This window comes from Gorilla gorilla, chromosome 5 (genome assembly GCF_029281585.2).
Source record: "Gorilla gorilla gorilla isolate KB3781 chromosome 5, NHGRI_mGorGor1-v2.1_pri, whole genome shotgun sequence".
Lineage (NCBI taxonomy): Eukaryota > Metazoa > Chordata > Mammalia > Primates > Hominidae > Gorilla > Gorilla gorilla.
The window spans coordinates 34,225,953-34,514,310 of NC_073229.2; the positions used below are offsets into that span (position 1 = coordinate 34,225,953).

At 40.8% G+C, this 288,358-nt stretch overlaps 1 protein-coding gene across 1 annotated transcript; it reads left to right on the forward strand.

Moving 5' to 3' along the window:
- Nucleotides 1–95,698: 95,698 nt before the first annotated feature.
- LOC109027131 (basic proline-rich protein-like) lies at nucleotides 95,699–240,005 on the forward strand. The gene is made up of 5 exons (XM_063707309.1): nucleotides 95,699–95,799; nucleotides 232,493–232,555; nucleotides 233,310–234,285; nucleotides 235,237–235,397; nucleotides 235,470–240,005. Exons 1-5 carry the CDS (start codon nucleotides 95,699–95,701, stop codon nucleotides 235,486–235,488), a joined length of 1,320 nt encoding a protein of 439 aa, XP_063563379.1. The 3' UTR covers nucleotides 235,489–240,005.
- The last annotated feature ends 48,353 nt before the right edge of the window (nucleotides 240,006–288,358 follow it).

The following is a 288,358-nucleotide window of genomic DNA, read 5'->3' on the forward strand; positions in this document are numbered from 1 at the left end:
GGTTATATGACCCCAGACTCTCTCCTATGCCCAAGTATACAGAGTATATTGTACACATACATATAGAAATATATATATATATACATACATACAATCTATTTATAATGTACTATGATAGTATTCATAGTATTTTGCTGTCTCATTTTTTTTACTTATTAATTATATTGAAAACCTCTTTTAACATCAATAGATGTATCAACATCATAACATTTGAGGACTGAAAGAGTATTACATTGAAGGAATGAACCAATACATATTTATTTGTTGAATTTGCAGAGTCTACCAAAGTGTCCTAAGTTTATAAGAAGTGACTACATATTGTGGTAGCATGTGGTTCTTTTTCTTCTACATTTTTCAAGATTGAGAAAGGCAGGCTGAATAAATATAAAAAGCCTTAACAGCAAAAAGTTGTTTTGGTTTGAGTGGGTGTAGCATAGAAGAACACAAACTAACACATATACCACAGGGAATAGAATCACACATTAGAATATTCAGTAGGTGGCCGGATGCGGTGGCTCACGCCTGTAATCCCAGCACTTTGGGAGGCCGAGGCGGGTGGATTACCTGAGGTCAGGAGGTCAAGACCAGCCTGGCCAAAATGGTGAAACCCTGTCTCTACTAAAAATACAAAAATTAGCTGGGCTTGGTGGCAGGTGCCTGTAATCCCAGCTACTCGGGAGGCTGAGGCAGGAGGATCACTTGAACCCGGGAGGTGGAAGCTGCAGTGAGTCGAGAATGCACCACTGCACTCCAGCCTGGGCAACAAGAGCAAAACTTCATCTCAAAAAAAAAAAAAAAAAGAATATTCAGTGGGTGTTCAACATATCGAAAAAGGACTCAATTTTAAAGACTCGGGATAATGGGTGAATAGGGATGGCTAGATCAAGTATTAAATCGCTAAGTCTGAAGTCAAGCAAATGTCCTTGTTTCAGCCCAATCATGGTAGAGTTACTTAATGATACAGAGGAAAGTTAACTGAAAAAACTGTATGATTTTGAGTGATCCTAGAAATTAAATCACTATTTGAAGGTGAAAACCTAAAAAAAAAAAAAAAATCAGGACTTACCATATTTCTTTAGAAGGTATCAAAAATTAAAATATTCATTCAGTGTTAATATTTCTAATCTAAGTTCCTTCTCAAAGAGAATGGTTGGTTTGGTAAAAATATATGTGATAGGATTTGCTGAAGTCACATGACACATCCTTGCCCTCAATTAAGGGTGCCATACCTCCCCCCGTGACTAGTGACATTCCAGGAAAATCTCACTTTTGAGGGGAGGCTGGGGAAGTGAGCATATCCCCGCAATGGGCAGAGTGTGTGGAAATCGTGTCTCCAGCCATGGAGACACGAATGCAGTTAACCTTTTCTAAGTATCCAACACTGCTCCATGAATCAGGCAGGAGATGGGGCTGGCAGAGAGCAGCAGAGGGAGAAAGAACACATAGCAGCAGCAAAGAAATGCCAAAGGAGATAGATACTGGCTGCAAAATCCCAGCAAGATCAAAGGTGGAGATGCAAAGTAGAGCAACACAGAGTCTGATCTGTGAAACCAAGGTCCATAACCAATGGCAGGTGACAGTCCCTTACAACAAATGCTCCCTAAATGCTTCATCCCTGGTCTAGCCGATGCAATTTTTAAGGGGAGTGGTAATTTGTGGTGGGGGTTATACTCTTAGAAAAAACATGTCTATTACATTTTGACCATGTGAAATAGAATCAATGTTGGGAACTAAGAACACAGACCTTAAATGTCAGCAGTGGATGGAGTCAGAGAGAGCATTTCTTTGACAATTCACTCTAGGCATTTGCAATATCATGGAATATGAACTGAGCTACTTTTAACAAATCTCTTTTCATGGTACAATTCAGGACCTGGTGAGATGTTTCCAGATCTAACAATGCACTTCTTATAGGGACAGAGTTTTTGCTTTGCCCAACTCTCTCGTGGTCACCGCTTTTCCATGAGTGAGCATTAGATGGTCAGGCTGTGTTGTATGCTACACAATGGCTTTTTTACACCATCAGGACTAAATCTGCTGGGTGCGGTGGCTCATGCTTGTAATCCCAGCACTTTCGGAGGCCAAGGCGGGAAGATCACTTGAGGTCAGGAGTTCAAGACAAGCCTGGGCAACATGGCAAAACCCCGTCTCTACTAAAAATACAAAAATTAGCCAGGTGTCCTGGTGCACGCCTGTAATCCCAGCTACTTGGGAGGCTGAGGCAGCAGAATCTCTTGAACCCGGGAGGTGGAGGTTGCAGATAGCTGAGATCGCACCACTGCACTCCAACCTGGGCAACACAGTGAGACTCCATCTCAAAAAAAAAAAAAAAAAAAAAAACACTAAATCATACATTGCTTCCAAAGGTAGCTCCATATCCTTTGAAGGTATACATGGGAGGGCCCATAACATATCATGTATTCCAGATCTAGCCATAAAACCATGCGGTTGAGATTCTAACATCCAAATCCAATTGTGTGTCTCTGGTAAACATGACTTGCCCGTAAAACCGTGCTGATGCTACATGTTCCACAGTTACATTATCATTATATTTTCGGACTAACTTTTGGAAATGTTGTCTTGTCGTTGTATTGTATCATCCTGAGTAAATGTTAAATTCCTTAATATTTGCCACAACCATTTGCTGAGTGGCTAATTTGTATGGACACATGTTTATCTATTATCTTTAATCCTGACAAAATCTCTGTAAAATAGGTTTTATTAGCCTCATTGTACAGATGAGGAAAATAAGGCTCAAGAAAAGTAACCTGACCAAGGTCACCAGTAAGTGACAAAGCTAGGTTTGTCTGGGTTTCACGGTCAAAGAGAAAAGATGAGCTCCCTGGCAACATGCACGAGAGATTAAAGTCTCAATACATAAGTATTCTGACAAACAAAAAATAAGCACTTGCAGCCGGGCACAGTGGCTCACACCTGTAATCTCAGCACTTTGGGAAGCCGAGGGAGGTGGATCACCTGAGGTCAGGAGTTCGAGACCAGCCTGGGCAACATGGTGAAACCCCATCTCTACTAAAAATACAAAAATTAGCTGGGCATGGTGGTGTGTGCCTGTAATCCCAGCTACTTGGGAGGCTGAGGCAGGAGAATTGCTTAAACCTGGGAGGTGGAGGTTGCAGTAAGCTGAGACTGTGCCATTGCACTCCAGCCTGGACAACACATCAAGACTCTGTCAAAAAAAAAAAAAAATCTTTGTCAGGGTTTTTTTTTTTTTTTTTTTTGTGAAGATAGCAAGCGAGGATATGAGAACAAAAGTTACCCATGACATTCAGTGGAAAGTTGTGTATTAGTGCTCAACAGGTGCCAGGCAAGCGTTCTTCAGGCAGCACAGCGGGACCAAAGTGCTGACAGTGGCAACGACACAAAATGTAGCCTTGGCAAGTCAGTCTAACAATTACTTTGCATCATTCTGATTATGAGCCACAAGCATGCAATCAACAGCATAGAGACAGTCTTAAATGATCTCCATCAGCATTTTACTTTAGTTATCAAAGCGTGGCAGATTGAACACCCGCTCATCTGACCTAAGCGCAATGTTAATAACCCAAACACAAAGAATGTGCAGGAATAATAATGGCTCAAGAGCACTGGCCTTGCTGGGGGCCATTGGTTATAACAGATGTATTTTATTTTATCCAGCTTTTTTCATTTATTACCTCAGAGTAGATACATATTATTATGTGTTTCTCGTCGGATAAATTTATCCACAGTCTAACATAATTTAAATTGAGTTAGGACTTAAGTGAGTTTACAAATTCCCTAAACTTACTATGGCATGATGTACATGTCTCTATGAGGAGCACTTTTCACACTCCATGGTAAATTTTTGTCGTACTCATCTTCTCCACTAAATTGTGACCCAGCTCTGATAGCCTGGATTTTACATCATTTATCTCTGTGTAGCAGACATTCAGAATATGCAGAAATGAATGAATCCTCAGAGAATCATAAATAAAAGGCATGCTTATTGAGTCCGTGAATGTCCCCAAGTTGGAGAAGTCACTAGCATTTCAAAGAGCAACATCTGAATTCCAAAATTTCTCTAAAATGGAAAAGATGATTATAAATCTATACCATGAAATTTGGTAGATATCTGTTCTTAAGGAATTAAAACATATAAATATAAAAATAAGGAAATACTCCTCTGATATTGGCTGAAGAAAATCATTTTCAAAGAGACTCTTACCAAAGCTCTATTTTCAACATTAAAGCTTAAAATGTAAGGGGCAGAGAGTATTTTGAGAATGGTTTTCAAGGAAAGTAATTAAAATCAACATAGGTTGTAGAACCAGATCCAGAAGAGAAATACTGATTGCTATATTTCAGGGGTGAAAAAAGGTCAAATTGTCAAAAAGTAAAGAAAAGGGCCTGAAAGTTTTCAATACTGTATCAATGCCCATCACTTCACTCAAAAAGTTAGTGAAGCAGTACGATTCCATGGAAGGGTTAAGGGTTCATTTTCCTTTTAGATAAATATTGTATCTGGAGCAAAAGGTAACCTCTTATCAGATTCATCCATTGTCGGAATCTTATTTGGACTGTACAAAACGACTACCCCATCGTTTTACTTAAGAAAACATCTACACTGGAATCTACCGGAGGGTGGAGGTGGAGGGACAAAGAAGATCAGGAAAAATAACTAATGGTTACTAGGCTTAGTACCTGGTGACAAAATAATCTGTAAAACAAACCCCCATGACACAAGTTTATCTATATAACGAACCTGCACACGTACATCTGAACTTAAAATATACGTTAAATAAATAAAAAAAGAAAACATCTACACATAGAAGTCAATCAGGTTTTATGATTTCCTGGGTGTCTGTGTTCACGGGTGGGTATGAGTGTGTGTGTATGTGTAGGATTTCTTTCCCATTATCTCAATGGTTATTATGCATAATTTTTTAAGTCAATGCTTAATACTCTTCAACTGCCAAAACGTACCATATAAACTCTTCAAAGACAGTGTCCATACATCTTAACAAGTCCTCTAACAGCTAGCATAAGTTTACTGTATACATGGTCAAGGCATTGAACAGAATTTGTACAAAAAAATCAGCACATCCACAGTATCTCAAAATTCCAAAATTGGCAATCACTGCCTTAGCAAAGCTGCATCTCTGACCTGGAGACAGAGGGGAAGAGAAGCAGGAAACCATCTTTAGGGTGCCAGGCAGCAAGTTGCCTGTGGTCTATGTTTCGGGGAAGGTCCCTCTTCCATAACTCCTCTCACCACAGCTAAAGATCAGAGCTACTTCACCAAAGTTTAGTACGAATAGGAAATATCACAGAGGAAAGGCAGAATTCAGATTCTGTGACTTTAAAAAGTGCAAGCCAGGCAGGACGCAGTGGCTCACACCTGTAATCCTAACACTTTGGGAGGCCGAGGCCAGTGGATCACCTGAGGTCAGAAGTTCAAGACCAGCCTGGCCAACATGGCAAAACCCTGTCTCTACTAAATATACAAAAATGAGCCGGGCGTGGTGGCAGACACCTGTAATCTCAGCTACTCAGGAGGCTGAGGCAGGAGAATTGCTTGAACCTGGGAGGTGGAGGTTGCAGTGAGCCGAGATCATGCCATTGCACTCCGGCCTGGGAAAAAAGAGCGAAACTGTGTCTCAAAAAAAAAAAAAAAAAGTGCTACCCATGTTAGAAACCTTTTGGTCACATCTGGTAACAGCCCCAGTGATGCTAAGGACATGAAAGCCATTGCCCCAATCAAAAAACAAAGGCAAAGAACACAGAACACAGTTCTGGACACAAAATTGGAATTCAGTAAATACTTAAAAGCAGTAATGTAACAGGGGTCTATCTTATTCAGTAAATACTTAAAACAGTAATATCTACTACATAAGCTTTATTGTTTTCAAAGTGAATAGCTTGCAGTCAACTTCACTACATTATATATACAGTTTTAAAAATCGTATTTCTTAAACACCTAGAACAGCCAAAGGTTGGCAAACTTTTTCTATAAAGGACCAGGGAGCAAATGCTTTAGGCTGTGTGGGCCAGACATCTCCGTTGCAACTACTCAATCTGTCATTGTCGTGCAAAAGCAGCAATTGAAGATACTCACACAAACAGGCATGTCGGTGTTCCAATAAAACTTAATTTACAGAAACAGGCTGGGGTGATATTTGACCCATGGTCCAGTTTGTCAATACCTGGTCTAGAATATTATTACACTGAAAAATTATAAGATGGACTCTCAACTTCCTTCCTTTCCTCTAAAGAGATTATTTTTCTTAGTGAAAAGTTAGATGACAATGTCATACAGTAGCCAAAAGCAGTCGGTGGTATATTCTGCAGCATCCACCACTGAACCTCGTCCACGATAAGCAGATATGGGCAAATCTGAGAATTCCAGGTGGAGTTTTCCAGTGGTAAGTCTCTACATATTCATCTCTGCATTACATATGTGCAAAGGGAACAGGCTGCCCCATGGAACCCCAGATAAATGCTAAATAGCCTCTTGAAGTAGTGTACTATCTAGGCATGCAAGAAGACTCTTGAGCAACAACAAAAAACAAATACCTTGATTAAAAAATGGGCAAAGGACTTGAATTGACATTTCTTCAAAGAAAATATACAAATGACCATTAAGCACATGAAAAGACACTCAACATCACTAATCATTAGGAAAATGCAAATCAAAACCACAATGACATACCATTTCACTCACATTAAGATGGCTTTGATTAACAACAAAAAAAACAACCCCCAAAACAAGAAAATAACAAATGTTGGCAAGGATGTGGACAAATTGGAACTCTGTGTACATTGCTGATAGAAATGCAAAATGGTACAGCTGCTGTGAAAAATACCATGATGGTTCCTCAAAAAATTTAAAAAATACTACATGATTCACCAATTCCACTTCTAGGTATATACCCAAAAAAACTGAAAGGAGGCACTCGAACAGACAGTGTTTATAGCCACATAATTCACAATAACCTAAAGTGGAAGCAACCTAAGTGTCCATCAATGGATGAATAGATACAAAATGTGATATATATGTGCAATATTATTCAGCCCTAAAGAGGAAGGAGATTCTGACACATGCTACAACATGGATACGCAGTTTTGCTTTGGGAAGATGAAAAAGTTCTGAAGATGGATCGTGGTGATGACTGCAATATAATGTGAATGTACTTAATGCCACTGAACTACATGTACACTTAAAAATGGGAAAAATGATGAATTTTATCACAATAAACAGAAGAAGAAGAAGAACAAGAAGACCCCTGCGATCACTTGACCTTATAAGGGAGCTTTTCAGATGATCTGTTTGGATCAAGATATCCCAAGAAGTTTCAAATGAGAGTTGAAACTTGAGAGGGTTGGTTTATGGGAGGCAGCTGATGAACTGTGACCTCGTTTGAGTGTTCCAGGAAATCGGCTTCCACGTCTAGGAATCATTTGGACTAAAAAAGAATGTGAGAGCTCCTTTGATTCAGAGTGAGCTCTCACATGAGATCTGTAATATGGCCAGAATGCTTGCAATATCCTTTTCTGAGTTTTACAACCTCAGAGACCCAATTTGGCAGTGGATCAGGAGTAAAGTCACTAATAGGAGCAAAAGCTAGGAAAATTTACCATACCTGATGGAGGGACATAGGAAAGGGTAAAGAGGTAAAAGAAATCCCTGTAATTAAGGCAAAGCCAATCTATCTTTCAGGATCACAGTGAAAACTCACAATCTCCAGTTATGAGTAAGAGAAGTCTTCTTCTTTCCCTAACCATTCTCCTTCGTCACGCATATAACTGCTTTTAGGTGACTCGTTTGAAATGTAAGCTGCTCTGAGTCTAATTCGGCATAACACTTAACACCATATACCATGCACAAGAGGTGACTTCATGGAAACTGTCCCTATTTGCATAGCACTATTCCCTGGATTACTCAGGTATCACCCCTGCAAAAGTCAAACACATACAGGGTTGCATTACCTACTACAAGCAGAATAACGTTGAATCATGGTTTCTCAGCTGAAAGAAAATGATATCGTTTTTTCCTATATTCTTGGTAAGGATCAGAAGATACCTCCAAACCAGCCCAACCATAAATCCTATGACCACATATATATGACACTGATGACTACCTTCAGGTGACAACAGGTTTCCCCATGCTGCCAAAATAAAGTAGAAGGCTGGGTAATGGTTTAGTACATTTGAATCATGCACTTTTCCAACTCAGTTATTGAGAATGGCCATTAGAGGGTCCCAAATAACCCAGTTAACCAAAAAATTTTCTGACCGTTAAGAGTTTTAACCAATATGCAGTAAAATGCAGTTTTCAATCAGGGGCACACATCTCTACTGTAACCATTTTTTGACAGTTTTGTTAGAGAATTCAAAGCACCAAATAAAAATGTATACCTGAAAAAGACTACTAGAGGGAAAAAAAATAAATTCAGGGTAAGGGTATATACTAGATATTTAGACAGCTGAAGCCAGTGGTGTGTGCAGAAATGTTTAATAAAAGTGGGAGGGGAGAGAGGACCCCTGATTTGTAGCATTTGCAGACTTCCGTAGTGTAAACACTCCCACCATGGCCAATTTCAAGGTAATAACATGATGTCAACATGCTCCCCAAATTTCTGAACATTTAACACTTGGCTCATAAAAGTGCAAGCTGGCTCCACTACACCACTGGTCCATTTCCTCATCCCGCCAAGATCAGTAAACCCTACTTCCTACCTAAAATCAACCCAAGAAGCGAAGTCCTTCATTATTTTCAGCTTTCTTCTTATCCATAGATATTTAAGAGACTATCTGTTCCCACTTCCATGTCTTTGCTTCTAGCCTCCTCATCTGGAATAAACCTTCCTAAGTCTGCTCTTGTATAAACAGCTTTCTTTGAACGCTCTTAGGCTAGGTCGCACCAGCCCTTCTGTATTCTGATTTTCTACAGCACTTCTCTGTTACTGTCCTGTCATTTGATTTAGAGGGCAGGGGTCTGTGAGGGCAGGGCATCTGCCCACAGGAATAAGCACAGCACCAAGTCTGACTTGGATTGAGCTGAATAAATGAAATCTGTTGAGCTGACTGGCTGGGCTGCCTTCTGTCTAGTCTGCCACAGTGAGCTAGGCTCCTCCTGCAGTGAACTAGGATCAGTGAGGGACTAAAGTGAATCTGTAGCATGAGGATTTCACAGGGCACTCACTACTGCACACACCAAACTCCCACAAAAGGAAGAGGGGGAGCTAACATGTGTTGGGCATAAAACTTCTGCAAGCCCCAGCACCCAGAACTTAGTTCCTAACACCATTCTCCAATAAAACAAACCAGGGGTCTTTGGAGAAATGGCTGATTCTAGTACTGCGACAGGGAATATCCAAGATGAGCATGGAGCATCTTATAGTATCAGAAAGTGGGAAAATGCTAAATAGATAAATCAATACCCCACAGTGATGGGGGCATATAAAAGGGGGACAAGAGACAATATTCCTAATATTTCTCAAAGAGCTGCCAATGGCCAGAACTAAAACAACCAGAGCAACAAAATAAACAACATAGTACTGGATTAGAACCTAAAGAATAAAATAAACACCCATGAGTTCATATTGATATAAACAAATTTTAAAAGAGGAAGAAAACACGCATCTCTTGAGCAGAGGAGTTCTAAATAATTCATGCAGACGTTCTGCCCTTGTAGAGGTACAGCGTAACTGCCCACCCCTTAAGTGTGGGCTGTGCACAGTGACTTCCTTCCAATGAGTAGTACAGTATGAAAAAGGGTGTGTGTGAGTGTGTCTGTGTACAAAGAGTAACTTTAAAGTTGACAAACCCTGACACATACAACCTCGGCTCAGGTCATCAAGATCAACAGCCCATGATAGGTCACATATGATGTGATGAAAGTGACAATCTGCCAATTTTAAGGAGTACAGACTAATCATTTTGTGGACTGTCCCTCAATTTGGGTTTTTCTGGCCAGGCATGGTTGGCTCACACCTGTAATCCCAGCACTTTGTGGGGCCAAAGAGGGTGGATCACTTGAGCCCAGAAGTTTGACACCAGCCTGGCAAAACCCTGACTCTACCAAAAAAAAACCAAAAACCAAAAACCAAATTAGCTGGATGTGGTAGCCTATGCCTGTAGTCCCAGCTACTCAGGGGGCTAAGATGGGAGGATTGCTTAAGCCCCGAAGGCCCAGTCTGCAGTGAGCTGAGATCATACCACTGCTCTCCAACCTGGGCGACCGAGTGAGACCCTGCCTCAATAATAATAATAATAGTAATACTAAAATAAAATAAAATTTACCTAAAAGCAAGAACTAAAGCCAATATTTTATTTTGATTGAGTAATGATACACATTAACTAGTCTTGAAGGGCATCAACTAAAACATGATGGACTGCAGGATGGACAGATGGCTTGATACCTGACAAAGCAAATATAGCAAAATATTACTTGCAAAATCTAGGTGGCAAGTTTATGGGTGTTCACTGTACAATTCTTACCATTTATTTGTATGTTTGCAATTTTTCCTAATAAAATGTTGGGGGAAAAGTCTCTCGTGAACAACTCTGCCCAGTCATAGAAGAGTTTCCCAGGAAAGATTTATTTAGCCCAAATATGCATGTATCTGATTTTGGGGGGACATCTCATTTAACAAAAAATTAGGCTCCTGATTTCTCCTTTTAACCTCTTTTACAGAAAACTGCCCCCCTTAGCAGTGAAAGGCAGCACTTTTGCCAATGTGCTATTGCAATGTGCTATAGCAATGTGCAATGCAATTAGGCTATTAAATAATAGACAAAAGGCCAATGTTTATTAATTAGCAAAAAGCCATATAGGATATGAGCTCTAGACTCTGCAGAGCTTTATATTCCACATGGACCCTCCAATCATTTTTGTGGCTTGGATGGATTTCAGCACTGGTACTTATCATGGTCAAAGATACATCATTATTGCTCTAGTCAATAAACATTTTCATTAAATAGCACATTTATAACACATGTATTTATTTTACAATTTCCATAAACTTGGTTATTTACTCATTCTACCTTCAACTCTTACTTGGCCTTAGGAAACGTAAAATCTTTTTTTTTTTTGATAAGAGGTTTTTCTTGAAATAGGAGTTAATTAAAAGATTTAAGGAAAATGTACCTCTTGTGATTCAAACATGAGATTGTTATTATCTTTTATAAAAGGTAAAATCTATTTCAGAGCATTTTAAGCATGCATCAACCGTCCCCGAATTCCGATGCTTGACAAATTCATTAGCACTAGCAAATGTTAAACCTGTCTAGAGTATTTCCTTGCTATTCTACTCAGCAAATCAATGGCCTCGCCAACCGCCACAGGATAAAAGTGTGTGTATTCTGCCAACGTGATGCCACCGACAGGGAGAGCCAACTCTGCTCACCCTCCGAGAAGGACTCTAGTGCATAAGTGGCTGCGTATGTATTGGGATGTTCTGGCCGGGCGCGGTGGCTCACGCATGTAATCCCAGCACTTTGGGAGGCTGGGGCAGATGGATCACCTGAGGTCAAGAGTTCAAGATGGGCCTGGTCAGCACAGTGAAACACTGTCTCTACTAAAAAGATGCAAAATTAGCTGGACGTGGTGGCAGGTGACTGTAATCCCTGCTAGTCGGCAGGCTGGGGCAGGAGAATCACTTGAACCCAGGAGGTAGAGGTTGCAGTGAGCCAAGATTGCGCCACTGCACTCCAGTCTGGGCAACAAGAGTGAAACTCTGTCTCAAAAAAAAGAAAAAAAAAAGAAATGATGTTCTAACTGAAATATAACCACGATACAGGCAAAAACAGACTTTGATTTGAAAGCTATAAAAGGTGTCTTGGCCAGGTGCGGTGGCTCACACCTGTAATACCAGCACTTTGGGAGGCCAAGGTGGGCGGATCACCTGAGGTCAGGAGTTTGAGACCAGCCTGGCCATCATGGTGATACCCCATCTCTACTAAAAATACAAAAATTAGCCAGGCATGGCGGCAGGTGCCTGTAATCTCAGCTACTTGGGAGGTCAAAGCAGGGGAATCACTTAAACCCAGGTCAGCTTACTGGCAACTTCCCAGATTAGTGCACTTGATGAAACCCCTTGTAATAATTAAATTCCTTCCACCGGCACAAGAAATATGTCCACTGAAAATAGGAATTTCCTTTCTCTCTTTGCCCTCAAAACCTTCACCACCCAGGACAGTGAGAGGCTATAAGTGTTAAAGGCACTGGGGCAGAGCCAATATCTGGGTTTAAATGACCTTGGGCAAATCACTTAACCTCATTGTTCTCAGATATAAAATTTACATAATAAAAGTTGTGAGGATTAAAGGGTTAATATAGCACAAAGCACTTAGAGCAGTATTATATGTGTTTGCTTTTATTGACCAACATACAAAGAGCTGACTGTTATTCAATGATTCCAAAATAATTATTCTTTTTATTTTTTTAATCTTTTTTTTGTTTTTAATTATACTTTAAGTTTTAGGGTACATGTGCACAATGTGCAGGTTTGTTACATATGTATAGATGTGCCAGGTTGGCGTGCTGCACCCATTAACTTGTCATTTAACATTAGGTATATCTCCTAATGCTATCCTTCCCCCCTCCCCCCACCCCACAACAGGCCCCGGTGTGTGATGTTCCCCTTCCTGTGTCCATGTGTTCTCATTGTTCAATTCCCACCTATGAGTGAGAACATGGGGTGTTTGGTTTTTTGTCCTTGCGACTGAGACAGAGTCTCGCTCTGTCACCCAGGATGGAGTGCAATGGCACTATCTCGGCTCACTGCAACCTACGCCTCCCAGGTTCAAGCAATCCTCTCGCCTCAGCCTCCCAAGTAGCTGGGACTACAGGCATGAGCCACCACACCTGGCTAATTCTTGTTTTTTCAGTAGAGACAGGGTTTCACCATGTTGTCCAGGATGGTCTCGAACTCCTGACCTCAGGTGATCCACCTGCCTCGGCCTCCCAAAGTGCTGGGATTACAGGCATGAGTCACCGCGCCCAGCCCAAAATAACTATTCTAACCTATCCTCTCCTCACTACTTACCCCCACTATCCTTCACCTGCCAACCCACTCTAAGTCTGTTCATTTAGACTTCTACCCATTCCCATGCAGAAAGGACCAGTTCAGCAACAGCAGGGATGCTGGCAGGTACGTTTTAGAAACTCTTAATCACAGGGCTAACGTGTTGATCCAGCTTAAATGTATAGCTAATGATTCATTCCACTTTTCATTTTATAACAAGGGTTTTTTTGCATGCAGATTTTATGATGACGCTTACTTTCTCTCTTCTCTTGTATCAAACATCTTTTCATCTTCAGCTCTGTCCCACCCCACTGTTGAATTTTTTAAAAAAGAAAAAAGAAACCCAGCCAACTAGCTCAGAGGCCTATGTATTTTGCTCTGAACTTCACACTGACGATATTATACACAGTCATGGCAGTGACTGTATTATACACGGTCATGGAAGTTATGGAGAATTGGAATCTAATGAAAAGAGATAAGAGAGGAGCAGAGAGATAAAGGAACCCTTGAAAATCAGCCCCAATGTCTCACCCAGATATGGGTGGCCTCAGAGCTTATTGATATAGACTGTGTCTCTCACCAAAGGGCATGCAATTTGCTTGCCATCATTTCTTTAAAACTATTAGTCACTCTCACACCAATTTACCTTTAAACGAGGACATTCTATAACCAGGGATCCACCTCTGTGGCTTAGTCATCGGATCAGCCTCAAGGTCACCGACTAGAGTAACCTGATGACAATTACCTCATTCACCCACTATAGAACAGTTCTATCACCGATCAATACAGGACGCCTCTGCACAACATCAACAAAGCCTTCTCAAGGGGGCACCCTGCATGCATCAGAAACAAATTACACCCTTAGAGGCAGATGACACACCGAAGGCAGAAAGATCCTCTCTGCAAAGCAAAGCCTTTGTTTAAGTCTGAGAGGAGTGCCAATCCAACCTCAAAAAAAGGAGAAAAGGAGAGGAAAGAGGATCCATGCCACAGAAACAGAGTACTGTTCGGAACTCTTTTCTTGACATGATGTTTCCCTTGCCTTTCCGCTCGAACACGGGATGCATCTTCTGGGGAAGAGAAAACTGGAAGTGCAATGACAGGGGACTGCAATGCTGAGAATCAAGAAACAGAATTTCACAGTGCATTGGTGAAATCACCAATAATAAACATTATAGAGTGCTTACTCTGTGTCAGTCTCTTAATTATTATTATAATTATTTTTGGAGACGGAATCTTGTTCTGTCACCAGGCTGGAGTGCAGTAGCATGATCTCGGCTCAATGCAACCTCCGCCTCCTGGGTTCAAGTGATTCCCCTGCCTCAGCCTCCCAAGTAGCTGGGACTACAGGCGCGCGCCACCACGCCCGGCTAATTTTTTATATTTTTAGTAGAGACGGGTTTTACCATGTTGGCCAGGATGGTCTCGAACTCCTGACCTCAGGTGATCCACCCACCTCAGCCTCCCAGAGTGCTGGGATTACAGGCATGAGCCACTGCGCCCGGAACTGATTCAGCTCTCCCAACAGCCCAGTGAGATGAGTTCTATTATTATTCCCATTGTACAGATTGGAGTACTGAGGCACAAGAGGGTAGGTAAAGTGCCTGAAGTCACACTGATAAATGGCTGCAGTTGGGATTCAAACCCAAGGAGTTAGGCTCTAGAGTCACTATATTAAACTGCCTGGTTAAGAACAGCAATATTACATAATGTTAGGTTTGTGTTGTGTTTTACAGTTTACAAAATATTTGCACATGCTTTTTCCCTCTGCTTGGAATGGCTGTCTCATGTATTTACTTATGAGTTCCTCTCCCAACAGAGCCTTCTACTGAAAGGTGTTCAATACCGTGTTCATAGAGTGAAGGTATGAATAACTGACTCTAATTAATCCCTAAATTGCTGTGGGAGACAGGCTGAGAATATATGACTAAACTTGTTTTCAAATATGGAAAATGAGGTTTGGGAAAATCAAATGACTTGTCTAAGGTCATATTGCTTTGAATATGAGCTCATCGTAACTAAACCAGTGGTTTAAAAAAAAATTTTTTTAACCACAGGACCTTTCTAAGAAAACTATTTTACATAGCCTCAGAATATCACAGAGCTGAAGGAGAAGCTGCCCCGCTGCCCCGGTCAATAGAGGCTGAGGGCAGCCCACAGCCTCAAAGTTTATGGGGAGCCTCTGGGGCTTTGCAGAATGCAGGCTGGGGACTCACTACTGCACCACGCAACACTACTAGGACACCTGACCCAGCCCTGAAACTGAGAGAGGGTGACCAACCACACCTTCAAGTCTCACCCATTTACGACTCTGACCCATGGGGGAAGGCAGAGGATTAAGATTCTTTCTCCTTCCACCCCAGCAGAGGGACCTGTTCTTAGCTTCCCAGCTTGAGCGTCTCTTTCTGTTTCTTTCTTTGGAGCTCTTCTGTATTTGTTCCTTTTTCAGTCCCGAGGGCTGATCACTGGAAACAGGGCAACCTCTGGTGACCTGGCTTTTCATCACCAGCCAGGGCAGAAGAAGTCAAAGTGTGCTCAAGGGCTTTGCACGCTGCTCCCTAGAACTGGACGCCTTTGAGCAAATCTGGGATTCTTCCAGGCGGCAGACTTCATTCCACAGTGGTGGAAAAGCTGGCCAGGGAGAGAGAGCAATTTTGCAAGGCACAGTGCCGCACTTGGACCTGTATCCTGACACCGCCAAATCAGAGGAGGCAGAAAGCCCTGAGTGTTACAGAACGTCTGAGCTAGAGGGGGCTCTAAGAGCTTTCAGTCCAGTCTCCTCATTTCATGAACATGGAAATTGCATCCCGCTAATGTAAAGTGACTTGGTCAAAGCTACGCAGCGGCACAACTAAAACTCAGGATTTCTGACATCTTGCCCCTGAGCACCCAAAACTCTAAGGACAGAAAGTACAATGTGAACTACAGAAGTAACCAAAGGACTTTCTGGTGATGTCAAATGATGCAAGACAGCAAAATGCTCAAGTTGGGAATAAATTGATAGGTGTATCTATTAAAACCATCTCTTAAGGCCTTCTGGGGGAAAACGCCACCACCAAGAATTACTTGAAGGCTTGTCAAGTGCTTTAAGGCGCTATAAGGCAAGATGCAACACTGAGAAACATTAAAAAAAGAAAACCTTTTCCCCACTGCCTGAGTTGCTCTTGAGTGCCTAGTGGGTGAACAGAGGAGGGAGAAGCGCCCAGGCTTCCAATGGGTTCTCTGCACAGCCACACGGTCATTAGCATCCACAATCTGCATTCACTCCAGATGAGATTTCATCACCGCATCCTATTTATTCATTCCTTAATATAAATCTAAATTGCGCTCTTCAAATAGCAGAGAGCACTATGCTTCAGTAAGGGGAAAGAGAAACGATCACATTAAGAGACGTGCTGCTGCATTTTCATCTTCTCCCTCCTATGTTACTTTGGTCTTGACAGCCTTAATTCACACAGTGCTCCCGGAGCCTTTCCCTGGCTCGTCCCAAGGATCAGCAAACACACGGCTATCTTAGTTTTTCACACTGGGACTCTCTCTAGAGGGAAAGTATGTAGCTTTCCACATTCCCAACTACTTGGGAGTCCAAGGTGTTTGCAGCAGCCAAATACAACTAACGAGTAGGAAAAAGACACTAAGAAATGACACAATTGTGTCTGACACATTCAAAAGACAGTTGTCCCCCCATCCATGGAGGATCTGTTCCAAGACCCCAGTGGATGCCTAAAACCATGAATAGTACCTTTATCTATATCTACTATGTTTTTTCCTATACATATACACCCATGATAGAGTTTAATTTATAAATAAGTCACAGTAAGAGATTAACAACAAAAACTAATAATAAAATAGAACAATCATAACATTATACTGTACTAAAAGTTATGTGAATGTGGTGTCTCTCTCTCTCTCTCTCAAAATATCTTATTGCATGGCACTCACCTGTTTTTGTACCACACTTGACTGTGGGTAATTGAAACAGCAGAAAATGACACCGAAGATGGGGGGGTGGGGGGAACTACTGTATCAACCTGGATAAGTTCACAGGGAACTGAACACATTCTTTCCAGAAGGTGATGCATAAAATCACAGCATGTCCACAAATGGCCTTTGGGAATGATGGGACATTTGAGTTTACAAAATGAGAGACAAGCAAAGCCCAGGGAGCTGAGCTCTGGCCTGGGTCCGGCTCATTCCTTCCCACCGTCCCGCAGCCACCACCACCTCTCATTCTGTGGGGGAGGGGACATGTGGCCCTAGCACCACCACTTTCCTTATAAAAAGTAATTTATGGTTCCCTTTCCCATGACAGGAAAACTGATAGAAGTTTACAGGCAAAAGTATTATTTCTAATTCTTTTCATTTGGGGATAAGACAAGTCTTTTCCCCCTCTGTGTGTATTTTTAAAATAGTAAAAATTTTAAATGAACATCCTTTATCGGCTTGCACATATGCTAAAGGCAGGGCACATAAGACTCTTACAGGAAAGTATGCCAAGAGAAAAAGAATGATCAATTACATGTGAATTGAACTCCTAAATATGCCTTAAACCAGGGCATACGTGACAAATTTTATTCAGTAATTCTGTTTGCATGTGTTCTAACCACTACCATTTCAGCTATTTTCCTAAAAAAAAAAGAGAGAGAGAGTTTAAGCATGCCTAGGGCTCAGAGGAATTTAGATGTTTTCAAGCATTACTACTTGATGCTTTTAGAGCTTCATGCTTGAGTTAAAGACGAGCACTTAAAAATTAACTCTAACCTCTGGGTTTAGGGCTAGAAGCCAATGACTTCCCATAGGGTCACTAAAGATGCTATTTGTTGGCTAGATTTGTCCTGGGAGTACTCAAGGGTCTCGCAACAAAAGTAACAGGGTGTCACTTCGAACCTAAAGACTCGATTGCAGCACGGGAAAACATAACAAAATATAATAATGTTATCAAGAATCCTTTTTTACTATCAAGTCTGAAGTACTGGAGATGATGAGAGGAACATCAGGGTATTGGACCATGAAGAGAAAATTCCAGTCCTGGGTGTGCCATCCTGAGCAAGTCATAGCTCTCCTCTGCACCTCAGTTTCCTAATCAGTAAAACAAGGGAGTTGGTGAATTTCTCAAGTCCCTCGCACGCTCCAGGTCTCCGATTCCACGCTCCTCGTCTTTCTCTTTGCCAGCAGGGACTGAGTGTGTGAGGAAGGTTGTGCCTTTGACCTCAGAGGAATGTGACAACGGCCTTCCTTGCATTGTTCCCACAGTAACCAGAGCCAGCTGTCCAGGCCGGCTGGCCAAGTTGTGGCGCAGGATCACACACAAGTTGGGGCTCTGCTTGGGGGACTCCGCCTCGAGGCCTCCCCCTTCCTCTAGGTCTTTATCTGCAGGTCGGGACCCTCCTAAGAACACAAGAATGAGCCTGCAATCCTTCCTAATTAACTTTTGGGGGCTTAAAATCCTGGGTGTAGCTACAATCATGTGAAACTCCCCCTAATGACAGCTAGAGGATTTGGGTGTGTATTCAATTCTCTGAGTCTATGACCCTACATCTGGGATGCTGTGGGGTGCTTGCAACCTATAGACAGTAGGTGTTTTCCAGGCGCGTTGGCGTGTTATGGCACTGGGATTCAAGGGAGGATGAACATCTAAGATGAGAGCTGGAGTGAGCCATGATTTGTAACCATGCAGATCTCAGCAGCAGCGACCATGCAGGCTTTCCTCCTTGCCTGCAGCTTGCATCTGAGATCCTAATAAGGGAGGATCACTGGAAAGTATTACCATTATTTTTAGCTTTTCTAAGGGAGGGAGGAGTTTTCGAAAGGACAAAATGGAAAGGAATTTAGGGCAAGGGTGTGTGTAGGTGGGGAGGTGGTGTGGAAGGAGGCGAGAAGATGAGTAGAAATCAGACTTTCAGGACAGATAAGCAGCTTCCTTCTCCTTCCTTAATAGATGATCACAGCCAGGCTTCCAGGGTTATAAAACAACACCAAGGTCTTCAGGTCCAGGTATTTAGAGACAAAGGAGTCTTCGCAAGGAAACCATTTTTCTAAGAGCATGGCAAATACGCATTCCATGTTGTGGGATCTTTTTTCAACTTCCTTTCTTGAAACATAGCTGATGAGGCCACTAATAGAAGCTTCTTGGAAAAGAGTTTCATAATTCACGTTTGATTTGAAGGCAGCTTTAACTTTCTTATTACCCCCCAAAATGTCCTCTTTGGTCTTACAGCGATCATGAATGTTCCAGATTAATAGGAGATGAATGAATTCTCCTTAAATGACCTTACTATGTTCAAGTAGCAAAGTGGAGGTTTGAGTCTAGTGACTTCTGGGCAGACAGTTATATGGGCTAAGAACACATAACATTTTGAGGAAGGATTTCTTGTCTTTTTTTTTTTGGCAATAGAAAGTAAAAAGTCTCCTGAGCTGAAAAGGCCACAGCATGTATTCTTCAATTCAGGGGCCTGGTAATCACTGGAACCACAAGTTCAAATGCCATCTAGACCATAAGGACTCTTATAAAACACAAACCAGTTCATTATCAACAAACCTATTTGCCTACTAGAACTTTTAAAGCAAGGCTGCAAACTATTCAAGTAAACAACCTTGTGGGGTGGTTGACATGGACCGAGAGCTAACAAGAGAACACTGGAATTAGCTTCTCAGTTTCAAAATAGGACCTAAAGGAGTTTGCGCTATAGGAGAAGAGTTGCTGCATTTTGTTTAATGGAACTAAATTTGTGCCCATTTAAATCATGAGCAGGTGGCACTTGGTAGCAAAGAAAGCCTGAAAATATTCACATTTAGTGAATGCAGTTGTATGTATAATTAGCTGAGATTTATTTTAAAGTACTCTAATCTTTTGTACTCTTTTCTACAATTCAAACTGGTGAGAAATAGAGAGCAGCTTTTGAATTTATTATGAAAGCACAGCTATCGTATTAGCTGTTAAGAAATAAAAAATGGGGAGGGTGTCGGAAAAGTCTCTAATAATATGTACATTAGGAACAGACCAAAGCAAAGGGCTTTCTTTCTTTCAGAGTAGTGAGTCTGCTGCTGTTCCTGAGAAATGAGTGAGCTGCACAGGACCAGCCAGTAGGAGGGCGATGGGAAGAATCAAGGTGTGCATTTTAGAAGCAGAAGGTTTTTTCATGGAAAATTCCAAACATGTACCAAAGACTCACAATAGAACACCAAATATCCATTACTCAGCATCAACAATGACAAATCATGGCTGATTGTATCTTCAAGCAAATCCCAGAACTGTAATTTCATCCCTAAGTATTTCATTAGGAACCATAGAATTTTTTAAGCTCCCTCATTTTCCTGAGGTCCTGAGAAGTCAAATGACCCGGGGCCATCCTGTCCAACTGTGATGAGGCAGGGCTGGAGCCCAGTCTTGTCACCTGGGGCCAGGTGTGCTCTCCTTCAAGCCCCACCCCCAACTCCCATCTCTCTTGTACTTACCACTCCCTTCAGATGTTTTTAACTGGACCCTGAGCCATAAAATTAACACAGAAAATGAGCATGACATTGGCTAGAAATCAGGAAATCCTGAATTTTAATCTCAGCTTTGCCATTTTTCTGAGCCTTAATTGTCCCAACTATAAGTAGAGATATGAAATTGCTACTACAAGATATAATTACTTCTGACATACTTATAAAAAGGGTTGACTTTCAACTTGTAACAGTTATGTTTAAGGTATTTTCATGGAGTTTCGTAAAAGCTCTTAGAAGCCATAAAGCTTAGACTATGAGATGACTTCTGTGAGGTGAGATCTCCTATGTTAATGAGTGGTGGGGAGGCATACATAATTATTATGTAACTGTATCCTGAGAGTATTGCCACGACAAGTTTATTTATTTTTCACACAAAAATTAGAACCAACTATTTCAACATGCTGAAATGGAAGTTTCTATGAAAAACAAATGTTTCATATAATATAAATCAACATTTCCCAAGGAGGAAAAAGGCAGGCCCTCCCCTTGGGGAAGTTCTAGCATCTTTCAGAGAAAGAACAGGCAAGCCCAAGGAAAGTGGGAAAAGGGAAAAGAAACATTCCCTCTCTTTGTTGTGGACTTGCCAAATCCCTGACCGAAGTGGACTTACAACAGAACTGCAAATATTCTCATGAAAGTGTCCAAGCCTGGAAAAATAAGAAGCAAATAAAAGGTTTTGTCTAACAGACGGAAATATACTGTTCAATTGCACTTGTGTTCCTTCCAAACGCACATAAAGATACAGTATTCGGGGAGGTGATGGCAATGAGACAATTAGAATGTTTCAGAAATCCCATTCTAAATCAACCCCAAACCCTGAGATTTGGCTTTCAATGCACCTGTTTTCAAAAGTCAAACCAGAGGAAATCTTGTCATTTTCAACATCCACCGCCAGCAAATGCCTACCATGTGGAGTCTCACCACAAGACCCAAGCTGTGCACCGGGCATCAGAGAGAAGCGGTGGTGTGTGTGGATGGTCTACCTGCCTGTGTTAGTTTCCTGGGGTTGCAATAACACAGTACCACAGACTGGGGGGCTTCAACAATAGAAATGCATTGTCTTACAGTCCCGGAGGCTAGAAATCCGAGATCAAGGTGTCTGCAGGGCTGGTTCCTTCTAGGAGGTGCAAAGGAGAATCTGTTCCATGCCCCTCTCCCAGCTTCTGGTGGCTTTCCAGATATCTTTGGTGTTTCTTGGCTTTGGGCAGCATAACTCCAGTCTTTACACGGTAATAGCCTCAGAGGGAGGCTATCTCTGAGCCCAAGTTTCCCCTTTTTACAAGGAGATCAGTCATATCAGATTAGAGCCCACTCTAATAACCTCATCTGAACTTGATCATATGCAAAATCTCCTTCCAAATAAAGCCATTGTTCATGGACACTGGGAGGTTTAGCCTGTCAACATTTTGGTGGGGGACACAGTTTAACACAGATACCTCCTCATCCTCACCTACAGGCATGTGTTGGGTAGTGACGGGCTATGCTCTGAGAAATGCATCTTCAGGTGATTCTGTTGTGTGAACATCGTAGAGTCTACTCACACAAACCTAGATGGGACAGCCTACTACACATCTAGGCTACATGGTACAATGTATTGCTTCCCGGCTACAAACCTACACTGCATGATACTGTACTGAATACTGCAGGCAAATGTATTACAATGGTAAGTATTTGTGCATTCAAACATACCTAAATATAGAAAAGATACAGTCAAAATGAAGCATAAAAGATAAAATATGGTACACCTGTATAGGGCACTTCCCATGAATGGAGCTTGCAGGATTGGAAGTTGCTCTGGGTGAGTCAGTGAGTGGATGGTGAGCGAATGTGAAGGCCTAGGACATTACTGTACACTACTGCAGACTTTATAAACACTGTATACACTTAGGCTGCACCAAATTTATTTTTGAAATTTCTTTCTTCAATAATAAATTAAACTTAGCTTACTGTAACTTTTTTACTTTATAAACACATTATTTAAAACTTTTTGACTCTTGTAATAATACTTAGCTTAAAACATCATCCACTTTAAAGTTGTACAAAAATATTTTCTTCTTTTATATCTTTATTCAATAAACATTTTTCTATTTTCATTTTTAAAAAATTTTAAACTTTTTTTTTTTAAAAATACTAAGGCAGGAGCAGTGGTGCACACCTGTAATCCCAGCACTTCGGGAGGCCGAGGCGGGTGGATTGCTCGAGGCCAGGAGTTTGAGACCAGCCTGACCAACAGAGTAAAACTCCGTCTCTGCTAAAAATACAAAAATTAGCCAGCGTGGTGGTGCATGCCTGTAATCCCAGCTACTCAGGAGGCTGAGGCAGGAGAATGGCTTGAACCCAGGAGGCAGAGGTTGCAGTGAGCAGAGATTGCACCACTGCACTCCAGCCTGGGCGACAAAGTAAGGCTGTCTCAATAAATAAATAAATAAATACATAAATAGCAAATAAAATACTAAGAAACAAACACGCATTAGTCTAGGCCTATACAGGGTCAGGATCATTCATATCACTTCTACCTCCACATCCTGTCCCACTGAGAGGTCTTCAGGGCAATAACACACATGGACCTGTCATCTCCTATGACAACAATGCCTTCTTCTTAAACATCTATGGAAGGACCTGCCTGAAGTTGGTTTGCAGTTAACTTTTCTTTTTTAAATAAGTAGAAGAAATACAGTCTAAAACAATGATCAAAAGTATAGTATAGTAAGTGCATAAACCAATAACAGTTGTTTATTACCATTATCAAGCATTATGTGCTGTACCGAATTGCATGTGCTCTACTCTTACATGACCGGCAGCACAGTAGGGTTGCAGCATCACAGCAAACGTATGAGTAATGAGTTGCACTAGGACGTTACAATGGCTACAACATTACTAGGCGATAAAAATTCTTCAGCTTCATTATAATCTTATGGGACTATCATGATATACGTGACCCACTGTTGACCCAAATGTCGTTATGGGGCACATGGCTGTAAAAAGCCATAAGTGAGGGAAGCCGAACCAGCTCCCATATAGGTGTCTGTTGTCCCACAGAGGATACCACCGATGCCCCAGGTTGTCCACTACTGCTTAAAGGTCACATTCAAGAATAGGCATGCTGGCCAGGTGCAGTGGCTCATGCCTGTAATCCCAGCACTTTGGGAGGCAGAGGTGGGCGGATCACCTGAGGTTGGGAGTTCGAGACCAGCCTGACCAACATGGTGAAACCCCGTCTCTACTAAAAATGCAAAATTAGCAGGGCATGGAGGTGCATGCCTGTAATCCCAGCTACTCAGGAGGCTCAGGCAGTAGAATAACTTGAACTCAGGAGCAGAGGTTGTGGTGAGCCGAGATCGCACCATTGCACTCCAGCCTGGGCAACAAGAGCGAAACTCTGGCTCAAAAAAAAAAAAAGGAATAGGCATGCCATTCTCACTCATAAGTGGGAGTTGAACAATGAGAACACATGGACACAGGAAGGGGAACAACACACACCGGGGTCTGTTGGGGACTGGGGTGGGGAAGGGAGGGAACCTAGATGACAGGTTAATAGGTGCAGCAAACCACCAGAACACATGTATACCTATGCAACAGACCTGCATGTTCTACATATGTATCCCAGAACTTAAAGTAAAATAAATAAATAAAATAGAAAAAAAAAAAGAATAGGCATGCAATGCTTATGGACACACCCTAGCAAGTGGTCACTGGTTTTACATGTATACCAAGGCTTCCCTCTTGCCTTCCCTCCTGCACCCTCTCAGCTCTGGCAATGTGGCTATCACACAATCTGCATGTCAACATGGCCTCTTCCAACCACATGCTCCTGTCAACTTTCCATCCTCTTCTGCATATTCAGCCCACATTTGTTCCTCCTTCTTTCATCCCTTGTATATTTGAGACAATCTGAGAGGGTATCCTAGAAAAGGGAATCCAAATACATTTTGATCTATTTCTACAGTAGGCATAATTATTAGGCCATAAGTGAGACCATGATGGTTACTGTTGACTATGCTCTTCTGTAGTTTTAAAAGTGCCTTTCATGCATAATAGTTGCAGAATATAATTACTTAACAACCCTAATAAATAGTAACATCATTATTCCCAATTTATAGAAAAGAAACTGAAGCTCAAAAAGGTTAGGTAAGTCAGCCACAGACACACAGCTAATAAATCACAGAGCCAAAATACTCATCTCTTCGAATGTCAAGTTCTATACATTTTTTGCAACATATAATATGACACAGTCTGTATTAGATTATCAAAAAGGATTAAGTTTTTTCTTGACTATAAGCAATATGGTAGCAATAATATCACCTCATGTTTGTATTCCATATTTGAAAACATTTTCCAAAATGTTTTAACTTCAGGTCTTATTTTTCCTTATAAAAATCATGAGTTACTCCTAGCCCCATTTTACAGATGATAAATTAAGGCAGAGGTTATGCAACTTGCCTAAATAAACTAATGAGTTGACAGTGGACCTGAAGTTAGAATCACTGCATCCTAATTCAAAAACTAGTATGGCTTTTCAGAGGGGATAATTCAACCTAACATCCTTGGAGACATAACACTGGAGATAAAATAACATAAATGAAGAATAAAAAGAAAAATCTTGGATAAGTTCCTACATATTTTACTGCAGGAAGAAGCCACATGTATTTCTGTGATGGGTTTGCAGAACGGATCCCAGCGCTGTGAAGGAGGCCAGTCTAGACGGGCTTCCATATCCCTTAGAACACATAAAGGAAGCTATTCTAGGCAAGTCATACAAGACTTGTGATTGGTGAAAACAGAGAATATATTTTCTAATTCATGACAGGCCCCAACATTCCCTTTGGTCTTTCACGATCTGAATTCATGAAAGAAAGATTCCAGAAGGAAGTGAAATCTGAGCTAATGCTAAAGCAATAAACAGCTTGAGAAAAAGTGGGAAGAAACGTGTGCTAATACGTTCAAGAGACCATTGCGGTTGGAGGTGTGTGTGTGGGGGGGGAGACAGAAGTGGGAGAGGAGGAAAGAAGAGGTTACATGGTGGAGGGTGTCAAAGGTCTTGCTGAGTAATTTGAGTTGATTCTGTAAAATCTGAGGGACTTCTGAAGATTTCCGAGCAGGGGAATGCTTTCATTAGGTATGTACTATGTCTACTGCTTCTAAGTGAGTGACTCTGAAATCCACAAGTCGAGCCCTGACCTCTCTTTCCAAGATGCAGATCTGTTTTTCTGAATGCCTGCTGCACGTCTCTACACAGCCATCCTGCTGTGGCGCTTCCAGCTGGGCATGTTAGATCTCTACAGTCCCTAATGGTCTGTGATTCTAGCAGAAGTTACGGGTCTGAAAATTTGACATTTCCCTTGAAAACACTGAAAATAAGGAATAGAAAAGTCATATTCAAGAGGAAGAGCAAAAAGAGGAGCATCTTTAAATCGAAAAATCAAGTCTATGTTAGTCATTTCTCTCTGGCTGTGCTCGGGCTGTGAAACTGCAAGATGCACCTGTGTGCGTATAGGACGGTGGACGTGTGCATAGGTGGATATGCGTCGTGGGAGGACATAGGAGGTACTGCTAAGGCACTCTACAAGGACACATGCCCTCAATGACAACCCAGAATGGTTTTCTTGCCACTCAAAGATGCTACTCACACGTGGAGAGGCTGGCTCTAGAAACAATTAAAGTCCAGAATAAGGATCCTAAATTGCTCAATATTTTAAACATTCTATGCCACTGTACCCAACTCACACTTGTCTTTCTAACCAGCTCACTCTATGTCGAATGAGCAAGTCATCCCTAAATCCTTATGAAGCCATGTAGTGGGGAGTGTCCCCCATAAAGACAGGTGAAGAACTCCAAGATACTCCTTTAACAGGAGTAAAGGTATTTTTCTATTAAAATGTCCTTCTGCTGCTTCAAAAGAAACAATATTGTGCACAATGTTACACTAGCAGAGAGAAGAGGAAGCAGCACCTTCATTCACACAGTGTGTTTTGAATAAGGTGTAATTTATCAGGTAGAGAAGTTTCTCTTCTCTTTTCTGGACATAGCTTCCAACAGCAAAAATTAGAAGTGTAGGTGGGTTGCCACTCCACTCACTAAATTTATAAAAGATACTCAAAGATACTCACACTTTTCACAAGTCTACCCCCATCTGCCCACATCCAGCATCTATCTTCGCTGTGACAGAAATAATTACTATCCGCTGTACAGCCTTGACTGGCGGAGCTGGCCAGAACATTGCCTTACGGGGGTGTATCACCTTGAAGTCTGTTTACCTGCTGGTCCATGTCAATGATGTTCAGCTGCACTCTGCGCTTCCACATCTGTTTAACTTCCACTCACACTCATACTAAATTCTACTCCAGAGCAACGTGGCTGGGCCTCTTCTGTCTAAGGATGTGGCTGCTCCACGTATTTCCAATGACAGAATAGCAAATCATTAAAACCCCAGAGAACCAAAGGGCTTCGACTTCAGGAGACCTCCTTGTGGGCAATCACACAGATATTATGACTTTCCAATCTTTTCGGAGGTGTTGTTCAAATTCCGCTTTCGTTCAGGCTATTCACCTCTAGGAGGTGGCCTCTCTACGTGGCTACCCTGCCATGGCCCTTCCAGCTGGCCATTGGCAGCGCCAGGACACAGCATAAAGAAAACTGTGGTTTGGGTCTTATAAGATCACTAACAGCCAAGCATACATTCCAAATGCTGTATGACTCAAAGGCTATCTCGAACACTTATTACAAATGTGTAATACTCCATTTTTCCTTCTAGATTAAAGACTATCCCTTTCATGGCGTTATTTCACCCCAAACCTCTCTAAGGTAGATCTTGCTCCTGTCCGGGTTCAGGAAACTCTTGACCCTCATGGAAGTCCTGCATGGCCTTCCAAGTGAGGGTCAGTTGTCACTCCAGGATGCTTCCACCATACTTTGTATTTCCATCTCACAGTACCTTTCTCAGTGCACGGTAATTGACTAGATATGTTCTATCCACTCTCCTATAATAACTATAATGTAGTGCCATGTGGGTAGGGGCCATTTTTATCTTGTCTACCTTAGTATCTTCAGAACTTAGCACTCTGCTTGGTACATGGCAGACTCTCAAAAATATCAGTTGACAGACTGATTGAAAATAGAATCCGTGGTTCTGAATAATGGCTATTTACTCACCCCAGTCCAGCATGCGTACCACTGTCTGTTACCCCATGGGCCCTCACCATGGCCCTCAACAGCCCATGGCCACAGCTATTGCCTGGGACTGACCATCCCTACTAGGAATGTGTCACGCCCCTAAACGAGACTGTGAGTTTTCTCTGCTTAAAGACAATCAGAAACCAAAAGCTATTATAGCTTTCTCCTTCCAGAGATCCAAGGGGCCTCAAAAAATCTTAAAATAGGGAAAGCTTTGAAAGGCAGTATAGGCAAAGCCTAAAGCATTTAGGGGTGGGAACAGTTATCCCTTTGTACATAAACATCTTTGAAGGACAGGGCAGCATTGTGAGTCTCCATTTTCATGGCCTGCTAGGCTAGCATATTTTAAAGAAGAAGATATCTTTTATGACACAGATACTTGCACCATAAATTGTAAGTAGATTAGGATATGTCTATGCCACAACACACAATCGTTTAACATGATGTAATTGAGGGACAAAAATAATTTGGGGGCTAAAATGATCAACTCCACACAAGAATAATCTACTAATGGTATAACAAGTGATTCATGGAAAAGATGATCCTGGCAAAACAATAACTTTTGTTCAAGGCCATCAAGAGGTTTTCCCTGAAAATCTACTATGCATTTAGCCCTGTGCTAAGATTTGTGGAAAATATGGAAGAAATCATTACCCTGGGCCAGAGCTCATTTCCTCCCCAATCTCTAAACCCACCCAAGAGACATTACTGTCACATTCCCAAAATGCAAATGAAATGCTGTCCCTCATGTCTACAGCTTTTTTATTTTTTGAGATGGAGTTTGGTTCTTGTCGCCCAGGCTGGAGTGCAATGGTGTGGTCTTGGCTCACTGCAACCTCCAGCTCCCAGGTTCAAGCAATTCTCCTGTCTCCACCTCCTGAGTAGCTGAGATTACAGGCGCCTGCCACCACGCCCGGCTAATTTTTTTGTATTTTTAGTAGAGATGGGGTTTCACCATGTTGGCCAGGCTAGTCTCGAACTCCTGACCTCAGGTGATGCACCCACCTCAGCGTCCCAAAGTGCTGGGATTACAGGCACATGCCACCACGCCCAGCTAATTTTTTTGTATTTTTAGTAGAGATAGGGTTTCACCATGTTGGCTAGGCTGTTCTCGAACTCCTGACCTCAGGTGATGCACTCGCCTCAGCCTCCCAAAGTGCTGGGATTACAAGCATGAGCCACTATGCCTGGCCATGTCTATAGCCTTTAACGACTCTCCATCATCGTGACTATAGTCTGAACAGGATACACGAGGCCCCACTCAATCCCATGCTGGCTCATCTGTCCTGTCTCAGTGAGTGAAACTCCCCATCTCATATCCTGGGACTCAGCCATGCTCTACTACAGTTCCCTGGGTTTCAAAGATTCCTCCACACCCATGCCTTTGAAAATGCTGCCCTTCTATGCTTAGAAGCACTTCCCAAGAACATGCTTCCTGTTTATTGTACATAATCCATCTCAACCATCATCTTGGAGGTCTTTCCTACAAACACTCCTTCATCCTTGGTCCTGATGTGATACTCTTTCCATCCCTTGCTTCCTGTGCTCCACTTACAAACACTGCCTGAGCAACTGCTCTCTACAAGCCCCATGCGAGGTGCTAGATGTACAACATCTCATAAGTACATACAAAAGCCGTGAACTGTAGGCATTACTTGCAGATGACAAACTAGGCTCAGAAAAGTTCAGTAGCTTGGTCAAGTTCACACAGCCAGTGAGCTCCATGCTTTTGGCTCTGAGGCCCTGGTTGGCTTCTCCTAAACACACCACCTAACAATGCTACCATATGTCAAACTCAACACTAAGGCAGACTCGCCTAAGACACCCACCCAGAGCCCAGTGGTTCCTACAATCGGAAAATCACATAAAAGAAAGTTTTGACATGAGACCGGCTGTCAAATAGACACCTCTGCAGGCCAGGGGTGTGTGTGTCTAAAACCAACTGGGTGGCCACATTGTTCTGCAGTCTGTTTGCCTTCCAGTGCTTTCTTTCCTGCCTGTCATGCAGATAATTGTGTAGTGTGTCCCCAGCAACAGGACGCATCAGTTTCTCTAATTTATGGAGTCAGCCTAAACTCCTTTTGTTTATGACCACAACACACTAACTCTGTATGTTAGATGTTTCCAACAAGCATCAAAGCCTCAATTGTTACTGTCTTTTGTTTTGTTTTCCAGTTCTGCTAATGCAAGGGACAGCCTGTCCTGGTATTTATTACTAGAGTAATGTCAGGTTTGGGGTTAGCTCATAAAATACCTCTCCAGTTTGGCTTTCTTTGCAAGAGATCAAAACATTCTTTTTTCTTTAATGGCACCATCAAAAAGAATCAACATATAAACATGTTTCAATAGGCATTCTTTTCCCTCTTAGTGGTTTCTCAGTATTTGGAACTCTGTATTATTATCTTTTGCTTACAAATGATAAAATATTTCACTATTTTCTTGCAAGCCTTTTCTGAGACTCTTTATCATTTTGGTTGACAATTAGTGTTTTGTGTCATTTTTTGGTAATAATATTTTGGGGAAAAAAACTACCCTAGTAATATTTGGTTTATCAGGTGACTTGATTTGGGGGGACGCCGAGGAAAATGAGGTATACTTTTATCTCGTTTCTTCCATCCCATTCTTCCACCTTTCTTCCTTTTCTCTCTTAGCAAAAGCCTTTACTACATATTCCTATAGCTTCTTAGTCTTTTTACTTCGTTGGCAAAAGAAAAATAGCATGAGATTAAAATACAATTGCTGCCTTCTTCCTTCATAGCACAGACTTCCCACTCATAAACTCCTGTCAATGCTGGTAAGAAAAATCAGACTACTATTTTATCACTGCGGGCGAACTAACACAGCATACTTTACCTTTCTGCAAATAATTCCGTCAGATTCAGCATTTCCAAAATGTTTTCTACTCATTATAAAAGCCCTACAAACGCCAAATGGACAATAAACAGGCTCCACCCCAAAGACAGCCTCACTGTTAATGGGGGAACATGAGAAGCATCCCATTAAAAATAGGAACATGAGGATGTCTACCATCATCTCTGTTATTTAACACTGATCTGTTAAACTTAGCCAATTTAACTGCATAAGAGAAATAAATAAGGGATATAAAAATTATAACAGGCAGTAAAATTGTTATTATTTATAAATGCTATGATCTGAGCAAGTCAATTGAACAACTTATTAATTAGAGAATTCTGTAGGGTAACTGAAACAAAAGAATATACAAAAATCAATAACCTTTCTAAAGGACAACCAGTAAAAAGGTATCCCATGTTTAAATAGCAACAAAAATATAAAATGCCTAGGGATAAACTGAAGGAGGACTATATGCAAGATCTACATAAAGAGGGCTGGGCGCAGTGGCTCAGGCCTATTATTCCAGCACTTTGGGAGGGCGAGGTGGGCAGATCACTTGAGGTCAGGAGTTCGAGACCAGCCTAGCCAAACATGGTAAAACGCCGTCTCTACTAAAAATACAAAAAAATTAGCCAGGTGTGGTGGCAGACACCTGTAGTCCCAGTTACTGGGGAGGCTAAGGCACAAGAATCGCTTGAACCTGGGAGCCAGAGGTTGCAGTGAGCCAAGATTGTGCCACTGCACTTTAGCCTGGGAAACAGAGTGAAACTCCATTTCAGAAAAAAAAAAATAACAAATCTACATAAAGAAGAATGTTAAACACTACTGAGGGACAGAGGAGGAGATAGGAACAACTGCAAAGGTCTATCTTCTTCTTGAACAGAAAGTCAAAATCAAGAGAATAATTCTTTCTATATTTATCTATAAACTTATATGATGTCAAAAATACAAATTAGAAAGCTAATTCTGAAGTTCCTATGGAAAAATAAACAGGAAAGAATGGCCATAACAATGATATAAAAAGAAATAAGAAAAGAATACCATACCAGATATTAAAAATATTATAAAGCCTTAGAAAGTAAAACAGTGTGCATGGGCACAGGAATACTTAGCAAGGTCAACAGAAAAGAGGTCTATCCAAATGAATACTGGACTTCAGTGAATGATATGGGTGTCACTGCACTTTAGTGGGAGGAAGGACTTCCAATAATTGGATGGCCACCTAAAAAAATATAGATCCCTAATTCACATCCTGCACTAAAATAAATCCCAAGGTGACCAAAGATTTGAACGTAAAAAATGAAAGCATAAAAATATGAGAAAGAACCTTGAAAACATTATGCTAAGTGGAAAAGTCAGTTGTGTAAGGCCACACATTATATGGTTCCATTTATATGAGATGTCTAGGACAGGCAAATCCATAGAGATAAAACATAGATTAAGTGGATACCAGGGGCCAGAAGGTAGACGAAATGGGGGAGTGAGTGCTTAATGGGTAAAGGTTTTCTTTTTGGGGTAATGAAAATGTAAAATTAGGTTTTGATGATGATTGTATAATTCTATGAACAGATTAAAAACCCACTTATTAAAAGACTGAATTGTGGCTGGGCACAGTGGCTCACACCTGTAATCCTAGCACTTTAGAAGGCTAAGGCAGGAGGCTGCTTGAGCCCAGGAGTTCCAGGTTGCAGTGAGCTGTGACTGCACCACTGCACTCCAGCCTAGGTGACAGAGCGAGATCCTGTGTCAAAAGAAAAAAAAAGAAAAAAAAAGGTAAGTTTTACGATATATGAATTATATCTCAATAAAACCTTTTTAATTTTTATTGTCTTTTAGAGACAGGGTCTCACTCTGTCACCCAGGCTGGAGTGTAGTAGCACGACCATAACTCACTGCAGTCTCAAACTCCTGGGCTCAAACAATCCTTCCACCTCAGCCTCCCGAGTAGCTGGGCCCACAGGCGTGCGCCACCACATTTGGCTATTTATCATTATTATTATTATGTAAAAACAGGGTCTTCCCTGTGTTGTCCAGACTGGTCTCTAACTCCTGGCCTCAAGTGATGCTCTCGCCTTGGCCTCCCAAAGTGCTGGGATTACAGGCATGAACCATTGTGCCAGGCCAAAACTATTATTTTTAAAATACTAATAAAAAATACAAGACAATTTAAAAATTATAATTACTGCGTAGAAGAGACCTAAGTATGTAAAAAAATTAAAAGCCAAAAAATAAAAATCTGATAAATAAGATGACTTTAATTTTTTAAAACCCTGCATGAAGAAAACATAAAGTCAAAAGACAAATGGAAAAATTTAAAATAAAATGGCATAAGACAAAAGGACTAATCTTTTTAGCTGTTACATGCTCCTAAAAAAAAAAGTCAATTCACAGGATAAACCAAAAACGTAGTAGAAAAATGGGCAATGAGGACGAATATACATTTCCCAGAAAAGAAAATAGGAACGGCTTTTAAACATATGAAAGTATATTCAACCACCACTATAATAACAGAAACCCATATTAAAGCTACTAGAATATAGTAGTTTTCACCTCTCAGATTGGCAAAGATCGTGAAGTTTAAAAACATCGTCTGTGGAGAAAAGCACACTCAAACAGTGCTAGCAGGAGCATACAATAGGACGAATGCCAAATTGGAGGGCAATTTGGCAAGGTTTACCAAAATTAAAACTGCATATTCCTTTTGATCCAACAATTCCCCTTTAGTAATTTCTCCTCCAGAGATCCTTGCTGACATACAACATGCTATTTATAGAGAGTTGTTCACTGAAGCATTGTTCATAGTAGCAAGTGACTGGAAACAACCAAAAAAAAAAAAAAAAGTCCATCAATGTGGGAATGAATACTTTATGGCAAAATCATACAATCGAATACTATTTAGATACTAAAAAAGAATAAGGCTGTTCTATGTTCCGATAAGAAAGGTTTTCCAGCACACACTGTTAGGTGAAAAGAGGTAAAGGGCAGAATAGTGTATGGGGTGTAAACATTGTTTTAAAAAACCTATATTTTTGCTTATATAATCACAAAATATCCTTAAAAGGACTCACGAGAAAATGATAATGGTACTTGCTTCTAGGTGAGAATTCAAGTGACTTAGACACAGAAATAAGAGAGATGCTTATTTGTCCTTGTACATCTATCGTACCTTTTGTATATCTAGCAATTCAAAACAATATTAATGCTTCAAAAAGAAAGAAAAGAAACCAAGCATACCAAGGACACTGAAATATAAATGGAGCAAAGTACGTGGTCTAATTTTGGATAGCTTTGTTATTTTTAGTATGTTTAATAAAAAAAAATAATAAAGTTTTTTAAACCCTCAAAATTGACTGCCCAGGAAACTGATTTCAACTTTTCCCAAACAGAGGCATTTGGCTAAGCTTCCTGTACACATGTCTGCACCGACTCCCCACCCCACCATCACAGGAGACGGGACCACCTCCAAGACCAAGTGGATAATTCAATCTTCATAATCCATTCAAATTTGCCCTCTGTTGTAGCTGGAGATATGCCAATGAGAGGGGTTTGTTTAGATTTATCCTCAGGATGCAAAGAAAAAGACCAATTTTACTTATTCTGCGTAGCTGAATTTTTAGGTCTTCCAATCGTCATCAGTTAGGGTTAGAACAAAAACAGCTGTAAAAATGTCCTGACAGGAGCTGGAGACCAGCCTGGCCAACATGGTGAAACCCTGTCTCTACTAAAAATACAAAAATTAGCTGGGCATGGTGGCAGGTGCTTGTAATCCCAGCTACTCAGGAGGCTGAGGCAGGAGAATCGTTTAAACGGGGAGGTGGAGGTTGCAGTGAACCGAGATCACACCATTGCACTCCAGTTTGGATAGCAAGAGCGAAACTCCATCTCAAAAAATAAATAAATAAATAAAAAATAAAATGCCCTGACAAAGACTACAGTGAGCTCATCAGACATTCCTTTAATATGCTTGTTCTAAAGGGGGCAGGGGTGGAGAGAGAAGACTAGAATTGGTCTGCAGGGCCCAGCTCCTCTCAGACACCCGTCTTGGAGGAGGTTAGCAGAAAAGTGTTCAGGGTGATGGGCCAGCAACACTAAAATGTCCCAGACTCCAGTGAAGATTTTCATTCTAACACTCATGCAGAGATTCTTGTAGCAAATCCCTGGGTTTTTCACCTTGCCTCTCAAGCACAACTGTTTTGATTCCCTTGAAGACACATTCAGCATCACAAAAGAGGTGGTAAAGCTTACTTTCCCCCAATTATGACCATTTTTAGCATCACAGTCAATTTTCCACTGTCCACCTGATGGACCGGAGGGCAAAGCTGGCTGAAATTCACAGGTAATCCCAACTTTATTTTAGTCAAACATATCAACCTTGCCTCTTCAAAATGAAAAAACAACCTCTTGTTCCTTTCTTCTTTGTTCATAGGAGAACAAAATGGGAGTGATGTAATTAGTGGAGACAATGGGAGTGAGTAATTAGTGTGGTTTGTATACAATGTAGAGAAACTATTGAAAAATAAAATAAAAAAAATTTTATGAAATATTCTATAAAAGTCAGGCTTCCTACCCAGATGACCTTCAGAAAAATTTCTCTGAATCCCTGATGCCTTGGGTATCCAGTATGCAGTATATCTGATACAAGAGATTGGAGGATCCGTGAGTTCATTCTGGGCTGTACAGTGATGCCATAACACTCATTGCTATTTTCCAAGCTTGAGAATCATTTAATATTTCCCTAAAACTATCTGATTAATTGCAAAATGGTGCACTGAGCAATGATAATATTTTTGCAATTACAGGAGTTAATTATTTTGGTTCAGACTATACAACAACCCTCCCCCACCCACCTCTCCACAGATACATTTTGCTAAGTTTTGCTTTTCTTCATTGGTAAATAAAAATAGGACATTCACCAACAAGTTCCCATAGAGCCATACTTTTCACTCCTTTCATTTAGCAAACATTGACGAAATATTTACTGTGTTTAAGGACAGGGGTTAAATTCTCAATATACTGTCTCATGAGTACATAGTTTAAAAGAAATGTGTTTCAACAAATAATTTGAAAACCAAGTAAAAGTAAGAAAGGTCCCATTAAAAATGTGGACCAAAAAAAAGATAACTTCCTGGGGTCATTTGAGATTATGTCATAAGGAGAACACAGAATTTGATGTGGTCCTGGAAAAGAATATATAGAAATGCAGAGAGGGGAGGCAGGAGGATGATCCTAGGTGAAAGAAACCAGAGATGCAACAGAAGCAGAAAACCAAGGGAGCTTGAGGTGTGAGAGGAACATGTATATAATTATGGGGAAGCCTGGGCTGCAATGAGTAAGGTTAGGAAGGTAGGCTGTAACCAAGTCACAACACTCCCTCAGGACCTGGAAGATGTAAACAAGGAAGAAAAGTGGTTATACACACTTAGGCAGAATCTACTTTTAAGAATAAGTAGGAAAAGGGACAAAAGAAGGAAGACATAAAGAAGAAATGATCAGAGCAGTAGAGGGTAAGAGAAAATAAAGGCAGATAAAGAGTGTTTTCAGAAACAAATAGGCTGACGCAGTGGCTCACACCTGTAATCCCAGCACTTTGGGAGGCTGAGGCAGGCGGATTGCTTGAGCTCAGAGTTGGAGACCAGCCTGGGCAACACAGCAAAACCCTGCCTCTACAAAAAATACAAAAATTAGCTGGGTGTGGTGGCCTGCACCTGTAGTCCCAGCTATTTGGGAGGCTGAGATGGGAAGATCACTTGATCCCGGGAGGCAGAGGTTGCAGTGAGCCAAGATCACCCCACTGTACTCCAGCCTGGGCAACAGAGCTAGATCTTGTCTCAAAAAAAAAAAAAAGAAGAAGAAGAAGAAAGAAGAAAGAAGGGGAATGGGGAAGGGGAAGGAGAAGAAAAGAAAAGAAAGAAAAGGAAAGGAAAGGAAAGGAAAGGAAAGGAAAGGAAAGGAAAGGAAAGGAAAGGAAAGGAAAGGAAAGGAAAGGAAAAAGAAAAGAAAAGAAAAGAAACAAAAGAAAAAGAAAAGAAAAGAAATGAAAGGGCTGGCAGCAGCCACCGTAGGAAATACAGCCCAGAGGTCTAGGAGTAACCACTGAATAAAAGCTTACTAGTTTGAGTCCATCTTAGGCCAACGAAGACATTGGGCCGAGAAGTTTCCAGTGCTTGGATGACAGAGAAGATCTGGTGACTAAGACTTCAGTGGGTAGTAATAATCTGGATGAATAGAACACAGACTATGTTTTCAAAACATGTTGAGGTTAAAGAAAGAATAGAGAAATGGAAATTGCCTGAGGATAACAAGGTCAAAATAAGGGCTCCTTTAGTTTTTAAAAGACAGGCCACACCACTAGGCGCATTCATAGACTGAAGAGAAGGTTTTGGTTAAGATGAAGATAATGAAAGATCAAGCAGGAGAGGGAGATAACCTAGGTGACAAAGCCTCAGAGAAGTCAGGGTAGAGAGGGATCCAGAAAACGAGGGGTCTTGGAGCCTTGCGGAGCGGGAGGTCTTCTTGATCCTCTGGGATGCATGAGCATAGCATGCAACACTTGTCTACAACTGTGAGACAGGAGCAACGGACAGAATTAAAGGGAAAAAGAGAGTAGAAGGATTCGTGCCTGGATTCTTCAAGATTTTAAAAAAGCAAGATGAATAAATGGTCCTCTACCAAAGTGAGGGTGAGGGTACGTTTTGAAGAGACTGGAAAAGTTTGGAATAGATCCCATAGGAAATGTGACTATGAGCCCACTAGAGAAGCAATGATGACTCTCCTCAGATTAACAGTAAGAATTTACATCAGGACCCATCAGTTGGATTTGGGGGCCTCTAAGCAGCTGTGCAGGTGATGGGGATCATGCAGGATTGGTGCCTGGAAAGGACTGCATGGCACTAAGCTATTGGGCATGCACAGTTAAACTTTCAAGCCATGAGGTCTAGGCTGGTTAGGGGGCAGGAATACGGAGCCTGAAGAAAGTGGCTATAGTGACCAAGAGTGGGGGACGAGTCAGGGCTCACAATAAGGAGACAACTGAGTTCTGAGGAAGAGAGGGAAAGCAAGGGGGTCAGGAGGCTATGCCCAGAGAGAACTACAGAGTCTGAGATTTTAAGATTTAGAAAGGTCCAAGTTGGGGGGTGTGAGGGTTCAAGTTGATACACAGGTCCGGGGTGTGGCAGTATCTCTGGGAAGCTGAAATGAAGGAAAGGTGAAGTCTTAAGGTGAGGAGATGAAGCAACTGCAGGGCAGAGAGAAGGGTCAGGTTAAACTTAACACCGGTCAGCCCTGGGCTTCCATGACGCCACTGCACTCAGACACGGAGGAAGTATTTCATCATCTTTTTGTCAAGGGGGAACACAAATGCCCGCTCCAGGTCCAAGGGCTTAGGACGGAGCGTCTGATTTATATTCCTCACTTTTTAGGATCAAATTGGGAGAAGCTCATGAATAGAAAGAGAATTCTCTAAGATTTCAACAGCTGTATGATCTGGGATCATATTATGAGGGAGTCAACAGACAGCATGGACCTTGCTGAGTAAACAGGATGTGGGTCCAAATCCCAGCTCTTCTACCTTTTCAGCTGAATGACCTCCAGGCTTAGCAGCCTCTCTAAACCTCAGCCCCCGTCTATAAAGTGAGAAACACTGTAACACATACATGACGCTTAGCAGAGTGCCTGGGCATTCATACTTAGCAAAGGTTGGTTGATATTATTACCCTTCTACAACTATGTTCTCAAGAAAAATCATTTTTGGGAGAGTGAGATAGGTAAGAAGAGAGAGGAGGCCATCGTGAAGCGAACAAATGTGTAAAATGAAAAAAAAAATCACTTACAATCTTAATTTGTAACTACCTAAAAGTAGGCTGCACAGAGAAATGAAACTATGTCTACACAAAAACTTGGAAAGGAATGTTCATAGCAGCACTGTTCATAATAGTGAAAGAGTGGAGACAACCCAAATGTCCATCAACTGATAAATGAATAAACAAAATGAGGTATAGCCATACAATGTTACATTATTTCATCATAACAAGAAATGAATGACTGATATATGCTGAAATGTGGATGATCCTTGAAAGCATTATGCTAAGTGAAAGAAGTCAGTCACAGAAGTCCGCATATTGCATGATTCTATTTATATGGAATGTCTAGAACAAGCAAATCTATATATAGAGAAACAGCTTCGTGGTTGCCAGGAGCTGAGGGTAGAGGATTGGGGGAAAATGGGAAGTGATTGCTAATGGGTATGGGATTTCCTTTAGGGGTGATGAAAATGTTCTAAAATTTATTGTGGTGATAGCTGCACAGCTCTGTAAATACACTAAAAAGCAATTCATTGCACTTTTTTTTTTTTGATTTAAATAAGCTATGCAGTCCTCAATGCCTCCTGCTCCCCATCTCCTGAATAAAGAAGACTTTCTTCCCTGGGTGAGGGTCTTGACAGGTAGAATACTGTACACGGAATGCAGAATTCAAGCAGTTCCTTGACTTATGAATATCAGAAGATGTCCATCCTCTTTCTCAGGAGACATTTCCAGGTGGATGCCAGAGGAGGTTATTTCTCTTCTTCCTATCTGCTTCTTTAAATCTTAGCTCCTGCATTCTGTTTCCCCATATGAGCATAGTGGTTAAAAATCAATCTCTGCTTTATCTTCACAGGCAAAAGCTTTAAACTGGACAGGTCTTTCATACCTAGTTTGAAGTTTATGAAAAAGAATAAGGGGTTTACTCTGGAGTACTGTGAGTTTTTTCTGCTTCTCCACATCATAAGGACAGGGTCCCTGTAAGCAATTGTCCTCCAAACCAATCCACCTAATAGGCCACATCATCTTGTTTAGGGAAGAAACTGCAAAAAGAGATTACTGAAAAATCATTCCCCATAATCTGTTTATTTGATGTTTGATTTATCTGATAAACATGCCAAAATATTGCCTAAAAAGTAATCTCTAACATCATATTATTACTTCCAGGAAATCAACCTTCTCCATAAAAATCAACAGTGTTTTTAAAGGAACGTTGAGGTTAAAAAAATCAGAATGACAATTTATTCATTTGCAAAAATAACAATAATCATAGTAATAATAATAATTTCCACATGAACCAGAAGGTCTCTGGGTAATGCTGGCTTTTAACCACAAACACACACATGCACACAAACAGAAACTGCCTTTGCTATTTGAACATTCCAGGAATAAAATGAAAACATTGCTCAAAAAATTTCCAGGTAAACCATGTTAATATCTAGGGTTAATAAAGTCTCTTTAAATGTTAATAAAGTCTCTCCATAAAATGTTCAGCCCTGAAGACACAGAACAAATGATAAAACATCATGTTTTATAACAGGTTACTATGGTCAATGGAGTATCAGCTATAAAACATAAACTTCCACTGAGGAAAGCACATTCGGCAAGTGTAAAATAGCCCACTGGGCCCAATTTCCACGAAGAGGTGCCAGCTCCATTTGGTATGTACAATCTACAAATGAATCCAAGCACTGTCAGAACTGTCAACTGCATGACTCTGGATGGTAGGGGGAGGGAAGGGTCTCAAAAAAGAGAGAAAAAGGATTTTTCAGGATACTGGAAATTGAGAGCAGATTATAAAAGATTTACGTTGAATAACAAGAATAAAGCTTTCATGTATCTCTATGTGAAAAAAATAGCCTAGAAATCTGTAAACTCCAACTTGTCATAAAACATAAATCCATGATACTTAACGACTTATAATCTACTCTTAACATTTCATGTTTTTGCATCCAGATATAAGAAATACAATGCCCTATTCTGTTTTTGCTTGGGTGAGGCTAAAAAACTCAGTACCACCATGTTTTTTGTAGGGTCAAAGAGACGGCTAAGAGATCCCCTTAATTAATAATTTTTGTTGGCATTTTACAACTCTGGATTCCCCCAAACTCCTGCAGCATTGGTATAACTTCTAGCTACTCTCATAACATTGCTGTAATCTCAAACTCCTGGGCTCAAGTGATCCTCCCACCTCAGCCTCCAGAGTAGCTGGACTATAAGCACATATCACCATGCCTGGCCAATTAAAAAACAAACAAACAAACAAACAGGCTGGGCGCGGTGGCTCACGACTGTAATCCCAGCACTTTGGGAGGCCACGGCGGGCGGATCACGAGGTCAGGAGATCGAGACCATCCTGGCTAACACTGTGAAACCCCGTCTCTACTAAAAATACAAAAAAAAATTAGCCGGGCATGGTGGTGGGTGCCTGTAATCTCAGCTACTCGGGAGACTGAGGCAGGAGAATCGCTTGAATCTGGGAGGCAAAGGTTGCAGTGAGCCGAGATCACACCACTGCACTCCAGCCTGGGCAACAGAGTGAGACTCCGTCTCAAAAACAACAACAACAACAATAAAAACATTTTGTAGAGGTGGGTCCTCACTACGTTGCCTAGCCTAGTCTCAAACTCCTGGCATCGTAAATTGTCCTTCATATGCTTTGGCATTCAATGCTCAGTAACAACCTAAGCATATTTAATTATAATGCCTCACCTTTAAATAGTACTCTACAGTTCATAAAGTGCTTTCTTTCACACTGATGTAGCCTTCCTTGTATTAAATCACAGCTTTACAGTTCAATTTTTGCAAAACCCTTTCAAAGGTACTTGTCAATTAATGAAGATTAAACATAAAGGTGATCTGGAATCTATGAGGACAATCTGGGGGGATATGACTGCCAACTGAAGATGGCAGAAAAAACATGCCATTGAAATTATTCTCACAGTTTTGACAGTAGAGAAAAACCATCAAAAGATACCACAAAATGCATAAAATTAAAGGGAAATGTTTCTTGCATGGGCTGCAGTACTGTTTTAAACAGAAGGGAAAGACCATTAAACATGACTGGTATTCACTAAATTTTAACTACACTGGCATCAAAGTCTGAGCCTGAGTGCAAGTCAGAATAACTTGTACTTATTCTGAAATAAATGTTTCTTTCCACTGCAAGGGTGTATGTGTGAGGGGGGAACAAAGTATTCTTTTTAATATGGAAGCACATCACCCTGACAATCTAACTCTGACAAGCTTGCATAGTCCTAGGCATTCTATTTCTACCTCCTAACAGAACAGCATCAGCAACATTTGTGATCATATTCTGTCAGCTGCTCTGCTAACAATGAGAAATTTTTACTTGTATATGGATAGTAAGTTCCCTGAGAAGGCACATCTCCAGGACCAGTGTTCCACCTTTTTACTTTACAATCTAATGTCAGCAAGAGTATTTTTGTGCACACATTACCCATGCACACAGCTTAGAAATAAACAAGGTGTGTAATCTGCAAATTGGTTCCACAGAGCAAATAACAGATTCACCAGATATCTGTAAAAGCAAATATAAAATCCATGAATTATGTCTCTGTATTGAAAAAACATAAAATGCTCAGGACCTTTATGTTAATGAAAGTATTTTGCTTCCATGTGTTAGATTTTCCCCTTATATGTGTAGAACACACACACAAAAGAGAATTATAAACGTCAGAGCTCTTTTAACCTTTAAAAACCAACACAGTAATTATATTGCAAAGATATCTGACAACCCAGAGTAATACTAGAAAAGGATTCTTTCTGCGCCCCCTTCTTTTAAATAGTTCTCAATTTTTCTACAATTTATAGGCGGACTGTGCAAAAGATTTTCATAGCCATGAATCCTACTAAAGATACATTGGGAGATAAAATAAAATCACTATTCCAATTCGCAAGAATATTTGAAACGTTGCCAAAGGGAATGTTTCTCCAAACATAAAGAGAGTATTAAATTTTAAGAGAGAGGCTATCATTAAAACGAAGGCAGAGAGAAGTACACATAAGTCAACCTGACAAGCCCATATTGATAAAGCAGAGATAAAAGTTATCTCCAGGTTACATGCCCGGTACAGGCAGTTCTCAATGTATGAATGAGTTGTATACAGAAAGTTCATTTGTAAGTCATTTATTTGAAACTCCAAACACATTTTCTCAGAGAAACAGTGTTATAAATAGTGCTTAGTTTTGCAGGAAGGCAAAAAGAGCTATAGAGCTTATAATATAGACAAACTCTAGTACCATGAGCAGGGGACAGGAGGTGAAGAAATCATGAGGAGGTGGGTGACTTACAAATGAACTTTCTTTTTCGGTACCTGGAAACACCCAAAGTTTTTTTTTTTCTGGCATCTGTCTGCCTCTCCTATACTTCTCCCACTGTCTAAATGCTTCATCCCAGCCCATATAAGAGAGCACCAAAATAATTTAATATAGTTAACCCTTTTTCCCAAACTCCCCTTCCCAAGTCCAGTTATCTGGCAATCAAAGGCTAATAAAGAGTTCAGTTCAGTAAAGACTTGTTTCTAGGTTTTGACAGCAGATCTAATCTTGAGAGAGAGGAATGGGGACATGACCAAGCTCTGAGTATACCCACAAAGAATGAACCATCTGGGAGGACTGGCTAATTTCAGGAATTTCCCCGTAATTTAGTAATGGTAAACAAGAACAGGACCCAGCTCCTAAGAAGTGCAGATGAATGAAGTAAAGTAGAAGCAGGTTCCCGACCAATAGGTATAGATCAAAGGCAGGGCTTCTATCCCACACCTGGTTTCTAGCGGCAGTATCTAGAAGTTTCCTTGCCTTTTCATGGGGAGCCACACACGACTGCCTGCTCTTCTTCCTATGAAGATAACATAAGGGACTGTCAGTTCAGACCCGGGTGGTTTAAAAGATGAAGAGTCCTGGCCTGGCGTGGTGGTGGCTCACGCCTGTAATCCCAGCACTTTGGGAGGCCGAGGTGGGCAGATCACCTGAGGTCAGGAGTTCGAGACCAGCCTGACCAACATGGTGAAACCTCGTCTCTGCTAAAAATAAAAAATAAAAAATTTAGCTGGGCATGGTGGCGTGAGCCTTGTAATCCTAGCTACTGGGGAGGCTAAGACAGGAGAATCGCTTGAACCCAGGAGGTGGAGGCTGTAGTGAGCCAAGCTCACACCACTGCACTCCAGCCTGGGCGACAGAGTGAGACTCCGTCTCAGAAAAAAAAAAAAAAAAAAAAAAAACAGTTCCGATTGACTCAGTGGTCTCCTGTTGTTCCTGGGACAGAGATATAATGCCCTGCAAATTACAGGGTACTCATGGCCAAATCTCGGGTGGGGCTGGGATGGGAGTAAAGATGACGTCAGGAAGGTATCCAGTTGTGGCAGAAACTGGTTAGTTGTTGAAAAAACAGTTTCCCTGTACTCCTTGATATACAGACTGACAATTCTCCACTTTACCTGCAGTTGACTATGTCCACATGACTAAATTCTGGTCAAGGGAACATGGAAGGAAGTGGTATATGCCAATTTCACCAACAAACCTCCCAGGAGACCGCTCACTCTCTCGCTTCCCCACTTCTCTCTTCTGCCAGGTGCAGAAGATCCTTAGGGTCTCCCAACACTGAGGGAATGTCTGAGCCTTGAGATAGAAGGACCCTGGGTCAGGGAATCACCACCATACAGACGCCCTCTCCAACTGTAGAACACCCCAAGTTATCCGTAACACCATCAAAAAGGAACTTCTACTGTGTTCCACCCCGAAGAGTTGGGGTTGCTTATTATTGCAACATCCTTGCCCACTGTACCATCACCTCTTTGTTGCATCTCAGGAAATGTCCTTTACATTCACCTGCCCTGGACAATCCACTAGGTTTGTTTGTCCTCAAACGAAATGGCCTCGCACTGCTGAGATTTTATAATACTTCAAGTTTTTATAGGTTTTCTCCTTCCTTCACTGTGGTTGGTAAGTTTAACCCAAGAAAGCCCTCTTATTCCTTCTAATCTATTTGGGAAACTGAAGAAGTAAATGTGTTGAATCATTAACCTTACTTTGAGTGTCCTTGTGAGTCAACAGGGCTCTGGGTTCACCAGGGCTTCATCTATAAGTACAATTCAGAATTTTTTTGTTGGTCATTTTTCTCCTTCCCAAGAAGGTTTTTCCTATCATTTCCAGGTTTCACAAGTAGATTAGGGTCACAGAAATATGTATTCTGCCTAAGATAACTAGGATCATATCACTTTTATAACTAAATCCATGGAAGTGACATCAAATGAACTTTGTTGAAAACAGCTTGCTCACTTCATTCATTCACTATTCATTTATTCAGTTTACCTTTAACGGAAGAGGGGAGAAGAGACTGAAGAAAGACAGATGAAAGTGAAGAAGGGAAATAAGTTGTAACCATTCCCCACGCCTAACTCTGTATATATTCCCCTTATTTTATTCATAAGTTGTTAGAGGGTACAATAAAAACCAAGTTAAGATATAACTTGAAATGGAGTCTGTCTAATCCAAAACCCTAGCTTTCTACCCTTGCTCCTTGCACAGCGATTTTCTGGAGCTGTCCACCCTCATCACTTTGTTGCATCTCTAGAAAGATCCAGGGATTAAATAATTATGTGCTTCCTGTGTGGTGGCCTAAGAATTAAGAGAAGTGACCTGTTTGATGCCTGTGTGCACCCTCTCTTTGACAAAGCATGGCCTGATTTCCCAATCCTTATGGAGCTCTGTTGAGGGTTACACAGCAAGGATTCTGCCTGCCTTTACCTTGCAATTGCTATGAGAATAAATTCAAAATGGTTCCCGAGTTCAGCATGTGACTCCCACTTCTGCTGCCAAAAAAACAAGACAGCTATTGTATTGAATGCACTCTACTCATCAGGCACTCTGAGAATGAAGGTGACCTGGCTGGTATATATGGGTCTGTGGAAAGACAAAGTATTTTCATATAGAACCATTGACTACCATTACAATTTTGAAATATGTTCCCTATAAAAAAAATACTGAAGTCAATACATTAGTTTAAAAGGACATAAAAAGAGTCTTTATTCTGCCAATGTGAACATATGTGCTTTCACAGCAAGCCCATAAAGGGAATCTAGAGGCTACTTCATGGAGTATTCTGCCATTTCCAATGTCCGCTCTACAAAAGATGTCATTCTTTTATACATTCTTTTCTTTTATTTTATTTTTCTAGAGACAGGGTCTCACTTTGCCACCCAGACTGGTGTGCAGTGGTGCAATCATAGCTCACTGTAACCTTGAACTCCTGGGCTCAAGCAATCCTCCCACCTCAGTCTCCTGAGCAGCTAGGACTACAGACTCACAATATTACACTCAGCTAATTAAAAAAAAAAACTTAAAGAGACAAAGACTTGTTCTGTCACCCAGGCTGGAGTGTAGTGGTGCGATCACAGCTCACTGCAGCCTCAAACTCCTAGACTCAAGTGATCCTCCTACATAAGCCTCCCAAATAGCTAGGACTACAGGCTCATGCCACCATGCTCAGCTAAGTTTTAAATTTTTTTTGTAGAGATAGGGTCTCACTACATTGTCCAGGCTGGTCTCAAACTCCCGGCTTCAAGTGATCCTTCCACCTCAGCCCCCCAAAGTGCTGGGATTGCAGGGGTGAGCCATCACGTTCAGCCTCTTTCTAAATTCTACAAAAAAACATGCATTCACATTATATCGTGCAATGCTATGTAAGTCATGTTTTAGATATGCCATGGCCGGTTCCTATTCCATGGGGCGTTCTCAGCATCATAAAGGTATTTGAAGTTTAAGTCTACATGTTGTACAGGTGATGCTCAATGCTCAATTCTCAGACTAGAACCAGAACTTCCACAATTTCATATTTTTAAGAATATCAAGCAACTTCCACTTACAATTAACTATAAAAAGGGTTAATTTTCTCCTCAGTTGCCTATTGTCAATAAAATGTTTACTTGGCCTAATGACTGACTGATACCAAAAAAGGTATAAGGACTCAACTGTTAAGAAACAATGATGTATAATGTTGACTGAGAAAGGGACGGAGATCTTCGAAGACCTTCAAAACATAAATCTGATTACTGCCACCCATAATCAAATGTGTATGTCTAAGTCTTCCACAGGTGCATACACCTACGGTTCTGCCCCTGAACCGCAAGGCCATACCTCCCCAAGACTGACTCTGTGAGGGCTAACAGGCTATAATTGCTGACAGGGAGGCTATCAGCTTGTCATAGAGATAAAAAAATATGGTTATTCTTGAGTGATAAGTGGAAATTCATGAAATAAGTGATGAAAACAAGGGTATAAAGGCTACAGAAACCCTTTCCTACCCAACACAGAGTGAGACACAAGCCCAAGAGAAAACAAAAAGAACACAGCAAAGCCAGCCAGAGCATGACTTCAGGGTGTGCTCACTAGGTGATATTATCTACGTTGAAAAGACATGGTACCTGAAGATCAAGAGTTTGAGGTTTAAGCATGCATACACTCTTTCTGTTTTTTCTTCTATAAAGTTCAGTATACTTTTATGGCATTTTAACTTTCAGTTTTGGTACCTTGGGAACACAGCATCCTCTATCTTGGCAGAGTTAAGTGGGGCATGAATGGCCTTTTCCTAAGTAGAATGGTGATTTAATAGAGTTTTTATGTGTGAGTATGGTCCAGCAGTAGACCTGACATTTTTATCAAGAGGACAGAAGTGTCAATTTGAAAGATCTTCTAACACTGTTCATGGCTACTGCTAGGAACAGAGTAGGGCAATCTTTCCCTTCTTTTTATGTGGAGGGCAGGGACTCCTTAAGTAGGCTGACCTGGCCATTCATTCAGTCTAGCCTAAGCCACAGGCTTTCTGGCCCACATTCCAGCGTAAGCAGATGCTGTGTTGACATTCTTTTTAATCCTCCTTCCTCACCTAGAAGACATTATTCCTCGATGTAGGCATGCAAATATCTGCTGAATGGATTATTTCAGTTATGGACACCAATAGTACCTGTCCAGTAAGTATGATCCAGAAATCATCTTTGACTCCTTCCTCTCCATTCTCCAAATCCAACAATTACTAAGTTATATTATTTTACCCCTTCAAATACCTTTGAATATGTTGCCCCCTTTTCCTTTCCTGCCATCCTCCCAACACCCTCAAATGAATAGGCTCTCATTACCTATCATTAATTCCTGACTCGCCTGTCCCGTTTCTCCCAACTCTGGCCACCCTACATACATTGTCACCGGTTTCAGATATATACACACCAACTCACTGGGCCCCTTCCATAAACAAGAACTGGGAACTCTGTGTCACCTCCTGCATTAACTTCACATTCCTCCGCCAGGTCTTAGTGATCCTTTAGCTCTGTTGTCCCCACAGCTGTCAAATTCTCTTTCATACCAATCTCCAGCAATGCACATATAACTCCGCTGGCCCCTCCAACATATCCCATGCAGGCCATCTGTGTCCCTTCCTCATGCTTTTGTCCCTGCTGCCACTGTGCCTAGAATTCTCAGTTTCCTCCACCCATCATCACTACACATCTTGTTAAGGTCCCTGTCAGGCTTTGCTTCTCATAAGAAGCTCTTCCTGAAGACTCCAATCCCCAGCCATTTCTCATTCCTCTCCTGAACCTGACACTGGCACCCCATTACAAATTCTCAGTTGTCTATTGTCATGGATTGCTCTATAATTGCTTCCTGTGGATTGGTATTGTGCCCTGAACTAGATTTTTTGTTTTGTTTTGTTTTTTGATGGAGTCTCACTCTGTCACCCAGGCTGGAGTGCAGTGGCCGGATCTCAGCTCACTGCAACCTCTGCCTTCCAGGTTCAAGCAATTCTCTTGCCTCAGCCTCCCAAGTAGCTGGGATTACAGGTACACACCACCATGCCTAGCTAATTTTTGTATTATTTATTTATTTATTTATTTATTTGAGACGGAGTCTCGCTCTGTCGCCCAGGCTGGCATGCAGTGGCGCGATCTCGGCTCACTGCAACCTCTGCCTCCAGGGTTCAAGTGCTTCTCCTGCCTCAGCCTCTTGAGTAGCTGGGATTACAGGCATGCGCCACCATGCCCAGCTAATTTTATTTGTATTTTTAGTAGAAACGGGGTTTCTCCATGTTGCTCAGGGTGGTCTCGAACTCCCGACCTCAGGTGATCCGCCCGCCTCGGCCTCCCAAAGTGTTGGAATTACAGGCATGAGCCACTGCACCCGGCCTAATTTTTGTATTTTCAGTAGAGATGGGGTTTCACCATGTTGGCCAGTCTGGTCTCGATCTCCTGACCTCAAGTGATCTGCGCACCTCGGCCTACCTAAGTGTCAACTAGGTTTTTTTGAAGATAATTTTAGATTTACAGAAAGCGGCAAAAATAGTACAGAGCTCCCTTGTACCTTCCATCCAGTTTCCCCCTATGTTAACAGCTTACAAAGCCATAGAACCACGATCAAAACTAGAAAGTTAACCTGGGTCACGACTACTCAACAAACCGTAGGGTATATTAGGATTTCACCAGTTTTTGCACCAAACAGGCTTTTTTTTTTTTTTTTTTTCCTGTTTCAGGATCATACTTAGAATTTTATGTGGTCATATTTCTTAGTTTCTGCTAATCTGTGACAGTTCCTGAATCCTTCCTTATCCTTAAAGACCTTGACAATTTTAAGGGGAGGGGTCAGTTATTTTTTCGAATGTCCTTCCATTTGAGTTTGCTATTTTTTCTTGATTAGAGTGAGATTATGCCTTTTCAGGGAGGATATCAGAGATGACATGCCCTTCTCAGTGGGACACACAATGTCAATATGTATGACTGGTGACAGTAACCTTGATCACTCAGTTAAGGTGATGTCTGCCAGGATTCTTCACCGTAAACTTTTATTTTTCTCCTTGTAATTACTAAATGTTTGGGGGAGGGATATTTTAAAATTCTACGAATTTCCTGTTTCTGCATATACTTTTGCCCGCTCATTCTAATCCATCTAATCCACATCTGCCCATCTAATGCATCCATCGGTGGGACTTTCTCGTGGCAATTATTACTATGAGTTCTAATGATGTTTTCATACTCCTTCCTTCCTCGTTTGTTTATTAACTGAAATTCTGCTGCAGGGAAGAGTCATTCCTTTTCCCTTATTTATTTATTCATAGGACTCGTTGGATATTTTATTCTTTGGGTTATAATCCAGCATTTATTTCCTTATCCAGTTATTCTAAGCTGTAGCTACATATTCTACCATTTCAGAGCAGACACAGCCACATTGTGTCCTGTGTTACAGGTTGTCCCTCATGTCTTAAGACAAGAACAGGCACACAGCGGGTATTCAGCTCATCTGTTCATTCATTTGACAGGTTATCTTGAGGGCCTTGTGTTAGGTGTTAGAGTTACAAGAAATAAAACAATTCCTCTTTCCGAGTGGTTTACAGCCTAGTTAGAAGAGACCTACAGGCACATTTGCAAGTCCTTATTAAAAGTATTAGGCAAGTACAGCAATGGCCCAGAAGAAAACATAGTCAACTCTACCTAGAGAAAAAGGGGTGTGGCAATTGGTAGGCAGGAAAGATCTCCTTAAGACCAAGCAGCATCCTGCTTCCCTTCTATTGTACTGCTTGCTCTATAAAAATCAATGGGCATATAAAATTCCTAGAGACACACGCCATCACACAGTTAGCAGGTACTCCAAGCCCCTGAATCTTCTAAACTAATTCCCCACATCAAACCTCAAGGGCACACTATTTAGGAAGATTTAATGCAATAAACTCAGACTCTTTATATAGTGACTATGTGCTTTTCTAGGAAAATTGGAAACAGCTAAGGTAAAAAAAAAATCTGAAAAGCCATTTGTCTTAATCCAGTCTTCAAATCCAATTTCATCGTTTTTATTCCTTCACAGGGAATAATGAGGAGCAAATAAGGAATATCATCAGAGAAAGATGGACTCCCTAAGTCTCTTTACTTAATTCAATTTTCTTGTACTGCTCTTACAGTATTTTCCAAACAAAGCTGTTCTTTTCTACATATGATAGTTCAGCCCAGCAAATGTCCTCAGGAATAATAAACAAACAGTGGGGGCATATTTTCTGCCACAAATTACACTCTGCAACATTCTTCATCCAAAGCATTTTCAATTCCAAGCAAGCAAAGACACAAGGAAAATACACTGCCTTATTACAAGAACTGCACACAATAGAGAATCTGTATTCAGACACTTATTGACACTTAAACCTGTTAATATGTAACTCCTACTATTGTTCTAAAGGATGAATAAGCAAATTCTCCTGCATATACAATGTTACATCATGCACTTTAATTATAATAGTAAATACTGCCGAAAGGAATTTTACTTTCACTGTTTCATATCACCTTTTCTAATTAATGTCAACGTGTCTTTTCCATGTAAGAGAGCATACAGCAGAGGCACATATGTGTTGTGTCTTTGTGTATCTGCCCAAATGCACACATATTCACGAATGCACATACAAATAAGCTCTTATGCACACAGATTAACCCCCATGTTAGCATGCATTTATAAATACAGCTGGCCCCACCCCGAGCATGCATGGAGTATACACAAACAGCATAAAGGCCAGTTGACTTCCTTTCGCTTTTATAGGAGATTAAGATAAAAAGCTAAAAAAAGACAAGTAGACACTTCATGGAGCCTGTGATTAAGAGAGAAGCTAATGAGACAGATGGGCTGATGCATAAAGGGAACTTCAGCACACCAGCCCACACTCAGTAAAGATTTACCGTGCTTCACCGTCTCCAAGTCTTCATCATGTGGCATGCTACTTACATTACTCTTGTCCCCAGACCACAGACACACCCCGCTTTTCTCTGCCCAGACCTCCCTAAATTAGGATTATCAAATGACACAAGATAGCAGTCTTCTGCTTTAATGTTGTTATTCAAGGTTTACTCACAGGCAATATTTACTACAAAATCTTGTGGTTTGGCCAGGCACGGTGGCTCACACCTGCAATCCCAGCCCTTTGGGAGGCCGAGGAGGGTGGATCACCTGAGGCCAGGAGTTCGAGACCAGCCTATCCAACATAGTGAAACCCCATCTCTACTAAAAATACAAAAATTAGCCAGGTGCAGTGGCGCACACCTGTAGTCCCAGCTACTTGCGAAGCTGAGGCAAAAGGATTGCTTGAACCTGGGAGGCAGAGGTTGCAGTGAGCCGAGATCGTGCCATTGCACTCCAGCTTGGGCAACAGAGCAAGACTCTGTCTCAAACAAAAAAAAAAAAAAAAAAAAACGGAAAAAAAATCATGTGGTTTACCGCTTAACAGAAAGTGGACAATTCTGTTACAGGGCTCACCAGAATATTTTTGGAAAAATTCTGTAAACATAGAAGAATTTCTGAGCCAGAAAAATGAGAAGCAGAAAAAATAATTCATATAAATTTTTAAATTTTTATACAATTGATTTTGCCTCTGATATGACTGCTTCTCTAAGCTATTTCCACATGTGATTACTGTCTCTGAGAGCTCACTCCATGCCATAAGAAATTGCAGAGTTATAGAAATAGCATATGTAGAGGGCTCTACAATTTACAAAACATTTTCAATGCATTATCTCATTTGATCATCACAATATCTCTGTGAGACAGATATTATAATTATTTCTATTTTATAGAGATGCGGAAAAAAACCTCAGATTTTGAGTGATTTCCCTAAGGTCACAAAGCTGATAAGTTGCAGAACTGAGATTCAAAACTAGAATTTCTGATATTGTATCTCATTTTCTCCCACTACATTAATTTTATTAAATTTTTCTTGAATTCATTTTTGGTTCTATTTTATAATAGTAGACTCTATAAATTCTGCTCATTACATAAATATTTTTTGTGCTTCTAAATGAAACTGACTCTTTAATCTCTAAATTTTTTGGTAACATTCTATTTTCTGGTTAAACTAAAATGCCCAGGTTCCCTTATCATCTGCTTTCTTTATTCCCTGGAATCTTCCTTTTGAGAGATATGATGTTCCATTATCTGAGGATCTGAGGATTTCTTTTTTTTTTTTTTTTTTTTTTGAGGCGGAGTCTCGCTCTGTCGCCCAGGCTGGAGTGCAGTGGCGCGATCTCGGCTCACTGCAAGCTCCGCCTCCCGGGTTCCTGCCATTCTCCTGCCTCAGCCTCCCAAGTAGCTGGGACTACAGGCGCCCGCCACCACGCCCGGCTAATTTTTAGTATTTTTAGTAGAGACGGGGTTTCACCGTGTTAGCCAGGATGGTCTCGATCTCCTGACCTCGTGATCCACCCGCCTCGGCCTCCCAAAGTGCTGGGATTACAGGCGTGAGCCACCGCGCCCGGCCGGATCTGAGGATTTCTAACTATGTTGACAAATCTTCCTTTTGCTTTTTAAAAACTGTTGCTGCACATATTGCTGAGTAGCTTTCAAATTTATCCACTATGACTTCCACGCTCATATCCTAATATTTATCACAATGGCTACCCCATTCCAGAAAATCTGAAGAGTTCTACATTTGTACTCAACCACATTTACTTCTCGAATCTTCTTTCTCTGTCACTATTATTCCCAAGATCCTGGAATTAAACAGAAGAGTTTTCCTTTCTGGTCAGTCAGTTCATCCTTCCAGAGCCAGTCCAAAGGGTGCTTTAACATCATTCCTTTTCAGCTGAGTACTTTCTGATGTTATAACATGCTTACCTACAACACTATCTTATGCAGGGGGCAAAAGGAAGAGGTAGCTTTAAAAAGACAGATCCATTTATGTGCCAGCACAGCCTGATAACTAGAGTAGCAGGAAAAAGAGAAAAAAAAAATCACAAGATGATAGACCAATGGGACATTAGACAAGCCCCCCTTTTTGGGGTGTGTGTAGGGGATTCTTGACTGTGGTCACTATATTCCAGCAGTGACACAAGTTAGAGCTTCCGGGGCTGAAGTCCACATTGTCTAAACAGGACAGTCAGACTTTGGGGCAAACCATCCTCTCATCTTATTGCCCAATTCCACTTTCCCTGCTGTTTTAATGGGATTATTTTGGAATCTGCTATTTCTGTCTCACTCTTTTTCCCCAAACTGTCATATAAGTACTGCAGCTTGACTACTTCACAGCTGCCAAATTTCACTCCAGAGATGGCTGTATTTCAGTGGCAAGTGAAGTGATGATCCCTCTGTGTCATCGAAATACTCATTTAAAGGGTTAAGCATCTGGAAGAGGGTTGCCTTTGGGCATGAACAGAATGTTTTTGTTTTGGTTTGTTTTATTGTCTATCCTGGAGAAGGAGGTCATTAGCTCCACCTGAGCAAGATGGAAGACGCACACCAAAAAACACTCTATGCAGCTACTAAAATGCACGGGGAAAACATAAACAGTGACTGCTTTTCATAGGTTCTTTTCCACAGGGACTTCAAAGTCTTAAAGCATCAAGGTTGCAAAATGATGGTAATTTTTAGAGGTGGAAGAAACCTCTGAGAGCAAACCACTCATGTTACAGATGGAGAACTTGGAAGCACAGGGTCACTGAGTACCTTGTTCAGAGCCCCCCCCCCCCCCCGCCCCGATTCATTCCCAAGTCCAAGGGCGTTTCACTTGAATTTTGAATTTGGCTTTATCTGCAGACACACTCAGAGTATCACATCTCTGTCAGTCAAGTCAAGCACAGACCCAGCTTCTAAAGCACACGGCATCAGCACTGAATTCTTGTTTTGTTTGGCTATGTTTATTTGTTTAGGTACTCAGGAAAATCTCCACCAGGAAAAAATACAGGGTGTTGAATAGAGGGGGAACAGAACACAGTAGATACAGTAGCAAGAAATGTTTATTGAGCATTGACTATGTGCCAGGCCAGGCAATGTTCTCAGATTTATATGTATACAATTCTCACAGTGGCTCTGTGGCTCCCATTTGAGAGAGAGAGAGAGAGAGAAGAATGATTATTCGGAAGAGAAAACAAGAGGGACAGAATATAATTGCCAACTCAAAAAAAAACTACCTTCCCAAATTTTACTAAAACATTCAGCAAAAATCTAAAAAATTACCAGTGATATACTTCTCACTTATTCTGAAGAGATGATCCTTCTTAATACTTTTGGCATATAGCTGTTTCTTGCTAATAAAAAAAAAGTACTTCCAAGATGTTCTGTATATTATTTCCAAATCTTATAACAGTTGTTTCAACAATCAGTGAATGAATGATTCACTATTTGAACACTGATGAAATGAGAAGCACTAATGATATTCAGGGAGCACAGATCTTGAGTTAGGGAGAAAGGGAACTGGATGTTCATTTTCTCTTCCACCGCTGAATTCTATAATGTCAAAAGCTCTCCTATCTCACATTCCTGAATTTAGAAAACATATTTAAATGCTTCATTTCATTTGATAACCTCTAAGAGAAAAAAATAGTGATTTGAAAAGTACCATAGAATACTGTCATTTTGATAAAGCTGTATGAAAGTTGGATTTCTACCTCGAGTTTTGCCCACACTTTGAGTAGTATGGTTTGCCAACATTGAAAGCAGCATTAGTGTACCAGGGGAAGGTCTGTGCAGCAGTCTGCTTTAGGGTAGCAATAAGAAAGACAAAATTGTAAGCTTTGATATCAACCATTTTCTAATGTGTTTTAAGAGTAAACACAGATGATGGAATAGTCTACCTTATTTCATGAGAGTTATTACAACTATGTGAATGTTTCCATACTGACACCAGAAATCATATTATTTATAAAACTTTCAAAGAATAAAATGCTTCATAAAGAAGTCTGGTAAGTTATTTTAAAACTTTAAAGTATTCCAAAATAGTTTAAAAGCTATGCCTACATATAAAACACAATATACTCTTGAATCTTTGACCCTACTTTTTTTGCTTTTCCTAAAAAAATCATTAAATGTCTCAAAATAATGCCTTTACCCAAACTGGCTATGAATTATGGAGGCTATCTACAGATTGAAGGAAGGGTGGGAGAAAAGGGAAGGGCATATTTATGCTGAAAGATAAATTTTGGGGAAGTCTGTATTTTAAATAATTAATATCAGTAGGATTTTCTTAACCTTAGAAATGTACATTTCAACCTTTTTTCATTTCGTTTTCAACCTTATGATATAGATGTAGTCGAAGGGTTGAGAGGGACTCACAGCCCTACAGTTTTTCTTTTTGTGTTTCTGTAGGATAAAGGAAACATTTCCTAAGAGCTGAGGGGCGGGGTGGGTTACACACGGTGCCTGAAGGGGAAAAGACCCCATGTTCGAGAATGCACTGTGTGTGTGTGTGTGTGTGTGTGTGTGTTGGGTGGGTGTGTGGATGGGGAGTAGGGGATGAAATGGGCAACTCAATTGGACATGTTAAAGAAAGAAGAAAACATCTGGGTAGAGTACGTGGTGGATGTTTGAGGGCCCGAAGAGAGCAGCTGACCAGGGAGGGATAAAATAGAGAAAAAGGTTCGTCAAAGACAGTAAATCCGAAGCTAAAAATGCAGCCTTTACCAAACGCAGGTCAAGGCCTAAGGAGATAAAAGAAATCTCTGAGCAGAGCCTGTTATTTAAGAGACCACTAAAAGCACCCAGGAATGGAGGGAGGATGGTAAGAAGAACCACAATCCCACAAACAATGCTGAGTGGAAGGGTACCAAATAGTAAAGAGGTCAAGATGTGACAAACGGAGGGGCTATTATTTAGATCTGGAACCTAAAATCTGTTTAAAGTGAACTAAATAAAGTTAATTATGCATGTGCACAAAAGGTAGGATTAATTATATAATTAATCTCACTCTCTGAGGTGAATTATAGTGGGTAAAGTAAGAAAAAGGATATGGTTAATAAGAGAACAAGGTACACGTGTTCTGGTGCACCTCAATTCTTCCTTTGGGTGGTTAAGAAAAATCACCATACTGTGATAAAGACACGGTGACATCCATCTTTCTAACATGTTTGTAGAGTTATAAAAAGTAAAAGACTCATTTCACAATTTCTTAAGGATATGGATTGTCAATAAGATGCATCATTTACATTACCTAAATTGAGAGATGAGTAGCCCGATGATCTTTACTGGCCCTAGCAACTGTGCATTCGAGGGGTGTTAGACAGTACGCTTCTCTCCTTACCTTCTTCATTTCCTGACCTGGTCCAGCTGTCAACAATCACAACCTCATTGTCAGTCCCTGACTATTCTCTGGTTCTTTCTGTTCTATGCCTTCCAGATCAACAGGTCTTTCTCCCCTGGTTTCTCCAGTTTCCAATTTCAGATGCACTTCATGCCTCCTTTTAGAATGGTCCAGTTCATCTCCCCTATTCCCCCAAACCAGTTATGATGGTGTTGACTGTATCTCCCTGAGAACCGTAAACTCCATTAGGGCCAGTCTTGTGTCAATCTTGTTTTCCTCCATTATCTTCAATGCCCAGCCCTATACTGGGACATAGCTGCCCCTAAAAAGGCCTTTGCTAAATTAATAAATGAGTGAGGAATGACTGAATGGGATTAAAATTAAAGACCTTGTCTCAGTTTCTCACAATTCAAAAGTTGTGCTTTAACTTTGTGCTGGCAAAATCCTAAGACACCCCAAAGTCCCCATGGGACTTTGCAAACTAAGATTTCAACAATGATTCTGCCTGGTCTTGCAGATAGGTCTTGTACATGAATGAAAAATGGTGTGGGCAACCATGTGCAGTATATGGAAACAACCAAAAACTGCTGACCACAGATCTGAGGTCGCAGCACAATTAATATGGTAAAGTATTTCCCACTCTCCTGTCTCCCTAGAGAAATATATTCTGGTAAGCCCTTGACAACCAACACGTCTGCATTTCTGCACACCAGCCAGTGATCCACAGCAAGAGAATCCTTTCTTCCTCTCTGAGTCTTTATTGATTTTGTAGTTTGGGAGGAAGCTAAGCGCTATCCAAATACCAAATGTTCCATATGGTAGTGTTATTACCATTCCCACTACCGTTACGTGAGGCCTTCTACCTACACTCATGAGGTGCCTCATCAGAATCTGGCAGAACATTATGAACTCTTTTCCTGACCTATATTTGCTAACACATTTGTTGTCCTCTCTCCCTCTATGAACTTATTAATTTTGTTGAAATAATATACATGTGTGTATAAATCCAAGTTTTGTTTTCTTATTCATCCTCATAGTCACAGGGAATGATTTATGACACATTAAGGAGGTATTCTTAAGCTAACATGTCTTAATTAGGAATTCAGATATTCCTCTTCTGCTGAGAAATACAGAGCTGTTCAAATTAGACCAGAAATTAGGGCCAAAACGAATGCAGCGTCTACATACACAAGCTCATAGCAGGGTAACCAGTGAAAGGCAGAGGCTGAAGCCGTACAAGTCGTTCTGTGTTTGTCTCCTTCATGCCAAATGATTCTTTGACCACTTTTCCTTTCACTTTTCAACGTTACGATGGAGCCAAAGGGTCAAGAGATTCACAAACCTACAGCCTTCCCCTTCATGCATCTGTAGGATAAAGCATGGGTTTCCTAAGAGCTGGGTGTGTGTGTGGGGGGGGGGGGGGGGAGGGTCTCTTCATCTACCTTCTCTTTCATTTATTTAGTGAAATGAAGCTTATTTAGTAATGACGGGAAGAGATGAGCCAACTAGGGCAGCTCACATATGGTGCCAGACGGTGAGGGACTCTGTGCCCAAGGCACTTGCTGTACCACAGGAGCTAGGCAGCCCCGGCTGGGAAGGAAGCTCTGCTCTCACCCAACGGCTGCTCCAAGGGTGCCCCCAGCCAGGTGATCCAGACAGCCATGGTTTCAAAGCTCTGTGAAAAATGGGTCTCTGACTTGAAAACTTGAATCAGGAAGTCTCTCCAGGACTGGGATTACTCCACTTATACAAATTAAATCCATTCAGAAGTATGCTAAACCCTTTTTGTAGATACTAGAGGAGGATGAAAAGAGGGAGGAAAGAGAGGCAAAGTAATTTTGGAAGATTAGGATTATACTATGGTTCATGCCAATACCCTACATTTGTTTACTTCTATATTGATCATTTTCTCAAATGATTAAATACTCCTGAAATAGGAGTTTTAACGATTTTAAACATTTCATATATATTATTTGCAGCAACACCCAAGGGAGAAGGGTACTATTATTATCCAAATTTTACATGCAAAGTAACTTGCCCGATGTCACACTTCAAGAAAACAGCAGAGCTGGAATTTGAGCCCAGGCAGCCTGAAGCTTGCAATCTTATCTACAGCTTTTCCATCATATGGCACTAACATAGTTATATTTAATCATGTTCCCGATATTGGACATATATATATATATATATATACACACACACACACATATATACACATATATATATACACACACACACACACATACATATATAGGCACATACATATTTTTAAACTAATGAGCAGTATAACTTCAGATACATATCTAATAAAATTTTTTTTTTTTTTTTTTTTTTTGAGACGGAGTCTCACTCTTTCGCCCAGGCTGGACTGCAGTGGCGCTATCCCGGCTCACTGCAAGCTCCGCCTCCTGGGTTCACACCATTCTCCTGCCTCAGCCTCCCGAGTAGCTGGGATTACAGGCGCCCACCACCACGCCCGGCTAATTTTTTGTATTTTTAGTAGAGACGGGGTTTCACCGTGTTAGCCAGCATGGTCTCGATCTCCTGACCTCGTGATCCGCCCGCCTTGGCCTCCCAAAGTGCTGGGATTACAGGCGTGAGCCACCGCGCCCGGCCTAAAATTTTTTATTAAATACCTTTTTGCTCTTTTTAAGAAATGAAAAATTATGCTTTCCACTGAAAAATGATTGTATCTAGTGATTTCATAGTTGTCTAAAAATACTTGGCCAGAAAGGAAGAACTTAAAATTCCCTAGGACCCTTCTACTCCTTCTGGATTTAATATTATTTCTGAAATGTCGAAATCTGGTAAGTTTCAAGGATGCTGCTGTCTAATGGAGGAAGGTTCTACAAAACAGTACAATTTACTTTACTTACAAATGACACCCCCCCACCCCCAAAACCCAAAATACATGGAAACACCATTTTGCATAATCAGTCAGCAAAAACTCTTTTTGTTTTCAAAATTCTCAGCATTGGAAAACTGTATTAAGTAGACGCTCTCATAAACTGCCTCTGGAAATACAAACTGGTATGACTTTACTGAAAGTAATTTGGCAACAAGTTACCAAAAGCCGTAAAACTTGAAAACTCTTACATTTACCAGTATGCTGCTAAGAAATTAGCCTAAGGAAATAATTTGTAATGGGAACTAATACAGAGCTATAAGAATATTTTTGGCATCATGAAAGCAATAAAATGTCTGGGTGTGGTGGATCACGCCTGTAATCCCAACACTTTGGGAGGCTGAGGTGGGAGGACTGCTTGAGGTCACGAGTTTGAGACCAGCCTGGGCAACATGGCAAAACCTCATCACTATATAAAAAAAAAAATACAAAAGTTAGCCAGGCGTGGTGATGTGCACCTGTAGTCCCAGCTATTAATACTTGGGAGGCTGAGGTGGGAGGATCACTTCAGCCTTGGAGGTGGAGGTTGCAATGAGCCAAAATCATGCCACTGCACTCCAGCCTGGGTGACAGAGTGAGACCCTATCTCAAGAAAATAAAAAGGCAAAAAAATTAGAAACGGCTAACTGTCCAGTTAGAAGGGATATAAATTAAATAAATTTTAGAATGTTTACTCAATGGTATACTAATCATTAATAATTATACGGTAGAAAAATATCTGTTGCTATGAAAGATGTTCAGAATTATATTGTTAAGAGGAACAATACTCTTAATAATCTCTACTACTTCTACAATCTCTACTACCATTTGATGTTTGTCTCTGATGTTTGTCTCTCTATGTGAATTTATAAATTTATAAATTTATAAATGCCTTCAGAATTATCAGCAATGCCTTGTCATCTATCCTAACCAGTGACCTCAAAATAAGTAGAAGTTATTTCCTTTCCCATAAAAAAGCAAGGGTTCCATTTTTATAAAAGAGACAGTAGGAAAAAATGGAGTCTACGTGAATAGACATGTGTATGTTGTGTGTGTATGTTTGTGTGACCAGATATGTATACACCCCCACCACTATCTTGGGGACTTTACAACTCAATGATAATTATTTTTCTTTAAAGCTTTTGGAGATGTTTACCTGTACCATGTGCTTTCATCACAATGGAGAACCATAAGCTATCAGTTCCTTGCAGAAGATCTTTTCACGAAGATTTTGCTTGAGTAGAAAGGGTGGCAGTGGAGAATCTCAGTGTAAAACGCCTAGACCTGTAATTATAAAAACAATATTCTCACTGAGTTAGGCTGCTTCTGTGGTCTTCATTCACATTCGCTGAAGTCACAGAAACGGGAAACATCATATTGCATAATCTCTCTCACACACACATGCACACACGCAAGCACACGAGCGCGCGCACACACACACACACACACAAGGTTTTTAAATCAGAATGTCAAAAACTCAGCAGGCAGAGACACAGCTGGTCCCTATCCCCAGGGATGAGTGGGTTCTGGCCAGGGGTTGCTTCCCACCCCATCTCCTCCCCTTGAGGACACCACTATCAAAATAATCCCGTTCCTGCCCCTCCTTCCCTGCTCAATGATTCTAAGATTTCTAAGAAATAACAAGCAGTCAGTTCTTCATAGAAAATGTCAGAAACATTGCTGAATTTGATGCTCTCTTTCTCTAAGACTCCTTCTAGCCACAAAATTATGCAAATTCAGTGCATGTATTTACCAGTCCGGCCTCACTTTCACTTTTGAAACTACACATGCCTCTTTGTTAATAACTCAGTTAAGACATGATGTCAGCGATGGCCAAGGTCATCACGAACATTGATTAAACATTTACTATGTTCTGGGCCATTTCTAAGGGCTTTACACACATTGCCCCACTCCACTGCAGTCTGTGAGGTGGCCAGGAATCATGATTACCTCTGCATTATTGACAAGAAAACCGACAGTAAATACAGCCAACGGATGTTAAAGCCAGTACTTAAGCCAACAGTTCACAGAGGTCATGCTTAGGATTCTAGTACTATACCATCTCTTCAAAGCTGATCTTTCTACCAACACTTCTGTAGTTAGTATTAAAACATATCGGGGCCGGGGCGTGGTGGCTCATGCCTGTAATCCCAGCACTTTGGGAGGCTGAGGTGGGCGGATCATGAGGTCAGGAGATCGAGACCATCCTGGCCAACATGGTGTAACCCCATCTCTACTAAAAATACAAAAATTAGCCAGGCATGGTGGTGCGTGCCTGTAATCCCAGCTACTCAGGAAGCTGAGGCAGGAGAATCACTTGAACCGGAAGGCAGAGTTTGCAGTGAGCTGAGATCATGCCACTGCACTCCAGCCTGGTGACAAAGCAAGACTCTGTCTCAAAAAAAAAAAAAAAGTATCAAATCACTATCACCTCATTTTTCCCAGAGCGTTATGTTACCTAGTCTTAAAATTACTATTATTTGTTTTGGATTTGACTGTACTTTGATTTTAATTCCCAAGCTCAAGTGAAACCAACATGTTCATATTTCAACTGAGTGTAAGTTGGTGGTTATTTTAGTAAATTAAAAATGCTAAGTAATCCCAAATCCAGATGCCAAAACACTAAGCAGAAACCTAAAATCCACGTCCTGCCTAAGCGGCTAAATTTCATTAGAAACAAGTCAGATGATAACATCAAAAGGCATGTATGAATTCCAAAGTAAAGATATGAAAATGAAGAGAGGAATTTCGATATCTAATACAGCCATGTCTTAAAAAAATTCTTAAACATGTTTACCTGTTCACAAAGTCTACATACTAATACAGATCTTAGAATCACTGCAACACAAAATGGATATGAGCATATCAAGAAATCAACAAAATTACGTATGGGTCCCACAATAACTCTCCTTTTGTATATGTGTGGGCATTTATTTGCACTATTTTTGTTATGCCTCTGCCTTTGCATATGACACTCCCTTTGATTAACATGCTTTGCCTCTCCTTGCCATTTAGAAAATTCCTACTCATTTTTCAGCTGGACACAGTGGCTCACGCCTGTAAATCCAGCACTTTGGGAGGCCAAGGCGGGAGGATCACCTGAGGTCAGGAGTTCGAGACCAGCCTGGCCAACATGGTGAAACCCCGTCTATACTAAAAAAAAAAAAAACTAGCCAGGCATGGTGGTGGGCGCCCGTAATCCCAGCGACCCGGGACGCTGAGGCAGGAGAATCGCTTGAACCCGGGAGGCAGAGGTTGCAGTAAGCCGAGATCGTGCCATTGCACTACAGCCTGGGCATCAACAGTGGAACTCTGTCTAAAAAAAAAAAGAAAGAAAATTCCTACTCATTTTTCAAGGCCAACCTTGAGCTTAAATAGCTTAAATTCCATTGTGATGTCGTCCTCATCTATCCCCTAATGTTTTCTGGAAATCTAAGCAGAATAGATTCTGCCCTCACCTACGTTTCCTAGCTCAGTGATGGCATCAACATCACTCTGACGTCTTCCTCTCCCAAATTATGCCCCATATTCAACCATGCAGCCATACTCCTCAACTCCCTCCGCTCCTCTCCGGCACCACCCTGGCTTATCTAGACTCTTTCCCTGGCCGCCTAACGTGTCTCCCCGCGTCCACCCTGCCACCCTACTACCTTCCTTGGCTCCTGCCTAAGGCATTGCAGTGGCTTTCCATTTCTAAACATGGCCCCCAAAACCTGCATTCTCTTCCAACTTGCACTACAGCATGGCTGGCTTACTTTCAATTCCTTAAAAGGACCTTGCTTTCCCAGGCCTTAAAACCTTTGCACATGACTTCCTCCTTGCTAAGACTTCTCCTCAAATCACCCACCCCTTCTATCAAATGACCTTGTATTCTTTTCTCCTTCAGCTCTCAGCTCAGTCCTCTTCTCAAGGGAGACTTCCTGACTTCCCCAGCCAGGTCACCACCTCCTAGGACACACTTGTATAGAATGACCCTCCCTGGTTATAGTAGTCATTTTGTAACTTTTACATTTTTTGGTTGATTCATTGATTAATGCTTGTTTTCCCCCACAAATCAATAAACTCCAGAAAGGGAGAACTGTGTCCACTCTCACCCCTCCTTTCATCTTCAGGATTCAATGGAAAGCTTTGCACATTATGGGCACTCAGTAAAATCTACTGAGTGAATAAATGAGCCAAAGAAGGAGGGAAGGAGAAAGGGAGGGAGGAAGGTAGGAAGAAAGGAAGGTCATCCCTTAATCATACTGATTTAATTAGTGTTGATTGGATTCATCTGTAAATCGTTTTCCAGCACACAGAGTATGACATCTACATTCCTTTGGATAACATGCAAGGCTCCTTGAGCTCTGACCTCAGCCAGCCGGGTCTCTGCTCCCGCTGCACTTGACCCTCAGCACCTCCAAGTCCCTCCCTGTAGCTCCCTGACCCCATCTTGTTTCCCTCATCTCCACACCCTTCTCTCTTCTGTTCCCCCCCACACATCATCTTTTCAAACTCATTCAGTCTTCAAGTCTCAGGGCTGGGGCCACTTCTCTGTGAAAAACTCCCTGACACCTTCTGGGAAGTGGGGGCCCTTTTCTCTCATTTTTCTACAACCCCTGTACCTATCCCTATTAAAGCAATTATCATATTTTCCTGTACTTTTTCCTTAACCAAGTCCATCTCTCCCACCACAACCTAAGTCCCTTAAAGGCAAGAAAGAGGTATCCCCTCATCATGGTACCCCAGAGTTTCGTACAGCAGCGTGGCACATAAATTAACAACAACATAAAAAAGAAATGTGTATATACACGCACACATATATATTATATAATCTACATTTGTATATTATGTATACATACTTATATATTATATATACATACTTATATATTATATATACATCACACACATACACACACGTTTCATACTGCAAAGTTCCAGAGCTGGGCATCTGAAATATACGATTAATAGAGAATATTATTATTAAATGTGGTAAGGCATAATGATTACAAATTCATCTGTGAAACGGGCTAATAACACCTACCTCACAGGGTTGTTATGAGAGTTAACTAAGCTACATAAGTAAAATGTTTAGCACAGAGCTCAGTATACTGGAAGCACTCCATAAATACTAATTGTACAGCCATTATCACTATCAGTATTGTTAGGGCAACTAAGCTGAATTTACAACTTATGGGTAAAATGTAACAGTTTTATTTGCCAGTATTTTTCATATTAAAGCATTAATTAGCATTAGCATCTGTGTAAGAACATAAAATGCCTAGAAAGGAGCTCAGAAAATTAAGGATAAAGAAGAGTCTTATCCGTTGCAGCTGAAGGACAAATGATTGTTTCAGTAATCTGTGATATATGTGTGGAGGAACGAAAGCATCAACAACAAAGCATTTCTGTACAAAAATTATCTATGAAATCTAAATGACAGAAACTACACATATCGCCATTCAAGTGCTGTAAACATTGAGCTGACGTAATTATAAATACTTAATGTAAACTATTTCTTTTGCTAAAAAAAAATTAGAGATGCATATTCATCCACTTCCGTTAATTACTGGACAGAGTAATGTGACTTCATAAATAAATACTAAGGATTTGACTAATGAATATGCCATAAAATGTCTGAATTAATAGCAAGCACGTTTCATATGTGGTCTATTAGATGCTATTCTAATTTAGAATTGCAGAAATTTAATGAAATAGACTGCAAACAGGAAAATACAGGCAAGACTATTTTGCAATGCACTTTGGAAAAAAAATAAGAATGAATTGTTTACAAATGCTACCAGTACACAGTTGAACAGAATGAACTGGTAATAGTTATTTTACGAAGCAAACTCATAATTCTGCCCTATGTTGCTTTTCTCTTGCATATTGGCCAAATTTAAATAATGCATATTAGAGTTTTATATATTAAGTCCTACTGAAATATAAAGTACTATCATTATTGCATTTTGAGATTTCTATTCTCAATTCACATTTATCACTGATAAAAGATAAAACCCCAAAACAAATCATTTTTCTGATTGAGGCTTTTCCTCAGAGATACTAGAGTTGTAGGGGAAGCATAAAAATACTAAATTCATAACTTTTTTTTTTTTTTTTTGAGACAAGTTCTCGCTCTGTTTCCCAGGTTGGAGTGCAGTGGTGTGATGACAGCTCACTTCAGCCTAAACCTCTCGGGCTCAGGTGGTCCTCTCACCTCAGCCTCCTGGGTAGCTGGGACTACAGGCACACGCCACCATGCCTGGCTAATTTTTTAATTTTTTTTTTTTTTTTGAGACGTAGTTTCACTCCTGTTGCCCAGGCTGGAGTGCAATGGCACAATCTCCACTCACCATAACCTCCGCCTCCCAGGTTCAAGCAATTCTCCTGCCTCAGCCTCCTGAGTAGCTGGGATTACAGGCATGCACCACCACGTCCAGCTAATTTTGTATTTTTAGTAGAGACGGGGTTTCTCCATGTTGGCCAGGATGGTCTCGACCAGCATGTGATCTCCCAAAGTGCTGGGATTACAGGCGTGAGCCACTGCGCCCAACTATTTTTTTAATTTTTTAGTAGAGACAGGGTCTTGCTATGTTGCCCAGACTGGACTCAAACTACTGGTCTCCAGCAATCTTCCCACCTAGGCCTCCCAAAGTACTGGGACTACAGGTGTGAGCCACTGTGCCCAGCTGTAACCTATTCATTTACCATGAGACTATTAAACTCCTTTTAAATTGAATTATAATTCTACTCCATGGCCACAGCTATTGACCAGTTTACCCTAAGTATATGGTTCTTTGCAACATAATTAAAATGAGAAGGTAGAATAGACAAAACCAAAAAAGTCTTAATTTGATCATTTTTATTTAAATTCACTATTAATTTCATTACCATGATGCTTATGTTTGTGTCATAACATCTCATGGAATCTTAGTAATATAAGGCAAAATTCTTTGTTCATTACGCTGGTCCTTCAATCAGGGATGTCCTCATTCATTCAAGCATTGCTCTTCCTTTAAGATTCAGCTCGATGTCACTTCCTTTGTGACATGCTCCCATACATATTGTATTTTCCCTGCCGTGTAATGATCTGTCTCTCTTTCTAGACTATAAGCTCCTTAGGGGCCCCAGCGAGGTCTCTGTATTTTTCATAACAACCTGCACAATTCTTTGCACAGAATATACTCTCAGTAAACACTGGTTTGATGTGTGGGTGAATACACACACTTTGATACTCTTATGACTATGGTGACAAGGGCACTAATTGTGATTTCAACTTAAAGGTTAAAGCCAAAAAAAATCCATTTTTTAGTGAAATGAAACTCTTAGCGTTTTCACTTCCAGATGCATCAGCATTACATAAAAGATGTTGAAACTATTTTAAAAAATAGTCATGCTGCGCATTTTCCTGTCTGAGAATTAGACTGAAAATACCAAATTCCCCAGGGGCCCCTGGGTGTTCTAAAGACAAATGTTCAGTTAGCTATTGATTCCATGCACTCATTTAATGGAAATCCGGAGTAAGACTCAACCTCCCCACCACCAGCCTGTCACTCATTATTCTGCTCAGCTGTTTCAGAATAAGCGACGACTCCCGGGAGAGCTCTGCCACCCTCCCAGCACTGGCCAGCACTTCAGTGATGATGAATCCGAGCAGCAGAGAATTTCAGTACTCAAAGCAGCAGAACATCAGTCCCAACTTACATTTTCCACTTCCATTGTCATTCTTATTCCTATATGGGCTTATTTCTCACATATCCGCCTTTAATTTTTCAAGATCGAACCTGTGAGCAGGTGACAGTGTGCCTGGCTGCCTAACATATTACATCATCACGCATATGCCGGACTCCTGCCTCACTCAGAAGACCACGTGTTGCTCAGAAGAGAAAGGTGGGCACCAAAGGAACAGGTTTCTCATAATATCCTACCCAGGCCCACAGTTAGACGTATTAGTCACTGTTGGGACAATGAATATGGGTTTTCCAAGAGGTGATCAAGCCTTTACTTGATGGATTTTCTTTTCTCCACGCCCCAAGATTTTCTAGGCTTTTGGTAGGAAGCACTATACAGAAAGCACCCACGTCTCCTAGCTGATTCTGTGTCTGGAGTTGGTTCCTTCCGGTGGGTTCGTGGTCTCCCTGACTTCAAGAATGGAGCCGCTAACCTTTGCGGTGACTGTTAACAGCTCTTAAAGATGGCACAGACCCAAAAGACTGAACAGCAGCAAGATTTATCATAAAGAGTGGAAGAACAAAGCTTCCACAGCTGGAAAAGAATCTGAGCAGGTTGCGCTGGTGGCTGGTGCGGGTGGGGGTGGGGGGTGGGGGGGGGACAGGTTTTATTCCCTTATTTTTCCCCGTCCATGTCCTGTTTCTGTCCTATCAGAATGCCCTTTTCTCAATCCTCCCCATGATTGGTTACTTTTAGAACCCTGCTGATTGGTCCATTTTGCAGAGCGCTGATTGGTCCATTTTACAGAGCGCTGATTGGTCCATTTTACAAAGTACTGATTGGTGCATTTTACAAATCTCTTGCTAGCTACAGAGCACTGACTGGTGCATTTTTACAGAGCACTGATTGGTGCATTTTACAAACCTCTTGCTAGCTACAGAGCACTGACTGCTGCATTTTATAATCCCCTTGTAAGACAGAAAAGTTCTCCAAGTCCCCACTCGACCCAGGAAGTCCAGCTGGCTTCACCTCTCAATTCCACTCAGTAGTTACTGTCAGCCTCCCCCTAAAACCTCCACCACTCAAGGAGTGACACTGTCAGAAGCAGACCTTCTAATTACTCCTGTGTGATCTCAAGCCCCCTCCCTGGGGACTATGGAAAGAGAATGTTAGGAAATAGAGATGGAAAAAACAAGCCATAATTCTGACATGCTATCACTTTAAACATATTTCTATCATGCAATGTTTGTAACCCACAAAAGAATGCACTAACATGTACGTAATCTGTGAAGCATAAGAATAAAATGAACAGGCATACACTGACCACCCTATTTGAGAACTAGACATTTAGGGGTATTTTGATCCATCTACCTATTTGCTATTTCCCTTAGCCATCCTCCTGCCTTCTCTCCAGGGGTAACCACTATCTTAAATTTTCTATCTATCACTCTCTAAAATACATAGTTTAATTGTGCTTGATTTTAAACTTTATAATACTATCATACTGTATATAGTCTTCTGTGACTAGTTTTTTTCACACAATATTGTTTCTAAGATTTAGCCATGTTGTTGCAGGTAGCTACTATAGTTCCTTCATATTCACTGCTGTATAATATTCCATTCTGTGAAGCAAAAAATTATATATATGTATGTATGTACGTGTATATGTGTGTGTCGATATATATATATATATATAAAGGTTCTCAATAGACTAATATATATATATTAGTCTGGAGAGATAGAAGCTAATACATATATTAGTCCAATTATTATACATATTAGTCTAATTATTATATATTAGACTAATATATGTCTATAGAGATAGAAGCTAATATACATATTAGTCAAATTATACATATTAGTTCAATTATTATATATTAGACTAATATATATTAGTCTACAGGGATAGAAGCTAATATATATTAGTCTAATTAATATACATATTAGTCTAATTGTTTATATTAGACTAATATATATATATATGTCTGTTGACGACCTTTAAAATTTTTTCAGCTTCGTTTTTTTTTTTCTATTAGAAACAATGCTGTGTCCATTAGGAACAACACCCATCAGCATAAGTTTCCCTGGGTTATTGCCTAGGAATGGGTCTATGAATATTCACTGTTAAACAATAGTGCCAAATTGCTTTCCAAAATGACTATATCAACCTACACTCCCACCAGCAGTGCACCCCACCATTTTTTAAAACTGATAAATCATTTTAGAATCAAGAAAGAGATCTATTTGTGCTGAAGTTGGTGTTACAGGCTCAAATTCCTTTTTTTCCTTTTTATTTATTTATTTATTTTTTTTTTTTTTGAGACGGAGTCTCATTCTGTCGCCAGGCTGGAGTGCAGTGGCACGATCTCGGCTCACTACAGCCTCCACCTCCTGGGTTCAAGTGAGTCTCCTGCCTCAGCCTCCCGAGTATCTGGGACTACAGGTGGGCACCACCACCCCCACCTAATTTTTGTATTTTTAGAAGAGACGAGGTTTCACTAGGTTGGCCAAGATGGTCTGGATTTCTTGACCTCGTGATCCGCCTTCCTCGGCCTCCCAAAGTGCTGGGATTACAGGCGTGAGCCACTGTGCCCAGCCTATAGGCTCAAATTCTAAATATCCATAAAGAAATAAGCATCCTGTCCCTCTCTCTCACATTGGTGAGTTTATACTTTGTTCAGCACTAAGCATAACAAACGAGAGTTACTTCGTAAGATGATGGTTACTTTATCACCTTCAAACATGGCATTAACTAATGACTTAGATTGGACTGAGGGTTAATAATTTGAAGACTCCCCATGACCTTCTTTCCTAGTCATTCAATTCTTAAGCAAGGTGGATACCAAAAGTGTCCAAAAATGCCCTAGTGTACATGAAGTGCCAGGGGCCAAAACCACCCACTTAGAACAGGAAATCATGTACAAATATAAGTACCTCAAGCTTGTGAAATTGAGAGACTTCTTTATTTCCTTCACTATTAGAAGCAGAGGAAGAGAGGGCTGATTAGATGGGGGGAAGGCTTAGCTTTTATTTTAAAATAGCAAAATCGAAAAACTTTGTAATTAGATTTTGCCAGACTTAGGCTTAAAGGAAAATGATTCTTTCCTCTCCAAAAGAATAAGGTCAGAGCCTAAGACTCCCAAACCTTTGGTCCTGGCTCAAAGGGTGAGCTACAAATCAGCCAGTTCTTCATCATCCTCCTACATATACCTATAGATCTGTTTGGGCATGAGTATAGAATTGGCAAATACAGGGTATGAGAAGAGACAACGATAAAACGGACAGAATGTGGTACTGTTCAAATGTTAAGAAGTGTCAGGAAAACACCACAGCTGACGCTGAAGTTAATCTGGAGGGGAACTAATTTACCTTCTTTAACACAAGTGGAGACGAGGGCAACAGTCTGTGAAACACAGTCAGTGTGTTCTTTCTCCATTATGGTCTCTTTCTTACTGGTTAACTACAAAAAGCAAGGAAATGGCTGAAAGGCAGGCAGTGAGGGGAGAGGGAGGAATAAGAGACTTTCACCTGTACAAAGGATGTCTCTGGAAAACGGAATGTTGACAGAGAGTAAACAAGCAACATATGCTATTAATGCCTGTTAAGTAACCTTTTTGAGATTTTTTGGTGACTATCAGTGAAGTCTTATGCCTCTTATTAAATTCTCACACTGTTTTAATTAAGTAGGGCCTTATTTTAATCACACTGGTGGTGCCTTCTCGTTTTAAGCTAGTGAGCTGGAACCCAGCCAGGCAGTGTTAAACAGGAGTGAGAGACTTTCCTTCTTCGTCAAGGAAGCTTTTGGAGCCCCGTTTTTTTTTGTTTTTTTATTTTTTAGAGACTGAATCTAGCTCTGTCACCCAGGCTGTGCAATGGCACGATCATAGCTCACTGCAGCCTCTAACTCCTGGGCTCAAGCAATCCTCCTGCCTCAGCCTCCAGAGGAGCTGGGACTACAGGTGCACGCCTCCATGCTTGGCTAACTTTTACTTATTTTTTGTAAAGACGAGGTCTCTATCTTGGCAAAGCTGATCTTGAACTCCTGGCCTCAAGCAATCCTCTCATCTTGGCCTCCCAAAGTGCTGGATAACAGGTGTGGCCACCGTGCCCAGCCTCAGACCTCCTTTTCTCCCCTATCCAAAGCCTGGTAAACAAAGTGAGCTGATTTGCATATCTAAAATTGGGTGCTGGATGCCTGCAAATATGATAGGGAAATATGTATTTGGAACCTCAGGTGAAACCCCGGCAAAAACATTAAAATCATCACATTTGAAGGAGCCCTTTGTAATGCTGATATGTAAAGATCCCATTAAAACACAGCCATTCTCCACAACTACAAAAATCTTTGATTTAAAAATGACTTTGGATTCCTATGTCACGTTAGAAGTGTGTTGGGCATTTTATCCAGTGACTTAGATTATCCTTTCAGGAGAAATACTGTACTTCATTGTAAGTCCTTAATGAGGGACTAATTAGTCCTTCCCCTCCACTTCAAATTCCTCTGGGAAATGAGGTCAGAATCCACTTCCCACCCAAAGCACCTCATGGAGGCTGCATCAAATACTACAGCATTTGTCAAAGGGGAGCCCTTTCCAAAGGCAAGATGGGTAGAAAGAGAAATCTTCGTCAAGGGCTATGCCTTCTACCGACAGGCACAGAGCACAAAGAAGCTCAACATTTACTATAAGATCTTGCACAGGAGCTGTTCAAACAAGCTGAAGCACACACCCACATATTCATCTCAGCGACTCTCTCCTTTACCTGCTGCCACAGGGACAGCCTTCCTGCTCCCTGATTGGGTGTCTCGCTGGCTGTGCACTCACCTGCAGGGCGCAGGGTGTCCCACCTGCATCCCCCTCCTGCTCCATCTGCATGATGCACTCAGAGGGGAGTGCCACTGCTCTGGGTCACCAGCCTGCTCTGGCTCTGCCGCAGCCTCCCAGGGGATTGAGCTCCTACTCCTTCTACTAGAAGCATGGTGAGCAAATTAGAGGTTATAAACACCTCCGGTGGAAGGAGGAGAATTCCTTTGGGCTTTGTAAGGGAACTTCGTCAGCCGCAAGAATCTCCGGGGTATAAGACGTAGGTACATGCTCACCCTTGCCCCTTGGCCCTGTCGGGCATATGTGGACCACACCTTTTTCTGCCCACAATTATGGCAGAAATGCCCATCCAGGAAAATGCTGCTTCACATGTTCAAAGAATGCCTCACATGGTTGAGAATACTGCTGGTCCTCAACAAGCAGCATAAATCTATTTTCTTTTTTTTTTTTTTTTTTGAGACAGAGTCTTGCTCTGTCACCCAGGCTGGAGTGCAGTGGCGCAATCTTGGCTCACTGCAGCCTCTACCTCTCAGATTCTATCGATTCTCCTGCCTCTGCCTCCCCAATAGCTGGGCTTCCAGGCACATGCCACCACACTTGGCTATTTTTTTTGTATTTTCAGTCGAGACGGGGTTTCACCATGTTGGTTAGGCTGATCTCGAACTCCTGACCTCAGGTGATCCACCCGCCTCGGCCTCCCAAGGTGCTGGGATTGCAGGCATGAGCCACCGTGCCTGGCCTAAAACTATTCTTGATGTAAGGAGAAGCATATTCCTAAATGCTAAATGCAGTGCTGCCAAATCCATGGCTCCCAGCATAGGCTAAAGTTTTATTAGGAGACCAGGAGTGCACACATCTCTGGCCAGGGACAGCAAAGAAAGGCAGCTGAGTTCTAAACACTGCTGGAAGGAGAAGCCAGCAGTCTAGGATTGAAAAAAAAAAAAGAAGCTGCGTCTGCCATTAAGAATGAAGTAAATTGATAACACAGATTTTTAATGTTCTTACACACACACAAAATGATAAACTGGTGAGGTGATGAATATATTAACTAGCTTGACTGAATCTTTTTATAATGTATGCATTATAAAAACATCATACTGTACCCCATAAATATACATAATTATTGCCTATAAATATAAAAATTTAAAACAAAAAATTAAAGAAATAAATGGTGAAGACATTTTTTAAAAAATGAATGATGCTTTCATGCATGCTACATAGCTTGTCACACCCTGCCGGAACGGGTTGCCAATGTGACATGCTTTTAACATCACAGCCCTCCAGCAACACATTGATACCTGAAACTCCATAATTAAGAGTTATTTCCTTTTGTTTAAAGATGTTTTCTCTTTTGAAATTTCAGTATAATATGCTACTTTGGAAGTGGTATATCCAGATCTCCAAAATATATGCATATGCATATTTTAAAATCAAAGCCGAGTATTGATCCTAACTTTACCACTTTCCAGCTCTGTCACTTTGAGGAAATCATTTACTGGCTTGACCCTCAAGTTCATCCGCTGTAAAAGGAGTCACCAATGCTTGTCTCAGAAGGTTGTTATGTATATAAAACTACGCGGCCCAGACCACACCCACAGCAGCCACTCGGACACTGGTTTTCCCCTCTCTTTCTACACAGCAGGTCATAAGAAGTGAGGACAACTCAAGGATGCTGGCTTCCTGGTGTGGAATGATAAGAAGGCCAGCAAGCTGGAGTGGGGGTGGCAGGAGAAAAGGACACCTGGGCCCCATGACAGAACCTGTTTCACAAATGTGGTGAGGGGAGCTCTGCTCCAGTGCACAAAAAGGCTGCAGGCTGACACTTTTTTTTTGCAGTGTTCACTGGCAAGGCTGCTGACATAGAAACTGGCCTCCGTCAAAAAGTCACACCTCTCCTTTTCCTGGCTTGGTGTCCAGCTGAAAAGAGGAAGGGTTCATGTGCATCTGGACAGCTTTACCCCAAGGGCACCTGCAAGGTAATAGGAGCAGATGAGGCTATGGCCAGGTGACAGGGGGACATGCCAGCAGAAGGAACTAATGCAACTTCCAACTTGCTGGTGCCCAGCCAGACCCCACTGATTTGGAGACTTTCCTGCCAACTTGCCAAAAAGTGATCTGACATCCAATGGTCTCACCAAAGATGTTTTCTTTTCCTATGCATCAGTACCTCCACACCCAGGGATCAGTCTTCCTTCACCTCACTCTAAAGGGCCAGCCATCATTGCCTTCTAAGGTATGAACCAAGAAATGTCACCACTCACTCAGGTGAACAGGCCACAGACGACTAAAAGTGCTGGCCCTATAGCAGCCTCATGCAAAAACAGATTTGTGCACTGAGAAGACTTTTGAAATTCAAAAGGCCGCTACTAAGAAGATAAACCCTCCAAAGATTTCCTTCTATCATTGTTATTCATTAAAAAAAAAAAACAAGCTTAGGCCAGGCATGGTGGCTCACACCTGTAATCCCAGCACTTTGGGAGGCTGAGGCGAGCAGATCACGAGGTCAGAAGATCGAGACCATCCTGGCCAACATGCTGAAACCTTGTCTCTACTAAAAATACAAAAATTAGCTGGGTATGGTGGCACGTGCCTGTAATCCCAGCTACTCAGGAGGGTGAGACAGGAGAACAGCTTGAACCAGGGAGTCAGAGGTTGCAGTGAGCCAAGATCGCGCCACTGCACTCCAGCCTGGTGACAGAGTGAGACTCCATCTCAAAAAAAAAAGCTTAACTTGAATGAATGGGAACAAGAGGGTTATTTAAAAAATAATAAACCGTAACAGCTATCACACCTAAAGGTGACATTATCTAGAAACATTAACATGTCAAGACATCAGCCCTTCTGTTCCTTCTGTTCCCCCAGGAGGCCTATTTGGAGCACCAGCAAAATGCATTTGAAGGATCACTAAATCTAACAGTGTTCACTGCTGTAGTGTTATGAGAGTGTTTCACTTTCAGGAAATTTCAAAAGGGAAAGGTGGGAAACAATGTGTGTCCTACATGGAAATCTCACATGCGGTTCATTGCATCTTTTTTCTTACACAGCTGCCATTATATAATTCTTGGCCATTGTTTTTTATTTAACAATTAAGATGAATAATCTTGGGGTCATCCATTGTATATGTATCTGTAGTAGGTTTAAAAATTCCAGTTGACCTCTCCCTAGCCCCCAGTATACTTTTGGGCTACTTCCTCCCTAAGATGAGCTATGTGCACACATGTGGCACAATTTTAATACTATCTAAGCAAAACCACAAACCAATAAAAGCATCATCCAGTGCTTCTCAAAGCCAAAGGAAATGATTTTGGAGCATACACATCACTGATTACATTCCATTAATACAGATAATTAAAAGTTGACTGTATAATAATGTTAAATAGCAGGCATAACTTTTTTTGAAAATTTCTCCGTGATATTAGCTATGCAAAAACACTGACTGAATGTTCAACGCTAATCAAATTCATCTCTTCTTAAGAGCAGCGTATAATAAATGGGTAGCCTAAAAGGAATGCTTTGAACAGAATGCTTCACTATTGTCTGATTATTCTAAATTTAAAACTCCAACAAAGGAAAGGATTATTCTTCTAAGGTTCAAGATTCGTGAGGATTTGGTAAAGAAATTCCTTAAGGACAGCAAATTAAAAAATTACTATCTACAAGCTGCCACTATTTTACGTCTGTATAGTGTTTTAAAATCAAAGTCACTACCCATTCAACAACAAATGTTTGTTTGGAATAAATGAATGAAAGAAACAGCCTCAAAATACTTTACAAGTTTAATCACCTATAAGTTATGAATTAGGCAGCAACTTCAATCATCCCTAAATGATTGAATCATTCACCTCACTGGGGTAAGGTATATGTCTGGCAAGCCAAAGCCAGAACTAGAAACTCAAGTAATTCCTTTGATTCTTAGAAAATGACGCAGTTGTTAGAGCTGGTTGCCTGCTGCAGTTGTCTTCCTGTGTACTCTCAATACAATTTGGAAGGCATGTTATCTAGGCTAGGGGAGGCAATAACAAAGGAGGCATAACAAAGTCAGGCTTGCTCCTGAAATTATACAGGTAGTCAAAAAAACGAAGGACCCCACCATCACCTACTAAGCTATGTGATGGGTACCTAGCTGGTAAAAGGTGTTTCCAAGACCGGATCTAAGTTATTTCATAGGTAACTTTAGAAAGCATGTCCCAACGTGGCAGTGTTAAATTCATGTGTAATTTCAAAATAGGGTATCAGTGTATGAGGCATGTAGGTAGTCTAAGTTATGTGACACAGAGCATTTAGCCTACCTCAAAAGCTAAAACTGAAAAATGGAATTCTTATTTAAGTATGTTGCTATCTTCACTCTAATGAGATACATGGAACAAATTACTGGGGCTAGAATGTATTATAACAATAGTAAGGAAGAAGGTTCCTGCTGGATACTTGGTAAGAGGTGGGGTCCAGGATTTCCGGGGGACTTTGAGTTTATTCTTCCAACACTGCTAAAATGCATCTATTTTCTATTCTGACTTTCTAACAGGATGCAATCTGAGAGCCAGCCAGCCACTTAAAATCTATTTCAGCTGTGCGCAGTGGCTCACGCCTGTAATCCCAGCACTTAGTGAGGCCGAGGCGGGCGGACCATGAGGTCAGGAGATCGAGACCATCCTGGCTAACACGGTGAAACCCCATCTCTACTAAAAAATACAAAAAATATTAGTTGGGTGTGGTGGCAGGCACCTGTAGTCCCAGCTACTCGGGAGGCTGAGGCAGGAAAATGGCATGAACCCAGGAGGCGGAGCTTGCAGTGAGCCAAGATTGCACCACTGCATTCCAGCCTGGATGACAGAGTGAGACTTTCTCTCAAAAAAAAAAAAAAAAATCAATTTGTTTCAACAATCCAGAGTAGAAATACAAGTAGAAGATTTTGTGCAAGTGTAATCTATTTTGCAAGCAGAAAATTCTCATGTATTTTAGAGTCAGGGTTCTCAAATCATAAATCTTAAAGTTTTCAGAATCCCTGCCAAGGGACTTAAGAAAATTAATATTGCCCCCATATAAGCTGTCTTTTGTATACTAAGCATCAGCAAAGCATCTGCCCCCAACAGCTATTTTACTGGTCCCAGAGGAAAGATAAGCAGAGTTGTCTTCCGCAAAATCATAAAGAAGGTCAAGTTCATCTGTAGGATCCTTCCCCTTAGGCCCTCTAGGTGCCTCCCCATTGGGCCCCAGGGGTTTCTACTCTGTAATTCTTTCCCACCCCTGCCCTGTCAACTTGAACACTAGTGAAACACCACAGTGTTTCAATATGAATATACTTCAGTCACTGTTTTTGCTCCGCCCACCAAAAAAAATCCATACTTTAAAGCTTTTAATTTTTTTAAGCTTTTAATTTTTTTAATTGAAGCATCACTTTACTTTCTTTTAAATTCTAACATCAGTGAGCAGCCAAAATTCTTTTTTTTTTTTTTTTTTTTAGATGGAGTCTCGCTCTGTGGCCCAGGCTGGAGTGCAGTGGCATGATCTTGGCTCACTACAACCTTCGCCTCCTGGGTTCAAGCAAGTCTCTTGCCTCAGCCTCCCAAGTAGCTGGGACTACAGGCGCAGGCCACCATGCCCTGCTAATTTTTGTATTTTTAGTACAGATGGGGTTTCACCATGTTGGCCAGGATGGTCTTGATCTCTTGACCTCATGAATCACCCGCTTCGGCCTCCCAAAGTGCTGAGATTACAGGCGTGAGCCACTGCGCCTGGCCGCAGCCCAAATTCTGAACGGGGAAAGAGGATAAGGTAACGTCTCCTACTTTTACAAGCTTCTTTTGCTTCCTATGAAGGCTTGCCATAAAGATAGAAATGTTTTGACATCACAAACTGGGTTCATGTTCCACTGTGACCATGGACAGGCTATGTAACTGAGCTTCGGCTACTCATTTACAAAACAGGAATTATCATAATATAATGTAATGTAATATAATAATTATGAGATAATGATATAAAGTGATTGGCCCATTGCAATGTTAAAGAGCCCTCTCAGAAGGAGCACCATACTTTCTTTCTAAGTGCCGATAAAATAAAAGATAAAAGCAGCCGACTGGGATTGACCCAGCCACCTCTGCTAAGGGCCTCCTACCTAGAGTCACCTCACTGAGACCTGGGACAGCATGATTCTTACCAGTTTCTGAGAGCTTGAGGTCTTGGGCCCTCGAGCCAGGCGTCCGCTAAAGGCAGGTCTGAGGTTAGCCCATTTCCCAGTTACCATTCTCCTTTCCCCTGGCTCTTCTCCTTCCAAAAGGCTTTAAGCCTTTCCCACTCCTCCCTCCTCTCCTTCTGGTCCCCTGCCTCAACTCACCCAGAGACTGAGAATGCAGTACCATTCCTCACTGGGCCACCTTCCCTTTCCAGGCTCCATACTCCATTCTGTAATAAAGTTCTCATGGGGAGACCTCCAACAGCCCAACAGTTGAGTGTACACAGCCTTGAGTGCTTAGCGGCCAGAACCTCATTGAAAACACAGTTCCATAAGGAAAGGCAGGTTTTAAGACGAGCAGGTGACCAGGCAGGCCCCCACCATAAATGGGGTGAGCTCGCCAAAAGCTAGGCTTGACTTAGGCCTCATTTGGAGGTCTGAGTTGAATTTCAAAAATCAAATACAAAAACACTGGCAGAAGTTTAGAGAGGCAGAAAAGGGCATTACCACAAGAAAAGACGCGGGAGGCTTCACCAGAACAGGCAGGAGGAAGTAGGTGAGGCACAGCAGGTGAAGTGGGGGAAGTGTTCCACCAGGTGAAACTGGCCTGGTGGCTGTGGGGTACAGGGGAAGAGGTGAGCAGGCTGGGGTGGGGATGAGGACAGTGGCAGAAGATTCACGAAGGCATTGTGCAGCACCCCATGCAGAGGGGCGCCTCTCCGTCACGCAGGTACTGGCATGAGGGTGTGGGGACCGAGTCCTATGAGTTCCTGGGTCTCTACCAGGATTTTCCAGGTCAGCATCGAGTGATACTGTCTCTCCTAGAAGTGGTGGGAACTGATGGGAACGACCATGGAAGCTGAATCCACAAACCAAAGGTCTCCTTATCTTGTCCTCTCATGGATAAGGCTTCGTAAAGGGCGGATTCCTCAAGGTCTTTTAACCAAGTCTGCACTTGGGAGAAAACGATGGGAAGCAGATGGAAATGCTTCTCAAGAACCTCTCAATACAAAGAGATAAAGAGGAACAGGCCAGGCACATGGCACACACCTGTAACCTCAGCACTTTGGAAGGCCAAGGAGGGAAGACCACTTGAGCCCAGGAATTCAAGACCAGCCTGAGCAACACAGCAAAACTCTGTCTCAAAAAAAAAAAAAACAAAAATTATCGTGGCACGTGGTGCACACCTATAGTTCCAGCTACTCGACTGACTGAGGTGAGAGGACCATTGCTTGAGCCCAGGAGTTCGAGGCTGCAATGAACCACAATTGTATCACTGCTCTCCAGCCTGGGTGACGGAGAGAGACCCTGTATCTAAAAAAAAGAAAACAAAATTAAAAGAAATAAAGAAAATGTCTCAGGAAGAAGTTGTTCCTCTTCAGACAACTGGATTTTGTTTCTCTTCTTTTTTTTTTTTTTAAGACAGGGTCTTGCTTTCTTGCCCAGGCTGGAGTGCAGTGGTACAATCAGAGCTCACTGCAGCCTCAGCCTCCTGGAACCAGGTGATCCTCCCACTTCAGCCTTCTGAGTAGCCGGGACCACAGGCACACATCACCATGCCTGGCTGATTAAAAAAAAAAAAAATGTAGAGATGAGGCCTCACTATGTTGCCCAGGCTAGTCTCAAACTCCTGCCCTGAGCAATCCTCCCACTTTGGCTTCCCAAAGTGCTGGAAATACACACTTAAGCCACTGCACCCAGCTGACCACCTGGATTTTGGAAAAGAGGAAAACAGGGAAGTCTGACTGTTAGATGTGGGAGTCAGATGTTTTCATGTTATATATGTGAATTATATTACATGCACATGTATGGTGCATATCATAACAAGAGAAAGTGTTAAACACACTAGAGACATTAGAAAACAAATCAAGGACTGAGGAACAATAAAAAGTGTTGTAATGGTGTAAAAGTAATACAAATTATAGTCCTTTACGTGAACTGCTTCCACTAATGCCCAATTACTATGCAGCACAGTATCAATTTAGTGGATCATGAACTATGTATCCGATTGACTCACTTGTATAAGTTACATTTTATGACAACACTAAATTCTCCTTTATATGTTCAGGCTCCCTATTTTGTGATGCGTGTAATTGCAGAACTTGGGAGCTAGAATGGACCTTGGGGAGATCCCTTACGCCAACCCTTTCACTTCACAGATGTAGACACCGAGGCTTAAAGAGGGTATGACTTTCCCAAGGCCACAAGAGGACTAGTTTACAGCAGAGTTGGGCTTATATAACAGGGCTGCCTATGAGCCCTACAAAGCTCCAGAGCTATTCTTAAGATCTTCTGCACTTAGACAATGCTACAGGGACACACTCTCTTCTTTATTTTGTAAGAGCATTTGCTCACAATTCAAAATTATTCAAAGAGAATGGGAAACAGGTATGATGCATGGGGCAAGAGGTATGCTCAGGGATTCAGATGCTGGAGCTCTTGGTTAAGCAACTTTTGGATCATATGATACTTAGAAGAACTACCATCTCTCTCAGTAAGAAGATTAGCAGGAGAATACATATGGTGCAGTAGAAAAATGCAGGTTATTCAAGCAGTGACCCTAGGATGAGCCTCAAAGCTTACTAGCTATGTGGTCTGGAACAAGCTACAGAAACTTGCCAGGTCTATATTCCCTTAACCGTAAAATGGCCAAGATAACGATACTGACCAGGTGTAGTGTCTCATGCCTATAATCCCAGCACTTTGGGAGGCTGAGATGGGAGGATCACTTGAGCCCAGGAGTTCAAGACCAGCCTGGGAAACATGTGAGACCCTAACTTTACAAATAATGTTTAAAAAATTAGCCAGGTGTGGTGGCACGTGCATATAGTCCAGATACTCAGGAGGATGAGGTGGGGGGGATCACTTGAACCCAGGAGTTCAAGGCTGCTGTGAGGTACAATCACGCCACTGCACTCCAGCCTGGAGTACAGTGTGTCACTCTGGAGACAGAGCGAGACCCTGTCTCAAAAACAAACAAAAAGAATGACAATTAACTCAAAGAGTTATGGGATGAGATAAGGTTCTATATTTAGAACAGCTAGCACAGCACACAGCCTCAATCCATATTCAGTATTCAATAAATATTTCTTTACTATGTCTCCCTACATAGTGCTGCTAAGAAAGCCTTACCTGTGAACACATGTGATGGGTACCTGGATGGTGAAACGTATTTCCAAGACCAGGTCTAAGTTATTTCATGGATACTATGAAATCTAATGTTATCTTAAGATCCAAAGTGCAGAGGATCTTAAGAATAGCTCTGGAGCCATGCAGGGGATACTGGGCAGCCCTGTTTTGTTTGTTTGTTCGTTTGTTTGTGGTTTTTTTGTTTGTGGGTTTTTTTTTTTTATTTTTATTTTTTGAGACGGAGTCTTGCTCTGTCGCCCAGGCTGGAGTCCGGTGGTGCGATCTCGGCTCACTGTGACCTCCGACTCCTGGGTTCAAGTGATTCTCCTGCCTCAGCCTCCCAAGTAGCTGGGACTACAGGCGCCTGCCACCAAACCTGGCTAATTTTTTGTATTTTTAGTAGAGATGGGGTTTCGCCGTGTTAGCCAGGACGGTCTTGATCTCCTGACCTCGTGATCCGCCCGCCTCAGCCTTCCAAAGTGCTGGGATTACAAGCATGAGCCATCACGCCCGGCCCTAAATTAAATTTTGGGGGAAAGTATACAGTTCCATGAGTTTTGTTTGTGTGTGTGTGTGTGTGTGTGTGTGTGTGTGTGTGTGTGTGTTGTTTGTTTGTTTTTGAGACGGACTTTTGCTCTTATTGCGCAGGCTGGAGTACAATGGTGCGATCTTGGCTCACTGCAACCTCTGCCTCCCGGGTTCAAGCGATTCTCCTGCCTCAGCCTCCCAAGTAGCTGGGATTACAGGCATGCGCCAACATGCCCAGCTAATGTTTTGTATTTTTAGTAGAGATGGGGTTTCACCATGTTGGTCAGGCTGGTTTAAAACTCCTGATCTCAGGTGATCCACCCGCCTTGGCCTCCCAAACTGTTGGGATTACAGGCACGAGCCACCGCGTCCGGCCAGGCAGCCCGGTTATATAAGCCCAGCTCTGCTGTAAACTAGTCCTTTGTGGCCTTGGGAAAGTTATACCCTCTCTAAGCCTCAGTTTCTACATCTGTGAAGTGAAAGGGTTGGCGTAAGGGATCTCTCCAAGGTCCATTCTAGCTCCCAAGTTCTGCAATTATGTGCATCACAAAATAGGAAGCCTGGACATATAAGGGAGAATTAAGTGTTGTCAAAAAATGTAAATTATGCAAGTGAGACAATCAGACACATGTTTCATGATCCAGTTAATTGATATTGTGCTGCATGGTAATTGAGCTTGGAAAGCATGTCCCAATGTGTCAGTGTTATATTCATGTGTAACTTCAAAATGGAATGTCAGTGTCTGGGGTGGGTGGGAAATCCAAAGGGAAGTTCTAAGAGTGAAGCCTGTTTCCATCTGACAGGTCAAAATACATGAATATGTACCCATCTCCCTAGGCAACCATGGTCAACTGTTGAAAACCACTTCTTGCTTTACATCAAAATGTGTTAGTAGAAAACAAAAATATATTGGGTCAAGCATATCCCCAAATTCCTAAAGATGGCTCTTTGCTCATTTTTTGTGCCCAAAATCTCTAAGAAATTGATCACAGATCCTAATATGGTCAACCACAGGTCTGCAGGTCACAACATATCTTTTTGGGCATGGTCTGAAATGCCCAAGGCATCCGAGGAAAAAGAAGCGCTTGGTCTGTAGACAAAGGCCCCTCAATCGATGGTGAGACAATAGGATTCTACAGTCTTCTTATGACATCCACTTCCCATATATAATCTTGTTAGTAAATGAAACATTAAAGTCTCATGGAGAAAAAAGTCAGCAGTGTCTGTATTATGCTATAAACAGATCTCCAGCTGAAATTGCTATGTGCTGAATGACATTGGAGTGGGAGCCACTGGCTTTACCTGCAAGCCTCAGCTTTAGTCCAGATCTGTTCCACGCAACCCTAGCAATATTACCTCTGTTCTAGAACCATCTGCGACTTGGATGTTCTGCCAAGTAAACAAACCTGCTCTACATCTGTCTGCCTATCCAACTCTCTCTGTCTCTCTCCAAGGTCTCTCTTTTTCTAAGTCACCTTTGTTGACAATCATTGCAGCTGGACCAGTGAGAAGGGATAAAATAGAAGTCAATAAATAAAGCTCTTCTGGGTTCATTAAGCCTATGACCTACCCTCTGCCCATGTACACTTGATTTCTATCTTCTTAATTTTGACTACACTGTGTTTGGATGTGGGGAGAACTATTTTTTCACTCTTATTCAAAGACATGTGACACTATTATTCTTTGTTTCCTTAAAATATGTTGGCATTCTTCTCTCCCTAGTAGGAGAGCACCTGCAAGGATCACAAAAGCTTCTGGGGAGAAGCAATAATCTGCTGAATAACCAGGCCCCAGCTGCCAAATGCCACTGGGAAAAGTGCAAAGGGTGAATCGGGCACCACTCTGAATCATAAACATTATTACAGGCGAAGTGACTGGCTGCTACTTGAGAGTTCTTCTGTACCTAATTGGACCATGCAGCATGATACTCCTGGGGACCATTACAGGGATACAGGTGTAGCTTACAATATACAAAAGCTGTGTGTCTGACAATCTACGTGTAAGCCTAACTTTTTACATTACTTGGTGTGCTAAGTGTCCTGAGGGAGTTCATTATTTAGAGAACTCCATAAATGCTTTTGTAAAATTCACATTCCTCTCCATTTGTGTTTTGTAAATTTCCCCTCTCTGTCTTTAGAGCACGTCATCAATCTGAACATCCATTTCCCACACATATAAAGATGGGGGGAAGTCTACACCAGTGCTGGAAAAAAAAGGAGGGCACCCAGCATTTTTAACATTAAGACATTTTGTTAGATAGACCAGAGAAAGCATCACATCAAAGGCTGAATCAGAAATGTGTGTTGGGATTCTCTTTCTTGAAAAGGTGGCACAGCACTGTGAGAAGAAACAAGAAGAGATTCTGACAGAGCACTGGTTAGAAATCTTCCTAAAATGGACTGAACGCTGGAGGTGAGAGCAGGCTAGCAAACCAGATAGTGTCTGGTGTCCAGGGCATTCACATTCGGAAGGCACTAAGAAGAGAACCAAGCATAAGTCCTCCATGTCCATGGCTATCTGGTGGGATGTGAGATGTCTCTCTACATAGCAGGACTCTGATGCCAGAAAAATGCATCCTCTGCTACAAAGGGGGCTTGGAGTGAAGCTAGGGTCAGGGAGAAGTTCAGAATGAGAACCACTGTCTCTTGCACGATGGCTTCACCCATTGCCAAGCAGCAACCATGCAAGGAAGAACCCCAATAGAGATTGCCCTGTGGCTCCAGCTCCCTACAAATTTGTGCAGCTGCTGAAAAACACACCTGGTCTAGTACATTTTTAAGAACAAAGCCTTCAGCTTAAGACCGAGGAAAGGAGTCCAACATTTCCCTAATGGTACAGAGATTATTTGAGAACAATTTCCAGGGCGGGCTAGCCCTCCCATCATTCAATGATGAGCAGACCCAAAACCGGCAACATTGGGCTTATAAGGACTTGGTTAACAAAACAAGAAACATCCAAGAAATAAAGGAAGAAGACGATTTCAAAAAATATTTACTACTGGAAATAGAAACAAGTTTCAGACAAGATGTGATTTGCACCTTTGAAGAAGGAGGAGGAAAAAGAAGGGGAGGAGACCCAGACTTAGGCGTGAATGACAAGCAAATGAAAACAAAAAGAAACACCAACTTACAAAAAAAAATTAGGATTTTTTTTCAATGATTGATTTTCAAAAGTATTATTTAAAACTACATTTGATGCAATGAAAAGGAAAAACAGCCTTTGGAGCATCAAACCAGCAAGTGAAGAACAAACCTGAAAAAGTCTCCCAAAAGGCACTGGAAAAAAGATGAAAAGTATAAACAAATCAGATAGATACTAATGGATACAGGAGACAAAGTAGGAAGCCAACATAGAGATAGCATGATTTATGCATAGTCAAAGTAAATACCACAGAAGCAATTATTAAAGAAATAATGAAAGAAAATTTTTCTAAACTGAAGAAATACAGAGTAAACCAACCAACCAACCAACCAACCAACAAACCAAAAACTCACTCTATACAAGAAGAAAAAAATAAAAACTGATATAAATATTAATATAAATTAATAAATTAAAGAAAACTGCCATCTATTTATTTACCTTCTGGTGCAACTTTTGAGGTCAAAACAACTCATAAGCATTCAGTGAGGAGGAAAACAAATACAGGTAACCAGGTCACCAAGGTGGAAAAAAAATCAGATTTCTGACAATAGAAGAAATAAAACAACTACACAGCTCTAATGGCAAAGGGTTCCGATACAAAAATTCCAAACTAACCAACTTTCCTACTAAGGTATGAGCGTTAAAAAATAAAAAAGGCATTCTTGGATCCCAAGGAGCAACAAAAACACAATGTACTTCATAGAATATATTTGAAGAAGCTCCCTAATCAATCAAAAATTTAATTTTAAACAATAAAGAAAAGGGGTAGTTGTGCTTTAAAATAGTTCACAATATGTATTCAGGCCCAGCACAGGGGCTCATCCCTGTAATCCCAGAACTCTGGGAGGCTGAGGTGGGAGGATTGCTTGAGGCCAACAGTTTAAAACCACCTGGGACAACACATCGAGACGTCGTCTATAAAAAAAAAAAAAAAAAAAAAAAAAAAAAAGTCAAGTTAGCCAGGCGTGGGGCTGTGTGCCTGTAGTCCCAGCTACTTAGGAGGCTGAGGTGGGGGATCCTTTAGAGCCAGGAGGTCAAGGCTGCAGTGAGTTATGATCCCACCAGTGCACTCCAGGCTGCACCACAGAGCAAGACCCTGTCTCTAAAGAAAAATATATACACATATAAGGAGAGCATATAACAAACAACTGAATATCGTTATAAAAAGGAACACAGATATAGATAATCCTTATAAGAAAAGTTACATAATATTTAAAAGTAATCATAAACTTGATCAAAACATCTATATGTCTATATCTAACTTTAAAAAAGAAAAGGAGAATTCCAAAGGAGAATAAAATGTGTTAATCTTATCTTATACAGGGAGGAGGTATGGTCAGCCAGCTTCTTCACTTTGCTCATACAGAAATATAGGTCATATTTAGTCAAATTTAAGAAGACAACTAGAAGATTAAACATAAGGTATGAGTATTACTAGACAGTAAATCATATCACACAAAATGGAAAATGAGGGAAATATCAAGGAATCATAAAACCAAAAGAATAAAAAGATGACAAAAATTAGAATAAGCATATCAACATTGAAGACAGGTATTAATTCGTTTTGAAAAGCAAAAGAATCTCAGATGGTGTCATAAATTAAGAATGACCTTAGACTATCTGCAAGGAACCCATAAAAGTTACAAGAAGATTGGGGCAAAGGAATACCAGGAAACTGCACATTTAAAAGTGACAGTTTTACAACTGTTAATACAAAATCAGTATTACATACCTAAAGCATTCAACAGGGGTGAAATTTTTACTGACAAGAGATACATTCCAAAGAATTAAGTCAAAATTGTATGTGCCAAGACAGTAGAGCATGGAAATATATAAAGAAGATAAAACAGAGATTGAGAGACATGCAATAATGTTAAAGTCTACCCCACTGCCTTCAGTCCTTGGAAAAATAAGCAGATGAAATTTTTTTTTTTTTTTTTTTTTTTTTGAGACAGAGTCTCACTCTGTTGCCCATTCCGGAGTGCAGTGGCGCGATCTCAGCTCACTGCAAGCTCCGCCTCCCGGGTTCATGCCATTCTCCTGCCTCAGCCTTTCTAGTAGCTGGGACTACAGGTGCCCACCACCACACCCGGCTAATTTTTTGTATTTTTAGTAGAGACGGGGTTTCACCATGTTAGTCAGGATGGTCTTGATCTCCTGACCTCATGATGCGCACGCCTCAGCCTCCCAAAGTGCTGGGATTACAGGTGTGAGCCACCGCGCCCGGCCAGCAGATGAAAATTTAATAAAGATATAGAGAAGTAGGATAAAATCATAAATATGGCAGATCTGATGACAAGATAAGCCTGATTAGATTTAATTAGAGCATGCATCTTCTATACAGGGGCTCATGGAACATTAACAAAAATGAATCCTGTATTGGAACATAAAAGAAATTTTACTACCTTTCAATATTCTGTGACCACAATGCAACAAAACTCATTAATAGACAGAAGTGTAAACAATTCAAATGAACTTGTGCATTCAAAAAGAATTCTTCTAAATAGGTGTAGAGTATAAGAGATAATAAATTATGGAATCACAGACTGAGACAATAAAGATAATGAGAAAATTATGTATCAAAGTGTAGGCAGCTTACAGTCAGAGGCAAATATCTTAAGTATTTTTATCATTAAGAAAAAATAAAAATAAAAGATCAACTCAATAAATTAGAAAAGGGGGTGGGACGCGGTGGCTCACGCCTTTGTAATCCCAGCACTTTGGGAGGTCGGGCAGGCAGATCACGAGGTCAAGAGATTGAGACCATCCTGGCCAACATGGCAAAACTCCATCTGTACTAAAAATACAAAAATTAGCTGGGCACGGTGGCACGCACCTGTAGTCCCAGCTACTTGGGAGGCTGAGGCAGGAGAATCACTTGAACCCGTAAGGTGGAGGTTGCAGTGAGCCGAGAGTGCACCACTGCACTCCAGCCTGGTGACAGAGAGAGACTCTGTCTTAAAAAAAAAAAAAACAAAGAAAGGGAAATAAACCTAAGAAAAGCAATATAAAGGAAAAGTACACAAAACTATCCAAATGTGAGATAAAAATTATTTTAAAAGGCTATTAATTAGATAGCAGTAAGTCTATCTTATTTTTGCATATATTTTAAAATATATACAAAATGTTTTAAAATATATACAAAAATAAGATTGACTTACTGCTAGCTAATCTTAAGTTTCAGAGAACAAACCAAATTAAAAATAAGAAGTGGAATAAATTCACAAATATTGAGGATGTTTTAAATTTTTAAAATATGTAATATTTGACTGTGTTAACAAAATTTTGAATATAGAAATGGTCAGGTCCAGTGGCTCACACCTGTAATCCCCATGCTTTGGGAGGCTAAGGCAGGATTGCTCAAGGCAGGAGTTTGAGACCAGCCTGAGCAACACAGTGAGACCCCATCTCTACAAAAAAGTTAAAAAAGAAAAAGAGCCAGGCATGGTGGCATGCACCTGCAGTCCCAGCTACTTGGGAGGCTGAGGTGGGAGGATTGCTTGAGCCCAGGGGTTCAAGGTTGCAGTGAGCTATGACTGCACCACTGCACTCCAGCCTGGGCAACAGAGCAAGACCCTGTCTTGATAAAATAAAATAATATAAATAGAAATGACAAATTTTCTAGAAACATTAAAATGCTTTAATATTAATTTAAGAAGTAAAAATCCTGATCAAAAAAATTATTATAGACAAACTTTTAGGGGTGGGGAGGCTTTCATAATATGACAACCAAAAAATGACATAATTCTAATAACTTTGGGGACAGGTAATTTCAAAGCTTCCAGGATGCTACATGTGCCTTAATGGGGGCAAAGGTAGCCTTCCTTTCTCTCACTTTTCTTCTCTTTGAGGCAACTCAGAGGAGCGATTGTGGAAATTTCCGAAGCTGCTGTATGTCAGCTTGCCCATTTGTATGGAATTTCATGGTTTTTTTGACAAGTCAGTCTTTTTGTCATCATCGCATCTTGAAAGTAGAGAGGAAAGGAATGGAAGGGAGAACTGTTACTATCAGAGGCTTCTGGAAATCCCCGCTTGATGGTACATGACTCTTTCTTAAGAATGGTTCTCTTTTACGGGTTGCCATTTTGGTGACAATTGGTGCACTCAGCTCTACCTCTTGGTGGGCCCCAGTGTACTTCAGCATGATCTCAGTTCTTTCTTTCTCTACCAGTTTCCATGGTACATACATTACATCCTGAAAATCACAGCATCACCATTCAATAGACAAAAATTATCATTATCAAAGCGGCCAAAAAGGTTTTCTCTTAAATATTCTGTGGGAAAGAGGGTTGAAAATTAGAATAGAATACTATGTATTTGCCACAATAAAAGATACCTACCACAAACCAGTAGCCAATATTATATTAAAAGTTAAAAACAAGAGTCAATGATTAAATTCAGGCCGCATGCGGTGGCTCATGCCTGTAATCCCAGCACTTTGGGAGGCTGAGGCGGGTGGATCACTTGAGGTCAGGAGTTTGAGACGAGCCTGGCCAACATGGTGAAACTCCATCTCTACTAAAAATACAAAAATTAGCCAGGCGTGGTGTTGCATGCCTGTAATCCCAGATATTTGGGAGTCTGTGGCCGGAGAATCACTTGAGCCTGGGAGGCAGAGGCTGCAATGAGCCAAGATCATGCGCCACTGCACTCCAGCCTGGGTGACAGGCAAGACTCTGTCTCAAGAAAAAAAAAAAAAATTAAATTCAGGAATAAAGTCAAGTGTATTTGTATCTGCTCTTCCATTATTATTTGGCATACCATCAGGATGCTGTAGAAGAAATAAAAGTTAAAAATATTAAAATACAGGAGACAAAATTATCATTATTGGAAATGTTATTGTCTACTTAGAATATCTAAGGGAATTAGCTGAAAGACTCTAGAACTAAGATCAATATTATGGTCAGTTGACCAGGCACAGTGGCTCATATCTGTAATCCCAGCATTTTGGGAGGCCAAGGTGGGTGGCTCACCTGAGGTCAGGGGTTTGAGACCAGCCTGGCCAACATGGTGAAACCCTGTCTCTACCAAAAATACAAAAATTAGCCAGGTGTGGTGGTACACACCTGTAATCCCAGATACTTGGGAGGCTGAGACAGAAGAATCACTTGAACCTGGGAGGCAGAGGCTGCAGGGAGCTGAGATCATGCCACTGCACTCCAGCCTGGGTGACAGAAGGAGATTGTGTCTCAAAATATATATATAATATAATATAATATATTTTATAATATATTATATACTATATATAAAATATGTTATATATTTATATAACATATATTATATAATGTATAATGTAAACATATATATTATATATAAATAATTATAAATAATGGTCAGTTACTAGAAGATATACATATACCCCTCCACACACACTTACATAGACATACTAATAGTTTTCCTAAAACCCAACGATAATCAGGTAAAAATTTCCCTTATACAGTAGTCTCCCCATATCCATGGTTTTGCTTTCCATGGTTTTATTTATTGGTCAATTTGCTGTCTGAAAATAGGCGAGTACAGTACAAGAAGATATTTGGAGACTGAGAGAGGTCACATCCACATAACTTTTATTATAGTATATTTTTATATAAGTATTTTATTTGATTATTAGTTGTTGTTAATCTCTAATTTATACACTGAATTTTATCATGGTGTGTACGTACAGGAAAAAACACAATCTATATAGGGTTTGGTACTAACTGGCAGTTTCAGGAATCCACCAGGGGTATGGAACATGCCCCCAGGTGATCGGGGGGACTACTGTATAAGGAAAATAAAGATTAAGTGCACAATTATAACCAACACTGTAAAATCTCTAAAGAAAACAAGAACTGCTCAGATTCTATAAAAGCAGAAAATGCATTACTAAAAAACTAAAGGAAAAACATTGTGCATGGATCAAAAATTACAAGAGTTCAGTAAAGACTTCCATTCTCTCTGAATTGATATCTAATCTATTAAATTAAATTTTATTTTGAAAAGATGTTTAAAAATCTGACTAAATTAGTCTATGTACACATGAAAGAATAAATAGACTAAAAATAGCTAATAAATGCTGAAAAAAATTATATGAAAGAATCTATGTTAAAATCTTCTAAACTCATAGAATCAAAAGCAAAATAGAAAAAAAACAAATATCAAGATAACAGAATATAAGGCTTAGAAATGCGGATCACGAGGTCAGGAGATCGAGACCATCCTGGCTAACACAGTGAAACCCCGTCTCTACTAAAAACACACAAAAAAATTAGCCGGGCGTGGTGGCAGGCGCCTGCAGTCCCAGCTACTCGGGAGGCTGAGGCAGGAGAATGGCCTGAACCCATGAGACGGAGCTTGCAGTGAGCCGAGATCGTGCCGCTGCACTCCTGCCTGGGCAATAATAGAGCAAAACTCTGTCTCAAAAAAAAAAAAAAAGAAAAAAAAAAAGAAATATACTCATGTTTCTAAAAACATTTAGTTTTTATTAGTACTTAATAAAGATGATGTCTCCTCTCAGTGGGGCAAAAGACTAATAAATACATAATGTGAGAACAACTGATTTAATATTTGACAAAAGTTCATTGAATCCTCATGTCTAAGATCGCACATCAAAATAAATGCTAAATATAAACTATGAGATAATGAAGAACTACAGTAAATTATGGGTAAATAGTTATCTGACCCTAGTGAATGGAAGGCTTTTCTAGGTATAAAAGCAAAAAAAAAATTAAAAAAAAATTGCAGCCATAAAAAAGAATGAGATCATGTCCTTTACAGGGACATGGATGAAGCTGGAAACCATCATTCTCAGCAAACTAACCCAGGAACAGAAAACCAAACACCGCATGTTCTCACTCATAAGTGGGAGTTTAACATTGAGAACACATGGACACAGAGAGGGGAACATCACACACCGGGGCCTGTCGGAGGGAGGGACAAGGGGAGGGAGAGTGTTAAGACAAATACCTAATGCATGCAGGGCTTAAAACCTAGATGACAGGTTGATAGGTACAGGAAACCACTATGGCACATGTATACCTATGTAACAAACCTGCAAGTTCTGCACGTGTATCCCAGAACTTAAAGTAAGACAAACAAAACAAAAGAATTCAGGCAGGGTGTGGTGACTCATGCCTGTAATCCCAGCACTTTGGGAGGCCGAGGCAGATGGATCACCTGAGGTCACGAGTTTGTGACCAGCCTGACCAACATGGCAAAACCCCATCTCTACTAAAAATACAAGAAATTAGCTGGACGTGGTGGTACACACCTGTAGTCTGGAGGCTGAAGCAGGAGAATCGCTTGAACCCGGGAGGCGGAGGTTGCAGTGAGCCGAGATCGTGCCACTGCACTGCAGCCTGGGTGGCAGAGCGAGACTCCGTCTCAAAAAAAAAAAAAAAAAAAGGATTCAACTGTGGAAAAAAAAAAGCAAAACACTTTTTAAAAATTATTAATGTGCTTGACTACACAGATATTTTGATTTTGTAAATAAAAATCAACGTAAGTAAAATTCAAAGGAAAATATCAAAGTGAGAAAAATATTTCCAATACCATTAAACAAAGAGTTAATATCCTTAATACAAAATAAATACATGTAATTGTGAGTAAAAGGAAAAACTTTCTAACACAAAAATAAGCAATGAACACGAATGGCCAATTTAAAAAAGAAATGTAAAAAACAGAGAAACATAAGGAAAATATCCACCCTCACTTGAAACTACACTAAAAAAAGCAAATTAAAACAAGATATAATTTTTAACTTATCAAATTGGCAGAGTTTTTGTTTGTTTCTTTTTTTTTTTAATTACAGTACTTAGTGTTGTCCAGAGTGCAGACACATGAACGTTCTTTGTCACGGTTGGCAAGTGCTCAAGAAGAGTAATTTAATAACACATATCAAAAGCCTTATAAAGGGCCTTACTATTTGAGCCACCAGCTCTAGTTCTGGAAATTTATCCTAAGGAAACAACCAGAGATGTTGAAAAAAGATATATATGTTCAAGAAGTCCAGCACAGCATCACTAAATGATAGCACGATATCTGGAAAATTAAATGCTAGATAAATAGATTATGGATGGAAATTACAGTATCTATGAGTGATGTAAAACTTACAATAGGCCCTAAGATCACACTGTGTGGGCTTGAAAATCACACAGCAGCATGTTTACAATATACAGACCCCTGGTAAATATCAGGCAGCTCACAAACAGTAAATCAGCATGATCCCAGTTAAAAAATCTATAAGACTAGAGACAATTAAAAATGTTCATATTTATCTTGTGCGTGATCTGCTCTGCATTCTTTTCTGTATTTCCAGTTTTTCTAAATGAATATATACATCCCTTCTGTGATCAGGGAAACAATAAACAATTTCTGGGGCATGCCCTGGAGTCAGACTGCTTGGATTCAAATCATAGCTCTATAGCCAGGCGTGGCAACATACACTATAGTCCCAGCTACACAGGAGGCTGAGGGGCAAGGATCGCTTGAGCCCAGGAGTTGGAGGCCAGCCTGAGCAACATAATGAGACTCCGTCTCTAAGGGAAAAAACAAAAACAAAAAAAAAAACCATAGCTCTATCACTTTAAGATCTGCCACCTTGGGCAAGTTGCTTATTCTCTCTGAGCCTCAACTTCCTGTTCTGTCAAATGGGGCTAATAACACTATGCTGTTGGGCTGCTGTGGCAATTGAATTTTACATGTATGTAAAGCACTTAGTACAGCATCTGGACCATAATAAGAGCTCATTATATATTAGTATTATTTTGATTTTAAAACAATAACCCCCCTCAACCAAACTTTTACAGTAGGAGAAACCTTGATCTTATTTCTATGCTAGAGGAAAAGCAGTAGTCTTCAAAGGCTGTAAACACAAAATGTTAAATATTCACATACATATTCTCTCTCTCTCTGTCTCTCTCTCTCTCTCTCTCACACACACACACACACACACACACACAGAGAATATGTGAATATTTAACATAACTATAATTTCCAACCATAATCTATTTATCTAGCATTCAATTCTACAGATATTGTGCTATCGTTTAGTGATGCTGTGCTGGACTTCTTGAACATATATATCTTTTTTCAACATCTCTGGTTGTTTCCTTAGGATAAATTTCTCTTGTCTCTCTCTCTCACACACACATACACACACAGACAGAAAGAGAGAGAGAGAGAGAGAGATGAAGATTCTCATATCCTAGGATCATAAGAAATTGGGGCAATCGTTAATAGGCATCTTTAACGAGATCATCTGAGTTTGGTCAACCCAAGTCGAAGAGGTACGTTACATAAAGAAGCTAGATGATCTAAGAAAACAGAGGTTGTTGATCATCAGTTGGCCCATACATGGCCCCCCAAAAGGCCTTAGCCCTCCATGGCACAGGTGTATTTACAGCTGGGTGTGCAAAGTGCCAAGGAGGATGCCACTGGGTTTCAGAAGGAGCCCCAGAAAGGGAGTCAGGCTGCATAAGTTCTAGGACCCCCACCTACTCCGCTGGCCAGCACCACATGTGGTCCCACAGGACTACACTCTCCTCTATAAGCAAAGGAGAACTCTCTGGGGCCCTTTCTAGATCTGAGGTCCTACTAAAAAGGGTGACAACCTCAGCTCTGAACATTAGTTGTTTTATTTCAACTCCAAAGTGGGCTTCTACATCCCAAAACAAATGAAAGAAAATTAAAAGATAAATAAAGCTTTCCTGGCATCCATGAAAGCATTTGCTTTCCCCGTTCATGTTATTTCAGTAAATCTAGCAGTGTAGAAAGAGACAAATGAGTGCAGATTACAAGGCAGCACCTGTTCGGAGCCCAAGGTCATTAGATGCCATTAGCAATGGCATAAAGACACATGCATTTAGGAGATAACGCAGCTCAGTGGGTTATTGCATCCTTCCTTCTTGACACCTTGTCGGCTGCTCTCACAGACCTGCTTCAGTCTCAGAGCCCAGACAATAGCACTAAACATGGCAAGGGCGTTAGCTGCAAGAGGCTGAAATTGGCTGAACCTAAAATATGAGTAAAGTCTTTGTATATGCAAAACAGAAATAGCCCTAAAAGGAGACACAACTGTTTATCAAAAAGGTGCATACAGAGAATTAAACAAGGCCAGGCCCGGCGGCTCATGCCTGTAATCCCAACACTTTGGGAGGCCGAGGCAGGTGGATCACCTGAGGTCAGGAGTTCAAGACCACCCTGGCCAACATGGAGAATGCCGTCTCTACTAAAAATACAAAAATTAGCCGGGTGTGGTGGTGCACACCTGTAATCCCAGCTACTAGGGAGGCTGAGGCTTGAACCCGGGAGGCAGTGGAGGTTGCAGTGAGCCAAGATCGTGCCACTGCACTCCAGCCTGGGAAACAGAGCGAGATTCCATCTCAAAAACAAAAAACAAAGAATTAAACAAATGATGAGTTGATAGCCCGAAAAGAAGAAAAGATGCTCTATGCAAAAAGTAAATAAATAAAAAGTCACTGAGAACTAGCAGCAGATGATAGGCAGAAAAGTGGAGTAGTTAAGACAACAGGCTTTGGTGTCAGGCACACTGGCTTTGAATTCTAGCCTCCACCACTCACAAGCTGGGTAAATGTGGGCGAGTAGTTTAATCTATCTGAGTGCCACCATTTTTAAAAATCTGTAGAATAGTAACAGCAATATCTACCTCAAAGAGTTGTTGGGCTAATTCAGGCATTCATTCACTTGATGATCGCTGATTATGATCAGTGAGCTTCTGGGTGTGCCAGGCCCAGTTTTAAACACTGGAAATCCACAAGTGAGAGATGTAAGCATGGGCTCTGCTTCCACAGACTTAACATCACTCTCAAATTTTAGTGAAATGAGAAAGACAAACAAGTATGTGTAAGTGCAATAAGGAAAAATTAAACCGGTGAAGGGGATAAAAACTGATGAGGGTGTTATTTTAGAGTAATGCAAAGACCCTGAGGGAGGAACATGTTTGCATTAAACGGTAAGGAGCTTAGCTCAGGGCTCATAAAACCATGTGCTCTAGGAGATGGTGATGATGACGATGACCATGGCGGTGGTTGTGGTGGTTGGTGGTGGTCGCATAACGATAACCAAACAAGCAAAGAGTACAAGGGATGTGCGAATAGGTACAGCCCACATTAAGTAAAGAAATGAACTGACAAAATTAGTATCGAACACAGGAAGTACTGATTAGAATCTTGACTAATTTTCATTTATTAAAGACTGCAGTTCTATTTTTAGTTATATCCTTCAATCTAACATCATTCAAGAAAAGCTTCTCTCCAAAAATTCTATTTCAGGAATGTAAATTTTTAAAAGTAAGAGTGTTCTGCATGCATGATTTCTTTTTACCCAGCCATCTTTCTGTTGGTTTTTAGCCTGCCAGTAGTGTGTATGTGATATTTTAAAGACTTACTATGCAGGGTACTTAGAAATTTCATATGAGCATTTAAAATGGCAGAAATAGCTGGTAGCTTTCATTTCCACATGTACTCTCAGAACAGAGAAAAACGAGCTCTAATCCATGTCTTTCTAAGCTTCTAGCCTTTTTTTTTTTAACTGTCTCAGGGTGAAATTCCACTTTACTTGTTTAATGATGAATACTTTTGAAATTTTACAAAAATAATCATTCATATTTTGAATTTTTCTGCAACATAACTTTTTTGGCTTCATATCAGGTTACTGAAATGTATCTATATTGCTCCTATATAGTTTTAGATCATTCACTTTCATTGTTGTATTGTGTTCTATCATTTGATCATATCATAATTTGTTTATTTCACTTTAATAAACATTCAAGTAGTTTGGGTTTATTTTTTTAAACCATTATTAACACAAGTAAAGCTGTGCTGGAGAGCCTCCATGTCTCGTGGTATACAGTACAGAAGTCTCTAGGAAACACCTAGAAGGAAAATTGCCGAGTCACAGGGTATACACATTTGTTTTTGTTAACTGGATAATACCTAACTGTCTTTCTAAATGGTTGTACCAATGAATATTCCTATCAGCAGTACATAAACATGAAATGCCATTTTTCAAACTTGGACCAAAATATTCATTACTGGGAACTCCAGATCTCAAATAAGTCAAGTGTCAGTTCCATCTATCGCTTTGGTCAATTTCAAACTGTTCTTTGAACAAATCCAGACTTGAAGAAATTTCCGTTCTGTTAAATTTCTAGCCAACTCATCACAATCAACTACGCAAGCAAACAGTACCCCATAAGAACAACAATAAGTAATCACATATTGCTAGCTCCAGGAAGCAAAATGAAGACATTTAAATTAAAGCAAACGTGCTTACAAAAATATTCCGGCTATCTCAATTAATCTGAACCAAACGAAGAATAATCTAGATATTTCCCCCAATCTTCTGTTCCCATTTAGTTCATGGCATTTTTATAACGGGACTTGCCAGATAAGAAGCATGTGTGTGTCTGAGAACTAAGGAAAAAAGGATTGGTTTTACTGTCTCTTCAAAAACATATCCGATGTGAATAGACTAAAAACCATTCAATTCTGCAGTCTGTGAATTATATCCCCAGAAAGCTGGTATTAATAATATAGCAGCTAAGTGAAATAAGCCAGTCATAAAAGGACAAATACTGTATGATTCACCCTCTATGAGGTATCTAGAGTAGACATTGTCATAGAAATGGAAAAGCAGTTGCCAAGGGCTGGGGGATAAGGGAAAAGAAGAGTTGCTATTTAATGGGTAGAATTTCAATTTTGCAAAATAAAAAGAGTTCTGGGCTGGGCGTGGTGGCTCGCACCTGTAATCCCAGCACTTTGGGAGGCCGAGGCGGGCGGATCACCTGAGGTCAGGAGTTTGAGACCAACCTGGCCAACATGGTGAAACCCTGTCTCTACTAAAAATACAGAAATTAGCCAGGCGTGGTGGCAGGTTCCTGTAATCCCAGCTACTTGGGAGGCTGGGGCAGGAGGATCGCTTGAACCCAGGAAGCAGAGGTTGCAGTGAACTGAGATCACACCATCACACTCCAGCCTGGGGGATGAGAGCGAGACTTTGTCTCAAGAAAAAAAAAAAAAAAAAGAGTTCTGGAGATGGATGGTGGTGACAGTTGTACAACAATGTGAATTCAGTTAATACCACTGAATGTACACTCGATGGTGAAGATGGTAAATTTTATAGTGTATGCCTTTTGCCACAATGTACTATTTATTTATTTACTTAAAAGCAAAAGTGGCGGTGTTTTGTTTCAGTATTAGGTCGGGTTCAAGCAAAAAGAAGGGTTATTCCTTCATAATCATATACATTCTGCACCATAGATTGAGCATTGCACCATTTTTTTATTTTTATAAGCTATACCAAATTTCAGTGCACAAATGCTATAACAGCACATACTGTGGGTGAGAATATAAAAAATTGTGAAAGTCTAAAGTTACTGCTCACATTGCAACCTTGACACAACGACTTTGCAAAAACAAGGGCTTAAATTTAACTGAATATGCCACAATTCAGAAAATGCTACTACCATATGCCCGAGGGGACTGAGTCACACTTGCAGTTTAACTTCAACTCCTGAATTTTTTGACTTCTGTATGTTTAAATTCTCATCAAACTGCAGCTTCAACCTTTGTTTCTGCCACTGATCGCAGAATGCATCGCTTATCATTTGACGTAATCTCTACCATGAAATACTTGTTTTTGAACAGCCTAAGGTTCGGAGGACACTTTTTTAAATGTTAAATAAAAAACTGTCAACGATTACTGGGAATGGAAAAACAGCCAAGCCTCTTTGATGCCATCCTTATGCCTAGAAAAATCTTCCCACTCCCACTCCCACATCGATCAAGTGAGCTGCATCTCTTCCTTCTTTCAAAGTTCACCTTAATTCACTTCTCTATGATTCTATAATGAAGGCAGCTGTGATTACAGCAGAAGTGAAGAAGAGAGTACTACCTACCCTGGGAGCAAGTTAATTTATGGCCATAGGCCCACTAGGGATACACTGAACGAGCTACATTTTTTAATGTATGTCTATGCAATAACCTGTATATGATTTTTCCATCTTTAAGAATCTTCAACAGTCCCAGATGCAAGGAAGACAGGCTATCCTGGAGGGGGCTAGGGATTTAGGGATGGCATTCCTATTATTTACAAGGCGCTGAGTTAGACAGACCATGTGTGACCATGGTGTTCCTGCTCAGAAGCTTACAATCGCTTTGGAGAGGCAAGGCATTTATCATGCACAGAGAGCTGATAATAGCAGGCAATTTTTCAATCAGCATACATTTATTCAGCAAATATTTACTGAAGACCTACTAAATGCTAGGCACGATGCCAGACATTAGGGACAAAAATATGACTAAGATGTGGTCCCAGCAGAGAAACAGATGGGGTTCCGTATAGTAACCATGTTATCAAGGAGTCATCAGAATGCTACTAGATGATAAAAATAGCAGCTTTCCCCTCTTCGAAAAATGCAGAGTACACATAACTAATCCAGTCACTGAGTGAGCATTCTGGCAACGAAAAAACATATTTGGAATGAGAATAGTGATCTTCAGAACTCTAGGTACCAAGCATTCCAGATACATAAATGTTCTGATCCCCTTGAGTGGCAACTGACCGGCTGACACTGAGGCAAACTTGCCACCATGGAAGATGTGAATTAAAATGAGGGATTGTACTAAGGTATAGAAATGGCACTCGTACTTCCTGTTTCATAACAGTCCTCACAAGACCCTTTTTAAATGTCTGCCTTTCCTGATAGACTGCAACCTGAAAAAAAGGAAGGAACTGGGTCTCTTTTATTTACAGGTTTCCCCAGTGCCTAGTACAACGCCTGACACATAGTAAGCAATTAAAAACATTTATGGCACTAGAATTTTCAATTAGCTGGCTGCATATTATTGCAAAGTGAACATCTGAAAAGGCCATTAAAATGGTCATGTAAAGACTTGGTAACCAATATAATCTAGTTTAATAATATTTATTTATTTACTGTATTTCTTGTTTTTGAGTCAGGGTCTCCCTCTGTTGCCCAGGCTGGAGTGCAGTGGTGCGTGTGATCTTAGCTCACTGCAACCTCTGCCTCCCAGGTTCAAGTGATTCTCCTGCCTCAGCCTCCCAAGCAGCTGGGATTCCAGGCGTGCACCACCATGCCCAGCTAATTTTTGTTTTTTTAGTAGAGACGGGGTTTCACCATGTTGGACAGGCTGCTCTCGAACTCCTGACCTCAGATGATGTGCCCACCCACCTCGGCCTCCCAAAGTACTGAGATTACAGGCATGAGCCACCGCGCCCAGCTGGTTTAATCATACTTAATCAACTAATGAATCAAGTTAACTTATGGATACTGTTACTGGCTGAATTTCTTCCCCCCACAACCACTCAAAATTCATGTGTTGAAGCCCTAACTGCCAGTTTCTCAGAATATAACCGTATTTGGAAATAGGACCTTTCGAGAGGTAATTAAAACAAAATAAGGTCATACGGAAGGGCCCTATTCCACTATGACTGGTGTCCTTGTAACAGGAGACTGGGACACAGACTTGGAGGGAAGCCCACGAGAGGACACAGGGAGAAGATGGCCATCTGCAAGCCAAGGAGAAAGACTTCAGAAGGAACCAACCTTGCTGACACTTTCATTTCAAACTTATTGCCTCTAGAATCATAAGAAAATAAGTTTGTGCTGTTTAAGCCACTCAGTCTGGGTTACTTTGTTATGGTAGACCCAGCAAACTGACAGATACTAAGCCCTTGCTTGAGATGGAGCTGTGGCCCTATAAATGGCTATTTTAGAAAGACAATGTGAACTGGCAGCAACGGTACTGGAACAGGAATGAGGAGTCCATATGTCCACTTCTGGTTCCAGTCTGACTTCTTGGTCAAGCCATTTTTACTTCTCTGAGTCTCTTTCCTCCTTTAAATATAGAAGTTTAGATCACATGAGCTCTGAGTTTCAGGTGACCTAAAACTGTATGATTCTATGCAGCAAACTCAATGTTACCTTCTAGGATGTGAGAGATGGCACAGAGGTGTGTCTGTTTTTCCCTGGCTACACTGAGCCACTGGCAGTAGGCTTTCCAAACACTTCCCATCTGCTTCTTGAACCATTTCATACATATCACCCAACATCGCATTAAAGACAGGGTCCCCGGACAGGCGCGGTGGCTCACACTTGTAATCCAAGCACTTTGGGAGGCCGAGGTGGGCGGGTCACGAGGTCAGGAGTTTGAGACCTGCCTGGCCAACATGGTGAAACCCCATCTCTACTAAAAACACAAACATTAGCCGGGTGTGGTGGCTTACGCCTGTCATACCAGCTACTCGGGAGGCTGAGGCAGGAGAATTGCTTGAACCTGGGAGGCAGAGGCTGCAGTGAGCTGAGATCATGCCACTGCACTCCAGCCTGGGTGGCAGAGCAAGACTCCATCTCAAAGCAAACAAACAAACAAAAAAACAGGATCCTCTCTCAGCAAGTCTCCTATCACAAAAGGAATGCACATCACAACGCAGCCCTGCTGGACCACCCCAGCTCTAAGGGGAGGTCAACTTGTGAGCAATAAGTCAAAGCAACATGAAGAAGAAACAAGGACAAGGTGAAGAATGGCTCCATACATTGTATAATTTTCATCTATTCCTACCAGAAAAGAGCTGCTCATTCTGATCAAAGATGTTAATGAGCCCTGCAAACAGAAATTACTACAATAGAACAGTAGACACCTTCATTAATTATTTTCTCCCGCAATATTAGCACTAATGATTAGAAAATCTTCAATAGCAGCACAAATAAAGATAAACAGACACCAATCCTTGGTACAGCCTCCGTACAGATCCATACTGGACTGTTCATTCAGCACCCAGTATTCTGGAATTTGCCTATTAATGCAGGTGGAAGCAGTCCTGTTCATACAATATGACCCAAACTCCAAATTCAATGTGAATTTTTGGTTTTGATTTTTGGTTTATTTGTTTGTTTTGTTTTGTTCCCCCAAGGCCCAGCTGTGCCCGTCCCTAAAATCCATGGGATATCCACGTGCCCTCATCAAAATCCCCGTTTCTTAGAAGCTCCCTCTAGTGAGTTACTTTTACTGGCAATAAAGAATACTAATTAGCAAAACCATATTTCACACACAAACAAATGTATTAGGATAGTCTTTAAAATAACCTATTTCTTAAGCTTTTATTTTAGGTTCAGGGGTACATGTGCAGGTTTATTAAATAGGTAAACTCGTGCCATGGGGGTTTGTTGTACAGATGGTTTCGTCACCCAGGTACTAAGCCTAGTACCCAATAATTGTTTTTTCTGCTCCTCTCCCTCCTCCACTGTCTACCCTCAAGTAGGACCCAGTGTCTGCTGTTCCCTTCTTTGTGTCCATGAGTTCTCATCATTTAGCTCCCACTTGTAAGTGAGAACATGCAGTATTTAGTTTTTTGTTCCTGTGTTAGTTTGCTAAGGATAAGGGCCTCCAGCTCCTTCCATACTCCTGCAAAAGACATGATCTCATTCCTTTTTTATGGCTGCATAGTATTCCATGGTAATATGTACCACATTTTTTTTGTCCAATCTGTCATTGATGGGCATTTAGGTTGATTCTGTGTCTTTGCTACTGTGAATAGTGCTGCAATGAACATTTGCGTGCATGTGTCTAAATGTATGGTAGAATGATTTATATTCCTCTGGGTAGATACCCAGTAATGGGATTGCTGGGTCGAATGGCAGTTCTGCTTTTAGCTCTTTGCGGAATTGCCACACTGCCTTCCACAATGGCTGAACTAATTTATACACTCACCAACAGTGTATAAGTGTTCCCTTTTCTCCGCAACCTCATCAGCATCCAACTGGTTATTTTTTGACTTTTTAACAACAGCCATTCTGACTGGTATGAGATAGTATCTCATTGTCCTTTTGATTTGCATTGCTCTAATGACCAGTGATATTGAGCTGCTTTTCATATTCTTATTGGCCATATGTCTTCTTTTGAAAAGTGTCTGTTCATGTCCTTTGCTCACTTTTTCATGGGGTTGAAAGTAACCTTCTCCCCGCCTCCCCCTGAGGCAGAGTCATGCTCTGTCACCCAGGCTGGAGCATAGTGGTGCAATCTCGGCTCACTGCAACCTTCGCCTCCCAGGTTCAAGCAATTCTCCTGCCTCAGCCTCCTGCGTAGCTGGGATTATAGGCACTCGCCACCACGCCCAGCTAATTGTTTTTGTATTTTTTAGTAGAGATGGGGTTTCACCATGTTTGCAAGGCTGGTCTCTAACTCCTGACCTTGTGATCTGCCCACCTTGGCCTTTCAAAGTGCTGGGATGAAAATAACCTTTTTAAAAATATATATATTTCGGCCAGGCAAGGTGGCTCATGCCTGCAATCCCTGCACTTTGGGAGGCCGAAGCAGGTGGATCCTCTGAGGTCAGGAGTTCGAGACCATCCTGGCCAACATGATGAAACCCTGTCTCTACTAAAAATACAAAAAACTAGCTGGGCGTGGTGGTGTGCGCCTGTAATCCCAGCTACTCGGGAGGCTGAGGCAGGAGAATCGCTTGAACCCAGGAGGCAGAGGTTGCAGTGAGCCGAGATCACACCACTGCACTCCAGCCTGGGCAACAAAAGCAAAACTCCATCTCAAAAAAAAAAAAATTCAAAAATTTCTTAATGTTGCCTTCTTAGAGTCTGTATAACCTTCTCCTGGAAAGGGCAATTTTTTTTTAACATCTTGACCATTTATTAGATATTATAAAGGTTAAGATGAAAATGCTTCCCAAGTGCCTGCCATGTTTTTCCTGTCATATAAATCACATCTGTATGGGCAGAATCACAAAGCTAGAATGGGTCTGAGGACTCCTCCTCTCAGGCAACTTCCTTCCAACTGTAGGCATTCCCTTGGGTGCCCTCTTACACTCACTGATTCACCCAACATGAATTTGGGCACTTCTGCACTGTATGACTCTCTTGAGGCAAACAGGAAAAACCTGTATCTGCCCTCAAGGGGAGTCCCTCCTAGAGGAGGACACTAGCCATACCGTTGTTATGCTGAAGTTGCGAGGTCCATTTACAGAACCAGCCTTATCACTTAGCAATATAGCCCACATACCCATAAAAAAATTCAAGGGCCTAAGTGAGTGGATGATAATGTGGTCCAAAGGTGTGCACAGACATATGCTGAGTCACTTAGCGGGCTGATCAACAGGGGATTCATGGAGGAAAAGCTAACAGAAGTGACCACTCCAATTCACTGATGATATCAGAGCATGACGGGTCAAGAGAGCCTCCTGCAAGTCATCATCTGCTCAACTGTGAATCGGCATCTGAGAAAACAAGCAACAACCTTACCTCCCAAACACCCACATTAAAGCGATGCATTATTAAAATGGAGGTTCTCAGGTAGTAAATGAACACTTTAAGAACTCATGCAATCATAAACATTAGAATATGCAGTAAAGAGATAATGATACTTGTCAGAAGATATTAAGACGACATGGCAATAATAGGAATCTGTTCACAGAGAGAATGATTCTAAATACAAAATGGTCAGATTGATACTCAGAAGTATTGCTATTAATAGAAATAATATTAGAGAGGTTTCATTATGTAAATGGCTCATGTGTCTGCCAGAAATGTACCCAGTAATAATTTGCATTTCTGCTATAGTGAAAATTTCAGGGATGTCTCTTGTTGGCTTATGAAGGACCCTTTCATTGGTAAGCCACAGTTTTTATAATCATGATAAGAAGGATCACCTATGCTCTTTGTTGATAATAATAATAACTAATAAGACACTCGTGTGTGCCTGGCGCTGCGCTGACTCCTGTATGTGCAGCAGTCCTGTGAGGCAGGATTATTATTCATGTTTTATCGCTGAGAAAACAGAGGCTTAGGTCAACTTTCCCAGGGTCTCAAAGACGATAAATTATGGAGGCTGGATTTGAACTTGAGTCTTTCTGACTCCATGCCCACTCTCCTTCCACTTGCAGTGTAAACACATTGGCTCAAACTCTGTGGTTTCATGAATATAATGTTTCACAGGGTATGCAGTGATCTTATAAGTAGAAATGGGTCTAGAAAGATGGACACTCCTGGACACTGCATTGCAAATCTCGCTATCTGCTTTCACTCACTGACACCTATATTTGCCCCTTGAGTCCCTTGAATATTGGTGCCACACTCTGCCCAGCTCTTGATATGGTGCAAAGCACTAAAATCACACAGGTGTCACAGCCAAAAATTCTGTATCACTCCAAAGCTAACTTGTCCCCCATCAATCCCAACTCTGCCCCAGAAGTCTCACTGAAATAAAGTCTCCAGGATACCTGTCTTGCCACTCCTCATTCACATCCTTGGTTTTATGACCCACATTTCTATAGGACTCTCCCTTCTTTAGTTCTAATTATTAAAAGCAGGGTTCTGAAATCCCAAGGTGATTGCAAAACTCCCATCTCAGCCACAAATCTTCATTAGAATGGCTAATCAATAAGAGTTTTGTTTCAGATCCCCCCCACTTTATTTCCTCTGTATGTTTTTTGAAGAATTTTTCAATTTGCCATGATATAACTAAAACTCAAGCATCAACAGGAAAGAGGAAGAGAAGAGCTCAGAAATAAGCCACTAGTGCTCGAAAATAGGGCGTGTGATGTTAGAGCTGGTTTAGAATCCATGCTCCACTGCATCATAGCTATGGTGGGGCATGGATTCTTATTATTAATTAGCCTTATTCCTTCACTTTTGTCTCACACCACCTGTAAAACAAAAGCAATAATGCTTACTTCATGGGGTAGTGAGGAGGTTTAAATGAGAGGCTACGGCCAATGCTCTAATGAGATGCCTTCCTTTTCCTCTCTGGCCAGTGAGGGGTGGATCATGTAACAACCTCCTTTCCCTATTCACTCTTCTTCCCCAACTAATCCCCTCAGCCACTGGCATCATGTTCCACATGTTAGAGGCATCCTTCCTGGGGCAGTGAGACACATCCTGAATCAGTCTTGTCACCCTAAAGAGGACCCTGCAACATTGCTCGTGGGTCAATAACACCACACAGAGCTGACATGAGGATGACATGTGACAAGATTACCTACAGCCTGCTAAATGAACACATGAGCTAAATGCTAGGTACCACTATGCTTTCCATGAGATTGTTAGGCAGAAGGAAAACACTGAATCTTTGCTCTCCAAAGTTTTGATTTGAATTCACACAGGCAAGATTCTTGTCAATGACCCAGAATCACTTAAGCCCCAAGGGGGCCATGCCACCAGCACAGCAGGGCCAGGTCATGAAGCCCCACTGGGATGCAGGGTTGGGGGCTGTAAGGGTCTCGCTGTCAAGATGTGGCCCCACCAGTGCTAAGTTTATAGTGCTCCAAAAGCCAGGAGGGGGGTTAAGAAAAAAAAAATGCAAAAAGCAAGAATTACCATGCCATAAACATGAACCTCTACAGAACCTAAAAAATGTGAAATTGGGCCAGGCTCACATCTATAGTCCCAGCACTTTAGGAGGCAGAGGTGAATGGATCACCTGAGGTCTGGAGTTCGAGACCTCGTCCCTACTAATAACACAAAAAAATTAGCCGGGTGTGGTGGCATGCGCCTGTAATCCCAGCTACTTGGGAGGCTGAGGCAGGAGAATTGCTTGAACCTGGGAGGTGGAGGTTGCAGTGAGCCAAGATCACGCCATTGCTCTCTAGCCTGGGCAACAAGAGCAAAACTCCGCCTCAAAAAAAAAAAGAAAGAAAAGAAAGAAATGAAAATGTGAAATTGTTAAGACAATTTGGAGTTTAAGGGAAAAGCACATTTTTGAAAGTGGAAAATAGATGAGAAACATAAATACATTTGCTATGCATTGTTATAGTCTGTTATTGATATATGGTCATTTTGTTATAAAGAAACATTTAAAAGGAGGCATGTTTCACCTGTTAACTTGTTTACTTCATAAGATTCTCTTGTTGGGTAGATTTACAGATTTAAGGCACTGCCATAAATCTTTTCAAAACAAGGAAGATTATAAACAAGGTAATTAATTATTTAATTAATTCGGCAAATAAGTCACCCATTGACAAGCCTAGAAAAAAATGCCACCCAATGTTTGTTTTTTCAGTTTTCTTTTCCAGTTTTGGAAGGGAAAGCCCTTGAAACAAACATGACCACACGACCCATATGAGTCCTCATTGTAATGCTTTTCCCCAAGCACCCACAATTCCAGGTCCTCCCAATTTGCTTCCAGTTCTTGCCCAAGTTTAAACCTCTTAACCAATGCCTACTATCTGCAGCCTCAAAGGGAGCTGAGTACTTGCCAACAGACACCGCCACCTCCCCTCCCCGAGGTTCCTGCCTTGCGAGAGTGTGTCATGTGGCTGCCAGGGCAAGGCAGAAGTGTAGGAAAAGGCACATCTCACAGGTTGTCCAGGAGGGTTAGAGCAAATATGTCCAGAGCAGTTTCAAGTTGACTATAGACCCAAGGCTCCGAGCTAATTAATAGAAAGTGAAGCAATGATAGTGACAGCTCAAGGCAAGGGTGTGAAGCTCATGTCATTCTGTAAAGACAGCCCAAGGAAAAAGGACATTTACGCTTGCACCTTATTTGCTTTTCAGACTAACACATTTCTGTTAGAAATATGTCTTTACACTCCAGAGAGATGTTACAAGGTATTGGCCTGCTACTAATTACAGCAAGCCTGCACTACAGCTAACAATATAACTCTAAATTCACTTGCTTCTGATTACCTACCTGTCATACGGAAGGCTATTCTTCACTCCAGTTGAACAAACCTATTAGATGTCTGGTTTCTTGATGTTTAACTCTCACAAGCAATTATCTCCAGCTTGAAATGCCCTTTTGTCTTCTTTATACAATCACTACTCTTTCTTCTTAGAAAACACAGTTTAAACCACTTCCTCCCTTAATCCATCTAAACTAACCCCATCTAGTTCTGGCATCCATGCAATCAATAGATTTAGCATTTACTTAGCAAGCACCACCACGGATTTCTCTGTAATGAAAAAGTTAATCCTACATATGCCTTATATGTAATCTTGAGCAGGTTCTCCTCTTTTCTGGGCCTCGGTTTTCTCATCTGTAGGAGGATAATACTCCCTACCTCATAGGGTTGTTTCTGAGAATTAAACATTTATTTCTAAAAAAACAGCTTTATTAAGATTTAATTTACATATAACTCAAGTGTATAACTCAATGTTTTTTAGTATATTCACTGTTTTGTAAAATCAACATCACAATCTAATTTTAGATTTTCTTCTCCAAAAAAGAAACCCTGTGTACATTAGCAGTCACTCTGCATTCCTCTCCCACCTCTGGCCTCTGCAACCCCCAAACTAACTTCTGTCTCTATGGATTTGTCTATTCTGGACATTTCATATAAATGAAATTGAAGTATGTGGTCTCTCAATTCACATGATGTTTTGAGGTTCATCTATGTTGTAGCATGTATTAATATTTTGTTGATTGGTTGTTTGTTTCCTGATCAATATTCCATTAAACATTTATTTTGCATGTGTGTGTGTGTCAGGAGGACACATATTTCATGAGTGCAGAGTGCTCAGCTCAGTACTTGGAGACACAGCACTCTGAAAATGTCTATAGCTTTCATTACCATTGGCATTATTACTATCGTTTTGTCACTTTTGTTTACAATTGCACTGGTCTCCACCAGTTGATTATTAAGCTCTAGAGCAGGGGTTCCCAACCCCTGGGCTATAGACCTCCTGAACAACAGGAGGTGAGCAGTAGGCGAATGAGCAAAGCTTCATCTGTATTTACAGCCACTCCCCATTGTTCACATTACCACCTGAGCTCTGCCTCCTGTCAGGTCAGCAGCAGCATGAGATTCTCATAGGAGCATGAACCCTATTGTGAACTGCACATGTGAGGGATGTAGGTTGCACCCTCTTTATGAGAATCTAATGCCTGATGATCTGTCACTGTCTCCCATCACCCCCAGATGGGACCGTTTTGTTGCAGGAAAACAAGCTCAAGGATCTCACTGATTCTACATTATGGTGAGTTGCATAATTATTTCATTATATATTACAACATAATAATATAAATGAAGTGCACAATGAATGTAAATGCATTTGAATCATCCCAAAACCATCCCCCCCTCCACCCCAGTCCGTGGAAAAACTGTCTTCCATGAAACCAGTCCCTGGTGCCAAAAAGGTTAGGGACCACTGGTCTAGAGAGAAGGAGCTCTTCTTACACACTGCCCAGAAACTGAGGATGTGACAGAAGTTCAACAAGAGCTAACTAAACAACTAAGTAGCAACCTGACAAGGGCTCACACAGCTCCAACTAAACCTACGCTGCTGCTGCCGCTTACAAAAGCTCATTCATATGTGTGAGTTCAGGCAAAAACACAGTCGTTATCTGATTCTTTAGGCCGGACATTGACCAGATAAATAAGTATGTCTGAATCTGCAGAGAAATAATTTCAAAAGGGCTTCAGAAGGAGAAGGAAAATCCACTGTAGCCAGAAGCATCCAAAAGCATCCTGAAAACATGAGTGGAGGAAGGCTGAGCAGGTGTGGGCTGGGGAGGCAGGCAACCCCGCACAGCGGCCAGCACAAACACAAAGCGACACCCACTGTGCTGGGGAAGCACAGGCAGCACAGTCCCTGCAAGGGAAACGCGGCTCCCTACAAGGTGTTTTCAGGGTTCCAGTTTCCCCAGAGCACAACCCTAACCTCAGGCAGTGCACAGTTCTCCCAATAAAAGTCACTCGCCCATGGAGATCACCGAACACCTGAATTGACACCACGGGCATTTCCAACCTGTGTTCCTGACCACCCTCCCCATGACCTGCCTCCCTTACATCATTTCTGTTTTCCTTTCCCATGGTCCTGTGACTTCTCTTACTCTTTCAAATGCAAAATGTCACAGCTGAAGGGAAGGAACCTCCAAGGATGATCTGGGCTACTGCTTTCTTCTTCATAGGGGAGGAAACTGAGATTCCAGAGAGGTTGGTAACTTTCCCAAGGTTACAAAATTAGCGGTGCAGCAGGAACTGAAACCTACATTGTGTGACCACTCTCCTGCTCCCAAAGCAATTTAGTTTCCAACTGGACCTCATCTGCCTACTTGTTTCTCCCCCAGCCCCCAGGCAGCCCTACACTGTGGCTGCTGAGTCATCAGGATGAGCTTTGTTCTCAAGCAAGCCGCTGGGACAGGCCCTCATGTCTTGAGTAGGACAACGTATATTTGGCCACTCCCCACTTTGTGGTCACCCTGCTCTGCCTGATGCATGGGCACCTTCTGCCCATGACAACTGTCATTCACCCTGAATAGTCTATGCCATCACACCTCCTTATGGCTACTGACTAACATAAAAGGTAAGTGACTAATAAATGGTATCATGAATTAATATGAAACCTTTTATACAGACAAATATTTGATTCCTCAGTTATATTTTCTTGGGATCTTTTCTTCCCAGGTCATAGCAGTGCTGTTTCAACAGGAAATGTCATAGCTTGAATGCCAGGTGCATTTTAAAAAATAATCTAAACTAAATTAGCTTTTACGCCTAACGACAGCCTGGGAATAATAAAGGAACTCTTTGAAAAAGGAAAAAAGTGGAGAAATAGGAACACTTTTACACTGTTGGTGGGAATGCAAACTAGTTCAACCATTGTGGAAGACAGTGTGGTGATTCCTCAAGGATCTAGAACTAGAAATACCATTTGACCCAGCCATCCCATTACTGGGGATATACCCAAAGGAGTATAAATCATGCTGCTATAAAGGCACATGCGCACGTATGTTTATTGTGGCACTATTCACAACAGCAAAGACTTGGAACCAACCCAAATGTCCATCAATGATAGAATGGATTAAGAAAATGTGGCACACATACACCATGGAATACTATGTAGCCATAAAGAAGGATGAGTTCATGTCCTTTGTTGGGACATGGATGAAGCTGGAAACCATCATTCTCAGCAAACTATCGCAAGAACAAAAAACCAAACACTGCATGTTCTCACTCATAGGTGGGAACTGAACAATGAGAACACTTGGTCACAGGAAGGGGAACATCACACACCGGGGCCTGTCATGGAGTGGGGGGAGGGGGGAGGGATAGCATTAGGAGATATACCTAATGTAAATGATGAGTTAACGGGTGCAGCACACCAACATGGCACATGTATACATATGTAACAAACCTGCACATTGTGCACATATACCCTAGAACTTAAAGTATAATAAAAAATAAATAAAATAAAATAAAAAAAAGAAAAAGGAAGAAAGAAACTAATTGAGCACACTAGAAGTCAACAGCTGTTTCTCCAATTAGAGTCACCTATAACAAGTGAATTCTTAGCAGGGAAAATCCCCTTAAAATATCCATGTCGAGTTAGGAAAAAATGTTTCATAAAATAGCCATTAAATTAATTTTCTTGAATTGGCATGGGACAAGAAGCTATATAGTTCAGTTCTGCTAAACACCTAAAAAACTCTGATACACTGCACGCTACGCCAGGCAAATTGCAAGTTGTTGGGGGGGGGGATTCCCAGAAATATGTGAATCACAATTGTGACTCATCAGTTTGGGAAATTTAGGACATGATCACTATCAGTCAAACATGATATTATTATCTGCCAAATGTCCAAAATATAAATTTCCTTGGAAACAGCTGGCAGAGGTAGGCATAGCCCTTTAATTTTCCTAATTTGTGGGCTAGCAGATTTTTTGGAATTTCACATACTAGTATGAAAGAGAAATAAATATGTTTTAATTAATGCATACATATGCACAGTTTATACATATTCATAATCGGGGGTGGATCCAGTCTGTGAGGTCTGCAGTTTATAAAACTAGTCAAGGGGTAGAGGAGTGTGTATGGGGTGTTAGGGTCTTTAAGAAAAGATCTCAAAGGCCAGCCATGGTTGCTGACGCCTGTAATCCCAGAACTTTGGGAGGCTGAAGTGGAGGATCGCTTGAGTCCAGGAGTTCAAGACAAAACTGGGCAACATAGTGAGACCCCCATCTCTACAAAAAAATACAAAAATTAGCTGAGCATGGTGGCATATGTATCTGCTCACAGCTACTCAGAAGGCTAAGGTGGGAGGATCACTTGAGCCTGGGAGGTTGAGGCTGCAGTGAGCCAAGATCACACCACTGCAATCCAGCCTGGATGACAGAGCTAGATGCTGCCTCAAAAAAAAAAAACAAAAAAACAAAACAAAACAAAACAAAAAAAACTGCACAAAATTATCAACATAAAATTAGGTACAGGGTCTTAGAAAGGGCCTGCAGGAGCGAGACGCCTTGACGCTGAAGTGTCACTAGCTTCCAGATAAAACCTCCTGGCCCACAATGCACACACACATCACAGTGGTGGGAACACCTATAAATGACCAAGATCAACATATTTCATTATAATTCCCTTCAATGCCAAGTATATGGTAAACACTTTAGTATACATTTTTGCTGAGTACAAGTGGCTAAAAAGAAATGTTTACAAATTATGTTGTCGAGCTGTTAAATGAATTCCAATATGTGGCTTTACTACCTCATCAGGAAAACCTGTATCCCACAGTCATTTATCAGGCAGCAATGTCTAGCTTATGGAAACCCATCTGCAGGTTCCTAAGCAAGTAGCCCGGATTAGTATCATAGTGCACCTAGTCGGTGGCTATAATTAAATGCAGAAGTGGTATTGAGAGGTGAAGCCAGCTGGACTTCTTGGGTCGAGTGGGGACTTGGAGAACTTTTCTGTCTTACAAGGGGATTGTAAAATGCACCAATGAGTGCTCTGTAAAAACGCACCAATCAGCACTTTGTAGCTAGCTAGAGGTTTGTAAAATGGACCAATCAGCACTCTGTAAAATGGACCAATCAGTGCTCTGTAAAATGAACCAATCAGCAGGACATGGGCAGGGACAAATAAGGGAATAAAAGCTGGCCACTCCAGCCAGCAGAGACAATCCGCTCGGGTCCCCTTCCACGCTGTGGAAGGTTTGTTCTTTCACTCCTCACAATAAATCTTGCTACTGCTCACTCTTTGGGTCCCTATCATCTTTAAGAGCTGTAACACTCACTGTGAAGGTCCGCGGCTCCATTCTTGAAGTCAGCAAGACCACAAACCTATCGGAAGGAACCAACTCCAGACACAGGCTCACCGCAACCTCTGCCTCTTAGGTTCAAGCGATTCTCCTGCCTCAGCCGCCTAAGTAGCTGGGATTACAGGCATGCCCCACCACACCCAGCTAATTTTGTATTTTTAGTAGAGATGGGGTTTCTCCATGTTGGTCAGGCTGGTTCTTGAACTCCCAACCTCAGGTGATCCGCCTGCCTCAGCTTCCCAAGGTGCTGGGATTACAGGCCTGAGCCATTGTGCCCGGCCCCTGGGTTTCTTTCTTAAGGCTTTTGGAGCTCCAAGGGGCCAGGGAAGTGCAGCTTCAACCAGCAGCAGCCATTGTTCTAACAGAAATCTGAAAATAACACATTCACTCTGACATGCCAACTCACTACTTTTAATTGTGGCTCATTAAAGACGTAAATAGAAGAATTATGTTCACCTCTACTACAATTTCATTGCTGCAGTAAAATTACAATGTTTCCTTCTATGCAGAAAGAAATACTTCTTCTCTGAGTAATAGCACCAGAAGTGGAGGCCTGTGATTCACCAATTCTCCAACAGTAGGCATCACATGTGACTGCCTGTTGTTGGACAGAGGCAGATGGACAGAACGTTATTTTTTTTTTTAATGAAAAGAAAGGACACATCAGTTGAAAGATGCAACAGGCGCATCTCATTTTATTGCATTTCACTTTGTTGTCCTTTGCAGATACTGCATTTTTTTTTCAAATTGAAGTTCTGTGGCAACCCCGTGTCAAGCAACTCCACCAGCATCACCTCTCCAACAGCATGTGCTCATGTTGAGCCTCTGCCACATTTCGGTAATACAGTATTTCAAACTTTTGCGCTGTTGTATCTGTTATGGTGATCTGAGATCAGTGCTCTTTGACGTTACTATTATAATTGTTTTGTTCACCATGAACCACACACCCAATATAAGGTAATGAACTTAATCAGTAAATGTCATGTGTGTTCTGACTGCTACAAAGACTGGCTGTTCTCTCTCCCTCCCCTCAGGCCTCCTTGTTTCCTCAGACACAAGAATAGTGAAATTGGCCAGGCACCGGGGCTCACGCCTGTAATCCCAGTACTTTGGGAGGCCAAGGCGGGCAGATCACGAGTTCAGGAGATCAAGACCATCCTGGCTAACATGGTGAAACTCAATCTCTACTAAAAATACAAAAAATTAGCCGGACGTAGTGGCGGGTGCCTGTAGTCTCAGCTACTCGGGAGGCTGAGGCAGGAGAATGGCGTGAACCCGGGAGGCAGAGCTTGCAGTAAGCCGAGATCGTGCCACTGCACTCCAGCCTGGGTGACAGAGCGAGACTCCGTCTCAAAAAAGAAAAAAAAAAAAAGAATATTGAAATTAGGCCAATTAATAACCCTAAAATAGCCGCTAAGCACTCAAGTGAAAGGAAGAGTGAGCCGCATACCTCTCAATTTAAATAAGAAAACTAGAAATGATTAAGCTTAGCGAGGAAGGCATGTTGAAAGCTGACATATGTCAAAAGCCAGGCTTCTTGTGACTGAAGGGTTAGCCAAGCTGTGAATGCTAAGGAAAAGTTCTTGAAGAAAATTAAAAGTGCTACTCCAGTGAACTCATCAATGGTAAGAAAGTGAAACAGCCTTGTTGCTGATATGGACAAAGTTAGAGTGGTCTGAATAGAAAAGCAAACCAGCCATAACATTCCCTTAAGCCAAAGCCTAATCCAGATCAAGGCCCTAACTCTCTTCACTTGTATGAAGGCTGAGAGAGGTGAAGAACTTGGAGAAGAAAAGTTTGAAGCTAGCAGAAGTTGGTTCGTGAGATTTAAGGAAAGAAATCTTCTCCAAATGCTGATGTAGAAGCTGCAGCAGGTTATCCAGAAAATTTAACTAAGATCATTGATGAAGGTGACTACAGATTTTTCAACGTAGGCAAAGCAGCCTTCTATTGGAAGAAAATGCCATTTAAGACTTTCATAGCTAGAGAGGAGAAGTCAATGCTTGACTACAAAGCTTCAAAGGAGAGGCTGACTCTCTTGTTAGGGGCAAATGCAGCTAGTGACTTTAGTTGAAGCCAATGTTCATTTACCATTCCAAAAATCCTAGAGACCTAATAATTATGCTGAATCTACTCTGCCAGTGCTATAGAAATGGAACAACAAAGCCTGGATGAAAGCACATTGGGTTACTAAATACTTTAAGCCCACTGTTGAGACTTAATTGCTCAGAAAAAGATTCCTTTCAAAATATTACCGCTTATTGACAATGCACTCGGTCACTCATCTAAGAGCTCTGATGGAAATATACAAGGAGATTCATGTCGTTTTCACGCCTGCTAACACAACACCCATTCTGCAACCCACGGATCAAGGAGTAATTTTTATTTTCAAGTCTTATTATTTAAGAAATACATTCTGTAAGGCTGTCATTGCCACAGAAAGTAATTCCTCTGATGGATCTGGGAAAAGTAAATTGAAAACCTCCTGGAAAGGATTCATCATTGTGGATGTCATTAAGAACATTTGATGCATGGGAAGAGGTCAAAATATCAACATGAACATGAGTTTGGAAGAAGTTGATTCCAACCCCCATGGATGACTTGAGGGTTTCAAGACTTCAGTGGAGGAAGGAACTGCAGATGAGGTGGAAACAGCAAGAGAACCAGAATTAGAAATGGAGCCTGAAAATGTGACTGAATTGCTGCAATCTCATGATCAAACTTCAGCAGATGAGGAGTTGCCTCTATGGAGGAGCAAAGAAAGTGGTTTCATGGCCGGGCACAGTGGCTCACGCTTGTAATCTCAGCACTTTGGGAGGCCGAGGCAGGGAAATCACGAGGTCAGGAGATAGAGGCCATCCTGGCTAACACAGCTAACACTGTGAAACCCATCTCTACTAAAAATACAAAAAATTAGCCCAGCGTGGTGGTGCGCACCTGTAGTCCCAGCTACTCAGGAGTCTGAGGCAGGAGAATTGCTTGAACCTGGGAGGTGGAGGTTGCAGTGAGCCAAGATCGCGCCACTGCACTCCAGTCTGGGTGACAGAATGAGACTCCGTCTCAAAACAAACAAACAAACAAAAAAACCGGTGGTTTCATGAGATGTAATCTACTCCTGATGAAGATGCTGTGAACACTGTTAAAATGACAACAAAGGATTTGAAATATTACATAAACTTAATTGATGCAGTGACAGGTTTGAGAGGATTGACTCTAACTTTGAAAGTTCTACTATGGGTAAAATGCTCTCAAACAATGGTGCATACTACAGAGAAATCTTTCATGAAAGGAAGAGTCAATAAATGTGGCAAATGTCATTGTTGTCTAATTTTAAGAAATTGCCACCGCCACCCCAGCTTTCAGCAACCACCTCCCTCAATTAGTCAGCAGCCATCAACGTAGAGGCAAGACCCTTTACCAACAAAATGATTATGGTTCAATGAAGATGATCGTTAACAGTTTTTAGCAATAAAGCATTTTAAAATTAAGGTATGTACTTTTTTTTAGACAAAATGTTATTGGATAATTAATAGACTATAGTATGGTGTAAACATAACTTATATGCACTGGAAAACCAAAAAATTTGTGTGATTTGCTGTACTGCAACACTTGCTTTACTGCTATGGTCTATAAGTGAACCCAAAATATCTCTGAGTGGCCAGGCACAGTGGCTGATGCCTGTAATCCCAGCACTTTGGGAGGCTGAGGTGGGTGGATCACCTGGGGTCAGGAGTTCGAGACCAGCCTCACCAATATGGCGAAACCCCATCTCTACTAAAAATACAAAAATAAGCTGGGCATGGTGGCAGGCACCTATAGTCCCAGCTACTTGGGAGGCTTGAACCCAGGAGGTGGAGCTTGCAGTGAGCAGAGATCGTGCCACTGCACTCCAGTCTGGCAACAAAGCAAGACTCCCAACTCAAAAAAAAAAAAAAAAAAGACACAATATCTCTGAGCTATGCCTGTGTCTAAAAAATTCTGAACTCTTCCTAACAGGCACTACAGAAATGTAAGCCTGGCCAGCTGCGGTGGCTCACACCGCACTTTGAGAGGCCAAGACGGGTAGATTGCTTGAGCCCAGGAGTTCAAGACAAGCCTGGGCAACATGATGAAACCTCATCTCTACAAAAAATACAAAAATTAGCCAGGTGTTCTCGTGCACACCTGTAGTCTCAGCTACTTGGGAGGCTGAGGCAGGAAGATCACTTGAGGCCAGGAGGTCGAGGCTGCAGTGAGCTGAGATTGCACCACTGCACTCCAGCCTGGGAGACAAGAGTGAGACCCTGCCAAAAAAAAAAAGAAAAGAGAAGAGAAGAACGCAGGACTATGAGCCTGCTTGCAGAAATTCTGAGAAGAATTCGGGCCAAATAGGAGTTAAAATAAAGTGAGGGGAAATCAACTCCAAAGAGGCACATGAAACTATGTCTCAGAAAGAGTTTGATCGTTTGTTTGATAAATGTTATTCTCTTCAGTTATTAAGAAGAAAAAAAATCTGTATCTTCTCTATGCCCATATTCCAATACAACCCAGTTTCTGAAATTAGAATGAGAACTTATTGATAATTACTGACATAATAAAGTATTGATAACAAATACTTTGGAAAAGAACAGTATATTTGAAACACTGTTATTAAAAATTAAATTATGGGCCAGACATAAAAGGACAAATATTGTATGATTCCATGTGGTCCCTAAAATAAGAAACTTCATAGAGACACAGTGTACAATAGAGGTTACCAGGGGCTGGGAGGAGAGAATGGAGTGTTATTGTCTAATGAATGCAGAGCTTCTGTTCGGGATGATGAAAAAGTTCTGGAAATGGATAGTGGAAATGATTGCACTACACTGGAAATGTACATAATGCCACTGAATTGTACACTTAAAAATGGTTAAACTGGGCCAGGCGTGGTGGCTCACGCCCCAGCACTTTGGGAGGCTGAGGCGGGCAGATCACGAGGTCAAGAGATCGAGACCATCCTGGCCAACATGGTGAAACCCCATCTCTACTATAAATACAAAAATTCCCTGGCCATGGCGGCACGCGCCTGTAGTCCCAGCTACTCGGGAGGCTGAGGCAGGAGAATTGCTTGAACCCAGGAGGCAGAGGCTGCAGTGAGCTGAGATCATGCCACTGCACTCCAGCCTGGCAACAGAGCAAGACTCCATTTCAAAAAGAAAAAAAGGTTAAAATGGTAAATTTATGGTAAATTTTATGGGGGGTGTGTGTGTGTGTACACACACACTATATATTTATATATATTTTAAAAATCAAATTAAGGACACTTTCAGAGTAGGGTATCTGATGGATAGCCTGGTCCCTGAGACACAGCGTGCTGCTCTATGCTGGCTCTCCAAAGTGGGTGAGAGTGGTGCCAGGAACGGGAAAGGATGATACTGACGTGGCCACTCACCAGGAAAGTAGAGGTCACCATGTCCATTTTCGCAAAGTGAGCACAGCTGCAGGTGAGCAAAGCCTCTGAAAATCAGCACCAGCATGGATGCCAAATATTTATGCTTCCTGATTTAAATGCATCGAGCAGACTTGATATTTTTGAGACTCTTAACGGTAGATCAATTTTGTAGAGCAGATAACCACTCCAAAACTGTTCAAGCTAATAAATACAGATTTGGGCCAAATTTACATAATATGTGCTTGTACGTTCACTGGCCATGACCTTTGATAGCTGAAATTGAACTTTCCCCTTTCACTAAATGTCATTCCAAATTCCAGGCTGTCTTTGGAAGCAAACACTGCACTGCCTGTTGCCATGTGTCTTTTAGATAATAAACGTGGGTTCCACCAGATGGAAGAAGCAAAGTGCTTGCCCCAAATATCTAGGGTTCCTGCTAGGTACTCACGCCCAAACTGCATCTACTGTGAAGAGTTAGTTGACTTTGCATTCTGACCCAATGCAGGATGCTGGGCTCCTACAAGTGGTTTGTTTGATGGGCTCCCAGAGATGGCCAGCTGCCAGCAGCATCATTTAGAAGAATTCTGGTCCTGAGGACAGATTATTGAAAATAATCTATTTCCATTTAACCTCTGCAAAGTAGATTGGGTCCTTGTGGGGCTTTCATTTCCTTAAAAGCAACAGTGTATTTGCTTAGCAACGTGGACTTAAACCAGTGGAAGAAATACTTAGTGGAGACTGGAAAACAGCAATAAAAGAGAGGTTCAATAGAGGGAGGGGTGGTGGCCGACTACAGACCAAGGGTGAGGGAGCCACAGATTGAATCCCAGCTTTACCATCTCTAAGCAGCATTACATTCTTCAGTCCCAGTGACCTCATCCATTATAATATTAATAACATATAATTTAAATGCAAAAATTACACTCTCTACCTTTAAGATTTCCTATGGGGATCAAATGAGATGAAACATGCACAGGCAAAAAGGAGTTGCTCAGTAACTTAACCAGTTTATTTCTTCTTTAAAAAGGAAAATGTACAAAACATGTTTCCAGAGTTTTGTTGAGGAAGCTTTGAAAACGGACTCCACCAGTATTTATGGAGTATTCACCATACTAACAGTCTAATACCACTCCTCTGGGGAGCCCAGGATGGTGCAAGATGTATCTCCAAGGCTATGTGTGCTGGCACATGCCCATAATCCCAGCACTCTGAGAGGCCAAAGCAGGAGAATTGCTGGACCAGCCTGGGCAACATAGCAAGAATCCATCTCTACAAAAAAAAAATTAAAAATGAGCCAGGTGTGGTGGCACATGCCTCTAATTCCAGAGCTTTGGGAAGTTGGGGTGGGAGGATCACCTGGGCTCAGGAGGTCAAGGATGCAGTGAGCTATGATGATACCACTGTACTCAGCCTGGGTGACAGAGCAAGACTCTGTCTCTTAAACAAAACAAAAGATGTGTCTACAACTCCAGGGAAGTGAAAAAGCAGATAAGTAAATCCCTGCTAAGTGTGATCATGACCCTCTCCTATTCAACAACCTTCAGTAGCTCTCCGCCACTTAAGAAAAAATGGAATTAATCCCATTTTCTCATCTGTAAAATGCGGATAGCTATGTTGAAGGGAGTTGTAATCAGAGCTAATTTATGTAAAGCCCCAACCACAGAATCTGATATATGGCACCACTCAATGAATAGTTCACACTCACTGTTATCATCGTTATCATTAAATCAGACTATCTTCCTCCCAGTCTCCCACTGTTCCACCTCACACACCTTAACCCTGGGCTCAAACTGGTCCACAGCTTTCCTCAAATATGCTCTGCTCTGCACTCTCCCTTCTCCACACCTTTGGGCACACGCCCTCCCGTGTGGAATGCCTTGCTCCCAGCTCTGTCAAGTGGAATCCTAGCCATTCTTCCAAGTCAGCTCTGATGCTTCCTCCAAGTCCTCACCACTCCCAAATCAGACTAAATATCCCACTCCTTTGTGTTCCCACAGCATTGCTCCGCCTTCCCTCGCTGGGTTCACCTACATGTTTCCCCTAACAGTGTAAATTCCTAAACCAAGCTTGTAGGAAGGCATGAAGAATAAACACTGGAAAAATTTTACCACAAACTGAGTAACTAACGAAATTCCATGAAAGTGGTATGATAATAACAGCTACCATTTTTTTAAAGCTTTACGTGCATCAAGACTCATTTAGGTTTTGTTTTTGTTTTTGTTTGTTTTGTTTTGTTTTGTTTTGAGAAGGAGTCTCACTCTGTCACCCAGGCTGGAATGCAGTGGCACCATCTCGGCTCACTGCAACCTCCACCTCCCAGGTTCAAGCAATTCTCCTGTCTCAGACGCCCAAGTAGCTGGGACTACAGGCACCTGCCACCATGCCCGGCTAATTTTTATATTTTTAGTAGAGATGGGGTTTCACCATACTGGCCAGGGTGGTCTTAACCCCTGACCTTGTGATCCACCCACCATGGCCTCCCAAAGTGCTGGGATTACAGGCGTGAGCCACCGTGCCTGGCCTGTTTTATTTTTCTTATTTCATGGATTGATAAACTGAGACCCAAAGAGATTAAGTCACTTGCTCAACATTACACAGCCATTAAGTGGAAGTTCGGTATTCAAACCCAGGAAGTTTGCCTCAAGAACCTACACTTTTCAACACATCATACTGTTTCTCAGCAGTATTATAACTATTTATTGTGAACTACCTAAGAAAACATACAGTGGCTGTAATCAGTTGTCTCAGGGCTAGATTTTAAATCTTTGAGATCTGGGGATTGAATATACAGCATAGTGACTATGGTTAATAATGATATTTGTACACTTGAAATTTGCTGAGACAGTAAATCTTAAATGTTCTCACCATACAAGAAAAAATAACTATGTGAGGTGATGAAAGTGTTAACTAACTTGATGATAATAAACATTTCACAATATATATGTATATCAAAGCATCGTGTTGTACACAAATTTTATTTGTCAATCATAACTCAATAATGCTGGAAAAATAAAATAAGGCCAGGCGCAGTGGCTCACGCCTGTAATCCCAGCACTTTGGGAGGCCGAGGCGGGTGGATCATCTGAGGTCAGGAGTTTGAGACCATCCTGGCCAATACGGTGAGACCCCCTCTCTACTAAAAATACAAAAATTATCTGGGTATAGTGGCGGGTGCCTGTAATCCCAGCTACTCGGGAGGCTGAGGCAGAAGATTTCTTGAACCCAGGAGGCGGAGGCTGCAGTGAGCCGAGATTGCACTATTGCACTCCAGCCTGGGCAACAAGAACGAAACTCCATCTCAAAAACAAAATAAAATAAAATAAAATAAAATAAAACTTTGGGATCCATCAAGGTACTCTGGTCTGTATGTAGATCCTTAAGATTTCAGGACTAGTTCACTTCTCTTTTATATCCTTCCTCATTGAAGCTACTATTGCTTACAGACACTTCCTTTCCTGCTACAGCCAACACTAGGCAACCTTGGAGAGGGTACAGCCACAATATCACCACATGGACCCATACATACAGTCTGCAGAGGGCAGTTCAACATAAGCACCTACTATATTGAGAGGCACCTTAGGTTGTAATGAAAAGCGTCATAGTCTAATTGCCTTCCTGAGTTTTTGTCACTAGGTACTTAGGATGCTTCTGAGCCCTGGCTCTCACGAAAGTGCAACAAAATATAGTCAGTACCTCCTGATGAATGAACTGTAACAGTCACCAAAAAAGTTTGCAACCCCATGGCTAGTGCAACAGAATAGCTAAAGGGAAACTGGGAGTCTGCACATTCACCTTAGCCATGGTATACTTCATGATGGATCTTGTAAACAGCTGAAGGGTCAGGTTTTTAAATGAATGCAAAGATCAGGACAGACAAAAATGAAATTCAGCTAAGGTTCTTTACTCTGCAAAACAGACAAGGATCAACTTACATGAAATGCTAAAAAATGATGTGGGTATTTAATGTTTCCAATCAGTAGTCAATCAATAAATGTTAGTGACTGACTAATTTCTTAATTAGTTAATCCAATGACAGTTCACCTTTTGTCATGACTTTATAAACAAGAAAACTGAAGGCTGGGCAAGGCTATAATACAAAAAAAATGACAAATCTCAAACTGAAATTCCCCATTACGACTTATTGACTCTAAAGCATTAATAGGAAAAAACTCTATTTTATATATGTATATACACATATGCATACATATATAATATAAAATAATATATAGTATTAAATAATCTTCCCCGATATCAAAATATTATTTTAAAAGATGTGAGCAGCGTGCCTCACACACTAATCTTCATAAAATTCCATTCTGAATTCCTTGTCACACGTACAAATGATGATTTTCTTTTTAGTGGCGTTTTTAACATGTAATATTAAACAGCATCCTATTCCTTCCTTTGGAAAGAACTTTTGAGGAGCCGAATTAATTTTGGAGATGACTTTTCATTTTATTTAAGCCAAGTTATTTTTTTCTCTTTTGGTATTTTAGCCAAACAGAATTCTTAGAAATGAAAAAAAAAATAGTAACAAGTATATTCCTAGAGCAGAGTAGCCTTTCAGAATTGAAAATGTTACATCAACCCTTTAATGTTACCCAGTCTTTTTAAATTCCCTTAAGAAAAAAATACCAGATATTCACAAAATGTGGACAGAACTGGATGTGTCATTTATTTGGATTTCTGATTTGGCCGACATGGTTATGCATGACATAAAACAGTTTAAAAAAACGGTTTTTAGTAACTTCATAAATATGGCTTACAGTGAAGCTGAAGCAATTCTATCTGATGTTAGAATTTTCTAATGCCAAAGATATACTCCAGTAGTTTAGTTTAAGTGATGTGAGGCTGAATCCAACTATTACTGTAAAAACTGTTTAACCAAAAACATCTATTTTTGTAATTTTTATGAAATAGTAATTAGTACTAAGCTTATCCAAAAACATTTTTAATATCTTACCTGAAGGATTATTTCTGTATTTCTAAATGGGCTCTTTCCTTTCTTCTTACCTTTGTAAATATTTATTAAACTGTATTATATGCAGGAATGGGCTTAACACTTGGAATACAAGGTTTAAGATAAGTCAATTTCTGTCTTCATGAATCATTTACCAAGATAGCTATATGAACAGAAAATTGCAATATAATAGCGGTAACACAGCAACAGGATAATTTCTGTTTTGTTTTGTTTTTTTTCCTTGAGATGAGCTCTCTATCTGTTGCCCAGGCTGGAGTGGACTGGTGCAGTCTAAACTTTCCGGGCTCAAGAAATCCTCTTCCCTCAGCCTCTCAAAATGCTGACATTACAGATGTGAGACACCATGCTTGGCCAGGAATTTCAATTAGGCCTCAACGAATGAGTGGGAGTTTACCAGGCAGAGAACAAGAGTCTCATGCGAGAAGAAACAACAGGGACAGGTGCATGGTGATTACATACATAGTATGTTTAAGAAGAAAACAAATGTTATATGGAGAGATGGAAGGGATGGGAGTCACAGGAGATGAGATTTAAATGGTAAGTTGATAAGGAATTCCCAGGGGCCTTAGAGGCCATGCAGTGAAATTCACATTTTACCTTATCAGGAGCAGAAAGCTAACAAAATCCTTTCAATTATTCATTTTACTTCACCATATTCATTTGCTACCAAAGGAGTATTAAAAAACACACACACACACATGAATTGCCCTAATATTAAAAATACCTTCATTCTTGTTTTATTTACTTCTAGCCTTTGTGGATAGGCATAGATTTTTGTCATTGCTTTGTAATCAATGTGTTTGCACAATTTTGAAATATGAATTTTATACTTAACATTTGTTGAGTTTAGCCGAAAGCTGCCTTCTTCCATATTTTACGTTTGGCCTAAAGGTTTCTCCGCACGCAGTGAACTGTAACCTACCTGGATGTGTAAACAGGCTGTAACCTATTCTTGTACCAATCCCTGGGTTTTCGCGAATCGCAGGCAGCCTATCGTTCAAACCCTGTTCAAATAAGGCGAACACTGAGCTGAAACCAATCTGGCTGTTTCTGTACCTCACTTCTGTTTTCTGTCCGTCGTTTTCCTTTTTCTGTCTATAAATCCTCTCCAACCACACAACAGCATGTCAGAGATGCCCTGAATCTATTCTAGTTCGGGAGGAAGGGAGTAGAGAGGAGCTGCCTGATTTGCAAATAGTTCTTTGCTGAATTAAACTCTGTTAAATTTAATTTGTCTAAAGTTTTTCTTTTAACACATTAGATTATGAGTACTTTTCCATATTTCCACATACTACCAAGGATTTTCAAGTGTAGGAGTAATTCAATCAGACCCTTTCTTTCATATGAGAATTCTCAAAAGAGTAGAATAAATGGAACACAGAAAGAAAAGACTTTAAGCAAGGGGCCTCTTGGAAGCCACTGCAGCAGTCCAGGAAAGTGATGCTGAAGGTCTGCAACAGAACAGGGGCCCGAGAGTGGAGAAGAGTGGGTAAACTATCATATTAAAGAGGCCAAACTCAGACCGGGGACAGTGGCTCACGCTTGTAAACCCAACACTTTGGGAGGCTTAGGTAGGCGGATCAAGAGGTCAGGAGTTTGAGACCAACCTGACCAACATGGTGAAACCCCATCTCTACCAAAAATACAAAAAATTAGCCGGGTGTGGTTACACGCACCTGTAATCCCAGCTACTCAGGAGGCTGAGGCAGGAGAATCCCTTGAACCTGGGAAGCAGAGGTTGCAGTGAGCTGAGATGGTGCCACTGCACTCCAGCGTGGGTGACAGAGAGAGACTCCATCTCAAAAAAAAAGAGGCAAAACTCCAGCATATGAGCTAGGGATGAAGCAGAGGAAGAGGAGGTGTCCAGCATCAACGAATGGTGAGCTAGTGACCCTGGTGCCCATAAACATAGGACAATGACAAAGTCAGGTTTAGATTCAAATTGAAGACACCTATGTGATATCCAGCTGGAGTCATGTGGGAGGAAGTTGGAAATCATTGAGCTTAAACTCTGAAGAGAAAGAGACAGAAATACTAGTTGTGTGTGCAGAGTTGATGAGGACATCATGATGGTGGAGATGCCTTCAGGGAAAGCATGTGCGGTAACAAACTCTAGGTCACTGCTTTTCCTTTTTACTCCAACAATGTGCACGTGTGCCAGTTTAATTCTGATTTCTTTTGATGCATGGCAAATGCCTCCCTTCAAAGCTCTCAAATTGTCACTAAAGAAGGGGACCTACCATGTAAATCAGCATCTGTTTTGATGATGCCTGTTAGAAGAAAGTACATTGCATTTCCTGAATGGGTGTGGTTTTACTCACAGCTATACAAAACCACACAGCTTCTCTGAAGGACTTAGACAATCATTAGCCTGTGATAGCATCAGCAAGAGGAACGAGTTAGAACACATTTAACAAGAGGCATTTTGGGTGCTGCTTTACAGAACACTGGCTTAAGTACCTGAAGGGAACTACACTCCTCTAAGCTGGAAAGCACTGCTAGAGCTTTCTAACAATGGTCTTTAGCGGGGGTACTGGACTGGCGCTTTTCCTATTTACATCTGTTCCAAAAGCAGTACCTATGATTTAGGTGGCTGTTTGGAAATCATGTACCTCTCAAGGATGCCTCACAGTAAGCGATACAAGTGACACAGTTTCTAACTAGACAAATGCTCTTTTAGAATCATTTTTTTCTGTTTTCCTACCATGGATGGCTACTTGCAAGGAAATAGTACACGGACCACTAAAGACCTCCAAAACAGAAATGCCAACATCTGGCATTTTGCTAAAATCCTGTACTCTATAAATTTTTTAAAAATCTCGCCCCTCATTACTCCTCCACCTGACATCCTTTTAGACAAAGGCTCAAAGTCAATTATGCAGACAATGGCACCTTTCTCTTCTGTAGCTGACAACCTGGCTCTTGCCTTCTGCAACCCAAAAACAGCCCTCGCTCCCATCAGATGGAAAGAACTACGCAGAGGAAAATCTCGTAAGGTCTCCATGAAGCACATATTAAAAGCCTAATGTGCCCTTAACATTGCTTCAGCAAACTGGGCTTATTTCCTTCACTTAGATGAGAATTTGAGAAGAATCCACTCGGTAATACCTTTCTGCTCGCCAAACCTCCTTTAGTCAAAACCGAATAAAGACCTGGGAGAAGATACTTCTCCAACACTGTGCTTGAAGGTGCTTGCTTTTTCACACAAACTGAATTCAGGATTGCCACAACTTCTCCAAGCAAAACTGAACTAAGCAACAGCCAAATAAAAGAGAAAAAGTTGTCAAAAAAATGTGTTAATGCATTTGGTAGTGGTTAGATTAACAGCTAATAAATGTCCTGATGGCCACACTGGTTCCTTTCTAGGCTAGCTAAGCTTCTGTGAGTTCTTCTGTTTGGATCCCATCTACCAGGGCTGGAGCCACCAGCAAGGGCATTCAGGAGGTGCACCAGAAGCAGCAACGCCCTGCAAATCTCTCCTGGATCATCCAAGACCAGGCATGCCATTGCTGGAACAAGAGGCGGACGGAAGGAGAGGGCCAAGTGTCACCACTGCAGTCTGCTAACATTGGATTCAAATCCTGAATCCACCACTGTGCACTGTAGGTGCTTTGATGTGCGTCCACTAGAGCTAAACTTGATCCTTTTCAGCAGCGGGACCACTCTTCTGCCACCAAAACTGACAACCTGCGAGGCCTAACAGCTGAAAGAAATAGCACTCAGAATAAACTGCCAAGGGTAGCAGGTGTGGCTTTGGGAGCCAAGGATAAAGCTTCTAGTTTAGCACAGTCCTGTTCCTATCCTCAGATCTTTCTCCCAGCCTGCTGCTCCAGCCCAGCTCCTCAAAGCTGACGTCCCCACTATCCCAATCTTAGTCAGGGGCTCCTGTCATTACCACCAACAGAGTTAGCGATTACAAAAGATAAAGAGACAAAAAAAGATTTCCAAAAGAGCCTCTGCCCTAGGGGAACACTTTACGTATTTGGAAGAAAGTGGGTTTCTAAAGGTTCAGAGAATATGCTGACCTCACATCCTGAAAAAGCTGGGCAACTGAAGAGGGAATGCAACCCTTATGGCTTGCTGTTGCTTAGGTCAACAAGCAAATATTTCCTGGACACCTACCATAGGCTCAGACCTGGACCCTTTGCTGTGGGAGAGGAGGCAAAGAGGAGGATGCACAATTATTTTCAGATAGTTATTCTCAAACCTCAGTGTGCAAAAGTTAACTAAGGTGAGTTTCCTGGGTTCTACATCCCCAGAACTTCTGATTCATAAGCCTGGTGTTGCTGAATCTGCAACTTTAATAAACACATCCAAGAGATTTGGAAGCAGGAGGTACTGGGATTAGACCACCCTTGGGAAACACTGGTCTGTGATTTGATTCCTGCCCTGAAGCCATGTGCAACCCATGTGCAATTGTGCTGATGGCAAACACTCACAGAGTAATGCACAGCAGTACATTCTGTAAGAAGCAGGCCCTAAATGTGACAGAAGTTCATAAAGAGAGACTGCTCAGGGCCGGGCGCAGTGGCTTACACCTGTAATCTCAGCACTTTGGAAGGCCGAGGCAGATGGATCACGAGATCAAGAGATCAAGACCATCCTGGCCAACATGGTGAAACCCCGTTTCTACTAAAAATAGAAAAATTAGCTGGGCATGGTGGCGCATGCCTGTAATCCCAGCTACTCAGGAGGCTGAGGCAAGAGAATTGCTTGAACCTGGGAGGCGAAGGTTGCAGTGAGCCGAGATTGCCACTGCACTCCAGCCTAGCAACAGACCCAAGACTCTGTCTAAAAAAAAAAAAAAAAAAAAGAGAGAGACCAGTCAGTGAAGTCCTGAGGATTCAGGGAAGACTTTGTAAGTGACAGCCAGGATTTGTGGTGAGGCAGAACTTTGATAGAGATAGTCCCCAAGCAACTGTCTTAATCAAACCTCCCGATTCAGCATGACAAAGTGGCCATGGCATACAGCATAAATGGAGAGGAAGATACAGGATAGAAAACCACCAGCAAACAGGTAAAGAGGGTTCCTATGTTGATTACAGGAAGGATACTGTCACCAGGAGAATCACAAAACTAGCATTTCCAGATAACACTGTGTTTGCATTTGCTTTCTACCACATTCATGTGGTTTCCTGCACTTCATAATTTAATATTTGTAAGAGAAAAAAATGCTGTTATGAAACCCCAATAATGCATCACTTGAAGGCAGAAAGCCAGCTGCTAACAAGAGTGACATCTGAGCATCATTTCTGAAGCTCTGCTTCAGAAAGGGGATGTTTAGTAAGAAAGAACAATAATAAATGCTATTCAGCGTAAAACAAAGTGTGGGGATCCACAGGGTTAACGGGCTGGCTGGTAACCAGTAACACAATGACAGCAAGCACAGAGAAGGAAAAAGTCAGATCCCCTAAAGAAAAACAAAGGACAGTATTTCAAAAGAAGCCTATCTCACTTATTTGGATATAACATTCAGGCCAGGCATAGTGGCGCATGCCTGTAATCCCAGCACTTTGAGAGGCCAAGGCAGGATGATTGCTGGAGCCCAGGAGTTCCAGACCAGTCTGGACAACATAGCGAGACCTCGTATCTACAAAAAAATGGAAAAATTAGCCAGGCATGGTGGCGCGCGCCTGTAGTCTCGGCTACTGGTCTGTGATGATGATTCCTGCCCTGAAGCTGTGTGTACCCCTGATGGGGTGATGACAAACACTAACAGAACAACACATAGCAGTGCATTTTATATGATGCAGGCCCTAAATGTGACAGAAGTTCATAAAGAGAGACCAGTCAGCGAAGTCCTAAAAATTCAGTGAAGACTTTATGAATGACAGCCAGGACAGTCCCAGTCTCATATAGTCCCAGCACAAGCTACGATTGCACCACTGCAGTCCAGCCTGGGCAACAAAGAGAAAGAAACCCCGTCTCAAATAAATAAATAAATAATAAAAATTAAAATTAAATAAATAAAAATGAATATAATATTCATAAAGCACTGTGCCACATTTTTTTTTAATGTTGCAAGGGAATAAATTATTTACTGCGGGCCGGGTGCAGTGGTTCACATCTGTAATCCCAGCACTTTGGGAGGCTGAGGCAGGCGGATCACCTGAGGTGAGGAGATCGAGACCATCCTGGCTAACATGGTGAAACCCCATCTCTACTAAAAATACAAAAATTAGCTGGGCATGGTGGCACGCATTTGTAGTCCCAGCTACTCGGGAGGTTGAGGCAGGAGAATCGCTTGAACCCGGGAGGTGGAGGTTGCAGTGAACTGAGATTGTGCCACTGCACTCCAGACTGGTGACAGAGCAAGACTCCATCTCAAAAAATATATATATATATATTTACTGCAGATGCTGACAGTCCTGTTTGACCAAAGGGCTGGCTGTCAAATGGGCAAATGGGGCCAGGAGGGACCCCCCGAGGACCTGGCTCCTTTCCTCCACACTGGTTGATACAATGAGCCCCTCTGCAAATGACCACCAAGGCCACACAGAAATTCTGTTGGGCAAGAACTGAAGTGCATAATTATTTAATTCATTGCACTAGAGGGAACTGAATTATAAATTTGTAGGAGACCTTGGAGATCAGTTAGGCACATACATCTTTAAAGGCAAGTCGTTCCAAGATGATGAGCAAGTTCTCCAAGGTGACCAAGATAGGTGGGGCTTCAATTTGAGGACTCTGCTTCCAGGTAATATCATGAACGGGGTTGATAAAAAAAAAATTCCTGGAAGTCCACATCATGTTGGTGTATGCTCTGGAATGTTTTTATCATTTATTTATAGTTTAGAGTGTTTGAATTCCAACCCCCAGACTAAGACTGTCATTCAAGGGCCCATGTATACTTAAAAGTTACTCAGTAAATGTTTGCTGAACAGGACTTGGAAACCCCCATCATCTTTCACCTTGCCCATCACAATAGTCATGCATCGTTTAATGACAGGGATATGCTCTGAGAAATGCATTGTTAGGTGACTTTGTCACTGTGCAACATCACAGAGTACTTTCACAGGCCTGGATGGTACACTCTACTACACGCCTGCGCTATACGGTATAGCTTATTGCTCCTAGGCTACAAACCTGGACAGCATGCTACTGTAGTGAATACTGTAGGGAACTGTAACACAATGGTAGGCATTTGTGCCTCTAAACACATCTAAACATAGAAAAGGTACAACCAAAATACAGTATTATAATCCTTTTTTTTTTTTTTTTTTTTTGAGATGGAGTCTCGCTCTGTCACCCAGGCTGGAGTGCAGTGGCACGATCTCGGCTTACTGCAAGCTCCGCCTCCCGGGTTCACGCCATTCTCCTGCCTCAGCCTCCCAAGTAGCTGGGACTACAAGCGTCCGCCACTACACCCGGCTAATTTTTTTTTTGTATTCTTAGTAGAGACGGGGTTTCACCGCGTTAGCCAGGATGGTCTCAATCTCCTGACCTCGTGATCCGCGCGCCTCGGCCTCCCAAAGTGCTGGGATTACAGGCGTGAGCCACCGCACCAAGCCCAGTATTATAATCTTATGGGACCACTGTAATACGTGTGATCTGTCGTTGACTGAAACTTCATTATGTGGCACATGACTGTATTTGATCACAAGATGCAAAAAACTTGCCATTAAATTGAATCTACTTCCTCTCGTGCGATTAATCCCTTATGCTTTCAGCTAAAATGGAGTATCTGGTAGATGTAGTTTATTTGATGTTTGTGTGTTTAGTTGTTTGGGTTTGCTTTGTTTTTGCTTTTGTTCTTTTTTCTAACCACAAATGCATTCTATTCAGATCATACTATTCTGCAAGTTTCAGAAACAAACACACAAAGTAAATGCAGTTGCTCTCTCAGTGCTCTGTCACTAGGACAACATTTTTTCAAATGTCCTGTTGTTTAGGATGTAGAGAAATAGCAATACACTTGAAGAAAAAGTTCTGGTACACCAATGAAGTGATGCCCGATGACATTTAAAGCTAAAAGATGCCAAGTCTTTTGGATGACTTACCAAAAACCATTTGTGTTTCAAGACCATCCGTGCAGGCTGAAATCCGCTCTTTCTCTCTTGTTCCTGGTCTGCAGCAGCACTACGTTTGAAGCTTCAAAATAGACTCTTTCACTATGCTCCAGTGTGCTGCAGTCAAACAAAACAAAACACCAAGTCAGAATGAAAATGCCACTTCAAGCAGTTAGTGGATATTCAGGGGGAAATCCCTGGCCTTTCTCAAATGTATATTTCATAACCTCAAACAAGCATGTTAATTATCAGGATGAAGCCATCTCACTGCTTATCTACATAAGGTGCCCTAAAATACTGAAGGTGGGGTGTGGGAAGGAAGAAAGAAAGAAAAAAAAACAAGCATGACACTGGGGGAGGTAGCAGGTCTTGAAAATCAGGATATACACCAGTGGGAACGCACTTGCAAAATTTCAAGTTTACTGATTGAAAGATGTGAATAAAGAAAAATTCAGTACGTTTAAGTGATTAAAGACTGATGTGTAGTATCAAGGGCAGAAAGTGAAGAAAGTTTGTTTCAAATGAAAGACTCAGACTGATCAACTGATGTGAATACTTTTTAAATAAAGAGCTATTAAGATGGAACAAAAAAGATAAAAGCGTAAGAGAGAGAACATTTTCCATTTTGCCCTATAAGTAGGTAATGCATGGGTTTCCCTTGTGTGATTCTTGATAAATTGATAAATACTTTCTCCACCCAAGTTGAAAAGCAGTAGTTACTTTACACACTGAATATGAAATGAATGTTTAAAATATGCATGCCTCTTTACCCCCACTCAGAGCAGCTGATAAAGCCTACACATTAGAACCTCGTCTGACAAGGTCACTCTGAAAAGTTCCTTTCTGCCTTGTGAGCTTTTAACACTCACTTGTCACAGGCTGTTGTTAAAGCATCTTCTGATGCTTAGTCAAATCCACCCCACTGTTTGTTTTTTGACAATGGCCACTTGAGAGCCTAGAAACAGTCTTCCAAAGGTGTCTGCCTCCTTTTTTAGCCTTTTATGAGCTCATCCTCATCTATGTTGAAAACCCATCGGCTGACTGTCATCCAGTTCCCTGAGTATGGTGGCCACATCATACTTGTAACTCTAAACTCCATAAATCTCCAAAGGTCCCAGGGTGATCATCAAAGATTGGATCAAGTGACCAAGTTGTAAGAAAGAGGATACGCTCGTATGCCTCAGAAGCTTACTGTGTGAATAACTAATTCCTTGAAAGCCTTCTGTAACTATTACTTTATGGAATAGTCAACCTTTTTTTCGGGACGTTTGAGGAGTTGTGTCTATCTGTGGTTAAATTCCTGGGAACACTAAAAACTTTTGAGGAGGAGAAAGTATCTCTCAGTGAATGTTTAAACAAGTGAGTTGAGATAATGCCATTCAATTTTCCATCTAGCTGGAGGAACAACTGCCTGAAAATGGCAAAAGCCTTTTTTATTTTTTGGATGCTATCAGTACCCACAGAAAATGGGGTTGTAAGGATTTTATTAGTTTTATGTAACTCAGCTCCCACTCAAATGTGTAAGGCAACATACTGATAGAAATCAACATAAGCCAGGAAGTTCAAAGCATGACAAACTGTCTTTACTTTACCGGCTTGGTAAAAACAGAATTTGGAGAGAGGAGGAGGATTTAAACAAGTTCACTGCAAGTTACTGGCTTGTATCAATCTTTTCTTTTTTAACTAAAAATATCTTGCTGCATTTCTCTTATTTGTTACCAACTTCATATCTCGAGGTATTCTATAATTGGAAGAGGTCCTTGACGTTTCATTCCAATGTCTTCTGCAAAGGAACCTGCTGACCCAGGGAGGTTGACATACCTCTTTTTAAAGTCATGCAGAAAGTTAATATGTACTTTGACTGGATTCTGGGTTCAACCACTCATGCTCGTTGACGCTTAATGGACATAAACTCATTTAATGAAATGTAATGCGGTTTTAGTTTGAAAAATTTACCAGTAGCATAATACTTCCTCATAGTACTCTCTTTCTGTTTTGTTTTTGCCGTAAGAAAATAAATTCATTTCTGGATTATATTATTTTCAACTGTCTTGCAGCAAAATCAATCTGGGAGAGGCAGAATGGCCCCATTTGTTACTTTAACAACCTTCACCAGCTGCCAAAGCCAGGTGTCCAGAAAAGTAAGGTTTATACTATTCATAGAGAAAAAAAAATAAGGACTCATCTAAGTGACAATATTTTCCATTCTTACTTATATCTGTAGATGTGAAGGAGTTGGAAGTGATTCATTCTGTGATTTATCGCTGACCTTCATTTGCACATACTACAACAGCTATGAGGCAACTCTCATCCAAAGAAAACAACTGAAAATTCTACACACTTCTTTTTAAGCAATAATTTCAATATGCTTCCCTCTTTCAGCAAACTCTTTATCAATACCATTAATAATAATCAACAAAACAAACTGGCTTGGGTTTAATCTCTGTCACCTATCCCTTCTCATTTACCATTTGAAGTTATCATAAGCAAAGATAAGGCCAAAAGCCCAAAAAGCAGAAGAGAAAGCACAGGGGCCTAGGGCATTCACAGATATGCCTGCATATGTGAAAGTTGGCTATATTTTAAAAAGGATCCCACTCCAGAGGGTTTTCCAATTTGATAGACATTTTGGTGAAAATTTTCTGAACAGTTATAAGCAACAGCAGCAGCAGCAAAGTATGGGATATCAACAAGCTAGAAACAGTGACCTGGGAGTCATGAAATTTTACTTTTTAGTCTTAATGTTGTAGCTAACTGGACTTTTAAATGTAAGTCACGGCCTTTTAAATAAAATTAGTTCCTAATCTATCAAATAAAGGAACTTATTAAATGTGCACCATAATTAATTCTCAATTATAATTTGTTTTTACATGTATTTGAATGTTTCAAATCAAATAAAATCATAACAAACACAACTATCTTATACGATTTACTAGACCCACTAAGTATATCTTTATTCAAAAATGCAACAATTAGACACAGATTGCATAGGAAGAGACAGACAGGTTCTCAGTAGAATATCAACTCAGGGAAAAAAGAGGTTTTTTTGGTTTTGTTTTGTGTTTTTTTTTTTTTTTTTGAGACAGAGTTTCACTCTTTCACCCAGGCTGGAGTGCAGTGGAGCGATCTCAGCTCACTGCAACCTCTGCCTTCTGGTTTCAAGCAATTCTCCTGCCTCAGGCTCCCAAGTAGCTAGGATTATAGGTGCCCACCACTACACCCAGCTAATTTTTGTATTTTTAGTAGACACGGGATTTCACTATGTTGGCCAGGCTGGACTTGAACTCCTGACCTCGTGATTCACCCGCTTTGGCCTCCCAAAGTGCTGGGATTACAGATGTGAGCCACCGCACCCGGCCCAGGAAAAGGGTATTGTAATCAATAAATAGTGCTGGGAAACCTGGCTCTTCGTTTGGAAAGAGATTGCTATCTTACACCATATGGAAAATAAATTCTAGATATATAACTAAACATATAAACATGTGTTTATACAAATATACATATATAGCATTTATTATACATATATATTATTTTACAAAATATAGAAAAATAATTTTATAAGCATGAAAGGCCTTGTAGGCCATTGTAAAGATACCGACTTTTAAGTAAAATGGGAAGACCAGAAATAATTTTTAATGCAGTAGTATCATGATCTGCCTTACATTTTAAGGGCTCATTTGGTCTGACTGTCAGGAATAGACCATAAGGGGATATAACTTAAAGCACAAGTTACTGTTATAAGCAGCCTACAGGATGGCTTCCAGTGATCCCACCTCTTGGAATTCATGCCCTTGTAAAGCCTTCTTAACTTGAGTGTGGACTGGATTTAGTGACTCAATTCTAGCAAACAGACTGTGGCAAAGGTAATGGGAGATCATTTCCAAGACTGGGTTACATGAAGATGGTGGCTTCCAACTTGGGATCTTGCATCCTCTTCTGGGTTGCTCACCTGGGGGAGGCTGACTGCCAGGCTGTGATGCAGTCCTGTGGAAGGGCCCACATGGCATATCACTGAGGCCTGCTAGCATCTATGTGAGTAGATTTGGAAGCAGATCCCTACTGCCCCCACCCTATCCTTCAGATGAAACGTCAGCCCAGGTTAACAACTTGACTACAACCTCATGAAAGACTTGGAGCTAGAGACACCCAGCTATGATATGCAGTGATTCACACTTAGAAAAACTGAGAGATGATAAACACTTGTTGTTTTAAGCCACTAAGATTTGGAGTAATTACTTACACAGCAGTAGATAACTACTACAGTTACAATGTATGAAACATTCTTCTGGGAACTTTACATGACTTTTTACAGTGGGAGAAACTGAGCCCCAAAGAAGTTAAATCACCTGTTCAACAGCACACATACATGGTAGAGGTGGGACTCAAACTCAGGCCATCTGACTCCAGAAACCAGCTTCTTAATCCCTGCAGCACACTACCCCTTTAAGAACCATTTTTCCTACTTTAGGTGTGCATGCCTGAAATTTGACTTTCCACTGTAGAATGTGCTAAAATCACACAATTTGCACAAGCAATGAAGCGTCTGCATCTTCATTAAACTTTTTTTTTTTTTTTTTTTTTTTGAAATAGAGATTTGCTCTTGTTGCCCAGGCTGGAGTACAATGGTACGGTCTCAGCTCACTGCAACCTCTGCCTCTCAGGTTCAAGCAATTCTCCTGCCTCAGCCTCCCAAGTAGCTGGGATTACAGGCACACGCCACCACGCCCAGCTAATTTTTTGTATTTTTAGTAGAGACAGGATTTCACCATGTTGGCCAGGCTGGTCTTGAACTCTTGGCCTCAGGTGATCTGCCGGTCTCGGCCTCCCAAAGTGCTGGGATTACAGGCGTGGGCCACTGCACCCGGCCATTCATCAGGCTTCTTAACCTGCCACATAGCTCTACAATTCTTGCATCTTTGATACCTTAACTATATCATAAGCTATATTCAGTTGTCAAAGAAAACAGAAAGGTAGCCTTTTGCTGTTTGAAGAGCAACCTCAGTATGGTTCTTCCATTTCAGTCTGGTTAATCTGCGTCATTTAACTATTAGAGAATTTCCAGCACCATTTGCCAACGCTGTAATAAATAGTCCTATAAACTGAACGTCTTTTTGCAATTGTAAAGGGTTTTCCCTGAAACTACTCAGTGGTAAGGAAAAGAATGAGATACTGAATAAGATAGCCACAGTATTTTCTGTTTGGATTTTTTTTTTTTTTTTTTTTTTGGAAATGGAGTTTTGCTCTTGTTGCCCAGGCTGGAGTGCAATGGTGCAATGTCGGCTCACTGCAACCTCTGCCTCCCGGGTTCAAGTGATTCTCCTGCCTCAGCCTCCCGAGCAGCTGGGATTACAAGCGCCCACCACCATGCCTGGCTAATTAATCTTTAGTAGAGACGGGGTTTCACCATGTTGGCCAGGCTGGTCTCTAACTCCTGACCTCAGGTGATCCACCCGCCTCGGCCTCTCGAAGTGCTAGGATTACAGGCAGGAGCCACCGTGCCCGGCCGGATTTTTTTTTGATATAGGAAAAAATCAATTTTCAGTTGGCAATAGAAAGTCACTAAGGATTCAAACTGTACGAAGTGTTTCAGCAGGAACCGGCAAGACCAAAAGATTTTTTAAAAAGAACTTTTGAATTATATAAAATACAATGACTATTGTCCCTATCATTATTGTAACAAATTAAGATGTTTCTATTCTTTCTGTGGCATAGACATGTGAAATACAGAAGGAGAAAGAAATTCTCGCTGCACTCCTGCCTCAATACAAATTTAGAATGGCACTGTGCCGGGAAGAAACTGGTGCTGGGTGGTGCAAGTATCAGTCTCATGTCTTAGGAAGATGATGCTCATCACGCAGCAGCCAGGAGCATGTTTTTTAATTTTGTTTTTATTTATTTATTTATTTAGAGACAGGGTCTTGCTCTGTCACTTAGGCTGGAGTGTAATGGTGTGATCATAGCTCACGGCAACCTCGAACTCCTCGACTCAAGCAGTCCTCCCAGCTCAGCCTCCCAAGTAGCTGGGACTACAGGTGTGACCCATCATGTCTGGCCAGGAACATGTTTTTGATCCATACTGATGGAATATTCTTTATTTTGGTCTGACTCTTAGGACTGTACCCACAACCAATGGAAACTAAAGAACTGGAAAGAAAGAATCATAAAAAGAAATACAACAAAACCCACTGCCATTTCTAAATCTTTCTGTTGCCCAAAGTGACTGTGTTTTATTAAAGGCGTGTGATGCATCACCGAAGGTATTTTTTGCCATTTAAAAATACCAAACAGTAGTAACAGCTCAACAGCTAGGCTGCTACCACTTAACCTGCAATTTGGACAATTTTGTGGGGATGAAATTACTTTGTCTTACGACACATGGAGCAGATGCTACTAATTAACACACAAAAATGTCTAAAACAGAGCTTTAAAAAAACATATGCATTTGGAAACAGAAGTAGAAACAGCTTCAAAGAGTATAAGCAAAATGGCATAATACAATGAATGAAGAGTATGTTTTTTTAAGAAAGTCAATCAGATTCGCAAGTAAATTTTATAGGCCTCTCTCTAAATAAAGTATGGATTTGAAGGAAAATGTCTTGCTTTTAATTTTTTTGTTAACGGAAAGAGGGCAGCCCATATCATATACCAGCCGGTACGTTCCATAGGATGTTATATTCCATTGTAGAACATTATGTTGTGCCAAAATTAAAAGGAGGATAAAAAAAGGTTGGGATAATTTGTTTTTAAAGGTTGGGATAAATTTGGGAAAGACTTTGGAGGGACTCATATGTTCATGTGTATTGTAAATCTCTGAGGGGAGAAAGCACTCATCTAGGCCCAAAATATATTTTACCACAGAACACTTTTTCCAGAAGAAAGGTGAAACCAGTGGACATAGGGTGTAGACACTGACCAGACTAGGCCAGTGGTCCTCACACTTTTGGTCCTCACACTTAAAAGCCCTTGGGTCCTCAATAAATTTTAAGAGTATAAAGTTTCCTCTATACTCCTAAAATTTATTGAGGACCCCAAGGAACTTTTCATTAGGTAGATCATATTTAACAACTATTATACCATATTAGAAGCAAAATTGAGAAAAATGTAAAATATTCATTAGTTCGTTTAATAGAAATACTAATATACCCATTGCATATTACATGAAATAACATCTTTATGAAAAAATAATTATATTTTTCAGAACAAAAAAGTTAGTGAGAAGAGTGAGATCAATTTAGATTTTTGCAGCTCTCTTTAATGCCTGGCTTAATGGAAAATGGTTAAATTCTTTTCTGTGCCTCTGAATTCAGTTTTCTGTGATATGTTGTTTGGTTGAAGTATGTGGAGGAGATGTGGCCAATAGTTTCAGCAATTGTGGATATTCTTTTTTATATCATACCAAAACTCAATAAGTGGTAGTTTCTTAAAGGGGAGCAGCACCATGGAATCTGAAACATAGAAATAAACTCTAAGTATTCTTTTATATTAAAATTCATTAGTCTATCTTGAACTTTGGATAGATCTTTAGCTATGCATGATTTTGTAACATCATACCCTGGTCATTTGGAAAATTATATTAGTTCAGTGAATTATGCAAATCTTCCAAAAGTTGACACATTTCATTACACAATATCATCACACATCATATAGCCTCTGAAAAACTCTGCTGTACACATGTAAGAGAATGGGAATGGAATAGGTAAATAATGTCTTAATATTACCATAAAAATAATCTTGATCTTACAGATGTCCCTCCAGAAAAGGTCTTGGGTGGGGGAGGGGGGGGGGTTTCCCAAAGTGAGAACTGCTGACTAGGCAGACATTCTAAACCCCACAGATCCCTACTGGAAGTAAAAGCACAGAACTCCAGGTTTCCTTCTGGCCTCAATTTCCATAATTCCCACCATTTGTCCTCTTGGGGATCACTGAGTACAACCTAACAAAGACCATTAACCCATGTGGTCAAGAACACGAGATAAACCATGAGGGCACCAGAGGGAAGAGTTATCTGTGGGCAGAAAACTGTATTTACTTGGATTCTACTAGGCAAGAAACTGTGAGAAGTGTGCATTTTTAATTTTGTTTTATTTTTATGGGTACATGATCGTTGTGCATATTTATTGGGTACATGTGATTTTTTGATACAAGCACACAATGTGTAATGGTCAAATCAAGGTATTTGGGATATCCATCACTTCATTTCTTTTTGTTAGGGACATTCCAAATTCATTCCTCTAGTTATTGTGAAATATACAATAAATTATTGTTAACTATTGTTGCCCTATTGTGCTACTGAACACTAGTTCTTATTCCTACTATCTAACTATATTTTTATAGCCACTAACCAACCTCTCTTTATTCCTCCCTCCTCACTACCCTTTCCATCCTCTGCTAACCATCATTCTACTCTCTGTCTCCATGACGTCATGTTTCTTAGCTCCCTCATATGAATGAGAATATGTGATATTTGTCTTTCTGTGCCTGGCTTATTTTACTTAAGATAACGTCTTCCAGTTCCAGCCATGTTGTTACAAATGACAGAATTTCATTCTTTTGTATGGCTGAATAATATTCCACTGTGTATATGTACCTTAGTTTCTTTATCCACTCCTTCATTGATGGAGACTTAGACTGATTCCATATCTTGGCTATAATGAATAGCTGCAACAAACATGGGAGTGCAGGTATCTCTTCAATATACTGATTTCCTTTCTTCTGGATATATACATGACTTTTCTTTTCTTTCTTTCTTTTTTTTTGGAGTCTAGCTGTGTCACCAGGCTGGAGTGTAGTACTGTGATCTCAGCTCACTGCAACCTCTGACTCCCTGGTTCCAGTGATTCTCCTGCCTCAGCCTCCCGAGTAGCTGGGATTACTGGCACGTGCCACCACACCCAGTTACTTTTTGCATTTGTAGTAGAGACAGAGTTTCACCATGTTGGCCAGGATGGTCTTGCTCTCCTGACTTTGTGATCCGTTCGCCTCGGCCTCCCAAAGTGCTGGCATTACAGGTGTGAGCCACCACGCCCGGCCATGACTTTTTTTTTAGCAAACACTTTCTTCCAATCTAGGCTTTAAGAATCTAGTTAAAATTTCTTTTAACTAAAGGAATAAACTTTTAAAGTACATGGAAAGAGATTCAGAAAGACCTTTTTCATGAAATCAATTCATGAAGTAACTAGGTAAATTATAAATCATTATCTATTTCGTAAGAAAATACGCAAAGAACTACTAAACAACACTGGTTATCTTTGGGTGTTAATGGACACATGCAATGATAATAGCTAACATTCACATGTTAAGCCCTTGAGTTTCATTATCTCCTCTAAGCCTTAGAACCATCCTAGGCAGCGGACACTTTTATTACCCTCCTTCTAATAAATAAAGAAATGGAGATGAAGGCGGTACATAATGTACCCACAAGTGACAGATTGAGGACTCCAACCTCCATCCACCTGAGAGCAAAGATTCTCTATCTCCTCAGTCTGCTGCCTCCTTTCCAATTAATAGTTGACTGAGCTTCGGTAGATTCTTCCTCTGGCAGGTATTCCACAATCATGAAACATCCTCTTCACTTTCTTGTTTCAAAGTGAGGAGTTGGCTTGATGAATTGGCTCAGAGCCCATCCTAAAATATGTACGTGCCGGTAAGATTCTTTTGCCTCTCCAAAGCAGACCGGTTATCACATGGAAAAAGGAGTCTCACTCACAAGCCACACACTGGATTCTGTGAGGTTAAATCTTTTGGTTCTTAGAAGGACATGAGGATAGAGCACTGATGTTCTGTAAACAAAATGATGGTCTGTAAACAAAATTCAAGGTATCCTCAGCCCAGCCCGAATCCCCTGTTTATTCCTCTGAAAGCACATTTACGAAACAAGCTCTGCAAAAATGCCAGTCATCTCTAAGGCACCACAGTAAGGCAAGGAGCTATGTAGTGTTATCCTTTTGAAGTGCTTTCTAAACGCTTAACTCCCTTGGGTCAGTTGATTCACCATTCACCTCTGTCCCCTTTGCTTATTATTTCTCTCACCTCAGATGGCTTTCCTTCTGCTAACCCACAATCGTTAAAAACAAACTGAACACTTTCTAGATTATTCTTAGTCATTTTTCAATGCCCGGCTCAAGACATTTGTCTTTCTATAACCACTGCAGCTCACTCTTTCCCCAAAGTGCCTCGGGCCAGGACTCCCATCAAGGTGGGCTTACCTATGTGCTCTCTGACCCCCTGTAATGTTGCCTCATTTGTGTGAGTCTCGGCTTTCGCAACTATTAATAGATGACAGATGTTCTTAAAACCTTCTAGAGAAATCTCTCAAGGCAGTGCACATAGTGCCACATACAAAATATCATGCTTGCTCTCATTTTTCTCTAATTGAGTGAGGACTAAAGAACACTGGCATTTTTTTTATTGTTGTTTTCTTGTTTTTTTGTTTTTTATTACTAAAGTTTTAGGGTACATGTGCACAATGTGCAGGTTTGTTACATATGTACACATGTGCCATGTTGGTGTGCTGCACCCATTAACTCGTCATTTAGCATTAGGTATATCTCCTAATGCCATCCCTCCCCACTCCCCCAACCCCACGACAGGCCCCAGTGTGTGATGTTCCCCTTCCTGTGTCCATGGAACACAGCCATGTTTTTAATGTTGATTTTACTTTTAAACATCTTGCCTTTTGGTCTTGAGAGTCAAGAAATTAGCCATGTAATTGAACCAGAAGCTTTAGATATTATTAAAGAGAACAGGAGTCTATAGAGTTCAGCCAAGGGTGTCCACTGAGAAGCTCCATGCTAGTTCATTTGTGACTTTCTCAGGGAAGAGAATTAGGTCTGTCCTACTGCAAACTGAAATAGAATAAAGTAGGATAGTATACTAACTCTTGGCAAAAAATTCTCAGCCATTCTTAATGACATCCATTACCTCCAGTTCCATGCTCTGTTCAAGTATTTCATATACCTCTGTTTTCAGTAGGAATGCCACAAACTGGTATGGCGCTTTTATTATTTTATTTTATTTTTTATTTTATTTTATTTTATTTACTTTATTTTATTTTGAGATAGGGGTCTATGTTGCCCAGTCTGGTCTTGAACTCCTGGCCTCAAGCAATCCTCCCACCTTGGCCTCCTGGGTAAGGATCTTTGTAACGAATATTATTATTTGGATGACAGACTGCAGGAAGCCCAGAATCCACCCCATTTTCTTGACATCATAATTACTCTTTGAGAAATTGTGCTGTACACTTTGTATAAAATGAGACCATGTAAATCAAGCAATAATAACAACAATCCTCCCATAGTATGTCAAACTCACGAGGCATTTCCTTCTCCTCCAAACCCTCCTTTGTCTCAGACAAACCAAGTAATTGAAGACATGTATTTTCAAGGAACATGGCTAAGAGCAGACTGTTTCTTTACCACATCAAACTTCTGTGCAGAAGTTAAGAAAGGAGAATCACTCTAATGCTTATTCCTAATGACTGTGATAGACTTTCTACCTTGAATGGTGCATTTCCATTTGTAAGCTCCATTTAAAGAATCACACAAGTTTTTGCCTTCCTCTGAAACCTAACACCCTGATCTTACCCTTTTTTGTATACATCACTCTTGGTGGAAATTTTCAACAACCACAAAGGTGGGGGAAAGGGCGTGGTGTACACTGACTCCTTAGTCATATTTCCTGATGTTGCCATTTTAGTGTATTTTAAGCATTTACTTATGGCAACAATTATAGTTCACAAAGCACTGTTCTCTTTTTCCATCCGGCAGACCCCCTTGGTGTGCTCTACTACAAAAGGCAGTTTTCTGAATCACTGCTATTAATCAGTAAAGAATTGATGTCCCTATTTGGTGAACAGCAAACTGTTCCTGTTGCTCTCTGAACTGAACTGAACAATCTTTTTTTTTTTTTTTTTTCACTTTAAGTTCTGGGACAAATGTGCAGAACGTGCAGGTATGTTACATAAGTATACATGTATCACGGTGGTTTGTTGTACCCATCAACCCATCATCTAGGTTTTAAGCCCCGAATGCATTAGGTATTTGTCCAAATGGAACTCAGCAGTCAGCAAAATATATTAAATTTGTCAGTTCTAGAATAACTCTTGTTGCCTACCTCCACATTCACATTGGTGATGTCTACTCCCTGTCCTCACTCCTGAGCACCTGTCACCTCAGACCACACCACTGAAGCTGACCACCCCATGACCCCCAACCAAGAAAAGGTAAGCCAACACAGAGAAGCCAGGGTGGGCGCTCAGAGAGACTCCTGGGTCCGGTCACTTCTGTGGGCCCACTAAGCCTGTTCCTGGTACCCCAATATCACTAAGTGGCCCAACTTAGAAATACTAGAATCAACTCCTCTGCCTTCCCCCTTATTCCACAGGTCAGCAGGGACCAAATCCTATCAATTCTACTTCCTGGTTATGCTACTTGAATCCTTCCCTTTCTGCCTTTCCAGCAAGTCTGGCTCTGCCGTCACTCACCCCTCGTGCCCTCTCACCCAGATGTCTGCCTGCTCTCATGGTTCTCCAATCACCTCTCCAGAATGCCACAAAAGCTGGCTCTAGAAAATACAGATCTGATCCTTGTACTCTCCAAACTGAAAACCATGGTGACTGCAGTATACTCTCCAAACTATCACTAAAGAGGAAGGGGGATGTGAAACATATACAGTACATTACTCTCTGCGATCTTCCTCTGTGCTATCAACAAGCAAGAAAAAAGAGATCTGGAGAAAACAGATGTGGAGGATACATGCAGAGGACCAAGAACCAAGATTTTATTCAGATTTCCTTCCGGGTTTACTTGGCTCATCTATATTTTGGGTCAGTTTTTTAGAAACTCAATTTGACTTTTAATCATTAAAAATGATCCTAGAAGCATGTCCTGTGAGGCACTGCCAAGTCGCATTGATGCATTTCATTACTGCTTGAAAGGCCACATATTCAAAACACTACTAGAAGTCAGGCTAAAGAAAATAAAATGATTTTGGATATTTTTAAGCAGTTACTAAAACAGAAACAAATGTTATTTTTAATCTCTGGCTCACTGTAAACTGACAAGATATGAATATGAATTTTACCAAGTAATGTATAATAACTGCTTCTGCTCACCACAACCACATGCCAACAACTCAATTTTATATTTCATTTCGATGTTACATGTGGAACATATAATCTAGATTACAAACCATCCTCATTACAGTCCATTTACTCTAGCTAATTTTTGATAGCATGACATCATTAGTATAAAAAAGCTTAGTGAATAACTATTCTCAAATTTGCTTTTATAAAAGTCATTGCAAAGTTTTACATTTCTAAACAAATGAAAAACAATAGCTGAAAAATTGTAAGATGATGCCATAATTGTCCAAATGTTGCTCAGTTCACCAACAGGCTTACTGAGTAGGTTCTTTAGAAAGGAATTCTGCCAGGTAGTTTGTAATAAGAAGTATCTGCTATGGATCATGCCCTTACAAAGTTTACATTCCAGCAGGGAGGAAAGCACGTACACAATTGGCAATTTTTTTTTTTTTTTTTTTGCAGTAATGTAACAGAATAAGAGAAGTACAAAAGAGCTATAAAGTCTCAAAAGAGGAACCATTTTATGCAGGAGAGGGTATCAGGAAAGATTCTGGTAAGAAAGTGGGCCTTAGGAGCTAGGCAGATGGGAATTTTGAACTCTAAGTGTCTATTTCTGAAGTGAAACTAATCAATGTGTTTCTACAGTTAACATTTATTGAGCAACTACTATGTGTTACAAAGTTCATAAATGTTATCTCTAAGCTTCCAAACAAACATGGAATGACAGCCTGGTTACAAATGATTAAAAAGGGACTCACAGAGTCTATTAACATTCCCAAGAGTCATTAGTTCTTACTGAACATTAGTAAGCCAAAGGCATATTTATATCAACACAAGAGTTAATCACACAGAAAAGATGGCAGTCTTAATTAGAACAATCAAGGGTCAAAATCATTATATATTTTGAATATGAATATGGTTGAATATGACAAGGATTTGAATACGCCAAAACACAAATCACATTCCCTGACATGTAACTGAAATGACAAGAATATCAAGAACTTAAGTACATGTTTATTCTAACCTCTAACATCAGTATTGTGCAATGATTTCATTTTAAACTAAATGATTAAAATGTACCTTTGTTTTAAAATAGGTATTTGAGTTTCTACAGCAGTGTTTCTCCAAGTGTGAGCCAAGGACCTTTTATGTTAAATGAATCACAGGAGGGTGCTCGTTAAAAGTACAACTCCTGGGCCCCACCCCTGACCTATTTAACATACTTTAAGGCCCAGGAATCTGAATTTTCAACAGGACTAAGTTGTACATTCAAGTCCTAGGGCCTCTGGTCTAGAGTTTCCTCCCCACACGTTTCCCTCTTGTTTACTCCCTTACTGAAATGTGTCTTTGCCAATTTAAACAATTACTTTTCAACATCCTCCAAATGTTTTCTGTGTCATACTGCATTAAAAGAAAAATTACTTCTAAACACTAAAATTATACCACAGGAAAAAAAAAGGCTTTTTTAAAAACCCATTTTTATAACACTTCTTTTGCTACATCTAGCTCAAGTCAGCAAAATGTGGCTCTAGTAAATGCCTTGGAGTCTGTGGTAGGCACAACATGGGACCTTCAAACATACCCACGTCCTAATCCCCAGAATCAGTCTGTGAATTCGTGGTAAAAGGGATTTCACAGATGTGATGACATTAAGGATCTGGAGATGGGGAGATGATATAGGTGGGTCCAATGTAATCACAAGGAAGTTTAAAAGTCTGAGAAGGAGGAAGAAGCGTCAGAGGAAGATTCAACTATGGAAACACAGCACAGAGAAATGCAACATTGATGGCTTTGAAGATAGGGGAAGTGGCCAGGAGCCAAGAAATACAATGGCATCTAGACAATGGAAAAGGTGGGCCGGGCACGATGGTTCATGCCTGTGATCCCAGCATTCTGGGAGGCCGAGGCGGGTGGATCACCTGAGGTCAAGAGTTCGAGACCAGCCTGGCCAACATGATGAAACCCCACTCTAGTAAAAATATAAAATTTAGCCGGGTATGGTGCTGGGCTACTCCCAGCTACTTGGGAGGCTGAGGCAGGAGAATTGCTTGAACCTTGGAGACGGAGGTGGCACCGAGCCAATATGGTGCCACTGCACTCCAGCCTGGGCGACAGAATGAGACTCCGTTCCCCCCCGCCAAAAAAAAAAAAAAGAAAAGAAAAGAAAGAAAACGGAAAAGGCAAGGATATGAATTATTCTCTAGAGTCCCTACAGAGAATGAGCCTGGCTGACACTTTGATTTCAGCCTGGTGAGACCTGTATTGGATTTCTGACCTGCAGAACTGTCAGATAAAAATGGTGTTGCTTTAAGCCACAAAGTTCCTGATAAGTTGTTACAGCAGCAATGAAAAACTAACACAGGTGCTTTGAAGAAACTCAGGTCACCTCTAACACAAAGGCCATGGCCCAGCCAGCCACCCACATACTTTCCGGCTTTACCAAACACATAAAGACAGAATCCCAAATATTAATTTGGCACAAATGGGATATGGCCCGGGTAGTTTATTTTCATGCAATGCTGCTACCTCTTTTCTCCGTTTCCTTCCTTATCCTGCTCTTCCCACTCACGCCCGCAGCTTACCTCCTCACCTTTGTCAACGCAGGCTGATTTATCAGCTTGGAAACTATGAGAAGGAAAGGGTCTAAGGCAGGGTTTCTCAACTCCAGCACTATTAACATTTTGGGCCAGATGATCCTTGGTTGAGGCAGAGGACTGTTTGGTGCATTGTAGGATATGATATTGATTGATTGATTGATTTTTAAAAATCATTCATTCATTCATTCATTCAAGAGACCCCTGACTCTGTTGCCCAGGCTGGAGTGTAGTGACGCCATCACAGCTCACTGCAGCCTCAAACTCCTGAGCTCAGGAGATCCTCCTGCCTTGACCTCCTAAAGTGCTGGGATTACAGGTGTGAGCCAATGCCCCCAGCCCCATTGCAGGATGTTCAGCAGCATTTCTGGCCTCTACTCACTAGATGCCAGTATTGCTACCTTGTTTTCCCATTTGGGACAATCAAAAAGTGTCTCCAAACATTGCCAAATGTCCTGAGAGGGCAAAATGGTCCCCAGTTGAGATCCACTGGTTGACGGCACGTGGCAGTTAATGTGGTGGTCTGTGTTCTCTCCATCAGTTCCCTCCCATACATGGAAATGCTCTAACGTGTTTATATATATATATATATATACTCTTACATTGCTGCTGGTCTCATTCAAATGAGTCTCCCAAGGATTCAGTCTGTTTGACATTTTAAAACAGCTCAAACTCAGAATTCAACCACAGGACTTTTTTTTTTAAATGGCCCCACTATACTTATTCCCAGCCACAGGCAAGGGAAACATGGCTTTTCCACAATGACCCGCAGCCCAACCTAGCCAACAAGCTCACAATTCATCCATACTGCTGCTACAGAGGCGACAGAGGTCAGCACTTGCTATTTGACTGTTACAGAGAACTTTCTTTTTTTTTTTTTTTGAGATGGAGTCTCGCTCTGTTGCCAGGCTGGAGTGCAGTGGTGTGATCTCGGCTCACTGCAACACTGCAAGCTCCGCCTCACGGGTTCAAGCGATTCTCCTGCCTCAGCCTCCCAAGTAGCTGGGATTAAAGGCGCCCACCACCACGCGCAGCAATTTTTTTTTTTGTATTTTTAGTAGAGACGGGGTTTCACTGTATTAGCCAGGTTGGTCTCAAACTCCTCACCTCATGATCTGCCCACCTTGGCCTCCGAAAGTGCTGGGATTATAGGCTTGAGCCACCACGCCCTGCCTACAGAGAACTTTCTAAAGTTCTCTGCAACTTTATTACCTAGACTTCATTAATAAAAATCCTTTCAATCAGAAGGTTTAGCACAGTGTAGACCAAAGAGATCTTTCACTGAAAGGCTGGCTCTGATGGCAAAACAGATGGTTTGGAATGAGATCCTGGGATGGCCACTGTACTGGAGTAAGAAATCAATGCTCCTAGAGAAACAGATCATTTCCTCAGCAAGTTTTTGCCAAGAACATGACTTAAACAAACATGTGAAAAGATCCTGTTTTGTGTAGTTCTGAATTCTGCTCAGACTTTCAATTTCAAAATAACAAAGCAGTAAACTGGAAACATAGCTCCCATTCTTTCTGAAATCTTAAACAGACTGCAGCTTCCAAGGTTGGATGTGAAATTCAGAGAAACACAACTCTTTTGGTAGAAAGCTGCAGCCCAGCAGAGCTCTCTGAAGTCTAGGGGGAGGTGGGTGTCTGTGTTGTAGATTGGTGACTTTATAGAATGTGCTTCCAGGAATGTGAGGATACACACCCCTGGCAACTGAAAGTAACCAATGGCTTTTTAACAGATCCACTTTATTTCAACCTTTGGAGATTAACCCGCAATCAAATACTGCCGTATGAGTCGGTGCTGAGACTTCATCATTTCACATTTTCTGTCAAAAGCCTTTCTTCAATTGCACCATAGTCCCATAAAATCTGAAAATATCACATGACTGAGGATCTAAGAGCCAAGGTCCTGAATCACACAACATACTCATTAGGGAATCTTCTCCCTTTCCCCCTTTCAGATATTTTAAAATTAAAACGAAGGGTGGAGGGAATTTATATGTAATGATATTGGCCTGATGGCAGTCAACTTATGGCACACATGAAGGCGAAAGGAGCAGGGAAAGTTTTTTCAGGGAGAGGTGGAGATGGAGCCTACATATATTTAAAATTGGAGGCCAGGCGCGGTGGCTCACGCCTGTAATCCCAGCACTTTGGGAGGCTGAGGCTGGCGGATCATTTGAGGTCAGGAGTTCAAGACCAGCCTGACCGACATGGTGAAGCCCCATCTCTACTAAAAAAAAAAATATAAAAAAAATTAGCCAGGCATTGTGGTGCATACCTGTAGTCCCAGCGACTCGGGAGGCTGAGGCAGGAGAATCGCTTGAACCTGGGAGGTGGAGGCTGCAGTGAGCCAAGATTGCACCACTGCACTCCAGCCTGGGTGACGGAGTGAGACTCTTTCTCAAAAAATAAATAAATAAATAAATAAAAATAAAATAAAATTGTGATGCAAGACACTGCCAAAGGAGAAGCGGACAGGGTTATGGGGAAGGAACATACACATCATCATACATGTCTCCAATATAGAAAAATGCTGCATTCCCAAATGTTGCATTATTAATGAAAACATCAAGGCAGGTAACACCACAAAGCCTGTGTCTCTAATCTGGCTACCCAAATAAGGCTACTAATGCTCATCAACAGGGTAGTATTACATTGGTAAGTGTGAGTGAGTTTGCAATTCGATGAAAAAAAATATATACAACTGAAGATTTCTAAAAGATAATTCACTAACTTACACTCACCCTTTTACATGGCTAGTCAAGAAGAGCAAAAGAATGCTCTTACATGGACTGAGACTCAGGTTTTAAGACCCTGCCAGATTTAATACCCTCTAACTTTTTACCTTGAAAGCTACTGAAGTATATAACACAGTTGTATAAAATCAATGTACAAAGTAGTACATTATTTCAAAACCCACAATTAACAGCCTATGAAAACCAACTCTTACTGGTATTAGCACTAGTTTCATACATCCTTTTAAATGTTAGGGACATTGAAACATCTTACTTCTTCATTCCTGAGTGCCTACTTTGTGCTAGGCCCTGAGGATACACATGAGTAAAATATGGTCCTTGCACTCTCCATCTAGTTGTGGGGAAAATAAACAAACAATGGCAGAGTATGCCACGATTATGAAAGAGGAAAGCAGTCTGAGTGGTGGAATGGATTCTTCTTCCTATAAAAAGAATATAAAATTGGGTTTCCTATCCTGATTCCCAACTCACAAATTAAAGTTTCGGTTATGGACTGCTTGTTGTGATAAAATAATTTTAGTATGATTCCTTCTGGTTGGAAACATCTTCCTACCAGATTTAACTACAAAACTGACCTCTACTCCGGAATGTTCAACTGGCCAAGAAAAGTGTTACATCAACACCAATCACTTTTTTTTTTCTATTCCATCACAAGATTGGGGATATCATTGTGTTCCTTTCCTCTTACATCCACTGAACCCTCTGCTGTATTTTGTAGCCTTTCAGATCTAGGCGTTTGTCTCATTTTGCTGTTTCATTTTATTTTCACTTAACTAGTTAACACTTTTTTTTAAAACAATGAATGAATCATGTCTGTAGTGGCCACTGTGAGCAAAGCACCATGGGAAATGTAAAAAGGAACAAGAGGTTGTCCTTGTCCTTAAAGATTTCCAACCTGAGTCAGGGAGACCAACATGTAAACAAACAATACGGTGTGAATCAAGGGGAATGTGGATGAGCGCTGAGAGATGACCAGCAAAGAACTCTGCTGGCAGAGAGCTCCCAGCTGCAACACAGGCATTAATTACGTGTGCTCTGGGAGAGGGGAGTCTTCTATTTTTTGATTCCCCTCCCCAGAATCAGTGCTATTTGAAAATCCCACATAGGTAAGAGGACAGGGAGGCATACAAAGCCTAGCCATGTTATTTTTACAAGTCAAATATGCTACTGCGTTTATCTAATACTTAGATAAAAATTATTTTTCAGGCCGTTGCTTATTGAATTTTCTCTCTGTGTCCTCATCATTAGGTCAGGAGTGGTTTCCAGTAGGTGCTCCACAAAGAGCAAAAAGATGGGGATACAAAACTTGTCTAGTAGAATTTTTTTTCCAAATCCTATTTATCTCACCTGTTTTGCCTGTATCTTGCTTCATTCACACCAGAAAAAGCTGATACATTTGTGCCGTTGTCTGCTGAAGGTTAGTCTTCATGAAATTTAATATGAACATTTGTCCTTTCAAGCAGCTAATTCCTTTTTAAGCAGCTAAATGTTCACCTATGTCTTTCACTGGATGACTAATTGTGAATGTAAGCAAGACAACTGATGAAATTCAGATATAATTGTTTACAATTTTCTATTACTGCTCTTAATTCATTCTGTTTTTGTCAACTATCATACCCTATTTTCTATATTTACAGTGCACTTGAAATTGTTTATGCAACTTAAAAAAATTAAATGGTTGTCTGAAAAGTGTTTGGTGCACTCGAATGAGATTTTTTTCTTGCAACTTTTATCAGGCGCTGTTTGCCTAAAAACTTGCTGCTCTAGCCAAAATGTTTTTAGCACAAAATTCTAGCAATAACCTCAGAGCTATCTTTTCTTTGCCACTTAATTTTACCAACAGCAAAAAGAAGGGAAAAAAAAGTCTCTTCATTTTGCCATTGCATGGCAAAAATGCATATTAACTTAACTCTTCTATGGCAGAAATACAAATGAAATATGTCCAATGCCAATGTTTAAGTTACTTTTAGGATTTCCGTTGACTATCTTATTTTTTCATAATCTGACTTCTTGGATATCTATTTTAATTCCTTTTGATTTTGAGAAAATGTACATGTTTGTACCAATTCTAAAGTCTTAGCCAACTATTCAATATTTTCAGTGATTTAGGTAAATCTTACTTCAAATTCTTACTAACAATGCCACATAGTATACCAATCATTATCATTTTTATTCTATCTTATATTAGAAGATGGCTTTTAAGCCAAAATGTTATTTTCTTACAGTTAGTTTGATATGCTACGCTCACAGAGAACCTGGCTGTCTTTTGGCTGGGATGTTCCCAGCTAAAAATGAGAAATCAGAGACAGAAAGCTGAGTAGGAACATAGGATGTGGAATTAAGACTGACCTTTATAGAATATTTTTATCATTCCTAAGAGATGGGAATATTCAGCATACTAATAATTTTCTGATTTAAATATAAGTAGACATCACTATTTTAATTTCACCCAAAAAAATGTTTAAGTTAATTTATCAAAAGGAAGGCAGGGAAAGAGAAAAAGAAAGGAGTGAAGGGGCTGGGTGCGGTGGCTCACGCCTGTAATCCCAGCACTTTGGGAGGCCAAGGCGGGTGGATCACCTGAGGTCAGGAGTTCGAGACCAGCCTGACCAACATGGTGAAACCCCATCTCTACAAAAACATACAAAATTAGCTGGCTGTGGTGGAGCATGCCTATAATCCCAGCTACTTGGGAGGCTGAGGCAGTAGAATCACTTGAACTTGGGAGACAGAGGTTGCGATAAGCCGAGATCGCACCACTGCACTACAGCCTGGGCAACAAGAGCGAAACTCCATCTCAAAAAAAAAAAAAAGAAAGGAGTGATGGAAGAAAAGATGGATGGATGGATGGATGAATAGATGGATGGATAGGTGGGTGGGTGGATGGATGGACAAACAGATGGATGAATGGATGGGTGGATGGATGAACAGATGGATGGAAGGACAGATGAATGGATGGGTGGGTGGGTGGATGGATGGGTGGAAGGAATGGATGGATGAGTGGGTGGATGGATGGATGAGTGGGTGGATGGATGGATGGATGGATGGACGGATATATGGGTGGGTGGATAGGTGGATGGGAGGATAGATAGATGGATAGGTGGGTGGATGGATGGATGGATGGATGGATGGATGGATGGATGGATGGAAGAATACAAGGGAGGAAGGAAAAAAGGGAGAAAGGGGGGACAGAAGTAGGGAGGCAAAGAGAAGGGAAATATAGTGGAGTGAGTTTTTATGTGGGCGGTTAAGTTCAAAAGTTAAGCAAAAGTCATATATAGTCAAAATTAACTTTGAAAATCCTTTGGCTTTCCCACAAGACACTCCACACATGATTTTATGTATACTGCACAATCCTTTACAGCACTTTTCATGTACACTGAAGTGTGATAACTGTTGGGTTAGACTATAAGAAAGAACTCAATGGAAGAACACATGTAAAAGTCTGTACATTCAAACCATTCCTCTTTTAAAATTAAGTATTGTATCACTACAGTTAAACAGGGGGATTAGATAAAGATAAGTAAAATATTGGTGTTTTCCAGCAAGTATTACTTCATTCTGTTGTAATAGTAAGCTTCTTTAACTTTAATGAATATTAACAAATGTACTGTTGTTAAAGTTAAAGGAATTGTAGGATCTCCTATTGAGTTCATAATGTGGTAATATTAAGAGTAATTTTTAAAATAATTTCTTTTAAAGATAAATATTTAATGTGATTGCCATATTATCTGCCTTTTAAAAAAGTTAAAGCACATAGTCAAGTAAGTGTCAAAAATTTGCCAAGGCCAAATACACCTTTATTTTTCTTTCCTACTTTTTCACTGTCTTGAAGTCTTTTACCCACAGTCTCCCATATTCAATACAGATAATAAATTCTATCAGAATGTGTAAAGTTCAAATAGGTATCAGAGGCTGCTGCCCTGCCTCTTTGCTCTATACTCTTGTTTTTTTCTGGTGGGAGCAGAATTGGCCTGTGTAGAGGGTCAGGGGTAGACCCAGGCATCTTTGGGACACTGTAACTAATTATCACAACATTTGCTTTCAGAAGCCCCAGAAAGGCCCCCTACCCCCCAAACATGTCCTTCTGTTCCTTCCTTTTCTTTCTTTTCCTTCTCTAATCTATAGTGTGCTGAGTTCCAAAGCAAATTCTCATCCATTATACTTTTCAGCTTCTTTTTTGAAACATACATTCCTCCGGGCGGATTAACAAACTGAGATACTAACAAGCTGTGTGGTTCATTCATCAGACCCTTCAAGGGAAGAAGGACCCAGGGCAGCTCTGACACTGGGGCAGGGGTGAGGCGTCACCCAAGAGAGAGCAAAGGGCAGGTTCCAGAAAACAAGGGAAACCAGTTACTGTCCTATGCTCCAACTGCCTAAACCTTAAAATGAAACAAATACAAGTAATGGGTGTTTTTCACTGTTATATACAAGGCAGCCTATTGGCCACATAATTCTTAAACAACCAGAAAAAAGCTGAAGTATGACCATCAATACGGGACATGGAACATGCCAAAAGATCGAAAGATTCTTTCTTCCCCCTCTTTAGGACTAAACAGCTGTGGGCATAAAGAAAAAATGAATTCCATTATTTTAGAAAGCATAATATTCCACCCTTCATTATTTCTTTGAGAATGGTTGGAATTATTACATCAACAAGAGGTTAGCCTCTATCGATTGAGTGATTTCATTAAAAAAATTAAACCAGTGATTGAGCTAAAATGAGTGGCCAAGCTACAAGACCAAAAATTGTGTATGGTCAACAGGTGAGAGGAATGTGGAATATAGAAGCTACCTAATCAATTCCAAAGGAAGGGAGACATGACAATGATGATTGTTATTTCTCCCCACCAATGGGACAGTGCTCCAGTAGACCCCAGGATCTTCTATTTAATCACTGTTGTAAGACTCTATCTCTGTTCCTCTTGGAAGAAAAGGTGCCACTGAGGACAAGGGAACAAGAATCTGTGTCAATCAACAATGCCCCTGAAGTAAACCAGGCAGGTCCGCACTGCACAGTCTCAGCTGTAATTCTATCCCAAGAAACCAGAGCACAGGACCGGAGCCACACTTAAGCCTGCAGTGTAGGGTGACGCCATGAGGCCACGTGACAGCCTGCCTCTCCAAAGCTGTCACTGTCAGTAGTATTTAGAGGAAAGGAAAAAAGTTGTAACAAGTGTAACACGAACATTAAGGAATACCAAGTCAGAGCCAATTAGGACGATAATTTGGCACTCCTGCCTCATGCATATGAAAAAGGATCCGCCATCAATGAGCAATAATGCATGGGATTTGTGGGAATGCTCTAACTTGAATACATCAAAGACGCTGCTGCACACCTCCGTCTTTTTTATTCCCATTAGCTCACCCTTGTCTGGATGAAAGAGCTCAGTGAATCAATTGCTTCTGTTGAACTGTTTATATATTTTTCAAGTCATGATTAGGCCATTAGTCACTGAGCATATTGCTCAGTAAACTAGAGTAACTGCCATTATGCAACTTCCCAAGAACATACAGAGAGCATTTACAGTGAGGCCACAGTGCCAGCAAAATGTGCAACGGAGACTATTTATCAGCAATTATAAGAACTGTGCATTTAAATGCCAAATAAAATCTACACGTGGCAGATACAGAAGTTGAGGGGGAAAAGATGCATGATTAAAGTACCAATATCTGCTCTTCTGAATATATTAGAGCCTGAAAATGAAAGTCCCCCTGAACCAGAAGCGAATCTTGAACTCAGCCTCAGCTTGGTTAGCCGCTGTTCTCCTTCCGAATGTCCCCATACCTGCCAACGTCTGTATCTGAACACACTCAATGTTGGGTCCAACATAAGGAATTTCCCTTCTTCTTTCTTATTAAAGATTCCCAGGCCTCAGCATCACCCCCTACCCAAGCACTTGGATAATTCAGTAGAGGCCACTGGGGAGAACTTTTTTTTTTTTTTTTTTTTTTTTTTTTGAGATCGAGTCTCACTCTGTCACCCAGGCTGGAGTGCAGTGATGCAATCTCAGCTCACTGCAACCTCCACCTCCCAGGTTCAAGTGATTCTTGTGCCTCAGCCTCCCAAGTAGCTGGGATTACAGGTGTGCACCACCACACCCAGCTAATTTTTGTATTTTTAGTAAAGATGCAGTTTCACCATGTTGGCCAGGCTTGTCTCAAACTCCTGACCTCGGATCTGTCCGCCTCGGCCTCCCAAAGTGCTGGGATTACAGGTGTGAGCCACCGCGCCTGGCCTCTCTGGGGTTTTCTGAAGCCACATAGACTTACATGTTTGAGGATTTCCCATTCAAAGTCCTAAAGAACACTAATAGAAGAAAAAGAAAGGAACATGTAAAAGTGGCATTTAATTTATCAGGACCCTTAGTCACATTCACATACATTGCCCATGATAAGCCAGTGACAAATATAACTGAAGTTTTAAAGTACCTGTGCAAGGGATCAGCTACTTGAAACCTCCCAGCAGGAAAACAAGAAATAAGGGACCATGAGGAAGAGATCCAGGTCTCCACATTTACTGTACAAGTAATAACATAAGCAAGAGACTTCCTAAGAGTGTTTTATAGTATTTTACATGGCAAGACTCTTACTCTCCGGTCTGTTAATCCTCACTTTCCCGCTTCTATTCATATGCTTTATATGTATTTATTTGTTGAGTTATATATTTTAGCTGAACTTGGAATGACAGTTATTTTTAAGAGGCTACCAACATGGGTCAGGAAGAACCTCAGAAACCTGGCTCACAGTTGCTCTGGCATAAGAAGCCTTGACCGCCAAAACCAACCAGGGAGTTGATGAGATCTAGGTTTCCAAAACACCACGAAAAGGCATCCTTTGCTTTCTCCCATCTGGCCATTAAAAAAAAAAAATAGTTATTTACCAAAGAAGATTCTTTTTGTAATACAATCAATCACTTCCTTGTGTGTTTAGGGTTCAAATCTAAAAGTCCATATGTCAGTCTAGCTTAGAGCAAAATGTAGCTTTCTTCACCTTGGACTAGAACAACCTATGAGAGAAAGATGGTGCCCAATGGGCCAGCACACAGCTGCTTTCTAAATTGACAGCCCTGAGCTTCTCCATGGACAGCATTCCAAAACTAACTGTGGCTGTTAGGATAAAGAGGGCAGTTTCTCAGCTTCAGTGCCTTTAAGGTTATTTCAACTTTCCACCTTTGTTAACTACACTGCAGAAACTTTTGACACTGAACTCTCCTTAATATCCATAAGCCAGAGATGTTCATTAGAAAAATTTCTCACTCCTCATCAGACAGCTGAAGACCTGAGTCCTTTGTCTTCCCCTATTCTGGAGATCACATTGAAGGGATTTTTGGGCTACCTGAAAGTGTTTATGACAGACAGACTCTTGGATTTAGGCTTAGGACAAGCAAACCTTTCATATGAGTCCTTAAAAACAGACAGTGCTCTGTTTGTAACTTTGAACCCCATTCTAGTACAAACATGCTTGGCAACTAGTGCCGGAGGGTTAACCAGAGAGTTTTCTTCCTGGCAAATTGCTCTGCCGCCACCATGGGTATTAACACTCCAGGATCCCTGCAACTTTCCCTTCTTCCTCTATTCCTCGTCCCCTGCCCCCTGAGATATTATCTGTGCCCAAGCTGCAGGGGTTGAGGTCACACATCTGGTGCCAAGGAGCTGTCAGTGCCTCCGGCAGTGGCACAGTTCATGGTTCACGGTTCTTCTCCTGGCCCCTCCTTTGGTCTGGCATGCTGACAGAAAATTGTTCTTTTTTTCATCATTTGTCTGTGACTCAGAGGCAGACCATGGGGCCAACAAATCCAGCCCATGATCACGCTTGAAGGCACAGGGATATCTAGAAGTCATCCCCCAAACTTCAGGGACTATTGTCAAACCTTCTTGGGATATAGACATATTTCTCAGATCTCCTTTGGAAAGATCTTAGACTTGCTTGACAGGGGTCCTTGGAGATGATCAAATCCATAACCCTCCTCTCATTTTAAAGTTTTCTTTTTGGATTCTTTATGGGAGACCAAGTTCCTTATTGGATTGCTTCCTGTGGACCAAGGATGATGTTTTCTAGGGACTTATTGAAACTTGAGAGTCGGAAGTGGTCTGAAGGATTGTTTGATTTAGTGGTCCTGTGAACTGACATTGCCTAATAGCTGTTGTAACATAAAGATTCTCAGGTCTCAGCCCCACCCCTTATCCAAACCCTTGGCTAATTCCACAGAGGCCTGTCTCACTCTGTCGCCCAGGCTGGAGTGCAGTGGCTCTCCACGGTTTTCTGAAGCCACATTTGAAAACCACTTATATAACCCAACTTCCTCATTTTCCTAAGGCTCAGAGAACTTCGGTTATTTGCCAAAGGCCGCACAACAGTTAATGACAGGCCTAAGACTTCCACCCAGTTCCCAGCGTGCTCAACCAGTGATGGTCTTTGCATTTACTTTCTGAGCATTTAGCGTTCAGTAAAACCTCAATCATTTACTCTCTGCTAATAGAGATAATGTATTCTTAATGAATATATAATTCAATTTCCTTGAATGTATTATATAACCTATAAAATTTTAGGATCTTATTAGCAAGTTAAATGTCTCCTTTCTTAAATTAGGGCTGGTTTTTTTTTTTAAAGAATTAAGGATTCTTCATTAATTCGCCTTCATGTTCTAAGAGTGTAAGAGACTTCACGGGAAACAAATCAGAAGCACAAGTGAGTGAAATTTTCTTTAGGACAACAAAAGAAATGGTCAATGAACTAACATATTTGTTAACTTCTACAGACAACACACACACACACACACACGTACATGCACACACACATACACACATACCCTCCCACTTCTGGCTCCAGAAATTACTTGTTACTTACTATGTGGGAAGGAATTCAAATGCTTTCACTGTTATGTCAGGTCAATCTGTTAAGTGTATTGTAAATTTTTTCCACATCAGTATCCCACTTTGATCACTAATGCCATTTGTATATTAGCTTGTAATACACACTGATCATAAAGCAATAAAACTGCATTTTGCTGAACTTTAAAAATGAAGGCTTTTGCCCAATGACACTGACATCCTCACGCCACCACCTCCCCGCCCCCATTATTCAGAATAAGTGGAGTGTGGAGCATTGGGTTTTCCCTTTCTGGGGAGGAACAAATGAATGAGTAACTAGTGAGGGCATCTTAGGGAGTTCCCCCGCCCACAGACTATGAGGCATCTTGATTTGAAAGGAATACACAATATTGCTGCTGCACCCACACCACACGCACACAAAAACACTTTTAAAGTTGACTTCTTACATAAAAGCCAGCAGGACTCCCTGCTAGAATCTGAAGAAGAGAATATTATTATTACTACTATTATTTTAGTGGCAAGGCCTTTCAGGGGGTTATGCTTCATTCAATTGAGCCTAATTGATAAAGCTAACACATGTTTACAGGTAATAAAAATGAAGTACTATCTACATGGAAACAAATCAGGGAGCAGAGGAACCAGTCATTATTCATTCTTTAAACTGTAAAAACTAAAATGTTCTCTAAGCATTATCAAGTCCTAAACAAAAATATAATTTCACAAAGCAAAGACATTCATTTTATCTTTCAATAAATTATTTTAAGAGCAGAAAACACTGACTTTAGCTTTACTGGTATATTTATTTGTTATCTCTGTTCTTAAAAATGGAATATTTCCAGGGACAAAAAGTATAAGTAATATGTGATTAATGTGGTTTCATATATTTTAAAAATATCTGACATTTAAGACAACATCTTAATAACGAATATTCTTAATGAAAAGTTCTGCTTTTTATGAAAAGTCCTCCATACATACATGTCAATTCACAAAAATGCAAATTCTAAAAATTACTCAAAATATATTGTCTTTTCACTTCCTGTATATTTTGCAGTGCATAGTGGCAAAGGCAGTAAGGTTTTTGGTAATACTTTGTTACACAGATTATTTATAGCCATCCCAAAACATATATAACACAGAGTCTTAAATTTTAAAACCATATCAGATACTAAAATATACAACTTATCCTTCCAGGTCTTTCCTAAAAGGTATACATACCCTTCCGAAGTAGTATAAAAAAAAGAGGTCATTTCAAATCTGATAACGCACTGTGGATTAGTGAATTATCTGAACAATACTGTCCTAATTAAGACCAATAAGAAAGCCATCCATCCAATATTCCACGAGACAGCCAGCCTTCCCGTTGTGTAATTATTCACCTCATAGTGGTCCACCTTGAAGGCACGCAACACGCAGTTTTACATGGATTATGCCGAAAAGAGATATTTATATAGAAGGGAATTACTTAGGACATGCGGATGTCCCTGAAATAAAGATTCTTGACCACTCGAGCTACTCAGTATTTCTCTCTAGGCTAGAAACAGAAAAGATTAAATAACATATTCATATGGGAAGCCAATTTTTCCATCAATGAAAAGCAAGAAACCGTAAGAGCATTTCAAGGCAAGATCTTTTAAAGTCCTACAAATATTTAAGTATAACCTCTCTACACTTTTTAAAAATACAGTTTATTTAAAGATATAAGGAAAGTCCATCAAATAAACAAGAAATATTTACTGAGAACCTCCTTTGTGGCCAGGATTATGTTTCTATCTAAGTCCCATGAACTTGGAGCATATTTACAAAATTATTTAACTTTATAAAGTATTTCAATGAATAATGCAGTCTTCCAAAATGTGCATGGGGCTGTAATTCCATCTAGTTTCTACGATGACACTATAAGCCTTGGATGGAATTACAATCTTAATGGGAACAATCAGAGTGCACTACTCCATATGCTCAGAGAATTCAGGATGAACTCAACTTCTAAAATAATAAGCACCAAGCCATTGGCATGTAATTACAACCAGGAGGCCAAGCTGTCCGCTTGCTAGTATATGAGAAATGCTCAATTGAAAGTACCATCTCACCTTATTGTAGCAAAACCTATTTAATGTATCTGAAAAACCTCTTCCTCTCCAAAATTAAACTTTCGACTTTCGTGATGAGAAAATTTCCACAAGGGTCTACCACATAGAGGTGATATATATCGGGTGATGACAAGATTGTCTGGATGCTACCAATAAAATCTAAGCATCTTCTAATACCACCTACATGCACCTAAACTTAAACTCTGAAAAGTACAATGTATTAAGAAACACGAAAAAAAATCATGCTCAAGAGCCCTTTGAAATTACTGGCATTTCTTCTAATTCTTTGGGGCTAGTCTGACATTTATTAGCATAAACAAAGCAAAGTGCCTTGTGTCCGCAAGAGGGAAAAAAAAAACTTTAGAGAGATTAAACTCAGAGTTGTAGAAAAAGTTTAGAAACGGATTTAGAATTTCACAGGAAAAAGAAAAGACAGTGACACTATGAATCAGCATTTTCGTATAAGCAGCCTGGAATCAAAGAAGAAATACACACACACACACACACACACACACACACACACACACACACACGGAGGATACAGCACCGTGAAGAATGAAGACACAAATGCATACAAATTTAGTCTGTATATTTATATTTAGAATACAAATGGCTTCAATGGTCTTTTTGTGCCTTTATCATACCTAACTTTATCTGGTACTCATAGAGGTCACCAAAGCTGTATAAAATCATAGCAACCAGAAAACTAAAGGAAACAAACACCTCTGGCAGAAATCCTCACCAAACAAAGTATAAGGCATAAAGAAACTATACTTTCATTGGCCACTTTTAACATAGCCATGCTTCTACCTGTGAAGGTATGGGACAATTCCATGAAAACTGAGTTCACAGAGGGCCCTCCTGTGGGTCATGTATCCTGGGTTCCAGCATAACCCCTGGTTGAGAACTTACTATTAACATTAGCTCTTCAATTTATTTTCATGATCCAGGGACTTGTGTATATTGTATCACAGTGGTTACCTAAAATAAAAAGTAACCAGATAGGAGACAGTAAAACAATACTGATGAATTTCCATGAGAATGAGACATATCATTTAGGAGCTTTACTTAAAAACCTTCCTGCTAAACAAACAAAAAAGGACTAATGCGATATCTGTCTCTTGGGGTCTCCCATGCTTATGAATTGAGAAAACACACTTGATATAAGTAAATAAAGAAACAATAGTTGAAACAGCCCTGAAGTGACAGAAAAAATGGAAGTAGGGTTCTAAGCTCAACTCCAGAGGCAAGGTGGTACAGAATACCAGCGGGATGAACAGTTCAAAGCTTCCCTAGTTGAGGGTCTCTATCTCAATGACAGACAAAACTCCTAACTTTGGCTGTCTCCATACAGCATCAACCAAATTCAGTAATGATGAAGTACCTGCTTAACACCATAGGTTGAATAACTTTTGACAAGCTGTAACATCCTGTTGGTGGAAAATAGCCAGCCTTGCTCAACATAATATTGCAAACCCAAAACAGGGTAATTGTGCAAAGAGAGAATTTTGTGTATGTCCCCTTTCCAGAAAATATTCTGGGTGACATCCAATCTGCTTTTACCCGGCTCACTTATTTACAATTGGGGCTGCCTAAAATGCAATGCCATTCTAAAACTACCAATAAAATTTTGTGAAATCAAGTTTAGTAACTTGAGATTCTCATTTATGATATCCCTGACAACCACCAAAACCTGATTAGACATCTCTCTCCTTTGTCTAGGTGCTTTACTGAAAAAAAGCATGGAAATAGACTTGGAGATGCATGTGTGTGTATGTGTGTGTGTGGTGTGTATACATGTGTATTGCATGTGTATGTACATATATAGTATGTATGAATATGTGCGTATATGTGTACGTGTATATGCACATGTGTATATGTGTACTCTGTGTGTGTGTGTGTGTGTGTGTCCATGTATTTAAACACACTGCTTTTCCTATATGCAGCAGGAATTTCCTATCTGGCATATGAAGACAATACATACTCTTTTGGATGGAGCTGGTGAGTCAGGCAGTGTTTTGGAACTGCAATACTTGAGTCTGCGTGACTCATGAGGAAAGCAAGTCTGGGGTCTGGGACTGTTGTATCAAAATGGGAAGGAGTGGGAAAGAAGATGGCTTTTTATAATTTAAATTTTTATTTTTTATATTGTTTTAAGTTTTTACTTTTGAGACAGGGTATCACTCTCTTGCTCAGGCTAGAGCGCAGTGGCATGATCATAGCTCACTACAGCCACAAACTCCTGGGCCCATGGGATCCTCCCGCCTCAGCTCCCGAGCAGCTGAGACTACAGGCAAGAGCCACCACACCCAGTCAATTTTTTCTTTTTTTTCCTTCCTTTTTTTTCTTTTTTCTTTTTATTTTTTTTTGTAGAGATGGAGTCTCCCTATGTTGCCCAAGCTGCTGTCAAACTCCTGGGCTCAAGGGATCCTCCCACCTTGGCCTAGATTTTTATTTTTAATTGACAAATAATAATTGCATGTATTTATGGGTTATAATATGATGTTTTGATATAGCTACATATACTATAAAATGATTATATTAAGCTGATTAACATGTCCATCACCTCACATACTTATTTTTTATAATGAGGACATTTAAAAATGTATTCTTTTAGCAATCTTGACATTTATAATACCTTATTATGAGGGTTAAAAATGAATAATATTAATAATCCTGTACAATGGGTCTCAGAAACATAGCCCTCTTGTCTAACTGAAACGTCTGTACCGTTTGATCAACCAAAGATGGCTTTTGTTGGCAATTCAATTTTTTTGACAAATTCCTCATTTTTGTCTTCATTTGGAGTTTTTATCCACTACAAGAGAGGAAGATGACACAAGCCAGAATAGAGGAAGACGAAACAAACCACTCAGGATTCTGAAGGGAACACTGGGTTGGGTTTTTTTTAATTTTTATTTTTATGTTTATTATTTGTCTTAGAGACGGGGTCTCACTATGTTGCCCAAGTTGGCCTTGAACTCCTCTGCTCAAGTGACCCTTTGGCTGGGACTGCATGAGCACACCATTGCATCAGGCTCATCCAGTTGAGGTTTTTTAAAATACTGTTTTTGCTCTGATTGGGTAGCCTCAAAGAGGAGGAAGAGAGTCACGACGAGCTTGATTCAGAATCTTCAGCTCTCCACTCTATCAGCAACCTGCCTTCCTTCAAGTCTACTTGGCCCAGTGCTGTTATTCCTCCTCCACTGGCAACTAGATGTGTGAGTGACATTGATTCCTATTACCAGAGGGATTAACTCCAAAGTTCTCTTGAAGGTTTTACAGTTCTTTTCCAGCAGTTCCTCATTCTTCAAAGGTAATTAACCTCTTGACGGGCTTACAGCAGAAGCAGTGTTAGAAGTCCCAACACATTGATGATATGTTATAAGCCAGGGGAGAGGATAATTGGAAAATGTATTTCCAGCCTCATTGGAAAATATATTTCCATTTATTGAGAAAAAGTAACTCAAGTGTTTAGGAACATATGAATCACAGAATTGTAGATTGGCAGAGGCCTTAGAAAACCATGCTATTTCGACTTCTACTAATAATGAGAAAACGGAGGTGGAAAGAGGGAGAGTGACCTGCCGAGCCACAGTTACCCAACCAGCACCAATGTAGTCAGTGCTGCCTGGAGCGAGACCTGACCATACTGTGGGGCAGAATCTCCCCTCCAATCCCCTTCATAAAGCACGATGATGCTGTTCAAACACAACCTGTGCCTCCTGTCCTTAGAGCCCCAGATTTCATTTTAGGAGAGGATTACGAAATAATGACTAAGCTCTGAAAACTGAGAATGAGACAAAGGAAGAAAGGGAGATAAGAAGGAAGACAGTAAGAGAGTCAACAAGCAACTTATTGTAGTGTTTGCAGTCACTACTTGTGCCTTTCATTACATTTAAATGCATGTCGAAATGACGTGATGCAACCACCTTCATGCATTCTGCAGTGAAAAAAGATGGTGCCAGGTTGGAGTTTCATTGTAAGTGTTGCAGAAATATCCCTTTGGAATCAGGTCTCACATCATTATTTGCTCCTTTTATCATTGTCATCATCCTGTATCATGGCACAGCTCCCTGAGGGGAGGAGCTCTGTCTGTCTTGTTCACTATCATATTCCTTACACCTACGGAATCCATGGGACAAGCTAAGTAAAATTTACTGAAATGCTAAATAAAAACTTCCACATGGAATGAAGAAGAAATATGCATAGTTTGAAAATGCATATGCAGTATTACAGTTTTCTGTAAAGGAAAATGAAAAAAGACCTGTTTAAAATTTAAAACCACATTAAAAGATTGAGAGTTTTTTTGTATTTATAAAAAGCTGAGGTATGTTAAAAATGGAAAGCACCTATTAAGCTGTTACTGTCAGTTTCACCTGTTAAGTAGGTACTATTAGTTAAGCCAGCATAGTTCCTGAGTTGCAAAGCATATACAGGCTGAAGTACAATGTCAAGAAAACATGTTAAAGGGTGGTAAATAAATAGCCACTGAGAAGATACCCTGAACAGATAAATAAGAAAAAAGCAAATGTAGTTGAAATAAACGGAAGCTCTAGGCAGTGTGTGGACAGACAGAACAAAACTGGTCACTGCTTATGCCTTGGCCTGAATGTCTGTGTGCCTCCAAAATTCACATGTCGAATCCTAACTCCCCACGTGATAGTATTAGGGAGTGGAGCCCTTGGGAGGTGTCCTCTTGAATGGAATTAGCACCTTTATCAAAGAACCCCCCCAGGAACTGCTTTGCCTCTTCCACCATGTGAGGATACACAGAGAAGGTGCCATCTATGAGCCTTAGAACAAGCCTTAGAATAGGCTGGGTGTGGTGGCTCAAGCCTGTAATTCCAGCACTTTGGGAGGCCGAGGCGGGCAGATTACCTGACATCAGGAGTTTGAGACCAGCCTGGCCAATATGGTGAGACCTCACTTCTACTAAAAATACACCGGGCGTGGTGGCACGCACCTGTAGTCCCAGCTACTCAGGAGGCTGAGACAGTAGAATTGCTTGAACCTGGGAGGTGGAGGTTGCAGTGAGCCGAGATCATGCCACTGCACTCCAGCCTGGGCGACTGAGCGAGACTCTGCAAATATGTACTTTATATGATTAATCTATTTGTAACCATTGAAGTAAACATTTTTCTTTGTGCTTTTAAATTCAAACCTCTACCTTAGCAGCCATATCACAGCCACAAATTAACTATATGGCAAGTAATCTGTATGATTACTTTGGGTTCTCAGATGACTTGCTATGTATTTAATGAAGTAAAATTGTAAGTCAAGTCAGATATAGGTAGGTACAATAATATTAACAAATGTAATCAAAAGATTTGTCTATTTTAAAGACTCAAGAAAGACAATTATACCCAATTAACACATACATTCATATGAAGGGTACAAATACCTAATTTTTGGAAAACATTTCATATAATTTTGGCCATTGTAAATATATAAATAATAATAAGAAGAAGACCACTACCACCACCACCAACAACAAAAACAATAGCAACCACTTTCTAAAACATGAAGGCTAAGGAATAAGCAGTGTGCTGGGCACTTTACCTGTATTCCATTGTGTTCTTACAGGTACATTCCATGTTCTATATTTTCACTTTAGAGATGTGGAAACTGAAGCTCAGGCTAAGTAATGGGCCCAAGATCTCAAATTGGCAGATCTGGGTTCAAAACCTTAGTCAGAACGAGCCCAGACCTCCCATACAGGCAGAGGTCTTTGCAGATGGGAAGATATGGATAGATAAGCTTTCTCCTCTACTTAAGCTCAGTGCATCTGTACACTGAGTAGCCATGTAGCATAATGGTGGAGTGCATGGGCTCTGGAGCCAAAGCTCTAAGTTCAGATTTCAGCTCCGCCACTCACTAGTGCATGCCCTAACTTCTCTGTGCCTCTCAGTGGCCTCAGCTCTGAAGATGAGAATCGTAATAGTACCAGAAGAACTGATATCTACCTACTAACAGGGCCACTGTGAGGATTAAATGAGTTACTACACATACAGCACAAAGAACATCACAGATGTGAGCAAATGTTTAGTATCCTTTGAAATACCAAAAAGAGCACTGAATTTGAAGTCCAGTGGTCTCCGCCATTGATCTACTGTATGAGCTTAGGCAAGTCCCTCAAGCTTCCTGAGCTCCACTGTCCTCATCTGTAAAAATGGGATACCAGTGGCCTTGCTTCCTTTCCAGAACATCATAAGAAACAAGCAATGGAAGACAAGGTATGTGAAAGGGCTTTGGAAGCTAAAAAGTGCTATATATACCATGTACATGTGAATTATCGTCATCAACTTTCAGCCTCTCAAAGCCAAAGAGGTCAATCTCTATTCCATTCTCTCCTGCCTGAGAATTTAACACTAAGCATCAGTTCCAAAACCTGGACACTGAACTGCTGATCATAACAGAACACATGTCCCGTCACCCAGGACTTGATCAAACAGAACTCTATTAACTACCTCCTTCTGCACACCCACCGTGAGAACATAATTGATGCTCATCATGGCCCTAAAGCACTCCAAGACTCTGAAGTACCTTCAGGGAAAGATTAAATTATGTTCAGCCTAGTTTATTATGAAGTGTATTTAATTATACTCAAATTCTTTGAAAATTAGTGACCTAGGAAAAGCAGAGAGAGTAAGTCACAGGCTCTCTGGTAACTGGAAGCCTCTCCTCACCAGTCCACCCCCAGTCACCCTTCACAGAGTTAATTGTAAAAAATACAGTCCACCCTAGGGTAGGAAAAACTGGGATTCCGACACACTAATTATAAAAGTCAAAAGAACTTGGCTTTGCCTAATCTTCAAGGATCACTAATGTGCAGAAATACAAAAGTCAAAACTTGAAACAATGAAAAATTTAATCTACCTAAGATGCTTACATGTTTCAAATAGACTTTTGTTCTTGCTAAGAATGAATTCAATTGTTTGAACAAAAAATAACACAAATATATCACTATCTGATTATCAGTACTCAAAAGTATAAAAACAGAGGAGTAAGTTAGTATTATGCTCCTGAGAAGAGGAAATTAACATTTAGTTTACTAGGTAAGTTCTGTCACTTCTTTTTTTTTTTTTTTTTTTTTAAAGAGACGGAGTCTCACTCTGTCGCCAGGCTGGAGTGCAGTGGTGTGATCTTGGCTCACTGCAAGCTCCGCCGCCTCCTGGTTCTAGCAATTCTCCTGCCTCAGCCTCCCAGGTAGCTGGGATTACAGGTGTGTGCCACCACGCCCAGCTAATTTTTTGTATTTTAGTGGAGATGGGGTTTCACCATGTTGCCCAGGCTCGTCACAATTGTCCCTTCTTTAAAAGAAATTATGTCTATGTTAATGAGGAACGTAACAAAATAATGAAAGGCTAAACTGTATTATGGTTGTAAGAGCACAACTATTTACTTTGTTTAAATTATTTCAACACTGTAGAATTATGTTATCTTTTCCAATTAGAAACTGGGAAACACACGTCAGCCTTAAGGACTACATTTCAGAGCTGAGAGAGAAACAAGTGGTCGTCTACAATAACCTTCTATCCAACTCACATCTCCTCTCTGGAGAATTCCTGATAAGAGGGTCCTACTACCTCTGTTTGAACATCTCCAGTGACAGAGGTTTCACTGCTAAATCAATCAGCTTGTTCCATTTTTAGACAGTCCTGATTGCCAGAATGTTCCTCCTCAAGTGGAGTCGAACTCTCCCTAGGGTTAACTTCCCTCCTGTTCTTAGTTCTTGGTTGCGTACTCTACCACCACTTCAGTAAGTGATTTCACTTCCCGTCAGGCCCTTTGCTAGCCTCACTCATTTTATCAGTTAGGTAATGACTGGCTTCTATTCACAATTGTCACTGTTATTCTGTGAACCACAATGACCATTCTTCACAACCACCTACCACCCACTGAAGTGGTGGCTCTTGGGCACCATGGCTCTTGGGGACCATGGCTCTATGGAGACTATGATGGGCATGGTCCTAAGGCCATTATGGGATATTTTGGACTTTACTGGGGTCCTGCCATCACATACACTGTTTCTCTGAGAAACTTAGACTTACAATCTTTCTGAAAAGGATACATTATAAATTAGTATTTCTACTTTTGGGAAAAATCTGTTTCACGAGAAACAAGGTGTAATTTATCACTCTGTCTTTTAACCAGTCTTATGAGCCAAGTCAGTGTTTTGATGCATGCATAAAAATTCCATAGCTCCTCCTCCTGCAGTAGAAGCAGAAGTAGCAGAGCTGGCAAACCTGTAGTATCCAGATGACTACCTCTGTTTCCTGGAATAACAGAAGCTGAAGATGAACAGGTCATCATCTCCCAGGTACCACCCAAGTACCCAAGCAAGCCCACCAGGTGTGTGGGACAATTCTAGAGCCCTGGGCCCAGCCTAGGACTGAGACAGCTTCTGAAGTTCTTAATCTACATCTAACAGGCCTGTCTTTCCTCCTTGCTGTGGTAAACACTGAAGTTCTAGAAAATGTCCTATTAGTACCTTCATCTTGAGAGGTGAATGATTTAAGCAGAGAAGTGACTGTATTTATTTTTATTTTACCCAATGTCCATTTGGGCAGTTACTAAACTTAAAAATGCAGCCTGGGCAACGGAATGAGACCCTGTCTTTACAAAAAATAAATTAAAAACAAAAAATAAGTGTGGTCGCACAAGTCTGTAGTCCTAGCTACTCAGGAGGCTGAGGCGGGAGGATCACTGGAGCCCAGGAGTTTGACGCTACAGTGAGCTATGATGGCACCACTACCCTCTGGCCTGGGCAACAGAGTGAGACTCTGTTTCTCTCTATATATATACAAATAAATAAATGAATAAATAAATAAATAAAATGTAATATGATAACATACAAATATCATGTATACTGACAGTCCTTACTTTATATATTAATGTCTTATTTAATCCTGGACAGCTCTCCTGGGCTCTCTTAGCCTTCACCACTCAGAACATGGCTATGAATGCCTCAGGCCACACTGGCTAGGTGGAGAGAGCTAGGAATGAGAATTAATGTATATGATTCAGCTTCGTGATTTTATAAGATTGATTATCTGGTTTCTCTTAAGTTTACAGATACAGGCAAATATGAAAAGAGATTGAAGACATGACAACCAAGACAAGTAGATAGGACAGAGGCTGCGGCATCGAGAAGAATTATGAGCTTTTGAGGCATCAGGACGCTACTATGTCGAGGTAATAACTTCACAGAAATGACAATAAGTCTCCAAGAAAAAAAGTTAAATTATATTCACTATATAGTAGCACTCTACTTAGGAAGCAAGGAAATTTTATAATACATTTTACAATGATTTCTGCCTGAAAATGTTGAGTTTTCTCCCCTTTCTAACAATGTCAGCATTAATGCATTTAAATAATATTCTGAGTAAATATACTATCTGGAAGCAGTTATTCCAGGAGTCTACAAAATTAAATATTTAAATCTTTACTAGAGAAATATGGAAGTAAGAACAAAAGTGAATAATCATTGAGGAACTCTTAAGAATTACGGTTTTGCATTCTCTGTGTAGAGAGGAACCTATGATGGGAAAAAATAAATTTCCTTTTTGACCTACTGGTTAGTGCTGTCGTAAAGCCCCTCCAGCTTAGGCGACCTGCGAGAATTTTTAAAATCCTCTTTTCAGAATAGTGGAAAAGGTTTTCTCCCCTTCTCATTTCCAAGAGAAAGGTAGTGTTGACCCTAAAAGCTAAGACAGGAAAAGACTAGATGTGTGTTGTGGAATCCTTTCTCGACTCTTCTTTCTCTAATATTCTTGCTATATAAACATGGTAGTTCCATCAGTAAGAGTTTTAAGGAAGCGTTGGTGAGGCTTGCTCACTCTTTGGGACGCCACACTGTCACAATGAGTAGCACCAACACCACCACGTTACAGTGGAAACGCCACAGCGGAGCTAGTAACAGAGTGTTAGTATTAGCGGGATGAATACACCTGCTGGTGCAATTTAGGTGAATTTCCATAACAGAACATACATTAGTGAATTTTGCTTTAGATTATGAATTGGGAAAATTCCTTAGCATATTATTAGCATATTATCATATCAGCATAACAACAAGTATTAAGGACACAAAAATTCTAATTACAAGTGAGTTTTTGTCACCAAACTTATAATTTCAACTTCTTCAACTATCCGTTTGCTTTTTTACCCTTGGACTTGTCTAAGACTCTACTCAGGCCTTCTCTTCCCTTCAAATCCCAGTTAAGGAGACGCCATTTAGAATATAGCTGTTGATTCATCTTTTTAACAGCACTCTTTTTGTTTTGGTACAAAAATCTCTAGGGCTTTTCTTCTTTCCACTTAAATCCTTTTTCCCACCCAGTGCTCTCTGAAGAGCTAAGGCTAACTTTTTCCTTTTCTAAAGATCTTTTTTTTCCTATGCTGTTTCCCCATAGTTCCACCCGCCCCTCCCCCACCCTCTTCATGTCTCATATAAAAACAACACTCTCACTGGGCTTAATCCCCAAATGTTTTTAATTGACTCATTTGGTGAGGCTCTCTCTAGCTAAATGAACAGTCTGCCTTTTCAAAGGAACCAGACATTTCTTCCTTCTGAATATTTTAAACTCTTCTAACAAAGCCAAACATGGATTAAACAGCATTACATAAGTCTCTTCACAGCACCTAAGAACAAATTAGGAATCAAGTCCCAATAACCAATGGGACATGGATACTGTTTTCACCAATAAATAGCCACCCCATCAAGCTGCCCCATCGACTAGGAAGAGGCCCACTCAGGCACCCGGAAGCTTTGCCCCAGAGAGCAGAATGAGGTCCCTTCCTGAAACTATACCACTGCTCTGCAGACACATCTCACCCACAGTGCTTTCCTATTGCCAGGAGCACCGGGAGGGAATATTTGCCCATTCTAATCATCCCTTCTAATGGCGCAGCAAGAGATCATGCACAGAGGTGACGGGGAAAGAAAGAGCAGTGCCACTACTCTGTGGTTAACTTTTCACCTGTATTGTGAATTAACTACACTCATTATTCATTTAAACAGCACCTAAAGAACCTTCAAGTCTAAACACATCACTCTATCATTAGTGACTGTTGCTGAAGAAGGGCTTCACCGAAATATGATTGTATTAACATGTGAGGAAGCTGAAATGAATTTTCTTTAGAGCAGCTCATAGTACCAACCACTCCCTGCCCCTCCCATTCTCACTCCCAGTACCTGGGAGATGATGCTTCATTGTTCTAAGCTTAGACTTAATACAACACTGCACTTTTCTTAAACAAATAAACCTTTTGCTACGGTGGATTAAAACATCTCAACAGCTACGGCACACATGCAGTCATTAAAGACTGTTCAGCATATAGACAGATAATTTCCACAGTATATGGTTTAAGAAGTTAAACAGAAAGTTAACAGAGAAACTGTTCTTGAAGTATGAGAATGATTAAGTGGAAATGTTAAATTTTCAAGGCAAAGTATTTTGTAAATAACCTCAAAAATTAAAAAAAAAAAAAAAAAGATCTTCACTGAAGCTAAAAAGACATGACCAATGAAGGAAAAGCATTAAATTGGGAGTCTGGAGTCTGGTTTTCAGCCTCAGCCATCAAACAAACAGGCTGTGTGTTGTAGGAGTGGTCATTTAACCGCACTAAGCCTCAAATGTCTCCTCTGTAAAATTAGAACATTAGGTTCAATTAAAGCCATTTAAGCTTTAAAATTCTACGATTGTCCGTCCAATTCAATAAAATAAACTGTATTTAATAATACCTGCTTTTTCAACTAAGCTGATTTTTTAAAAGGCAGAAAATCTAACCAGAAAAGAATAAAAAATGTTTAACTTGTACAACATAAACTTTGTCCAGAAAGCAGTATCTGCTCTTCCAAAGAAAAACAGCCTTTTGTTTTCTATTGTTCAGTGTACAGCTTACCACTAAGCAAGGAATAAATGTGGGGCTACAGTTCATCTGTATGTGCCAGCATGTTACTTTCAAGGGTTCAGTAGCTCCACGGCAGAAAGAAACTTCTCTATTACTCACTATTAAACTGCATTTCAAAACCTACAAAAACGGCTCCAAAATTAAGCCAGCAAAATGTTGCTGTCATCCATCTGAACCTGTTAGAAATCTCAAGCTCGTCATAGAATCTTTGACCTCACCATTCAATGTTTTACAAATTGAGTAACTATGTCCCTGTCATTTACTACTAAAATGACAAAAATAAAAATAAAAGGTAAAGAGAACACTGAAGGTTAGGAGTAGGTGAGGATGGGAAAAGGGAAGAACAAACATGTCCGGCTGAATTCAGAGCTAGATTCCAAGTGGGTTTCAGGGAGGACTGAAATCAGAGAACTGCAAATGTTGTTTCACCGTCTGTTTATTCACAGCTTTACCTTTGACTCATCAGAGTGAGGTCTGAAAACTGTTTGTGGGTCATAGTAAAAAGAGTTCTGAAGGACAATGTGACTTCCAGGGAGAGGTAAGCCAACCTACACTGCATGAGCCAGCAGAGCAGACACTGAAAGGTGATAAGAAGAAAAAGAAGCACTTGTTTTTATTAACGTAAGACCTCACCAACTTCCTCAGACTTCCCCAAATGAAATGTCAGACTCGCATGATTCTGAGTAAGAATCAACTGTGTCCCTTAGAAGAAAAACATCCCAAATTCAGTGATAATCGTGGGCCATTCTTTCTGACCAAATAGATTTTGCTCACCAACATTTTTTCAATGTAAATTTCCCAGTAGGAAGCAACACAGTACAGAGTTTTAAAAAATAAAATTCTTAATCCGCTCAGGATGAAACACACTACTTAAAATAAACTGAATGACACCTAAAATGATCCACTGAATGAAAAGAAAAGCTATTCCAAGTCACAAAATAAACTATTATTAAGCCATGGAAGCTTACTCTGTATTCTCACTCTCCTTTTCAGTGACATTTTTGTGAAACACATGTGGTAGGCAGTTTGTGCTTTGCAGCAGAGAAAACTCAAATAATGCTTTCCCAATTAAAAAAATCCTGGGGTCTTCCAGGACCGGCCCTTCCTTCTTCTCCTCCATGCTGGTCAAACTGGCGACCTCGACAGGCTCTTTGGAGCAAGGTGCTCAACTCTTGAAGAATAGTATTGGCAAGGACTTGGGGATGTACTTCTCTGCATCTGGGGTGCAGAAAAGATAAGAACACAGTCCCTGTTTTGCCTCTGCCCCTGTTCTTATGTTTCTGCTGGTGCACATCTTGCTGTGCTCTGCAACCCCCACCTGCCGACCCCTTACGGCCATTCCTACTCGCTGCCTGACAACATGATCAAAGGAGGGTGGAAGAGGAGAGCCAAGTTTAATAACCTTACCAGGAGATCAGATTGTCTGGGGCCAAGCAGAAGTCCTGAGATAGCTGCTGAATCCTGGCCATTTACAGAGCAGCACAAAACTAGTCCTGTTCCTTTTCCTGCCGCGGTTGCCATGGCCGACCCAAACAATATACCCCAGCTTCAGCCTCCTTTGGCTTCCTAACTGCCACCCACAGACCTCCAAACGTGGGCAGGAGGAGGTGAAAACTGCTCACCAATGGGAATTGAGGAGCTAGGTAGAGGATGGAAAGGGGATCTGGGCTGCAGATCAGCCCGGAGGGTGTAACGTGGTAAGCAGACGTGCTGCTTTTAGCTGCTAGGCTTCGCTTCTGTGAGTTTTCACCTCATTTCTAAGTGGAAAACAGATCTTAAGAAGAAAAAGAAACCAACTAAAACCCCAACTTGGGACAATTACTATCACCTTTAAACTTTGGTTTTAGCACCTTTAAACTCTGGAATGAACCGTGAACCAGCAAAACAAATGGAAAAAAAAAAAAACAAAAAGCAGCGACCTCCTGGGTATGGTAATATCTGAACAGAAGCGAGGTTTGGGAGGGGATGTTGGCATCAGGGTGATAAACCCTAGGAATGGCATACGTGTTGTGACGTTCTGGTTTAAAACAAGTTCCTATTTGAAGATGCCATTAAAAAAGTTTAGATACAGAAACTACACAAAGAAAGAGACAGAGGAAAAAAGAAGATTACCCTAAAAATAAACCACCAATGAATTTTTTATGACACATGTTGAAACTAACAACAGACTAGCCCAGGGAATGGCGCTCAGGCGATGGAGCACCTATGCTCTGGGACAAGCATGCCACTGTCCAGCTAAGCAAGCCATTAACCCTTTTGGCCATTCACTTCTTCATCTATAAAGGGTGCAGAGAAGGGGAGAAGGAGTAGGCTGTCTTTAAATTCCTTTACACACAAGACAGGGATGCCCTCTCTCACCACTCCTATTCAACACAGTGTTGGAAGTTCTGGCCAGGGCAATCAGGCAGGAGAAGGAAATAAAGGGTATTCAATTAGGAAAAGAGGAAGTCAAATTGTCCCTGTTTGCAGATGACATGATCGTATATCTAGAAAACCCCATTGTCTCAGCCCAAATCTCCTTAAGCTGATAAGCAACATCAGCAAAGTCTGAGGATACAAAATCAATGTGCAAAAATCACAAGCACTCTTATACACCACTAACAGACAAACAGAGAGCCAAATCATGAGTGACCTCCCATTCACAACTGCTTCAAAGAGAATAAAATACCTAGGAATCCAACTTACAAGGGATGTGAAGAACCCCTTCAAGGAGAACTACAAACCACTGCTCAACGAAATAAAAGAGGATACAAACAAATGGAAGAACATTCCATGCTCATGGAAAGGAAGAAGCAATATTGTCAAAATGGCCATACTGCCCAAGGTAATTTATAGATTCAATGCCATCCCCATCAAGCTACCAATGACTTTCTTCACAGAATTGGAAAAAACTACTTTAAAGTTCATATGGAACCAAAAAAGAGCCCGCATCACCAAGTCAATCCTAAGCCAAAAGAACAAAGCTGGAGGCATCACGCTACCTGACTTCAAACTATACTACAAGGCTACAGTAATCAAAACAGCATGGTACTGGTACCAAAACAGAGATATAGACCAATGGAACAGAACAGAGCCCTCAGAAATAATGCCACACATCTACAACTATCTGATCTTTGACAAACCTGAGAAAAACAAGCAATGGGGAAAGGATTCCCTATTTAATAAATGGTGCTGGGAAAACTGGCTAGCCATATGTAGAAAGCCAAAACTGAACCCCTTCCTTACACCTTATACAAAAATTAATTCAAGATGGATTAAAGACTTAAATGTTAAACCTAAAACCATAAAAACCCTAGAAGAAAACCTAGGCAATACCATTCAGGACACAGGCATGGGCAAGGACTTCATGTCTAAAACACCAAAAGCAATGGCAACAAAAGCCAAAATTGTCAAATGGGATCTAAATTAAACTAAAGAGCTTCTGCACAGCCAAGGAAACTACCATCAGAGTGAACAGGCAACCTACAGAATGGGAGAAAATTTTTGCAACCTACTCATCTGACAAAGGGCTAATATCCAGGATCTACAAAGAACTCAAACAAATTTACAAGAAAAAAACAAACAACCCCATCAAAAAGTGGGCAAAGGATATGAATAGACACTTCTCAAAAGAAGACATTTATGCAGCCAAAAGACAAAAAATGCTCATCATCACTGGCCATCAGAGAAATGCAAATCAAAACCACAATGACATACCATCTCACACCAGTTAGAATGGCGATCATTAAAAAGTCAGGAAACAACAGGTGCTGGAGAGGATGTGGAGACATAGGAACACTTTTACACTGTTGGTGGGACTGTAAACTAGTTCAACCATTGTGGAAGACAGTGTGGCGATTCCTCAGGGATCTAGAACTAGAAATACCATTTGACCCAGCCATCCCATTACTGGGTATATACCCAAAGGAGTATAAATCATGCTGCTATAAAGACACATGCACACGTATGTTTATTGCGGCACAATTCACAATAGCAAAGACTTGGAACCAACCCAAATGTCCAACAATGATAAACTGCATTAAGAAAATGTGGCACATACACACCATGGAATACTATGCAACCATAAAAAATGATGAGTTCATGTCCTTTGTAGGGACATGGATGAAGCTGGAAACCATCATTCTCAGCAAACTATCGCAAGGACAAAAAACCAAACACCGCATGTTCTCACTCATAGGTGGGAATTGAACAATGAGAACACTTGGGCACAGGAAGGGGAACACCACACCCCAGGGCCTGTTGTGGGGTGGGGGGAAGGGGGAGGGATAGCATTAGGAGATATACCTAATGTAAATGACGATTTAATGGGTGCAGTACAACAACATGGCACATGTATACATATGTAACAAACCTGCACGTTGTGCACATGTACCCTAAAACTTAAAGTATAATTTTAAAAAAATTCCTTTATAACTCTATATTTCTCTTTATAACCTCTATGAAAAGTATTGCAACTAGGTTTGAACAAAATCATGTAAATAAAAGACTTGGAGACTAACATCTTAATTTTAACAATGACTATACTGGGCTGTGGGGGTAAATGTTTCCTTTCTTTACTCAGTTTAGGAAACTGTGCCTATAATAAATAGTACATCTATGGTGAATGTACTTAATGCCACTGAAATGCATATTTAAAAATGGTTAAAGTGGGTTGGGCACAGTGGCTCACGACTGTAATCCCGGCACTTTGGGAGGCCGAGGCGGGTGGATCACCTGAGGTCAGGAGTTCGAGACCAATCTGGCCAACATAGTGAAACCCCGTCTCTACTAAAAATACAAAACTAGCTGGGTGTGATGGCGCATGCCTGTAATCCCAGCTACCCGGGAGCCTGAGCCAGGAGAATTGCTTGAACCTGGGGGGTGGAGGTTGCAGTGAGCTGAGATGACACCACTGCACTCCAGTGCAGGCAACAAGAGCGAGATTCCATCTCAAAAAAACAAAACAACAACAGCAACGGTTAAAGCAGCAACTTTTATGTTAAGTATCTCTACCATTTAAAAAATTAAATCTGTATAAGAGAGCAGGCAAAAAACGTCATGGAGCCCACACTGTACGAGTGTTTTGGAGGTGCACACTGAGTTAAAAATAAAAAACATGGAATTTATTTTCATTTCCTATCTAATTTGGTCTCCAGGGCCTGCTAAGTACAGTTTCCATTTCTACTCGGGTACAAGAGAAATGGCTTATTTGCTGTTTTACGGAGCAGTTCCTTAACTATCATTGCCTCTTTCTCCCCCTTTCCCCCCAAAATTGACTGTCGGTCTACAGAATCAGTTAAGTGCTACAAATCACTACTAACAGCTCCTGCAAGGCGCTCCCTCTAAGAATCTGTATAGATCAAAATCTCAAGTGCTTACTTGCCCAGGGACTGCCATAATTTGAGGTGTTGCTTCTTTTTAAAGTATAAAAAACAGATGCTCTAAGCTGATGAAAGTAAATGTCCTTTCAACACATCTCTTCCCCAGCACTTGAAAATCTTACCAACAAGAAGTACTTCCCACACTCCGGTCGGTAATTTCTGCACTTTTTTACTTTTCCTTTGAAGCCGCAGTGCAATGTGATTCTACACCCGGGGTGAAACAATTCCTTACGGGGAGCCTTTGGAGAGCACCCCAAACAAGGGGGCTGCTGGAATTCAAGTGTGATGCCCAAGGAGACTGTCTCCCTACCTCAGAGCTGAAGTGATCAAATGCTTCTTGACAACCTTCACAAGAAGTCTCAAAGTTACACACACAGGCTTAGTCATTTCCAAACGTCTGCACCAATGTGCAGAACTTTTCCTGCCCTGCTCTCTAAGCACTCGGTGAGGGGGAGGGGGCACAATGCAAAACAGACCAGTGAATCAAGCGACCTCACTGTAGCCCTACACCAGTGCTCTGCAGGTCCCCTTGCCTCCTCAGGCCTCACCTCTCTCATCTGTAATTGCAGAGATTGGACCCAGTGATCCTAAAATCCCTACCCGCTGGAGCATCCTGGGGTCTCTGTGACAGGAATATGACATGACTGCCCACAGCAGTTCACACAGAAGCCAAAATCCAGGTAGTGAGCCTATGCTGGGAATTGGGGGAGGGCTAAAGTGAAGGCAGGGATCAGAGGGTGAGCAAAGAAATTAATGATACAGAATTCCAGACCTACTTCAAACAATAGCCCTACTGTTTTGCTCACCCCACACTAGGTTTTAGGGAAAGAGATATAAGGATACCTCATCCTCTGTGAGGTGACTCAACAGTCACAGACCAAAACTGAATGATGGAGCAGAATAAAATCAAGTAGTTTAAACATCCACATAGTCCAATTCTTTCCCTGATCCAGTAAGTCACGGAGGCCTTTCCTGAGATCCAGACCTATTTATACAAGTGCAGGCCAGGCACCTTTCCCTGAAGGTCCCACTCAGTTATTCTCTTGGTTCCCCAATCACAGTGAGTGGTGTCATTTGCCCATTCACTTCCTCAAACCAGACACTACCCCCATCTCATTCACTTCCAATATCTAATTGCTCATCAAGTCCTCTAAATCCTTGCTTATTAACATCTCTCCAATCTGCCCATTCTTTCCATTCTGTCACTTCCATTGCCACTCCAAACTCCATGAGAACAAGGGGCCTGTCTGTCCTGGTCCCTGCAGAAGCCGCAGCACACAGACCTGTGATTAGCATGAAGCAGGTGCTCTGTGGTTGTGGAATTTTCAACATTCCTCTGTCACCTGGATTTCTACAACTGCTTCCTCTTTGGTCTCCTCGCCCACCACCTGGTCCCTTATCATGCCAAATGCATAGCACTAACAGAATGAAACCACTGAAACACATACCTGACTTTTCACATCCCTACAGTCCTTGAATGGGTCTACATTGCATCCGAGATAAAATCCAAGATCTCTGCTTGGCTCACAAGGGCCCTTCCTGATCGAGACCTTGAGCCCCTCCAGTGCTGTCAGGCCTGCCTCACTATGGACCTACCAAACTGCTTATTGCTCCTTGAGCTCATCCATATAATACTATTTTGCACTTCTTTTGTCTTTCTTTGCCCAAGCTTGTCTGAACAACTCCTCATTCTGAAAAGCTTGGACTGAAGGACGTGCTCTGCAGGCCTTCTCAGCACCCTTTCCTCTAGTCAACCTGACTCAGGTATGAAACATATCCTACCATAACGCTTAACAGAGAGCAATGATTAATCTGTTGCCTGCTCCCAGTACTGGAGGTCAAAGACCACATCCTATCTTATGCTTTAGCCTCAATACCTAGAGCAGAATTTGGCGCCCAATACGTATGCAAGAAATCTTTGTTGAATTAATGAAGAATGGAGAAAGAGAATGAGAGGCAGAGAGAAAGAAAGAGATCTTAAAGAAAGAGAGGGCCGGGCACAGTGGCTTATGCCTGTAATCCCAGCACTTTGGGAGGCCGAGGCAAGTGGATCACGAGGTCAGGAGTTCAAGACCATCCTGACCAACAAGGTGAAACCCTGTCTCTACTAAAAACACAAAAAAATGGTCCGGGCGTGGTGGTGCACACTTGTAATCCTAGCTACTCAGGAGACTGAGGCAGGAGAATTGCTTGAACCCAGAGGCGGAAGTTGCAGGGAGCCGAGATTGCACCATTGCGCTCCAGCCTGGGCAACAGAGCAAGACTCCATCTCAAAAAAAAAAAAAAAAAAAAAAGGAAGAAAGAAAGAGGACCCTGAGAGGGTTAAGTGCTTTATTCAGGGCTAAATAAACCAGACTGGGACAAGAATTCAGGCCTCCTAACTTTCTCTGATGGATCCTCCTTCTTCCAATCCATCCCATAAATGCTTTTCAAGTTTCTCTTCTCTTCACTTTATCACCTCCCGCTAGAGGAGCTTCTACAGTTTTCCTAACAACTATTGAATCTCTATCATCTCTTTTCAATCCTAGACTTATATATACTATTTTCTGTCACCTAAATGTCTCATTGGCAGCTCAAATTCAAAAGATGAAGAAATGAAATAATTACATTTCTAACCACCCTGCCACCAAGAAAAAGAAGTTGTTCCTCCTCAGGAATCTGTAGGCTCCTCCTCCCCATTCATACAGTCAGCACTTGAGACAGAAATGTGGAAGCTAGCATCTATTTTTTTTAATTACTATTTCTATACTAGGACATATACCATGTGTTTTACATGTCTTATTTCATTTAAAATGGCAGAACCAAACCTTGGTAAGAAGTCATGCAAATGGAATTTGGGAGGGAAGAGAATAGGGTAAGAAAAAATAAAAGAAATCTGGTATTTGCCACTCATACTTGGCACCATCAACTTCTCTTTTTCTCAAACTCCTCAAATACAAACACCAAATCCTCCCGGTTGTTCCACCAGTCCTCCCACTCTACTGCCACTACTCTAACCTGGACCCTCCTAAAGTCTCCTGGACTTCTTCAAGAGTGCCTAGATGGTCTCTCTGTCTCAATAACACCCCAATGAATTCTATCTTCTACTCTGCCCAGAGAATGAACTTTCTAAAAGTAGAAGTCATTTCCGGTTCCAAGCAAGGTGGGGAAGTTGCACAGGCTAGAGGTTGATGCATCTGAGAGTTATTTTCCATGTGATGGGGAATTCTTGCAGGAAAGAAGGTGGTTAAGTCTCAGTAGAGGGAACACTGGGGAAAATAGCAGACTGAGAGAGAAGAGGTCCAATGGTTATGAGTGGGGGAGTCATTTGGGGAACTTAAAAATTACTGATAATTTTTAGACATAAAGGAAACTATGTTTATATCTAAGTTTATGTTTAAATAAAGGTATAAATGCTATAAGAATAAAATAAAATGTGTTCGGGAAAAAAAATCCGATCTATCCAAAGGAAAAAAGCAAAACAAAATGAAACAAAAAGTAAAGCCAAGTAGAAAACATTAAATGAAGCTAAAAATCTTAATAAAAATGATTATAGTAAGGATAACTGGGTATAAAGTCACTAATCAAATAACAGAGACAAGTACATAGCTATGCACAATATGTGGTGGGGGGGAAGAATGATGCGTTTAAAATGAACATATACAATGACATTAAAACTAAAAGATTTTTAAACAAGAAAATATAAGCAAAACTAAAAACAAAAGCCAGGATAGCACTCTGAATATCAGACAAAATGGAATGTAAGGTTAAAAGCATTATAAATGATGGTGAGGGACATCCTAGGCTGGCAAAAGGAACAACCAATAAAGATGGTTTTATAATCATCAACATATATGCATCTAACAAAATGGCACAGAGATATTTAAAGCAACAACTATGAAGAGAAATAAATAAATAAAAATGTAATTAGCAATTAAGGAAAAAAGGGAAGCTTAAAAATTCCCCACATGTCTGTGAATTAAAATGTTTACTACTAGACAATTCCCAGAGGAAATAAAATGGAAATACAAAATACTGAGTTAAGTGACAATAAAAGTATATATCAAAATTTGTACAATGCAATTAAAACATGAGGGCTCATTGCAAGACCTCGGCTGAAGTCTGAACAGCCTGCAGCTCTTGTAGCCATATCCAGATCAGTAGATTTCTAGACAAGGAGAATTACCAGAGTTAAAGGGTCATTTCATAATAATTAAAGGGTGTACTTATTAGGAAGATACATCAATCTTAAAAGTGTGTGTACCTAGGAACAGAAAAAAAAAGAAGACGTTCAAATCAGTGATATAGAGAAAGGAAAGCAAGCCAGGCACGGTGTCTCATGCCTATAATCCTAGCACTTTGGGAGGCCAAGGCAGGTGGAACACCTGAGGTCAGGAGTTCAAGACCAGCCTGGCCAACATGGCGAAACCCTGTCTCTACTAAAAATACAAAAATTAGCTGGGCATGGTGGTGCATGCCTGTAATCCCAGCTACTCGGGAGGCTGAGGCAGGAGAATCACTTGAACCCAGGGAACAGAGTTTGCAGTGAGCCAAGATTGTGCCACTGCACTCCAGCCTGGGTGAAAGAGCGAAACTCTGTCTCAAAAAAAAAAGAAAAGAAAAAGAAAAAGGAAGGAGGAAGGAAAATTAAACCCAAAGTAGGGAAAAAGAAGGAAATAATGAGAAGAACAGAAAGCAAACAGTAGTTCATTCTTTGAAGAGCTTAATAAAATTAATTAACATCTAGCAAAACTAATCACAAAAATAAGTAAATGAAAACATCATTAGAAATGGAAAAGGGGATATCACTATAAATCCTACAGACACTAAATAGATAAGAAGAAAGAATTACTAACAACTTTACGTCAATAAATTTCACAACTTGGATGAAATGAAAAACTTCTTGAAAAATAGAAAGCATAACTTACCAATAGCAAGAATAAACAGAAAATCTGAAGAGTCGGCTATATGTTAAGAAATTGAATTCAGTATCAAAATCCTTGGCACAATGATGATACAACTGTTCTGTATCCTGATTGTGGTGGTAGTTATGCAACTCTACACATGTTAAAATGCATAGAATTGTACATCAAAAAAGGGAATATTTTACTTTATAATGTTTTTAAATTAAATTTTAAAAACTTAGAACCTTCACACAAAGAGAACTCCAAGCCCAAAGATTTCACTGTGGAATTTCATCAATTTTAAGAGGAAAGAAAATCTTACATAAATTCTTTCAGAAAATAGTAAAAAACAGAAGGACTCCGCGAATACATTTTATATAATCAGTATTACTAACACTAACACTAAACCCTAGTAAATATTATATAAAGAAACAAAATTACAGACCAATGTTCTTAATAAACATAGTCGCAAAAATACTTAATAAAATGTTAGCCAAAATATCCAGCAATAGGTCAAAATAACACATAATTATAACTGGTTCTTATCCCAGGAACTCAAGGTTGGTTTAACACTTAAAACCAATCAATATAATTCACCACATAAAGCGGAAAACCATAAGACATCTCAACAGAGGCAAAAATGAACTGCACAAAATTCAACACACATTCCCAATAAAAACAAACAAACACAAATTCTTAGAAAAAAGAGAATAGAAGGAAACTTCCTCAATCCAATAAAAGGCAAATGAAAAACCTACAGCTAACATCATGATGAAATAGTGGTGAAATAGTTAATACTTTCCCTGTACGATCAGAAAAAAAGGCCTGGTTATATAAATAATTTGAAAAGGATGATTTAAAAATTACATGTATTATATCGAAAAGCATAAAGTACAATTAAATTTTACCAAAGATATGCAATGTGTCTGCAGGAAAAACAGGGAAACATTCCTGGGAGAAATTCATTAAAAAGGCTGAGAAAGATATACCGTGTTTTTGAATTGAAGTTTCAATATTGTTAAGGTGAATTTTCCTTAAATTTCTCTCTTATGATTGAGTGCAATCCGAACTACCTTCTAACAGGCTTTTTTTGGGGGTAGGGGGATTTATATGGAACTCTGAAGGAGCTAGAACACCACCAAAATAATCTTGAGGGAAAAAAAAGACAGAAAGGACTCACGCTGTTTTCAAGATTTACCATAAAGCTATTTAGTTTTTAATTTTAACATTTATTCATTATTTTTAAATTTTTTTATTATTATTTTTGAGACAGGGTCCAGCTCAGTCACCCAGGCTGGAGTGCACTGGCATGATCACAGCTCACTGTAGCCTCAACCTCCTGGGCTCAAGCGATCCTCCTACCTCAGCCTCACCAGTAGCTGGGACTACAGGCACATGCCACCTCACCCAGCTGATTTTTGTATTTTTAGCAGAGATGGGGTTTTGCTGTGCTGCCCAGGCTGGTCTCAAACTCCTGAGCTCAAGCAATCTTTCTGCCTCGGCCTCCCAAAGTACTGGGATTACAGGCATGAGCCACCACACCCAGCCTATTATTATTATTTTTAATAGAGACACGGTCTCACTCTGCTGCCCAGGATGGAATGCAATGCTGCAATCACTGTAGCCTCAAACTCCTGGGCCCAAGCGATCCTCCCACCTCAGCCTTCCAAGGGCTGGGATTACAGGCAAGAGCCACAGAGCCCAGCCCATGACAGTATTTTAATCAAGACAATATAGTATTGACCTAAGTACAGACTGCAGATCAGTGGAACAGAGAGTCTTAAAACACATATAAAACCAAATGATTTTTGACAAAGGTGTGATGGCAATTTCATAAGGAAAGAAAATCACTTCAATAATTGTTGTTTCATACATTTTAATAAAAACTGAATCTTGACCCCTACACCTCATATCTTAATTTGAAATGGCTCATATACTTAAATGTTAAGGTTAAACTAGAAATCTTCCAGGAGAAAACAGGAGGATAACATCTTAGCAACCACAGGGTAAGCAAAAATGTTATAAAGACACAAAAAGCATATATCTTAAAAAATGATAAATTAGACTTCATTAAAATTTAAAGGGGCTCATCAAAAACAGTTTAAAAAATGAAAAAGGTAAGCCAAACACTGAGAAAAAATTCATATTTCTGATAAATGACTTAAATCCAGACTATATAAAGAACTCATATATATACACATATATATACACATATATATACACACATATATGTAAGTTCACAAAATAAAAAAAAAACCATCTATATCTATATAGATATAGATTGTTTGTTTTGAGACACGTCATTCTGTTGCCCAGGCTGGAAGTGCAGTGGCACCATCATGACTCACTGCAGGCTTGACCCCTCCCAGGCTCAAGTGATCCTCCCACCTCAGCCTCCTGAGTATCTGGGACTACAGGTGCGTGCCACTGCTGCCGCCTAGTTTTTGTATTTTTAATAGAGACAGGGTTTCACCATGTTGCCCAGGCTGATCTCGAACTTCTAGACTCAAGCAATATGCCTGCCTTGGCCTCTGGCTAGCATTTTTTAAATTAACTGTTGCTACCTGCAACAATACAGATGATCTCAAAAATGATATGCTGAACAAAAGAAAGCAGATACGAAAAAGTACTGACTGAATGATTCCATTTGTATGAAGCTCAAGAACAAACAAAATTCAATTACAGTGACAGAAATCAAAGCAGTGGTTGATGACGGGGAGGTGGAAAGTGACAGGAAGGGGGCAGAGGGGCTCTGGGGTGATGGAAATGTCCCATATCTTGATTAGGATGCTGATTATGTGGATGTATGCATTCATCAAAACTCATTGAGCTGTATGCTTAAGATGTGTTGATTTCACTGTATGTTCTCCCTAAATAGAAACTAATTTATTAGTGAAAAGAAAGATGTACTTTCTTTTCACTATTAATAATAAACTAATTTATTAGTGAAAAGAAAGATGTACTTTCTACCTGGAGGGTCTGTGGGGATAACTATTCCGTACAAAGGAACAGTGAACATGCTTGAGTGAAAACGGCCACGCAAGGCAGACAGCAAGTGAGAAACACCTAAGGCAGGGGAAGAACGGTGGTCTGCTACAGCGAGAAGAGAAATAGAGAAGACTGAGTCAGAAGGGGAAGGTATACGCCAAACAGGAAGACACGAGTGAACTGAACGCAAGAAGTAGAAAGTAAGAGACCTAAATTCGTGTTTCCAAATAATCCAGTTACCACATTACACTCAAAAAAAGAACCAAAGGCAGTTTTATTTGGAAATTGTTCTCTTCCTCCCTCGACACCTCTGTTAATCAAATTGGAAGCTAGGGGAGGGAACTGAGTAAAGGCAGGGACCTGAACATATCCCTCCGTTTTTGCTTTTTTTTTTTTTTTCTTTTGCCCCTTAATCAGCCACCTTCAAAACAGTGCCCTTCTAGGGCTAACGTCCTGCCTGTGGCATCTGATCACTGATAAACATCAGGAAGTAACTGCCATTTGCCATTTATAGATTTATATGTACCTGCTAGGATAATGAGATTCACAATCTATTCATTCCCTTAGTAACTGAATGAAACTCACAAATGGCTACGAGGGAGTATCCTAGTTCACTGAAGCCCAAGCTGGCCTCAGGAACCAGAGATAACATTTCTCCTTCTTCCAGCTGAATTACTAAGACAAGCAAGAGATGACTCATAATAAGCACAGTTGATGAAGCAATTAATGCCAACTCTTCCTCTCTGAATCATCCCTTCCAGTGAAAGAATCGCTAGGAGTATTAACCCTGGCTGAAAAAGTAGATGCCATGTGAGCACATTAAACTTTACCAAACAATGGAGTGGTAAGGGAAGAGTTGGAGGGTTTCTGTCCAAACTATCTGAATCTAGAGGGACCGCTCCATGAATAAGTTTCAATACAGTTGCGGTAATCCGCACCGCTTCCTCTATTTCAATTTACAAACGCTGGGTTTACAGGAATAGCTTTCTGAGACATTCCTATAAAATTAGCTTACTCACTGAATTTTTAAAAAGGAGAACAAAGCCAAAGGACGCCATTGGCCTCTGGTGGCGTATGTGTGTGAACAAGCTGATGCTGTGTAGAAATGATGTGTCAATATCATTTGGGCTACTTGTGTGAAAACTGCTCAATCCAAGAGTTACTTCTTGTTTCTACTGACTGAACATGAAGAGAGAACCAAATATTCCAGACAGGGAAAGAATCTCAGAAAACATAGAGTGGAGTGATTTCAGTGTGTGTATATGAAGAAGGGGGAGCAAATATAAAATCCAACTGGATGCTTTTCATCCTCCATGCAGTTCTCCACCCGCTTACTACGCCTCACTTAAAGTGTGGTCCTGGGGCCAGCAGCATCAGTTTCATGGAGGGATTTGTCAGAAATACATATTCTCAGGCTCCACCCTAGAACTATTAAATCAGAACCCCTGGGCCTGGGGCCCAGGAATCTGTGGTCTAAACAAGCCTTCCAGGTGCCTCTGATGCAAAAATTCAATAAAATGTAATCGTCAAATCTTAACTGGTCCCTGGCCGCGCGTAGTAACCCATGCCTATAATCCCAGTACTTTGGGAGGCCAAAGCGGGTGGATCACTTGAGGCCAGAAGTTTGAGACCAGCCTGGCCAACATGTGAAATCTCATCTTTATAAAAATACAAAAATTAGCCAGGCGTGGTGGTGTGCACCTCTAGTCCCAGCTACTTGGGAGGTTGAGGCAGAGAATCACTTGAACCCAGGAGGCGGAGGTTGCAGTGAGCCAAGATCACACCACTCCATGCCAGCCTGGGCGACAGAGTAAGACTGTCAAAAAAAAAGAAAGAAAAAAAAAACCACACACACACACACACACACACACAACAAAACCTGGCCCCATTTGCATGTACTACTGCTACACTCATCCCTCACTCCCACCCACCTTTCGGAGGTAGGCCGCCCATCACTAGATTTAGCAGAGCATCCGCTGACTGAAATGAGACACAGCTGGGAGGCACCCACCACCACCCGCCTTTGTAGAACAGCTACCCAGAAAGACAAGGATAGCAAGTCCCCTGAAGCTTTTCCAATCTATTCCTTTTTGTGATTGTTTTCCTTTTGAAATAGTGTTAACACATTTTAAAATTATATACATATTCATTTTGAAAAATACAGAAATGGCAAAGAAGAAAGTAAAAACCTCCCAGCTGACACTTAACATTTGTCCCATCTTTTTCTAGGCATCAATATATAAATATTTAACAGCATATACATATTACTTAATTTTTAAAATTTGTAATTGTATATGTATTTTCTTGTATACATTCCTTTGAAAGCTCTGTGATGTGTGTAGGCTGAACTGCTGGGCTGTACTGTTTTAGAGCAAAAAAAGATACTCATGCTGTAATTCTAATTTTTCTATGTTTCAAAGGGGGGCTATTAATTTATTAAATTAATTTTTAAAATTTACTCAAGGTGAATTCTTATCCAGATAATCCCAGGAGTTACGGGACGTGGAATTTGCCAGATAAGCCACACCATTCTATGCCATCAAGTCACAGAAACTGGCTTCCCTACACTCTAATTTGTGCCTTGTCTGCTGCTTTGGGCATGAAACAGAATGTGGCTTCTTTCATTTCTCACTTCATTACCTAAAGTGGACATACACCTTCCCATACTCCCTCTCCCCTCTCCTTCCCTAACCTATACCCTGCCCACCCTGGCCCCATTATTTCTCGCTTGGATAACAGGAAGGTCGTACAACTCTCCCTTTTGAACGCATCGTCCACACTGGGTCAAATCTAAAATACATCTGCATATGCCACATCCACTAAAAATCATTACAATAGCTTCTATTTGAACATGAGTATATCCCATCAGCCTGGCCCCATGCTACATGTGTTCAGACATTATCATATCTTTATAACAATCTTAAGAGACAGAGGCTATTATTTTAACGTTAGAGATAAAGACTCTTACAGCTGAGGTGTGTTAAATAACTTGCTGAAAGTCACAAAGCTAGTAAAATTTAGGGCAGCTGACTCTGGAACCTATAACATTTGTTAATTCAAAAAATTTCATGACTACTGCCATCAACGGCAGTAGTTCCCAACCTTTTCTTCAATCAAAAATGTTGCAGACTTCAGGCACTAGATGTTTAACTCTTAATATCTGTTGATCAAGAAGATGTACAATGGTCAAAAAGATACTATGAACTTAGTAACGCTGTGAATGAATTCTGGCTAATGACTTACAATATCAGCCAGCTACATATATTTGGAAGAAAGCTCCTATTTCTGTTAGTGATTCTGATGACCAAATCTACAGACCATGCTTTGTGTCGGTATGAATGTGCAGGTCCTCTTTTACAAGAAATGTGGTCTCCCATAAGTTTTGGAATCTACAGATTAGAAAACCCCTAGAATGTAAGCCAAAGTCCATACTCCTTAGCATTTGAAATGCCGTAAGTTTCCCAGTTTGGCTCCAACTTACTTTTCCAACTAGATTTCCTGTTACCCCATACCACGTCCCCTAAGCCCTACCTCTAGTTGTGTTAGACAAGCATTCCCAAATTACTGGATACCATGCACACTCAAGCCTAGAGGACCACAGCCATTTCTGCTGCAATTCTCTACCTGAAGAACTCAATCTCCTTTGAGACAGAGCTCAAACATCTCCAACCCTATGGAGCCATTCCTGACAACACCCCCACCCCCTCAAGGCTAAATTAACGCATCCTTCGTCCATATGATCACAGCCCTATGATGATAAGTAACACACTACAGATAAAATGACATGCATCTCCGTATCTAGCTATCTGACCACTCTTCTCATCCAAACTTCCCAAGGGCAGGGATTGTGCTTCTTCATCAGTGTCTTAGCCCCTAGCCCCATCCCTGAAATATGGTAGGTATTGTTTGTAAGATTAATAAATGAGTATCAATGCCAAGCTGGCTAGTGATTTTGCCTGGGGAAGTCAGTTTGGAAAATAGCTCTGACCACTAAAGAAGCTTTCTTTCAGTATGTTGTAATGGCTAATCATCTGTAAACCATAAAACTCACAACGTCCTCCAAAAGTAGAAGACAAATACACTAGGAACTGGAAGATCTGAGCTCAGGTCCTGGCTTTCCTACGAACCAGCTGTGTGACTTTGGTCAAGTCACATTCCCTCTCTGATCTTCTGTTTGTTCACTGAATTGTGGCAGGGTTGTGGGGGTGCAAAAGGAGGGCTTCTAGTTCTTCCCTGATGCAATTCTCTGACTTGCAAAGGTATAGACTACAGTTGGCAAACATTTTCTGATGAGGATCAGATAGAAGATATTTCAGGCTTTCTTGGACTATGGTCTCTTTCACCATGACTCAAATCAAATTCTGCCACTGTAGTGCAAAAACTGCTATAGACATTAGACAAATTATTGGATGTAGCTATGTGCTAATAAAACTTTATTTACAAGAACAGGCTGGATTTGGCCCATGGACCACAGTTTGCCTACTCCTGGTCTGGATGAATGCCTCCATGTTGCCATTCAGTTCACAGAGCTTGATATGAAGATACAGTTCACGAGATGTCCATCCCAAAGCCTCTATCCATTCCAAAGGGACTTATAAGAAGGACAGTAAAGATTACCATTCCCCAACCAGGAACTTGACAACGGGGAAGAGATTGCCTAGTTAGCGGTTTATAGTAAGAACAAAATTTAGTGGATGAGAACATGGACATACAAAACCAACTGAAGAAAGATAATTACTACCATCACCACTACCCCTGCCCCAGCCAGCACCTGATGAAATATAGTCATGAATTTAAGAAAAGACTGTGTCCTCAAAAGGGCGCCAGGGCTGACTTAGCCAGGAAAGTACAGAGTCACTAAAGTCTATGTAGGCAATGCCAAGGTTGTGGGGGAGAATACAGTGTCTTCACAGGCAAGGCCACCCTAGTGAGATGACTGTAGGGAGTAGCAGGCAATGACTGACATGTTCCTGGTCCCACTAGAAAAGCCACCCTTCTCCTGAGATGAACAGAGCGGCAGGCTATGTTTGCTTGGTGCCACTTAACAGTCAACTCATCCCACTCCCTTGTTCTGATTCCCTGCTCACCAAGCAACCACCTGACTCCATATGGATCTTCCTTAGAGAACATGTGCACTGTGACTGCTGCTGATACCTGCAGCCAGAGAGCAGCAATTTCTCAAGGCACATCAATAAAGTAGCTTCCAGTTAGGATTTACATTCCCATGCAGCTTAACACAGAGAGAGAATGTGCTCATCATGTGGGCCTTGAGAGTACGTTAGTGATGGTTTCCACTGCGGATTAACATTCTGGCATAACGATCTCGTGGGTCTGAGGATATGCTGGCATCATGGTCTCAACTCAGGCTCATCTGTGGCATAGCTCTCTGAATCAGCATGGCAAGCCCTGGACACAGACCAGAAGCCATCTCTAGTCTCCAAAAGCAGGGGCAGAAGGTGGCGATCGTATGCAGATCCAGCCAGCCCTCGCTGACAGCATGGCTTACACGCCACTTCTGGCTCTACTCAATTTCAACTGATTTTCACAGAGCTGTTTAGGATGATGAAGCCAAAGAACCTGGTGCTTCAGGACAAAGTTTCTGTTTGCTTCCCTATACATGTATAGAATGGAAACTGGCACAAGATTTAATTAAGTGATGTAAAAACCAGAGGAAAGTAAATAAGAGCAACAGCCAAATACCCACAGTACCAATTAGTGACTGGCAGAGTTGCCACACAACAAGGTGCAATGAACAGTTTATGTGTTTCTTTAAAAAATCTAAATCATAGTGAAGGGTCAATGATGCCCAGAAAATGCCAGCTCTTTTGCCCTATTAAGCGGAAAACAAAAGCTCAGTGTATAGAAGTTAGAAAACTTTTAGCCACAAAAATATGACAGTGAATTATGCCTCTTAATAATATGCATGGGGCAAAATGAAAGAGCATTCCAGAAAGAAGGTCAGTGCCTGTTTTGCCTAAATCTTGCCAGGATATGCAAGGCCAAATGCCCCCAAACCGAGGAAGGAAAACAAAACTAACTGCAACAGAGCAAGAATGCAAAGCACCTCCTTTCCTGTTAACTGTGACATAATTCATTTTTCTCCTTCTGTTCCAGAACTTCTAACCTATAGGTCATGCTTATACCCACAGAAGAACCAAGGGAGTAAGGAAGCTGCTGGTTTCCAAAGAAAATGCTTACTTCCCATTTGCAAAGCGTTTCGCTGGAAATGCTGTGTTGAGTTACACCATCCAACTAGGAATTAAATATATTATGCTCTTTGGTAAATTATCAAAATGTAAACCAACAGCTACAGTGGAGACCATCTGAACTGCCAAGAGTTTTAACACTGTGATTTTAGTGAGAAAGAACATTTCCCCTGCTGTTTAGTTTTCAGCTAGGTTCATCCTAGCTGTTTAGTTTTCAGCTAGCTTCATACAAAGCTGTGCATTGTATGCACAGATGTGTGCACACAATGTATACATGAAGACAACCGCACACTTTTGTTCATAGGTTTTTACTGGGAATTTTCACATAGGATTCATTAAGTGAAGGTATGCAGCATGATAAAACTGTCATTTCCTAAGTTTTGCTACCCACCATAATTTGGGAGGTGGCTTTGTTTCTCTGACTACTAGACTTCCTGGGGACTCTGTCTTTATTTCCCATAACATTTGCAGAGTGCCATGCACACAATGAGCACTTAATAAACATTTGTTGAATGATTCATCTCCACAATATCAACGCAATTAAGAGAAATCTGGCTTTTCACGTGAATTTATGATACAAGCAAAATAAGCACAACAAATTTTAAAGCTCTTTAGTCCTCTGTCGTCTTATATAGAAAACTATTCAGTATTTCTACATCAAAAATTCTCCAGGGAAGGATAAACATACATTTTTTTATACATTCCCCCAAAGCACAGGAAGAAAGAGCAACTTTATTTCATTTGTGCAAATTGATAGATCACCTTTTGAATTCATGCTAAACAGCTAAATGTCGCAAGCAGCATGCTGTCAAAAACTGTCAAGTGAAATAATTATTGATTGGTGCATTAAAATTAAAAACGAATGTAGGTTAATAAATGAAGATGGCTTTAAGAAAAAGCATGTCATCTACAACTAGAAAAACCCGACAGCGAATCTGCCAGTCAGGGCTATAGGGCTTAGAATGAAAGATTAAAGAGGAAACAAGAATAAGAAGATAAAAATTAATCACACAATGGCCTTTGTGACAACCCATGACAGCTGAGATAGGCCCTCCGGATGGTCACATCCCACCTGTCCTTCCTTTTCCAGCCCCTGACATAAATGTCATGGATTTCCCGGGTGGGTCCTAAATCCAATGACCACTGTTCTTCTAAGAGACAGGAGAGGACCTGGTACAGACACAGAGGAGAAGGCCATGTGAAAACAGAGGCAGAGACTGGAGTGACGCTGCCACAAGCCAAGGAACGCCTGGAACCACCAGAGGATGACAGCGGCAAGGAAAGGTTCTCCCAACAGAGCTTCGGGAGGGAGTGTGGCCCGGCTGACACCTGATTTCAGACGTCTGCCCTCCAGAACTTTGAGAGAACAAATTCCTGTTGTTTTAACCCACCAAGTTTCTGGTAATTTATTAGAGCAGCCCTGGAAAACTAACAGAGTTTCCCATCACATTTAGAGTAAAATCCAAGCTCCTGCAGCCTCTAGATCAATTCAAAGGCTCCTTCTGGCCTCAGAGCCTTCACCTGGCCATTCTCTTCCTTTACAGTGCTCATCCTCAGATTCTCATCTCACCCTTCACCACTCCCATCTTCCACGGCTGGCTCCTGTACCTTACTGCAGTCTCTGTACAAAAGCCCATCCCCTAAGACTTTCCCTGACTCCACCAAACAAAAGAATCCCCTTCGCCCCTGCCATCACTCTTTCTCCTAACATATCCTACTCTATTTTGGGGGGTCTGCAAATAGAGTCTACTTATGCAATTTACTTGTGGTTGTCTCCACTATGAGAACATAAGCTCTCTGAGGGCAGGGACTTAGACAACCTTGTTTGTTCTCTGTTACATCCTCAGTGCATAGAACCATGTCTGGTGCAGAAAAGACATTCGATAAATACTTGGTTGTATAAGAATGAATAAATTATTTTTCTGTGCTTTCACTCAATTATAAAAGCCTGACTTGATTAGCACCATCAAGACATATGAGCTTAAGACATTCTCTCCATTGCAAGTCAAGAATGCTTACTATTATTTTTGAAAATATCTGAGGGTTTACAGCCTCTCTCCAATGCTCTTCTATTAAAACTCAGTTGATCCAAACATGGCTTTTCTGCTTTTATTATTTGGGTCGACCTAAAGCATGGTATAAAGGAGAGGCCTAAATCCTTTTCTTACCAGCTATGTGAGCCTGAGTAAGTAATTACCCTCTTTGAGCCTGTAGAAAAGAATGATAAAACATGCTGTGTCTATATCCACAGGGCTGCTATGAGAACCCATTGAGGTAACCCATCCAACAAAATTAGATGCTGTTCAGGCCAGATACTGTGCTAGCAGTGACACAGCTAGAACCCAGGCAAGAAATGTCTGTCCTTATCAAGCATACCTCTAGGCACATTTTGCAAACTGTCAAGACTTGTGCAGATGTAATGGAATCTGAGATTTGTGCTGGACACACCCAGAGGATAACCAGCTCCCCCATTCCAAATTATTCCTGCTCTGCATACCTCTTAATACAAATGCAAACCAGAAGATGGTTCCCTTAAGACAGCTATTAGTCTTTACTCAATCACTCTTACATTTCCCCAGATGCTCCTCATTTGTCTCATGCCGAGCAATTTCTAATACAGATAAAAACCAGGAGCTACTACGAACAATGTTACGGCATGTAGCCATCCCCAAATGTGGATGCCACAAACCCTGAAACATTATTCCTTTTCATTATTTCAAAAGAAACAAAACACATTTTAAATATGTACCAAGTGGCTGGGGGTGGTTGTTCATGCCTATAATCCCAGCACTTTGGGAGGCTGAGGTGGGAGGACTGCTTGAGGCCAGGGAGTTCGAGACCAGCCTGGGCAACATAGTGAGACCTCGTCTCTACAAAAAATTTGAAAATGAGCCAGCTATGGTGGCACGTCCTTGTAGTTCTAGATATTCGGGAGGCCGGAGCAAGAGGACTGCTTGAGCCCGGGCATTTGAGGCTGCAGTGAGCTATGATCATGCCACTGCACTCCAGCCAGGGTGATAGAGGGAGACCCTGCCTCTTAAAAAATAAATAAATAAATACGTACCAGATATGTCTGCAATGCAGATTTAATGTAATAATTTACAAAATGGCCATGCCATGGTTATTTTTAGTTGAATAAAATAGGTAGTTTATGGCTTGTTTTCTGTAACTCAGCCTTAATACCCTCTTTCATTTGTTTTCCTCAGAAGATGTGCCTATCTCTCAATTCTAAATAAATGGTTCCTATGAACCTTTTGAGAAACAGAATTCTTGGAGGATCTGATTGAAAGCTACAATCCTCTCCCAGAAAAACCCACACACACAGAATGTCATGCTGTAATACAGTTCCTGGGGGAGCCTTGGGACGTTCTGGAAAAGTTCAGTGATCAGAAATGAAGAATTCCCAACCACCTTATTGTAGTGGCCGCAAAGGGGCACACTCAGTGGCCTCACCTGACCACTGCAAAGATTCGTTCTTCTAGCCAGCCTACACAATTAGGCACCAACTCAAAGCAATATCATGTTGCAAACTATGCAGCATTAACTGATGTTGAGGAAATGAAAGGAGATAACGAGTCCAAGCACGCACATTACACACTTCTCCCAAACGGCACTGCAGCAGGCAGGAGATGCATTCATTAGCCATGACCTCCCAATGCCAAGAAAGGGCCCAAAGTTCAGCAAATGGGGATGATTAGAAATTTTACAAGAAAATGAAATCTTGAGCTTTTAATTTTACTGAAATGTGATTTTCTGCTTTCAATTCAAAATGCATTTACATGTTCCACGTCCTGTGAAGTTATAAAGAAAAGATATATTTAAATGAACAAAAGCCACAGGAAGTGCTCACTAATAATAGTCTAATTACAAAAAAGTATCTCCCCCTACCCACCCCACTGTTTGTTCAATAAAACTGATTCCATACACTGAACCATCTCACTATCACTTTTCTGGGCTACATCTATATGAGTGCACAACTCACAGTAAATAACGATAATAAAAAATCCAAAATAACAGGAAACATCTACAATTATCCAGAGAAAATATGTCAAATTATAAAGTCTCTGAGTCATGATAGTAATCAAACCTGAGTCTCTATTGGCTTTACAAAACACTATTAATATTTCCTGTAATAAAAACTGAGGTGTAGTTACTCAGGTTCTTTAGTGAGTCAACACATGTAATTTGCTAAAGCTGAAACATACTGTTGCTTTCCCCATGGCTGAGAATGCAGTGTCAGTAACATGCGAGTTTTCTGCTCTGCTTCAAAAGATCTGTTATGTTTAAGAATTTAAAACACACACACACACTCTCTCTCACACACACGCAAATACAGAAGTATTTTCTACCAAAGAAGGTACAAGGTGTTTTTACCCAACAACTCTGAATGTGTGTGATCATGCGTAAAGTTCTCTTTAAGTACTATTGGTATGCTACATTTAAAATATTTCAGACTGTGTTTCCATAAACATTTATACAGACTTCTCAGAAATAAAGGAGAATTCTACTAAGGATTAAAAGTCACTGCCGTGATTTATAAGCTATTTCAACTAAACATTGTAAACTTTGGACTATTTACTTTTCAGTGGGAGAGATCATTCCTTCCAGAGATAGAGTAACATACTATATTATCATTTTTCCTACTTTTAAGTTTCCAGGTGTAACATCTCTGGGGACATTTTCATTTTATTAAAAAATAATAATTTTTGTGTGATCCTTTAAACAACAATCTATCCTTCTGCAGTTGAAATGAGTTCAACTACCCACAGTCAGCTTACACATAACTTATTACTATAAATCAACTATAAAAACTAAACTACAATCATTACTTAATCCTAAAAGGAGGAGGAAGAGACAAAACTCAAGTACAATCTTTTATAGATAAAATCATGTTCTATATCACCCCTTTGGATAAACCTTTTATTTATGAATCTAGCACATTTCCCCTCGTAGGCTAAATTTCCTTAAGCTTTTCTGGGCAAATTCCCTGCATTCAACAGAATAAGTTCCAATGTTTAGTCAGAAAAGAGACTCTGGAGCATTAAGATAATTACACAATTTCAACTTCTAAGTATATATATTTTTAAAATTAATAACATAGTGCACTTCTTTACTTAGAAGGAAATTTAAATTACAAAGAATCTGACATTTTGAAATTTCTGAACCCAAAAGCCATTAAAAAATAGCCCATGAGCCAAGCAGCTTCACTAAATGTTTATCACAGTGTAACATTTCCACAGTATGAAAGTTTCCGGCTATCATGCAATTTTAAATTCATGTCCATTTTCACTCGACTGTGTTTTTTTAACATAAGACTAAAGCATGTTGATTCTTACACAAATCATAAAAGAGACTATGAGGATAGTTCAAAGTAACCTCAAGCATGATGACTTCACATTCAAAAGATCTTTCTCATGTTAATAACATTTAAATCTCTGCCTGTGTGTGACTCACATGCCTCAGACTGGAAGTTCAGCCCAATCAGCTCTCCCAACTGATTGGTGAGGGAAGTACATACTTCATTGTCTTAAACCCCGAGTGACTGGCATTCCCTTTAACTGGGCAGTGTGTCTAAATATGGAAAAACTTCATGAGAAACTGAAACAGGCAAAGAGGAAAAATATTACTGGCACCAGTCCTTCAGTATGAATTGAGAGAAAATTCATGAAGTCTCCAAAAGAATTCTTTAGGTGTCTTTTTGATGAGTAGGAATTCCAGTGCCTAGGGCTTTCAGTTCTTTGTGCATCAAAGTTTTCTTCTAAGCACGTATGTTCATGGAAGAGCTGGAGTATCTTTCATGACAATGGCCTCTAATCAAACCCAGTGTTCATCCCTGAGAGATGACCTGTGCACTTCACTCCATCCATCACAGGCAACTAAATATACAACCAGGGCAAGCAACCCCATGAACAGGGTGAAAAACAGCCACTGGAGCTGGCTATTTACAACCTTGCTCTGCTCTAAAACTTTCTACGGGACAACCATTCAGACCCGAGTTCTATGTACAATACGTTTCAGCCTTAGCAAATTAGATAGATGCGCTGACTTACTTGCTAAAGAACCTGAGGAATGACGCCTTAATTTTTATTACAGGATATATTAATAGTGTTTGGTAAAGCTGATAAAGAATCAGGTTTGATTGCTGATACAGAATCAGGTTTGATTACTGTCATGACTCAGAGGCTTTATAATTTGACATATTTTCTCTGGATAACTTTAGATTTTTCCTGTTATTTTGGTACTGGGTTGCAGCACACAGGTGGCACCTAGTCTTAGGGCTGTGAGGATCCCGCCATGGCCTGAGCTCAGTCACTATTACCAGCTTCACCAGAGAAAGACAGGAAGTGGAGAAGTCCAGGCTAACATGAGTTTCCCAGAGAAACACAACTTATTTTAATGTCAAACCTGTTAAACTAAATTATGATCCATTTGAGAGAAGGCAGGTCAGATGACTAAAACTAACCGTTTATTAAGTTTTGAAGAATGGAAGTGGCTATATGGTTTTATAACATGATCCCTTGGAAAATTAAAATGAAAGTATGTTAACTTCCTATGGCTTTAAATGGTGTGTCTTGCTTGTAATGTTGGACACTGGACTCCTCTAGAGCCTTCTTAAGTATGAGAGCTGAGTTTTCTGTGTTTATTTAGGTTTCGAGAACTGCTATTTATTACTCCGATACTGCGTGTTTTCATTCCAGAGGAGTGTGATTGTTAATTTGTTATTGCGAGTTCCTTAAGGAGTCAAAACATCCAGAGAAAAGCATGAACTACACACAGCAATAAAGGCTAGAAAATGTCTCAACAACATGGAAATGACTCACTGCTAAAGACATGGGGGATTAAGAAACACTCTCCCATTCAATTCAGGGTAAATTTGTTCAGATGAAACAAACAAGAAAAAGAGCTAAATCCAGTTTTTGAATCAGAAACCGAATTTAGAAAAACATCTTGGTTGAAATGCCCTGTGAAAATAGTTTTAAAGTATTTCTCTTCCTTCCTCTCATCAGTAAGGTCAATAATCACTTGCACTCATTGTGCATATTTGGCCCAGTAGCTACTCCCACATTCTCACATTCAACAATATTTATGCCCAGATAAGGGAGAGAATCATCCTTTCACAAGCTGACTATGTTTATTCCAACATTTTCCTGCACCATTTTAAAGGAAGAGAAAAAAAGCATCAAAAGAAAGCCTAAGCGTTCCTAAGGGAAAAGACTCAATACATACAGACCTTTTTAATCAATTCAGATCCAAGTACACAAGGAACAAGTGCATATGGGCAGGAACGACTGGTAAATATTTGCTAAATAAAGGCAGCTGATATTTTTCTGCCCGCTTTGCCCCTAGCCCTCTGAGTCCTCCTCCCCACAATACCCACATAATTTTCCTTTTGGCCATAATATAGAACTCAATCACCATATTAAGATGAAGCCCTAGAACGTAGCTTCTTATACCCTGTGGACTGTAAGAGGGAGGGGTTCCAGCCGGGCACAGTGGCTCATGCCTGTAATCCCAGCACTTTGGGAGGCCAAGGCAGGCGGATCACCTGAGGTCAGGAGTTCAAGACCAGCCTGGCCAACATGGCAAAACCCCATCTCTACTAAAATACAAAAATTAGCTGGGCGTGGTGGCGTGTGCCTGTAATCCCAGCTACACAGGTGGCCGAGGCAAGAGAATCGCTGGAACCCGGGGGAGCAGAGGCTGCAGTGAGTCGAGATTGCATCACTGCACTCCAGTCTGAGGGCAGAGCAAGACTCCATCTCAAAAAAAAAAAAAGGGAAGGGTTCCCAGTTCTGCCCACTAACATTAAGAGATTTTCATATGTATAATATCTTAATGTCACTGCTAAACTAAAACACTAAGGTAGAACTCCTCTTCGTAGATGATACCAATTATCTATCATTTTAAAATGCAAATTACTAAGACCTCTTGCACCCAATTATGTATGACATAGAATAATTTCTTGGCCGGGCCCGGTAGCTCACACCTATAGTCCCAGCACTTTGGGAGGCCGAGGCGGGTGGATCACTTGAGGTCAGGAGTTCAAGACTAGCCTGGCCAACATGGTGAAACCCCGTCTCTACTAAAAATACAAAAAACAGCTGGGTGCCTGTAATCCCAGCTACTCTACTCAGGAGGCTGAGGCAGGAGAATCGCTTGAACCTGGGAGGTGGAGGTTGCAGTGAGCCAAGATCATGCCATTGCACTCCAGCCTGGGCGACAAGACCGAAACTCCATCTCAAAAAAAAACAAAGAATAATTTCTCAATAGGGTCCTACTTCAGATGGATTGCTCAAGAGTTCAAGCCATATGGAGTATAATTAGACACTGAACATACTACTTTCTGGATCTGGGCCAGTATGACAAATATTACAAAAGCTATTTTTTCCAGAAAGTCATCACAGTTTGAAACAGACAGTGACTTATTACCCTAAAGCCTTTTCAATTATGAAGTGCCTGCTCTGGTGTTACTACATATACAAAGGTGGTTACAAACATAAATAAGTAACCAAGTCTGTTTTCTCTTTCTCTCCTCTAGTAAATTATGTTAATTAAGCAAATTAAGATGATTAAAGTTCAAAATCTTTCATAATTGTTTACAATTTTCAAGTATCAGTAAAACCACAAAGCAAATAGATGTATTAAATATAATAAAAAAGCAATTAATTTTGGATCTATATATACTAGTAGGTAAGAGAAAAAATGGAAATAAATAATTCCAAAGTGAGGTTTGATGCTGAAAATTTGAACCACCATCTCTGTCAATTATTGTAACACACAAAAAAGTTACTACATACTCAGTAACTGGGCTCAGAGAAGACATCTAATATGAATAAGAAAACAAGTCCAAATTACAATGTTTTAAGAAGAAATATAGTTTTAACTCTCTTAAGTACTTATAAAAACATTTCAAAATGATCATCAAATTACTTAATGAATAGACTAAGAGAGCTTATATAATAATGTAATACATAATTATGTATATATAATCATATAATGCATGCAAACAGGAACTTCCAAAGTGCTTAAAAACAAATTTCCTTTATTATTGACTCTTAGCTGTTATTAGTCTGTGACATTATTTATATTATTTGTTAGCATAACAAATCTTTTCTTCTTAGACAAATTACTAATATAAATATTAATTCAATGTGTCCACAAATTCAGACTATAAAATGATCAAAATTAACAAAATTTCTGTCTACTGAAAGTGAAAATTCGTCAGAGACCGTTTCCTCCATTTACCAAGCCGAGATGCCAGTGGGCACAAAAATAATTTAAGCCACAACTGAGCAACTTGAGACTGCACATTTGTTCATTCATTCGGGCCATACTTATTCACCATCTACTACTCTAAAATGGGGAAGCTGCAAGGGCAACTGTAGAGGTCACTTGGTCTAGACCCTCATTTTGCATGAGGAGGCTGTGAGGATTACAGAGATTAAATGCCTGGAGCATGCTGAGTTTATCACAGAGAAAGGGCTGGAGAAGAGAGCAGGTCCCTTCCCTCCCTGCTCCTTGCTCTTTCTGCCACACTACCCTGGAGCTGAAAGGAGGCAAAGGCCTCCAGTCACATGGAGTCTGACTGGGACGCAAGACATCTAAGCCACAAAATGAAGCAATAAATGACATGACCAAATAAGCTGTGCACACAGGGCAGTGGGGAGGGAAGTTGGTTTGGGCTGAAGCAGCTGGGGAAAACTTTCCGTCCTGGAGAAGTGGAGATTCATGCTGGGCACGGACAGTGGGGCAGAATGAGGGCAGGTAAAGGCAGAGGGGCTGGGAACCCTCACAGCAAAGCAGGGTGGTCAGAAACAAACAGGATATGTATGGGCAACATCTGGGATGTAGGGCAGAAACCAGGTTCTGCCCACCCTTTCTACAACTCAAGGTCTCCCTCTCACCAACTCCACTACTGCCATCACCCATATGCCTGGTATTTTGCCCTAAATGCTACACAAATAAGTTAGAAAACTCCAAAGGAGAATGGTAATATCATCATAGCAGGTGAAGTGTGAATACTAGGAGTATTACGTATATTGATTTTCTTAGTCCTTACATTGACTATAATCCCCACTCTTCAGATGAAGAAACTGAGGCACAGATAGGTTCAGGGACTTGGCCAAGGTGGTAAATGCCAAGGCTGGTATTCGAACTAGAGAGCTATCAAAATTCTGGTATATCCAACCACAGATGAGGGACACAGGCACAACCTTCACCAAGTGTGGATCCCAGCTGCAGGACAGCTTGGCATTCCCTTCCCCGTCACCCAGCTTCTATTCCTTCCCATTCTCCTTCTATTTAGTCCTAGTTACTAAGAATTTTTAAGGTGCTATCACACCTCCAGGGCTACTTCCAAAAGCCTAGTCGAGCTGATTCAAAGGGAAGGTTCTTTAGGGACCTCAGCAATCCAAACACAGCAGACATCTGAGAAATCCTGAAACAAGCCTTCCTACAGAATGATGACTGCCTGCCTCTCTGGCAACTGAGAATGGGTTTTAAAAACATCCTCCTTTACTGTACAAAGTATCTGGTCACAAAGTTTGTTATTGGCAGAACCAGGATTAAAAATTATGACCTCTGCCTTTTTTCTCTCTCACCCTTATTCTCCCAAGGTGTATATTTATATGTTTTGCAAAGTAGCCAAAGGCAGACTTCAAAAGGAGCTTTCCTGTGGGGTGAGCGGTAAATGAATAACGGCTGGACTGAGAGAGCAAAGAGAAAATGAGTCATGGATATTGTGTTAAATATATAAGCGTTCGCTGGCTTTCTTTGAAATGTTTTCTCATCTAAACTTGGAGCTGCTGGCTTTGTATTTACTTACCCTGAAACTGCATCTGGGACTCCGGAGTCAAGCTCTGAATAACATTCAAAGCCTGTATTCTTTCGTTCGAATTTTAGGCATTGCAACTTGTCATACCTATGTCTTTTACAGCAATGCAACTTAAATGAGGCAATAACTGAAATGGCTTAACCAGGGAGATGTGGTTTAGCACTATGTTGCAATCCAGCCATCTAACCTTCATGGAGGTCTCTGAGTTGGGGGAACCTACCAACAACTGGTTTACTGAGATCTCACAGCTCACACTATGATGCTCTGGGTGCCGCTAACTAAAAGGTCCCTCTTTTTAATTATCTATTGCAACGGTTATATTTTTGTTCCTTGGATTCTGGCCCTCCCACCTGATTCCTGACACAGAGAAAATGGCCCTCTGAACATCAGTCACATAGGGTACTTAAGGACTAAGTGCTTAGCAGTCTGTTTGGCACACAGCAGGTGCTCAATAAATGTTGATTTCCTTTCTTCCTTTTTCCCCAAATGAATGAAAAACCTCTCATCTCAGAGATAGGCAACAGATTAAAAAAAGAAACTTCAAAAATTGGCCAAGCGCGATGGCGCACGCCTGTAATCCCAGCAATTTGGGAGGCTGAGGGAGGCGGATCACTTGAGGTCAGGAGTTCAAGACCAGCCTGACCAACACGGTGAAACCCAATCTCTACTAAAAATACAAAAATTAGTCGGGCATGGTGGTGCATGCCTGTAGTCCCAGCTACTCAGGAGGCTGGGGCAGGAGAATCACCTGAACCCGGGAGGTGGACATTACAGTAAGGTGAGATTGTGCCATTGCACTCCAACCTGGGCGACAGAGTGAGTGAGGCTCCATCCCAAAATAAATAAATTAATAAATTGAAATGAACAATAACTTGGAATTTCCTTTATAAAATTAAATGTCTGCATATTAAATGAAGTTTGTTACTGCTTGATTACAATTTAAATTCAAGATTATCACTAAAAATCCCTTTATAGGTAGAAGTTAGAGAAAAAGATGTGTGAACGCAAAGCTTTCTGGAGTTAAAGGGTAAAACAGTATATATATATATATATAAATGTATTTATACATATATAATGTAATATAAAATATTTATGTACAATAATATATTTCTTAATTCTACAAAATACAGAAAGAATATTATAAGAAAATGTCCCACCTTCCTTAGGAACCATGTGTACCAAGACTTTTTAGGAATAGCACCCTGCCTGAAGATTGTATTCTTGCCCACTGTTCTTTCCTAACAAAATTTCCCTTCAAGTTCTCCTTTCATTGTGAACTTCAGTTATTGCCTTTCCACTGGCTAAACACAACCACACATATCTTTCAAAAGCTAATTGAAGCATAAAGAAGTTAAACATGATTTATTCAAGGTCAAATTTCAAGTCAGTGGAAAAGCCATAAATACAGACCTTCCTCTTGCTGAGTGTTCTGGGTGCCGGGCCATGCTGCAGGGTGAAATTTTGACTCTTGATTGGTGTTTTCAAAATTCCTTTGTGTATTTAAAAGTAGCTCATGTTGACAAGATAGAAGGAAGAAGCTTGAACAAATGTCATTAACGTTGCACAATTTCACATTCCTGGACCTATCACATGTGCCACTGGTTATTAACATATGCATGTAAAACTCCCTGAAAGACACTGTATAACTGGCTCAAATGCCTGCAAATGGAAGGAGGTTTAGTAGCCTAAAATATACTCTATTTTTCCCTTTAAGTGCAACTGAATCACAATCCACGAGAAGCAGTTTGTGCAAAAAAAAAAAAAAATGCTCTGCATGTAAGAGCTACACTAAACTGCACTGGACCCCATTCTAAGATAAGACCCGTATTAACAGAGCCAGGGAAGAATGAAAAGAAGATTCTGGGAGCGCAAGATGCATTCAGGGGAAAAAAACATCACAAGCACTGAGCTGCAATGAGAAATGAGGGCATCAGAGTTGCATAAAAAAAAATCACAAGCATGTGCAGATAAGACAGATAACGAGAGAGGCTTTTTTTTTCTTTTTTTTTTTTTTTTAATAAAAACGGAGGTCATTCCTCTTGCTTTCAGGAGCTTGAAAAATAAACCAGAGCGACCAAGGGCTGCAAGGCTTTGACCGTCTGGTGAAGACAGCCTTTAGCAGGAGGAACCTAATCCCAGGAAGTTGTCTGTACTTTGCTTTCTGCTACCACACTAGAAGATTACTTGATCAAACAAATGGGCATTTTTCCCCATGATATCTCTGTATCATGAAAAATTACATTTGTCATTTAATTTTTATCTAATTGTATTGCCGTTTCCTTCTCCGCCTCTTTCTCCCACCTACCCCCACCCCTCCTACACTGGCATTCTCTGTGGTCAAAGAATCTGTTTCAGTATTAGTGTTCAATATAGCAAATGTCAAGTAAACACTCTACACATTTCCTGTGCTATTTAAAGCACCCTAAGCAATTATTTGCTCTAAAGTATTAAACTGTAAATTTTCTTAGCTGGTGCCAATTCCTATAGTAATAGCTGTCACAGAAAAGTACTTTAGAGTACTCAAACGCGGCTTTTAAACCGGCAACACTCATGCTACATTTGCCAAGACTTTTCTAGTTGTCATATTTTTATGGCATGTTTTTGAGACAATGGACTAACTGCAACAAAGTGTCATATGTAGCTCTTTTTTCATATTTGAAGCTTTATAGGCACACTGTAGTCTTTCAACATAATTTTTCTCCAAGCAAAAAGATGAGATAGAACATAAAAATAGGCAGACGCACATAGTCACACTTCAATCTCATTGTTATACTGCTTGGTGTTACAGGCCAGAATCATGACCATTGGAAAATATCACTCCGGCCAGGTGTGGTGGCTCACGCCTGTAATCCCAGCACTTTAGGAGGCCGAGGCAGGTGGATCACTTGAGGTCAGGAGTTTGAGACCAGCCTGGCCAACATGGTGAAACCCTGTCTCTACTAAAAATACAAAAATTAACCAGGCGTGCTAATGGCCGCCTGTAATTCCAGCTACTTTGGAGGCTGAGGCAGGAGAATTGCTTGAACCCAGGAGGCAGAGGTTGCAATAAGCCGAGATGGCACCACTCCACTCAAGTCTGGGTAACAGAGTGAGACTCCATCTCACACGCACACAAAAAAATCACTCCATTTGATAAAGCTCCAAATCATAATAGCTGATAAAAGAGTCCCCCAACACTAGTTCTATAAAGGGTGCACACTGTATTTACACATAGAAATGCATGCAGCACTTGAAAAATATTAAGCAACCAAAACATACATATGTAAATATGTGCAAAGACTAATATACTTCTACATGTATGCCCTTATTAAGTACTTTTATGTTTGACTAGATGTGCTTCTTTTGAAATCGTTTTAACTTCATTATGTTTTTGTCATTTCATGGAAGTAAATTAAAAGTAACATAGTTCTAAATCCTAAACAGCTAAGACTGCATTAAATTGTCACCTCCATCTACAGAATTGTATGGCCCTTGAAAAACTTCCACGGATGAGTGCAATTTGCAACCAAAACCAAAAGCCTCTTTACCTATTTTTTAAATGCAGTGAATTATTCAAACATATTTTCCAACCGATGAAAGAATTCTCTTATTCCTGCCACGTCGGGACCCATTCTGAGTTTTACGCCCACCGTACCAGGTATTACTACTTGCTGAAAGGCTGCATTAAAGCATTAAGGGACAACAACAAGGTTACATTATCTTAACATGTTCCACTTAATGGTTTTTGATTGTGTTATGAAGTGCCCTCACATTGGTTCCCAAAAATGTTTGCTATTTTAAGAGCCACACTGTTAAGAACCACATGTCAGCCAAGCACGGCAGCTCATGTCTGTAATCCCAACACTTTGGGAGGCCGAGGCGGGAGGATGGCTTGAGGCCAAGAGTTCGAGACAAGCTTTGGCAACACAGCAAGACCCTGTCTCTACAAAAAATTTTTAAAAATTAGTTGGGTGTGGTGGTGCACAGCGGCAGTCCCAGCTAATCGGGAGGCTGAGGTGGCAGGATCACTTGAGCCCAAGGGTTCAAGGCTGCAGTAAATCTGTGATCATGCCACTGCACTCCAGTTCAGACAACAGACTGAGAACTGACCTCTTGAAAAAAAAAAAGAAACAGGCCAGGCATGGTGGTTCACACCTATAATCCCGGTACTTTGGGAGGCCAAGGTCGGGAATTCAAGACCAGCTTGACCAACATGGAGAAACCCCATCTCTACTAAAAATACAAAATTAGCTGGGTGTGGTGGCATATGCCTGTAATCCCAGCTACTTGGGAGGCTGAGGCAGGAGAATCACTTGAGCCTGGGAGGGAGAGGTTATGGTGAGCCAAGATCGTGCCATTGCACTCCAGCCTGGGCAACAAGAGCAAAAGTCCATCTCAAATGAAAAAGAACCACTGGCTGGGTGGAGTGGCTCATGCCTGTAATCTCAGCACTTTGGGAGGCCAAGGTAGGTGGATTTCTTGTGGTCAGGAGTTCAAAACCAGCCTGGCCAACATGGTGAAACCCCAGCTACTCCAGAGGCTGACGCAGGAGAATCGCTTGAACCCAAGAGGCGGAGATTGTAGTGAGCCAAGATCTCACCACTGCACTCCAGCCTAGGCAACCGACAGAGTGAGACCCCATATAAAAAAAAAAATGTCTATAGACTATAGAGTTAAGATTTCTGAATTATAACCTGACAAGCTTGTGAGAGATCTGTTGGCACAGTCATATGAAACCATCCTTCTCAGGTGTTCTGTTTGCTACAAAACATAGCACGCTTTACTTGGAAGGGCATGCCTCATTTGAGTGAGGCAAAAATATTGTCATCTCACCAAGAATTCCCAACACTAGTCATGACACTGGGCATCCCCGCAAGGAACGCTCGCCTTCACTTTTTAAAGGTTTATTCTGACCCAGTTCTTCTTTGTTCTCCATGATGGTGTGAGAAATCATGATGAGAGATGAAAAAGTAGGGAAAAAAGAAGAGAAAAAGGAGAGAAAACAAAACAGTGATCTGGCTGGTGTGCATTTTTGTGTACTTTTGTGAAAAATATATGTATACTTTTTTGAGATGGAGTCTCACTCTGTCGCTCAGGCTGGAGTGTAGTGGTGCAATCTCAGCTCACTGCAGCCTCGACCTCCCAGGTTCAAGCAATTCTCCTGCCTCAGCCTCCTGAGTAGCGGGGACCACAGGCGTGTGCTAATTTTTGTATTTTAGTAAAGACAGGATTTTACCATGTTGGTGAGGCTGGTCTCGAACTACGGACCTCAAATAATCCACCTGCCTTGGCCTCCCAAAGTGCTGGGATTATAGACGTGAGCCACCGTGCCTAGTCTTAAAAATATTTTAAAACGTCATGTTTCTATAGTGGTTCCTTCTGAGGTGGGAAGAATGTGACAAGATTGGGGAGGTCCACATAGAGGACATCCAGTTGATGGCAATTTTAAAATATGGGTGTAGAGTTAAAGGAGTGTTCACTGAACCCACTACACCCTTATTTTTTATAATTTACATTTATTTTGTGAATATACTTTTGTATTTCTATTTTACTGTATTTTATTTTATATTTAGTAAAAACAATTTTTGAACATAATTTTGCAAGTTCTACAACGACACAGGTGGTAGGCAATAGAGTATAATTAGTTAAAAGCACAGGGTCTAAGGTTAAAATGGCATGCATGAATCCCAGTCCCACCACTTACTAGCTCTGTGACCTTGGGCAAGCTACTAACCCGGTTACCTTATCTGTAAGGTGGAGATAATAATGACCTATGTAGGTTTACTGTGAGGATTAAGTGATTAGTACAGTGACTGACACATCCTAAATCCTCAATATGCCAGCCAGCCATTATTATTGTTAGAAGAACAGGCTCCCTGCACTGTGGCCTTTTTTGAGTGTGTACACTCCCTCCTTGTGTTTTTGATCACAAATAAATATTTATTAACAATGATTTATTGAATAAAAGTATCAGCAATCAAGTTCCGCTTTTTTAAGAGACACTCCGTGTGTCACTAGAAGATGCCCAAATGAATGGGGGAAACAAATCTAATGGTGTATAAGAAAAGTGTGAAGAACCTGAATATCCAGGAACCCTTTCAGGGAAGCCTCATTAATATTAACTGCTATATATAAGAGAAGACCAAAATTCTGTCTCGGGGTACAGACAAAATCCAGCAGTAATTTAAAGTATGAAGATATCTACCACTCACCTGTAGGTGTACTCAGAGTTCACAAAATACATTAAGTCCTAATATCTTACATTGACAAAGAATAATCATTAGGAAGATCCACTTAACTCTTTTTAAAAGGTTGCAGTGAGCTGAGATCGTGCCATTGCACTCCAGCCCAGGCAACAGTGCGAGACTTCATCTCAAAAAAGGAAAAAAAAAAAAAGCTGTCCCTCAAATAATACAAAAAAAAGCATCAAAGAGTAATCAAAGATTAATTTGTTTGAAACCATGGGCCACAACTTATTCCGCATTATTTTTCCCTGCTAGCATAGTACTCTGCATATAGTAGGTTGAGAAAAAATAGAATTAAATTGAATGCAAAATGAGATTAGACAAAAAGATGTTTAAAGACCCTTCTGATTTAAATTTCATGAATTACAAACTGCCTAAATACTCAAACTGTTATTGATTATAGCTGATATTCATGGCTAAACTCCAGAATTCACTGATACATTAATAATGAAATGTATTCCTCTCTCCTTAATTTCACTTAATGTGAGCATGTTCAATCTACAGCTTTGATTTCAGTGTTTAATTTTATTATCAAAGTATTAAGAATATGCCTACCTGGTAAGTTTTTAGAAACATAAAGAAACTGACAACTTTGGGAAATATATACGTTCTGGAAGAACGAAATTAAGGCATTTGCTTTGTGTTCTTTCTTTAATAGTTCCTAATCTCCCTTCAGTGTATTTATTGGGCATTAGTTGTTATCTAACACAACAGTTCTCCTAGTAGAATGAAATCAACCTTAAAATAAAGAGCTTTTCAGGAGTAAAAAGAGGCTGTTACAAAAGAAAAATGCTAGAGGGGAATTATCTTTATATCACATAGTAATTTACATCTTAGAAACTTAAAGTTGTATCATAGCTGTACAATTAGCCAAAACTGAATATATTTTATGAGATACTGATTACTCACAAGAACAAAGGGAAATCCAATTGAAGGATTAAATTCCTGTCAAAACCAGTCACTCATGTGTCTGCACGTATATCGCAAAGTGTTTGTGAATTTGATGCATATTCCAGGCATAAATCCCCTTTCCAGAGAGCAGAAATTCCTAATCTGCCACACTTCAAACTGAAATAGATTCATCAGCATTTTGGGTACATACGAACAGCTCCCCAAAGCCATTAGCAAAGGTTATTTGTAAGTGGAAAATCAAGAGACATAAAGATTTCAAAGTCAAAATGCAATGTTATTTACTTTTCTGCAGCACATAACAAGGCAAAAACTTTCAGTTAGAGAGAAAAGCAAAAGCAAGATCATTGCTCCTTCACAGAGACTGGTAAATAAAGAATGTATGCACAAAACACCTGGATTTGCTTTCCTGTTTCCTTGCCAGTAACTTTTTTTATACGATTATCTAACAGTCAAACAAACCTTCAAAGCAATGAATTACGCATAGACACACAGACACACTCTCACACAAAAGAGAGCAAAGCTGATGCTATTTAAATATCATGAAATATTTTCCTAACCATGCACAGATGGAAGTACAGACGTTTCTGCCAACCGCCTGGTTCAGAAACTTTGCTCTATTTTTAATTATTTGGTTCAGAGGACCCATTTGTGATTAACTTCTGTGTTGCATGGCAAAGGAAGTAAAGTTCCTGACCCACAGCGAAGAACACAGAAAGAAGCTTAATTATTTTTAAACAGCTAGTGTAATATTGTAAACCATGTGTAGAGACAACTAATTTGTCAAAGACCAGTTGATGACTGTTGCAGTTTGAAGCTGTAGGGTGTATGAAGAACAGAAAAATCCAAGGGAACTTTAGTAAGTGATGCCAAAATGAATCTCATAATGACAAATAGATTTTCATCTCTGAGAAATAACAATGGAGCAAGAAATAGAGAGGAAGAAATTAATAGTGTTGTAAGGCCTAATCTCATTAGCAGGAGAAGTTTCAGTTTTGACTAGGAGCAGTGAATGGAATGCCAGCAGCCTTAAGCACAGGAAACGGACTCAGATGCAAGAAGTTGGTCAGGAAACTCAAGCCATAATATTCAGAATAACACACTAGAATTTTAGCTGAGCAAGATGAAATCCCAGAAGAGAAGTAGAAAGAGAAGCGATGATTCAGCAATTAGACAGAAAAGATGGTCAAGGTATAAACAACGAACAGGTTGGAACTGTTTGGAACTGTTTTATATTTTTAAGGGCTGTGCATTTACAAAACAAAAAAAAAAGCAGTTTCTAAGTAAGAAAACAATAAACCCTAGTAGCAAATTAGTTATAAACACAGAAAGAAAACAAAATAGACGGCATCCAGTTAAGAATTTTGAAAGCAGAATAGGGCTAAAACCTAACAGAACTTTATTCCTCGAGAAGATTTCTCTTGATCAATAGCCCTAAAATTTTAAGACATTCTGTATTTAAGTCCTTAATGTACTTGGAAAACATCAGAGTCTACTGAATCATACAGGCCACGAAGAGCCAAAATATTTCAGGAGTAATAGATGTTGCTAAAAATTCCATTTGCAGCGAATCCAGGACCAATGCCAGAATGATCTGGGAATTTAAAAAACAAAACAAAACAATAAACACCTAATTTCTCCTTGAGGAGAGTAGAAATGGAGAATAAAAACAGAACTTCCTTTGCTGGGGGCTCTCAATTCTGAAGCTCAGTTCCTTAAACCGCTAACACTGGCTATTAGCTTTCAGCTGGGCTGGTTGACATGGCAAGACCCTTAGAAGGGCACATCCATATTTGTGGGTAATTATGGAATTTCAACAATTGGAAGCAACTCAGGGAGCCATCATGAGGAGAAGAAAAAAGGTAATCTGTTTCAGAAAGTCCAAAATAAAGTGACTTTATTATATACATATTCATATTCCTCCTCTATTATGCAAATAGGTGAAGTATGTGTATGGGTGTGTGTACTGGCAAAAGACTAGAATTTTAAAAAACCAGGATTTTAAAAAAAGCACATCTATGACTGAATTATTTATAGTTGCAAATGGCTTCATAATACCAACCTAGTATTATTACTGCAGGCACTGGCCCTGGCTTAGAAATGTTATTTCATTTAGAAATGTTTCTATTTGTTGTAACACTAGCCACTGTGATGGGGTTTGACCTGTGTCTTTGTCCATAAAACAACCCTATAAGATATGTAAACATGAATTCAATTTTCTTTAAGTGAAAGAAAGCAAAATATGGTTGTCAGAACAAGAGCTGCTTTCTGTGGGATATTCTAGTTAAATGAAAGCTATTCAACTTGAATCAATTGCTGTATCCATTCTCCAATACACAGCAGATTTATATTTCAGAAGGTTTTTGACAGAGAACAAAATGTTACTGAAATATCTCTTCCATTCCTTTTGTCCTACATAACATTCCATGGGCTGAACTCCCAACGAGGGGCATATATTTGTCAGCTTCTGTTTGCACTTGTTCTATTCTAGTTTGTCTTTGTTGCAAATTTTCCATTTTGACCCTTTCCTGACAAAACATTAATATATACATTTTGGTTGTGTTACGACTTGTTAAAAAAAAAAAAACCCTGACATTTTTATTCTGTACCACCTTGAAGCACCCATAACTTTTTAAAATAAGCCCTGCTATTTAAATCAGTGATCAAATTTTTTTTATATCTGCTTATGTAAACACTAGAAATCCAGGGAGAAAATTCTTCCAATCCAACAATCCACACATTCCTACACAAAACCAATCACTTGAGTATTTAAAAGCTAGATCTGTGGCGAGAGACAGGCTAGAACTAGCACAAACAAGTCTGTGCAAGATGAATTTATCCTCCACTGCCTCTACTCCAGGTCATCCCAGGACTATGCCTGTGAGCTAATGCCAAGATGGAAAAAAATGGATGGGTGCCTTTTTTCTAGTGTATTTGTGTAAAGACTCCCCAAGAGCTCAAGAGGGAGTTGCTGCTCTGCAAATGACAAAAGGTGTGTAGCTGCAAGCCAATCAGGCAGAACATTTAACATCATCCTGGCCATTAATGACTAAGCCTGCACCAGCTCAAAAGTGGTCGGAAACAGACGTCAGAATATGGGACAGCTAAAACATTGATTCTCAGGGATGTCGTCCAAGAGGAGGTCTCTGAAGCTGGGTGTCATCCTTTAGGGTGGCCCAGAATAAAATGGTGACACATTATGCCTCCTGGCGAGTTCATAAACACTTTGAACGGCAAAGACACCAAGTCCCGGGGACTTCCAACGAAGATCTTGGGGCAAGAAGAGATGTCCACCAGCACTTTCTGTTCTGTGACCTGTTAGAGAGAAACATTCTTAGCTACTCCATCACCAAGCAAAAGTCCCTGCCAGGCTGTATCTCCTTGACTCCTGGGGGAAAAGCTGTAAAGAGATTGAAGAGGGCACCTAAGAGAGAGATAGATGGCCTTTGTCTTGTTTGCAGTTTCACTAATGAGGTTTCCAGATATAAAATCTGGCTTCTGTCAAGTCTAAATGTGAATCAGATTCTGAGTATTTCTGCAACTAACAATATGGTCACCACCAAACTACTTCTGCAAAGAAAGAAAAGGCTTCATAATAGTTACTGCTTCTGGCACCAAGAGATGGACAGTGTATTTTACTAAAAGATTAGCCACTAGATGTTGTAACAGTAGATACTTAATTATTGGGGAAGTAGCTCATGGTTTTTGCAGATACAAATGTCCAGCACCAGCTCCTTCTTGCCTAGCAGAATAAAGCTGATTCACAGGTGGCTGGAAGAGCTTCTTCTAACCTCTTCTGTAACATCTAGTAGAAAGACAGCAGATATCTACACAGAGAAATGATCTGATTGTACAATCTTCCCATCCACAAGGACTTCTCAGAGCAGATGACATCAAATTTCAAGATTCCATATACGAGATCAATTTGTTTTCCTGATGTTTTCAACCTTGCTGTCATGGGTGCATTAAAGGAAATACACCTCAAAAAGCTCAACTTTAAAGGTGTAGTGGCTGCAAAATGAAAATCATTCTCTGTTTATCCACCAAGTTTAGGCTCCGGCACTATAAAAACATCTAACATATAATTTTTTATTTATTTATTTATTTTTTTTAGAGACAGGGTCTCACTCTGTGGCCCAGGCTGGTCTTGAACTCCTAGCCTCAGGCGATCCCACCGCCTTGGCCTCCCAAAGCACTGGGATTCGAGGCATGAGCCACCGTGCCCAGCCTCTAACATCTAAATTTATAATGAAGCACTGTTTCAAGGGGTAACTGGGAATTGCACATACCCAAGGGATTGGACTCTTGCATTTCTTCACCATTCCAGCTCCATCTCAATATTGTTCTAGTGGGCTAACTCAATTAAGCAAAGACATGTCTTTTCATCCTACAACTTCGGAAATGCAAATAATTTCTGGGGTATCTTGGCTGTACAAGGAGATGGAGAAGAGAGCTGAACTACAAGTCAGAAAATCAGGTTTACAGCACAGGCTACATGTATTTCTAACCACTGGAATCTAGTAAATCAGTCAACCTCGTAGGTTCTGTTTTCTCCCCTAGAAAATGAGGGTACTTTTCTACTCAAGGAGTCATTATGACTATCTACTGAAACAATTTATCTAAGGCACTCTGAATTCTGTGATGTGCTATTATCAGCTGAGGCAGACTCATGACACATTAACCACTGCACATGGTCTGGATAACTGTGGTTTCAAAGGCTGTAGTTACTAAATCAGAGGCTCAGACTGCAGAATACCATCAAGAGAAAGGGTACTTTTGACTAGTCCTACAAGAGAAACAGGAAACATAGGACTTTCCTCCCAGTATACTCTTTGAAGACCCTGGACATTTCAAATGAGAAAGTTTTAAGAACACTTTTTTAAAGGAAGTCTCATTTCTTGAGACTTCAGGGCAAAAAGTTAAATTAAGTGCACCATTCAGAGACAGAAACTTTGCGATTTCAGGTCACCGAATGTTCTCTGTAGAGCAGGACAGCCAACAGCTGTGTTTGGTCATTTCCACATATTAAAAAACCCTCCCTCCAGGACTTAAAGATGACATGAACTGTGTTATGGAGTTTAGTCTGAGGAAGGCTCATATACTACTGGTGAGACCCACATTTCAAGGTCCTACTCAGAAAGACGTTTCTTCATTTTAATGTTGTTTATTACTCACATTCTCCTAATCACTAGGATGATTGAAACAGCTTTGCAGCTCGCTGGGAGGAAAATTAAAGAAAGTAGTCTTCCTCCTTTTATATCTGTTTACACAGATTATTAAAATAGTACGGTTCCTTTGGATGATGTTGAGATGGAAAAAAAAATACAACTTGTTCCTTCTGAAGAGTAGAGAAAGGTTCAAGGGGTTACAGAGGCTTAAACAGAACAGGAAAGCCAAAATAAAACACCGAAATTTGGGCTTAGATGCTATCACCATATTTCCTTCAAACTCAATAGAAAGCAAAGTTGTATGGAAAGAGATTTTTAAATAAATAACCATGTCATTTTTTCCTTCTGTCAATACAATAATAAACTTGTCTTATGGGTCTATGACCACTTACAAAAGAAAAAAAAATCCAAATCAAACCAAACAAAACTGCTATCTTTTGAAAAGTATCAGATCAGACACCAGAAAGGCAGCAGCTGGGGAACACATTCTTTCCCAGTTCCTTAGATGAAGGCTGTCTCCCAATAAAAGCCACAACTTGGGGTCATACTTCTCTCTAGTCTGGGTTGCAGTGACCCAGGCAGCTCCAGAGGTGAACTGGACACAGAGCCTAGAAAAGGGGAAGAATAATCAAAACAAAATTCATCCAGAGTCCTTTCTGCCTCCATTTGGAACCTGCCAGGGCAGGGCAAGGTTAAAAGGGCCTTAGGGTACTCTCCTCTGGGGGTGCTGCAGCGGTCAAAGGACCCAGGGCTTCAGTTTCTAATGGGAGGCATTTCCATACCTGTCAGAATCTCTTAACAGGTTCTGACATATAGTCCAACATATGGTCGCTCACACCATCAACCACAAATGCACTCCCTCCACCTGGAGAAGGTGTCCTCACCTACCACCAACAGTGCAACTTCGAGATGAAGTCATTTACAACCCAGAGGAGATGGATGGTCACCTGGCCGGCCAACTCAAAAGGGCACAGATAAGATTAGATGGACCTCCTACCCCACTGGTTTCATACTTGACGACCAGGGTTTGCAGAAGAAGGTTTCACGGTCACCCTACCCCTTTAAGCAGTTCTCCTTTCCATGTGGTACCTTAACCTAAATCTAACCAACCAACCTCACTTAGAACTTCAGAACTACTCTCTTCCAGATAAAAGTATCTCCTTGGGATAACTATCTCACTAGAAACTTTCACCTGAGTTGCAGAGTATGACCACGAGAGCACTTAAAGGAGACTGATCAAAGTCAGAAAACAGATGTTAAGAACGTGAACCTCAAATTCATTTATTCATTCGACGCAATAGCTGCATTTCTAAAAATCTTCATATAATCGAAATTCAGTAGGAATTTTTTCAATGAGGAGGAAGACAGTCTTAGACATTCAAAAACAAAAGCATTTTTCCTGTATTGAATTTCAATAATAATAGTGTTTTGTGTGGTTATAAGTGCAGTACTATAAAACTTAAATATGATTGAGCGAATTCAGCACTCTATTACGTATAGCTTTCTTTCCAGAAAATTCATCATTGGACCTTTCTTTCTCCTTAGCACAGGCTTCTTACACATTTTTGTCACCTTTTCACTCACTGTGTGATGGACAAAGCACAAAGCCAGTGGAACAAACAGGTGCCATCGCTTTTTCCACCACTGTGGTTCACAGGACCCCATGCTGGTTCCTGACCACAATTATATACATCACAGTCCATATTAATAGATGGAATCACATCCAATTTGTAACATAAGCATCACAGGGGGAATGCCTGTATGTATTGCCCATTCACTAGATGCCACATACTGGAAAGAGGGCAGTCCCTCCTATCGCTGGGCCAGGAAAGGGGTTGTGAAGTATTATACAAGGGGAAGAATGGGGTGCTATGGGAACCCAGAAAAGGTAGCAAATAACATAGTCCCTAGTCCAAGGGCTTCGTGAGGAAGAGACTCTAAGCTGAGATTTCAAGAATGAGGGAAAGGTAGCCAGACAGTGCAGAGAGAGGAGCTGGGTTCTAAGGAGGAACAACAACATGTCTAAAGGCTGGAACAAAAAACAGAGTATGGCGCTTGAAGGAGGAAGTGCGATGGGACCGACGTGGGACGAATACAGGGCAACATGTGAGTGATGAGGCTGGAGAGATAAGGAAGGTCCTCAAAACCTACGGAGCCAGGCTAAGGATTCTAGACTTTATCCTGAGGACCATGAGAACCCAGGGAGGGGGTTAAGAAAAACAGAGATGTCAGCAGATTTCAAATACTAACAAATGTTCATTTTGGCTTCAAAGAGGAAAAACGTGTTGGACCAGAACAACAATACATCTAGACAGGCCATTTAGGAGGTACATCATATGCCAAACCACCCCAGCTCAGCAGAGCCACTCATCTAAAACTCACACTTTGAGACCAGCCTTCCTCAAAAAATTCAATCCCTAGGAAGTTGTTCCCAACCTTCCACTGGAAGAGCTATCCCCGGAGAAGAGCTACAACAGGAAAGGAATCAGGGTAGCATCGTGCCTCTCTGGTTCCTACATGGATGAAAACCAGCGCCAAGGAGCCCATTCCTTAGCAGGGCAGCCTGCTACGTAGCAGAAATGTAAGACAGAAGTTGTGAAGACCCCGACCCCAGAGACTTGGATAACGGTTAGACTTTGGCCAGGCCTGAGATTCCTGACTGATCTCTCTAGGCCCTAGTCAGGGAGGCTGCCAGACATGTTTCTACCCACTGCTCCCAGGACAGGGCTCCCTGAGAAACACACAGGTCAGCAACGGAGGGTAGAGAACTGGGCAGAGAGGATGCCACAGCCAGGAAACCGGCACAGGGTAGGTGAGAATCAAGGAGTGAGGGGCAGGTGGGAGAAGGGAAAAGGGGCCCTTGGAAATAGAAAGACTGGGACTTCAACAGGAAACAGTTCCCAAGGGGAAAAGTGAGCAGAAGAAAGAAAGAGCTATTCCCAGCAAAGCCATCCAGTGGACCACTCGCCAGCCTGGTGCAGAATTTGAGCTGCGGTAATCTCATTTATTCCTTCCAGGTTGGCCCTGGGTACAAGTAGAAGAAAAGAGAGGCTGATGATATAAAAACTTGAACCGTTGTACAACAAAAAGCATCATCACTGAAATGAAAGGACACTGGACTAGGGAAGTAGCTGTAGCAAATAGGACTTTTTAAATGGATTAATATCTAGAACATATAAAGAGCTCATATACATAGATTAGAAAACATCAAGACTTCCATTTGCTAATTGTAAAAAGAATAATTAGTAAATAAACACAGATGGAAATGTTCCATCTCTGAGAGGGATCAAAGGAATGAAAACTTTAAAACCAAAGAGCCTATTAAATTAGCCAAAAAATAGTAAGTCCCACAATTATTAAGATTGAAGCTAGAGATATTCTTATATCATTAGTAACAATGTAAATTGGTACAGCCTTTTAGAAAGCAATTCAGAGCAAGCTCCCTCTAACTTAGTATTGAGCCTTCTGATGTGAGTGTGTCCTCGGTAAATACTTGTGTGCAAAGACATTCACTGCGGCTTTACAACAGTAAACAATTAGAAACAACTCGAATGTCCAAAAATGATAGGAAACTTAAAAATTAAGAAAAACAACCTGATAGAATGTTATGTGATCCTTGCAAATGAGAACTGTATAGCTGAAGTTACTAAGAATGTTTATGCTAAATGGGAAACACAAAACTGAAAAAAAAGATATAAGTTACATCATCAAGAACTAAAAAACAACACATAAAAATGAACTTGATTTATGGACTGGAGTGGTGGAATCAAAGGGAACTTTTGCTTTTATTGGCTTTCCTTTATTATTGTAAGGTTTGGGCAATACATGTTTAAAAACATGGTATTTTTATCAGTCATGTGTAGTAAACACTCTTTTCTGTGGAGCAGAGCTACCTGCGGAAAACGTCACTGCCAGGTTAGTGGAGGGTGCTTAGTCCTTCCCAAATTTCAAAGGTCCTTTTGAGATTCAAACTCTGCCTACTAAAACTGGCTGCTCTGAGAAGCTCCTCCTACCCTGACTATACCTCAAATGCAGCACTTTCCTTTGTTCTTGCTTTTTTTATTCAGCTCTTAAATGCTATGCCTTCCGTGTGTGTGTGTGTGTGTGTGTGTGTGTGTGTCTGTTTTTATTAGTTACTGAGATACTACCATAAGCAACATCTAGAGAGCGAGTGCACATTTAATCTTTCCAGTGATTCTGTGAGTTAGGTGATATTATCATCCCCATTTAACAGATGAGGAAATTGAGGATCACAGATTTAAGGAATGTGACCTGGACCACAAAGCCAGGAGCCAGAGCCAGAAGAATTCAAGCCTCAATCTCCCTGACTTTAAAGCCCTCATTTTCACCCTCCCTCTCTGTCTATGAAACAAATAAATTAAAACAACAAACCCTCTCAAATGTCACCTTTTCTATTTGCACTAGCTGCCTAAAGAAACTATTAATAATTGCAATGAATCAAGAGGCATCTGTATGAACTGCTTATGAATTAACCAAAAAGACAAGGCAATGCTGCACACACTAATTGGGAAAGTTGATGCAGAAGAGAAAAGGAATTACCTAGAGACTAAAACCTGCACCTGCAGGTAAAACCAAATGACATCAAAACCATTTCTACTTGCAAATTAAAAGCAGAATATGGCCCTTGATATTACTGCTTAGAAAAGCAGAGCTTCTGCACTCCTCTTGCAAAAAATAATCCCACAATCAGCTGAAAGATTCTCTCCAGTTATACTGCATTCCACCTCCAGAAATGGATGTTGTTTGGGACATGGTAGCAAGAACAGTAAAAAGGAGCGGAGGAAGTATTCAGGTATAAAACTAATATAGATGGGGTGATAAACGAATATAGGCACCGCTTATGACTTACTCTATAAATAATGACATAACAATAGCTAAAATATAAATTCTAATTAAATACAAAATCTAACAAAGTCAAACAACAGCAAATGATGTTTGACAGAAGCAAAGGTCTTGGGGGAGCCAGGAGCAAGAATTACAATAAAATCTATTCATGGAACTGTACGATGTCAGAGATAGAAGAGTCCCAAGAGATCATTTCTTTCAACCTCCTTGTGTTTTGGAGACAGGAAAACTGAGACCCAGCAAGGTACAGTGAGTAGCAGAAGTCATCCTGTTGCAGGGCAGGCAACAGAAACTGAGCCTCCGAACTTCCAGTCCAACAGCACACCATACTCACTCTGTAGGGTCCTGGAAGACTACTCCATTTTAAACCATATTTTCAAAAGATCATTAAACATTCTATACATATTAAATTCCTTTTTAATAATTTTCTAATGCACAGGGGCACATTTTAAAAAGAAGCCTGGTTTTGATTTCTTTTGGAAATCTGCACGCTGCTCGGTGTTTAATCTGGTATTGAGTGAAATATTAACAGGCCATATAATGGTTTCACTGTTCCTTCAGTAAAGCTAAACAGAACTCGAAAAACATATCCCCCAGGCCTACAGTGGAGTTTCTGGAGCACACATTAAACTCCACGCTCTGCTCAACAAGCCCATCGCTGTTAAGTAACTCATCAGAAAATAAAGAGGGAATTACCAAAGGGGAATTGCCAAGCAATTAGTTCTCTGAAGCAGATGACATACAACTGTTACAGGGAGGAGCTTCCCGGTTAGTCATATGTCAGAGTCAGAGCCTACTAATCTGTAAATAAAAATGCATCACATATGATTACAGCTGTGATGTAGGCTGAAGCTGCCAGGCTAGGGCACGAATAGTAAATCTTGCATCCTCTTCTCGATTTCCGTGGGTCTGTAAAAGCAAGAGATGTTGCCTTGAAGACCAAAAAAAAAAAAAAACAAAAGTCCTCAGTAATTTTTCACTCAGTGTAAGAAAGACAATCTGGCCTTCCCTAAGCCAGCTAAGAGAAAGTGATTTTTCTTCTCTATCATCTTGACATGAATGAGCTCAGATTCATTCACTGTTCTAGTGAAGGAGAGAAAATGAGACTGGGCGAGGCGGGGGCAGAGGGGATGTGAGTTCTAAGCTTCCTTATGGCCACCCTGACTAAAGCGTGACCTCCTTTTGCTGCATGTTTTATTCTTAGAGCTTGCGTTCAGCGCCACACCACCACCTATCACCCTGGAGAGATAAATAGTTCATATCTGCCAAATCTTGCAAGCTGAGCAATGACCCAGTGAAGTTCTTTTAAGAGTCAAAAGTTCATCATCTCACTGAGACTCTTGATGCTGAATAACATTTGGATCCAACTTAAGCCAATCCCCTGAAACGGATAAGCAAATTGCCACTGTCATCATTTTCTTCAATTAATAATTATTGAAAGTGCGTAGGAATCTCAAGGAGATATGAGTAAGAGTGAAAGAAAGGGAGAAAACACCACAAAGCCTGCATGGGACAGCCTGTGTCAGAAAGCTCATATGTGACTGAACAGACAGGCAGGCATCAAAAGAGAAGGCTCCAAGGAAGGACCCTTCTTTGATCCTGACTTCCTAGACTGTGTTACCTGTGTCATGGCTCTTTAAATATTACTCCAAGCCATGCCTTGCCTTATGCACTCGACTGTAAGCTTCTTAAGGACAGAGCTTAAGGAACAGGGCTGAGAGTGTAGACTGGGATCCAAGCACGATTCTATCACTTAACAGCTGGGAAACCTTGGGGAAATTATTCGCCCTCTCTGTGCCACAGTTTCCTCGCCTGTGCAATGGAGAAAATAATGATGCCTACCTCAAAGGACTGTAATGAGGATTCAATAAGTTAATATGCAGAATAGTAAATGTGAACTATTGAGCATCTCCATATTCCCTAGAGGGTCTTGTTGGCATAATGCCTCTCATACATTAGATGCTCATTAAATAATTGCAGACAAGAACGATCTGCCCCTGGAGTTGTTTGCTCCATCCCTCTTGTTCCTGTCTTAACCTTCTTGTCTTTGATGAAAGTTAAATAAGTCACTGCTTTTATTCTGAGCCCTTTTGGGCTACACAGAGAGCCCATCTTAACTAACTCAGCACCAAAAAAAAAAACCACAACTTAATCCTCAAATTTCCTCTCATTACATTAAAACAGACTGCTCACTAACATCATCGTAACATCATCTCCAGCCTTCTCTTTCACTTTACATCATGAAGTCTTAGACTAACTTTCTCCCCAGAGCCAAGATTCACCAATTCTATATCTCTTTATTTTCTATAAAGTATAAATGGGAAGCCAAATTGTTCAAAGAGCTGTGTCTAGTAGCTAGGTATATACAGTATACATGCACGCACAAAAACACACATATCTCACATTTTAAAGAGTCTGCAGAAAGCCTCCAGGGAATCCTCTAAAGTTACAAAACACACCCAAATTAATGTGGTTTATCAAAGTACAGTAAATGAATTGCCACAAATGAACAATTGCTACAGAGTCAAGTAGATGGCACATTGTGATTTACGCATATCACGTGAGATGAATAAATCAACGGTAGAAAAGATCAAAGAAATGCTGGAATTGTTGTTCAGATGTACAGGGCTTCACTGAAAATCTTAATAAAACTGTTTAGAGGAAAATAGAAGGATCATTTGTTTAACGAGATACCGCACACGCTGAATTTCAAACGCAGCATTCATTTTTATACACACACACATCAGATTTAGCTAAAATTAGCTCAAGTTCCTATTTTTTTAAAGGTCTTAAAGGAAGAAAGGTTTTGACAAGATTTCATTGAGCTGTAGTTCAGCACTGAATTTCCAAGGTGCCTGAGCTGCAGAAGAGTCCTTATGGCCCACGCATACATCACCCAACTCCTCCAGCCACCCAGCCTCCTTCACCCCAGATCATGAAAAGAAGGCAGAGGAAGGCCATGCCACATCAATGTTCAAGCTACTCTCCGCTGCCTCTTACCTTCTCTCTACACATTCTACACCAGCTGACGTCATCCCTGAATTCAGTCATCCCCCTCCTGTGTGTCAAACTTTTTGCCAGGCCCAAGAACCCAATTTCAAAGATCACTTTTATGCCAAGGACTCCTCCAAATTTATCTTCAGACTTGACCTCTCAGCAGTTTTATTCCCATACTCTCTACTGTCTGCTCGAATCCAGAAATTCAGATGTCCACCAGCACCTAGGCTTCAGTCAAAATGTCCTGGTCAGTTACATACCGTGCATTGGCTTGTTATGTCCCAGACACACACATGGCCTTCCTCATGCTCCATCCATCTCTTCCCACAGAAATGCAATCTAGTTGGCAGAGTTCAACTCAAGTGATCCCTCCTCCTCAAAGTCTTTCCTGATCACTCCTACTCAGCGTCACTCTTCTGAATTCCTTCACTGTTAGAACACTGTTAGAACCCCATTCTATTTGTATTCATTATTTCAGAGAGTTTCTTCTTTCCCCTGCCTGACCATGAAGAAAATAACTGCCTTCCGGTAGCTCTTATTCACTTCCATTCCCACAGCACCATGCAGTAGTTTTTAAAAAATTCACAATGAATAAATGAATGAATCATTTCTTTACATAAATAGTGACTGTGAACAAGTTAGGTCATAACTTGCTATAGCTGTATCATATTTATAAAATAACTAGAACCAGAAAGAACTATAATGTAGGTTTAAGAAAAAAACTGAATGAATATAACAGAGTACAACATGAATGATACTATTTTTCTGCCTACGTTGAGCCGTCAATCGTGAGGACTGTAATGAGGCCATTATTGATGCAAAATGTTTAGATAATGCTTATAAGCTTTCTTTAAATGCAATCATAGAAAATGTCAGCGCTTAAAATTCAAGGTGACTTTGCGCTACTTCGTCAGTATTTTACTATTCATAAGACACTTAAACTTGCCTAACATGCTATAAAAACCTAGGTCTCTTCTCAATAAGCTGCCCATATTGACCAAGAGATATGACTTTTTGCTGCCTGTTTTTTCACAATAAAATTCTTGAGATATTTCTGTTATCACAAATGACTCCCTTTCAACACCACAGGTTAAAAAAAATGCACGTGTACTCAACCCATCTGCAATTAAACTATTTCCCCCAAGATCTAAATGTGAGGATTTTCAGCCTAGCACATAACCATTAAAATGAGTATCATCCCTAAGAGATAAAGTAGCAGTAAGACACTCTACCTTTTTCTTTTCTTTCCTCTCTCTCTTTTTTTTTTTTTTTTTTTTTTTTTTGAGATGGAGTCTCACTCTGTCGCCCAGGCTGGAGTGCAGTGGCGTGACCTGGGCTCACTGCAACCTCTGCCTCCAGGATTCAAGCAATTCTCCCGCCTCAGTGTCCCAAGTAGCTGGGATTACAGGAACCTGCCAAAATACCTGGCTAATTTTTATATTTTTAGTAGAGACAGGATTTCATCATGTTGGCCAGGCTGGTCTCAAACTCCTGACCTCAAGTGATTCACCCACCTCAGCCTCCCAAAGTGCTGGGATTAAAGGCATGAGCCACTGTGCCTGGCCCACCCTACCTTTTTCATTCAGCTGACACTTGTAGATCTTAAGAGGCTTACCTGTGCATGTAATTTTAGGTTACATTTCCACTTAAAGAACACCTCTCTAATCCACAGCCAATGAAATGTAAGGAATCCAGTTCCATATTTTACAAGAATATCGTGTTTGTGATGACTCTTCCCTCCTCCACCTTGTCCCCCACTGGGACTTTTTTGGCTATTTTTCCTGAGGCATAATACTTCAGTCACTCAGGTTTTTGTTTATTTTTACTCAGACCACAAATAACCACATTTATGCATGCAATTCATCAGTTCATTTTACGACCATCTAAAAAAAAAAAACCACACATGCATCCCATCAGTCAGAGAGTTGTGATAAATTCAGAATTTAAAATTCAGCAAAAACAAATAAAAGGCTCCTTGGCTTTGCAGAGCCGTAGATGTCTACAGGGTGGGTCCAAAGACCAAGGTCCAGGTATATTTACATATTCCTAGTCATGTATGGTTCAGGAGCAACCATCATAAAACATGACCATAACAATCAACCTGTTGAGGGATAAGTTACTTGATAGCATCTGTTAAAAGATACAAACCATACACCAGGTACTATTCTACCCACAGTATATCTACTATTTTACTCCATCCTCACAGCAGCCCTATAAGAAAGTTCTAATATTACCTCCATCTTATACATGAATAAACTGAGGCATTGAAAGGACATAGGACTACTCAAGGTCATAGTGGCAGCTCCAGATATTAAGTCCAGATGGGTTGATTACGGAGCTCCATGCTGTTATCTAAGATGCCAGAGAATTTATATGTAACTTAAAAATTGGCTCTTAAGGTAAAGAGGCAGCTCTTTCTTCAAAGAAATCTGGTCAATCATTGTTTAAATGAACCTGTTATAAAGCAAATATCCATCCACCTCTTGAAAAATGAGTTTTGAAAATTCAAATTTTCAAATGGGAGATTTGCTAAAAGTAGAATGAGCTTCTCACCAACTAAGTCTACAGAACATAACTTAGGAAGAGCTGCTGGAAGACCGGCCGACCCAGGGGTTCCCAAACCTGTGGAGCATCAGTGCCTAGACATATCAATGATTCCAGCAGGAAACATTCTGATTCATCAAGTCTAGGGTGGAGCTCCAAATTCTATTTTTTTAAGCTCTCCAGGTGATTCTGTTGCCTAGCCAGGCTTGGGAACCTCTAATCTAGTCTGTCTTCACAGTTTCAAGCAGGTCCATTTCCAAGGCAAATAGAAATTGATCCCCTATTTTCTATTTCACAATCTCCCTTGGTTACATACACTCAAACCCTTGTGTTCCCAAGCCCTTACTGCCCCAAGTTCTAGCAAACCTCTTTTTCTTTCCTGATTTAATTTGAGGCAATATCCTCTGGCCCTTTCTTCAATAGAGAACCATGAGTCATCACCATTGCATACACCCTGTGTCTGCATGACTCTCCAGGCCAGAAAAACTTACTGTACGTGGGAAAATCAGGAAGTTGTAAAATCCAAACAGACACAAAGAAATTCAAGATTCAACAAATACTGGTTCCCCTAAACAAATAAGTCTCTGTTTTGCTACGCACATATTATACTACAACAGTAATCTAAAATGTAAAAACTGTGACTTAAGATATCTGGTAGCATAGCATTCTTAATTGTATTAAGGAAAACTGACAATTAAAATGATCAGGTTCAAGACCCAATTGGCAATTATCAATCATCGCAAAGTCAAATGAATGTCTTCATGAACATACAGATTAAACCAAATAGATACTTTAATCGAAGTTTTAAAAAACAATCTTGGCAATTTCTCAACTTCCCACACTATGCCCAAATAGAGAGTTTGCAAAGAAAATGATATTCAACAGGCAACAAAGTAAGGGAGCATGGCTAGGAGGCAATTTTCCAGGTCAGGACTTTATCCTCAGATGGAAAACAGAGAGCATCGCAAAACTCTCACCTGACATGTGATGCACTTCCCTGTAGTGGCAGTGGAGGAGGAGATTGCTGTACAAGGATGACAAACAAATCTGCAGCTTGAATGGACCACCCTGGTGACTTGATGCACGATGCTCCTGCAATGGTCGAGGGAGTGCAGGAGAGGAAATCCAAAATGAAAAACAGAATAGACTGCTTTAAAAAATAAGTCCACCTTAAGTGTCTATGCACCGAAATACAAATTTTAAGAACATCACATTCGGCATTCTGTTGTATGAGAATTACACAGATCCCAGCCAGCTCAAAAGGCAGGTCTGGTTTTACTCAACAAGGCTCAGAGGGAGGCCAACATACAAAAAGGTCATCCCTTCCATCAAATTAAGAGGATGGTCTCCCCATTTGAGCCAGCTGCTGTCATTCTTTTCTCCAGTGATTCTAGCCAATCATCTGATAAACACATGCTGGTAACTACAAGGAGTATCAGGTGAAAATGGGCATGGATTGAATAGTAATTGAGCCAAAGCCTAATTTTAATGTGGCATATATTATCTATCAACATGCAACTTGAAACACAATCATGAAAGTGCACAGCTATTAGCATACCAGTCCAATGGAATAGAAGAAAGGAAAAAATGCAGAAAAAAAGTGTAAAGTGTGCATTTATATTCACTAAACTTTCCACTAAACTTTAAATTACTTAAATACTGAATGTATATCTCATTTTCATTTTGCCACAATTCCTTGCACATGGTTAAGTAAAAATTTTCCATTGCATGATGAATGAGTGAATGTGTGAATGGATGAATGAAAGAAAGAATGAATGAATCTTCCATATACCTTTCCATCAGGGAGCTTGGTGCTTGTAGTAGTTTTTGTGAGGTAAAACCTATGCATAGAAATGGAAGAAGTTGAGGACTCGATCTGCTAACGTATTTTTTAGCCCTATCCATTAAAATTATATTCTTAAATACCGGTAATTCCCAATTATCCACATTAAACAGAAAAAAAAACTTAAAAAAAATCAGTAGCAGGGTTACTATAAAATCATCCCCAAACTAGTGAATGCTGGACTGATTTTCAGTCTTTGATTACTGGAGGTGATCTGCACATTTGCTTAGGCTGATTTTAAATTTAGTTTGGGTTTCCTAAGCTCGCGCCAGGTAACAGTAGGAAGAAGGAGGCCCAGGTTTATATTGGATGTCAGAAAGAAACTATTCTGGAGCTATGAATATGATCTCCAATGTGAATAATCCGTAAACAGGTAAGTGAGCCAATTATCCTTGGGTACATGGCAACACATCTCGGTACTCATGATTATTTTCATCCATACACACTCACTATTTTTAAGAGCACAGCCCAGCTGGAAAGGAAAATAACTTCCACTTCTTTCCAGCACTTTTCAAAGTAATGAACAGTAGCCAAAATATTCTTACTTCTAACTAATCCATTCACCAAGCATTCATTTAAGCATTGATTGCATGCCGAGGACTGATATGCAAAAGAAGGAATTCTTGTAGTCCTTGGTTTCCCCACGTGTGATCTGTGCGTACAGAGAAGGAAGGTAAGCTGTTATACACTATAATGTCGTTCAGATCTTTAGAAGGCACAGTCCCTCCACCAAGAAGCCTGTTGAGTTACAAATATAAATAATGGCCAAGTTAAGTAGAAGTTGACAAAATTCTATTTAATCTTAGTACTTCTTTAAGGATGAGGAAGCAGGGAGGGAGGATCATGATGTCATCTCAAATTAAGCATCAAAATACTTGATCCTCAAATGAGGTGCAGGTACCATAAATTTACAGACAGTGCTTTTTATGAGCTCACCAGTTGGGAGAGTGTTTGCCTGTATGACAATGTGTGTGCACACGATCCTGTTTACATATCACCTGGCAGATAAGGTTTTATAGAGTCCAAGTTACAACCTCCTCCTAGTTTGCTGAAGTGCAGAGGAGGGTCAAATATGATGTAAATGCCATAGAAGATTACTTTACTCTTGCATGAGTATGCTTTCTTATTTCAAAAGTATTTGTGTTGCTGCACTAGTTAGGATAATACAGAGAGTTTACATAACTTGTATTCCATCAGAGGGAAGAAGGCAAGAATACAAGCAAGGCAGCACATATTCACTGCAAAAACTTACAAAATAATATACAAGAAAATAATTTATAGGACATTTTATACAATGATATACACCAAAAATGGAATACCCAATATTTTTAAAACCCAGCAGAGCAACATAATACAATACTATTAATAGTGGAAGATTAACAAGAAAGATGGCCTAAACAAAACTGATGTAATGGTCAGTAAATACCAGGAGATAATGTGAGAGAGGGGGCCAAAATTAAGGGCGCAAGAAAATAAAGTTTGCCATACACAGTGACAGAAAAATATATTTTCTTTGAACATCAGAAGGATAGATGCTATAGGTTAGTAGCTACAATAACTGTCACGAAAAACTTCTGCTACCTAACTCATTCAAAACCTGTCATGTGAAAGGGCACCTAAGTGTAAAAAAAAAAAAAAAAAAGAGTTCCTCTTAGCCCAAATCAAAACACCACAATCAGGGAAACCTCTGCCCTCTTAAGTCTCAAATTCTGAGTACACTACCATGAATTTTCTGAAAAGTAATTTTCAGGTAGGATACGATTTTTGCTTACATTGTGGCAATTATCATTACATTTTCATTACTCCACAAATGGGATGCATTAAAAGTTACAGAAAAATCAATGAAACATTTCTGCTAACATGAAATATGTCAAACAAAATATAATGCTTGTTGCTTTTTTGTCCATAATTGTTCTTTCTAAACGTGTTTTGGTACATTTGGGATGGTAGTAATGCATAATACAAATATTTATAGTACATTAGCCTGAAAGTTCAAATTGTGAGCGTTATAAAATATATTACTACGCTAATAAAGACAAATATCCATAAATATAATTATAAAAATAAAAATAAAAAACTGTTTCCATAAGATTTGTCTAAAACCATTCTTTTTATTACTTCTGTAATTTTAAGCATTTATATATTTTTAAAAATCTCAATGTAATTACAGTTCTTTCAGCCAACATTTAAAAAATTCTGTAAAACTGACACTGTATATCACTTCTTAAAAAAATTTTGAATGAGTACATTTATTTTATTAAACTAAATTACATGAAAATAAAATGTGAACATAACTGATGACTTAAGAGTCTTATCTTAGAAAAGGAAGTTCTATATGTAAGGTCCTAAAACAGAAATTATTATTTCTATTACCATTTCTACAATTTATTGCTTTCAATGCTTTTATCAAAATAAGGAGGGCCTGCTTCTGATAACCTTGGAAGTATGACCGGAACTAAATCTGTTATTTGAAGCAATTAAGCTGCACAGATCTAAATCTCTCACAGAAACTAATCATTCGAACTATTGAATTACTCTGAAAATATAGAGCAAGGAAAGTCAAATAATCTATCTCTCCCCTAAAAATAATAGCCTGTCTTACTTCACTATTGTCACTTTACCGATGCAAGTATTTAAGCTGTTCAGATCCTAATCTATGTGTTATTTTCAGATAACCACAGTTTAAAGAATTAACATTCACTCCCACATTTACCTACTTACGTGAGTTTCAGAATTTTAGTAAAATATGTTTATTGCTTAACTTTTAATAGGAAACAAAATGAGTGTTACAGTGTTAGTCATCAGAAACTGTCACTCAAGGTATGTGCAAAAAAGTAAAATCCACTTGACATTTCAGAATGAAAAACAATAAAGGCACAACATTATTCAAAGAAATGTGAGTCCTTGGACTCCATAATGACAACAAAAACAGGAGTCATAGTAATGTTTACTAATATTTCAATAATCTCAGCACTGGCCTTTCCCAGGACTCCTAGGCAACTGACTTAGGTATGCTGAAACTTACAGGCATTTGACGTGTAATCTTGTGGCTAAAGAGTTTCTGTTTAATCTTCCTCTAAGTGTAAAAGACAATTCAGAAGTCCCGAAGTCTAGTTGCAACATTTTTGACAAAGTATCACTTCTGTTTACCAAACCCTCTTAAAACGAAATCCACCAAGGAAAAATATTGCCTTTGGCGGTTCCCACCAAGTACATTTTTTAATACTTATTTTCACATGAATTTATTTGTGCACTGAAAAATATATGTTCACATTTTACTGCAAGTAAAGCATTTTTCTATATGTTGCAAAATAGAATCCAGGACCTCCAAGGCATTGTGTAATATTGACATCCTTGCTTCCCATCTATTTACCACCTTATAAAAGTTGAGTAGCTAGAAGAAATAATAGCTCATTTTAACTACAGCAATGCTTCATCTGACCAGGCCACAATGAATTTACCAACCACATAAACTCACAAAACGGTAAAAACTCATAAACCCCCTGGGAATAGAGTTGAGCAGCTCTCTCAATCCTAGCCCTGGGGGAAAAAATTTACCAGTTTAGCTTTCTTGGCCATAAAATTGTAAACTGACTGGCAGTCACAACTAAATCAAGACATAATTCTCAATTATCTTTTCTTTGGAATACCAGGGTTATGAAAATACTCCCCCCCGCCCGCCCCCTGCCCCACTTAGTTGGATTGCCTGAGCAGCACAGAGCTTCAGCAACTAAAGCAACTTTTCCTTTTTTCCTTTTTGCTATAATATTATTTCTCTTTGCTTAGCCAGCTTCATCAGTGGTGCCCTAATGCAAAGACTAGAATACTGCTTTCTAACTGCTCACTAAATTACATCCTAAAATAAAGTACATGTTTATTGTGCAAAAGCACCATGCATTATCAGTCCTCTAGCTATAGGCCTCTATCGTTTCTCGCTTAGCTAAGGGAAAAAAAATCCTTTTAACTTACTACCAAAGATCATTCAAATCACAGCCAATAGATCCAAATTAAGAATGAATACATTCAGAATGTCTGCCTACTGTCAGTACCAGTTTTTGTTATGATGGCTGTCAAGTTTTAAAATGTGACAATGGGAATATATTTTCCGAATAAGTTATTCCCCTGAGTAAAACCTTTAGAAATCCAGCCATCGCTATGGGCAATGGAGGTTCCAAATGACGAACGCTCTTCACACTTGAAAGGGTTAAGTGACTGCAAGGCCAAAGGCACCAGACTGCAAAAGAAATGTTGCTTTAGTGAGCTCTGAAAGGTTTCTAACAAGTACCAAATACTTGTTGATCTGTTCACAATAAACACCAGCAGGATTGTCAGGCTCCTTTCACTGTCTGGGGAGATGCATTTACATACTGCACCTAGGAAGAACAGCTTGTTGGTCTCCTTTATAAAAGTTGAGTAGCTAGAAGCCTCATTCAGTGTCTCCCCTCCAAATGACTGAAAGAAGATGCAATTGAAATAGTGGAGTCTCTCGTCTGGCTTGGGCAGCATAAATGCTGTGCATAGAACACTTCGAGTAGTTCAGGCACAAGACAAACCCACCTGAATGGACGAGGAACACTGTCTGTTGCCATGGCAGCCTGATCTAATTACATGAGTGATCAGGGCTGGAGTAAGTGCACCGAAAACCTACACCACTGACAGGCAGCCAGGAGGTTCAGGGGAGCCCTTCAACCTCTGCTTTATGTAGAAGATGGCATTCAAGTCCATTTATTTGCGGAGCTGCTAAAATATTGACTGATGCATGCACAGTGAGAGGGCAATCAGAGGAGATTAAATGCCACAGCGCTAGCCGTTATGGTGCAATCCCTTTCCAAGAGTTCCTGTGCAGGATTTTCTCTTCTCTCTGGTGGTTTCCTCAGGCATAAGCTTCATTCCAAAAAAAGCTCAAGTATCAAACTACCTTTACCCACCAAATAAACCAAAGGGTGGGCTTAACGGGGGCTTCTAGGAACTGCAGCCTCCTAAAAAACCCAAACAGAAATGTCTCAGCTAACACTGTTGAAAAAGTAACTAGCTGTGCCTAAAAATAACCAAGTAACTACCCACTGCCGTGTGCAATATATAACAATGATGTTTAAATATTAAAAACAGCCTGCATTATAAAACACAAATGTCATTGAGATGTGACTACTAGATTGCCAAAGGAGAACTTATTTGCATACACACATACCCGTGCATGCACGACAGGATGTGCAGGGAGAAAGCCACTGTAAGGCATTAGTTTTTATTCTGTGGGTGTAATAGGGTCTTCTAATTTTGCTAATTGTATCCTGTGGGTCTCACAGGGAAGCTAAGAATCTCTTCGGGGACAGAACCAGTTTGGAGGAGTCCCTACTGCACAGCATACGGTAAACAAAATAAAAATAGCTTGCCTTTCTTGTTAGCCACATCGCGCATTATATAACCAGCTTCTTCCGACTGGCTTTTTTTTTTTTTTTTTTTTTTTTTTTTGCCCTTACTACTCTTCAGCAATTTCCCTCTTCTCAAATATTTATATTACCCTTTTATCTGTAGGATTATATACCAAGAAAACAAAACAAAACAGAGCAGCCACGGGCTCGAACCGAACCCCCGCCGTCCTTAGAAACTGATTTTTTTTTGTTTTGTTTTGTTTTCTGGCAGAGTCTCGATCACCACCCTACTTCCACCCCCCACTAAGGTTCTTGCTCAATCTCCCTAGAAAACCTGAATTGTTTCATCCCTTTCAGTCAGCCCCCTACGTGGTCTGAAACAAAATGAAAGCACAAGCCACGGAGTTTAAGAAGGCAGCCTGAAGGCGGGGGGCTGAAGAGGGGTCGGGGCGCTGCAGAGTCAGCCAAGTAGCCAAGGAAGGGCCCCCTCCGCGTCGCGACGGCCCTCGCCCCCCGCCCGGCGCGCGCGCGCGCACACACAAATACACACACACACTCACTCACACACACACTCACTCACTCACACTCACGCCGCGCTCCGACACCGCCTCACCTCTCGCTCCGCCCGTCCGGCCCCCTTCCCTGCCCCCTGCGGGACCGGCCTGCGCGCAGCACTGGAACCACGTAGGAGGCGGCGGCGGCGCCCCCGGGAGTGGCAGAGTCTCCGGCCCGGCCCAGAGTGAACGAGCAGTGGGGCTCCAGGGCGCATCCCAATCCCCGCAGCGCCTCCTCCGCGGCCGCCGCCTCCTCCTCCTCCTTCCCCTCCTCCTGGCTTCATTCACCCTCCCAGCAGCCGCGCAGCCGTTCACTCCCGGCTCAGGGCAGCGCCTGCCGCGGCTCCTCGGCTCCTGCCGCGGGTGCTGGCGGGGGCGCCGGCCCGGAATGGGGCGCTCGCGGGCTCCCGGCTCCGGGCGGCGGCTGCCGCTGCACATGATCAGGAAGCGGCCGCACCAACAGGGCGGCGGTGGCGGCGGCGGCCAGGGCCGTCACCGCCACTCCAGCCGCGCTCCAGGCACCCGCACACCCGCTACCCCCGCGCGGTCCCCGAGGCCACCCCTCTGCGCCCCCCGCCCGGCACCCGGCCGCGCGCAAAGTCCCGTCCCGGCTGCAGGAGCAGTCCCTTCCCCGCCCGCAGCCGCACACCCGGCGAGGCCGGCCCTCCGAGGGGAGACCCCCGCCCCAGGGCGCCGAGGCCGGGCGACCACCCGCGGAGAAGTCCAGCCCTCCGTGAGACCCCCTCTCTCTCACCGCCCTCTCCGGGGAGGAGGAATGGGAAGAGGGCGGCCGGGAAAGGGACCAGACCCCCAACCCCGGCCGCCGCCGCCTCCCCCCTGCGCCACCCGGAGGGAGGAGGACATGGCTCTCCGCACTCGCGACCGGACCAGCAGCCGGGGGAGCGGGGCGCCGCCGCCGCTCTCCCCGCCCGCGCCCCCCGCCCGGGCGCGCCCCCTAGCCCGGCGGGCGCCCACCCAGCCCCTGACAGCCCCCCCGCCGGCCGCCCCTGCGCCCAGAGTGGGGGTGTCGGCCCGGGAGCCTGGAGCCGGGGACGGTTGTATGTACACACATACACACACACACACACACACACGCACACACACAGAACACGACGCGTCGATTTCCTTCGCTCCTCTTCCAGCTGTTTTCCGTGCAGCCGATTGGGGTTTTGGGTTTGTTTGCTGGTTGTTGCTTTTGCCCCTCTCGGGAGATCGGGGGAGGAGGGATTTTAATCTAAATAAGGGGAGAAGGGAATGGGGGAGGGGGGAAAGAATCGGAGGAGGAAAAAAAAATAGTCACTTACTGTAAAGTGTAAATGGATCTGGGGTTGCGTGGGGAAGGGGGGGCAGAGGGAGAGAAACAATGTCTTGCGGCTGCTGTTGCTCTGGCTGCTGCTCCACGGGGCTTGTTTTGGATCCCCTTGCAGTGAAACAGGTCCTGTACGGCTCCGCCACTGTAGTAGAAATGATGTCTGCGGTATACTCTGCTCTCTCCTCCTCCTCCTCCTCCTCCTCCTCCCCCTCCTCCCGCTCCCCTCCCCTCCCTCCTCCCTCCGCCCGCCCGCCCTCCCTCCCTCCCTCGCGCTCTCTCGCGCTCGCTCGCTCGCTCGCTCCAGTATGTAAATGTGTAATAGAAGCCAAATATGGAGCAGTTGGCTGCCGCCGCCGCAGCTCAAGGATCCGACTTCATGGGGGTGGGGGGCACCCTCTGGCGGGCGGCCCGGCGAGCCGCACAGAGCACGGCGAGCGCACCGCGCGGCGGCCGGCCCGCGCCCTTAACCCTTCGCTGCGCGCCGCCCGGGGAGGCGGGCACCTTTCCCAAAGAGTGGCTCGGGATGGGGTGCGGGGGAGGGGAGACGCGGAACGGAGGGCAAGGTTCCTTCCAGGTTTGGGAAGGGGGCGGGGAGCTGGGCGATGAGGTAATTTGAGCGCTGACGGGTCGGTCCTCGCGCGCCTCCCTGGGTCCCTGCACCTAGTTGGAGGGGACTGAACGACAACGGGGCGCTACTCAGGCAACCTGGGGGACTCCCCCAAGGGCTGTCAGGCTTCAGCTGGGAGCCGATGAAACACCCCGGGGGGAGGGGAGGTCGGCCAATTCTAATCCCGACATGTCCTTGGTCCCAGGCGCTCGGAGCAGCATCTGAGAGGGCTCACTCTGATCATCAGCTGCACGTTAAGCCGCAAACCGGCGTCGCTTCGGCGTTCCGGAACCCAGGCCTGGGGGCCGCGGGGATTGCCTCTGCGTGCAACTCCGGAAAGTTTCAAGGGGTCCCCCGACTGCACAGGTACCCTCACCTTTCCTGCCGGCGAAGGCTGGCAACCGCCCGACCCTGCCCTCTTTCTCCCTTCGCACGCAGGTCCGGAAATCGGCTTTGATATGGAACTACTCCGCTCTAGCCTGGAAAGGAGACCCGCGCACTCCTCTCGCAGCTAATTTCGGATCATTAATTTAATCGGAAATGAGGTAACCAGTGTAGGAGACAGAGAAAGCAACCGGAGCATCAAATGGCAGTTCTCGAGAATCGACGAGGAACTTAAATCTGGACTCAGGGTTTCAGTGCGGTCTCCGACTCCCACCACCCCGCCCCTCCGCCTGTCTCGCCGCCAGGTGTGACCTCCACGCGAAGGAATCTTCTTCGGATGGGTGCACCTTGCCAACAGGTGTGGCACCTGGAGGACTAGGAGGCGCCTCCAGACTAAGGGCGCTCAGTGCGGCGTTCTTGTTGCAGATGATTCTGGAAGGCCGGTAGGTGTCGGGCGACATTTGACCTTCTTCAGGTGCTTAGAACTAAGTGTCTGGAAACATGATCCCTTCGCGTAAGTTTCTTTCTGAAAGCCACCAATCTTGACTGTAAGCTGTATTTGAGAGATCTTTTGGCTGAGTTTACTTATGACCTAACGGTTAGTCACCAACTGAGGCAGGGCACAGGATGACCAAAAAAAAAGTGTCAGTTTTTACACAACTCTGGCCTGCAAGAGCCTACGTGCTTCATAAATAAAAATAAACATACGAGCGAGGAAGGTGCAGAGCCCCGGAAATATTTTTTTCTCACATTTTTGAAATACCATGCACATATATGTGGCTATTTAAGTATAACTACTAGTGTTCACTCTTACTCATTTCTACAACTTTTTTTTTCCATTTAAAAATCGATTATTGTTACGGTTTAAACCTCGGGTTGATCTAAAGTGACATTGTTGGTCTCATTACAGCCTCTAGTGGACAGTTAACATCAGTTTCCTGAAAAGGCTCTGACTGGTTTTGTTTTCGTTGACAAGCTTTGTCAAGGTGAAGGTTAGTACGTAAGAGCATAACCGGGTAAAATGTCCCCTCACCCCTATCCTCACCCCCGCCCCCAACACCCTGCTTGGCAAAGACGACTTCAGAAAGGAGCAGAAGCTTGTTGGCTTTGTATAGAAAAGACGTATGCTTTGTGCTGCAGGTATTATTATTACTGGACTGTGAATAAACAGAAAGCTTCTGCTATTCATTTCAGTTTCAGACAGCTTTCATAAAAACTAAATTCATCTCAAATATTTTTATAACAGAAAATATTGGTTGCCATGTTTTTGGCTTAACTGCGATGTTTTTATTCCAACTCATAATCTGCAAACTGTCCAATCCACCTCCACTCTATTTTTAGACATCTTACATTTAGATAATTTTCAGTTAAAAAAAAGCTAATATTGTAATTTTACGTTGGCACAAGCAGTTAATTTACGTGATTTTAACAACCTTAAATTAAAACACATAATTCAGATTACAGTTAGTCAATTAATTTAAATGTTCTCTCAAGGAAGCTAAATATGTATATTACCCAAATGGTAAAAACAATTAATAAGAAATGTGTCATTTACTTTCTTAGCCATTAAGTTTAAAGCCATAAACTGCCACCAAAATCTGTAACTATTTCTTCCTGCAAGATCCAACATAAACACCATACTCATGAAACCGTCTCATTACCTTTAGTACTCAAATATTTTGTTTTCAGATGGCAAAATATTAAATGTACAATCACAAATAACAGGCACTGATTCTTTAGAAACAAGACTTTCTCGTGCAAATAAAAACTCAATGAAAAAGGGCAGAGCTTCCAAGAAGCTAGTAGGCAAATATATAGTACTATAGTCCTAGTCATAAGGCTGGTGTTATGTTTGTAAAAGCATAAGTCAACCTTTGAAATTACAGGAAATCGATAAATAAGGCCTGATGAGCTTGACTCGTATCCTGTGTCATAGATTGCTTAAATACCATGAAAAATAATTGTAATCACATATCTATTTTACTGTTTTGGTGGTATCTACTCTTGAAGGTGTTAAATGGGCCAGCAAGTATATATTATATAATTACATATTACACCCTTACTTAAAGTGTAGTTTTCAAAGTCGCCACAGCAGCACTTGGGAGCTTTTTAGACATTCAGAGTCAAGGGTTCTACCCCAGACATACCAAATCAGAATCTGCCTTTGAACCAGGCCCCTGGGTGATTCCTAAACACATTATCATGTGAAGAACACTGGTCTATACCACAGGGATCAACCTAAATAAATTTGGGCACAGGTGCAGAAGTTAATTCCTCGATTTATTTCTTTTTTGCTCCTTTTTAGTAAGTACAGCCCTTATTAATTTGTGCTTTTCAATGAAAAATTATTATGTTATATGCTTTGGATAAATACTACTGCACTGTAAGTGCACACATCTGCATCATTATTGCCAAAAGAGAATGCTCTGCTGAGGAATGTGCTGGGGTCTTGAACATGAACATTTTCTTCATGGCAGCAGAGGGAGCACAAGAGAGCTTAATAAAACCAGTGCACAGATCTCTCCAAATCATGACAGATTTTAAATTGTAGTGTATGTTTTCATTGGAAGTAGCCTGTTATGTAGTTCAAAATGAAGCAAATCAACTGAGCAAACACAGATAGGCTTACCAGGTCATAACAACTATGTAACTGAACAGATTGAAAGTTGAATAAAATAAAGATAAACTTCTTTAGAGTTTTAGGCTTGAATTCTTAAAAGAAAGTGGACCTCAAAAGTGAAAAAGATGCCTTAGCTTTGCTCAGAAACAAAGATAACACAACACAGAATCAGAAAACCCTAAGATGCCTTAGCTTTACTCAAAAACAAAGATAACACAGAATCAGGCAACCCTAAGAGTAGCTCCTGTTTATCTAAAAACAGAATCAGTTCACTGGACCCTACATCAGGTAACTTAATTTCATTTGGTGTCATACATGTTGGTTAAGGTCCATGCGCCTTTCGCTGTGTTTACACTCAGAATAATTTTAGGGGTTTCTCCTTAATGCTTGCAGTGGTGAGGATTTAGGTTTCAGTTATACCTACGTAGTATTTCATACTTTTCACTACTCTTCCATATTGCATCCTCAAAAACTCCCTTGAAACAGATAACATACTTGGTAAAAGCCAAGTATCCAAAAAGTTATGGAACCACGTCGTGCTTTCATAACATTGAGTCATTTAATTGTTTCGGCAGTGCTTTGAGGTATTCATAAATGAGGGAAATTATACAGACTAAAGATCCAGAGCATTTTTTACAGTTTTAAAGGTTTTTCAAAGTTATTCTTAGATAATATGTTTATATATTTATTATTTATTTACAAGCAGTAACTTATTCTGCATCTACAATAACTAAGACCTGAGAATATAAAATTGAGTAAGATATCTTAGTGTGCAAGGAGATCAGAGCAGAACAGATCTTACCTTTGGAAAACTGTTAATTTTTACCACGATGAAACACAAAGATTCATAGTTGATGCGATCCAGCACCTGCCAGAATCATAGCAATCAGACTTCCAAATATGAGAATCAAACATTAGAATCATTAAAAATTTGAGAGGCGGGGGGGACAGTTGTACAACTCTTGAGCAAAAGTTGACTTATAAGCTAATATTAATATTTCAAATTTGTACGACAAACAAATGTGAAGATATAATGTGTATTTTATTTGAATGTCTTCCCTATCACAAAATCACATGAGTAAGTTGAGTTGGTAAACATTTATTTATTTTTATCTTTTCTAAAATGCTGAAAAGAATTTTTCTCCCACACTAAAGAGGGTTTGCCAAGTTTCTGCCTGGAGCAATTTGTTATGGCTGTGTAATAAATCCCAGAAAGTTTGAATTTTTAATGGAAACACTGACAGAATAAAGAGGGTGTAATCCTACATATGTCATTTAAAAATCTGAGCAAACCATAGTGTGCTTGCAAAACAAATATACTTTCCTTAGATTGCACTCACAAATAAGGCTGGGGAGACCAGAAAAGTAAAACAAACTCAAAACAAAAGTGAAAAACACTCACACAATAGACTCTGAGGTCAGCTCACCACACCCAGACTAAAGTCACTGGGCTCTGTGCGTGGCACCAAGACTCTTAAAAGACATACTTCTGAATCATCTTTCTTGACCCTCCACCAAACTGTAGCAAGACAGGCTTCCTGGGAATGAAAATGACATTAGCATTAGTCAAGAGTGAAATTAAAGTCATTGTACTCAAACATCTGCCAACAGTCTATGATTTCATAGTACCCACCTCTGAAATAAGACTCTGTCTACAATTAAAAACAAAGAAAAAAAGGTACTTTAGGTCTTCACTATCCACTATGTCTACTGAGCACTTGAAATGTGTGATTAGTCCAAATTAACATGTGCTGTAAGTGTGAAATATTCCTCAGATTTTAAAAACTTGGTATAAAAAATACATATTTTACATATAATATATATTATTCATTATTCTTATATTATTAATTTTATGTATTATATATACACACATGTAATATCTCCATTTTTACTTTGATTAAATGTTGAAAATATTGGGTTATTTTTTAATAGTGTATATTGGGTTAAATAAAATATATTATTAAACTTCATTTTACCTGTTTCTTTTTACTTTTTTTTTTGAGACAGGGTCTAGGTCTGTCACCCAGGCTGCAGTGCAGTGCAGTAGTGCAGTCTCTGCTCACTGCAACCTCCACCTCTTGGGCTCAAGTGATCCTCCTACCTCAGCCCCTGAGTAGCTGGGACCACAGGCATGCGCCACTACGCCCAGCTAATTTTTGTGTCTTTTGCAGAGACGGAGTTTCTCCATGTTACCCAGGCTGCTATTGAACTCCTGGGCCTTGGCCTCCCTAAGTGCTGGGATTATAGGTGTGAACCACCATGCCCAGCCTCTTTTTACTTTTCTTAATGTGGCTACTATAAAGTTTAATATCACATGTGTGGAAGGGTTATATATTTCATTTCTAATGAACAACACTGATACAGATATTGGGGCTGAGGAGGCACAGGAATTGGTTCTAAGAACCCAGTTTAAGACCTTAGACTCCCAGCATGGCTCCCTGCAGTGGTGTGGTAAATAACTTATTTTTCTGCCTTCCCCATGTTCCCCCCTTACACTGTGTAACACAGAACTTATCGTACTCTGTTATAATGATCACTGAGAGTAGACTGTCGGTGAATGCGTGATCTCACTGGTAGATCTGTTGCAGGCCTGCAAAACAAAAATTTGTTGGGCTTATCTGTGACTCAGTCTTCTCAAGCTCTGGTACCTTGTCACCCTGGGAGGCTGATGGAAAACCTATGCTCTGTTTTCGAAAGCACAAGCACAAGCATCCTAGAGTTACAGCTGGTTTTGCTGCTTGTGGCTAAATGGTTTGGGGCTGATACTTTCTAGTGACAGATGGCTTTGGACATTGATAATGAAAATTATATAATTTGTTGCTTAACTAAAAACATCAAGGCCATCAAAAGGAAATCTGTTTAAAAAAAAACTTTCTAATATATTTAGTACCATAGGATACTCTGAAAAGAAATAAGATTATTTTTAACCATCGTTATTTATTTTGCAAGCAAGACCTAGATAAATTTTCATCAATGCAGCTCTGACCAAGATTGAATGTAAGGCAAGTATCATAATTTATGGTCTTAGTCATCTAAAGAACATAGCTCTTCTTACATGGAAAGAAAACAGACAACATTTTGAGGCTTAGAATGAATGAGTTGAACTTTGTTTGGTATTGGCCAGGAGCATTTGGAAATTTATTAAAAGCATTTCATTAACAACTTGGCATTTTGTTTCCTCAAAAGAAATACATTTTCCAAATTTAAATCAAAGCCAGAACCACCATTTTTTGAACTGAAGGTAGTGGCAGCTGATGGGTTGTGCATGTTAAGCTGAGGGTGCCTTCGGAATAAGTTCATGCGCAACAACAGGCTGCAAAAATAAACATCAAATTTTTATGGAAGGAGTGAAGCAGTGTTCTTTGTTGTTCTAACTTGATGACATTAAAATATGTGGCTATAAGCTCTCTTAGTTACTTTATTTTTCTTGAGTCAATATTGGCCAGGAGAAGCTGATCTGAATGAGGGTCAGAGTTTAAGAAAATTATTTTATGAGGAATTTACCAAGTTTACCCCCAAAGAGGGAGAGTTAGAGAAAAATGCATTGGCGAACTTTGCTTTTTGACATAAATAACTAGAATTCACCAAGGAAACGGCCTGTGTCAGGGTTTCAGTGAGGGTTGTCAGCCAGTTTGATATTTGCAGAACCCCTCTCTGTCAGGCCTCTCCAAAGTTTAACTGCTGGGAGATCTGGGAAGCTCTCAAGACTGGCGACTGAAGATACTGATTTGCTTTGTGTCTGAGACACAGGCATAAAATGATGGCTACTGCCACAGATGCTTTCTGACAGAGCAGAATAATAGCACTCAGACTTAAACCGTACATTACAAACAATCCCTTTTTAAGTACAAAATGAATGCACAGAATGGAAGACCCTGTCAGCTAGAATACAAGTAAATCAAGTAGAAGAAGACAAATTATTCACTCATACTACTACAGCCAAATTTTTATTCTGCTAACTGCACTGTCATGAGAGAGCTTTTCTTCTTTGTCAGATGTTAATATTTATGCCTAGTGTTCCATTATCGGAACGCTAAGCATGTGAGAGTTATTTATATCCTACTGCTCAAGGTCATCGCCAAGGTCTGATTGCAAAAATTCAAAAAATTGCAACCATAAATGGGTTAAGAAAATCGATACCTCATAGTTATTACAAATATATGAGGCACTGGATGCGTTTCCTCTGAGAGCCAATCAAATTACAGGATATGTTTCCTAACTCCCCACACCTATTCCAGTTTAAAAGTTGTAGCTTGAGTACCAGGAGTAAGAACACGTGAACCCTTCACTCCCAGGGCTAGCTTTTCCTGCTGTCAATTTCATGATTATATTGGTCAGCCCCTTGGCTTAGCACTTCCTTTCCCCTCACTACCTTCTCACCCCAACCCCCAGCAATGAATCATCAGGCCTTTAAAGAGACTTAGATGACCCAGTGTGAACTTCTCTGGCATCCTGTACATTCTTATGCCAAAAAAGGGGAGTTGCTCTAAGACAGAAACTAGCCAGACCCTGATGCAGATCTTGGAGGCAACAAGCTTGGGTGCTTATCTGGGAAGATCAGCGAGGAGTTAATTTTCCTAGATCACAATGGTGATTCAGAATTGCATATCTTAGTTCATGATTGGGTTTTTAAGAACCCAGTTCGACCCTTTGTGCAGAAAGGAATATATCAGAGGGAAAAATGTTGGCAGATCTCCTTATGCAATCAGGGCAAAGGAATTTATACCACATTCAACCCTTTGATTTCTCCAGATCTGGCTGAGGGTGGGGTTTCCATATTTGTGCTTTGGCAAATGTGTCCAATAATTAACTCCTCCTGATATATGCCCCTAGTGTTCTTCCAGGTTATCATGTGCTTATTTGTGCGTTTATTAAAACCAGAAACATTTTTGCCCCTTCATTGTTTAAATACTGTGTCTGAGTAATACAGGTTAAATAGACAACAAGAGCCTTGCCTTTTAAAGACTTTACTCCCTACCTAAAGAGGTGAAGGAGATATCATTTAAATAACATTATGCATGTGCATATACCTTCTATATGGAAAGCCCTTTCTTCTCCTCCCTCGTTTTTTTTTTTTTTTTTTTTTTTTTTTTGCATGGAGATTTTATCCTCATGCTTTTGAGATCCGGCTCAAGCATCAACACTTCTGTGAAGTCTTTCTTGATTATCACAGGAGTCTGCGGCTCTGCCCAATGTGTGAGTCAGAGAAGTGCTATTTTCTTATTCTTTTTATTTATACAATATTTTTTTAAACCTCTAACCGAAAAAAACAGGGCCATAAGCACAGATGGAGAGAGTATCCTAAGTGGGAGCGCTCTTACTTGAATACTTCCTGCTACTCCCAAACCCATTTGACCTCCCTTACAGTTTCAGCGTGCAACTGCGCTTCCTTTGTTTATGCTCCAATTATGTGACTCCCCTCCACTGATCAGTTCTTCATGTAACTTTCCACTGCCCTCTGTTATGAGTTGAATTGTGACCCCAAAAGATACATCGAAGTCCTAACCCTAGTAACTATGAGTGTAGCCTTATTTGGGAGTAGGATTTTTGCAGATGTAATTAGTTAGGATGAGGTTTTACTGTTTTAGGGTGGACCCTAAATCCAAAGCAACTGTTGTCCTCTTAAGAAGAGAAGACACAGAAACAGAAGAGACACGGGGTAGATGACCAGGTGAAGACAAGGCAGAGACTGGAGATATGCTGCCACAAGCCAGGGAATGCCAGGGATTGCTAGCAACCACCAGAAGCTAGAAGAGGCAAGGAAGCCTCCTCTCCTAGAGCATTTAGAGAAAGGTTGGCCCTGTTGACACCTTGATTTCAGACTTCTAACTTCCAGAACTGGGAGGGAATAGATACCTGTTGTTTTAAGCCACCCAGTTTGTGGTACTTTGTTATAGCCATCCTAGGAGACGAATGCACCCTCCTTATGAGATCCATGATTCCAGGTCTGTTGGATTCTCCTTTCTTCTCTTTATTTACATATATGGCCCTACCTCTTCCTGCTGCAGGTACTCCTAGGTAATCTGTTCTGGATGTACTTTTGGTCTTGCACCTATGACAATACCAATAAACAAAGAAAAGGTCTAATGGAATAGAAAACTTACAGAGTTCTAGAACCGCCTCCTCGTCATCCCAGAAAAACATCTGGCTTCTGGCTCCAGGCCTCGGAGAGCACAAGTACATTACACTCCTGCACGGGGCCTCAGCTGGTGTCGGCGTCCTCCTCAGCACTCCTCAGCTCCCTCTGCTGGGCGCCCGATGCACCAGCAGCTTCCCTCTTCAGAAGTAGTCTTCCAGCATGTGGGTGGGGTTGGGGTGAAGAGACCGAAAAAACTAAATTAATTTGATATTGAGGAAATACAATGCTAATTGTTTGGCTTTCTTTTACTGTCTATTTGAGTGTTATCAAAGTGCTTATGAAGACCTTGTTCTTTCTGATTCTCCTTTTTCAAAAAAAGAAAAAAACGAGAAGCTCATTTGTTTCAGGAAGTTTCCCTGAGCGAGTGTAAGGGGAGGCCTCACACTCAAGCCAGAATACAAAGGAAGTCCTCTTGAGATGGATAAAGCAGTTCTTACATGCAAATCTCAGAAAATGGCACCTCCATCTTTCCACCTGTTCAAGCCCAGAACCGTTGGCAGTATCTTGACTCTCTCGTCAGACCCCACATCCAATTTGCCAAAAATCCAATTAAATCTACCTCCAAAACATATCCAGAATCTGACCATTTTTCAGCCCTGGGACTGCTACCACTGGAGTTAAACCACCACTGTCCTTCGTCAGGGTTACTACGACATCCTCCTAAATTGGCCCTTGCTTCCCCAATTACCAGCCCACATCAGTCTACTGCCTGCATTAGGTTGATGCCACAGCTCTGCTCAGAGACCAAGGGCTCCCCCAAGGTCAAGTAAAAGCCCTTCATGGCCTACAAGGCTGGCCTCGATCAGGTCCTCAACTTTTCTGATCTCATCTATCCCTGTCCTTGCTCCCACACTGCCAGCCTCACTGTCCTCTTTGCTGGTCCTCAAATAAGCCAGCTGCTCTCTTGCTTCAGGGCCTTTGTATTAGCTGTTCCCTCGGCTTGGAATGCTTTTCCCTCTTGTGTTCACATGGCTCACTCCTTCATCTTCTTCAGGTTATTTTTTCTAAGAATCAACCTCCTAGTGAGGCCTGCTGTGAACACCCTACTAAAAATTCTACTCCCTCACTTTCCCGATCCACCTTGCCCTGCTCATTTATCCCATAAATGTGTTGCTTTATAACATTCTATGTCATCTACTTTGTTTGTTTGTTTATTGTCAGGAGGGCAGAGATTTTTTTTTTTTTTTTTGGTCTGGCTCATTCATCTAGAATAGTTCTTGGCACATGATAGACACACACTAAATAGGCATTGACTATTAAATGAATTAATCAATAATATTTTCCAGAACCTACTATGTGCAAAGTTCTATCAGCCCCCAACACAATGATTATCTCATTAGGAGCTAATCCAAAACTAATCCATCTGGTCCACACTATGGTATAATACATGTTCTCTTTACTTGACCCTTGCCTTAGTGTCTGACATGACTATTAAAGCTGAATTAGAATGAACTGAGTCTCACACTCAGGCTTTGCAGATGTCATTTCATTTCATCCCCATGATGATACTGTGAGATAGAGATCATGATTCTCACTTATTGGGTGATTAAACTGAGGCTTGGAGTTTAAAGGACCTGCCCAAAGTTCAGGGTCACCCAGCACTGGTTTCAAAGTGAAGTTATCCACCTGTGCAGCCTGAGAATTGTTAACAAGTCATTACCTGAATGAAATAGGACAGGTAGAGTCATAACACTGCATTGCAATCTTTTGGCTAAGGGACCATTTTTAATCCAATCTCTAGTTTTTGGATTATACATGAATTGTGAATAACACCTGTATCCCAGAAATTAAAGCTAGTGATGCTCATTGAGAACTGAGTATTTCTCCATAAGCGAATTGGCTTCAGATCAACCTAAGTGGTTTCCCAACTAACAGAACTCTATTCCAGCTTATAATGTTTACTCATGCTGCTACATGGGCTGGAAATGATTCTCACTTGAAGTTCATGCTTGAATCCCTAGAACCCTTTCCTATTAAAGTCCTGTCTAAAGTATCCCCTTACAGTAAGGACGAAGGAGATTGTAAAGGGCCAACATGAATTCTCAAGCCTAATTTAATGACTTAATTTCCTTCACTTACTCTGGGCTGAACTTCTCCTGTTCTACCCGCAAGCTTCCCAGAGTCCTCTGTGACCAGAATTGAAGCATAGTGTCTGAAAGTAGCCTGGCCACACAAGATGTGCAAAACACTATAACCTCTTCACAGCCTCACTCCACTTTGTATTTGAGGGAAATGATTCTAGAAGCTGAAATAGACCAGAGTTCAACAGTCTGGGAAATTTGAAGAAGAAAAAAGGAAGAGGAAAAAAAAAAAAAAAACCAAGCCCTGCATTTGCAGAGATGTGAAGAGAACCCAGCTCTCTGAAGTTGGAAGGAAGTGAGAAGACCCTATTTGTGGCTGCAGGAGAGGAAAAGAAAAGAGACCCGCAAGGAAACTACCAACAGATGGTAAATACATTTTTAATTCTTCTGTCATACTGTGTGGACTTGTGCACATTTGTCCTGCTGTGTTAGGCTCCCGAAATAGCTAGCCATGGAATTGCAGAACAGTTCTGCTGCAATTTGAGATTTAGGAAACCATGCTAGCTGACAAAACAGGAAGGGCTCATAGTACGATGGAGTGGATTTGCTCCCAGTTTGCAGCTCCTCAATGTGGCATCTGCTGTCATTCTTAGTGCAGGAAAATTCTCTCACATGTCAGGTCTCATTGGTGATGTTTTGCAACATACTATCTCAAATTGTCCCCCGAGCCCTAGTTATAATTATTAAATGTTGACACTATGCATATAACTCCCAAAGATTAAAGAGAGTGAGGTCCATTGATTTATGAATCCTGAGTCCTCCAGGGAACATCACAAACACACATGGCAGCCCAGATCTCTTGACCTAGTCTTCCTCATACTTTTGGTATGAGGTTGCTCTACAAGAACCTAAAGAGGTAGGACACAAAAGCACATTCAGTTGACTCCACATCTGAGAAGTGACCAGTGATTGGTACCAGGAATGAGTTAGGTTCCCAACCCCAACACCATCTCTCAGTGCATCTGCAAAAAAAACCCACAAGTGTCAATGAATCTAACTGGATGCAGGATAATGAGGAGAGGGTGGCCTATTAATTATAGTGTGAAAATATAGCTATATAATGCCATTTTATTAGAACTGGAAGGATCCTTACAGAATCTAGTTCAATTTTTTTTTTTTCATTTTATAGATAGGAATCTGGGCCAAAGAGTTGCAGGAAATTGGCAAAGATCATACAACTAGTCTGTGGCAAATTCAGTACTGGAACCTAAGACATCTCCCTCCCAGTCCTGTGTTTGTTCTCCTCTAGTCCTCATAGAAGGTGGACACTGCTGTGATGAGCAAAACCCAATTCTAGAAGATTTTGATCATGGCAGCCCGCACACTTGGGTTCCTATAAAGTGAGATGATGGCATTTCTGTCTGGTCTGTAGATGTTTGGGAAACTGGTTGATATTCTTTACAAGTAAGATTTCAAGCTAAAATAGATTTGTTAATTTCTGTCCTAACCCCCTGTGGATTGTTTCTAGATTATATAGCTACCACACCATTTGGCACAGCTGGGATCCTCTTTTCATGAACTAGCAGGGAAGACTGGTAGATAAGGATTAAAAAGCATTGGCAGAGGAGACAGGGAGACTTACACAATTACTTCCTACCCAGTGCCTTCCTGGTCTAAGAACTTCTTCCAGCCTCTTTTGGAGAGAGAGGTAAGTGGGAGGAAAGGGGATTTTTATCTTTTTAGTAAAAGAAAGGATAACAAAAACACTTTAGCACTGCTCAATTTGATGAAATCTTGATTTCACATAGTTTAAGTTTCTACCAGACTAAATATATTCTTGTTCAAAATAACATATATATTCATAGATAACTTTTCCAGTGGATACATATGTAGTTCATTAATAAAAACTCTTCTCAATCAGCTATTTTAAAAAGTGTTCTTTCCTGTTTTCTAGAAAGTTAATCAGTAAGCTCCTCAATAGCTGGTTTGGCAGTAAGGTCTCTTAAATTTTGCAATTTTAGTCAGCATTTTGCTTTGTTGTTTTGCACATAATTTCAGCAACATTTTATGCTATTTTTGTTGTTGTTGTTCTTTTTGAGACAGTGTCTCACTCTGTCCCCCAGGCTGGAGTGCAGGGGCATGAGCATGGCTCACTACAGCCTCAACCTCCTGGACTCAAGCAAACTTCCTGCCTCAGCCTCTCAAGTAGCTGGGACTACAGGCGTGCACCATCACACCCCGCTAATTTTTTTTCTTTTTTGTAGAGATGGGGGTCTCACTATTATTGCCCAGGCAGGTCTCGAACTCCTGGGCTCAAGCAGTCCCCCTGCCTTGGCTTCCCTAAGTGTTGGGATTACAGGCCTGAACCATTACACCTCGCCTTATCCTATTTTTGTGGTGGTAAAAAATTATACTTGTTAGATATACACATGGAATTCTTTGTTTTGAGAATTAATTTGATCATTTTGAATATTCTTAGGAATTCACTGTCTGTCTACTTGATCATGTGGATAAGCTTTTTGATGTGCTGCTGGATTTGGTTTGCCAGTATTTTATTGAGGATTTTTGCATCGAAATGTGGCACATATACACCATGGGATACTATGCAGCCATAAAAACTGATGAGTTCATGTCCTTCGTAGGGACATGGATGAAGCTGGAAACCATCATTCTCAGCAAACTATCGCAAGAACAAAAACCAAACACCCCATGTTCTCACTCATAGGTGGGAATTGAACAATGAGAACACATGGACACAGGAAGGGGAACATCACACACCGGGGCCTGTTGTGGGGTAGGGGGAGGGGGGAGGTATAGCATTAGGAGATATACCTAATGTTAAATGACGAGGTAATGGGTGCAGCACACCAACATGGCACATGTATACATATGTAAAAAACCTGCACATGTAACCTAAAACTTAAAGTATAATAAAAAAAATTAAAAAAAGAAATTCACTGTCTATCTCCATGATCTAGTAATGGAATGGGGGTGGAGGAGGGTAGGAATTGTCTTAAGTGAATTATTTTCAGTAGAGCAGTAATGAAGGCACACTTTAGGTTATTTCATTCCTATGATCCAAATTTGATTATCTAGCTAAGATCACTGGGGACATTTGAAGCTTTAATAATTACAGCTCAAGGCCTCAGGAAAAAAAAAATTACGTTTACTACACATTCACAGAGCTTTTCAGAGAGTTGCCAAATGAGGGCTGATTTAAAAAATAGATTGATATCAAGATTCCATTTTGAGAGTTCAAACTCTGTTGACATAAAAACAAATGCTAGATTTAAACAATTGTTTTGTGTAGAACAGTTAAACATTGTTTATTTGAAAGAGTAAAAAACATAAGCTATTGGTTTTACCTTTCCTTTTGGAGGACAGCTTTAGGATTTTTCCCCTAGAAAGTTTTGAGGCCAGGATTTTTACTACAAGTGCCCTGTTCCCTGACGTGCCAGCACAGCTTTGAAGCTGTCTCAGCTTCTAGGTCAAAGGCTCCCTCCCTGTGGCCAGATGCCAGTCTTATCCTTAGACTCCCATGAGCTTCAGAAATAAATCAACTTTTCAGTAAAATCCACTGACAGCTCTGCTTTACATAAAAGCATGCGGCCTGAAGATGTAATGCAGTTTTGCATTTTAGGTGGATAAGAAAAGAAAGAAAGCATCCCATATCACTGAGAGACCATTTCAAATGGAGTTGCCATTATGAAAGCCAGGGGGTGGCTTGGAGGTATTGCACCCACTCTTCCTGCAGCCTGTCCAACCCCAGCACATAGTACTCACACAGCAGAAAACCACTGAAGTACAAATGGCTCTACAATGTTCTCGTCCTTGTGTAGCACTGGTTAGTAACATCCATGAATTGAAGAAGTGTTGAGCAGGTCAGCACCCTGAGGCCAAAATTTCCTCCTTGTGGTGAGAAAAGAAACAAATGAAAAAATTCCTCTCCGTACAACAATGCAAAGTAATCTCACAATGTTGGAAAATACAAAAGAGGCAAGACATAAAAGAAGGCTTGCTATAATGTTCCAATTGTACAAAATTTAAAAATATGAAAAACTAATCAATCATGTTACACTAATTATACTTGTTTACCTTTGATGAAGAGAGAGGATTAGGATTAGAATGGGACATGATGATGGCTTCTAGGGTGCTAGAAAGTTCTATCTTAACCTGGGTGGTGGTCACAGAGGTGTGTTCACTTTGTGACAATGCATTTAGAATAATGCTATTCTAAAACATTAGAATAGGGCTGGGCGCGGTGGCTCATGCCTATAATCCCAGTACTTTGGGAGGCTGAGACGGACAGATCACTCGAGATCAGGAGTTTGAGACCAGCCTGGCCAACATGGTGAAAACCTGTCTCTATTAAAAATACAAAAATTAGCGGGGCATGGTGGCGGGTGCCTGTCATCCAGCTTCTTGGGAGGCTGAGGCAGGAGAATCGCTTGAACCTGGGAGGTGGAGGTTGCAGTGAGCAGAGATTGCACCACTGTACTCCAGCCTGGGCGACAGAGCAAGACTTTCTCAAAAAAATATACAGCATTTTTGCATAACTAAACTAATAGATATTGAGAAAAACAGAAAATTAAGACAAGTTCAGGAAAAAAAAAATGACACCAAACCCCATGGTAGGGCAGTGGAAACTCTCATGCCTGGATCCAGGGAATGCTCATTGCAATTATTCTTCTTGGTTAACTGTTTGGCATTATCTACTGAAGTTGAAGACATGCATATTCAGTGATCTGGATTTCCACCCCTGGGTAATATCCAAGAGAAATATGTACACATGAGAACCAGAAGAACAGCAACTCTATTCATAACAACCCTAAACTGAAAACAAGTCAAAATATCAACAGTAGAGAAGATAAATAAAATGTCATATATCCAAACTTGGAATACTATACAGCACTGAAAACAAATGAACCACAGTACTCTCACAACATGGATGAAACTTAAAAATTAAATGGGCCAGACATGGTGGCTCATGCCCGTAATCCCTGCACTTTAGGAAACTGAGGCAGGAGGATCTCCTGAGGTCAGGAGTTCGAGGCCAGCCTGGCCAACATGTTGAAACCCCATCTCTGCCAAAAATACAAAAATTAGCCGAGCGTGGTGGTGGGTGCCCGTAATCCCAGCTACTCTGGAGGCTGAGGCAGGAGAATCACTTGAACCTGGGAGGCGGAAGTTGCAGTGAATCGAGATCGCGCCTTTGAACTCCAGCCTGGATGACAAGAGCAAAACTCTATCTCAAAAAAAGAACAAAAAACAAAAAACGGTGAGAGGCAAAAAAATCATATGCTTCCATATACAGTACTTAAAGTTCAAAGAGTAGAAAAAATATATAGTATTTAGCCCTATATACTTAGGTGTTGAAACAATAAAACAAAGCAAGGTCTTGCTCTGTCGCCCAGGCTGGAGTGCAATGGTGTGATCACGGCTCACTGCAGCCTCAACTTCCTATGCTCAAGTGATCCTCCTGCCTCTACCTCCCAAGTAGCTGGGACTATATAGGCGCATGCCACCATGTCCAGCTAATTTTTAAATTTTTCGTAGAAGCAGAGGTCTTGCTATGTTGCTCAGGCTGGTCTCTAACTCCTGGGCTCAAGCAATTCTCCTGCTTTGACCTCCCAAAGTGTTGCGATTACAGGCATGCGCCATCATGCCCAGCTCTGTTCTATTTCTTGACTTGAGTCATGGTTATGTGAATGTTTACTTTATAAAATGGTATTGAGTTGTACTTTTCTATATCATGCACTTTCCCGAATGTATGTTATATTTCACAGTAAAAAGGGTGTTCAAAATCACATGAAACCCAATTATTTGGAGATAGTTATAAATTGAACACCTTGATGTATATATACTCCCAGAACTTCTTTAATTCGATATAATCTGTCCATATTGCTTTGTAGCCTTTAATTTTTTTTTTAATTAATGGTATGCCCTCTCAAAAGAATTCCTCTTTAGGTTTTTTCCATTTCCACTTAATTTTAACTAAAAGCAAATATCATACAAGCTTTATGCCCCTCTGGAAGCCTAAAGCCATGGAGTGGCTTTCAGGAAATTAGGTTGCTTTAGCCTAAGCTACACTGATTCATAAACCAATCTACAGGATTTTGCCATAGCTCATGGGAGACTTTTCCTTCTCTGTTAATAATGTTGCTGCTTCAAAAGAGGAAAGCCTCTTTCCATCTCTTCAGAGTGCTAGCTCTGCAACAGAACAGGCCAGGAAATGAGGGGGAAAGGCCAGCGCAGAGGAGGGGACAGGAAGCTTGAGGCAGGGAAGGAGATCATCTTAGAACTGATTGCATTGTCTGCCATGCTGAGCTCATGCCTAGCCTGTCCTAGGCAACAACAGGAAGCAGATTTTCGAAGTGATCTAGGGATTCAAAATAAAAAAAAAAAGTAGTTTCATTGCTTTTTCTTGCCCCTGGGATGGAACCAGTGTGCTTCCCTCTGCCTAGAACACCCTCCCCTTTCCCTTGTCCAATCTCCAACCATCCTCCCTGTTCTTCACTGTGTCATCATCGTAGCCATTCACAGTCAAAGAACCCATCAATGAGCATCCAAACCTGAAGGGGACCACAGGACAGCCCCATGGCACCCTGTATTTACCCCGCCACAGCATTCATCAGCCTATGCCGAAGTTACTATTTTCTTGTCTACGAATACTCCACTAATCTGTAAACTCCATGAACACAAGGTCAGTCTGTTTCACTGTAGTAATTCCAAGCACCAGGATATATTGGCCCTTGATAATATATTCCTTGGATGCATGAAAATCAGGGTGATGCGTGAAGTGAGATGGGACCTGAGGTGGGGGAAGGATTTATTTTGTATTTATTTATTTGTTTGTTTGTTTTAGAGACAGGATCTAGCTCTCTTGCTCAAGCTGGAGTGCAGTGGTATGATCAAAACTCACTACAGCCTGCAACTAGTGATCCTCCTGCCTCAGCTATAGCTAAAACTATAGGTGCACACCACCATACCTGGCTAATTTTCTTTCTTTCTTTCTTTCTTTCTTTCTTTCTTTCTTTCTTTCTTTCTTTCTTTCTTTCTTTCTTTCTTTCTTTTTTCTGACAGAGTCTTTCTCTGTCACCCAGGCTGGAGTGCAGTGGCACGATTTTGGCTCACTGCAACCTCCACCTCGCCTGTTCAAGCAGTTCTCTTGCCTCAGCCTCCCAAGTAGCTGGGATGACAGGCGTGCGCCACCACACCTGGCTAATTGTTTTGTATTTTTAGTAGAGACGGGGTTTCACCATGTTGGCCAGGCTGGTTTCGAACTCCTGACCTCAAGTGATCTGCCTGCCTCAGCCTCCCAAAGTGCTGGGATTGTAGGCATGAGCCACTGCGCCTGGCCACCTGGCCAAGTTTTTAAAGTGGGCCTTGCTCTGTTGCCCAGGCTGGTCTCAAACTCCTGGCCTCAAGCAGTCCTCCTGCCTTGACACCCCAAAGTGCTGGGATTACAGGCATGAGCCACTGCACCTAGCCAGGGAGGGATTTAAATTATGCTTCCCCAGTCCCTTCATCTGTAGAGCACAAATGGCTTCAGGTTGTTCAATCTGAAGAAATATGCTAACACAGGATGGCACAACATTTTAAAATCTACAACTGTTCAGTTTCAAATACCTACTGGTAGTAGCACTTTGCATTTGTATAGTGTTTGATATTAAACAGTTTCATGAATTATACAATTTCAACAACAAAGCCTCTGAGGTAAACTGGGACGATGTTAATATTACCATTTTGCAGATTAGAAAATTGTCTGAAAAAGGGTAAGTACCTAGGCCCACATCACATGATCAGTTTTCAGTACAAGCCAGGGACTAGTGACCCCTTAGGTGCTGAAAGGGAAACAAATAGAGTGTGTACTGCATACGGATATATTTTCAGGGACAAGGGATGTTAAATAAATAATGTGACACCTTTCTGACTTTTTGATCTTCAGTAGATATTTCTTCCCTGTTGGAGTATATCCAGAGAGAAAGGTAAGAAGTCACATGTTCATCACATTCTTTATGCAACAGTAGTTAAAAGACATGAATCTGGACTAACTGCATCTATCAAACATAAAAAGATTTCGCCATGTGCTGACAATGGGGAAAATAGTTTTGGCTTTTGTTGTCTGGCCCCCTCTCTTCTCTGAACATAAGCTCTTTTTCTTGTGGTGATCTTGGCAGAAGAAATGCAGTAGGACAGAGGCGTTGGAGGAGGAGAAAGAAAAGGAAAGTAGAAGAAGATGGTCAGACATTCACAATGCGGACAGGAGAAAGGGGTGGAGAGCAATGGGGTGGGGCCAAGGGAAGGACCCACAGCAAGCTTTGATTCTCTGGGTTGTGCCACTCAAGAAAACCAGCTGCAGCAGCATCACCTGGGATCTGGTGAGAAATTCAGAATCTCAGTCCCCAACTCAGACCTACTCAATCAGATTCTGCATTTTAACAAGATCCCCAACTACTTCCTATGCACATTACAGCTTGAGAAGCCCTTAGTTGCCCCCAACCAGTCTGAGCCAGTCCTGATCAGTGTCATCAGCCTTAGACCTATTAATAGATGAAACTGGTTTGGTTGCCTAGAGACCTGGAAATCTGGTTGCTCCGTTCAGACTCCAAGTCTCAATCTTCTCTTACCACTTTGGCCAAAGCCTTGTGACTCCCAATCTGCCTCGGTTTCTCTGCTGAGTGTTTCAGTTCTCGCAGAGGTTGGATCATTGTACTGAATCCCAGCCACCTACGCCTGGGTCCTGATTCTCTGCCAGACTCTGGCTCCCCACCTTCCTTTGGGAAGCAGGATGTGATTTTCTACTCTGGTGGCATCTTCTGGCTTGGGGCCCACTGTGACTAGACTGACCACCTGGAACCATGCCAGATTTTGAGTATTGTCACCTGAATTTCTTCCAGAACTGTGCTCTGCTGGCAGATAAGACTGACTCTGATATCCACACAGCCTGGTCCTCTGAGCTAGTCACACCCTTTGACAGTCGCACACAGCCTCCCTGGCTGTCCTTTGGGGATTGGCTAGCTTCTGTCCCACTGGGTCTTGGCTGCTTCCCCCTTCCCACTGGCCCATGTTGATGTGGTCCTAGCCTGCTCTGTACCTAAATGTCTCCTACAAAAGAGGAGGAGGCCACAGTGCCTTCTCTCTATTAACATCCATGACTCCATGGGCCTGTTTCTGTGTGGGCCTTGAAATTCCAAAGACTACTCTTGTAGCTCTTTAGGTAAAAGATATTCTAAAAGTCCTAGATGGCTCAATGGTTTTGCATAGCTTGTCTTTTTGGCCCTTTTTCCAAGGTGGAGAAAAACTTCTTTGTTACCTGACTTACTTTATAAACACAAGGCCAATCTATACGGAAGCTCAATAATTTCTCTGGTTATCACACAACCACTTTAATTTGACTGCTGGTGTTGTACCTCCTGCCATGCTCGATTTATGGTGGTACATTATACGAAGTGTATCACATCTGCTACTGTGTTTTAAGCCAGCATGAAATGGCATGAAGTTCAAAACAATCAGGTTGGCTGTCAGTGATGGAGGCCAATTTTTAAACGAACATTACTCTCCATTAATGAACAATAGGGCATGGTTTCTTTAAAATGGTTGCATCATTTTTATTCCTGAAAACTATTCCCATGGTGATTACAAATAAAGGGATGAGGGGAGAAGAAGAAAGAAAACAGAAAGAAAGGAAGTGTGGCAGCACCCGCAGTAGCTAAGTAATGGTGTGGGAGTTGTTTCCATTATTTACATACATAATGCTTTTCACAAGAATCCAAATGTCTTACAAAAGAACATACAACACACATTGCAACAAGACTCAGCAACACAGTAAGGTATAAAGAAAACAATTACTCAAAGGAAAATTTCAATCTAGTATAAATCATTTGCCTAAAAAGAATGGATAAGTATCCATTAACTGAATTTCCCCATACAAAGGTATGCACAGGGTGGTGTTTGCCAAGTAATATGCAAAATAGAGGTAAAAGATAGTAATAAAAGTATATCTAATATCATTTGAATGAGAAATACACATTATTTAAGGAAGTCACTTCAACTTCTAAAGTTACATGACAATCTCATTGAATTAGCAGATACGGAGATATATGTATAGAGATACACAGATATATACACACGCAAACACACACACACACATACACATTTTCCAAAAGGCACTCTTGGCTGAGCAAAATCAAAGGTTCTAGGAAGATAGGAAATATAAATTTTCGTTAGTCATTCATGGCTCAGTTTCATTGCGCTTTTCTTAAGGACCAAATTTACTCAGAATGGACTTTAATTGATAAATCATGAAGAAACTGTATTAGAAGTTTGAGTAAAAACACCAGTTTTGAGGGATATCATGAAAGTACTCCTTTAGTTGCTTTCAGTTTTATGTCTGCTTTTATGGCATAATTTGAACAAGCTTCCTTCCCTTTAACCAACCATTCAAACTTTGGGAAAAAGGGAAGCCCAATACGGGGAAAACGCTCTCAGAAAAAATTGCAAAAATGTTGCAGAAGCTTAAAACCTGATAATTATATAGAACATCACATCACTACTAGTGCTATTACAACATTAGTGTGTGTAGTTACAGTCAAACCACTCACGATTACGATGTCATTTGTCTTCTTTGTGTCTCTTTTGTTTTCACAAGTCACGTGGTAAAATCAACAAATACTACATCATCCCTCTGAGGATTCAGCTGTGGAAAAAGCATCCACTTGCTCATCTTTAGGGTAGCTATTATTAGCTTGCTTTGATTTTCTCATACGATACATACTCATGCTTATTAAGCTGTTTGTATGCTTCCTTTGTCATATTTTTCCATGGATATGCTATTGCTATGCAGGGCACTCTGGTGAAACCCAGAGTTACCCATTTCCACAGGCCTTTCTAAAATTAATATAATCCATCTATCTTTTAAAACATTATTTTTAAAAAGACATGCAACGTCACATTTGCAATGAGAGTGAACATTTCTAAAGAAAATATTACCGTATCTGTACTAGACTGAATAGCATGCACCCACATTCCTTTGCCAAAAATTCTTGCCCACCTAGAATTTGTGAATATGACCCTATTTGGAAATAAGCTCTTTGCAGATGTAATCAAGTTAAAATGACGTCATACCAAATTAAGGTGAGTCCTAAATCCAGTAGCTGATGTCCTTACAAGAAGGCCATGTGGAGACACAGATACACATAGGGAGAAGACGGGCACATAAAGACAGAGGCATTTTTTTCTTGGCCATCTGAGGAGCAAGGAGAAGACAGCCATCTGCGAACTAGGAAAAGGGCCCTCACCAGACACCAGATCTGCCAGCACTTTGATCTTGGACTTCCCAGCCTCCAGAAACTGTGAGAAGTAAATATTCACTGTTCAAGGCACCCAGTCTATGGATTCTGTTATAGCATCCCTGCCTGGCAAAGACAGCTTGGAATAGATTCTACCTCACAGCCTTCAAAGGGAGTATGGCCCTGCCAAAACCTTGATTTTTGACTTCCAGCCTCCAGAGCTTGAGAGAATAAATTTCTGTGTCCTAAGCCACCCTATCTGTGATGTTGTGCTATGGCAGCCCTAGGAAACCAATACAACTCTCAATCTCCATATTGTGAAATAAGTAAGTCAATTATACAAAGACTTAATACTAGCTTTTCTGTAAATGATGAGAGTAGGGAAGGCAAAGGCTACTTGTCACAATGAGGAGGCAAGTGTGTACCAAAGGTATGATTAGAAATTGGTCAACATCATTAATCATTACAGAAATGCGAATCAAAACTGCAATGAGATACCATCTCACACCAGTCAGAATGGCTGTTGTTAAAAAGTCAGAAAATAACAGATGCTGACAAGATTGCAGAGAAAAGGGAGTACTTACACACTGTTGGTGGGAGTGTAAATTAATTCAACCGTTGTGGAAAGCAGTATGGCAATTCCTCAAAGAACTAAAAGCAGAACTACCATTTGACCCAGCGATTCCATTACTAGGTATATTCCCAGAGGAATAGAAATCATTCTACCATAAAGACACATGCACACAAATGTTTATTGCAGCACTGTTCACAATAGTAAAGATATGGAGTCAACCTAAATGCCCATCAATGACAGATTGGACAAAGAAAATGTGGTACATATACACCATGGAATACTACACAGCCATAAAAAAGAACAAGATCATATCTTTTGCGGGAACATGGATGGAACTGGAGGTTATCATCCTTAGCAAACTAATGCAGGAACAGTAAACCAAATACAGCATATTCTCACTTATAAGTGGGAGCTAAATGATTAAAACTAGTGAACACAAAGGAGGAAACAACAGACTCTGGGACCTACTTGAGGGTGGAGGGTGGGAGGAGGGAGAGGAGCAGAAAAGATAACTATTGAGCACTGGGCTCAATACCTGGGGGATGAAATAATCTATACAGCAAACCCCCAAGGCACGTGTTTACCTATGTAACAAACCTTCACATGTACCCCCAAACCTAAAATAAAAGTTAAAAAATAATAAAATAAAACAGTGCTTGGCCCATTAAAAAAAATAAATTGGTCATTCTAGCATCACAAAGCAGGTAAAACTATAAAAGAACGAAAGTTTCAGGTAAAGCACAAAGGCACAGAGATCACATTTTAAAGTGAGGTATGAGAATCTGACTGCAAAATTTGCCAAGGAGGTTGTCAAAAACTGATTACATGGCTTTATGTTACATGGTGGATTTATTTGTAAATAAAAAGTACATTAATAAATGGGAACTAGAGATTAGAGGAGAGGATTGTTCTGGACAGAAGTAGTCTGTGTGCTGGGTATTTTCCCCCACTCACCTTCCTTAGTCTAGTAGGGGCAAAGAGAGGGAGAGTGATTCCCTTGGATCAGACACGGACCACCTGAATATGGTGAACAGAACTCAACAGGGAGAAGCTAGAGGTGGTACCAGATTCCTGGAGGCTGAGGAAAGAGTAAATGATCAGCCACGTTCACATGTATTCATCCCTCCATCAGAAAAAGCAGGTGACTCTACACTGAAATTCTAATTTTAATGAAAAAAATGCAAATGAAAGAGGTCCTACCCTGAGGTGTCTCCAAAGAACTCATACAACACCAACAAGAGAGACAACTTGAATACCTGTCAAAGTAAGAGAACTCTGATGCTATAGACGAGTACCAGGCAGGTAAGAACTGTCCTACTTCCCTTTCCTCATCTTCTTCCTGGTACTCCAACTCTGGAGAAGTGTGAGAGCACATTTAGAAAGATGAAGAAGGACAGGTGCGGTGGCTTATGCCTGTAACCTCAGCACTTTGGGAGGCCAAGGTGGGAAGATGGCTTCAGGCCAGGAATTTGAGACCTGCCTGGGCTACATAGCAAGCCCTTGTCTCTAAAAAAATTTAAAAATTAGTTGGGCATAGTGGTGTATGCCTTTTGTCATAGCTACTTGGGTGGCTGAGGCAGGAGAAATCGCTTGAATCCGGGAAGCGGAAGTAGCAGTGAGCCGAGATCTCACCACTGCGCTCCAGCTTGGGCAACAGAGCAAGACCTTGTCTCACGAAAAAAAAAAAAAGAAAAGAAAAAGATAAACACAGTGAGCTGTGGAGACACTTAGAAAAGGCACCTGATCCATCTGTAAAAGCTCATGGAGGGCTTGTTAAGGGAGATGACAGCAAAGTTGAGTCCTGAAAGTGAGGAAAATTTAGGAAGTATGTGTTCAGCAAACCCTAAGTACTGTTCTATGGAAGCATCACTGAGTGCAAGGGGGAGGGAAAAGAGATTGAGCTACAGACAAGCAGGAGCCCAAACATGAAGGGATTTCCATGCTATATTAAGGCATGTAGACTTAATCCAGTCAGTCAGAATATATATTATTCAATTGGCTTAAAGTCAATGAGAAACTACTGAAGCATCTTTTACAAGGGAATGATAAGGCCTAGTATCTTAGGTGTATCAGTCTAGTTGCAGTATGGAAAATGGCTTTGAGAGGTATAATATAGGCAAGAAGCCCAGTAGGGAAACTATTAAAGTAATCCAGGTAAGAAAAAATGGAAGAAGAGATGGAAAAGGCAGAATAATTTTACAGCAATGCATTATAGATTGAATTGTTTCCCCACCCCCAAACTCATATGTTGAAGGCCTAAGCCCCAGTGTATTTGGAATGGGGCCTTTGGAGATAATTAGATTTTAATGAGGTCGTGAGTGTTAGACACTCATGATGGAATTAGTGCCCTCTTAAGAAGAGACACCAGAGTGCTCTCTTTCTCTTTCTCATTCTGTTTCCCCTCCTGCCATGTGAGAACACAGCAAGAAGGTGGCCCTCTACAAGCCAGGAAGAGAGCCCTCCCCAGGAAGTAAATTGGCTTGCACCTTCCTCTTGGACTCCCAGCCACCACAATGATGAGAAAATAAATGTCTGTTGTTTAAGCCACCCAGTCTGTGGTATTTTGTTGTGGCAGCCCAAGCTGATTGAGACACAATGGAAGTGGAATGAAAGATATGATAATTTATTCAATACAGGAAATAGATGAGTGAGGAGTCAAGGGTTGGATGAGTGTTGAGGTTTAGTGTGCAAAAAGAAAAGTAGACCTAAAATAAGGAACACTGTTAAAGAAGGGGGACCTGATAGAGACCAAAGAAAGCAGCCAGAGAGGTTTAGGGAAAGCAGAAAAGGCTAGTGGGTGGGAATGTTTTCAAAAAGAAGATAATGTTCAATTTGTGCAAATTCTATACAGATGTCAAGTGAGATCAAGTTGAAAGGTATCTGCTGGCTTTGGTGATAAATGTCTCTGGAGATCCTGGCAAGAATAGTTTAAATGTTGTGAGGGCAGAAAGGAAACTGCAGTTGTTAAAAAGGGAACGAGATGTCATGAAGTACAGACAGCAAGTATAGAAGGCACATTTGAGAATCCTGGCTGTAAAGTAAGGAAAAGGTGGAGAGGTGATGAGAAGGGAGGCAAGTGGGATTTTTTGTGGGGAGCTATGATGGGAGACAAGATTTTTGGGAGGAATGGTGTTGAAGAAGAGTTAGAAGAGAGACAATTGAGAAGTCAGGTTCCTAAGTGTACAGGCTGTGATGGGCTACATAGCTCAGGTGCACTGACTGCCTTTAGAAGGAGGGGCTTCATCCTTCATCATGAGAGGAAAGTAAGGATGCTGTATTGGTCTATTCTCATGTTTTTATAAAGAAACCCCTCAAACTGGGTAATTTATAAAGAAAAGAGTTTTAATTGGCTCACAGTTCCACAGGCTGTACAGGAAGCATGAATGCTGGTATCTTCTCAGCTTCTGGGGAGGCCTCAGGAAACTTACAATCATGGTAGAAGGCAAAGGGGGAGCAGCACTTCACATGGACAGAGAAGGAGCAAAAGAGAGACAGTAAGGATGTGCCACACATTTTTAAACAACTAGATCTTGTGAGAATTCACTCATTATCATGAGAATAGCACTGAAGGGATGGTGCTAAACCATTCATGAGAAAAATCCCAATGATCCAATCACTTCCCACCAGGCCCCACTTTCCATATTGGGGATTAAAATTAAACATGAGATTTGGGTGGGGACACAGATCAAAACCATATCATTCCATCCTGGCCCCTCCCAAATCTCATGATCTTCTCATATTGCAAAATACAATCATGACTTCCCAATAGTCCTCCAAAGCCTTAACTCATTCCAGCATTAACTCAAAAGTCCAAGTTGAAAGTCTGATCTGAGACAAGGCAAGTCTCTTCCACAGATGAGCCTGTAAAATTAAAACTAAGTTATTTACTTCCAAAATACAATGGGGGTAAATATTTGGTAAATATTCTCATTCCAAAAGAGAGAAATTGATCCAAAAAAGTGGCTACAGGCCTGATGCAAGTCCAAAACCCAGCAGGACAGTCATTAAATCTTAAAGCTCCAAAAAAATCTTATTTGAGTTTATGTCCTCACACATGGTGTGAGGGATGGGCTTCCAAGGCCTTGGGCAGGTCCACCTCTGTGGCTTTGTAGAATTCAGCCTCTGGGGCTGAATCATTGAGTGCCTGTGACTTTTCCAGGTGAAGGGTGCAAGCTGTGAATGGTAGATCTACCATTCTGGGGTCTAGGATGGTGGTTCTCTTCTCACTGCTCCACTAAGCAGTGCCCCAGTGAGAACTCTGTGTGGGGGCTCCAACCTTGCATTTCCCCTCCATGCTGTCCTAGTAGAGGTTCTCCATGAGGGCTCTGCTCCCACAGCAGGCTTCTGCCTGGAAATCCAGGCTTTTCCATACATCCTCTGAATCTTAGGTGGAAGCTCTCAAGCCTCAACTCTTGCATTCTGTGCACTGGAAGGCCTAACACCATGTAGAAGCCACCAAGTCTTACAGCTTGTACTCTCTGAAGCAGCAACCTAAACTGTACCTGGGACCCTTTGAGCCAAGGCTGAAGCTGGAGTGGCTGGGATGCAGGGACCAGTGTCCTAAGGCTGTGCAGGGAATCAGAGCCCTGGGCTTGGCCCATGAAACCATTCTTACCTCCTAGGCCTCAGGGCCTGTGATGGGAGGGGCTGCCACAAAGGTCTCTGAAATGCCTTCAAGGCCTTTTCTCCATTGTTTTGGTTATTAGCACATGGCTCCTTTTTACTTATGCAAGTTTCTGCAGCCTGCTTGAATTCCTCCCCTGAAAACGGGATTTTCTTTTCTACCACATGGGAAGTTGCAAATTTTTCCAAACTTTCACTTTCTGCTTCCCTTTTAAATATAAGTTCCAACTTTACATCATTTCTTTGCTCACACACATAAGTAGGTTGTTAGAAGTGGCCAGGTCACATGTTGAAGGCTTTGCTGCTTTAGAATTTCTTTCTGCCAGATAACCTAACTCATCACTCTCAAGTTCAAAGATCCACAGATCCCTAGGGCAGGGATACAATTCAGCCAAGTTCTTTGCTAAGTCATAACAAAAGTGACCAGTTGCCAATAAATTCCTCATTTCCATTTGAGACCTCATCAGCCTGGCCTTCACTGTCCATATCACTATCAGCATTTTGGTCACAACCATTCAACCAGTCTCTAGGAAGTTCCAAATTTTCCCTCATCTTCCTGTCTTCTTCTGAGCCCTCCACACTCTTTCAACCTCTGTCTGTTAGCCAATTCCAAAGCTGCTTTCACATTTTCAGGTATCTTTATAGCAATGCCTCACTCCTCAGTATTAATTTTCTATATGAGCCCATTCTTGCATTGCTATAAAGAAATACCCAAGACTTGGTAATTTATAAAGAAAAGAGGTTTAATTGGCTCATGGATCTGCAGGATGTACAGAAAGCATGATGCCGGCATCTGCTTGGCTGCTGGGAAGGCCTCAGGAAACTTACAATCATGGCAGAAGACAAAGGAGGAGCAGCACTTCACATGGCCAGGGAAGGAGCAAGGCAGGGAGGGAGGTGCCACCCACTTTAAACAACCAGATCTCATAAGAACTCACTCACCATCATGAATATAGCACCAAGAGGGTAGTGCTAAACCATTCATGAGAAACCACACCTATGACCCAATCACCTCCCACCAGGCCCCACTTCCAATGTTGGGGATTACAATTGAACATGAGATTTGGGTGAGGACACATATTCAAAGCATATCAGATTGGTGCAGATGTATGTAGGTGTGGAGATAATTCTACCCAATGGATTCCATTTTCTCCATGAGATAGCAGGCAAGAGTGAGGTAGGTAGGGAGATGTTAGAATAGGGGATGGAAGGAGGTGGCTTGAGTAACTGCTATGAGGTGTGGGAGAGAGAGAGAGCTGACCATAAACACAGTAGGAATGGCCATCAGTGTGGAAGCAAGTTGAATTTGTACCCCAAGGAATTTCAATGCTTCGATTCCTTTGTCTGTGCAATTTTCTCTTTCCTACTCAAGTAAATATGAAAAGAAGGCAGATAATTAGATTGTTACAAAGTTTGAATTTTGCTATGATTGAGAGAGAAGAACAAGGTGAAAAAAGTTGAAGACTGTGGCAAAGAGAGTTGTCCAAATGAAAGTCCATGAGGTCTAATTAGATAGGGATGGAAGTGAATATGGGCAAAGGCTCACAGATAATAAAGCAGTAAAGTCAAGACACTGGACATCTTCATAAGGCAGAAAAACAAGTATATTGAGTATAAAACAGGCAGAGAGCTAGAAGCAAAAAGATGAAGAATTGAGTGATGTTTGAATTTAAGATTTTTAAGGTACTACAGTTCTGGGTGGGCTTTGATCATGGGTGGCTAAAATGGAGTGAAAGTAAAGTTGAAAGTATAGTTGAGGAGGTCAAATAATTTAAGTTAGGTGCTCAGAGTGTTTCTACTTCCAGTAAGATGGAGTAGACATAATTTTCCCTAGTCCTCTTCCAAAGTACAACTAAAAATCCATATATATATCATATATATATACCATATATATCTATATACACCATATATATATCTATATATACACCATATCTATATCTATCTATCTATATCTATATCTATATCTATATCTATATATCTATACATAAAAGACTGAAATGAGAAAACAGAAAGCTGACCAGATAGGGATCTTGAGACTGGAGAAATGAAATGGTAGTGAATTCCCTGGATTTTCTTTTTGTCTCACATATGGCAGACTTGGAGTGGAAGAAGCCAGTCAAAACAGTAATGGGCATAGACAAAAAACAAAACAAAACAAAACAAAACAAAAGCACCCATAAAATCTGCTCTCTTTAGCCAAAGGACCAGGAAAGAGACAGTTTAGCAAGACAGAAGACTTTTACACCATAACCAGTTGACTACAGCCAAACACCACAAAATAACTGTGGTCCACCGTGACCAGCAAAGGCCATGTGGAGAGCCTGTATTTCCACACTTACCAGGCTATAATGAAGCATTCCACCTTTTTGCTAGGGTAGTGTCAGAGAAGACAGTTGAGTCCTGGGACTTTCACCCTTGTGGGTGGTAACTAGTCCTCCTGTGCTCTCCATCCCCCAGGATATGGGTTGAGACTACATAGGGAGTGTGGACTGAGATTTCATGGCTGCAGTGACAAGGCCTCCCTCCCTCTCCCCATTGGGATGGTGTGAGAGGAAGTCTAGGAGTACTTAAGAGTATCCCCACTGGATTGTCAAAGGAGGCCAAGTGGAGAACTTGAACTTCAACCCTCCCCTGGCAGTCATGAGGCAGCACTCCAAACCCCATGTTCTGTAGAAGCAGTGTCATAGGAAGCCAGCTAAAACAGAAGGTTGACTATATAACACACTTATTGTTAACTATAGTCAACCTTATATTTAAGTATTTGTAGCAAAATATCACTGTATTATATGTGATATACTTTTATACAACTGGCATCACAATAGGTTTGTGTGCACCAGTATTGCCACCAACATGTGAGTAATGCTTTGTGCTACAATGTTATGACAGCTACAGCATTACTAGGTGATAGGAATTTTTCAGCTCCATTATAATCTTATGGGGCCACCGTTGCATATGCAGTCCATCATTGACAAAAACATTGTATATATAGCACATGGCTGTATGTACAATTTTTCTTTATCAATTATATCTCAATAAAGCTGGGAAAAACTTTAAAATACATTTAAGAAACAAAGTTAAAGTAATAAATAAGAAGTCAGAAATAAAGGTGTCAGCAGAGCCATGCTCCCTGTGAAGTCTCTAGAGAAGAATCCTTCCATGTCTTTTCCTAGCTTCTGGTGGCTTTTTGATCCTTGGCATTCCTTGGCCTGTAGCTGCATCACTCCAATCTCTGCTTCCATCATTACATGCCTTTCTTCCCCCGTGTGTATCTGTGTGTCTTCTTCTTATAAGGACATTAGTCAATGGATTTAGAGAGCCTACTAATATAAATGTAACTAATTATACCTGCAAAGACCCTATTTCCAAATAAGGTCACATTTTAAGGTTCCAGGTGAATATAAACCTCAAAGTTAATGAAATAAGACAATCAAGAGATGGCAACAGGTATAAGACAGATATGTTAGAATTATTTGACAAAGATTTTAAAGCATTGTAAAAATGCTCCAATGAGCAATTATAAAAACACTTAAAAATGAAAAAATAGAAAATCTCAGCAAAGAAAAAGAATATATAGGAAGAATCAAATAAAATTTCCAGAACAGGAAGATACAACAATTGAAATAAAAAGCTCAGTGGATGAGCTGAACAGGAAAGTAGAAAGTACAGGAGGAAAGAATCAGTAAATGGAAGATGACTAGAAATTACCGATCTAAACAACAGAAAGAAAATACACTGAAAATAATGAACAGAGCCTTAGGCACCTGTGGGACAATAACAAAAGGTCTAACATTCATATCATCAGAATGTTTTGGTAGGGAGAAGAGAGGAGAAAGGGGACAGGGCTGAAAAAAGTACTCAGAAATAATGGCTGAAAAGTTCCCAAATTTGGGGAAAGACACAAACCTATAGATTCAGAAAGGTGAGAAAATCCCAAGCATAAAACCCCTCTGCAAAGCACATGACAGGCAAGTTTCTGAAAACTGAAGACAAAGAAAAAAGTCTTGAAAGCAGCAAAGAGAAATGACACCTTACCTTTAGGGAAAAACCAATTTCAATTACAGTGGATTTCTCATCAGAAACTATGTAGCACAACATTTTTTAAGTGCTGAAAGAAAAAAAAATTATCAACTTAGAATTCTATAACTAGGGGAAATATCCTTCAGGCATAAAAGCAAAATCGAGACATTCTCAGATGAAAGAAGACTAAGAGAATCTGTTACCAGCAGACCTACCAAAAAGAATGGCTAAAGGAAGCCTTTGAAACATCAGAAGGAAGAAACAACCTGGTAAGCAAAAATATGGGTAAATATAATAGACTTTCTTTCTCCTCTTGAGTTTTCTAAATTATGTTTTACCATAGAAGCAAAAATGATAACATTGTCTGATATGGTTCTAAATATATGTACAGGAAATAACTAAAGATAATTTTTTAAAGAGCTGGGTAAAGAGACATAAAGGGAGATTTACAGTTCACTTAAACTGGTAAAACAACTGCATCAGTAGACTGTGATAAGTTATGTAAACATAGTGTAATACTTAGAACAACCACTAAAAAAGCTATACAAAGAGATAGTCTCAAAAACACTATAAATAAATAATTTATTTTTCAGAATTCTGAAACAATGTTAAGTAACCGACAGGCAGGAAGAAAACAGGACATAATGCAGACAGAACACGTAGAAAAAAAAAGACTTAAGCCCTAAAATATTAATAATACATTAAATGTAAATGGTCAAAATAGACGTTGACAGGCTGGATTAAAAAACATGATCCAACTATATGCTGTCTATAAAAAACTCACTTCAAATATAACTATACAGGCAGGTTGAAACTAAAAGGATGGAAAAAGATATATCATAGGAACATTAATCAAAAGAAATGAGAAATGGCTATATTAACATCAGACAACATGGACTTCAGAATAAAGAAAACTACCCAAGACAGAGAAGGATGTTATATGGCAATCGTAAATATCTACATACTGAACAACAGATCTGCAAAATATGTGTAGCAAAAATTGATTTCAATGAAAGGATAGGCCAGGCACGGTGGCTCACTTCTGTAATCCCAGCACTTTGGGAGGCCAAGGCAAGTGGGTCACTTGAGGTCAGGAGTTCCAGATCAGCCTGACCAACATGGTGAAGCCCCATCTCTACTAAAAATACAAAAATTAGCCAGGTGTGGTGGTGCACGCCTATAATCCCGGCTACTTGGAAGGTTGAAGCAGGAGAATGGCTTGAACCTGGGAGGTGGAGGTTGCAGTGAGCTGAGATCACACCACTGCACTCCAGCCTGGGCAACAGACCAAGACTCCGTCTCAAAAAACAATAATAAGAATAAATGAAAGGATAAATAGACATATACATGATTATATGTAGTGACTTTAAACTCCTTTCTCAACAATTGATAGAATAATTAGGCAGAAAATCAGCAAGGATATAGAAGAATCCAACAAACCCATCAATCCATAAAATCAAATTGGTATTTATACAAGAGCAGAATACATTATTTAAGTGTCCTTAGAACATGTGCCAACATCAACATATCCCGGGCCATGAAATGAACCTCAACAATTTTAAAGAGTCGAAATCATACAGAGTTCTTGAACTACAATGGGATCAAACTAAAAACCAGTAAACAGAAAGAAAATCGAAAAATCTCCAAACATTCAGAAACTAAACACTGCAGTTCTAAATAACTCCATGGTCAAACAAAATCTCAAAAGAAATTGACGCATTGAACTGAATGAAGATAAAACATAGCAAAATTGTGGGATGATGCTAAAGCAATGCTGACAGGGACATTTATAGCACCAAATGCACATTAGAAAAAGGGAGAAGAACAAAATCAACGATCTAAGATTTCACCTCAAGCATGCAGAAAAGGAAGAGCAAAGCAAATTCAAAGCAAACAGAAGAAGGAAAAAATGAAAATAAAAAGACAAATCAATGAAATAGAAAACAGGAAAACAAGAGGGAAAATCAATAATACAAAGAGCTGCCTTCAAAAACATCAATACGTTCTTCTAATAATCTTGACAAAGAAAAAGGAGAGAAGATACAAATGACCAATATCAGGAATGAAAGAAGATAACACTACAGACCCTAAAGACATTAAAAGATAATAAGGGAACACTATACAAAACCTTAAGCATGTACAGCTGACAGTGCAGATAAAATAGATCAATTCTTCAAAAATAAGAAGCTGCCGCACCTGACCCAATACAAAATAAATAATTGGAATGGCCCTATCATCATTAAGAAAATTGAATTTGTAAGTTAACAATTCCCCCCAAAGAAGTCTCCTGGCTTAAATGATTTTACTGGAAAATTCTACCAAACATTTGGACAATAAGTACCAATTTTGCAATCTCTTACAGAAAATAAAAGAGGAGAAATCACTTCTCAATTCATTTTATGAAGCTAGTATTATCCTTATACTAATGTATACAAAGGCAGTATCAAATAAAAAAACTTCAGATCAAGAGTCTCATAAATATAGGGTGCAAAAATCTTTAACAAAATATTACAAACAGAATTCAGCAAATATACAAAGAAGTATACACCATGACTAAGTGGGGTTTAGGCCAAGGATGCAAGGGGTTCAATATTTGAAAATCTATCAGTATAATCCACCATATTAACAGGCATAGAACCCAGAAACAGACCCACACAAATATGCTCAGTTAGTTTTTACAATGGTGCAAAAGTGATTCAATGGAGAGAAGATAGCTTTTTCCACAAATAGTGCTAGGGAACTGGACATTTATCAACAAAAATATTGAACCTCAACCTTATACAATAATGAACTTACAATGTGTCACAGAATTAAATATAAAACAAAAAGCTAAACACCTTATAGGAAAAAAAATAGGAGCCTCTCTCTGGAATCTAGGGCCAGGTAAACAACTCCTAGACTTGACACTGAAAGTACAATTCATAAAAGGAAAAATTGGTGAACTAGACTTCATCAAAATTAAAAATTTTTACTCTGTGAGAGACACAGGATGAAAAGAATGAAAAGACAAGCTACAAACTGCAAGAAAATATTTGCAAACCACATATACAACAAAGGCAAGCAATGCAATTAGAAAATGAACAGGCCAGGCGTGGAGGCTCACGCCTGTAATCCCAGCACTTTGGGAGGCCAAGGTGGGCGGGTCACAAGGTCAAGAGTTGGAGTGAAACACTGTCTCTACTAAAAATACAAAAATTAGCTGGATGTGGTGGTGGGTGCCTGTAATCCCAGCTACTCAAGAGGCTGAGACAGGAGAATCATTTGAACCCAGGAGGCGGAGGTTGCAGTGAGCTGAGATGGCGCCATTACACTCCAGTCTGGGCGACAGGGTGAGACACCATCTCAAAAAAAAAAAAAAAGAAAAGAAAATGGACAAAAGGCATGAAGAGGCATTTCACCAACCGGGATATATAGATGGCAAATAACCACATGAACACATGTTCAACATCATTTGCCATTAGGAAAATGCGAATTATAAAATCACAGGATAACTCTTTACACCTATTAGAATGACTCAAATAAAAACAACACCACCAAATGCTAAGGAGGATGTAGACAAATTGGATCACTTGTACATTGCTGGTGAGAATATAACCCCAAATGGTACAGCCACTCTAGAAAAGTTTGCAGTTGCTTAAAAAACTAAATATGCAACTACTTTATGACCCAGATGTTACATTCTCGAGCATTCATCCTGGAGAAATGTAGATTTATGTTCAGACAAAAACTTGCACACAAATGTTTATAATAGTAACTTTATTTGCAATAGCCCCAAACTGCAAACAAATCTGCATGTCCTTCAGCAGGTGAATGATTAAACAAACTGGTATATCCATACCGTGGAATACTATTCAACAGTAAAAAGGACAAACTATTGACATAGGCAACATCCTGGATGAGTGTCCAAAGAATTATGCTGAATTTAAAAAGCCAATCCCAAAGGGTTACATACGATGATTCCATTTATAAACCATATTCAAAAATGACAAAATCATAGAAATGAGAACTGATTAGTGGTTGTAGGGACAGGGAGGGGGCTGAGGCTGGAGAGAAGCTGGTGTGACTATGAAAAAGCCAACATGAAGAATTTTTGTGGTGATGGAAATATTCTGTGTCATGATTATGTCAATGTTAATATCCTGGTTGGTAGTTAGCATACTATTATTTCATAAGACGTTATCATTGAGAGAACTGAGTAAAGAGTACATGGGATCTGTCTGTATTATTTCTTACAACTGCATGTGAATCTGTAATTGTCTCAAAATTAAAAGTTTAGCTTTTTGAAAAAGGGGTTAGGTGCTAGATCAATCACCCCAACAAACACTGAATCGCCAGGAGGATGGCAAGACTTGGAGTGGAGCCAGCAGCACTTCTGCCACCTTCTCTCACCCTCTGCAAGCTATCACTGCTATCTAAAGTGGTGGGCCACTGAGTGCATGGCTGGAGTTCTCTTAAAGACCTGCAGTCACCATGACACTCTGCCCCAAGGAGATAGGCTCCTGGTCTCCAGGACTTTTGTGTTCTCCACATTATCTGGATGTCCCTAAAGCCTCAGTGGCCTAGGTTTGGGACAAAGGGGCACGATGACTAGAGATTTCAAGACCCAGGACTAATGGCCAAGGTCACATGCTCCAAGAGTGGGTAGCAGCACGTCATCCCTCAAAGGCCAGACTGAACAAGCTGCATCTTCGTGGTCATCAGTGTGCAGAGAAGCCCAGTTCTCCCATGCTCCAAAAGAGCTCAATCAATGGTGCAGAGGGCCCTTCTCTCTTCTGTCATGAAAATATGGTATGCCTTCCACATGACAGAGTGTTTACCTGTAGAGACAGTCAGTCCACACTGATAGGGAATTAAAATTGTAATTTGCAATGTTTAAACTGCAAGCAACTTAATTGAAAGAGACTGAGATATTGTTATCTGAAAAGTCTAGGTTGTTCCTATTGCCCAGTGGGGTGGGACAGGTGCTTATGAGGCCACTTCCAAGGGGGTGAAGATGCTTCCTTTGCTTGCACACCTTTGCTCCCCTATGCCACTTCTAACAACATCTGCTACCATCAATGTCTTCTTTTTTAATGTCACTACCTTCCTTGTGACATTCCCATCATCAGGGAAGAAAGCACTCTACTGGCAGAGTTCTTCCACTGTCTCAATTACATATGCACTGGCAGGTCTGAGCCTCTTTTTTTTTTTTTTTTTTTTTTGAGACGGAGTCTCACTCTGTCACCTAGGCTGGAGTGCAGTGGTGTGATCTCAGCTCACTGCAACCTCTGCCTCCCGGGTTCAAACAATTCTCCTGCCTCAGCCTCCCCAGTAGCTGGGATTACAGGTGCGTGTCACCATGCCTGGCTAACTTTTTGTATTTTCAGTAGAGACGGGGTTTCACCATGCTGGCCAGGCTGGTCTCGAGCTCCTGACCTCGTGATCTGCCCACCTCAGCCTCCCAAAGTGCTGGGATTACAAGCGTGAGCCACCACGCCCAGCCTGAGCCTCATTTTTTAATTTGTAAAATGAGAGACTAGTATTTGAAAAATCTCTAACATTTTTTCTAGATCTTGTAATTTATGGCTCTATGAAATGTCCTTATCCTCCAGCACTGCCTTGCCAAGTTTTCATTGTAGCAAATTAAAATAAAAGAATATCAACCAGGATTCATCTTAGAGGGGGCAAAAAAATCTTTATTTAATAAATGTTATTAATGACATCCATGAGTCATTTGGTTGAAAAAAGTAGGCCCCAATCCACAGTCTAAAGGAAGAATGCAGAATAAAAAATATGATGAATTTATGTGTTTAATTAAACAAATGAGATTGGATTTATTTTCCTTTCTTTTCTGTTTTTTCCTTTTCTTTTTCTTTTTTTTGCTTGCTGCCCTCTCCCCCCAAAAGAGAAGACGAAGATAGGCAGCAAAGGTAGGATGAGTGAGCAATGAGATGGGGCAGCCAAAGGATTTTTCAAAGCAGCTATGCCTAATGTGCCATTTTTAGATGTGCACATTACTAGGCTGTACGTTTATATCCCCAGCACCTGCAGTAATCACTGCATCTCAGAAAGCCTTTGTGCAAGTGATTTTTGGTGGAAACTAAGAAAAGAGGCAGGGTTTCAGTAAAGGGAATAAATGAATGGGGAAAGAAGCAGGGACAGAGCCTGGTGAGGAAGGTGCTGGATTCTCCAGAGGACCTGGAGTGGGGATTCAGGCCAGTGTTATCTAGGTCTTAATGGCAGGGAGAGCCCAGCCCACATCTGGTTTACATATCCTTTTCCCCTTTATCATCTTCTCTACAAAACCTTTGCTGAGACTTTCCAAATGGTGATCCACCCACGCACCACATTTTAATAATTTCTTGTAAGACATTTACCCTATTCTGCCCTGATTTATAGTTATCTGTACATCTGCCTTACACAGTATACTAGATTGTGCACTCTTTAGGGACTCTGGCCTTACAGTGCCAATGATAGTAAATGCTCAATGGTAATTTATTGAATGGAATTTCTTTCTCAGCCATCGTCCTCTATTCTCCTAGAGGCTTTTAGTTGGGATGAGTCACACTGTTGACACATAGCAAATATTAACAATGACAATGAATGTGAACACCAGGGGTATTTCATATTTGCAAAAAAAATAATATCTGGAGTGCTTGCAAGTAGGAAATCATATATATGTGCTTGGGGTGGGATGGGGAAGGCAGGCTTCACCACTAGTTATTTTACCGCTTTCTCAACTGACAAAGATCCACATGGAATATACTTTCATCCCCCATATAAAATTAATTGTACAGCTGATCCAGAGAAAACTGTATGAACAAACTTTAACCTCATGACTTCCATTATTTTATAATAAAAGGCTTAAAGCATAATGTGAGCTCTTTTTAGATGTGAAGTTCCGTGTGAGTAGTGTGTTGTTAATTTCATATTAATGCAGGGTGCCAGCAGAACTCAGCACAGAATCTAAAGAAGGAAATCATGTTCCTGCAGCTCTGATATCTGGTGAGCAGGGTTTGGCTAATTTTTTACTTTCTCTTAGATGAACTGAACATCCTTCCCACAATGATGCAGCACAGACCTTTGCAACACGTTTATCTCCCCAGTTCCCCCTGCTAACAATCAAGAAACAAAAGAGAGACAATTATTTGTTAAAACATAGCTGCGTTACCAGCGAATGTGCAGACTCTACTGAGCATTAATTGATATTTGTACTCCATTACCTACTTCTCTTTGAGAAGGAGACCTCACTAAGTTGACATGTTTTTCCTATTTGTATGCATTGGATATAGCTTCTGACCTTACCTTATGCATATTCCTGGGAGTTAGATGTGAGATATTATTTTTGTATACCTCAATGAAAATTTGACAACACTATGTCATCTGCCTATAATGAGCTTCCTTGCAGAGAAGACGAAAATCGAATCACAATCTTTTCCTCGAACATGCTTCAGGTGTTGTCCTATTTCTTTGGAAGTCTTCATGAAATCTATATCCCAGAAATTAAACTAGAATCATTTTCTCCCTGACCACAGAGTTTTATCTGAATTGAAACCTTCCCCTAAAGTTGGTGTGATGTTCCTTTCTGAGTCCTGCTCTTGCACAATCACTACGGTGTCTGATGACACATTTTTTCTTCCATTTCTGTCTTATCGTATTCCTTTTACTACCACTTAAAGTGGTTCTTTAAATAGGTTATGTGTAGGACTAGGAGGGAGGAGAGGAGTGGAGAGGTGTAGTCACAGAGCAGGCCACATTACCAGGCCACTAGAAGGGGCTCCAGCAGGCTATGTGCAAACCTCCAGCCTTGTCGTCTTTTCTCAAAATTTTGAAAAACTTCAGGACAGAAGAAAAACAGAAGCCAAGCAATTTCCAGCAGCAGGTGGGTGGTCCCTTTAGCCGGGAGAGAATGGGTGTCCAGTGTGACACCCTCCAGCATCCCGTGACTTGTCTGGGGGTCCAAAGCTCCTCCCTTCCTTCCCCTTCTTCCTCTCCTCTTTGTATTCACTATTCTTGTGGCTAATCCAGTAAAAGCTAAAATAGCTGTTCTAAATAGACGCATTTGGAAGACTTCATTGGGGAAAGGAGGAAGATCTGGCATCACCATGAGCTGCATGAAGAGGCTTCCCCTCTGTTTGCTTTTACATATTCCTTGAGGGCTGCCTAGCTCTTCTTGTGACAGTATCATATGCATCCAGGTGTTTAATAAGTTAATGAATATTAGTTAACAATGAAAAATGACTTCATGAAGCCTGCAACATTTTACTTGGCCTGCAAATGAAAACAGAAGCCATTTTGAACTCTTTTGGGGAAAAATATGGATGCTTTCACCCAACCACCGTAGCTTTCTCCATCCCATCTTGAAAGCTGCCTGCAAAACCCTGTCCCAGTCATTCTGACAGCTTTCCAGGTTAGGAGACTAAGAGACACACAGTCTCCTAACTGTCTTTTACAGTGGATTCTTCTGTCTTTAATAAGCTACTTGGTTTCTCAGTACCTGGCTTTATTCCTACATCCTTTCTCAGCTCAGGGCTTGGTCCTCCCTTCATCTATTGTCCCACCAAAGGAGTTTGGGTCTCTCTCTCTCTTTTTTTTTTTTTTTTTTTGGCCTAGTGGCCCTAAAGTCTTGAGCACAGCAACCTTCATTCAGATTTTAAAATTAAAACCTGCTGCCAGTGTGAGGCATGTGTGAGTGATCCTGCTGATACAAAATTGTTGGCTCTATTGTAGCCTCTATTTTTACATCTGTCAGCCAGAAAGCCACAAGGAGCTGGATGAAGAAAGGGACGATGGTTTGCCAAAGATGATGTAAGGACCCAGACTGGCTCATATTGTGCATACAGCCAGCAACTGTTGAGTGTTGAACGCATGTTCTAATTCTACCATCTTTCCTGTCTTCCTTCTCATTTCCCCCATACAACTTGTCCACCCAACAAGTTAGGGAAAGTCAGGAGCCAACAACACTGAGCCTATATTGCATGGAAGAGATTCCACGCACTTTGAAATGGGTAAAATATGTGCTCATCGTTCCCTATTTTAAAACCCTTATAGCACATTTTTGCCAACATTTACCAATGTGCTACCAACTGTGAATTTGTGCGAAGAATCATGCATAGCATTTCAAGGTGATAATCCCATATGTAACATTTTGCTAGGTCTCTTTCAGGGAAGTTTTCATGGCCCTCAATGGATTGTACTCCACAAACCAAGGTCTGAAGAAGACTAGAATGCTGGGTGAAACTGAAAGTGGTGGGTTTCATAGAAAATCATGGGAAAATATCTTTACAGCCTCAAAAAATCCAAATAAACAAGAGAAGCACTCTGAATAGCAGGTCAGATGTTCTATGCAGATAGTTTTAAATGGAACTTCAGATAAATACTGAATGTTCCATTTTAGATTCACGTACAGGAGTTAAAGTAAAATTTTCTCTTCCTTCATATTGATAATGGCCCAAGCTGATTCAACACAGACAAATTAACATGTTGTAAATATCCTGAAGGAAAAGTTGATAAATCAGCTCCTGTTCTTTCCACTTTAGGGAGAGTTTTATCAGATGATAAATAGTGGAAATGTATCTATTCTGAACTCAGAATCACTGCTTTGCAAAAAAGTCATTTTTAAGCTACTTTACAAGTTCAAATCATTTCAAAGCTGGCTTCCTTTTTTAGTGGGCAGTCATTGAAGTAGGGGAAAAGGGGATGAACTGGAGACTTTACTGAAAGTGGTTGCGGTAAAGTAATTCCCAACACTTCTGCCTGGCTGCCTTCTTGTCTCCCTTCCCCACACCCTATAGACATCCATGTTGGTTTTAAAAGCCACATAACTCAGAGAAAAAAATTAGCTGGGTGGAAGGTAGGCTTAGCCAAGACTCCACGTGGCAGCCAAGGTACAGGCCTCAGGAGGCCGCTGATCTGTCATTCTGCTCCGAGAATTCCTGTTCCTCCCCGCTTTGCCCTGGAAAGAGCGCTCTTGGGCTGTTGCTGAGAGCTCAGCCTGAAACCTCGCGGTCAGGTTCATTACTACTTCAGCAGTTTGCAGCAGGGAGACAGGGCAGAATCCTGCCCTGCTCTGATTGGCTGCCGTCCTCTGACTTAACAGCGGCCCAGCAAATCACTAGCCTGTACTCCAAGAGCATAAAGATGAATTGTAACAGCCAAGGCCCTGGGGGAGAAAAAAAGAGCAACCACCACCAAAACAAAACCGTGCACGCAGCCTCTGGAGGGACCCCGGAGAGCCCGCTCTCCTCTGCAGGAAGCCCTTCTGGGCAGGCCCGTTTGCACCCCAACTCCTGGGCACTCCGCTGAGTTCATACCATTTTCAAAGTAGGTCATTCAAAGTCATCTCAGCAGAGGAGGGAGAAGCTGTCAGCAACTGTCATCAGAGCCTGGGAGGAGGCCCAGACCTTGCACTGGAGGGTGGGGAACATAAGGCTGGGGCCGCTGGGGCAGGAGGCGGCTACTGAGATGCTCGCTCGCCTTTCTCAAACAGTGACAGATAGGCTTAAGCAGATCCACTCCATTTGCTGTTCACAATCGGTCAGGGACTAACTGTTCCAGGCAAACCTCTAGCAGGACTTAAATGATAACCTGAATGAAAATTCACTCTAAGGAGGATGATGTCATCTTTATTCAGCTCTTTGTTCTACGTGTTCAGAAAATTCATTGTTATTTATGAGGCACGTGGGGTTTTTCTAAGAAGGCATGCTGCTACCCCCTGAGGAGAAGGCAAGTAAAAATACATGGATGTATGCAAAATTTTCCTAACTAATGTAGCAGGGAAAATACATACAAAACAAATGCATGTATCATTAGAAATATATACCTCGTACATGAAACACATAAAACTCACACAGTGTCATTCACTCTCACACTGATCAAAAAGGAAACCCCACTTTCTTGATCCGTGACATGCATAGACACATGTCAAATGAGTGCTTGCAAAATAGACATTGTCTTTAAACATGACCTACCTTCAGGTATCATTAAGAAGTTACCTTTGCTGTGCTATTTCCTTCATCCTGTAATACCCTCCCTTTCCTCTTCTGGCAAAACCTACCCACCTTTCAAAACTCCTTTTAAATTCTTCCTCTTTAGGAAACATTCTCTGTCTCCTGATTCTCAGTGATTATTTCTCTCCAGCCAGAACCCCTGCAGCAATAAAAGTAGCCAATACCACACACCTAGGTATAGCTTTCATACCATGAGGTTGCTCTCTAATTGTTTATTGCACCATAACTCCTAGAAAGCAGGGGCAGTGTCTCATACTTCAATTGTACATCCCACGTATTTAGCACCAACCTATTGCTTTAAGGACAACGGAGAAATGAAGGGGAGGAGGAAGGGAGAAAACTAACATTTATCGAATGCCTAGTAGAAACTAGCTACTGCACCAAGATTACTACGGATTTCTTTTTCATTTAAAACTCATAATGGCCCTAGTGTGGAAGATTTGCTTTCCACCATTTTAAAGATCAGGAAACAGAGGCTTAGAACAGTTACATAACTTACCCCAAACCAAACAGCCAGTAAGGAGAGGAACCAAGATTCAAACACGGCTGTCTGACTCTCAGCTTTTTCTCCTACCCTCTGATCCTCAAGCTTGGCTGATCAGCTTTAAAAATAATCAGCTTCAGATTCCTAGGGCCCACCCCTGAAAATTTTTATTTGCATTTCTAAGCCCAGGAGAGCAGGAAGTATGTATTATATTAACGGCAACGTTCCCAGCAATGCCTTCTATATAGTAGCAGTCAGCAGGCTCTTGCTAAATGGATAAGTGCATTCCATCTGTCTAGAGCAGTAGTTCTCAGGCCTGTCCATAAGTTAAAATCACCTGGACCGCTGATTAAGCAATGACTCTCTCTAGGCCCTACCCCCAGAGAGATTCTGATGCAATCGGTGTGGGGGTGGGGCTGCCTGGCAGGCATCCTAGTTTTCAAAAACTCCCCAGGCAATTCACATATGCAGCCCAGGCTGAAAACCATTGGTCTGGAGTGAGGTCATGGCATCTGCAGATTTTTAAAAGCTCCACAGGTAATTTTGATCTGCAGCCACAGCTGAGAGCTACCGCCTACACATCATGCTGTCTCTCTCTGGATTTTATAAATGGGAAAGCATTACTTTCTAAAAATAATTCTGTCAACAAGTAAGGGAGTGTTCACCCAAGCACAGCAGCATACCCGTTTGGGGGATACATTATAGAAGAAACAATGGGGCCTGCTGTCACCTGATTTCTAATCTGTAACTAGCTGAGTGCTAACTTGTTCTTTGATTTTTGTCTGTCATGGGCTAGTTGGAGAATGATTTATGAAACTAGCAGACCAGGAGCCTTGTTTTGCAGCTAAGAGAAAGAGAATGAATGTCTTGTCTACTGAGCGAAGGGATGCCTTTTAACCTTTATGAGCTTGAAAAATAAAATTGTGCTAATGTGCATATTTTCACTTATGAATACATGAGAAAGAGTGGGGAATTAAAATATTAAAATACACAGCTTTCTGCAAGTTGTGAGAGATGGGCAAGAGGAGGAAGAAAAAAGACGATGCCTGTATATAAACCCCACAAACATTTCATAACACCTCTCATGATGCAGAAATCAGGGAAAATTACAAACCATGGGTTTATGTGTTGTTAGCTTTTAACATTTCCTAAAGTGAATTATCCAGAGTGTATCAGAAAACAACTTAATATTAGGGACACATGTTCTTATTACTTTATGTAATAAGCCCAACTGAAAGCTGATGCATTAAACATAACTGTAAAAGTCATTTTGCCATTATGTAATTATTATGAGCACATAAATAGCCACTGTTAAGAATCAAGGAACAGGAACACTTAAGAGTAAGTTATTTTAACATTGGGGAAAAACTTTTTATATGCACCGTGAAATTTGTATGCAATTAAATAATAGATGCCATCTACTGGGCACTTAACTTTGTGCCAGGCAGTCTTCAACATGCTTTTCACTTATTCTTCACAATAAAGAGATGAAATAGATACTACTATTATCATATTCTTCTTTTACAGAGAAAAAAAACTGAGGCACAGAGGGGCTAATCAACCTGCCCAAGGACACACAGCTAGGAAGTAGTAAACCGTGATTTAAATTCTGATTTCATAGCTGATGGTGTTAACCAGTATACATAAAAAATAATGTTTTCCTGATGCTGATGTTATGTTGTTTTAAGCAATTGCATCTTTTTCATTTTATGAGACCCTGACATATGGTAATCAGAGAAAACAGATTTCCTGAGGGAAAGCCACCATTGCTCATCCCAAACTTAATTCCACAAGCTGTCTTTTAGTTTCTACTACTAAACACAATTTCTAAAATACCTTTCTCACAGTACTGACATCCAGAACAACAAATATGAAAAGCCCCACTTATGTGTAAGCTACCATGCAGGGCTGGAAAATAAGCCAAACACAGCCCTTGTATCCCTTGTCTTTAAGAATCTTTTTAAAAATGTAGACGGATCCCCTAAATTTAAAATCTTTCTATGACTTTTTCCTCTTCACATCCCAAGCCCCCATGGTGAGAGCCGTCAGGATTTGGCCCTCCAGCTCCCGTTCCTCCTCTCTCCCTTGATGGGTTGAGCTTCAGCCACACTGGGCTTCTCCAGAGCTTTGAATGCTCCCAGTCCTTTCTAAGGTGAGGGTTTCCACAGGCACTGTTCCCACCACCCCACAGGAGTTCCTCCTTGCCTACTCTTGCTGCCACTGGAAACTCCTACCTGCAGTAAATGACTGCCCAAACATCCCTTTCCCAGGAAATTCTTCCCTGATGGGTGGGACCAGGTCCTGCCTCTCTGCTAGAATTTCTCACAGCCTCCTCTACTTTTCATTTCTGGAACCTAACCACTGTATGTGATCTTTATTTGTGTAGTCATTTGTTGAGTGTCTCTGTCTTCCATTAGGTTGCAAAGTCTCATGAGGAGGGAGGAGAACGTGTTGGTTACACTAGTCCCTGCATCTAGCATCTGATATTCTACCACAAGGTAGACTCCAAATACTTGTTTTAAGATATATTCTTTCATTTATTTATTTTTATGCTTATTTATTTATTTATTTATTTTGAGACAGAGTCTTAGTCCCTGCATCTAGCATCTGATATTCTACCACATGGTAGACTCCAAATACTTGTTTTAAGATATATTCTTTCATTTATTTATTTTTATGCTTATTTATTTATTTATTTATTTTGAGACAGAGTCTTGCCCTATCACCTGGACTGGAGTGCAATGGCGCCATCTCGGCTCACTGCAACCTCCACCTCCCGGGTTTAAGCGATTCTCCCACCTCAGCCTCCCCAGTAGCTGGGAATACAGGCACCCACCATCATGCCTGGTTAATTTTTTTTTTTTTTTTTTTTTTGTATTTTTGTAGAGACAAGGTTTCACCATGTTGGCCAGGCTGGTCTTGAACTCCTGACTTCAGGTGATCCTCCCGCCTTGGCCTCCCAACAATGCTGGGATTACAGGCGTGAGCCACCGTGTCCCCTATTCTTCCATTTAAATGCCATCTATCCCTTTGGTCCCGGGGGTTGTAATGGCTCTGCTGTAACTGGGCCCAGGATTCTGCACTACCCTTTGTTCTTCCTCCACAACCCCCTCAAATTATCCTAATTTTCATGTGCCATTTATTTCCTGCTGGACCTTCACTGATACAGAGAAGAGTTAGATGGGCTAAAAAGAAAAAAGAAAAAACATGAGTGGTTCAGGCAGAGGCGTAGTGGTTCACAAAGGTGAATCCTCTTAAAAACCATTTTAACATTGTCATCTACATGTCTAAATACACAGTGCTAGGCATTTACCTGAAAATTACACGCATATTTGAAGAGTGAACTGATCCCAAGTCAGATTACATCGTATTAGGAGATGAAAGGCCCAATTCAATTCTTGTGAAACAGGCTCTAAGTCCCAAGTGCATCCAGCTCCTACTGCTTGGCTAGATGGTGATGGTGGGGGTGGGGGGGGCGTGCCCGTTTACCTAAACCCCCACACTCACCAAGAGGAAACACTGCGGAAGAAAAGAGAAGAAATGGCAAACTGTGGATAATGTCTTCTGTATTCTAGCAGCATCTTCTGTCTCCCTGCATACAAAAACACAGCCCCTCATCCCTGCAAGGACACTGCCTACTACTCCAGCTCAGATGGCCCCCTGGGAAGCAGCCGCTGGCTTCCTCCATGTGAGCATCTTCACAGTAGGAGCCAAATGAGACCAAAGTCACTTTTTTCATCCCCCCCACCCCCACAAAGAATCTTAAACAAATAAAACTATTTTGGGGGCATTAAAACAACAGAAATTTATTCTTTCACAGTTCCATGGCTAGAAATCCAAAATGAAGGTGTTGATGGGACCATGCTCCCTCTGAAGCCTCCAGGGAAGAATCTTTGCTCATCTCTACCACCTTCCGGTAGTTGCTGGCAACCTTGTCATTCCGTGGCTGGTGCTGCAGCACTCCAGTTTCTACCTTTGTTGTCACATGGCCTTCTTCCTTCTCTGTGTGTTGTCTATGTGTCTCCAAATCTCTCTTCTCCTGCGGAGACCAGCCACTGAATTCATGGCCTGCCCCAATCCAGTAGGACCTCAACTTCACTTGATTACATCTGCAAAGACCGTATTACCCAAGAAAGTCACATTCACAGGTACTAGGGGTTAGGGCTTGAATGTATCTTTTAGGGAGTGTGATTCAACCCACAACACTGCCTATGAATATAAAACCAATTATTTTCTTCTTTCCCCTTTCTCCTATTTTCTATAAGGCATGTTGGTGGTGGTTCTTTCTTCTTGTTTTCTTAATCCAGTTACAGGTGTGTCAATTTTGTTGGTAGTTATTAAATTTATAATCTAGCCTTTAGGTTATAGACTGTCTGGGTGGAATTGTGGCTGAACTAGAAGCAGAATTAATATCTCCTAGGCATAGACATGGTAATGGATAGGATATTGCACCTTTCTCTTTTTCCTCTTAGTTGGAATAGTTGCTTGCTGTTGTTGTTATACATGGTGTTGCCATCCTTGCAATATGGAAGTTTAAGTAGAGTTTAAGTTTAAGTAGGAAGGTACTGAGGAACCAAAAGTAGATTCTTCTGGTTATTTGGGGGAGACTGGTGGGAGACTGCCTGAAGAAAAGAGGAGCCATCTTTGTTTTCTGCTTTTGATGGAGTTTCCAGAAGCTTCTGGGTTCCTACTTAGGAAACTGCAGCAGCACAGCTCCTGATGGAGCTCTGATTTTGGCTGTGGTAATGACAATGGTAGGTGACTTTGGATTCCTGTTTTCATTTATTCCTTTTCTAATGCTCTTCCTTTCTTTCTTTGGATCTGACTTTCTGACCTATATCATTTTTCTTTTTTCTGAAAATTTTCTTTGAATATTTCTTGTAAGGCAGGTCCATTTGTGACAAATTTCCTCAATTTTTGTTTGTCTGAGGAAGTCTTTGCTTCTCCTTCACTTTGGAAGGATAATTTCACTGGATACAGAATTCTATGTTGGTGGATTTATCCTCAAATATTTTAAATATTTCAATCTACTCTCTTCTTGTTTGCATAATTTCTGAAGACAGAAGTCCAATGTAATTATTGTCCTTATTCCTTGGCAAGTTAGGTGTTTTTCCCTTCTGGCTTCTTTCAGGATTTTTCTTTGTCTTTGGTTGTTCTGCAGTTTGAATGTAATATGCAGAGGTATAGATTTTTGGGTATTTATCCTGCTTGGTGTTTTTTGAGCTTCTTGGATCCGTGGTTTGGTGTCTGTTATTTATCAACTTTGGAAACTTCTCAGCCATTACTACTTCAAATAGTTTTTTTCTGTTTGTTTCTCATTTTCTTTTCCTTATGGCACTCTCATTATACATATGTTATGCCTCTTGTAATTGTTCCACAGTTCTTGGATAATCTGTTCGATCTTTTTCTTTCTTTTTTTGTCTCCTTGAATGTTATGATGTGTTTTGATTTCTAGCATTTCCCTTTGATTTTTTTCTGAGTTGTCATCTCTCTGTTTACATTACCAATAAGTTCTTTCATGTTGTGTATTTTTTCCATTGGAGTTTTTAGCATATTAAGCAGAATTATTTTAAAATTCCTGGTCTGATAATTCTCAAGACTGTCATATCTGAGTCTGGTTCTGATGCTTTCTCTGTTTTTTGGGACCATTTTTTTTTTTTTTTGCCTTTTACCATATCTTGTCATTTTTTTGTTGAAAGCTGGACATGATGTATTAGGAAAAAGAACTGAGGCAGTTAGGCCTCGAATGTGAGGCTTTATGTTTATCTGGCTGAGAGTTATCTGGCTCTGGTTGTGGTGTCAGAGGCTACAGTTTCTTCTAGTGTTCTCGTTTTCATTTCTCCTGTTATCTTTCAGTTTTCTTAGCAACTCCTTGAACAGGGTTTGTGGTTTTATTTTCAATATGTTCAACTTTTTCCTTGTTGTTAGAACAAGAGTGATAACTTTTCAATCTGTTACAGGTCAGGCTGAAATTTGGAAGTTCAGATACAACTTTTAAAGTTTATTTTATAAAATCTGAAAAATACAGAAAATTATTAACTATAAAATAAAAATCACCAATAATTTTACTACCCAGAGATGGTGGGTGTATGTGCTTTCTATGCCTATAATGTGTATGTTTATGTGATATATGTAAAATCATTTTAATAGGATTATGCTATGTTGTGCATAGTTTTATAACTTTATTTACTCACAAAACATTGTCATATATTTGCCCATTTTCACAGAAGTGCTTATACTTAATTGCTTATTAATTGCAAATATTGCAAAATATTTGGTCAAATGAGCATATCATTATTTTGCTTATTTAATTGGAGTAATAGCAGAGAAGTTAAGGTCATAAACTCTGGAATTAGATTGCCTGGCTCAAATGCTACTTCACCCACTTACTAGCTACATGAATGTGGGCAAGTCATTCAACCTCTCCATGCCTCAGTTTTCTCCCCTGTTAAATAGGAACATCAAGATCACCTATTGCTTCATTGTTTTGAGGATTAAGTAGGATAACAAAAATTAAGAAGACACATAGAGCAAGCACTTATTTGAGCATTTATTGCATTTCACTAGCAAAATTAATTTAAAAATAATGCTATTTTGCATCTTGTTTTGGGTGTAAAAATGCAAAATATTTTAATGCATGCTACAATGCACTTACTCAGCAGTAATTTTCCTGGGGACCAGGAGGACAGTATTAGCGTACAAATCTGGCTTGCCAGCTTTGGTTGTTTCTCCTTCTCATTTTATGAAATAAGGATAACAGCAATACTACATGTCCTGTCTTCTACCTGTGGAAAAACTCAGTCCTGATGACTTACAAAGCAAAGGATGTCAGAGGCCTGAAGGTTCATGCCTTACACCCAGAAACATGAATGGAGAAACAGTGGAGAAACGTTGGTGCTTTTATAGTTGAAATGCTAAACCAGACATTAAACTCAAACTCTGTTGGATTATTATTGCATCATTTTCCATTCTAAGTTTAATAAGAATGTCATATAGAAACAAACAGATGTGTGAAAAAAAACCCTAAACTAAAAAAAATTAAAAACCTGAAACAAAAAGACACACAAAAACCAAAACCCTAAACAAACAACAACTTCAAACTCTTAAAGCCACTTTTTTGCCCTCAAAAACTCATGGTTTCTTAAGCCATTTTGCTTTTTGTATATCATTAATTTTTCACTTATGTAAATTCTGTGTATTCTAAGAATCCTTTCATTTGTGGATTTTATTCATTGGGTCCTTGTGAGTGTCCTGTGGGGCCAGGCTGAGTTCACTTATGTTTCCTAAGTGCTGTTTTTTGGTATAGTGCAGATTATCAGTCTTTATAAGCATAAAGGAGACCACTGTCCACTGGATCCACCAGTTCCAACCAAAAACCTCTGAGTCTTTTCTTCGTGTCTCCCTCCTTGTCACCTCCCACATACAATTAGCTGCCAAGTTCCTGTGCATTCTTCTGCCTCTGGAATGTCTTCCAAATCCATCCCACCTGGTACCATTCTAGCACAGGCCCTGATTGCTTATCCTGTGGCCTACTGTAATAGTCTCTAAGCTGTTCTTCTGATTTCCAGCCTTTCCTCTTCAAAACATTTCTCCATATTTTGGCTTTCCCAAAATACTAATCAGATCATGGAACTCTCCTGGTTAAAGATGAAGCCCAAATGCTTTTGAATATCATTCAAGGCCCACTTATATTCCTAGTCACATTTTTCCAGCCACATCTTGTGGCAATTCTTCCCCTTCCCAAACTTTCTCCTCCCATCCCTTGCTTCCCAGGCTACCCTGCCTCATACTCCAGCCCCACCATGTCTTTTTACTTCATCCTTCAAGGCCTTCAAAGGCTCAGATATTAACTTTTTTTGGAAGCCTTCTTCCACTTTTCCTCTCTAGGCAGAATTAACTGCACCATCTTTTGTGCTTTCTTAGTGTCACATAGGATAACCGGCTCAGAACCACATTACAGAGCAGCTGTGCTTGTATCTGTGAAAGAGCCAAATTGCCCCATAGAACCAATGTTAAGGGTTTTTTTCTGAATAAACCTAGAAATTAACCTTCCCTGTCTTAAAACTTGAGAAAGTTACAATTGTCTTATCTGAGTTCCTTTCTCAGGAAACCAACCATCAGGCCCCCCAGAGAGTATCGAGGAACTGAAACTCAGCAGATCACAGCATCTGGACAATGAGATGCCAGACCCCTCACCCATCATGATTGCCTAACTAGCCACCTACTTCCTGTTGACTAACTCCTCTTCCTTACCCCTCCCTAATTCCTGTTTTCCTGCGTATAGTTACACTTCTTCCCTGCTATATAAACCTCTGATTTTAGTTGGTCAGGTAGATGGATTTGAGACAGATCTCTCATCTCCTTGGCTGCAGCACCTGATTAAAGCCTTCTTCTCCTTCTTCATACTTATTGTCTCAGTGATTGGCTTTCTGTGCAGTGAGCAGCAGGACTGAGACTGAACTCCTGGTGTTTCAGTAACATCTGTATCCCCTTTTGGGTCTGAGCTATAAATGCAGGGACTAATGTAATTTCCCTTCACTCCCCAAACCCGAGCAAATAGTATGTACTCAATAAGTGCCTTTTGAATAATTGGCATTCATTCAAGCCTAGTTTGAGATGCTGTATATTCTTGCAGGTAGTCACATAACTAATTTTGGAATTGAATGTTTGCTGTTCTCATTGTTTGTTGTTGTTATATTATACTTCTGCGGGCTCCAGTGATTGGAAATATGCTTCATTGGGGCAGGGCTATCAAGTTACTGCAAGGTCCATTTCCTTGCCTGCAAATGTCAATTCTTTTGCTGAGAGATGCAGATATACATGTAAAATAATGTAAGTACTGAGCTGGAAGGATTCCTAGAGGTAGGTTGGCTTAGTGCTTTCATTTCATAGATGAGGAAACTGAGACGTAGACAGGTTAATGCTCTTGGCCAAAGTGAATGGAGGACAGAAATAGAAAAGAGATGTCATTTCAAGCAAGAGCACTTTTCATTAAATCAGAGCTTTAAGAAACAAAAGCTATGATTAAGACTTTTGCTAATTTAAATTACCCTTCTTCCCAGTTAGGCAGAATTAAGGAGCTCTAGCTGTTTACAATTTTTATTGTTGTTTGTTGTTTATTATTTTATTTTTGTTTATTATTTATTGTTTATTACAACAATTTTTTATTGTTGTTATTAACTTCTGCAACTTTTATTAGAATACACACACCTACAAATGTTAAGGTGAAAATGGATCTTATTATCTTTTCTCACCACCTATCATCAAAGAATTCTGGTAATACATTAAGGTGAAGGAAGGTGCCCCTGAACTTGGAAACATCAGCCCAACAACATAAGCATCCATAAAAAAAATTTGATGAGGCCAACTGTAAGAGTCACCTAAGAAAGAATATCTGGAAAGCCATCAAGACCATTTGAAGTAACTTGGCTATAATTTCACGGACATGTGATTAGAATGTGATTTTACTAATCTTACTAAGAGTCTTTAACTCTTGCTTGCTAAGAGTCTTTAAAAGAGGAAATTACAGGGGAAGAATTTTTGTTTATCTGGTATTATCCAAGGGCTAGGACACTAGATCTGAGGTTAATGAGCCTCATGATCACTAGAGAGGTGTACTCAACGATAAGGTAAGGGTGGTTCATTCACAGGGCAGTGATTGTGCAGTGGCACGATCACAGCTCATTCCTGGGCTCAAGCAATTTTCCGGCCTCAGCCTTCTGAGTAGCTGGAACTATAGGGGTGTGCCATTGCACTCAGCTTTTTTTTTTTTTTTTTTTGAGATGAGGTCTTGCTCTGTCACCCAGGCTGGAGTGCAGTGTTGTGATCGTAGCTCACTCCAACCTCAAACTCCTGAGCTCAAGCGATTCTCCCACCTCAGGCTTCTTAGTAGCTGGGACTACAAGTATGGACCACACACCCGGCTATATTTGTTTTGTAAAGATGAGGTCTCACTATGTTGCCCAGGCTGGTCTCAAACTCCTGGCTTCAAGTGATCCTCCTGCCTCAGCTTCCCAAAATGTTGGGATTACAGGCAGGAACCACGAAGCCCTACTGTTCATGGGACTTGCCTATGGCCTACATAAAAGATCTCTAAAGGTAGTCCAGCCATCCCTTTTTGTTCTGATTCTGTGTACCCCAAAACCACCTATGGTTCCACATTGGCTTTTCTGACATTGGAAAGAGG

Bases quoted from the DNA above. Each gene is read 5' to 3' on its own strand.
- LOC109027131 (XM_063707309.1), top strand. From the start codon at position 95,699: ATGACCATGGCGGTGGTTGTGGTGGTTGGTGGTGGTCGCATAACGATA. The intron at 95,800-232,492 runs GTAAAGAAATGA...TGGGTCTCACAG, and splicing joins ATAGGTACAGCCCACATTAA to GGAAGCTAAGAATCTCTTCG. The intron at 234,286-235,236 runs GTTTGTTTGCTG...CCTTGGTCCCAG, and splicing joins GCAGCCGATTGGGGTTTTGG to GCGCTCGGAGCAGCATCTGA.